The sequence below is a fragment of the Castor canadensis genome, chromosome 12 (assembly GCF_047511655.1).
Source record: "Castor canadensis chromosome 12, mCasCan1.hap1v2, whole genome shotgun sequence".
Lineage (NCBI taxonomy): Eukaryota > Metazoa > Chordata > Mammalia > Rodentia > Castoridae > Castor > Castor canadensis.
This window is the reverse complement of record NC_133397.1, coordinates 14,579,415-14,867,772: the sequence shown is the minus strand read 5'-3', so window position 1 is coordinate 14,867,772 and position 288,358 is coordinate 14,579,415. Positions and strand designations below refer to the sequence as shown.

The 288,358-nt window shown below is 37.9% G+C and overlaps 5 protein-coding genes and 1 non-coding gene across 10 annotated transcripts; 2 read left to right on the top strand and 4 right to left on the bottom strand.

The window, feature by feature from the left end:
- Positions 1–22,997: 22,997 nt before the first annotated feature.
- On the bottom strand, positions 22,998–23,579 carry Msgn1 (mesogenin 1). Its single transcript, XM_020172591.1, has one exon. The coding sequence runs from the start codon at positions 23,577–23,579 to the stop codon at positions 22,998–23,000; it is 582 nt and encodes a 193-aa protein (XP_020028180.1).
- A 21,986-nt stretch (positions 23,580–45,565) lies between these two features.
- Positions 45,566–72,615, bottom strand: Gen1 (GEN1 Holliday junction 5' flap endonuclease). Of its 2 annotated transcripts, none has more exons than XM_020172598.2 (14): positions 72,220–72,615; positions 67,890–68,065; positions 67,044–67,230; positions 64,003–64,179; positions 62,589–62,699; positions 61,075–61,148; positions 57,815–57,906; positions 56,410–56,548; positions 55,854–55,890; positions 55,692–55,772; positions 54,655–54,785; positions 51,549–51,610; positions 49,830–49,973; positions 45,566–49,176 (listed from the first exon to the last, which is right to left on the bottom strand). In XM_020172598.2, exons 2-14 carry the CDS (start codon positions 68,048–68,050, stop codon positions 47,852–47,854), a joined length of 2,721 nt encoding a protein of 906 aa, XP_020028187.1. In that variant the 5' UTR covers positions 68,051–68,065; positions 72,220–72,615; the 3' UTR covers positions 45,566–47,851. The 2 variants fall into 2 exon arrangements, with proteins under 2 accessions (XP_020028187.1, XP_073905314.1); XM_074049213.1 differs by having other exon boundaries at positions 67,890–68,062.
- A 213-nt stretch (positions 72,616–72,828) lies between these two features.
- Smc6 (structural maintenance of chromosomes 6) lies at positions 72,829–141,399 on the top strand. Of its 3 annotated transcripts, XM_020172599.2 has the most exons (27): positions 72,829–72,963; positions 77,963–78,105; positions 81,120–81,237; positions 81,567–81,672; positions 86,780–86,916; positions 87,525–87,586; positions 88,568–88,648; positions 89,420–89,521; positions 92,393–92,512; positions 92,612–92,710; positions 94,220–94,366; positions 94,523–94,611; positions 94,781–94,945; positions 95,306–95,484; positions 96,409–96,613; positions 102,007–102,121; positions 102,515–102,675; positions 105,648–105,783; positions 107,275–107,355; positions 108,040–108,210; positions 111,939–112,076; positions 113,000–113,145; positions 121,070–121,195; positions 122,654–122,759; positions 130,479–130,631; positions 132,991–133,088; positions 133,940–141,399. In XM_020172599.2, the coding sequence occupies exons 2-27, from the start codon at positions 77,968–77,970 to the stop codon at positions 134,052–134,054; spliced, it is 3,294 nt and encodes a 1,097-aa protein (XP_020028188.2). In that variant the 5' UTR covers positions 72,829–72,963; positions 77,963–77,967; the 3' UTR covers positions 134,055–141,399. The 3 variants fall into 3 exon arrangements, with proteins under 3 accessions (XP_020028188.2, XP_073905311.1, XP_073905312.1); XM_074049210.1 differs by lacking the exon at positions 130,479–130,631; XM_074049211.1 differs by lacking the exons at positions 130,479–130,631; positions 132,991–133,088; positions 133,940–141,399 and adding an exon at positions 123,955–130,459.
- Positions 140,143–250,423, bottom strand: Vsnl1 (visinin like 1). 2 transcript variants are annotated; one of them, XM_074049212.1, is made up of 4 exons: positions 250,139–250,423; positions 202,672–202,834; positions 146,550–146,765; positions 140,143–141,403 (listed from the first exon to the last, which is right to left on the bottom strand). In XM_074049212.1, exons 2-4 carry the CDS (start codon positions 202,831–202,833, stop codon positions 141,206–141,208), a joined length of 576 nt encoding a protein of 191 aa, XP_073905313.1. In that variant the 5' UTR covers position 202,834; positions 250,139–250,423; the 3' UTR covers positions 140,143–141,205. The 2 variants fall into 2 exon arrangements, with proteins under 2 accessions (XP_073905313.1, XP_020028182.1); XM_020172593.2 differs by having other exon boundaries at positions 202,672–202,838; positions 250,139–250,420.
- On the bottom strand, positions 161,825–161,897 carry Trnaa-ugc (transfer RNA alanine (anticodon UGC)). Its single transcript has one exon. It is a non-coding gene; the product is annotated as a tRNA-Ala (tRNA).
- Positions 250,424–270,338: 19,915 nt separating the features above from the next.
- Rad51ap2 (RAD51 associated protein 2) lies at positions 270,339–277,826 on the top strand. Its single transcript, XM_020172592.2, has 3 exons — positions 270,339–273,549; positions 273,881–273,964; positions 277,577–277,826. Exons 1-3 carry the CDS (start codon positions 270,339–270,341, stop codon positions 277,693–277,695), a joined length of 3,414 nt encoding a protein of 1,137 aa, XP_020028181.2. The 3' UTR covers positions 277,696–277,826.
- Positions 277,827–288,358: the final 10,532 nt, after the last annotated feature.

The window sequence follows — 288,358 nt, the reverse complement described above, 5'->3', positions numbered from 1 at the left end:
GAACAAATTGAGAAGATTATAGGAAAACAATTCCATTTGCAATAGCTTCAAAAAAAATCAAATACCTAGGAATAAACTTAACAAAGGATGTGAATGACTTCTACAAGGAGAACTACAAACCCCTGAAGAAAGAGATCAAGGAAGACTAAAGAAGATGGAAAGATCTTCCATGCTCATGGATTGGTAGAATCAACATAGTAAAAATGGCTATACTACCAAAAGCAATCTACATGTCCAATGCAATTCCCATCAAAATCCCAATGACATTCATCACAGAGATTGAAAATTCTGTCCTAAAGTTCATTTGGAAACACAAAAGACCATGAATAGCCAAGGCAATGCTGAGCAAAAAGAGCAATGCTGGAGGTATCACAATACCTGACTTCAAATTATACTATGGAGCCATAGCAATAAAGCAGCATGGTACTGGCACAAAAAACAGATATGAAGACCAACGGAACAGAATAGACCCGGAAACGAATCCACACAGCTTTGCCCACCTTATTTTTGGCAAAAGTGCCAAAAACATATGATGGAGAAAAGACAGCCTCTTCAACAAATGTTGCTGGGAAAAGTGGTTATCTGCCTGCAGAAAACTGAAACTAGATCCATGCCTATCACCCTGTGCTAGTATCAACTCAAAGTGGATTAAGGACCTTAATATCAGACACAAAACCTTGCAGTTAGTACAGGAAAGAGCAGGGAATACCCTGGAAACATTAGGTATAGGCAAGAACTTCATCAGCAGAACTCCATCAGCCCTGTGACTAAGAGAAAGGATGGACAAATGGGACTACATGAAATGAAAAAGCTTCTGCACAACAACAGAAATGGTCTCTAAACTGAAGAGACCACCCACAGAGTGGGAGAAAATATTTGCCAGCTACACATCAGACAAAGGACTGATAACCAGAATATATAGGGAACTTAAAAAACTAAATTCTCCCCAAAATTAATGAACCAATAAAGGAATAGGCAAGTGAACTAAACAGAACTTTCTCAAAAGAAGACATTCAAATGGCCAAAAAACACATGAAAAAAATGCTCACCATCTCTAGCAATAAAGGAAATGCAAATTAAAACCACACTAAGATTCCACCTCACCCCTGTTAGAATAGCCATCATTAGCAACACCACTAACAACAGGTGTTGGCAAGGATGTGGGGGAAAAGGAACCCTCTTACACTGTTGGTGGGAATGTAAACTAGTACAACCACTCTGGAAAAAAATTTGGAGGCTACTTAAAAAGCTAAACATTGATCTACCATATGATCCAGCAATACTACTCTTGGGGATATACCCAAAAGACTGTGACACAGGTTACTCCAGAGGCACCAGCACACCCATGTTTATTGTGGCACTATTCACAATAGCGAAGTTATAGAAACAGCCAAGATGCCCCACTACTGACAAATGGATCAAGAAAATGTGGTATCTATACACAATGGAATTTTATGCAGCCATGAAGAAAAATGAAATGTTATCATTCACAGGTAAATGGATGAAATTGGAGAACATCATTCTGAATGAGGTTAGCCTGGCCCAAAAGACCAAAAATAGCATGTTCTCCCTCATATACAGACATTAGATCAAGGGCAAACACAACAAGGGGATTGGACTTTGTTCACATGATAAAGCGAGAGCACACAAGGGAGGTATGAGGACAGGTAAGACACCTAAAAAACTAGATAGCATTTGTTGCCCTCAATGCAGTGAAACTAAAGCAGATACTTTAAAGCAACTGAGGCCAATAGGAGAAGGGGACCAGGAACTAGAGAAAAGGTTAGTTAAAGAAGAATTAACTTAGAAGGTAACACACATGCACAGGAAATTAATGTCAGTCAACTCCCTGTATAGCTATCCTTATCGCAACTAGCAAAAACACTTGGTCCTTCCTATTATTGCTTATATTTCAATAAAATTAGAGATAAGGGCAGAATAGTTTCTGCCAGGAAGCAAGGGGTAAGGGGGAGGACAGGGGGAAGGGGAAAGAAATGACCCAAACATTGTATGCACATATGAATGAAATAAAAATTAAAAATGATTCCACTTCACTCCTGTTAGAATGTCTATCATCAGAAACACCACCAACAACAAATGTTGGCAAAGACGTGGGGCGGGGGTCAGGGGGAATGTAAGCTAGTACAACCACTTTGGAAAACAATATGGAGACTTCTTGAAAAACTAAACATAGATCTGCCGTATGATCCATGGCACTTCTAGGGATCCAATACCACTTCTAGGGATATACCCAAAGGAATGTGACTCAAGTTATTACAAAGGCACCTGCACACCCATGTTTATTGCAGCACTAGTCACAATAGCCAAGCTATGGAAACAGCAACATGCCCTACTACCAACAAATGGATTAAGAAACTGTGGTATTTATACACAAAGGAATTTTACTCAGCCACAAAAAAGGATGAAATTTTTTCATTTACAAATAAATGGATGGAACTGGAGAACATCATCTTAAGCAAAGTTAGCCAGGCTCAGAAGGCCAAACATTGCATGTTCTCCCTCATATGTGGATTATAGACCCAAAACAAATGCAGTAATATTATTGGACATGGGTCACACACTAAGGGGAGACCATGCACGGGAGAGATAGGGAAAGGGACGGAAACCTAGAACTTGAATGTGGTTGATGTGCTCACTGTAGAGGAGCGAATATAGTACTCTTAAACTGTCAGAGGCCACTATGGGAAAGGGACTAGGAAGTAGTGAAGAGGTCTGGTAGAGATGAACCAATTTGGGTTGTGCATGGAAGCAATGCTAGGAATCTGTCTGTATAGTTATCTTTATCTCAAACTAGCAAAAACACTGTCTTTCTTATTATCTCTTATGTTTTCTCTTCAATAAAATCAAAGGACAAGAGGGTGGAACAGGTTCTGCCTGGAAGTGGGGTGGAAGTAGGGGGGTGTTGGGAGGAGTGGGGAGGTGGCCCAAACAATGTATACACATGTGAGTAAATGTAAAAACAATAAGATAAAAGAAAGAAAAAAGAAACATTAAGGCTATGACCTTTAGATTGAAATCTAGACTTTAGCTACAGATGTTAATGGGTACCCTCTAGTACTGAGCTTCAAATATTTCAGCTTTTTCCCCAAAAAAGTTTGGTACTGTAAAAATAAATGTAGCTAGACTGACCAAAAATGCTCAAGTGGAGAAACATTCTCCATATGGTTTCTTAAGTATTTACCAAATTTGTGCTACAAATATTAGATGATCTTTATTACAAGAGGTGAACAAGTCAATATGCTTACCACATATACAAAGTAGCAATTAATGTAAAACATTATAAAAATAAGAGTAGTAATTGTTCCTAATTTTTCTTTGCTAGGGGAAAAATTAAGTGGATCTGCAAAACATCCTACTGCAAAATTTCTGAATGTTTAATTCCTGGGTTGTCACAGGCTGCTACAAAAAGTAGAAACTATGAACTTGTTAGCAATCAGTACCAATGTTAGCATAAGCCTATGAATTATCTTTGTTTTATGTATTCCTTTTCCATGCCTAAAGTTGTAAAAACTGAGAAAATGACCTCACTACTTAGCTGTCTCTCAGTGACCACGGAAGATTTGTTCCAGGATCCCTTCCCATGGATACCAAAAATCCACCATACTCAAGTCCCTTATATAAATAACCAATATTTGCATGTTGTGCATACAAATGTTTATGCATCTTTCCATATACTTTAAATATCTCTAGGTTACTTATAATACCTAATGCAATGTAAGTGTCAGGTAAGTAGTTGCTGTACAGAATTGCTTCAGGAATAACAAAGAGGAGAAAAGCTCATCCGTGTTCAGTGCAGATACACTGTTTTTCCTAACATTTTTGAGCTGCTGTTGGCTGAATTCACAGATGTGGAATTATAGATGACAGGGCAAAGTGTATATTATTTCCATTTAGAAAAAGTATGTGATTTTTTATTAAAAGTAGTTATTCATTAATTTTGTTACTATTTGATTATAAAAATATATCTTCTATCTAAAAGAGTATTATGACTTTGGTATATATTTCACACATTTCCATAGCATTGATATTTACAAGAATCACAAAGTATTTCAGGCATGGTTTTTTAGACTGTAAATGAGAGTTACCAGGCTGATATAGGGCTTAGGTTATTTTACATATATATATTAGTATATATAACATATATTATTAGTACAATGCATGCCAAGTAGTGGGTGTTCAAAAATAAACTTTCTCCTTTTTCCATTAATATTCACAATTACTGGTGAAAATGAAATTAATATCATACCTTAACAAGTGAGAAAAGTAAAAATGTAAAAATAATTGACGAATCCACATAAGCACAGTGAGGGAGGCCTTGAACTCAGGTATTCTGCTCCTAGCCCAATTTGTTTGCTTATTTATATCCATACATGTAACTTTTGGGGATCTAGCAATAAACTAAAGAGATGACATTCCTGTTCTCATAATGCTTGTGTTTGAATAGGAAGAAAGTAAACGATATGTCATCCTTTGTTATAAAGCAAAGTAAAGCAGCTAAAGGGTTGAAAATTGATAGGGTGAGAATGATGAGCATTTTATGTAGGGCCATAGTGCACACCTCTGTGATGGGGTCGTGTGTGAGCAGGGACCTGAAGTCTATGAGACACACTGGTGTGTAAAAGATCATTCAGAGTATGATCAGCATGTGCTGGAGACAGCAAGGAGGCCAGTGGATCCGTCGGAAGGTGAAGTAGGAAGATGGGCTCAGTACTGTGGGTGGGGATCACTCTGCAGTACTCTATGCCTTGTTCTCCCCACATTCCTGTCCTACTCATCAGTGAATCAGTGTAGCTTTCCCTTTTTGCTCCTGCTACTCAAATTCTTCAACTGATTCTTCAGTCATGTCTACTGCTATTACTAGAATTTTGGTCCAACTATTATGGTAGATAGCTACAATTTCTAGCTGGAAGTATGTAAGCATTACTTTGAACTGCACAAGGAAGAGCTTGGTGTCCAGATCATTGCTTGCTAATTAGCAAGTCCTCTTTTAACCACACAATCATGCTTAGGAGATAAATGTACGGGGTTGGATATTTAGGTACTATCCATCAACCAGCTGTTGATTATTTGGAAAATGTGCCCAAAATTTGTTGCCTATTTTGCAATGAGTAGCTCAGCCTAGTTCTACCATCTACTCTTATTTCTGCACTGCATAAAGTCATTCCATAGTTTTCAGCTCAGGTTAACCCTAAGGATTCCACCTTAAATGTGGTGTCACTGGAACATTAGCTTTATCGCTTTTCTTTTATTTATTTATTTATTTATTTTTATTATTCATATGTGCATACAATGCTTGGGTCATTTCTCCCCCTGCCCCCACCTCCTCCCTTACCACCCACCCCGACCCCCTTCCCCCTCACCCCCTCGATACCCGGCAGAAACTATTTTGCCCTTATCTCTAATTTTGTTGAAGACAGAGTATAAGCAATAATAGGAAAGAACGAGGGTTTTTGCTGGTTGAGGTAAGGGCTTTATTGCTTTTCTTACTGCTACATCTCTAAAAATTAAAGTGTATGGATGTAAATGAGCAAATATGTTGTGCTAGGAGCAGAATACCTAGGTTTCAGGTCTTCCTCTCTGGGCTAAAGTGGACAAGTCTGCCAATTATTTTTGCATTTTGGTTTTTTCAATAGCATGAAGTTGTTATTGGAACCAATCTAAAGCAAATTAAAAGACCATGAAAGGAATTCAAAAGACTATTGGCCAAATTTATGTGGTGCAATCAGTTTAGAAATAATGCTCTCAATGAAAATCTATGGTAGTAATTTCCTGTTAATTAGTATAATATTTTGACTTTTGCTTTTCTTATGTTTTAGTACAAATATCCAGGGACAAATTCTTCAATTGAATACACCTGAGAAACAAATCATTCAGTGAATCCCTCTTTTTTTCTCTTCATACCATTCACTAGCAGTCTTTATCAATGCTTTGACAATAATGAAGTAAACTATGAAGTTCACTGTACTGCTCCAAACACATTACTAATCTGTCACACACGGAAGCTGCCGTCCAAGTTCCACAGGCAAAGGCATGGCCACATCATAGCCTGGAATGCTTGTTCAGAGTGAGAACAACAGAAAGCAATGTGGTCACTTCTGAAGTCCAATCCCATGGTTCCATGCAGCCTCTACCTGCTGTCTAACTTCTCTATCTACTCTTGCAATAAAGCTCCAATTTAGCATCTTCTGTGACAGCAAAAGGCTTTTTTTCTCTAAATCATGCAAATATTGAGGAGTCTTATGAAACTGACCTCCCTAAATGTCCCTTCCCACATGAAGAGATGTGAAGTGAAAATGCTGACCTCCATGAAGGAAGACAGTGAGCTATGGAAAGATATGAGTAGGCATTCCATCTGTTTGGACACTTACTCAAATATGTCAAAAGACAGGCTTGCGACCAAATGAATGGAGTTTAACTTTGAAAGTTGGGAATGGGGGTTAGCACAGCACAGTGGTAGAACACTTGCCTAGCATGCATGAGGCCCTGACTTTGATCCACAGGACTGCAAAACATTATATATGTCTAGTTATACACATACAAATATATATGTATATAAAGACAACTATATATTGTCTAGTTGGACAAGAAGGAAAACAGAATGAATTAGCAAATCATAAAATTAATAACAGCTATAGATGGCAATTTCTTCAACAAATGATCTAGTTTGAAAAGTCATTGACATTACTAATGACAAGACAGACAATGAAGTATCTTGTCACTTATAATCTTTATACTTCAAGTCTTTCATGATAGTCTTTTATTTACTACTTTAAATTTTGAGAGTGCCCCATAAGCACTTGTGTGGCAAATTGTCTAACATTTATATAAGACTTAGGCTAGGCACAGTAACTTATGTCTGCAATCCCAGATATTCAAGGGGTAGAGATCAGGATGATCATGGTTTAAGGCCAACGAAGGCAAAAAATAAGTGAGGCCCTATCTCTACTGACAAACTGGATATGGTGGTTCACAATTGTATCCCAGCTATGCTCAAAGCATAGGTAAGAGGATCCCAGTCCAGGCTGGCCCAAGCAAAAAACATGAGACTTCACCTAAAAAATTACTAAGGAAGGTTGGGATGTGAATCAAGTGGTAGAATGCCAGCCTAGCAAGTGTGAGGCCCTGAGTTCAAATTCCAGTACCACCAAAAAAAAAAGCAAAACCAAAACTAAACAAGCAAACTGCTATCATCTTTCCAAATTTAAGAATCACTTGACCTATAAATTGAGTTATTTAATCTCTTATGACTTCCTTTAGCTTTTTGACCTTGATCTGTTTATTCAATATTATCCAAGGAGGGGATCTCAGTGAGAAGGCTAAAACAGGAGCCTCTATTTAATGTGGAAAACTAAACAAATCTCACTGAGAGAGTTTATGGTCCTGCCTCACCAACCAATGCCTTTTAACTCCTGCAGCTGCACTTTCATAGCAATGTGCTGACACATGGTGCAAGGAACCCATACCAGACCTGCTATGTGCAGGAGTATGCACTTCTGAGACCGAGGGTGCAACACCAAGGGAAAAAAAGTTTTTAGAAGTACATTCCTGGCAAGCAGACTTGGTAAGCTGCTTTGGTAATATTTCACTATAATCAGATTTAGTGCCACAAAGAAAGGCAGTTGGTTGAGTGATGTAACACAGATATCTCTCCTCCCTGAGGAATTACAACTGATAAGTATAAAAGTAATTATCACAATTTCCATAGTCTACCTTCTTTTGATTTCAATGCTAGTTTGGAGGAAGGATCTGACTTTCAAAGAATGTAGAAATTTAGAAATCAGAAAAGATAAATACAAAACTCTTTTTAAAAGCAAATAAATGAATGAAGGTCCGTAAAATTGAAGCTATTTTTCTGAAGGTGGACTTTTTTTGGCACTCATATTTCTATTTGTGTTGTAGGTTTCTGAAGACATCTAAACATGTGGCTTCTGATGTATACACGCACATCTATGGGTCCCTTTTCCTTTCAAATTACATGATAAAACTCTTGTCAAGTCATAGGACGAGCCTTTACACAAGACTTCTTGCTTTTCTTCCTTGCCTCCACATGCCTTAAACCATGTAATAGTTTGTGTTGTTAAAATATGATTAATGTTCCAGGGATGGGGATGTGGCTCAAGTGGTAGAGTGTCTGCCTAGCAAGCATGAGGACCTGAGTTCAAACCCAAGTACCTCCAAAAAAAATTATTCCAATATTGCTATAAGTATGCAGACTGAGATAATCTTGTTCTTAAATCAAAGATTTTTCTGGGTACCGGATACGGAGGGAAGTAAGCTGAGTCTTGCTGATCCCCTCAATCTAGGAGTGGGAGGATGGGGTATCCATATAATCATAAGTAGAAAAGCATAAAACTGAAATCAGCAAACACTTAAACCACAGCATGTCCAAAATAAGAAATCACTGCATGACCCCATGCTGCTTCCAGTGATGGCTGGGGAATAAACACAGAGCAATTCCCAAGAGGAATCAGAATGAGCACACAGAGATGAGATGGAAATATGTCTTCATGTTGGGGGGTTATTACTGCCACAGGTATTCCCGTTGCTGCTGCTTCTACAACATTCATTAAGTTACTAAGCACCTGTTCCAGCCAGGATTATCCAGAGAAACCAAACCAATAATGGGTGGGGAAAGTGTATGGAAAGAGATTTATTTTGAGGAATTATCTCACATGACTATGTGGGCTGGCAAGCCCAAAATCTGTAGGTTGGGCTGATGGGCTGGCAGACTAAAGACCTAGAAATTAGCTGATGCTACGGTTCCAGTCTGGAGGCTATCTGCTGGGCACAGGCCCTCTTGCTCAGGGAGATGGCAGTCACTTGTTCTACTCAAGACTTGAACTACTTAGATGAGGCCCACCCATTTTATAGAAGGCAATTTGCTTTGTTCAAAGTTTTGCCAATTTAAATGTTAATCTCATCCAAAAAGACTCTCACAGAAACATCCATATATCTGGACATCATGGCACAGCCAAGTTGGTATATAAAATCACCATAATGGCACTTCTGTGGCAAGTACTGGGGATATAGTAGTGTACTAAACTTGCTTACTATAAATTTAAAAGCTAGTCTGTTTACATTCATTATTACTGACAGTCATTTTTAATTTTTTAAAATTTTTTATTGTGCTGAGGGTACATTGTGGCACTTACAAAAGTTCTTACAATATATCAAATATATCATACTTGAATTTATCCCCTCCATCATTCTCCTTTTTCCCTCTCCCCCCATTCCCATTGTTTCAACAGGTCTCATTTTTCCATTTACACACATGTGTATAGAGTATTTGCACTATATTCACCATCCTCCTCCTCCCTCCCACTGGTACCAACAGAACCCAGACAGGACCTGTTCTGCCCTCCTGTTCTCCAATTTTGGAAAAGAAAAAAATGATGGTTTTGTTTGCTTAAGATAGCATTATAACTCGAATTGATTCATGCCCTCTATTTTTTTTCCTTTCTACCTTAGTCCCCTTCTTATGGTGACTTCAACAGATTGTTTTGACAACCATATCTATCTCATTCTGTACTATTCGCTTTTAATTTTGCATGCTTTGTTCTCCCCCCTCTTTTTGCTTCTTTTGTATTAATTATACTTGTCATTCTATTATCCTGTATCAATGCACAAATAGTCTTGTGCATTCAGTATTCATACTTGATGTGTACATATTACTTTTAAAACTGAAAACATACAAAAACTTCAGAAGACTTTCACTCTCATCACTCCTTCCCACCCATTGCCACTTCCTGGCATTTCAACCCCTAGTAGTATTATTTTACATTTACCCAAAGCCTCCTAGATGGACTCACATGTTCACCCAATTCTTTGCTTACCATTCTTCCTTGCATCTCCTCTCTTTCTTATGGCACCATTTTCCTTCTCCTGAAGTACAAATATCCTGTAGAAATTTTTGCATTGAGAGACTGTTAATAGTACTCCAATGCTGATGGTAGTCTAACAGTATTATTAATTTAATATTCTGAAAATAATACACTTTTTAAAAAAAATACTCATTCTTTAATGATAGTTTGGAGGTTTTAAAACAATAAACACAATTATTTTCTCAGACTTTTCTCCTGAGATATTCTCCTGAGTCTGACAGCTTCTAGGCAATAGTTGAGATAGGTTATCATTTGTCTTTCCCATGCAGATAATCTCTTTTCTTTATGGTTATTAAGGTCTTCCTTTTTCTTCAATGTCTTATCATTTGACATTATAATATGGAAGAGATTGCTCAATTATTGAAATCTGAAAAGTCCACCCTGTTTTCTATTTCTGCTGTTGGTTTTGCTGATTCCTGCTCTGGTGTGTGTCTGTTACTTTGGAGTTATTTTCTCCTTCTGCAGGTCTTTGTAATGAGATTCTTGGGGGACCTGGGTTGAGGTCTGTTCCTCCAGCAGGTTTGTATGGCTTTTGCTAGGCGATCAAGTGACACATTGACCCACAGCCAATTTTAAAGTCCATTTCTGTGCAGGCCATGCAAGTAGTATTCATTTGAACTCTAAACCTATATATGACTTATGAATACAGACTTAAAGATACACTACTTCCACGGGGCTCCAAATACACTATTTAGAATCACAGTATAAAAATTAATGAACGTTGTAAATGTTGTCAGTTTACACTTTATAGACTCAACTAATAAATATACAGAACTAATTGCAATAAAAGAAAAAATTCTAAATCTAACCAATGTAAATATAATAGAAATAATCAGAAGGTGGAATATTTGAAGAAGAAAAAAGATAAATGCCCATTTCATCACCTTTCATATATGTCATTTAAAATCATAAGCAATCTTTAGAAGAAAAAAGTATGGTACTTGCCCAGGTGAGGAGGAAAGCTAGTTTTGTTTTGCGTTTTCAGCTTTTCTCTACTGTTTGAACTTTTTGTTTTATTTGCTTTCTTGCTGTATAGTCCATATTTTTAAGTAATTCATAATCTCTAGACTGGATTAAAGACAACAACTTCTTCCTGCCTTGGCCTGGGTCTCTTCCTTTGGAATGGGCCATTTACAGTGACCTGTCTCTGACATGTGAAGGTCCCTTACATAGTCCATGGGAGGAAAGAAATTCATGTACTGCTCACTGCACTGCGCTCAGCTGGCTAAATTCTTGGGGGTAAGAAATGATAATTTGCCAGAGCTCCTTAGCTTGAGGGGAAGGATCTGCATTTTCTCCGTCAGTTTTTGTGCATGGAGCGTAACTCCATCCTTTCATTTAATCTTCACGCCCAGCTTGTGAGGCAAGCTTTGCCCCGTTATGTAGAAAAGAACACTTATCTGCAGTTTATGAACCAGATGGAATGCTTGCTGAGAAACTCCAAAACTGCCCTTTTCACTAGGGCACGCAATTTTCTCACCGTCTTCATTCCTCTGATAGGAAATTAGAGCGATAAAGCTGCTCGCGTAGTTTCACACATGGGAGGGGAGGAAGGCGCTGCCTTCCGCTCCTGCCCTCCCCTCCCAGTCCTCAGCAGACCTAGAAGAGGCAGCGCCCAGGGCGCAATCTGGAGCATCCCGCCTCCCCGACTCTGGGCTTTCTTTTCTTTCTGCTGTCCTGAAGGACCCTGTGGATCCTTCCCGCAGCCCAGCGCGCAGCAGGTTCCTGGACCCAGGCGCTGGGCCGCCCTTGCAGCGCCTCCGCCTACAGTTGGAGCGGACCCCGGAAGGGGGCGCGCAGGCTGCGCACGAACCCAGCTGGCTCGACCTCTCCGCGCCATCCAAGCCCACGGGCCTTCCACCCGCGACCGTGAGCCTGGTGTCGTCAAACGGAATGAGCAGAGCTTCCCCAAGTGGGAAAACGCACAGGCCTCCGGGACACCTCGGGCTTCCAGCTGCCACGGGGTCTTTGAGCTCAAAATTGGAAACTCATTTATTCCTTCCCACCCCGAACAAAATCAAGGCTCTAGCGCTTGCCCGCACCTTTGGTTCCTTGCAGGCCGAGGGGCCATCCTCTGCCCTTGGGTTCCTCCAGCCTTGTTAAGGTGTCCAAAGCTGACCCTAAGGGACCTGTGATGCTCACCTGTCACGTGAGGTGTGGACGGGAGAGCACAGGCTGGAAAGAATGAAAGAGCCTCTTTTGCAAGCATTTAGACTCGAGGGAAGTAACTGGAGTGTTTTTATGGGGTTGGAGCAAATTGATGTTATATCCATATTTAAATCTCTGGGATCTTTGAACAAGTTTTCCTCCGAATGAGAAAAATCTAACAAAGGACTGGAGGTGTGGCATAAGTGGTAGAGGGCCTGCCAAGCAAGAGCAAGTCACTGAGTTCAAAACCTGGTACTGCTTTAACAAAAAAAAAAAGGGAAACCCAATTAAGACGGAGAGGAATTTGCACTGCCTTGTAAATGGTAAAATTAATGTGTCCCTCCCCACTTCCGGGATTTACCATTTTTAAACGCTAATCAAAGAACACAGTATCTGTGCTAAGAAGCCTCCTAAGGAATTCCTCTCATGGGGCGTCACTCTAAAGTGTCTGCTTTCAAGTTCTTTATCTAAATGAGGACAGGCAGCTGATAAGGAAGTTCTGCGCCAAGCGGCCCCTTAGCCATGGGCCCCAGCAAACTTGCTTCATCTCCTTGAGCCGGGTTTTTGTGAGATGGAAGTATTGACGCCCCAGCTCATAACCTCGCTGGAAGTGTGAGGTTACGCATGAAGTAGACATCCCAGAACGCAAGGACTCTGGGAAAGGATCAGAATTTGGAAACGGTGGCTTTTGCACTGGTTTTTACAGAAATTTCGAAAAATTTCTGAAAAATTTACCTCCTCACAACTTTTTCTGGCCTCTCACTCACCTACTCTCCAGTTCCTCCAGGAATGCTCTGCTTGCTTCTCCCTTCTTGCCTCTCCAGCCTCAGCTTTCTCCTTTTGTAACCCTAAACTCCTCCTTTCATGCTTCTAATCCCCAGAGAATGTCCCTCCATCAAGAAGTTCCTACCAGAAGCACTGTCAGAACCACAGTTGGTTCTCTAAAGAATTGTAGAATGGAATTCCTCCATCTCAAGCCTATAAACATTCAGAGGACAGGAATTCTGTATGGAGCCAAGCACAGGCTAAGAAGTATGCTATCAGTTCATTAATTTTTATTCAGTGAATAAATTCGTCATCTTCACATAGCCTCACAAATAGTCAGGCACAAAATAAAGGTGTTCACTAAGTCTGACCCCTTACATTGGCATTTTGGCCCTTTGTAATCAATACTTGAACTCCCTCTTCTGCTCTTTATCTCCTCCCTCATCCTCCCCACAATGTACCTCCAACTCATTCCCAAATGTACACTTTGTTCTTTGTTTTTCCCTTGAAATGTCCCTCTTCTCCATTAAGATCTCACTTCTCCCTCTGGTTTCAGGCTCAATTCCAACTCATTCACAAAGCCAGATGCTCCATCAAACAGAACTCCTTCCTCCATCTGTCTAAATCTGTTCCTGCTGCTATAGCAAAATACCCTAGGCTGGGTAATTTATAAACAGTATAAATTGATTACTGATAGTTACAAAGGCTGGGAAGTCCAAGATCAAGGAATCAGCAGGTTCAGTGTCAGGTGGGGGTCCTGTGTCTGGTTCCAAGATGGCACTGGCACTTTGAACATTCTCTGTAGATAGTAAACTGTTCTCACATGGTGGAAGAGACATGAAAGAGGAAGACAATTACTTCAGACCTCTTTTATAAGGTCACTGATCCTATCCATGAAAACCCATTCTCATGACCTAATTATCTCCTAAAGACCCCACCCCTCAGTATTGTCACATTGACAATTAAGTTTGAACACGTGAATTTGGGGGGCACAAACAAGAGCCATAGCACACCCTTTATTCACATTGCATTTTAGACTCCTTTCACCCTTTCTCTTTCCACAATGTGGAAGCAGCAAAAAGACCCTCACCAAACACTGAATGCAAGTGCCTTGATCTTGGACTTCCCAGCCTCTAGAGCTGAAAGAAATAAATTTCCATTATTTATGAATTACCCAGTCTCAGTTATTTTCTTAGGAGCAGAAGCAGCCTAGTGGTGCAAGTGTGGTACAGAACAGAAGAGGGACAAGCACTTCAGGAGAGAGGGCAGGGGTGAATGACAAACCTCATGCAGATAGAACTGAGGAAGAAGACTGGGGTACAACTCAGTGATAGAGTGCTTACTTAGCACGTACAAGGCCCTGGGTTTGAACCCTAGCACCACAAAAAAATACAGTTTTAATTTTTTGTTTTTTAAAGAACTGAAGTAGAATTGTTTGCAGACTTTGGAAAAAAGATGTGAGAAAAAATTGTGGGAGACAGAGAAAGCAGAGGTAAGAAGAAAAACAATTTTTTAAGAACTAATGCTAAAGACTGGGTCTCCCTTTCATGGGCAAGTGAAGAAGTATGGTATAAGAAGCAAAGCAAGAAAACTTAAGAGTATTAATAACTGAGCCATATGGGTCACAACTTCAGTGGCTTATTACACAGGTGCTGTGTGCTGTATTATATGCTTAGATAGAGACCCTGATCAAGAACCAACCGAGTTATTGAGTGACGGGGCTTCTCTCAGGTTGAGGGTCAACCGCCCATAGCTTGAAGGATGTACAAGCCCCCAGCCTCAAACTTTTAGTTATTCATCTGTATTCACGTCTCTGGTCCTCCACATCTGTGCTTCATGAAAACCAGCCCACTGTGATCTCCCCATGCCCTGGAGGTTTCCTAGACCTTCAAGCTTTTGAAATGTTTTCCTCATTGGAAGATGCCTTTGGCTCTGTCAAGTGCCCACAGGACAACCTCCACACTTTGTGTGAAGCCTTCCCTGCATCTGCAAGGAGCATTGGCTCCTGTAAACTCTTTTTCTGTCTGTCTCCCTCAAGCAGTTGTGAGCATCTCATCCTGTACCCCCTTTATCCAGCATAGTCACAGGCCCAGTGTCAGGGGTAAGTCTGGCATCTGACTTCCCTCCCTGCCGCTCTTTTCTGGTCCTGCCATCATTGTGGCCTGTTGCTCTCTTTCCTGGTGCTTCAATCCTTAGCCCGCTGCCTAGCTCATAGCTGCCCACAGAACATAAAAGACCTTTTCATATTTGCTTATATCTTTGGAACTTAAATTATATAAATGTTTGCTTTCCCTGTTAGAAAATAATTAGTTAGGCAGTAAAAATAGAAGTTGAGTTGTCTTGAGTGTACAAAGTCTTCAATTATGAAAAGGAATAAAACTCTGTTCAAAGTTCAAATTTCTACTACCCTTCCTTAGGTGAAGATGTTGATTGCTTTGCCTGGGTGCATACTAATTAGATTACAAAATTCCAAAAGGCTCAATGCAAACTCCTCCTTGAAGAAATGTACCATGAAGCACATGTTGAAGTTACCTTTGGGGACAGAGGTTAGGGCACAACTGGATTTCTTCAGGAGACACTCTAAGTTAGCCAGAAAGAACCACATTAGAAATTTAAACACTTGGGTTCTGTTGGGTCCCGGTTTGTGGTTTGTGAGGCCGGTGCATGGGGTGTGAACGAGTTCACCAAAAAATAGGAATTGAAGCAGAAGCAAAGTTTTATTCACTTTCCAAGGGAGGAAGGGGTCAGATGCCACGAGTATCAGCCCAGGATGAAGTTAGGACTGGGGCTTATGAGCATTTTAAGTGGAGGAGAATGATATTGCTGGCATGCTGACATGCTGATTTTTTTGGTTCAACTAACTATCCCAGGAAACAGCTGGGGTAGTCAGTTTCCCAGTGTTTTGCCAAGGTATTTGTTAACCTGCAATCTTTTCGATGATATCATGTGGTCAGAATATGTTGTCAACAAGATGAAAGTGGGGTCCCCCTTGAGTTTACAAAAGCAGTTTCTGTAAAACAGCTTTTCTTCCAAAGAAAATGGAGTCCTTTACAAAATAGAGTAGGTTAGGATATTTTGAATTAGGGCCTTACAGGTTGCGGTGCCAGGTCTGCCATTTTTGAATCATTATGGTATTTGGTCATCCTAAATCTCAATTTCCTCTTCTGTAAAAATGCATACAGCAATCCCTGTTCAGCCTCACCTGTAGTAAGATTTATATAAGAATTAAATAGGATTATGTGTATAAAATGCTTTGTAGTTGCTAAAACAACAAAAACACCCTGGTGTAGAGAAATAACTAGCGAGAATGAAAAAAATATTCATGCTCCACACTACGAGGCAATAAAGAGTATGACATTTTAAAGTATGCTCTCATTTATAGTAAGCCTAATAAATTGTTTGGACATCAAATACAAAGCTCTAATGAGAGCATAGTATTGTGGGAAAGATTGAATGCAGACATTTTTCTAGGTTAGTTTTGTTCAATGCTGTATTTTTGGATTTGACAATTATTCATTCGTTTATTCAGAAATAGTTACCGAATACTGTAACCATTTCTCACTTTTTTTCTTGGCATAGAACAATTTTGCCAAAGGTGGTGAGAAACACTAAATGACTTATAGGTGTTAAGAATATGATAGAGAGTGAGGTTCGCCTGGCCCAAAAGACCAAAAATCGTATGTTCTCCCTCATATGTGGACATTAGATCAAGGGCAAACACAACAATGGGATTGGACTTTGAGCACATGATAAAAGCGAGAGCACACAAGGGAGGTATGAGGATTGGTAAGACACCTAAAAAATTAGCTAGCATTTGTTGCCCTTAACGCAGAGAAACTAAAGCAGATACCTTAAAAGCAACTGAGGCCAACAGGAAAAGGGGACCAGGAACTAGAGAAAAGGTGAGATCAAAAAGAATTAACCTAGAAGGTAAACACACACGCACAGGAAATTAATGTGAGTCAACTCCCTGTATAGCTATCCTTATCTCAACCAGCAAAAACCCTTGTTCCTTCCTATTATTGCTTATACTCTCTCTTCAACAAAATTAGAAATAAGGGCAAAATAGTTTCTGCTGGGTATTGAGGGGATGGGGGGAGAGGGAGGGGGTGGAGTGGGTGGTAAGGGAGGGGGTGGGGGCAGGAGTGAGAAATGACCCACATATGCACATATGAATAATAAAACAATAAAAAAAATCCCCAGCAATGCCCCATCCCCCTCTAAAAAAAAAAAAAGAATATGATAGAACAAAAATCCAATGTGATCCATCCACATCTTTCACATATAAAAGTGATGTTCTAGATAAAATGTTATTTAATTCTGTTCCCTGAAACAAAGTGGCAAGTCCAAGTCTGATAGTGCAGTCTTGACATCCCAGAAAGCTAAAGACAGGACTGTTTTAGGACATCCCTCAGAACATTCCTGATTTGTAGCCTGATTTGTGATTGCCTCTGGTCATAACCTCTCTGGTCTCCTTGCTTTGATAGGACACATCAAGCAATCTTTTCCCTAAAATATTTATATTTGCTGTTCCTTTCATCTAGAGCACTCTTCTTCCTGCTCACCCACTCCAACACACAATCTGATTGACCTCCTTATTGATTTTTAAAATTTTTATTATTATATTATTGTTGTACTGGGGGTATACTGTGACATTTACAAAAGTACTTACAATATATCTTAGCTAAATTCACCCCTCCATCACTTTCCTTTTTCACCCCTCCTCCCATTCCTGGAACAGTTTCAACATATCTCATTCTTCCATTTTTATACATGAGTACATAATATTTCTACCATATTCACCTCCTATCTATACCCTGTCCATATATCCCCACACACACACTGGTAACTACCACCAGATAGGACCTGCTTTACCTTCCTGTCCTCCTTTTTTTAAAAAAGACATTTTTGTTTGTTTAAGATTTATATTTATATACAGGGAGTTTCATTATGACATTCCCATGTATATATGTATTATAACTTGAATTGGTTCACCCCCTCCATTTTTCTCCTTTCTATCTCAGGCCCCTTCTACAGGTTTACAAATTCTGTATTCATTCTCGTATAGAAAATACATCAACCATATTCACTTTCTTTATTTTCTTCTTTCATCTTCCCTCTCCCATAGTAACCTCCTTTCATTCTTGTCCTTTGTTTTTAGGTATCTGTTCATGTTCACTGAGATTTTTGTTTTGGTTTTATATCAGTACATGCATTGTACTTAAGTCAATGTAACTCCCCCCCACTGCACTTCCTTGTCCTTTTCCCCTATCCTGTGTTGTTTAACAGTTTTCACCATGTTTCCTTGTGTCTTGTTCCTACAAAGTTAGGAACTTCATTATTATTCATTATCTTTCTTTCCTTTTTTCTTCCTCCCTTTGTCTCCTCTACCAGTCCCACATTTGAATACATGTTCTGTACATATTTTTATGTATATATAAGATTGCTTGTATTTTTATTGGGCCTATATCCTCCATATGAGAGAAAACATGCAGCCTTTGGCTAATTTCACTTCAGATGATGTTCTCCAGTTCCATTCATCACTGCTTCATTTTGACACATAGACTTAGTATCATTAAAGACATGTGTCAAGCAGACCAAAATAGATTCCTTGACTTTGCACCAATTATGTGACCTTGGATGAAGTTACTTGGCCTCTTGATAGCTATCTCTTCCTGATAACCATTAAGATTAATGGAGAAAAACATACAAAAAGCCCTTGGCTCTGAGTTGGGCACCTCAGATGATAGAGCTACACTGGATTCCTGGGCTGAAAATAGCTACGACAGGATTTTCTAAACACACTTCTCCCCCACCGGTCCCAGGTCTCCAGCCCTGCCAGGTCTCCCCACTTAACTTAATGAAGAGAAGAGAAAGTCTGTAGAGTTCATGTGGAGAACATAACTAAGGAAGGGAAGGTTGACAGCTTCCAAACCCAAAAGACAAATAATTGTCCTTTACCCCAGCCTTCCCAGAAGCCTGTGTGCTTTCTTCTTCCTTGGAGTTCAGGGTCTTTCTGAGACCAAAATATCAAGATCAAGTCCTTCCAGGCAGCTGTAAGAGGTACAAGTCAGACACCTTCTCAGTTTCCCAGCAGGAGGACAAAAGAAGAGGAGCCAGCAGATCCCTGGTTCTTTCCAAGCCAACATGAGCTGAGCCCATAGAGGTTAAGGCCCAGGCTGGAGCAGGGATTCCCCTTTCCAGTGGCCTAGAGTCTAAATGGGAATCAAACAAAGTCTCAGCATAGGCAGATAACATTCTAAGCCCATGTAACAGGCCCTCAAAGGCACTGGCTGAGCTACATCCAGCCCTTGTTGTTTTTACAAAAAAATTTAATGCAAAAGTAACTCGTCAACTTGTCAATTTGCAGGAGGAACCCCCCCCACACACACACACACCCTGCTTTGGCCTCTCTCCTGATTAACTCATGTGATAGAGGCAACAAGCAGAACAAAGAAACCTCAACCCAGTGTGAATTGTGGACCACTTTATTGAGCATGAATGAACAGATGCCAGATTTCCTCTGTAGATTAAGCAAAAACTCTAAGTGCCAGCAAAGGAAGTGATGGGAATTTCTGAGGAAACATTCAAGGTTCAAAGGGAAATAATTTGGAGGAAAAGCTGAACAGCCCCTTCCGAAATGCTTCACTTGGTGAAAGAAATGAGGGCCCCAGAGGGAGGGAAGGAAAAAGGCAGTCCAAGGCCCCAGGAGTGAGCATTTGCTGAGGAGTCTCTCCCATGACCAAGCCTAGTGCACATCCTCAGAGCAAGCTGGAAAAGAAGGCAGCAAGATACAGGCAAAAAGCTTTAGCTCTGCAATGGAAGCTGCACCCAAGAGCTAATGAGCCAACCATGTGCCACTATCTAACCATGTGACTTTGCATTGCTTAAACACCCTAAACCTCAGTTTCCCTATCCTCAAAACAGGAAGGGTAATGCCCAGCCCTAGTGGAAATACTGACCACAGCACATCATGTGAATTGTGGTTCTACAATCTTTATCTAAGCACCAGAAATAACTTGTTCCTATTCTTGAGCATTGCCCAGGTCACATGATTTAACCAGAAGGATCATGGACCTGTTCCAGCTCTGCTCCCTATAAGGGAGGCAGCTTTACTGGGGACTGTTTGCTGCTGGACTCCAATGCTCCTGTACTGCTGCCTGTCTTGGATGGAGTTTGGTCAGCATGTAGAGTCTAGAGAAGACACAGACAAAGCTCTGGGCCAGAGGCTCCTCCCAGAAAGCTGTCACCTTTTCTTGGCTTTCCAGAGGCCTACCCTCCTGAGGGCCTCTCAGAAGGGCAAAGGACAGGCCCAGAGAACAGGTGAGTCTGGCTCTGTGGAATTTTTTAAAAGTGAAGACACTTTTAATTCAACTGTATTACTTGGTCTCTAGGGCAACCAAACTTTCCCAAGCTATTGAACTATTTTTATAATTGACCTTGAAAATAATCAAAGCAAATTCCCACTTGTTTAAAAATGACAAGGAAAATATCATTTGACCCAAAAGTTGATTTCTAGATCAGCTAGTTCCCCCCACACATTACTGTCCTTTCTGCTGTTCCTTCCGTAACACATTAGAACATAACACACACCTATGCATGTTCATGCATGCACACATACAAATACACATGAATGTACCCACACAAACACCTATACGTGTACAGGTCCATTGGAGAAAGTCTTAATATTCTACAATGTTTTCTGGTTTCTTCTCCAACACACACAAAAAGCCTCCAATATATGAGAAGCTTTTTTGTATAAGTAGGATATTTTAACAACTCTGTTCTACCACATATAATTCAATTTTAAAAACAGAAATAAAGTTAAATTTCTTTCACACACTATAGAGAAAAGTAAATTACAGGTATATTAATGACCCATAGTAAATAATAAAAATATTTGAAAAAATAAGATCATTTGAACAACTTTAAAACTAGGAAAACTTAAGCAAAGAGGAAAAACCACATGAGTCAGTCAACAAAAAAAGAGAGATGATTATATAAAAAGGGAAAGCTTCAAAGAGCAAAAGACACTACAATCAAAATCATGAATAGAAGACACCATAAAAAGGATATAAAAATGATAGATTGTAAAGAAGTATTACAACAATGTACAAAGAATTCTCCCAAATTAAACAAGAAGATAACCTAACAGAAAATCACAAAAAACATAAAGTGCACACTATAGAAGATAAACCAAAATTAATAACAATCACATAAAATGCAGACATCCATTTCAAATAACAGATAGGAAAATTAAAATTAACACAGTGTAACTGTTTCTGTCCGTTAAAAATTCTTAAGTTTGGTAATATCCAGTGGCAATGTAGGACAATTGATTCTGTCACATGATATTAGTGAGAATGTAAATAACCACAAACTTTGAAAGTAATCAAGTAGCATTTGTTAAGATTAAAAATGAGCATTCAGTCACATTCCCTTTCTGGGAATTTTTCAGGCTAATTAAAATACCAGTGAATAAAGCTACCTATCTATGATATTTGTTACAGCATTTTTTGGTAACAATAAAACTCTGAAAACAACTTAAATATCCTTCAGAAGGTGCTTCATTAAAGAAATTGTGCAAAACCTGTGCTAGGGCACATTGTTGGAAACTCTGTTTTCCACTATACTTTTCACATCTGTGACTGGAAAAGTCAGGCTTTAATTTCCTTAGCTATAAAATCAACGTGTGCTGGTACTTATATCACAGGTTTTTGTAACTCAAAATAATTGTTGCTATAGATTGATAAGTTAAAAAGAATTTGCAGAATTAAAGAGATTCTTTGCATATATACATATCTCGTATATACGAGATCATACTTATGTCTATATTTTTTGTATCAGCAAAGAAAAATGTGTATAAGTCATATATGGAGTTGTAAACACAACTGTCTTTGTAATTTACATCACCAAACAGAAGAAAAACCACAAGTAGAAAAAGATAATAGGAGACATAAACAGAAGATTCACTGACAAAACATACTAATAGTTATGAGAGGAGAAAAAGGCAACCTGATAAAACCCAATTTTTTTGAGAAGCTCCTTAGTTCAAAGTTCCATGCATTCAAATTAGCCCTGCAAAATAAGCACCTTGAGGATGGCGTGCATTTGTGTTTGGGGGCATGTGGAGTGGAGAAGGACATGTGGGGTGAAGAAGGCAGGTGGGTAGGAAGGCAGGATATTATGGATGAAGAAATACTTTTGGAGGGGTTACAGACTTGAGTTGTAATCCGTACCTTATCACTTATTATCTATGGAGCTCAAATGTTCTTCGTGTTTCTTTGTTTTGAGTTAATCTTTTCATTTGAAAAATGAGCGACTGGAGGGATAAATGAGGTCATATTCACAACAGACCTGAGACGGGACCTCCTCCCTTCTGAGCCCTGCTTCAGGCCTCCTCATGGTGTTGTAACTTCCTCCCCTCCTTCTTCCAGTACCCTCATTTCCCGATATACAGACAGTGTGAGTACACAGCCTACCCTCCCTTGCCTTACAGAGGAAATTTTGGTCTTTAGGATATGCACTCTGCCTTACCTTAGCCTAACCTGGCTGCTTGGGACTTTCTACTTACTGTGACACCAATTCCTTCTCCACTGAAGTGATTTTGGTCCCAGCAAAAGTAAAGGCAGAATGTCAGTCTGTCTCCATTTCTCTCTCTCTTTCTCTCTCTCTCTCGTTTTTTCTCTCTCCCTCTACACAAACACACAACACACACACACCCCAAAACAGGCCTCTGACTCCTTACTTGGCACAAATCTTTCCAAATAAGAATCCAGGTGTCCCACTGGCTTAGTTAGCAACTAAGAAATAATGCGTTCAACACCAAAAATGGCAGTAGAAGATTAATTTTCATATTTTACATTATCAAAAAATGCATTTAAAATGCATTGACTTGTTGGAATACCTTAAACAGACACAGAAGGGCAAAATAATCTGTCTCTTTGCAAAGAATGAATCTCTGGAGAGATGCTGGGAAAAACTGGAAACAAGTTTTTGCTTGACTGGCAGTAAAGTGTGGTGGTTCCAACAGGCGATGAGATTCCCTTAGAACTTCTCAGGTCAGAAGATTGTCACAAGTAACTCTGTGCTGTTGTCCTGTAAGATACTTGGAGGGGGTCCTTAAAGCTCCTCTACTTGTGCCAGTGGGCTAGAACTGGTCAGATCCCTGAGGAGCAAAGCTCACATACTCTGGGCTCTGGAGTCTCTGGCACTGTTGAGGAGGTCTGTGAGTTCCCCAATGTACTTGATGGTGTACTTGAGGGTCTGGATCTTAGTGAGTGGCTGGCCTCTCTGACTGTAGACAGGTGGCAGATAATTCCGGAGAGTGTGCAGAGCATCTGCCAAGGTCCTCATCCTCATCTTCTCCCTCTCGCTGGCCTTTCTTCTCCGCTGGACAGACATTTTGACTTTGGTGCCCTTCTGGGCCTTGGGGCCACCGGTGCTCTGCAGATAGGCAGGCTGGAAAGCTAACATATTGTAGTCCACCTCTACTAGGCCACCAGACCCATGGCTGCTACAGCCTTTGCTGCCCCCATTGCTGGTCCCGCCATGCCCACAGGACAGCCCAGCTTCAGCTGGACAGGGAGAAGAAGAATAAGACTCCAGTGATGGAACCGGGGAAAGGCTTTGAGTTGGGGAGGCCTGATTTAGCTCAAAAGGCCTTGCCCTGTTTTTCCAGTCCCAGGAGGACAGCAGGCCAGGGCTATTGGAGGAGTCCAGGCCATCCTCAAGGCTGAGGAAGGTCTCCTGTAGGTTGTCCATGTCCCCGAAACAGCTGTGGAAGGAACAACTTCTAGGCAAGTGAAAAAGAAAGTTCTGCCGCCTGGCCAGGGATGAGCTCTCTTTTATGATGGTGGGGGAGAAGTGATGAAGTGGGAAAGACGGCCGGGTGGAGAGAGTTCAAAGGAAAAACCAAGGAACAAGATGGAGAATGAACTCTTCAGGTGTTACTTTTTCCTCATCGATAATTAGCATCTTCCAGCTAAAATGTCTTTACACAGAAAGGCCTCCATGAGAAGAAAAAAGGAATTATCTGGTTGTAACTAAACCAATTAAGGCTGCATAACTAGACTTAGCATTGTCCTGTGGAACTCATTAATGAGGAGCCAGAGAAGACAAATCTAAGCATCTGCAGAAAGGAGGAGCTGGCTGGGGGCTGCTGATGAAGAGCAAAGCCCCCCTACCCATTCCTCATGGATATCTCAGAGAACATGGGGTATACTATTGGAGAAGTGTGGACTTGGGACACAGCAACCCCTCTGAGCTTTGATTCCCTCCTATATGATGACAGTTTCTTCTTTCCCTCCACTTTGGTGAATTTCTCCAGGTTTTGAAGAATCCAGATATGCCTCCAGCATGCCTATACCTCAATGACAGACAGTAATTCTAGTAAGCCCACAGCCTTAATGAACAGGAATATCCTTCCAGAAGCATAAAGCCCATGCTTTAACTAAGCAGATTTGGATTCCTTATAGCAAACAGATGCCAGAAAACTCCTTAAAGCTCGGGTGTTTGCAAGTATACTTGGCATTTAGCCTTCTGAAGGTCTTTGTAAAATCCAGCTGCCTAGTTGCACCCTGGTTTTTGAAATGTATAGAGGAAGTGTGAAATTAACAAGAGAGCCTGCTTCCCCCCCATCCCCCCCCCAGCACCAAATGCCACTGGATGTGTTAAGTTGGTTTGTCCTGCTAGTTTGCTCCGCTTCCTATATGCTCTGATAGACCTTGTATTTTGGAAAAGGAATCTCGGGTTCCCCATTTGTCCCATGAATGTAAGTTACTCTATGCACTAGTTCTACAAATTAGTATTACCATCAGAATCAAAGTGAGCTACAGTGAGTAAGACATTATCATGTCCTTTAACTTAATTATTTAGGTCCCTTTGAAATTATTGAAAAGATATGTCAAGTACCTAACTAGAATAGGTACGGTATTTTTTAATTAGCAAGGCTCATGGAAGAAAAATCTTAGCAGGTAATCTGTAGAAGAGTGCTCTTAGCTTTACCATTTACTGAAGGACACTGAGCCAAATCTTAAGGAATAATAATACTACTCAAATAAAATAAATGTAGTAATTTATTCTTCTTCCTTTTCACTCTCTTCTGTCTCTTCCTTCAGCTTTTGTTAAGAAACCTAGAATGTGCTGAAAATGTTCAAGGAATGTTACATAATTATAACTAACTTTTTATATTTTAAAAAATTTCAACATTTTACAGACACTCTTAAGAATTACCCAGCAGGAAGTGGTAGAGTCAGAAGGAAGTAGTGCCTCTAAGATCTTTCTATGAGACTTCAACACCCACCAATTGTTTAAAATCTGTTTTCTGACCCACAGAGTGGGAGAAAATACTTTCCAGATATACATCAGACAAAGGACTGATAGCCAGAATATATAGGGAACTTAAAAAACTAAATTCTCCCAAAACTAATGAACCAATAAAGAAATGGGCAAGTGAACTAAACAGAACTTTCTCAAAAGAAGAAATTCAAATGGCCAAAAAACACATGAAAAAAATGCTTACCATCTCTAGCAATAAAGGAACTGCAAATTAAAACCACACTAAGATTCCACCTCACCCCTGTTAGAATAGCCATCATTAGCAACACCACCACCAACAGGTGTTGGCGAGGATGTGGGGAAAAAGGAACCCTCTTACACTGTTGGTGGGAATGTAAACTAGTACAACCACTCTGGAAAAAAATTTGGAGGCTACTTAAAAAGCTAGACATTGATCTACCATATGATCCAGCAATACCACTCTTGGGGATATACCCAAAAGACTGTGACACAGGTTACTCCAGAGGCACCTCCACACCCATGTTTATTGCGACACTATTCACAATAGCTAAGTTATGGAAACAGCCAAGATGCCCCACCACTGACAAATGGATTAAGAAAATGTGGTATCTATACACAATGGAATTTTATGCAGCCATGAAGAAGAACGAAATGTTATCATTCACTGGTAAATGGATGGAATTGGAGAACACCATTCTGAGTGAGGTTTTCCTGGCCCAAAAGACCAAAAATCGTATGTTCTCCCTCATATGTGGACATTAGATCAAGGGCAAACACAACAATGGGATTGGACTTTGAGCACATGATAAAAGCGAGAGCACACAAGGGAGGGGTGAGGATAGGTAAGACACCTAAAAAACTAGCTAGCATTTGTTGCCCTTAACGCAGAGAAACTAAAGCAGATACATTAAACGCAACTGAGGCCAATAGGAAAAGGGGACCAGGAACTAGAGAAAAGGTGAGATCAAAAAGAATTAACCTAGAAGGTAACACACAGGCACAGGAAATCAATGTGAGTCAATGCCCTGTATAGCTATCCTTATCTCAACCAGGAAAAACCCTTGTTCCTTCCTATTATTGCTTATACTTTCTCTACAACAAAATTAGAAATAAGGGCAAAATAGTTTCTGCTGGGTATTGAGGGGGTGGGGGGGAGAGGGAGGGGGCGGAGTGGGTGGTAAGGGAGGGGGTGGGGGCAGGGGGGAGAAATGACCCAAGCATTGTATGCACATATGAATAATAAAAGAAAAAAGAAAAAAATAATAAATAAAATCTGTTTTCTGTATTTCAGTTGGCTGTGGTAGAGACAAATAACCTGAATGTGACTTCAAGAGAAGGACTCCCAATAGACACAAGGTGGCTGAGCTAACCACTGTCCTAGCTGGCTTACCCTATAATGGCATCTCTGCTCTCAGACTCCACAACACTTCCCCCTTCTGTAGCATCTTTCTCAAATCTCTAATTTCTAAAACTTCTATTTTTAGAAATTTCATGGGACAATACTGGCCAAATCCTAGGTGCATTGTAGACAATGTTTAAGTATAGTTTTGTTATTCTTGCCACTGTTCATGTTCAAACCACCAGAACACGACTCACTGCACTGACTCTGCTACTCCTGACCCCAGTCTCCCAGCATTGTTGGCCCTGAAAACATTCTTAGAATAAGGAAATTGCCAAGTTTCCAAGTCTTTCAGTGTATGTTCTCTCTGGTAAGAAATAAAGCAGAACCAGACTTTCATTTATCTGGCTTGTCTCCAAGATATGTTTTATGCTTGATCTGAGGAAAATAAAGGTGAAGGATATAATACTATTAGCACTAAAAAGCCTGTAGCTAAGCACACAATAGTTGGTTTTTCTGTCTCCATTAAGAGCAATGAAGCAGAAAACTGGACTGGTCTAGATTGTACCCAGCGAGAATGTGTTGTAGTGGAAAACTGAGCTAGCTTCACTCCTTTACAGCAAATGCCACATTCCTTCATTGCCTCCACATTTTAATTTGGAAAGGGGGATGATAATATTTGCTTTGTCTTCTTTATGAAGAGCATCTGTCAGATATGAGAATGGGCAAAATCTCTACTAGATATACAATGTCATGAGACATGTCACTCTGGTGTGAACATGCTTGACGAAAGGAGCACCATGTCAGCATTTGCATTCTGGAGGTGCTCAATGCTCCACCAAAAGCCTGTGGCAGAGATGAGAACAGAAGATCCTTAATCGTCAGCTTCCAGATCTGTTTCTCTGCTTCTCTCAAAATTGATGTGGATTAACTGCTAGAATTTCATATCAATCAGATTACATATTCCCCACATTGCTGAGTTATTGGGATAAATATTTTACTTTCTTTGTCCCTCACTCAACTAAAATCTGTGATCGTGACTATGATTGCAGCAGACTGTCTCAGTATTTCCAAGATTTACAAAAATATATTTTCACTAAGGAAATTATCTACTCCAAACCCACTGCTGACTCCATGCTATATGATACCAGATAAAACAGCATGGAAGATGGTTTCTTACCAAAGCCTGTTTCATGAGAAACACCATATATATGGCGTTTCATATGTATATATACATACATATATGTAGTACATATACTACATTGTCTCCTTCCAGGAAATGGTGTCAAAGTGATATAATCACTGAGAGTCATTCCAACATGCGAGGTCTGGTTCAAATCCCACCCCATCTAAGAAGCTTTCCCTGCCTGCCTCAGCCCTCAGAATTTCTCCCTTCTCCCCTTGATGAATGGGCCCTTGATTTGGTCCCATTCATTTGACCCTAAAATTTAGCCTGCAGATCTGGTTATCTATTCACACAGACGTGGGTTTCTATTTGGCATATGCTGTGTGCCAAGCACTGTGCTGAGTGCTGAAAACAGGAATTAATTAAAAGACTTTCATCTACAAGAAATCAATGGACGGAATGGATAATCAGTCACCTTTTTGGTCCTTGTACCATTCTAAGACCTAGCAAAATAATCATCTTTTCCTACAAAGACTTTCTAAAGTAATTAGGGAAATAAGTCATGTCCAAGTATGCTGGTGTCACCACCCGCCCTGCTTTGCTAATAAGAAATTGAGGCACAGAGGATTTAAGTAACTTTCCCAAGGTATCACACTTTCATTCTGGTAGCCCCAGACTAGAGTCCAGGCAGACCGACAAAAGTTTGGCTGTTAACCACCAGCCCTTCTGCCTCCTAAGACAGTTGGAGGCATCAGCATAACAGTCCCTGTAGAGCTGTTGAAGAGGGCACTCGAGCTTGAAATGAAACTCAGGAAGCACTGGAAGACTGATTCATTGGCCCTGGTCATTCACACAGCAAGTGCAGGTGGAGCATCTGAGATTAGCCAGTGCTCTGGGCAGTGTAAGGATTAAAAATATGGAAGGTAGTCCCCTGCTAAACCATAGTTTCATTTTCTGAGATCTTAGTCATCCACAGTCAACTGTGGCTCAAAAGCAGCAGATGGAAAATACTAGATATAAACACATTTTAAGTTTTAAATCCTGCTGTATTCCACCTAGGACATGAATCATCTCTCTTTCTTCAGTATATCCATGCTATATATGCTACCCTCCTGTTAGTCACTTAATAGCCATCCCAATGATCAGATTGCCTGCTGAGGTATCATGATGCTTGCATTGAAGTAATAGCTAGTACCAATGCTTCATCACATTGCTCTTATCATTCAGCTGGCTTCACCTCATCACATGGACATTGTATCATCTCACGTTATCACAAGAAGGGTGAATAGAGTGCAATGAAATATTTGGGGAAAAAGTGAGAGAAAACACATTCACAGTGTATAACAATACATTGTAGTATGTTGTTATAACTATTTTATTTTTAGATACTGTTGTTAATCTCTTACTGTATTTAATTTGTAAATTAAACTTGATCATAGGCATGTATAGGGGAAAAACATAGTATATACAGGGTTTGGTAGAATCGAAGGTTTCAGGCATTCGTTGGGATCTTGGAACATACCCTCCAAGGATAAATGGGGACCATTTTGGTAGATTTAGGTTTTCTGTCCATATTCCTAAATTAGATGGTTGTATCAGAAAGGCACACAAATAACTATTTTCTGCCCCAGAAGTGTACAGGCCTAGTTCTTATAATACAAAGGGAGTACTTTACATGTGTTTGTGTGTGTGTGTGTGTGTGTGTGTGTGTATGAGAGAGAGAGAGAGAGAGAGAGAAAGAGAGAGAGAGTCCTTTTTCCTTAGCAATACTCACAGTCATCCCAGTAATGAAAATAATAAAAATAATTATAAATTTCTCTAGTGCTAAGTGCTTTATATGGTTTACTTCATTTAAATTGTTTTTAAAATTTTTATTTTTGCTTCTATTATAAATTTTTTAAAAATCCTAAGACTTAGAGAAGTTGGAAAGTTACTCCAAGTGACTTAAGTAAAAGAGCATGATTTAGAGCCAGGCTGGCTGACTCCAGGGGTTTCATACTCCAGGAGATGTTATGTTCTGTGGGAAGGTTTTAGAAGGGCCCCTAAATTCATGTTGCAATGTTTGCAGTTTCACAATGCTGGGTCTGCAGTTCCAGAATAGATGGTATCTACCCCAAATTCTATTTTTTCCCCTGGTCTTAAGGCACACAATGATTATTATCAACAGGAGGTAAGAATGACATTTAGCCATTTTTCCTATAATTGAAATTTTTAGAAAGAACATTTTACTCTTTTATAAATCGAACACATTTATGGATTCATGTTGATAACAGTAATAACACTTCCCATTTTTTGAAGTTAAAAATAAGGGCCTGTAGACGTTCTCTCATGTAATCATTGACACAATCGGGTTAAGTAGGCAACATCTTCATCATACAAAGAAGGAAGCAGAGCTCAAATAGTAAAGGCTTTGCACAAGGTCACAGGTCATAGCTTCTTCTTTCAAAGCTGCAGCAATGACACACCCGGAGCCAGATGCAGTGATGCCACCAGTTCCTGCTCTCACTTCCTCTCTCTGAGACATTTAGCTCCCTGGCTTTGTGTGCCTTGATTTCAATTGCTGATCTGGCCCTTGGGGTTTCTCCCTACTCTGAGCTCTAGACACTCCACCAACCTTTGATATTTCAGTCACCCAGAACCCAATGATCAGAACACCCTGACCTTCCTGACAGCTAAGGGAGGGAGCTGGTGTTTGAATAGTCAGGAATAAGTTAAAAACTTGGACACTTTTACTCCATCACACAGTCTTGGCACCAACTGCCATTCAAAAAAAATAGATAATTTTTGTGGCCAGAAAGGGAGTGTGGGTTCGAGTGTGTGTGTGTGTGTGTGTGTAGAAAACAGCTAAGTGCAATGTGGTATCTTCTCTGTGTCTTTGATCTCATAAAGAGAAATAATAAAGATCTCTATTAAAGAGATCTGCTTGGATTCTGGCCTAGAGCCCACATTGCCAAACCTGCGAGAGATTCAGCAGAGCCAGTGTGAAGTCTCCAGGGCCTGACTTTCATGTCCCTAACATTATACTTTCCACAAACAAAGGAAATGAAATGTTTGGTTATTCCTGATTTTTTATTTGATAGGAGATGCAAGAGACACAAAAGAAATATGCTACGCTATCAAAATTCTTTGGCACAGAAAGAAAGCTGCTGTGCAATTCTCAAGCCACTCTTGATGATTCTCCCACCAGAAGTTAGGCTCACTCCATCTCTTCAGCAAGTAAAGTCATTAGGAGTTAAGGTGAGCAGCAACCTCCCTTCTGAACACCTGAGAGATTCCCTTTCTCTTTAAGCATGCTGATGATCCAAGCTCAAGAGCATATCAGTTAGCTTACTCTGAAGTCAAGTGCTATGAGAATTTTTCTTTGCCTAGTGAGTGTAGACAAAAGCCAAAGCAATGCAACTTTCTCTAAAAAGAGTCCAACACAAAGTAGGCATGTCCCTTCAGGATCCCTGGTAAATGAATAGGAGAAGTCTTTTTCTTTTGAAACTATCACTAAATATATTCATTCAAAAAAAAGCTAATCACCATATCTGCACAAAATGGGCAGTTAAGGGCAGGCACAAATGAAGGGTGGCAGAGGGGAAGGCAAGGTATAGGATAGAAAAACATCAGAGCAGAGGAAGGGGTGATAAAAAGAGTACATGGAAGCTAATTCTCCTCAGAAAGCATGAAAGCAGGATGTTTTGGTTATTCTTATTGCAAAGGACTAATGAGCTGCGTGTAATGTTTCAAAACATTCAGAATGTCAACATGCAGCCCCAAATAGCTGAGATTTTTCCACTAACTGGACATAGTCAGGAGCCTTGAGTGCTGCATCAGTGATTCCCCAGCAACCGGCTACCAAGATTTAAAAAAAAATCTCATGTGTTACATTTACACCTACTCCTCCTTTTAAGTCGGATTCTTTATTGCCACTGGTATTTAGGGTGGCATTTTAATACCCATGTCAAAAAGTTGAAAGCAATTTACAGGGAGGTTATTCTCCAAGGACTCCCCTCTGCTTTTTAGCAGCCTGAAGAACAAAAAAAAGTGCAGTTACTTCTTCATTCTTCTCTAAAAATGCCCAAACTTCTGTTATTAAAATGAATACTAAAAAAAAGGTTTTCAGAAAGATATCAGTATAATTATCATACTTATTTTCACAATGCTTGGCCTCTACTTTGCCCCTTTTTAATTCGGATTTCTATATTTCCAAGTGAACTGGCAAAGCAAATACAAGGCAGAGAAACAAATTTGGAAACATTTCTCCAAAACTTGATATGAGCTATTCAAATATGATAGTTAAAAGTTGACTGCTACAAGGAACTCATGGAGATAAGAAAAATGTTAGCATGCCATTAGGGAAATGAACGAGGACATGAAAAAGCAGCTCACAAAAAGAAGAAATACAAGTGGTTAGTAAACATAGAAGAAAATGTTAACCTCACTAGTAATCAAAGACATGTAAATGGAAACAACAAGGCTTGGCCATTTTTCACCTCCCAAAATGGCACAGTTGGCAAGAAGGTGAGGAAGTGGTCCTTTACACATGCTGCTGTGGGAGAGTCAACTGGTTCCATTTTTTAAATATTTTAAAGTCTCTGAAATTAAGTTGAGACTTAAAAAGTACTTTTTACCCAAAGACTTTATTCTGTAGAACCAACCAAATTTGCAGTCAAATACTTAGGAACAAGAATACTCACTATAGCAAAGCATTTGAATTAACTTAAATATATAATAACAAGAGGTGATTATATAAATTGTATCCTCTTCTTATAGTAGAATATTATATAGTTAATAAAGGAATATATTTAATATGGGAAATATAGTCTAATATTATAGACTTGTAAGCAGGATATATAAAATTAACTCTGACTCAATTCAAACTTTTTCTTTTTTTTTTTTTTTTTTGGTGGCATTGGGGTTTGAACTCAGGCCCTCATACTTGCTAGGCAGGTGCTCTACCACTCAAACTTTTCTTTCTTAAAGAAAAAGTATAATAGTTGTTTCTGATAAGAAGAATTAAGAGAAAGTTCTTTATTAATCAAACTTTCTTCTTGAGAGGTAGGATAATGTCATGGTTGGAACATAACTTTGGACCCCCACTCACTAAATTATGTGATTCTAAGCAGGGGACTTCATCTATCCATGCCTCAGTTTCCCTATTTGTAATATGGGGAAAATAACAGTTTCTATGTCACAGGGCCCCTGTGAAGATTGACACACATAAAGAAATTTCATGTTAGTTGGCCTCAGATATAAGACATTCAGCTCTTCGGAGCTGCTATTATTAATTATAGTTTGTCAGTATTTTCCAACTTCAAGAATGTTATTAATTTAAAATTTAGAATTTTAAAAGCAATGACTAGGCAAGTTTGGCCTGAATAAGTTCACATATTAATAAAAAGAATTCTCAGGAATCATATGTGTCCTCAAGTTGGATCAAAGCATTCAGATAGTATACTTATTTAAAAATGATAAAAGGATGAGTAGATGTGTGGCTCAAGTGGTAGAGTACCTGCTTAGCAAGCACAAGGCCTTGAGTTCAAACCCTAGGATGCCAAAATAAAAAATAAATGGTACTCGTTAACAGTTATTATAATAGTACTCAAAAAATAAAAATGAAAAAGAAAAGAAAGGAAGGAGGAAGGAAAGAAGAAAAGGGAGGATAGGCAAGAGAGAGAGAAGTAAGAGATGGGGAGAATTATTCCTGTGTCCTGTTGGACATGTAGGATATAATAAGGGTTGCTGAGACCTTGTTAGAGCTCCATATTTAGTTTGCACAGAGGAGATAGAAATTGAGAAGAGACTCAGAGGAGGATTACAAAGAAGATGAAGGAGGAAAGATTGTTCTCATAAAGAAAGAAAGGTTTGCTTCTTTTCCCTCCCAGTAGAGTAGCTACCAAGCAGCTGAATGACTGTTCCCAGCCCTGTATAGGTCAAGCTGTCATCCCAAGAAGGTATGACACTGCTCCTATAGGGAATCATATAGTTCACATCACAGCATCTTCCTGATAACAAGAATTCCCTGGGGAGCAGGGAAACACATTTTCTTAAAGAGGATTCAGTCCCAGGCTCCTCTCTGCAAGATCCTGATTTGTAAGTGTGGGCCTTGTAGTCTCTATTTTTACTAAGCAGGGAAGTTAGGAACCAATGACTTAGACAATGGAAGACCTTCTGGGGTACAAGAGCAGCTGCACCTGGCCAGTAGCAAAGTTAAAGATGTCAAGAACACATTCAGTGCAGTCTGCTTGTCTCCATTAATGAAATCACAAGACATGGAGCACAGGACTAGATGAGCCCTAGACTTTTGTAATTCCTCTACTTTCCATGCTATCAAAACCTCCCCTGATAATTTCTCTGCCTGTCACTTACGACTCTCCACAGTTTGAACCATGCTGATCTTTGAACTCTATGTATCCCATTTTATGCCTGTTTCCAGGATTGCTTTGCACTGTCCCTAGACTACCTTTCTTTTCTCAGCGTTGTCTGGGTTGTGCCCTTCACCCAACTCCCTTCCTCTCCTTTGACCTCTCAGAGTCGACCAGTCCTTCTGAGCCAAGACCTACTGTCTTGTCCAGGGTCCTCTTCTGCATCCCCAGTCCTCAGCGACCATTCATCTGTACAGCTCAGCTCAGAAGTTTACCCTAGTGTCCTATATTTTTTAGTAACTTTCTTTTCACTTGTTGTACGTAGCAGGACCTTCCTAATTACTAATACATAAGTATTGTCTTCTAGTTTGTCAGAGATTATCACATGTATTACATTTTTAGAACATCATGACAACCTCATGAGGTGGACGATGTTATTTCCCTTGGATAGTTAAGGAAATCAAAGTCAAAGAGATTTTTCATTCTTGCCTTTAGTAAAACTACCAATAAGTGGTGAGATTAAAAAACCGTACCGCTGAAAAATGGAATAGAGGATCCCCTCTTATGAAAATGTGAAACACAAGCATAACTAATGGCTTGCTCTGTTGTCCAGACCAGAGGGAGAGACAAGACATCACTTTAAAGAACAGCTGCTTCGTGGGCTGAGATTGTGTCATCCACACACTCAAATGGCAGACTCATTATTGCAGCTGTTGTTGCCTTTAGGAGCCAGACAGCTGTTGCCAGGAGATGGATTCAAACAGAACAAAGGAAATGGAATTCTGTGATAATGACCATGCCTGTATGTATGTGCACGATGTTCTCCCTTTTCATAGCTCAAAATGTTCTAAAGATCTAATCTAATTTTTCCTCATAAGAAGGCCAGACTTGCTGAGTACAAGTGAGACAGGCAGACAGAAGGTAAGTGTCTTAAACTAGCCTTTGAGGAGCTTTCTTGAGAATGAAAAGGAGGGTCTTTGGGAGCCTGCACATGCTTTTGAATTATTTGTTATAGAATTTCCAATAGACACTGCAGAAGAATGTTCTTCTCAGAGCTGGCGATCCCTGGCAGATCTGTAATAAGGAGCAGACTGTGGGATCAGAGATAACTTCCCCACTCTTTGCCCTCCTTTCCACATGATACAAGCCTATGTTATGGATTTCATCTCCATCTTCTCATGTAGCAAACAGTGCCTGTCACATCACTGCCTATTTTCTCCTTTGATATTCTTACTACCCATTTTACTTGTCACTACTACCTTAGATCTTTCTATTCCTTTCCCTTTGCTCCAATCTAGACTTTCTCTTCTCAATCTCCTTGAAGACATATGCCTAATGCAGACTTTCTTGCCTTGGGGTAGTCCCCTCAACTAGGTGCCAAAATGTGTACTAAAGGGAAGGGGGGATGGTCTGCTCTCTTTTCATTACCCTCTGTTATCCTTCTCTTTCCCTACACAAGTTGGATGTGCATTCAGCACCCACTCACTTGAGAGTATTTCTCTACTCTTTTAAACTTATGTTTCTGCTTTAAATTATCCTATTTACGTTGGATTTAACTTTCAAATACTTGATGAACATTTATGAACACTCTCCGAGCATTTGGATTAGTACTTTGTCTCATAGATGAATGAGCAACAACGCCTGGAGGTAGGGACCCAAGTTTCACAGCTGAAGAACCTGTGGCTTAAAGGGTAAATAAAAGTGACTTGCTTAGATCACATGCTAGTGACCACGGCCATAATTGTTTGCTGCAATGTTTTGCATAAACCACCAAAAGTCCCTTTAAGAAGTATGCAAGTTAAGAGTTTTAATATAATGGATGTTTTAAATAAATTGGTAAGCTGACAGTTGGAAAACAATGCTTCTCTCCAAAGGCTGGGCCCCACTATCTCCTGGGGCCTCATCCAGTTGGAGTGCTGGAACAGATTTGGTGGTGCTAGAATCCTCAGTGTCCAATCTGATGTTCATGACAATTACCTGGTATAGATTCCCTTGAGCTTGCCCCAAACATCAAGAGTCAGGATTCACTCCTGCCTCACAGAGTTCTTGGGTGATCGGCCTTCAGTTCATCTGATTCCAGTCTTGGAAACTGTTTGGAAACACGTTGCACACTGGTCATCTCTGAGCCTTGAGAGGCCAGTCAGCCACAGTGGGTTTTCCGTAGTCCACAGCTAGAGGTAGCCATGGCACTTTCTGTTTTTGTTGTATGTCCTTTGAAGAGAAGCACCAAATGAGAAACACTTGAAAAACTGAGCTCCTATCCCCTGTCTCAGTCTTCTGGTGAGTCTGCATATGTCCCCTGTGGGAGTTGAGAAGGAGGGCCTTGTTGGCTTGTATCTTCTCAGTTACCACCTAAATCATCATTAAGTGGCCATTTCTACATACACAGGGACAGCACTTGACCAGGACCAGTACTGTAATTCCACCAAGAAAGAAAAAGGAAATAAATCTCCACAGGCTAGAATGTGATCAAAAGCTCTTCATACTTTCTAAAGCCTTTAATAGCCACAGTAGATTAAAAGAAAGAGGACAGAATGAGGCTCACGTTATGTTTCTATATGAGGGGTGGGGGAGGGAAGGGTAGAGAGATTTGGTATTCTGACCATGCCTGGTGAATGAACATTAATCAGAACTCACCATTTTCTGTTCACCGAATCTCATCTCCCTGATCTAGCCAAGTAATAGGTGTGATTAAAGACCACCTCAATTGGAATCTGTTGGGGCCAATAATCCTCAGGGTTATTCATTGTCCACCTTTTCCAGGACACACCATCCCAAAGAATTTCCCTTTTTAATGCTGGTCAGTTTTATTTGTCCTACTTTCTCTCATTTCTGCCCTAAGTGCAGCCTTGGGGTTTACTATGAGCTATGCATAGTGCCACTCAGTGCCATTCTTCTGGGGCAGAAGAGCAACTACCTCCTTCATAGGGTACCATCAGGCCAACTTTGTTCTTCTTTCCATATTGGTTAATTCATTCCATGGGCAACATACATTTCCCAAGAACAATAACTATAAATGTATCGGAAACCCCCCTAGATAATGGAGCCACACAAGGAACAAGACAAAGTCCTATGCTGGGGAGCTCACTATCTAGAGCAGAGATCCTTAGTGTGAGAAAGGTCAGGAATGGGCTTCAGTTGTGTGACAAAAATTGTGTATATTTTTACTGGTAAGGTGATCTGTAACTATCATATGGTTTTAAAGATTTTGTGTAACCGCAAAGAGGCTTAAAGCCACTTAGCCATGGACTGATAACAATGACAAGCACTTTCTAATAAGAGAAAATGTCCTTATTGTAAACTAGTAAAATGATGCCAACTAGGGACCTTTATAAATAGTGTCATTAGCAGGCTGACTATTTGGTCTAGAATGGGTAAGGACAAAGGTGTTCCTCCAGGCACAACTCCAAAACCACTCTGTGAGGTTTTTTCTCATGATTGATGTGAAAAATATGTCTCTTTCTGAGCAGAATGAAGTTAGTATGGACAGATATGTCTTGTTAGAAATGGGCCGTGAGTTGTGCCTAAAGAGCAGTTGGGTTTGGGCCAGGGCTTGCTGGTTGATTCAAAGCCATTGGACCAATGATACCTCCTGAAGGTTGACAGGAAATCCCTGAGAGGAAAGCCCTCTTAGCAGCCCCCAGTCCATATTCAAATCTACTGTGGGTACAGAAGTGGGGAAGTTTTGCTTCTGCAGCAAAATCTATAGAGAGGAACTTACAAGGGCTTCCTCTATGGGGCCATGGAAAGAGTAGAAAGGATGCCTGAGGACTTCCAATCTGACCTGTCAGTCCAGCAAAATCCCGAGGATTTTACAAGGAAGTATAGTGGGGGAAAGGCAGGCCCATTCCCTGTCTGGATTGAAGATGGGAGGAGGAGAGTGCTGAACTGCAGCTGGAACTTTGAACCTGATCTCTCAACCTCAACAGGAACACTCAGCAACCAGCAACACCTCTCTTATGGCTCCCAGTCTGACACGTCTAAGGCCTTCTCTTTGGGAGTGGGAGGTGGATTGTCTAAGGAAGAAAGGAACTTTCAGAATCCTCTAACTTGTCACAGACAGTCTCAAAGTATCATAAGAGACTGTAGGTCAGTGAGTCACACCTGTGCTTCAGGGATGCCCTCTTAAAAATTAGAAGATTTTGGTTACAGGCTTGACCACCTAAAGTCCACAAAATGAATTCATTTCCTTGTGTGGCCCTTTGCTTTTTAGCATACGAACAAATTTTGTAGTCAACCTAGTCACCTCAGGCAACATAGTGGTTTTGCCAAAGGAGCTTGAGTTCAGATCCCACTGGCCACTCACCGGGGAACCTGGGAGTCACTTATTTCTCTTAGCCAGAGCTTCTCTGTAACAGAGACTAATAGTGAATTGTACCTCACTGGCTTGTAATAAACAGCGAGACAAGGCACTTAGCCTGCTAAGGTATTCATTGATGTGACTTGTTTCCTTTGTCTTTCATGTTAACATAGCAAATCTGAGCTAATAAATCGAACACCTTGGTTTTTTGGTGTTTTTTTTTTTCTTCTCAGTAGCTGTCAGGACTCCCCGCCAGCTGTAACAATCTAAGGGTCTGAGACTCTGAGCTTGTTTTCAATGGAGCATGTTTCTTTGGAGAGACTGTTCCACAGATCCTAGGGGGTACAGATGACAGTTCCAAACTGAAACCCACAGCTGTTAGGTGCAGGGGTGTGTGTGTGAAAGGCGAGTAGAAGGAGAGGAAACACTCAGAGCCCAAGAAGAGCAGCAAAGCAAAAGACAGCTGCAAGTTTGTCCTCAAGTAAATCAAATTGTGACATTTATTGGGCTATTTCCAGAATAACACCAGGAAGAAAACTGGAATGCAGGATTACCTTTTCCGAGAAGGATCTTAGCTAAGGAGCTGGCAATAACTAACACTGTCTACCAGGGTCAGTTCAGCTTTGTGAAATGGTCAAAGGTTTGATGACACACATGCCTGGGTTTTAGTTCTGTCTCTTCTATTTCTTATCAGTGGCTTGGGATAGATTATCTCTCTCTCTGAAAAAAAAAAAAAGGTAAATAATATAAACCTTGTGGGATGATTGTGGGTGTTAGGAAGTAAGAAAAAATAATTGATATAGAGTTGGAATTTGATAAATAGGAGTTCTATGGCTATTTGTACATCACACTAGGGCATCTATCCCAGAAGCCTCTGGACCTGGAGCTGTCATTTCTTAAATTTGTGTCTGGTACAAGGTGGAGAACTGAGGGAGAAAAAGAGATATCAAGGTTAGGATAACTGGGTAGAGAGGAGGAACAAGATCAAAAGGCCTATAAATATTTGTCAAACTTTAAAATGCAAATCCCCTGCCTGTAGCCCAGTTGGGATCAAATCTTTCATTATCACCTTTCTGAGAAGGGCTTGAGAAAAAAGAAAAGAAAAAAAGAGTAATTATAGTCTTTCCCTCCATAGAGCATTTTGGTTTGGTTTGTTGTGGTTTTGTGGCCTAGCCTGGGTATGTGGTAAATGTTTCATTCAACCCAGACCTGGAAACATGAAGTTAAGAAACTAACTACACAGTTTCTTTAGACCATGAGTTCCTCGAGCAAAGGAGATTGTCTAAACCTTATCATAGTCCCTATAACCTACATAATCCTTGAGATAGAGTACCTACTTGCTGGCTGGGTGCCTGGTTGGCTGACTGCACAAACAGATGTTAATTCTGAGCATACTAAGTCATTTTCACTATCTGGTGACCTAGTTCTCAGGTATTCTTCTTCTATGCTTCACTGGAGCCGTGATAGTGGCAGCCCTCAAGACCTACAGCTATGTCCCCTGAGAAACTACTGGGTGAGCTAGACAGCCACTGTCAATGACCAGGGCTCTGTGCAGCCCCACAAACCTGGGCATGTACAGTGCTGCAGGGAAGCTTTGGCCTAATGCTTCCCTCAAAGAGATGGCCTCCTCTTGTGAGTCCAACTGTTGATAACTAATTTCTGTAGGAAGTAGAACTTCAGGTAAACTCCACAGAGAACTTAGAGTAACAGGGCCAATAATTACCTGAAACTCATTGTGTGCCAGGTTTTGGTGTCACTAGGCTGGAATTCCCTAAAACATACCAATTTTTTAGACTTTTTCCAGGATATTTTCATCCAAGTCTTATCCAAGAAGCTGAGTATACCTCCTCTCTCTTTCTAAATGGTACTTGACACTCACGTCTCCCACAGAGTTCCTCACTTATAGGAAGTGACCACTCTGGTCTGCATTCTGATGCCCTCTGATACCAATCTCTCCAATCAACACTTAATTGTATTTGTTATTTCAAGAACAAATGACTCTGGCATCACAAATAAGTTAGAAAAGTCTTGAAGGGAGGGACCAAGTATTTGCTGGATTCGTGACTGAATCCATCTTAAAATTGTAGCAGACTGGTGTCCAAAGTGTGGGCTTTGGCTTCAGATTAATTTGAGTTCAAAGGTTGATTAATTCATTTAATAAGTATGTAGGAAATGTATGCTAAGGGTTAGGCATTGTTAAAAGCTCTAGGGATATAACAAAGACCAAGACAAAGTTTATTCTCTTGTGTTGTCATTGTAGTGATGGGACACTAGTGAACCAAAAAAATCTTATGACTTGTAAAAAAAAAATATAGCACAGCATCAGAGGCAAATGTGGAGTAGGGATTGGAGAGAGAAGTGGCTATTTAGCTTACATGCGACCTGAAAAATTTAGACTGAGTAGTGATAAAAAGTTTAAGGAAGAAATCTTGGGTGAGGAAGCAGCAAGTATAAGAACCACAATATAGAATGAGCTTGGTATGTTTTAAGGAAAACAAGCTGGTGCTTCAGAGCAAGGTGAGCAGGAGGGTGAGGTAGAAGATGCGGTGAGGGAGACAGGCAGCCATGAAGGACCTGTGAAGGCTCTGTGAAGGAAGCTGGAATTCATACTGAGTGTGGTGGGAAGCTGTGGAAACTTTCACATGGGGAGTGGGGGGAGGTTAGAATGTTGTTTGTTTTTAATAGGTTGTCTAGCTGGTGCATGTGCTAGAGAAGTGCACAAGTGCTTTGGAACAGGAAAATCAACTAGAAAGCTGTTATAGTAGTTCTGGCAAGAGAGGATAGCACTTGTCCTTTGGAGGTAGCCATACAACTGGGAGGTTAGTGTATTAGTCATGTGATCTCAGGCATGTTGCTTTACTCTTTGAGTTGCTTTCATTATTACAGAAAAATGCATTTAACATGGCTAACAAAGGGCCTGGCTCATTGCAGGCATTATATAAAGTTAGCTCCAGGAAGAAGTGAACACTGAAATGGTGATCCTTAGTGGAGCTTAAAGTACTTCAGCAAGAACTTGGAGATGACCTCAGGACTATCTGTCCCTGGTGGGTAGAATTTTGAGGGAGGGAGATGAGACTTCTTGAAGATCTGGAACCACACCTGTCCCTTTCATCCACCTCCTTCCTCACCCACCAATGCCCCCAGCCTCCTCAAATGTTGACTGTGATAGCTGTTTAATTCTGAACATTTAAACTTTGTATTTGTTCACAAGACATTTTCTGAAACTTCAGACTACTCTTATTCAACAGTCAGTTTTCTATAAATCAGTAGATGCCATTATATCTCAGGTGGGTGGTTTCTTTAAAAGTGTCATGCACTTTGACATGAGGGCTATGTAGAAGCCTTAATTCTTGCCAAAGAAGGCAGGAGTAGGGAGCGAGCAGCAGCCAAGCTTTGGAATTAAGAAGAGCTCCAGGTTCAAATTTTGGTTATGCTGTTTATTAGATGTTGACGTTGAGTAAGTTCTCTCATATATGGACATGTTTGCCTTTCAGAGATTTTATGTGCCATATATGTGGAACTTAAAGAAAGTAAATCATATGCCACTTGCTAAACACAATCCAAACTGCATGAACCTACTTGCACTCATTTATGCCCACTTTGTTTCTTTTCCCTTCATATGTAAACTAGACATATGACATAAAAATTGTCATAAAAATTATAGATTGTATTGGGACATGTTTTAAAGACATCATTTTTGTTTCATGAGTGAATATGGCAAATAAAAATCAATACTGGTCAATTTGTATATTGATATATCTTCTAAAATGTTTATCCTCAGCATGCAATTCACAGGGATGAGAAACAGTACATTTACAGGAAGAGAAGTAAGCAAAGCCTAATGAGGTTTCCCAGTAGCTAGTCTATATCAGAACTAGGATAATGACACAGACCACTACCTCCTATGTTTAAGAAAATGTCCTTTCGTCTGTCTCACAGGATGTAGACCTGGTTGTATCAAGTCCTTTGACACCTCTCCTGCGAATATTCCAGCTGTGAAGTTGTGGGGCCTTCACAGGGTCTGGGCTAGAGACGTCTGTGTTTGAATAACCCTGTAAAATAAACCTGCTGGTACCAGGCATTCAGAGTCACCATTTTCAGCTTAAATATGTAAAGGACTTGTAGTCTACTTTGTTTCATAAACCATTCATTCTCACATTCAAATTCAAAGCATTGGTAAGGACAGTTCTTTCAGACTTTGCTCCCAGTTGAGAGGCAGTTATCTGTTGAACAGTAGGTGAAGAGATTTAAGATAGGATGGAAACATTAGAGAAGCTTTTTATTAGGTCTTTGGTCAGAGAATACTAAAAGTTTTAGTCAAGGTTAACATTTTGGCAGGGGGTCTTGGCATAAGTAACACTAAGGAAGCTCAGACAATCCTTATTAAAGTTGTGCATTGGTGTTTGTAAGAATTTTTCCAAACATTAGCAAAATATTCAGTGATCCTGACCACAGAAGGACCAGCCTACTTTGATGAAGATTCTCCATCATTAAACTGACAATTTATTGGATTAACCTGGCCCGGAGCAAAAGTTATCCATTCTGAAAAGCATCAGAAAAGGTCCACATTTTTGGACTATTACTGGGCCATGTACTACATGCTGACTTTGCAGCATGTCCCTTTAAAGGCAAGGTGGCAAGTTCTTGAAAGAGGCTAATGCAAGCTGTTAGCTGAGCCTGATAAAAGCTTTTCCTGGCTAAGAAGGTGATAAACATTGCCACGTTAATCTGCAGATGAAAGGAGGCTGCCTTGGTGATATTATTTAAGCCGTTTTACCCTAAGTGTTACAGCACAACAGGAACTACAGTTAATTTAGCCCCTTTGCCTTCAGAAAGCAAGCATCTCACCAGGGTATCTTAAGACAGCTAAAGGTGATTAAGATGATGGAGGGAACATCCCACTGGATTTGGTCTTTCCTCATGGCGAACTGGAGAACTAAGACTTTGAATTTACCACCAATCAATCTGCATACACTCACCTAATGCTTTCTGTACCAGCCCCTCTGCAAGTATATGATTTCTCTGCCCTCAGGAAGCTTAATCTAGTGTGAGAAATAAAAAACATAAACCAATACAAAACAATCTTCAGGGAATATTTTAGAAGTCTATAAGGAATAACTGGGATCCACAGAAGCAATACAAAATTTGTTACAAAGATTGTATCTGCACCTAGTCTTTGATGAGTAAGAGCTGGTGAAGCAGAGAAGCAATGTAATCCCAGGCAGGGCTCTGAGGGATACAAAAATAGGATTTGCTCCCTTTGTTCAAAGGGATCTGTCTTATCTGAAGGGACAGATAGACATATTCTTAAAACAGTATTGTGCCTACTACAAAGTTAGCACTCCATAGTAGGATAGGGTGTGTGTGTGGGGGAAGTAGTTATTGTGTGCTAAGGACAATTCATTAGACCTAAACCTTTGGCTGCATTAAGTTTGCTTCTAGTTCAGGAAACAGATGATAACAATAATTAAAAATCCAACCAAACAACCCAACATTTATGTCAGGCACTGTTAGGTGTAAAGAAGACTATAGCAGGATCAGGAGATAATAATAGAGAGTTAGAAGGTCAGAGAAGACTGGAATGATGTCTGAACCAAGAACTGAAGAAGTGTGGAAACACAAATACAGGAAACCGCTTTCACTACGAAGCAGGAAATCTGAGTCTAGTTTCAGAGTTAGCCTTTTCTAGTTGGGTGTCCTAGAGAAGGTATTTAAAACTCACTGGGGCACCAGAAGCTATTACATTCATAAAAGTCTAAGAGCTTTGCACAAAGCAGGAGTTCAAGAACTATGTTAGGATTTATATTAGTTACCAAATTATATTCCAGCAGGCATATGCTTTTCCAGTATTACAACTTTAGCTCAAAAGTCACATTGGTTAGACTCCCTTTTACAATGTTGTGAGCTTCCTTTGGGGGAAAAATAAAATTCCTCTCTTCCTCCCTACCCCATCACACTGGCTCCTAGTAGAGGGTTATGACGTCCACATTTACCCAAAGGGCAGTGTTTGGCTATATTCCACTTGAAATCAAATATGAAAATTAGTTCTCCAAGTGATGGTAACTGACACAGCTATCATTTACTGATGCCTTAATGTGATGATGGTAATAGCTAGATATTAAAACAGCCTTATCACAGGATACCATTCACCACTGTATCTCCAGGCCCCAGCACAATGCCTGTCACATAATAGATATTACATCAATATTTGAATTAAAGAGTCTCAGAAAAGTTAGGAAACATCTCCAAGGTCACAGAGAAAATCTGTAGCAGAAAAGCACTTGAAGCCAGGCTTGTCTGACAAAAAACTTGACCTACGTTACCCAAAATAAAAAAGGAGAGGCTTCTTGAAATCTGGAAGAAAACAGCCAATGAATGATCTTACAGAATTTAGAGTAGGTAGGCCAGAACAGGACCCAATATGGAGGCAAGAGGAAGAAACCAATTCCAGCATGCAAGTTGCTAGAGGTGGTAAGACAGTCCATGAAGTGATGAAAAACGTAAAAAATAATGTATGGTAAAAGTCTACACACAATTAACATGACCAAATCAGCAAGAAATCAAAACAGAATGTTTTTAAAAAGTGTTAATCTGGATAATTCTTTAAGCAGTAATAGCTGGCATCAGAGTATATACATTTGTGCCTATGTGAACTTTATAGCAAAATGAATCCAGACAAGTCACTTCTTACACATTTTATTACTTTCACCTCACAAAATCTCAAGAACAGTTCTAGATATTGTTGCATTTATCTGGACTGAATGGTTCTAAACTGATAGCCCAGAGTAATGGGTGACAAATCAAGATGAACAGATACCTAGGAGAATCTTTTTTAATGGGACAATTTTTTTTCCCTGAATATTCAAAACACTGCCCTACAGCCCTTATAGAGTTGTTGAGATGATAAAAGCTTTGTAAAGAACCTAGCTGTGCACTTAGCTATACTCAGTACTTCAGTTGTCTCCTTTCTTTGGCAATGTGCATTTTTACTTCTTGGGTATTATGAAAGATAGTGTTATGAACATTCATGCACGTTTTTAGATGGGCATATGTTTTTCCTCTCCCAGAATATGTCTGGGAGTGGAACAGCTAGGCAACTATGTTTAAACATTTGAGGACTGTGTCTGAAGTGGCTGCCCCATTTGATCCTTCCACCACAGCAGGTTGAGGGTTCCAATTTCTTCACATCCTTAGTTTTAAAATTTTAGCTATCTTATTGGATGTGAAGTGGCATTCTTCTGGTGTCTTTTGATTTGAGAATTTCTTCATTTGCTTGTTGACCATTTATGTATCTTGTTTAAAGAAATGTCTATTTGGATAATTGCTCATTTAAAACTTTTCACACCTATGATATGTAAATATTTTCTCCCATTTCACAGGTTATCGCTTCACTTTTTTTTTGGTGGTACTGAGGTTTGAACTCAGAGCCTCATGCTTCCTATGAGGTGCTCTACTACTTGAGCCAACCCGTCTTTTCTGCTTTATTTCTCAGATAGGGACTTCTGACTTTTGCTGGGGCCAGCCTCAGACCACAATCTTTTTGTGCCCCATATGTAGCTGGGGTTAAAGAAGTGAACCACCATACCTGGCTTATTTGCTGAAATGGGTTTTTTTTTTTTCTTGCCTGATCTGATCTTGAGCCACAATCCTCCCAATCTCTACCTCTTATGTAGCTGGGAGTGTGTACCACTATGCCCAACACTCTTCACTTTAATGGTGTCCTTTGAAACAAAATATTTTTATATTATTGTTGTATGGGGGCACATTATGGTGTTTACAAAGGTGATTACAATATATCTTAGTTGAATTCACCCCCTCCACTATTCTCCTTTAATCCCCTCTTCCCCTTGAAACAGAAGTTTTGATGAAGTCCAATTTTATTTTTTTTGCCTATGCTTTTGGTGTCCTAAGAAACTCTTACATAATCCCAAGTCACATGATTCATGGCTATGTTTTCTTCTCAGAGTTTTACATCTTGGTCTTTGATCTATTTTTGAATATGGTGTAGGCAGAGATTAAGCTCCATTCTTTTCCATGTGAATAGCCAATAGCATTTATTGAAAGATGGTTGTTTTCTCATTGAATTGACTCAAAAAAATCACTCAATCATAAAAGTGAGGTTGTATTTCTGGACTGTCAATTCTATCCCATTGATCTCTAATGATCTCCACATCTACCTGTAAGCCAGCACATTATCTTCATTATCATGGCTTTGTAGTGAGTTTTGAAATCAGAATTGGTGAGTCTTCCAATTTTTTTCAAGATTGTCTGACTATTCTGTCTCTTAAATTTCCATCTGAATGTTAGAATCAGCAGGCCAGGTTCTGCAAAAAACAGTTGGAATTGATGGGATGGCCCTGGGACTGAAGATCAGTTTGAATAGTACTGCTGCCTTAAGTGTTCTTCCATGATCCATGATCATAGGATGTCTCTCTACTTATTCTAATTTTGTTCACAATTTCTTACACTTTTAAGAGTATACATTCTGCACTTCTTTTGCTACATTTATTCCAAAGTATCTTCTTTTTGATGATGTTGTAAATGGAATTTTCATTTGGTGACATTTCATTTTCATATGCTGTAGATGTATGGAGATATAATTGATTTTTGTATACTGATGTTATGCTCTACATTGTTGAACTCATTTATCAATTTTAGCAGATTTTTAATAGATTGCATAGGATTTTCAATATACTAGATCTTGTCATTTGCAAGGAGAGTAATTTATTTTTTCCCCCAAAATTGGATGCTTCTGTAGAACTTGTGAGTACTAAGTGAATTTATGCAAGACAATATGTGGAAGTACTTAAAGTCAATATTGTATAGATTCATTTTTTTTAAACAAAAGGGAAAGAAAAAAGTGCTACACAAAAAAAAGGAAACAGAAAAACCAAAGAATTAGAAGGCAAGGAAATGAGTTCCCACAGCACTATTATATTATTAATTAGTTGTGTGATTCTGAGCAAGTTTCTAAACTTCTGGTTAAACATTTGATTTTTCAAATCTTTTTTTCATTTCCTGTATCTGTGAACTTCTGAGAATATGTACAGAGTGACTTTTCTTAGTTTATTCAATCATTACAACAGTGATTTTTTACTTCATGTATTGGCCATACTCTCTCCTTTTCCATTTTACTTTTCACTGAGAATAGGTAACTAAAAATGGAAGAGCAAACTAATGGTATCTTCACACTGGGGGAAGATAACTGTCAGGAAAGGTACAAAAGAAGACACTGCAAGACAATTTGGAAGAGTTTTGATCCTCTTGGGAACAACACAAAATTCAGACAAATGCTTTAGAGGTCTGTGGCAGACAAAAGCAAAAATGAGCAAATAAAGCATTTACTCTGTCAGATAATGTACTAATATTTTAAAACTGTAAAGAAGAATCAATAATTACATTTCAAAAACAGTAAAATGTGTTTTAAAAACATACATTATCTGTAGTTGTCATCACAGGACATCATCTCTTAAAACCAAAGTTTTAACAGTTTTAATTACAATTTTCATTAAAACATGTTTCATGAAATATAAAACCACATTAAATTTTTCTAGACACCATCCCTCTTCTGCTAATGCTGACAGTAGTAGAGTAGTAAGTTATACTTAAGTATTTTAAATTTCAAGGGTTTTGGAACCTTAGTTTTAATCTTTGACACAAAGGAAGAGGACTATCCAAACAAGTTCCAGGGTTACAGTCCTTCTTATGATATTGTAGAAACCTCTGAGAACTGTTTGTTGGATCTGGAAAGCAGTTTTCTCCATTTCCAGCTGTCTTATGGGACTTCACAGAAAGCTCGGTCTCCTTAGTATGCACCTTAGGTCCACTGAATTTGCTGTGGTTACTGTCTCTGGATAGGACTGGGTTATACTTCTGAGAACAGTGCTCCATTTTCTGAGTTGGGTCCTTAGCTTTCCCATGCACTGGAGCACTTTCTTCATCAGAGGAACATCTGTCAAGGCAAACACTATTCATGACAATTTTCTTAGAGGATTGCTTATCAACTTTTCTACTATGATAGAAAATAGTACTTGGTGGTCCAACTTGAGCACTAGAGGTCTTTACTATTGAGTCATTGACAGAATAAGGTATGGAAGTATTCACTTTACAATTTCCTTGAAGCAGCTGGTCTTCTTTTAGAATTTCAGAGTTTCTGGATTCATTTTGCAAATGAATTCTCGGAAGGTCCTCTGAAAGATGTGATGGATAATCAGAACTACTATTAACATGGCACAATTCTTTTACCCTTAATAGGGACAAAGTTTTGAGGTCAACATCTGGTTGTACATTATTCTGAGGAAATAATTTTTTATTTATTCGTTCCTTTAAAGACAAATCGTGAAGATATAAATCAGTAATGCCAGAGAGCAGATGCTCTTCAGGACTAATCTTTTGAAGAGTCCCATCTAATACTTCATTGTTGTTCATGGTATACTGTTTTGGCTCACATGACAATTGTTCTAGGGTATTTTCAAAGCCAGGAGAAATGGTTGATAGCTCTGATTCAAGTTCTGATTGTAAATCATGAGAGAAAGTATTCCTTTGAATAGCTGGAGAATTACTAAAAGAAGTACCTTCCCAGTCAATGGTGCTCAAGTGTAGATTAGCAATCATAGATACATTATGGGATGAGGTATTTGGTTGAGTAGATTCTGAAACTATAGACTTATTAATACCCTTCACTGGCTCTTTTGTTGAAGGTCTAGGAGAAGGCATTAACTGTTTTTGTGTATTCAAATAGTAAGCACCTTCAGGTAAAAGCAAGCTATTCAGTGACGCAGTAATAGATTCCTGTGGTAATACAGGATGAGGAGCGACTTCCAAATTTAACTTGGAATTCTGCTTAGGAAAGATTTCACATGTGGGTTTTGAAGTCATGAGTGCCTGAAAACTCATTACGTCATCAGATTCTGGCAAATTATTTTCTATAGACTTAATTTTCATACCTGAAAAGAAAAGAAAAAAAAAAATATAAAATCAACATCTATTTTCTTTTCCTTAACTTGAATAAAAAAAAAAAAGGGTTCAGATAAGAAATTTTCCATATGAGCTATTTTTGCCTTTTTTTTCTTCCCCTGGGTGAATTCCTGGAAATGCAAAGTATTTGGCTCTGCAAACAATGTTACGATTGAGTTGTTTTCCTCAACGACTGCTAAGAAATAAGAAAATGCATTTATAACTCAAAATGTGTTATACACATATTTTGCTTATATAATTATATAATAATTGCTTATTATATAAATATTATATAATAATTGCTTATTATATAAATATTATATAATAATTGCTTATGTAAGCATTATTATTAACACTTGGTTAGTTAGTAGACACAGAGCTGAATGGTACAATCCTGGCCTTTCAGCTTTAAAAAATTATGTAGGGGAGGGGGATGGAAATGTAGCTCAACAGTATAGTGTTTACATAGTACTGCCAAAAAAAAAAAAAAAAAAAAGACAAAGAAGCAAAAATACCATACCTACTCTTACTCTTGATTTTACATACTTTCAATAAAATTTAGACAAGATAGATTCAAACAGAACAGGTGGTGCATCTATAACATTGGTGTGTGGTACATACAGGTATCCAATCCAATACTTACTTTTTTGTTTCTTCCCTTTAATTTCTAATTTTTGTTTTTGGTAAACAGCAACAACCTCAGGATAGGCCTCTTCAAATAATGATTCTTCTTCGATTGTAAGTACAGCCAATTCTCCAGGTTGTTTATCTTCCATAGCATAATATTCTAAAAGATTAAAAATACAGTAAAGCAGCCTTAATTACAGATTGTAAAAATCAATTTTTCTAGGTAACCAAGTCATCCATAAGCAGATAATTCATTGCAAATCTTGCTTTGTTGCATTTCTTTTCTAAAACTATCGATACTAATAGAGAATTTCTTTTGCCTGACAAGTACTGGAAAGAGATTCCATTTACATTAGAATTTTAAATTCTTTTGTTTTAGCGATGGCAGCAGCAGCTTTGAGTATAGAAAGCCTTCTTTGGATAAAGGTGGTGGTTTTAATTTCAAGTGTAATAAGTGCTGAAATTCTAGATAAGAAAGGGAATAGTTGTTTGCTAGGACTTTGACAACAGCTTTCTTTAGTGATAGCTTCTGAAAAGAATAGAATTGAAAGGGTCATCAAAAATATTATGATTTTCCAGATTGCAGTTTCAAATTTTATTAATCTCCTCCCACTTCTTTAAGATTTTGAGCGTGAACCCAGGACCTCATGAATGCTAGACAGTACTCTAATATTGAGCTATACCCCCAAACCTGTTTTATCAATCTCTTGAAGATATTCCCAGTCTTACTGAATTTATGAGCAGCTGATAAATATACAAGAGAATGCCATACGGAAATTTACAACACAATATATTTGACTAGATTTTGGTGTTTATTCTATATGTGGGCAAAACTGTATGAAAAGCCAAATTACAACAAAAATATTGAAATGTGTAAAGCAGAAAAACAGAAAACAGGTGATCTTAAAACAGGTGTCTTACACTAGCTTGGGATACATTTCCTTCCTTAAAAGATAGTTCCTATAGGATGAGTAAAAGTGAGTACCAGATCTTCAGTTTCAGACAGGGAGATGCACTGTCAAACTGGGTTAGGATCGCTTTCTTTCCTAAAGATGTATTAGTTGGTAGAACTGTTCCTAAATAATTTTCAAAATTCTTTAGCCTTCTATCCTCTTATAATAGCTTAGAATGGTTTATCTAATTCATTGATTTTATTCTTCAGTTTCCCACAGTTAAATTTTTATTGAAAAAATCTATACTTTCATTTATCTAAATCAGAATGATTTAGATAATCATTCTGATTCCAATGCCAAACATTGGAAAAGGATTATTTTCCTTTTTAAATTATCTGTACTTGCCTCTATTTTGGAAGTTAACTCAGAGTTCACAATATCTCTCTATGTGGCAAAAGGTACTTTGACAATTATAAATTCCCATGAATTCTAAGAAAGCGAGAGGAAGAATAACCCATCTACCACTGAACAACTTCAATTGCTTTAGAATCAGCTACACATGAAATCTGATGTTTAGATCATGTGAAGAAGCATTTTCTTAAGACATATAAATCAAAATTATTTTGGTATTATTTTCTCAAACATTACAAAACAAATGTCAAATACATTAAAATAAAATCACTTAAAGTTTATCATACTATTAGTCCAGGTCTATTTAAAATATTATTGATGGTAAGTTTTTCCTTTACATTTCACAAGTATTTTCTATATGTGCACAATGTTTACTATACATATATGGTCAAAAGTTGTAAATGAAACATTTGCTTACAGTGGATACATACCAGGCTTTTCCCATTCTATTTCAAAGCAATGAATTCCATTTCTGATTCGGGGCTTAACAATTCTAAAAAAAAAAATTCATTTATTGAGGTCTAATTGCATGAGTTATTTGGAAATTTTCAATGTACAGAATGAGTAATTCAACTTTCATTGATTTTTACTTTAAATAAAAATATTACAAGGAATTACTGCCTAGTTATGTCTTTGAGCAGTTTACTCAAAAGAATAATTTCATTGCTGGGTGTATAGATTTATAATTGTTAGAGTTTCTTAGTACATTGTTCCTTTCATTATTGTTCAGTGTTCTTCTTTTCCCTAATGATTTTGGTTTTAAAATTTACTTGTTATATTACTTTGGTAAACACTGGCCTATTAGATTTTCTTAAATCTGTTTCCAAACTTTGTGTAGCATTTTTCTGCACATTTCTTGTAAATACACTACTGAACTTTGTTTAGTTACCCAGTAGAACACTGTGTTTAACAGATGAGTTTAATCTACTTATATCGTCATTACTGAAATACCTGGATTCATTCATAAACCTTATGTTGTGTTTTCTGTTATCAGCTTTTTCTTTGCTACTTCCCCTTTCTTCCTTCTTGTATTCTTTTGGTTCCACAGTTTTAATTTCCTACTTTAATTGTGTGGTTTGGATGACAGAGATTATACTTCTAGCGGTTAAATATATTAATACATGATGATGATGATACAGTAGAATATGTGAAGTATATAATCAAACATCTTAGACTCATCACTTAAAATCTCTAAATATTTTAGAATGTTAGTTTATCTTTGTAATTTATTAATTACTAAACATAGATATTTATAATTATTTTTCTAGTCAATTTATTAAATTAGACATACCAATTTCTGTGACCACTGTTTCTCATAATCCATGTCTTCCCCCCGCTTTCACTTTTTTTTTCTTTAACTATATCCTATAATAGTACTTTTAATGAGGATCTATGAATGGCAAAATCTTAGTCTAATTATGTCTGAAAATGCCTTTCCTGTGAAAAACATTTAGTAATTTCTAGGTTTCCAGTTATTTTGTCAGTACTTTGAAGTATTACTCCATATTTTTTTCGGCATATGTTACTGTTATGAAAGATGTGTGCTATCAGATTGTCATTCCTTTGTATTTTCTCTTTTTTCTTCCCTATTCCCTTCCAAACTTTTTATTTTGGGCATTTTCAAACCTTTAGAAAAGTTGCAACAGTATAATGATTACTCACACACTTTCATCAGGATTCACGGGTCATTGACTTCTCTTCTCTCCATTTGAAAGTTAGCTGCAGACATGCCTCATGATGTCATCCCTGAATACGTACAATAACCTCCTCCAGTCATGACACAACCCTATGCTCAGGAAATGAGCACTGAGATAATGCTATTATCTAATGTGGAGTTCATACTAAAATTTTCCCACTGTACTTAAAAATATAATTTCTGGCTTAAAGAAAATCCAGAATGCTTAAATTTTGCTCAAATTATCATGTCTCTTTAATTCCCTTTAATCCAGAAGACCTTTCTGGCTTTTTGTTTTGTTTTGTTTTATGTTGTGACATTTTTATTTCCAGGGAGTCTAGAACGGCAGTTCAGCAGAACGTTCCTCACTTTGGATTGGATTCAAGTTCAGACTAAATTTCTGACAAAAATACTACATAGACAATGCTGTCTTTCCTACTTTACCATAACAGGAGGGACATGATTCTGCCCTACTGCCTATTATTAACCCTTGCTTGTTCAGTTACACTGAAGTCCACTTTTGACGGTACCATTTTTCTTTGTAATAATCTGTAGAGTGATACTTCAGACAATGACTATTCTCTTTTTCCTGCAATTTTTTTATTAAGGTTTTTGACATTCATTGATAATTCTTTCCTCAATGGTTTGGCACATTTTAAGATTTTTTTTTTCTTTTACATTTGATGTCTACAGTATGCTGGATTTATTTCATTTATTGTGCTTATACTTAGAGTATAATTTAAGAATTTCTGTCTTAAATTTTAGAAAATGCTCAGATAGCATCGCTTCAAAAATTATTTCTCCACCTTTCTTTTTAGCTTATAGAAATATACTGGACATTCTTAATTAAATTGGTCTCCAAGACAAAACTACTCTGAAATATTTTTTATCTGAGTCTTCAAGCTGCCTTCTGTGTGACTTAACAGTTTCAATTCCCTCACTGTCTTTGACCAACTTCAGTCTGGAGTCCCATCTACTGCTTTTTATTTAAACAACTAATTTTCTTAACTTTTAAGATTTCTAATAATTCACTTTTTATACTCATTTATTTAAAATTGTTTCTGCCCATTTTCCTCATTATCTCTTTTAAGGATATGTATCTTCATTTCACTGAGCTTTCTAGCATTTTGAAAACCTTCCCAACCCTCAAAAAACTTTTATCAGAATAGTGACTGCTTTACAAAACTAATCTGGAGTGAATTCATGAATTCAACACACTGTTGTGTTTTGAACTATTATATTTCTTCATAGAAGATGTGGCTTTTTTCTTCTGTTCTTCTTTTTTTATATTTTATCTCTGTCTTCACTTCTATTTTCTCTAGTCCTTGTTGAGTAGGCTTTAGTAACTGTTTTAATCACTTAGCCCAACCTCCAACCTGACAGGAACAGAGAATTCTAGCCTCATTGCTGGGTTTTAAGAAATAAGCCTGATTCCATCTTGCAATTTTGGTCCCTATCTTTCTTTTACTTCTTGATGTCTTACCTCTTAGATGCTGCTGTTGTTCCTAGTCTAGGGCTCTGTAAAACCAGTCTCAGTCCCATTCACTTTGAGCTTTTGTTCCTTTGCTGTTTCAGTAAACAGTTTTGTTAAACTTGGGTGTCTCTTTTTTATATTTATTTGTTTATATAATTTATGATTACTATGTGTTTGAAGTTGCAAAGTATTTCAAAGCACGAACTTACTATATCATCTTGACTGTGAGCCCTGCATAGGATTTTAATATTCTAGGTGGCCTTTCCTAAATCTTAAGAAAACAGAGAGCTATGTATCCCACTGTTGGAGACATTAACACATTTTAGATCATAAAATATTCAAATGGAAACACACGGTCTTCATCAAACAATTCTTTAAGTTACATTACCGAATTGGCTGCAGTTGACTAGAATTCTTTCTTCCAAGTTTCCTTTCTATCATGTCATAGCGGGTCAAGAGCATCAGCAATTTCTCAGATGCATAGTGATTGGGCCACTCCATTTTTTCAAGAGTGAATCTCTATAATTATAATAAAAAGAAAACAAGACTTAAAAAAATTCTTGGAGACAAATAGTACTCTCAGGTGATATTATTTTTTTCTTTTAGAATTAATGTTAAAGCAATATTAATTAAAATATTCCCAGAAAGAATAATGAGCTTCCTAAAGAAAAAGTATTAGATAATAATGAAGTTGTAAGGGTTCTTGACCAGAATGCTGGTATAGTATTTGCTGGATGCTGGTTAAGTTATTAACTTATTGTAGGCTCAGTTTCTCCATCTATAAAATGGTGTTAATGTAATTCGGTTTACAGACTGTGACGATTAAGTGAGAATATATGTAAGGTATTAAATGTAGTAGTTTTTATGTGTCTAATAAATGATGACTGCCATTACTGTGGTATTATTATGGTTGTTGGTAGAGGTAAACACCAAGTATTTGCTACTTGTTGAACCACTCTGTGCCCCTAACTATGTTAGGGTCAATATACATAATCTCATTTAACCCTCATGGTGGCTGCATGAGAATAATACATATCCTGGGTCATACAGTCAATGAAAGACTGTGCAAATTTACATGTAGGTTACTAATTTCAAATCTCAGTACTTTTGAAAACTGTATTGCCTTCCACAGTGAATATACTTGATCCTGATGCTCTCCAGTTGTGAGCTCCTCTCCTCACACACATATCTCTGGATACAACACATCTGTAGACGGTAACTTAAGACATCTTCTAAAAACCAGCATAACTGTGGTTTGCCTTATGTCTGCATAATGTGGCCACGGAGTGGCAAAGGAGCAATGATTAGAAATAAATGCTGAGTTTATGGATGGTCCACAGCCGTTTTAATTTTTAACTTCCTCTAGGACTAATCAAAGTGACTATGCCTTCCTATCTTTGTATTATACAGTTTATTTTCAGATACCTGAAATAATAATAAATCAGGTCTTTGGTACCTGATGACCTTCCCCAATTTATTCTTGTTCAAAAGGAATTCTTGAATGACCTAGAGAAAATAAGCAAGAAATCAGAATTTTGAAACATCTAAAATATTGTGAAATTAATACATAATTGAATTAATTATTACCTCATGGAATGGGAATCCCTCACAACTGCAAGCTTTCCTGAGAATAAGTTACATATATGTTACTACAAAATCAGGCAATTTTAGACAGATGCTAAAATAATCTTATGCTATTCGTGTATGTAAATGAGAAAATGAGACCTGTTGAGACTATTCTAGGAATGGGGGGGAAGGAGGATAAAGGAGAATGATGGAGGAGCTGAATTCAAGTATGATATATTTGATACATTGGAAGAATTTCTGTAAATGCCACAATGTACCCCTACTTAGCACAATAAAAACAAAAAAAATAAAATAATCTTATCCAATCTCCTCTCACTTAATGAAAAAAATCAATGTATTTTAACTAGTCATTAAGATTTCTTTGAATAATTATTAAATCACTACCTTCTGAAATGGTTGATTTTCTTTTCTTTTTTTTTTTTTAACAGAACTAAGAAGAGTATTTTTGAGATGCGGCTTACACAGGCATGTGGGGGGAAGTTAACATGGAAATAATTCAACCACAGGCGTGTATACCGGTCACGCCAGAAAAACCTGAGTGTTTAAGAAAGCTTACTTTTTGATATTGTTCTCCACACCCTGTAGCTGCCTCTCATGCCATTCACAAGGACAGTGGTACTCATAGTCATGTGGTTCACAGTACCTATCACGCTCACAAAATTTGCATCCATTACGTTCGTGATCCTTAGGCGAACCTTTATGGAGACACAAAGAAGTATAATTTTCACTGGTTTTTGGAATTATCTTCTAGATGCATTCTTTTGCTATTGTTTAAATTTTCAAAAATTAATCGTTCCTAGCACGGTGTCTAACTAGCATAAAGGTTTCAGTACGTTTAGGTTGAATTGCACAATGTATGCTCTTTGGATTGGGGTAAGTGGAGCTTCAGCTATTACTATCACATGACATTAAAATGATTGCTCTTCTATTTGAAAGCATTAATTTTGCACCTTGAAATTATAAATTCATAATAATCGATAATGCACAAACTTCCTGGCTTTTGTAGTAACTACATGCTGGAAAAGTAGAACACAATTGGTAGTAAAAAAAGGTATTTACTTAGTGGAACAATTCAAGAAATGGTTTCTTTAATGAATATATTAAAAGAATATGTCACTTAATGACCTCTCCAAGTGTGTAGCTCAGTTACACATAGAGCTATTTTTAAACTATTCTCAGAACATGAGCTGAGTGTGATGCAGCACAGGTGCAGGGTCATAGTTTTCTTTAAAAGGAAAGTGTGACAACTTTCAATGGTTCGGGAATATAGAAGAGTACAATACTTGATATGACCTAAAATTTTTAGTAATAGAAGACTATAAGTGGCATTTTATTTATAAGAACATTTATTTTCTTCCATGATTTCACTTAAAATTTAGCAGTGTTAATGAAAACATATTAAGAAACATAGATAAAGCTGAATTTCCTTTAAGAGATGAACTAACATGATCTCCTAATCTCTTTTGGGACTGAAAGCCTTTCTGACTACATGTTATCTTTTTTTCACCAAGACTAACGAAGATCCAATGTATATTCAATGAAAGTGAGCATACATTATAAATTAATTTTAAATCATTATCTTATGCCCAGTAGAAAACATATTATAAGACAACGAAGAATCATTTAAGTATATAAATGCAAATTACTGATCCCATAGTTTCAGTCTCATTTTCCCTTGACATTTTTCTTGAGATGAATTCATATATCAAAAATTTATCATAGTTTGAAATTGTAATTATCCTATATTTATCATTTCCATCACATTATTTCATTCAGGAAACATTTATTGAGCGCCTAGTATGTGTAACTCACTCCTGACTACAAGGTGTTCTCAATGTTGAGGGGAAGACTACATAAAAAACCTCAAAGTGCTATCAGGCATGAAAATGTACACTAAGAAGGAAATGAAAGTGTGGATTTCAGGCTCTAATAGTCTACAGATATTCCCTGTGTTTGCTTACCTGGATGGGAACACACAGAGCAATGAGTCAGTTTTTTAGGTATTACTGGTTGTGGAATAGAGTAACAAGGTCTTTCATTCCACTGATTAAACCTTTAATAGAAAATGTTTGAAAAGAGAAAAAAGAAGGTCATGAAAATACCATGTCATTCTACTCTATAACCTTTTATCTGCCAAGATTATTTTCCCTTTCGTGGTAGATAAATTTGATGGCCTACCCTAGGAAAGTTCTCAGCCACAAGTTTTAAATGTGCCCCCTAAAGGTGAAAGAACTGCAAAAGAAGTGTGTTTATCTATATAAATGTATATGTAATCATATTCATTCAGTCTTTTTTAAGAAGCTTGGTAGGCACTAACACATAGGGCAAATGATTTGAATATATGTCTTTGATCTCTTCTATGTGTGCCAAATATAAAACAAAACAGAATTGTGTACACAAACATTTTTCTGTATCAGAAATAAGAGTAAAGAGTAATGTACAAAGTCAATGAAAACATTAAGCTGCTGGGTAAAAACTCTTAAAATTCAGATTATTTGAAATAACAAATAGCAAAACAACATTGCTTATTTAATGAAAGATTTTAAGAAAAATGTATGCTACTGTAAGATTACTAGCAAATAAAGTTAATTTCATTTTTGGCTAAAGTTCTGGGTTAATACAAAACTGCCAAGGGTAGTTAGGTATTAATTATAAAGCACTGAATATTCTGAATTATGATCCTCTACACACAGAAGTCAAAGTTTTAATAAAAATCTAAATTATCTCTTCAGTTCACTGGGTAATATCTGGTACTCAGAATAATTATTTAGCTTTTGGAACTTCTGACTCATTTACTACCAAGACTAAGTATAAACTTCCTAAAAATTCATAGTTAATGCTTCTGGATAAGTAAGAAATGAGCTTTGAAAATTAAAAACTAGGGAAAATTAGTCTAGACTAACAAACATAATTATCCATTCTAATTTTTTTAAGTATTAAACCCTTATGAAATAGTGCCAAAAATACATATTTGCTGAAACTGTTTCAGTAAGAACATCTTGGAATTAGTCAGGTATTTGCCTGCTTTTCTTTCTTTTATTATTCTTGATAATTCTCAAATGATTCTTTTACTCACCCTGTAACAAAGTATACCTATTCTTTCCTGCTTTGGCACAATGACCACCGATATCAATAGTGGATTTTAGTTTTAGATCTGTCAAATAGCTTATAGCTGAAAGAGAAGCATTATAGGGAAGAGTACAGTTGATATGAGATATCATTTATGGTCACGCCTTCACTTAAGCCACTTAGTGTAATATATGGTACTTAGAGTAATCATTTTGCTTTTGGAACTTTTAACTCATTTACTACCAAGACTGAGTAGAATTGCTACTCATATTAATTCATATTAATTGCTTCTGGATAAATAAGAGGGCTTAAAAATTAAAAGCTAAGGAAAATTAGTCTAAACTAATAAAAATTAGGCAGTCACTCACCATGTCAAGCCTAGTGGGGCCAAGGCTGTTAAGTCTCTTAGTCTCCTTTCTTTCTGATTTATTCTCTACCTTATTGTTGTCAATATTAACTTTTATAAACCATTGCTTTCAGCAAGTAAAGATAATTCGCATGCTTTTAGGAGAGTAAACAGCATAGTTTGTAAACTTCAACATAATCTGTATTTTAGTTGGTTTGAATATGCAAACTTCAGAGCCCAAATTAATTCTAATTCTAATTAATGTATTATATTATAATACATTAATACATATTAATATATGTATTAATGTATTATAATATAATATATTATATAACACATATATATTATATATTATATATATATAACATAATATATAATTCTAATTAATGTATTATAAAATGTGTAGCTGCAGAACAAAGGCTGAAGTTAAAAAAAAAATTGGGGCACCATAAGGGTTGAAATTCAGGGCTCTGTACTTCCTAGGTAAGTGCTTCACCACTTGAGTTATCCCTGCAGCCCTTTTTTACTTATTTTTCCAGGTAGGGTTTCATAATTTTTTGGGGGGCCACCCTCAGCTGCAGTGACCCACCTATCTAAACCTCCTGCACAGATAGGGTCACAGCTCATACCACCACACCTGGTTTATTGGTTGAAATGGGATCTTACTATTTCAACCTGAAAAACAATCCTCCTGATCTCCACCTCCAGAGCAGCTAGAGTTTCAGCCGGGTGCCATCACATCTGGCTGTATATTTATTCAAATAAAAAATAATAAATTATTTTAAAAATAATAATTATTTATTAAATAGTAAATTATTTTAAAAATAATAATTTTTTATTTAAATAAAAAATACAATTTTTATTTTATTTAAAATAAATTTAAATAATTTTAAATTATTAGATGCTACAGGCATCTAATTTATAGAATGTAAATACAATATTAAGATATTAAATGTAAAATTATTTTATTTTTGGTGAACTCGGGACCTAGTACTTGTTAGGCAAACACTCCCAGCCACTTTTTGCTTTAGGTTTTTTTTTTTTTTAAACGGTACTGGGGTTTGAACTCAGGGCCAACACCTTAGCCACTCCACCAGCCCTCTGTTGTGATAGATTTTTTCGAGATAGGGTCTCATGAACTAGTTGCCCAGCCTGGCTTCAAACTGTGACCTCCTAATCTCTGCCTTCTGGGTAGCTAGGATTACAGGTGTGAGCCACTGGCACCTGGCTCTTGCTATAGTTATTTTCAAATAGAGTTTTACACATTTGCCTGGGCTGACCTGGACCATGATTCTCCTTCATAGCTGGGATGACAAGGACATGCCACAACATCCAGCTTGTTTGTTGAGAGAGGAGTATCACTAACTTTTTGCCTCAGCTGGACTTAACCATGATCCTCCTGATCTCTGCCTCCTCAGTACCTGGGATTACAGGTGTGAACAACCATGCCCAGCTTATGAAGATGTTTTAATGTCATGTTTACTTTTACTTGGTGATCAAACAGTATAAAATAAGCCTATGGCAAAATACCCTTGGTTATAAGTAAATGCATTTGACACCATATTAATTGTGTTTAGTGAGCTAATAGTGTATTTTTTAAAATATAGTGTGGCTCAGAACACATATTTTCTTTCTTCCTTTGGAAAACTTCAAAATTAATAAAAATAAAAATATTTTAAATGAAAACATGAAATACTTTAAAAATATAAAAACTTTTTAGGAAAGCATAATCCATTTGTAATATTCATTATTAAGTTTAACAAAAATAAAAGTCTAATACTGGAAGAAAAAGTCATTTTTAGTTACCTCTGAAGCAAACTTTGGCCTTTCAAAGTCTGTATAAGTTTTAATGCTTGCTCTTTTCCAACTCCAGGAACTCCCTTTCAAAGTGGAAAAACAAATTCAAATATTAATAATTAGGCAAAATATTATTCAGCTTTATTTACACTTTATTTGGCTAAAGTGCAGTACATTAATTCAATGGAACATTGTGCAGCTGAAACACAGAATGAGGTAACTGCTTAATGATAGAAAAAAATGTGCAAGATACATGTTATATGTAAAACTTCACAACAGTGTATGGTGTGATTGAACATGCAAGTTAAATAACAATTACACTGTTAGTTTATGTAAACAAAAAGTTACATACCAAACCTTTCTCTAGGGGAGAAAGGAATATTATTTTAGATGGTGTTCACTTACTTTGCTGTGATAATATTTTGTCTTAATTTTATATTATGATTATAATCAGGAAAATCAGGTTTATTTAATTATATGAACATTTAATATTTAAAGACCCTGACCTCAAAAGGAGACTTCTAAGTTAACTCTTGATAGTAAAATCCTAAGAAAATTAAAGTGCTAATTTCTAATGCACAAAGTTCATATACATAAACATGTCATAATTTCTGGCTTATTGGAGACTTACAATAAAATAATGGTCTATGGTACTTAAAGGTACCTGCTTTCTTTTTTTTACCAGCTTGAAAAAAATATCACTGATTTCTATATTTGGTTACTGAAGACTTAAGTTATAATCAGGGTTAATAATTTTACTATCCTACTATTTTTCTCCTTTCTCCTGGGCATAAGTGATAAAGAAAATTACATGCTATTCTTCTTTGCGCTTCTCTTGGAAATAGAGGTTAAGTATAAGGATACAGAGATGACTGGTGGAGACATAATGATAGGATTATATAGTAAGACCAAGCTGTCATTTTAATTTTTATATATAGTACTTAAGAAATTTATTCTTATGATTCTTATCACTCACCCTGTTATACCTATTTGGTGCAGAGTATTATATTGTTTATACTAAGACATTAACAAAATGTTCTAATGAACAAAACCCAATGCAATACTGAAAGGCATGGAAGTATGAATGGTTTATCTCGATCATCATGTTGCTTAGCAACAGTAATAATACTGAGCATATGCACAACTGGAAAGCTATAATGGATACTGAAAACTAAAAAACAGACAAAAGAATGATAGAAACTAACAACAGAATGATACAAGAAAAGAGCAACTCCTATGTTTCTTTGAAAGGGTAGTCAAACTTCAATATGAATCTCTTCACCTAGAGTAACGGTTTACTGAGGTTATTATTCTGTGGTTCTACTTATTATCCTGTTCTCATTTACAACATTTGGAATCACAAGTCAGCTTTTTAACACCATCTGAAATGCTGATCATTTTAGTTACCACATGGCTTATTATGCTTAAAATTGTATTTTAATTCAGATTCTTAATCATATAACAGCATGAAAGGTACCAGAAAGACACACTATGAAAAGAAAATAAATATGATTTCAGCTTGCCTTTGGAAGATAATCACAGCCAAGAAGTATTGCTAGTCCAACCAGAGCATCTCTATCCAAACCTAGTTTATTCTTGATGGATGACATAGTGTAACAGTCAACATGCGGGTCCTAAAGAAAGTAAATTTAGTTGAATCCTCAAAAGGTGTTTTACACATTAAATGATATTACAATGAAAAATTTGTCAAAATTATCTTTAAATGCTTATTCCTAAAAAATTATCTTGATCACCAGAATCTTCATAGAATCTGACATTTGGATAGATGAAAATAAAGTCATAGTTTCAAAAAATGGCTCTGAAAATAAACCATAGTGGGCAATTTTTCCCTTGATTGCTTCTAGGTACGGAAAAAGGTATATAGTACTGTATAATGCATATAACCGAAAATAAACATTCCTTGTAATTGTGGTACTTACATTTAACTGTTATTAGTAGGTTGGTGCATATTCTTCCAAAAAAACTCCCATTTTTCTCTGACAGCTATACACTAATATTTACTACTATTTTTATGTAAAAGTAGAACTATATAAAAATGCTATTTCATAACATTTTCCCCCAATAATATTCCTGGATATCTTTATGTCAATATACATAAATGACTGTGTAGTATTGAATCTTATGGACTTTGAGGTAGTATTTCTCAGTGAGGGCACTACCAGTATTTTGGGAGGGGTAAGAGGATTGTCTGACAGAAGGTTTAGACAACCTCCTCCCAAACCACCAAATATCTAGGTATAGATTCCCTCCCTTTCCCAGTCCACTGACAGTACTCCAGCTGTGAACCATAACTATAAAGCATTTAACCATTCCCCTATGAGCATTTAGGTTGCTTTGCTAAATTTTTGTAATTATTAACAATGCTACTGGGAACACCCTGCCTTGAGTATCCAGAGGTGTTTTTGAGCATAAAATAGTAAAACTGAAAATTCTGGTGAAGGCATTACAACTCACATACAATTTTGTAACATACCATTGAAAGTGATTTAGAACTAAACCATGTGAATAAGCCCAGTATTAAGTAGAGAAATCCACATTTTTAGGAGCGTGAACCTTGTCGCAATAACTAAAAATTTATTTTTAATTGATTATGTAAAAATCACTAAAAATGTGCCTATTAGAAGGGTACCATGTAATCACTTGTATTGATAAATGTATACAATGTGCATATAATATTTAATTCAGGTTACTGATATATCTCAAAATATTTATCATTTATTTATGGTGAAAACTGTCAAAAATCCCTTCTAGCTTCGTGAAGTGTACAGCAATGATTTTAGGAACAGGAAACACTTACTTACTAATTGCTATTTGCCAGGCATTATGGTAAGCATTTTACACATACTTCATTTAATTAACCCTTTAACACAAAAGGTAACTTGCAAACCAATACTGAGGCGAGAAAGAAAAACATACCTTGACGTTCATAGTGAAATTCCTGTAAACAGTGTGGGCCCCATAGAGGAAAGCATCCCCATCATTGGTGAGGCAGCCATCCACATGACCACCCGCATTGAGGTAAGCACACATGGCTTCAGCTTCCCCAGCAGCCTGAACCCAGGGGATGCCCAAGCATTCGAGCATATCAAGGCACTAAAACAAAAAGCAGGTGCAAGGAATTAAATTTCTCCGTTGTTTAATTTACTTCTATATTAGAAATATTAGCAGTAGCCATTTAGGTATTTTAAAAATCACAGGATTTCAGAAACACTTGGAAAACTGAAACTGAATACTTGATGGGACTAAGGAACAGTTGCCAAACTTTTAGGTGGGATAATAAAAATCATATTATGGTTATATTTATTTTCTAAGAGTCATCTTTTAGAGTGACAATGAGATAACTGAAAATTATGCAGTATTACAACTGGGATTTGCTTCAAAATAATGTGGGAGTAGAGCAGTGGTTAAGGACATAGATGAAACAAGATGTATCAAGAGATGATAATTAAGAATGGTAATAGATTACCTTTCCATTGTTTTGTCATAAAAGTTCATATTTTTAATGCCAATTACAAAGTAATCCATGTTTGATTGTCATTGTTTTGTTCAATGCTATTAGCTTCACATTCTGGAAAACCTTTTAAGGACTAGTTGATCTTTCTGGTCATGTATTACTCTTTCTGTATTGATGAATACTGAGTATGCTGGGAAAAAAGAGGCTATTCACCAGTACTTTCTACAAACTGGTAGAATAAACATCTCTCATCAGACTGATTAATTGCTTGCATGATTACATAAACAAACTTCTGCCAGATGTTGCCCAAGGTGGACAAGGTTCAAAAAGACAAAGTACTGCTGGGTGTGGAGGTATATGATTGCAATCACAAAACGTGGGAGGCAGAAGCAGTAGGATTACCAGACTGAGGACAGCCTGGGCTACATAGCAGGGCTTGTCTCGAAGTGCCCCCTCCTCCAAAAAAAGGACAAAGTTTTACTTCTCAGGATACTAGCCAGGTTTTTAAAGAGAGTTTTGCCACAGGCATTGCTTCTACCTTGACCTTAGATAAGAAGTGTCTTTTCATAATTAGCAAAGTTATTTCAGCTTCTGGCACCATTTGTTATTACAACTCCTTTCAAAGAACCTAAACAGAAGTTGTGATGAAGCTGGTTCTGATTTTTTCCTCCTGTATGTCTCTATCATACAGGATGGTGGTAGTGCTGCGGGAAGACTAATTTGTGCTTTTCCTACTTAAAGACAGGCAGTAGATTAAAAGGACATGGGGGTGTATGGGAGTGCAGACATCCGAAATGGTAATAGATGAGCAACACTGAACTGACACAAAACTGTCAAAAAGCACTGTAATGACTGCAATACAGAAATACGAATGGAACAATTCTCTGAAGGCAAGATAGATGGAGATACTGGGCACTTGATGTCCCAAGTAAGAGGTCCATGGGTACTTTTCGGGAACTAATTTCACAAGAAATAATTAGAGTACAATATAGATCCTTATTTCATCTACTGACAGTTATTAAGGTGGAATATTAAGTAACTGAAAACTACTTTAAGAAAAGAAAACAGGAGACACTTCAGAGAAGAGAAAAACGACTACTAATTTATGCAGTGCCTTTTAAAATAAATGAATGTTTAACCAAAATAAAGAAAACCAGGGAAGTGAATTCAAACATAATATTAGGTTTATATTGTTAATATTGGAAAAGCTTGCACAAAACAAAAAATTAAAACCTCAAGAGATAAGCAGGTAAAGGACATGAAGGTTGTTACCTAAAGAGGGTAAAAATGTTTAACTCACTGCTACAATTATACACTAAATGATATAGCATTGCTTTTGTGTAGCATGATGATAAATCTAACATCTGGAGTTGTCGTGAATGCACAGAAATTGTATCTGTACTGCTAGAAAGTAATCAGCTACAGCCAAAAAAAAAAAAAAAATCCAAACTTTAGTCTATTAATTCTACTTCGGGTAATTTAATCTAAAATCCAAAATCATAAGAAAAAGCTGTATGCACAAAAAATGTCAACCATTATTTCAAGTATAATGGAGAAAAACTAAAGTACAAATGATGTGCACAATCTTGAGATTGATTCACAGCTTCATACATGTCACACAACCACTACAAGTTATGGTCTGAGTACAATATGGCTCATGGGAACTATGCAGATGATATGCTAAGTGAAAAGCCCACAATAAAAATTGTTTGTGCCCTATTAAAACACTTTAAAAATATACATTTGAGGCTGGGCACCAGTGGCTCATGTCTGTAATCCTAGCTACTTGGGAGGCCAAGATACAGAGGATCCTGATTTGAGGCCAGTCAGGGCAAAATAGTTCCTAAGACTCCATCTCCAAAATAACCAGGGCAAAATGGACTGGAGGTGTGGCTCAAATAGTAGAGCACTTGCTTTGCAAGTGTGAAGCCCTGAGTTCAAACCTTAGTCCCACCAAAATAAATAAGTAAATTAAAAAAACATATAAAATCTTATTTTGGATGATTTCTTCCTTACAAAAATATAAAGTACAATATTACAAGTAATAAATAATAGATTTTTAACAATTACTTTTTAAAATTACATGCCCTAAGGGAAGCCAAATATGTATTCTATATAAGAGCTATCATAAATTTTGAATGTGTGAAGTAGGAATTAATGAGCTCTCATATATCCTTGGAATTCTTTATGTACTACAGATTTTACAAAAGGTAAGATGATAGAGTCCCTACTATGTACTAGTTATTTTAGACATATTTTCTAGAATTTTTATTGCATTGCTGTTAAGTATTACCAATAAGAACTGAAGTCCACATAAAAGTCCTGCCCAGTATTGGCAGAATTTCTAAATGCCAGTGCCAGGAATCGAACTCAGGTCAGTTTTACTTTAAAACATACACTCTTTTCCTAGTACAGTTAATGAGTGTTGAAGTTTACAAGCTTTATTAAAGTAAAAGAACTCTTCAATCCAAATAAAAATGATTAATTGAATCTGAATGCTTGCCTCTCTTAAGACTGAGCTAAATTGTGATCTCCCTGTTTTCTGCGACCATGTTTTCCCCGAAGGTCCATAACGCATCTGATTCCTCTTGCTCATGACATCAGCTTTCAGCTTTGGTGGTTCCCCTTCCATAACAAACACTAATTTCACACCCATTTGCGTTAAACACGAAATACGAAAAAATAAGTTCCTGAAATATATAAATTAGTGATATATTAATACATTGATATATATAGAGAGAGAGCAAAAGTCCAGATAGCATAACATCTAGCTAGTATCAAAATGTTATGCACAAAAATGTTTTATAGACTACACTAAGACTTTATCTAAGTGGAGTGGGAAACCTCTGAGTATTTTAAGCAAGGGAGACTTTGCTATGTGGAAACTGGCTTGGAATAGGAGGCCAAGAACAGAGGAAAGGAAATGAGTGAAGATGTCCTTTCAGCAGTTCAGATGAGAAATGAGGTTGGCACAGAATGAGTTGCTATCTCTAGAAACTGAGAAAAGTTTGTGAGTACCAAGTGTAATTTAGGAGAAGAACTGGAAAGAGTTATTGATGGACTGGGTGTGGGGGAGAGGTAAAAGAGGGAGATAATGTCTCTCAAAGTTTTGACTTTTAGTGATGGGAGCATTCTAGTGGTTATTAGGAGATAGATAGGAGGGCCTGGAGTTCAAACATAAGAGGTAACAGTCTCTAAGCCATCAATAAAAATGACAGTCCTAGATATGTTAAATATACTTAAAATAAAATACGAAACAGGCAAAAAAAGAATTAAATTTGAAACAAAACCAAGGCACCAAGACTGTTAATATAAGCATGCATTTATATTACAAAAATTTTTCCTATACCTGAGGTGGGGCTTCATGACAATTCCAATCATTTTTTTGACTGACTGTGCCTCACACACCCAGAGACTCAGGTCAACTGCAATGGTTTTCCCAGCAAGATCCTGCAAGTGTATGTGCTGCTTAACAGGCTCCAAAATTTGCCACAAGTCATTGACTCCCATTCTGGCGATTATCTGCTATAATTTGAAACATGCTTTATAGAAAATTGTCAGAAAAAACAAGAACAGAACAGTATTTCAAACAATATATTATGAGTTAATACAGGATAATTCATAGAAAGTTCTCTTCATTTCTTTCATTAGTCAGCTTTTTGAAATAAATCAAGAACACCCAAAACATTAAAAATGGTGGTAACTAGGTTTGTTCCAGCTGATGACAACCGCTAATTAACAATGCAGAGGTTGGTAGAAAATGCTGGGATTCTCTTAAGTCATTTCTATCTACCGTCGTAACTCTGTTACTAATACCTACTTTGGTATTTCTTAGAGGCCGACTTTTCCTTATTAACCAGTTATACCTTTTGTTTTCCTTTTTCCTTCATAATTATTTGTCAAAGACATTATGTAGCATTTGCAATGAAGATTATATAAATCTGACTACACAAATACAATCCAGATTATTACTCTCTGAATGACTTAATTCACTCCAGAAACACTAGGAGGCAAGAAATACATTAAAATATGTAGAAACCTTCTGAATAAAATCTATTGTATTATCTTCAGTATTCTTTTCTTTAACAGAGGCCATAAATTTAGAAATAAATTTTCTCATATTGGGCAAGGAAAATAAATCCTGGAAGTTGGTATCTGTAATTTTCCCTGTGTTTTTCTGAATCTTAATTTTACAATGTTGCCAGGGCCACCATGAGTATCATTTTTGTGCACTCATTTTTATGAGGTGCACAAATATACAAGATCATGTCAGTTTACAAAGAAAAGCATACAGATTTAAACACAAAGAAGCATTCAGTAGTTACTGTGGTCAAGTGATAACACTGTCTATTTCAAATCAAGTTCTGGCTGAGTGTAACATTGTAGCATAGATACAGAGTTAATGATGTAGCAAATTTTAGAATGAGTGAGGACACATGTTTTCTAGAACATTATTATGAAGGGAAATGAAACTTTTAAGGTATTAACCAACACATAAAACTCAGAAACAAAAATCTTAGTTTTGCTTTCATTCTTAGTTTTTAGTTGCGATTCTCACTGGATAGTGGCACACATTCCTACTAAAGGAAATGATGTAATTCTCTCTGGAGGAACATTAGCATAGCTAATCTTATTTCATTTAGCTATGACCTTAACTCTCACAAATTTAAATACAAGTGTCTTCTGGTTTTAGCCATACCTTTTCTAGAAATCTATTTTAAGATACATTCTTGTGTACAGACTTATACACACTATATACTCATGTAGCATTGATACCGAGAAGAAACAAGTGTCTATCAACAGAGTACTATATGTACTGATGAAAAAGTCTCCAAGATTTAAAATGAAAACAGGTACAATCTAGGTTTTATATTAATGATGACTACAGTTCAAGGTTGGCAAGAAGAATCATTTGTCAGGGTGTATCCCTTTGTAGATGAGCGTGGTGGAGAAAGCCTTTTATAATCCTAGCTACTTGGGAGGAAGATGGGAAGAATCATACAGTTCAAGGGTAGCCAGGGCAAAAATGTTCACGAGACCACATCTCAACCAATGGGTAGACACTGTGGTTCAAGCCTGTCATCCCAGTTACACGAGTGAGCATAAATAGGATGTTCACAGTTCAGGCTGACCCAGACATAAAGACAGACCCTATTTTTAAAATAACCAAGGCAAAAAAGGGCTGGAGGCATGGTTCATGTGGTAGAGTGCCTTCCTAGCAAGCACAAGGTTCTGGATTCAACACCTAGAAACCTTCAAAAAAACAAAAAGTACATTCCTTTGCATTTTAGTTTTTGTATTACCAAATATATGTATTACTTTTCAAATTAAAAATGTTTAAAAACTGTGGCCCTCTAAGGTAAGGAGTAGGAAAGAAAACTAGAAATCTTTACATGGTTTGCCTCTTGCCTACAAAGGTGCAGAGTTCAACAACTTTTAAGGTATTGAACTACACTGAAAGAACAGGTCTTTCGTGTATGAGGTTATAATCAACGTGAGGCCACTTGAAAACCGCTCAACATTAAGTAAAATTTTAAAATACTACAAATATTAAATCCACTGAAATCTATAAATTTTGTCTTGCTTTTTTACTTTTTTAAAAGGGTGAAATTTGAAATTTTTGTGGTGGGGACTTGGTGAGTCCCTACTCAAATTGTATATCAGGTAATAACTACTGATGTCAATTTGTATATATATGTTAGATATAAAATGTATGTCCCCACATATTCACAATTCTGAAAAAATAGCTGTTGACGCAAGAATACTTACCTGAATACTTATATTGTCAGAACAACACACAGCAAGTAACTTTCAATTTAGTTTCAATTAGTTTAGTGAAAAGAAAAGAGTACTAAACTTGGAATGCAGAAAGTCTATGATTCGGTTCTTGATTTGGCAGTGATTTTAGCTGTTTGACCTTGGGAATACTTTTAACCTTTCTTCAAAATGAGATGTATTAAATCAGAAGAATTAGAAGATCCTAAAATCCTTTGAATAGTATGACCAATTTTGGTAAGTTGTAATAAAAAAAAATTATTCTTGTTCCAAAATTACTGCTGGTAGCTCAAGCACATAAATTTCAACTTAAAGAGCTTAAGAATTCACTTCAAGTTAAAACAAAAACAAATCCTTTGATGTAACCAGATGGTGTCCATAAATCAATTCATGCTCCTAAAACTTCCTTAAAACCTAATAAGCTTTTATTGGTTAATTATAAAACTGAATGAGGTGAGAAAAACACAGTACCTTGCTAATTTCACTAATGAATCAAATTTAAAGAACATAAAAAGAAGTCAGTGGCCTGATTTATGCAAAAAAAGCATGCATTTTATTTAAGGCAATTTTGAGCAAAATTTAGAAAACTTATTTTGACAAAAGGCAGAAAACACTTAAATTTCCCAATTCCCATTTAGATGGGAATATATATTTCAATTATATTTCATAGAATTGTTGGCAAATGGTGTAAACTTCATATCAGTGCAAGATTGATTAATTGTATGGGATTTACTACATAATGTCACTTAGTAGTGCTGTTTTTTATAAAATATTTTTGTTTTACTTTCACATGAATTTAGCATTAACTTTGAGGTTTAACTTAATAATAGGAATGAATGTTCCTAGAAGCTGTAGGAATAGCAAGCAAGTGCTGCATTTAAAGACTTTGGTAGGGTGAGACTGCAAAAAAAAAAAAAAAAAAAAAGGGCAGTGTGACTGTGTGAACAGCACAGACAGAGATAAGGAGAGCAAGTCACAGGGGTATACAGACAGAGGTGCTGCACCTAGTCTTGGTCACTGAAAGAAGTGACTTCTAAGCAGGGACCTCCCAACTGTTTCAGGCCAATAAGTCTATTTTGACTGTCATATTTTTCATTAACCCATGACAAATATACATATATATATATATATATATATATATATATATATATATATGCATATGCTCATTTTACATATTTGATTGCTTTCAGAAGTAAAAGGTGGATTTGAAGGAAGGAATTCCATTGCTGGAGGTCAGAAATTGGACCTCAATTTGGGGGTTGGATGACGATAAATGCCATTTGTTCCCATTCTAAAAAGTAAGATTTGGGGGCATAGAAAGTATGTTACTTGGGTGGGTAGTCAGCACATTTATGCAAAGGGTTGTGTGAAGACAGAAGGGGTACGTTAGCCTCGGGTTGAGAAGTGAGCGGAAACCTAAGCCAAGGAACTTCCGTAGTTCGTACTCAAGGAGTTGACACTCCAGGTTGACGCGGGAGGGAAGAAAAGACTAAATACACAACCTTAATGCCCTAAGTAATTGCTATGTGAGAAATGGTTTCAAACTGCAGCCTTAACATGGAAAGAGAACACCAAGCATGAGTATGGGCATCAAGGAAGGCTGGCTGGGATGGCCTTGAACAAGGCGTGGGACTCAACCCCTGGGGGTGAATGAAAGGACACTCGGGTCCGTTGAACCTTCAGGTGTCCACAGGGCAGGCACGAGACCAGGTTGGCAGGCAGGGGCCGGGTAGGACTGGCGGCGTGGCTCAGATTTTCTACTGTCCAGAAAAAGGAAACCACTGAAGGCGTTCTTAGAGGAAGGGAGGCTGCCGGCGGACACGACGCGGCCCTAACCCAGACTTGCAGAAGAACAGATGGAAGGACCAGGGAGGTCCGGGTCTCTACCGTCTCGCGGGACTTACCCGGACAGCCCTTTCTCCTTGGCTTTGGAAGAAGCCCCTTCGTCATTTACCAGTTTGGGCTGAAGTTTAGCTACAGCTGTCTCCAAGTTTCTGAGTTTTCGCAAACGAAAGGTCATTCTGCTCCAAAGCACAAAGCGCCTGGGACCACTTTCGAATCCCGCGCCCTTGCCTCAGGCCCCGCCTCTTCCGGGAAACGGCTGCAAATGAGCCCGCCCCCCATAGCCTTACACCGGGGCCACTCTCTCGGCTCACTTTCCCGGTTCCGTATCGATTGGCAGACGCATGCGTCGACCTGTTGCCATGGGCGCCCAGCGGTCTTCGCTTTCACTTAGGCAAATGGCCTGCCTGCCGCTGAGCCGCGCGTGCCTCATACTTTCCCTTCCTACCGCCCCCTCCTCCCCTCCCTTCCCTTCCCTTCCCCCCCCCCGCCCCGCCCCGCCCCGCCCCGCCCCGCTCTGGGCACTTCCGGTCCCTCCTCTAGTCCTGGAGTGGCGCGAAATCCTCTAAGCGCGCACGCGCGGGCGGAGTCCGAGGGCGAGGGGGGGCGGGGCGCAGGCGCGGACCGTCCCGTGGTGGGCGCCGGGGCGGCGGGTCTCGCACGTTCTCCAGCCGTGGTCGCGCAGGTCCCCGCTGGCCAACGGCCGCCAGCTGAGGCCGAGACGCCCTCAGGGCGCTCTTCGTATCCGGTCGTACAGCGTCAGCCCCGTCGGCTGGGTTCCTCTGGGGCACTGCGACTTGTTGGAGGTATGGTGAGGGCGCGCTGCCGCGCTTTCCCTCGTCCCGGGGTCTCCTCTCCCCGGGCGGGCGCCCCCAGCACCCCCATGCGAGGGCGAGGGTCTGGGTGCCCAGCGTCGACCCCGCGGTCGCGGAGCCGGCGGCACCTTCGTGCCCTCGGCGGGGCACCGGGTCTCCGCCGCGGGAAACTTGGCGGTCGGCGCCGGGCCCGCCCTCGCGCGTCCCCGGGCGTCCCGGGCGTTGGGTCAGGAGTGAGGCCCGCATCGGAACTGGGCTCTGGTCCCGAATCCCGTGGCACCTCGCAGGCAGCCGCTTGAGTATGTTTGGGGGACCCATGCGAAACCACTGACATCCGAATTTGCCGTTAATTCCCAGCTTCTTGGGAACGCCGACTGGATGATCCCGACAGATTAAATTGTGATGTTCAGAGGTTTTTTTTTTTTTTTTTCCTTTTGATGGCGTTTCCTGTCCCTTTTTTCTTACGGAGATGGAGAAGAGATAGGACCCGAGGGTAGGGAAAAGGCTGTCTAGGCTTGAGGGAGAACTGTGATAATTCCTAGAAAGAGCAAGAATTTGACGTGTGAGCCTGGAGACAGAAGTTGCGTGAGCTGTTGTTACTCTGCGTAATGATGAGTAGAGGACGGAAAAAGACAAGCTGTTCTGTAATGCACAGTCAAAGGAAGAAAAGTCCAAATCCCCTGGCTTTTAAAGGGCTGCCATGTGGTCTTCTAAAATGTACACCAGCATGCAGTGGCCTGCAGACAGTCCCGGGGCTGTGGGTGATGAGGGGACACATTAGAACTTCTGCCTTGATTCGCTTAAAACTACGTTGTTCTTCAGACAGAAGCAAATGTCTGACCTGTTGCAGATTAGTACCACCTCTTTCTGTGTCACTTCCTAAGTCACAGGACTTTTAAATATGTGGAGAGGGTTATATAGGTAAGTGTGATATCTGTCTGTAATTACTGTAAAGCATTTAGTTGCAAGCCTGGCAAAAAGCAAATACAAATGGCATATGAAAGTTAATGCAGTGAAAACCAAGTTTTATGCCCCAAAGGTTTATCTTTCTAACTGCCAAGTCTGTAGAATTTTGTGTAAAACCTGCCTAAATCCTAATTGTTAGGAAAATTAATCAAACTTGTACTTGGATGGCTGGGGGTGTAGCTCTTTGCTTGCTTAGCGAGTGAGAGGCCCTGGTTTCAGTCTCCAGAACCCTCCAAAAAAAAGTACTTACCTTCAGGAAGTAATACATTACTCAAAAAATTACTATAGTAGGATGCATTATATTTAAGATACATGTAAATGCCTCAGTTCTGTTTACATAAACCAGTAAGTACAGCTGAGAGTCAAGTGTAGTTGTAGTCACTTGTCCTGCATTATCAATGTTGACATTTTACTTCTTTGCTCACTCAACATGCTTTCTTTGGTCACCATATTCAAACTATCAGTAGTTTTCCCTCTACTCTCAAATCCACTTCTATTGCAAAGTTTGTGTTACTACCTCACAGGTGTTATCTCAATATCCTGGGAATGCTTCAAACCCAGTTGTTTTCAAACAAACAAATGTATTATTTATCCTAACTCCTTGCAAAGCCTGCTCTATTTTTAATGGCAGAATTAAGTGCGAAGATGAAATACAAAATGAAATTTTTACAAAGCAAGCCCTAAGTTTTGATTGGCTTTAATAGAAACATTTAGAGGAACACATAATAGAATTCTTTTTATAATTTTAATGAGAGAAAATAAAGAACAGATGAGTAGCCATTTCTACTGCCTATGAATAACTAAACTCAGGTGTTTATGTAAATTAGGAACCTGGGCAGTAAAGAAGTTTAAGTTTGGGTTTGACAATCCAGGATTTGAATCTGGGCTCCCCTAAGTTGTAGCTGTCTACTAGTAGCCACTAAACTGTAAACTTAGGGCATTACTAATGATGTCAAAGATCAAAGAAAGTAGTTCATCTCAAAAGCTCAGCACATAGTTACTCAAAAAATGTTATTTGTATTCACCTGAAATTTTGCCAAGTCTTTTAAATCTTTTGACTTTATCTTAATTCTTCATCCCTGATACTTTCACAGTTTTTGTTCAGCCTTTTTATGGTTTAGAACTAATCTTATCTAGTGTTATTGTTACTCTCTGCTTTGTCCACTATATTGAGACCACAGGGATGTTTTTAATACATATTGGAGTGTTCAAATCTTATTTGCGATGCTGTGCTTTGTACAGTACTTCCCAGTTTTACTTTTCTTTTTTTCCTTTATCTAGTGAATATCATTTGATTTCATAATATATCCCACTGTGTTTAATTAAATCAGTATGTTAAAAATGAGATTGTTTAAAGTAGAATGAATGTCTTTTGTGGTGGAAAGAGTGGAATTGGGGATTAGGTAAACATTGTCTACGGCAGATTTCTGAATCTACAGCGTCTGAGTGGCAGTAATTTGCTTTTATTTAAAAAAACTTTCATTCTAGTTCTGTTATAGCATTAGATAATTCTGATTCTGTTGTGTCTGTCACTACTCTTAGTCCTCACTTTGGTATTAATGAGAAGTATTATTACTTAATAAAATAAAAATGAGTGAAAATCTTGCAATCCTGTTAAAATATGTAGCTACATGTTTTAATGAACCCTTAGTTACTGATTTTGTTTTTTGAACTTATTTTTTTTCTTGCTGATCATCACTGTCCCTGCTGTGATGGAGTTTGCTTCCTGTAAGGGAGAATGTACCTTAGTTTATTTTTTTATTATAAATAAGTAAATATTAAAAACTGTATTAAGTTATTAATATATTGAAAAATCCCATGGGAACTTTTTTGTTTATTCCAGAATATTTAAAATACTGTTTTTGCATCTAGTTATGTCTCTATCCTGTTGGCAACAGTTTTACTATTTTATAGTAAAACTTACTCTCACCAGATTCATGTTTTTGAAAATCCATCATTAAATTGCAAAGTGTTGCCTATTTTTTTTTATTATTATTATTTTGGTTTTTTGAGACAGGGTCTTGCTATGCATCCCAGACTGGCCTCCATCTCACAATTCTACTGTCTCAACAGGACCCTTCCCCCTTCCCTCAATGCTGGGATTATAGGTCTGGGCTGCCATGCCCAGTGTGATTCCTACTTTTTAAGTGGCTCCTTTAGTGTGTGGTAGATGTAAGTTGCCTTAGCAACCAAGTAGCTCTCAGGCTATATCCAGCAAATAAAAAATATCATCATCATGTAATGTTCGTATTATCTTTTGTGCTGTATAGAATCTCACATTTATTGTAAGAAGCTCAGTACAGTTAGCCTACTGCATCTCCCTTCCCTTAATTTTCCTTGAAAAACTGCTTTCTAATGATAAAATACTGAAATCAGTTCGCTGATGTCTGAATGCGTCCTGTCAGATCACGTATTAATTGAAACAGTGCCTAAAAGGGCATTTAATGTTGGGCAACCCGAAAAGTAATTGTTTCCCTTTGCTCTTTTGTGTAAATAGATTACTGCAAAGTAATTGATAGGGAATAAAGGATGGATGAGACAAAAAGGTTGTTGGGAGAATAATGGCCTGGTACTACTTAGGAAATTTAAATTAACAAGCTGAAGTTAATATACTTTGATTTTTGCTATTAAATAATTTGAAAAACATTTGATCTTGAAGTTTTGGCTTCTATGAGAGATTTCAAATAAACCATGCAATCATTTGCAGAAAATATGCTAATATTATATAGTTGTGACCATAATGCCATTATTGTCTGGAAGGCATTTGTTTAGGTTAAATGTCCTTTGGGTGTTAATACATCTTTTAAGTAGTAGTTCTTCATTATCTTCAGTGTAGAATAAAATCCAAGGTCTTTAGTATGATTTACCAGTTTTCAAATTTTATAAAAGTGGGCTTGAGAATCAGCTCAAGTCTTAAAAAGATATTGATTCACTTTACTCTAGGATAGAGCCTGAGATTTTGAATATCTAACTAGGCTTGGGATATGTTGGTGCTGTTTGCTGGTGCTTGGATTACCCTGCGAATATCAAGTCTATAAGTCCTTCTGTGTTCTTTTTCTTCCCCACTGCTCTAACTTTGTTACTTGCTAGATACGCCTTATAATTTGTGGCATTATAATCAAGGACTTGATTATGGTATCCCCTGCAGTAGTGGTTTGCAGAGTGTGGTAAAGGGATCCATGAAACTCTTTCCATATGAGTGTAGGGTAGAGTTTTCTGAGGTTACAGGATGTGTGATGATTGTCATTGCTCTGACTGGTGGAGTGTCTACTTGTGTGTTGTTTTAAAAGTTTCTCAGTCTTAATTTTTAGTATGAGTAAATATTTATATATAAAAGGAAAAGCTCTTTGAGATCTTTGTACTTTTTACGTGCTAGGTTTATGTTTCATAGTATATTGGCAAAAAATCAATAATCTGGACTATGTAGGAAACAGGGAAACAACTAAGGTGAGGCAACACTGCTTCAAAATATGCTTCTTTGGGTAAATAATTTAAAAATCAAAAATTTTATCTGATTTGCCATTACTTTACAACTTGTAAGAATTCAGTGATTGCTCTGGAATAATTTTATCAGGCACTATGTGATCTCTATTAATAGATCTAGGCAGTAGAAGCCACCATTTCACAATTATCTTTTGTGAGTTTAGGTAGGTTACTTTCAACAAAAGCTTGGCCATGAATAACTCAGAAGTAAAATCAGTTAACATAGAAGAATTACATGATGTTTTTAAAGGCACCACAAATTTATTGTCTGACCCTCTGGAAATGAAAAGTTCAACTCAGCTCTTGAGGGACTTAAAGTGTCAGTAAGGGGAAAATCTGTTTTCTCACTCTTTCTAGTATTTTTGAATCATGCCGCTTTCCTACATGCAGTATGGAAGACTAATTCACAAAATAAACATTGGTGGATATAATCTTTAAAATTTAATAACCTTTGTTTGATTTATTTTGTTAAGATAAATGTTAAATAATCGTGTAGATCCTATATTTGATTTACTTCATCATTACTATAATATTTCTTCAGACCTGATGGCCAAAAGAAAGGAAGACAATTTCTTCTCTCCTGAAAATGCCAAAAGACCAAGACAAGAATTATTAGAGGATTTTGATAAAGATGGTGATGAAGATGAATGTGCAGTTTCTTTCACTAATGGTACCTGTACTTTGGTAAGTGCAAAATTACAAATTATGTTCAATTAGTTTGTTTCTCATGTCGGTTTTATATATCATATTCCATGATAATACATAATCAGCAAAAAGCAGTAAGATTTTTTAAAAAGCTGAGGTAATATAATTTCTTCTACTCGATTTTGAAGTTTGTTAATAATTAGAAAAATTAGGGCTGGAGGAGTGACTCAAGTGGTAGAGTGCCTGCCTAGCAAGCTTGCGGTCCTGAGTTCAAACCCCAGTACCACAAAAAAAAATATATATATATATATATTAATAGAGAAATAATTAAACAACTGGGCTTTTAGAAAGATAAATAAAATTGACAAACCTCTAGTAAGACCAACAAAGGAAAAAAAGGGAAAAGACAATATCAGAAATGATACAAGGGCCATGATCACAGATTGCAGGTATCAAAAGAATAAGGAAATGCAAGTTAATACCTCTACATTCATATATCTAAAAATTTAGGTGTAGTGGTTTTAGTGGAGAGTTATAACACACATTTAAAGAAGAATTAACATGAATTTTACATGAGTTTTTTTCCCCAGAAAACAAACTGTAACACTATTCAGTTCATTATCTTAATACCAAAACTAGACAGACTAGCCATAAAAGCAAACATATTCATTTGCCTTGTTAATATGGACGTGGGAAACTTTAACAACATGTTAGAAAATAGAATACAGCAATTTGTGGAAAGAGTTATATACCATGATCAAATGGGTTTTTTCTAGGCATGGAAGCTTGGTTCAGTGTCTGAAAATCAGTATAATTCACATGTTACATGTTACAGAGAACAAAGATTATCATATCTTTCAATGTGGCAAAAATATCTTACGTGGTTCAATACCTCTTCATGATTAAAACTCTCAGAAAAATACTACTAGAGGGAACTTCCTTAACATGGTAAGGAACATTTAGACAAAAATTGTAAGTAGCATACTTAGTGGTGAAACAGTGAATGCTTTTCCTGTAAGAAAGGACTAAGACAAGAGTGTCTGCTCTCATCACACTTATTCAGCATCATGTTGGGAGACTTAGAGCAGGAATAGGCAACAAGATATAGAAGTTGTAAAGGAAAAAAAAAAAACCTGGCCCTTTATGCAGATGACCTTTGTCTATGTAGAAAATCTCAAAGAATTTACAAAAAAACCACTAAGAACTAATAAGCAAAGTTACAATATATGTGTTAAACACTTTTTTAAAATTGTATTTTTATGTACTTGCACTGATCACATGGATAGTGAAATTCAAAATGCAATACCATTTATAATCACCCTCCCACACACAAAAGTGGACAGTTTGAGGGAAATGCAAACTAAACAGTGATGAGATACCATTATGGACTTGTTAGAATGGTAAAAATCCAGACTGACAACAATACTAACTGCTGACAAGAATGGGTAACAGCTGGAGAACTCATAATGAATGATACAGCCATTTTGGAAGACAGTTTGGCAGTTTCTTACAAAATTAAATAATATACAATCCAGCAAATACACACCTTAGTGTTACACAAAGGAGGTGAAAAATAATATCCTCACAAAAACCTGTACATGGATTATTATAGCAGCTTTATTCATGATTTCTGAAACTTGGAAGCAACCAAGATGTCCTTCAATTGGCCAGTTGATAAATTAGCTATAGAACATATGGATGATGGAATGTTTTTCAACACTACAAAGAAAAGAGCAATCAAAACTATGAAAATACATATTACTAAGTGAAAGAAGCCAATATGAAAAGGCTTTATACCATATAATTTCAACTTTCCAGTCTGGAAAAGGCAGAACTATGGAGGCAATACAAAAGGTGAATGATTTCTGGCGGTTAAGAGCAAGGGGGGGATGAATAGGGGGAGCACAGGAACTTCTTTTTTTTTTTTTGTAGGATAGTGAAAATTCTCAGTACTATACTGTCATGGTAGACATATGTCATAACTTTCTCCAAACCCATAGAATGTTTAATATCAAGAATGAACCTTTCAAGAATAGACTTGGGGTGCCATTATTTTGGCTGTGATACTGTACTTTAGTTTTACATGATGTTATCATTGGCAGAAACTGGCTGAAGGGTACACAGGGTCTCTTCTTAACTGCATGTGAATGTGCAGTTATCTCAAAGTAAAAGTGCTTTTAAAAGTTTGTGAATCATGATTTCCAATAATTTACTCATACAGAGAGGTAAATGTTTTCTGTTTTGTAAAGAGATGTGTATCCAAAGGAACAGAGATGGAACTTCTGAAGAGACCATTAAAATAGCTGGAGCCATTAAAGTGCTCTTCAAAAATTGTTGGAAGGTCTGATAAAATATGGCTGATTTATTCTGATACTTAAATAACTACAAAGTGCAAGAGACTACTGTGTGTCAAACTCTTTAACTGTTTATAGACTTTCTCTAATGCTGACATATATTTATAGTATAGGAGTTTCTTTCTGTCTTACAGATTTGGAAATCATATACTCTATTCATTGCCAAAAGTCACATAGCTCTCATAAATGACAAAAAATGTCACAAAAATAATAGAATTTAGCTTTTAAGAATGTGTCCTTAGTTCCTTGGATTGTAAGAGTACCACAGATTTTCATAATATTGACAAAACTAACTTTTTTGGCCAGACAATTTTCGTTACAGGAGGAAGTGTCTGTCCTGTGCAGGAAAATAGTTAGCAATATTCCTAGTTTTATCTCTCTCAATAGATGCCCATGGCACACACCTGCCCTCCATTTGTGACAACCAAAAATATATCTAGACATTGCTGAATGTCTAGAGGAGGGGAACCCTATCCCACTCCCAGTGCAGAATCAGTGGTGTAGCCAAACTATCTTACTAGATCTTTTAATTTCCCCATTTAATTTCATCCTAATCATTGAAGATTGCATTATTTACTTCCTGTAACCTTTCGCATTGGTTGTTCTACTGGTCTTTCTCTTGCCAATAAATGCTGGGATGTTTATAATGAGAGAATTGGACAGATTGATTGTTTTTTTCCCACTTTTTTTTTTTAATAGACTGCAGCAGAAGTTGGAATAATTGAGAGTATTCAGCTAAGAAACTTCATGTGCCATTCAATGCTTGGACCTTTCAAATTTGGTTCTAATGTCAATTTTGTTGTTGGCAACAATGGAAGTAAGTGCTTTGGCCCCTCCTCTTTTGACTGTACTTTGAGATAAGAATGCATATGTTTTTTGAAATAGGTAAATGTTTCAGGTTGGAAAGGATCAACCATTTTTTTCTACTTCCTCATCGGTGATAAAAATTTGATTCCTGAAATGTACTAACAGCAGTTATTTCATTACAGTATATGATGTATAAACTTTTTTTTAAAGTTTGCTGCTTTAGCACTGGAAGAAAATTGTAATTGAGTTTATAACCTTTTATTTCAGGGTAAGAGTAACTCAGAAATCATTTTGCATCAGCCCTTTATCTTGTGAATTTCTCATCACTTGTTTCTTTAGGTGGGAAGAGTGCAGTACTCACAGCTCTCATAGTTGGTCTTGGTGGAAAAGCAATTGCTACTAATAGAGGATCCTCTTTAAAAGGTTTTGTGAAAGATGGACAGAGGTAGGTGCTTTCTACACGTGCTTTCATTTCTTTAGTAAGAAGCAGGTGCTTTAGATTCCCAGTTTCATAGAAATGAAGTGCTTTCCCAGAATGGGAACAGAGATTTCATAGTTTTTCATCTCTTTCTCTTGCTGCTTCTTGCCAACATGACCCACTGCTGTCTGTTGTCCTCTAGCAGATGACTTGCATAACTTATTGCCACGTACCTGTTCTCCTATACTCATGCTTTGTTATCTTTTTGGAAAAATGGCAATGATAAATCTATGTACTTATATACATAAATCTATGTATGTGTTAAGCCTAATTTCCAGGATCTTGACTCAAACCCAGCATCAGAAAGGCCACATTGATATGGTAGAGGTGAGAGCAAAACTAAGGTGTCCCTACACGAAACTTCTTTCTGTAGCTAAGAATTCCAGAAAAACAGCCTGTTATCTGACTCTGATTCTATATCCTTTACTTAGTGAGTTTGATTTTGGGACCACAATCACAAGTTTGTTCGTCTGTACCCTTGCTGAATGAGCACGTTACTGTCTTGGCTTTACATTTCTATTTCTTTTTGTCATAGGTTGCCAACCTTCATATAGCTATGTTAATTGTCCAGTTTGCATCATTGTGGACTTGTTGCCTTTTTGCCTATCACCTCTCTCCCAGTTTGATCTCTCTCTCCTCCACCTTATTGTCTCTTTTCCCTCCTCTCACTTTCCCTCCCCTTCTCCCTTTCTCACCCCCTCTGCCTTTCTCACCTTCCTTCCATTCCCCCTAGCTTCTTATCTGTTGCTTAGAAGCCTTTAGGATCTTAACCTTAAGCTGGGATTCCAAATTGATATGAGAAAATCGTAGAAAATCTTTTTCTGTGCTCTTTTCCCTTGGAAGAGAACTATTTGATTACAATTTTCCAGCATAGTTTCTGTTTCTACTTATCCCATTTGGATCCCAGTCCAGCAGAGCCTTCTGGCTCCCTCCTTCCCCAAATAAATTATGTCTGAAATAAATAATTAGTTTTTTCAACACTTTTAAATCAATGGTCCCTACTCTGTTTCAATTCATTATACTTAACTTTTCGTTTCTTACTTACTCAAGCAATCACTTAGTTTACTTGGCCAAATAGCGCACTGATCTTTCAAACACAATTTCAGGAAGAAAATTTTTAAAATGTATCATGAACTGTTTTGTCTCAGTTAAATAATTCTCACCCCTCCCCCCATTTAGGAAGTAATTGGATCGAAACAGAAACTTCTTTCTGAGGCTTATTCTGAATATTGTTTAAAAGAAAAAATATTAACTTACACAAATCACTGATTTTTCAAGGATATGGCTGCCCATATAAAGGAATATTAATATATTTTAAAGCAGAATTGGTAACAGCAAAACTTCTAATCTCAGCTAGGTCTCCTTTTTACTGACCTTGTCTAAAGGATCTAAAAGCAGAGCTTTTCAAACCCCACTACTATTCCTCTTACTACCCTCCCTCTTTGCAGCATTTGGTATCTATAAAATTTCCCTTATGTCGTAGTCTCTGATTCTGTTTGTCACTTTTTTGCAGAATGGGCTCGTTGAGGTTTTCAGTTTTATCCTTACTGTGTTCCACATCTAAAAATCTGCATAGCTGTCCAACATTGCCTGCAGCCTCTCAGTCTGACACAAGCTTGGTGATGTCGTACTCCCGCCTTATCAAGTGTTGTGCTCCCCATTGAGACCCTTGGGCTGAGAGTTCCTTTTTGTGGGGCATTTTACCTCCTCTTGGATATGGCTGTCTAACATTGTTAGGAAATGCCAGAGAACTGTGCCTTGAATCTGACACTTTGCCTGGAGCTCAGTGGCATGAAGGCAGTGAATGAGTGAGTAAGTGAATTTTCCTAGTGTATCTCCTCAGATGAAAGTGTTCCTTAGTGTCACAAGGGGTTGTGCACCTTGTTTTTTAATTCTCTTTCAACATGTTCAGTTCTCTCTTCCATTCTTAGTGTTCTTAATACTAGCCTTGGTGGTCTTTTATTAGTATTTACGTAGTCCAATTTTTGAAATTAGCTGTGGTAAGAAGATTATGGAAGGATGAAAGCTCACTGTCCTGTTTTGTGTTCCTGATTTATTAATCAGGGATATAGATTGTATTGTAAGGAGCTGGCTACTCAGAGAAGGAGCAGATATATTATGTTTTTACATGACTTTTTCCTTGTTCCCTGTTTGTCATCAGCATTTGCTACTCCCAGCTACCTCTGTGTAGAGAAGTTTCTCCAGAGTTGAGAAGAAAGCCAGATCTTCTCTGTGGCACTTCTTGTTTATTTTGTCATTCTGAAAGAACTCTAACTGATAATCTCTCTTTTCACTTAAGTGTGTGTACAGTTATGAGGGTTACTTCATAAATGTTACTTTTTCATAGAATTTTCTGTATATTTAATTAAACTTATGCAGCAACATGATATCAGGGCCACCAGGGTTCTCACTATACTAAAGATAGCTCTCAAATGCAAAGACTAACTAGGAATAAAGATAGTAAAATAGATGTTTCCTAATCAAGTGGTGTTAATGCAGAGAGCAAATATATATAGCCATTTTATTTTTAAACTGTTTTCATGAGTTACATTAATTTAGTTCTAAGTAATCATACTAGTTAATGAAGTTAAATAGTGGTTTGCTGCTTATCACAAGCTAGCTCTCCTTCCCCTATCATATTTTACTTAGTAGTTCTTAACCTTGCATTAGAATCAACTTGGGAAATGTTTAAAAATCCTAGTAGTTAAAATTTTTCAGAAATTAATCTTTTCATTAGATTATTTTATTAAAGAGAATCAGTTTACTTATGGTAGCTACAGAAAGGGATAGTTATGTAAATACAGGGATCTATATCCAAGAAGCTACAGGGAAGAAGCACAGCTGGATCTCATGAGAGACCAAACCTGAGGAACCAACTGTCTGCTGTCTCTGGGTCTTTTCTTTTTTTGTGTCCAACCATCTCTGTGTGTCTTCGTCTCTGGGCCTCTGTGTCATCCTCCATTCCTTGTGTCTGTTTCGCAACTCTTCCCCGATACCACTTCTTAACCACCTTCCTTAGTTGGCTGTACTTTGGTGTGTGTGCTTTTCCCTCCTCTTTTTATGACAGGTGTATAGTTATCTGACTGTTTCTCTTTTTCACTGTCTCTGGAGTTTGTGTGTTCTGTGCCTTCATGCATTTATGTTTTACTATGTGTTTATGTAAAGGAAGTGATCATGTGTTCTCTGTTTTGCTGTTAGTATCTCTGGTTCTTTCCTGCATTCTGTCTGGGTTGGTTTCCCAAGAAGTTATCTGTTCTGTGCTCTGCTTTTCTCTGCAGACATTTTCTCATCAGAGTATAATTCTCCAAATTAGTCTCTCTGCTTCCAGAGACCTCATAACTTTTTAGCTCTAAGAGATCAGTATCTTTTCACTTGGTCATCTCTAAATTCGAATTTAAAGGAAAAAACTTACTTTGAAATAATTTTAGATTTACAGAAGCGTTGCAAAGACAGTACAGAGTTTCCTATATATCCTTCACCCAGCTTTCGTTAATGTTGATAATCTTACATAACTAAGCTACATTTAGCCATCTTTCACAATTAACATTACTACAGTGTTAGACTCTAGGCTTTTTTTTTTTTTGGATTTTTGCCAGCATTTCTTAATTTGAATTTTAAAAGAAGAGAATCTGATTGCTGAGTGCTGAGTTCTATATCTAGCCCAGCTCCTGGAGGAGGGACCGTGGACTGATAGGATTCCTAAGCTCTTTATTTCTGCAAGGCACTATCAAAGAAGAGGGCAAGAGAGCAAGAGCAGAGCAAGTACTTCACAGGTTACTGTCAAAGCTGTGGTTTATAGTGAAGTTCAGCTCGAATATGTTTTTCCTACATTTCCTGTTAGCGGGAAGTTTTGGAGAATGTTTACAAATTTATTGAAGCAAGTTTTCCTTCAATTGCCAATTAGAACAGTCTTGTGCAAGAGGACGCGAGCACTTTGGCAGATGTCCATGTGAATCAGAAAATATTGTCTGTTGTTATGTGTTAGGAAATTATAAGTATTTATTAATGTTTTTCATCAACATTTTATTTTTCTGCCAAGTCTTATTGTAATAGAAATTGGAGTAGGCAAATAAAGATTGATTTTTTTATGTGTATATTAAAATATGTATAGCTATAAATACCTTAGAATATAAGTACCTTCAGAAGTTTAAAAAAATACAACAGGGTCTATCTGGCAGATTTGTACCCTTAACATTCATGTGTGTTTAACTGCATCTTACTATTTTAAAATAATTCTTTTGTAATGCTTAAAAAGCTTTAAGAAATTTTTAGCTTTGGTTCATATGTTTTTAACTTTTTAAAAACTGATACATAAAAATAACTGTACATACTAGTGGGTTATCATGTAGTGCTTTGGCATGGATTACATTGTTTAATGCTTAAATGAGGTTAAACACATCTTTCTCAACATTTATCATTTCTTTATGGAGAAAACTGTCAAAATACTTAATTCTAGCCTTTTGAAATGTATTGTAAATCATTGTCATCTGTCATCACCCTACTCTAAGGAAAAAGCACACCAAAACTTCTTGTTCCTATTTAACCTTTAGTACTTGTTGATCAGCCTTTCTCCATTTCCCTCTATTCTCCTCGGTTTATATTTCTTGATATCACATACTTTGGTTTTTTTAATTGCCAAGTAATTGAAAAACTTAAATTGTCTCCTTTAAATTAAAATCGTAGAAAAGTTACTTTACTCTGAATCTTAATTTATCATTCTTGAAGGCCTACTGTTAGCACAGTGCTTTATTATGTAGTATAGTCATTAGACAGTGTAATGTTGTATACAGTCCTCATAGGAAAATGTGTTGCTTATCTCATGATATGAAACAACCCAAACTTAATGTTTTTGTGCAAGTGTGATATTGCTATTATGCATAGATAAGTCTATTACTTCTTATGACTCTTCTGTTTTTTTGTCAGGCACAGTATCTTTAACAGTATTCCTAGCAAAGTGGTCATCACACTGTTAAATAGCTAGATTATTTGAAAGTTTTGAAAATTGTTGTAATCTAGTGTTACAGTTGCACTGTGCCTTGACAGACATGAAGGTAGCTTAATCTCATTGCTTTAGCTCAGCAGATATCTCAATAACATTACGGAACAGAGGAGATGATGCCTATAGAGCAAACGTGTATGGTGACTCCATAGTTGTACAGCAACATATCAGCATGGATGGAAGTCGATCTTACAAACTCAAAAGTGAAACAGGTTTGCATTGATTTTCCCTTCATTGCATACAAGCTATTACTAAATACTTTAAAACAGTGAAATGATTGTGCTAATATTCATTGAAAGGATACTTTTTCTCAGTTTTTTGAAACCTTTCGTGATTGGTTGCACATATCTACACAAATGCTGTAAAAAGTGCATATATGTGGTTGTTACCATGGGCATTCTGGTTACAGTCTGTAGTTAGCAGAACTGAGATCAGTTTAAAACAGGCTGTGACATTTTGTTTTCAACTATAGACCTGCTTTCCCCATATGGTTTCTATAGATTAAGATAGCAAAAGGTAGAAAACAACATAAAGGAGGAGGTAAGTGTTTAGAGTTACTGAAAAGAGATAAGTAAGGGCCAAAGCAAAATGTTCCGCTACAAATAAGCACTGTTACTGCATGTAGCACTTTTTCTTTCTCAAGTCCTTGGGCTATAACTAGGATACCACCCTAATTCATTCAGACCATGCAAATTTAGTGATACCTTTCTTGTTGACACATGAAAAGTACTTAGCATTTATATTTTATAGATAATTGTACATTTGTTCCTGTATTATTGCCTTAGAAGCAGTCTGTTCATTTTATGTTTCTTTTAACTAGGCACTGTGGTTTCTACCAGGAAGGAAGAGCTGATTGCAATTCTTGATCACTTTAATATCCAGGTAATTGCTAAATTTGATTTTCAGATTAATTAGTGCTACTGGTTATTTTTTTGGTGTGGGTTCACAAGTGGCATATAATCAGTTAAAGTGACCATCTACGAGTAAATTGACTGACCATGAGAAGAATGTGTGCTAAAACTCTTTAACTATTTTTAGTGAGGTTCCTAAAATTTATCAATTCAACTTTTTTTTTTTTTTTGGTGGTACTGGGGTTTGAACTCAGGCCTTTCCCTTGGTAGGCAAGTGCTGTACCACTTGAGCCACACCTTACTCCTTTTTGCTGTACTTTATTTTTCATATAGGGTCTTGTGTTTTTGACTAGGACTGTGATACTCCTACCTCTGCCTCCAATTAACTGGCATTACAGGCATGCACCACTATGTCCAGCTTGTTTTCTAAGATTGGGTCTCAGTTTTTTGCCTGCGATGGCCTCAAACCCCACTGTACTCTTATCTCTGCCTCCCAGGTGGCCGGGATTATAGGCCTCAACTACCATGCCTCACCTCAATATGAATTTTTAATGTATAATGTATAACCTTTGATTTAATAGAGCTCTATTGGAAGGTTTTTCACTTTCATATAGATTATTACTCTTATGTTACTAGACTTATAGGACATCAGCGTGGGAAAAGACCCAACATGGGTGTCAGCTGTCTTGCACTCTAGGTAGCCTTGGGCAAGTTATGAAGCTTTTCCAACTGTACATGAAAAGTGCTTCTAAAAGAGCACTTCCAAGGGCTGCTAAGCTTACATCTCCCTGCAATGGCAGAACATTAACAATATCTTGTTATAATGAAATACTGAAACATTTCCCTAAGAATTTCTAATATTTTTCTTTGTACTTTTATCCTATTTCTGTAGCCTTTGACTAGTGCTTAACCTTCTTGATGGTGCCCTAGGTCACGTGTAATGTATATTTCAGTCTATCTTTAAGGCATTAAAGGGAAATAGTCAAAACTGACCCTTTTGTATTTGTTTCAGGTCGATAATCCGGTTTCTGTTTTAACACAAGAGATGAGCAAACAGTTCTTGCAGTCTAAAAATGAGGGAGACAAATACAAAGTAAGGGTTGCTGAAGTCAATGCAAAGCCACCTCCACAAAATACATCCAGACAAATAACAGACTTTATTCCTGCTCATGTAGTAGACACTGAGATTTCTTTTTTTTTTTTCTTAAACCATCTATTTAATACTGTAGTACTAACTTAAATATGATGTGAGTATGATTTTCTTGGTAAGTCTTTGTTTTTACTTTCTTGGCTTTTAATTCTGAATGAACAGATTGTTTTTCAAAAGTAATGTTTATGGAAATAGAAAATAATTGGCCACACTACATAAAAATTTGTAAGTTTTAAAATAATACTTAAAACTAACAAACTATTTGACAACTATCAAAACTTATGTTATAGCCTTTTGAATAAGTTTTGATATTTTCTAGGCAGGCACTGTACTGACTGAACCATGTTCCCAGCACTAGTTTTAGTATTTAAGATGCACTGCTGTCAAAGATAAGAATGTTATCTGTCACTTTTGCTTAAAGGGTGGAAGAATTTATAAAAAGGAACTTTCAAAATCGTATTACTATCACTCCAAAAAGTTTCTTTTGTGGGGTATTAGATCTCTTGCAAATGAACATGTAGGTACGAATATAGCAGGTTGACTAAATTTGAGTTTGAAATAAAATGTGTTATTTTTGCTTGTGTACCTGTTTGTTTTTAATGTTTTTTTACATAATTGGTCTAAAAGTTTTCAGGGACCAAATTTCTCTTTATTTTTTATGGTTCCATGAAAGCTTATGAACTCCTAATTGTATTTTTCTTTTTGATGATAAAGTTCTTCATGAAAGCAACCCAACTTGAACAGATGAAGGAAGATTATTCATACATTATGGAAACAAAAGAAAGAACAAAGGAGCAGATAAATCAAGGAGAAGAGGTTTGTAAATAGTGTAAATCTTTTTGAGATTAGCCACATTCCTGTAGTAGGAATTGCTATCATAGATAATACTGTCATATCATTGTATTTATTTGAGTGTACTTAAGGTAATGGTATCATAAAATTACATTCCTCTGAGCTGGGCATGGTGGCAAATGCCTGTAATCCCAGCACAGATACAGGAGTATAGCTGTTTGAGATCAGCCCTAGCAAAAGTCAGGGAGACCCTATCTCAACAAGCTGGGGCGTTATGACACTCATCTGTGTTCCAAGCTACTTGGGAGGTGGAGATAAAAGGCAAGAGGCTGGATGCAGCCTGTGTAAAGTTAGTGAAAGATCCTATCTGAAAAACAAAGTTAAAAAGGATTGGGGGTGTGGCTCAAGTAGTAGAGTGCTTGAAGGTCCTTGAGTCCATATACATGTACACACACACACACACACACACACACACACACACACACTGCTCTGTATAGACTTATAACTATATAAAACTAATGTTTTATTTAATAACACTCTGAAGCATATGAAATTTAGTCTTTAATTCAGGACATTTATTAGCCTTTTTTGTTTTGAAATAATGAGTTATTGTCTTAACTTCCTCTACTATTAACTAGATGACAAGGCTATATCTTACTTTTCCCTTGATAATATGAGTAATCGGTTCCACACTATGGTATCACTAATTTTCAGTATAAATAGTTTGAAAACATAGAGCATTTATTTTACTGGGTTAATAAGCACAAGCCTCAAACCAATATTAAACATAATGTGCCCCTTCTAATTACATGTAATAGATGACTCATTACATTTGTAAAATGTTAACTTTCTTTAAGCACCTGATAACTTAGTAGCTGCTGTCACATCAGTATTTACCAACTTGGTAGCCATGCAAATTGCTTGAATTTTAAATCACTCCTACCAACCATGGTTTCTGCATCTGCTACATTTTCTTATGATAGTCTATTTTTCAAGTTCCTGAAGACCCAGCTTTCTTTCAGATAATCAAGACTTCAGAATAATAAAGCTTACATTGTGCTCTTCATCCAGTACATTAAATCTTGCCAGTTTTACGTGATTCTGTATCTTACTGTTTTGTTTAGTTTTAAAGACCAGTTGAGTCTTTAGCAACTTTTTAGCCTGTTCTTTTTGGATTTAATGGTAATAGTGATTGTAAAACTCATTAGGTCACCTTGGCCTTTTTAATTCAAGTTTTTGTATATTTTTAAAGTTAGGCCTATCATCGTGTAGCTCATTAGGTGAAAACTCAGGGATTGGTGTGTTCATTCCCCATACTGTCCCTTCACACTTGCACTGTGTGGTGGTGTGTATGGAACAATGCGAAGCCATAAAGTTAACAGAGTATGTTTTCTCGAGATATATGTTGTCATTACAGACAAGAAGCGCTTGCACATTTGCTTAGGTAGGCACTCTTCCACTGAGCCACACCCTCAGCCCTGCACATTTACTCTATAACATAGTATATGTTATATTTATTATTTAAAATAAAAATCAGAGCTTTGAAGAAATTTCCTTCTTTAGTCCAGTTGAGGTTAAATAGCCACTTTTTCCATGCTGTACTTTGTCCTCAACGAGATATTTTGGTTATGAAGTTTAAGAAACACTTCCCCATGTGCAGAAGAGTTCCTGATGCATAATTGCACTTAATAAGAAGCGGGGGCCGGGGGGAGGTGGCTCAGTTTAAAGTTTGTTACCTCCAAAAAGAAAAAATTTTTCTAATTGATTGAATGCTCATTCTCACAAATAAATTGTTAGGTATAAATAACTAAATCTTTTAATAAATAGTATGTGGAGGAGAGAAAGTAAAAGTCACCATATTAACAAATATTAAAATCACACCATGTACTTATTTGCGTTATGCTTTGCTAGACTGTGACAAGATTTCAGTGGTGGGGAAAACAGGAGTCAGATTTGTGGGGCTGGAAAATGTGAGGAAATGGAGGAGATAGGAATAATTTTCATGAAACTTGGTTGGAAAGGAAAGAATTTTCAGAGGAGGTAGTGTGGAGGGATGGATGGGTAATAGTGGTTTTGTTCATGAGTCAGAAAGATAAGTGAGCAAAGACTAAATCATGGTAATGAAGAAGGGTAGGGTCCAACATGAAGTTGGGGATGGAGACTGGACTAATATATAAAATGAGGCCACCTGTGCTTTGCAGCAGTAAGTAGAGAACTACTTTAGACTGGTAGATTGTTAGAAGTTGGAGAAGTTTCTGACTGATAATTTCTATGTCCTCTGAAGTCAGTGAAGGAAAATGATGAGGGAGTAGAGAGACAGTCCATTCAGATTTGAAATAATCCTGGAGAGAGGGAAAGGATATTACATTGGGAAACTAGAGTAATGTGTACAGTGTTTAGGCCCTGGTTGAGTATAGAAAGTAGAAATGAAGGGGAGAGCCTTTCTTTCCAGGTGTACAGAGTAAAACCTAGAAGCTACTTCATAAGCTGTTCTAATGACATGATGCTTGTGTTTGTTTGGTGTTTTTCTTTGTTACTGAAAGAGAACTTAGACATGAAAAATTGGGTAATAAATTCCTTCTGATGTTTCCATTATCTTTGGAATGTGTATTACTACTTTGGAATACTACTGCTTTGTCTGGAAGAAGAGGCTTGTGTGTCTTTCAGGTTCTGACTAAAGAGGGAAAATGGGAAAGTGAGTTTTGGGGCTTGTATGACCTTGAATATTAATTCCTTTGTTTTTAGTCAAGTGTATTTGACCATTTTTATAGTGAGGAAATTAACAAAATTACTGTACTTCAAAATGTTTTAGGCATTGTTTTCAAAAGAAATACATTTGCAAAGTATGTTTTTAACCAGTGTTAATAAGAAATATATCCTTTTTTTCCTTTAAAGCGACTTATTGAACTAAAACGCCAGTGTTTGGAGAAAGAGGAACGTTTTCAAAGTATTGCTGGTTTAAGTACAATGAAGACTAATTTAGAGTATTTGAAGCATGAGATGGCTTGGGCAGTGGTAATTTTTTCTTAGTTACTTGGTCACATATATTTGTAACATTCAGAATATATTTGATCACTGTTAATCTTAATGATTTGCTATATAATTTCATTTTAGGTCAATGAAATTGAGAAACAACTGAATGCTATCAGAGATAATATCAAAATCGGAGAAGATCGTGCTGCTAGACTTGACAGGAAAATGGAAGAACAACAGGTAGTTACTGTTTATTTTTATGTAGATGTTGTAGGTTAGTCATGAAATTGCTGGTGTTAGACTATTTATGACCTACAAGAATGGCAATTTCAGCTATATATTTACCTGCATTTGAATTTACTACTCTGTTGAACCAGAGCTTTGCTTTTTCCATGGGCTTTTGTTTAGTTATCTTTCAGTACTATGTTTTGTTGTAATGAGCTTATCTGAGCCTGAAATTGCTGACTTCTTAGGCACATGGACAATGGAACTTTTTACTGATTAGAGATACTAGAATATGAAGCTTTTTACTCTTGGGTTTATTAAGGAGTTGAAACACAAAAGACCTGAGAAATACAGGGGTACTAAGATAATTGTCAATTTGAATAGCACTAAAGCCAAGTATCAAGAAGCTTGAGAATTCAGAACTGAAAACAAGGCCTGAAGGACATTTAAGGGGTCGAGTTTTGGGACCCAGAACCCAGATTTCCTGTCAGAGAATTTTATGTAGTGGACCACCTATTGTTAGGTTTGTTAAGGTAAATTTTAACCTGAGGTTTAAAAGTTCTGTAGAAAGTCCTCTACCTAAAATTCAAGAAAGTCACCAAAGTCCTCCATATGGAAGTAAAGGAGGAAGTGCCTGGACTACAGACTACCTGGCTCTTTAGAGAGGAAATTTGCTGGCTCCTGATCAAATAGTTTTCATTTTTGTCCTTTCTAATGCATCCCTATTGTTGGTGCCCCATTTTGGTCCCTTAAGATTTCTGCATTGTTTTATTACTATCGTACTCAAACTTATTCCTTTAATTTTGCCTCCAACCTGCCTACCATAGTGATTCTTGAGTGATCTAGCATGCAAATGTGGTCATATCTTGTCTCCCTCTATAATGTGGAGGATTAAGTTGTAAGCTGTTTATTATGGAATGCAAGATTCTTCCACCCATTATCTCATTTCCTACCCTGTGCTCTTAATTTAATCTCCAGCAATACTTTTAATTCTTTAAATACCAATAACCTTTGTACGTACTACTCCATCTGCTTCTAACACCTTTCCGCAAGTTGTCTCTTGGTACACTTTGATTACTCTTTCAAGTGTCAGCTCACATGCTGATTCATCTTTGAAAGCACTCATCACTTTTTCTTGCAGATTTATAGTTTCCTTCTCTATGCTCCCACAATTATAAATAGATGTGCTCCACCCACAATTATAAATAGATATGCCCCACCTAGACATTACTGTCTTCAGACTATATCATCCGTTTGTATGTGTTTCTCTGCTAAATTCATCTCCTTTTAATTGTCATATTTAATGACAACTGTTATATCTTTGTAACTTCAGAGGATAACACATTTGTTATTTAATTAAATATGGATCAAAATTAAATTGTATCTTAGTATTTTTATATAAGTAGTTTGCTTATCTAGCAGAGTAAAGTTAAATTTGTTAATTGGACAGGAATTATAATTATTTAAAAGATTTTATTTCCTTATTGAAGAAAAATATACTCCAACAATGCTGTTTTCTTAAAGGTCAGACTTAATGATGCAGAAAACAAATACAAAGACATTCAAGATAAGCTAGAAAAGATTAGTCAAGAGACAAATGCACGAGCACCAGAATGTTTGGCATTGAAAGTAGATCTCACTGCAAAGAAAAAGACCTATAATGAAGCTGAGGTGAGAAGTTTTTTCCTGAATTATTAAAAACTCCATAGTAAAAACTTAGATATTTAAAAATGAATTTCTGCACATAATTCAGCTGCTGATTTAGAAATTTGGCAGAAGTGGACTTGAACAGTATATATTTTTACAGTATGTGTAATTTTTTGTTAGGTTTTATATAACCGCTCCCTAAATGAGTACAAAGCATTAAAGAAAGATGATGAGCAGCTTTGTAAAAGAATTGAAGAACTAAAGAAAAGGTATGATTCTCGGCAGTTTTCATGATGGCCTCATTTTGTAATAAAGTAATCTAGGTACAGTGGATTGTCTTCAGTGTTAATGAAATTTTTGCTACATTGGCTTATGCTTTTTTAGTGTTGGATTTTTGTTACTCAACATTCTTTTTTACTTTGTGTTATTTACTACTAGTACTGATCAATCTTTGGAACCTGAGCGGTTGGAAAGACAAAAAAAAATATGTTGGTTGAAAGAGAGAGTAAAGTCCTTACAGGATCAGGAAAATTCAGTCAATGAAGAAATTGAACAGTTTCAGCAAGCCATAGAAAAGTACAAAGAAGAATATGCCAGAATTAAGTAAGTTCAAAATCCTTAAAGTAATTTTTTTTTCAACTTTGTTAAACATCATATAGTATTGCTATTTATATGAAGAGAAAACATGTTTTTGTTTGTTTCTTATGCAAATAAATGATCTTTTAAAACCACTTTTCTTGCTCATTTAGAAGATTTCTGAGATTCCAGTTCATTACTGTTCTATCACTTTTTTCATGCAAGCTTTGAGGACTGCTAACTATTTTTGTCTGGTGACAGTTATTTTCAAATAAAGAATTCTGGTTAGCTGGGCCATTTATTAGCATGTAGGTATTATGGGCAATGGCTGAATTTTTTGTATAAGTATCACATTCCTGTTTTGTTTTTCTACTTTTACTTTTTTAGGAGAGAAGAATTAGATGTGAAGCATGTACTGAACTATAATCAGAGACAACTTAAAGAATTGAAAGATAGTAGAACTGATCGAATAAAAAGATTTGGGCCTCATGTTCCAGCTCTTCTGGAAGCAATAGATGATGCCTACAGACGGGGATATTTTACCCATAAGCCTGTAGGCCCTTTAGGTATTTGTCATTTAGAAAGGTTATAACAACCATATGTTCTTATTTTTAAGAAGGTGTCAGTTGAATCCACTTCTGTAGTTGTATGTGAACATTTTTTTAAATAATGACAAAATCGCACTTAAAATTTTAAAGCCTAGAGAAAAATCAAAGAAAGAAAACTTAGGAAAAGTGGTTATACAGTTGAATAATTTAGCTGTTTTTTCCTGAATGAGTAAGTGAATGAATTGATTTGAATATGTTGCTTACTTCCATTGATGTGAAGATGTAGTGAATAAACCCTTGAGTTTTGTGTAGCCTTTAAAATGACTTATTTTTTTAGTTTCTGTTTAGGTTGAATGTCATGATTTCTAGTTCTTCCAATTGATTAAGTCTATGGTTATTTATTTTCATTCATGTATGGGATTTAGAGATCTTTTCAGTTAGTCGGGTTTTCAGGGCGTTACCTCTGTGATGCTATCATTGTAAATACTATTTACTAGTAAGCTAGTGTATTTAACTGTGGCAGTAGTGTCACTTCATTTAAATGATATGAACCTATATATATCAGTTTCCATTTCATTGGATGAGGCTTTTTTCCACCCATTCTTAAATCTAAAATCCCAGTATTACTCAGTTTTAGAGAAAATAAAGAATCTATAAATCTTTTGATTTCAAAACACCATTGAAAAGCTGAAATAGTGCATACATGGAAAAGTCATTGGTGTTTTTTAGAATGGGGTGATATTTTTCACAGGATTTGGCATTTTCTTCTCTGTGTGTCCAATAAGTAGTCAGGGATTTTCCTTCAGTTAAAATAAGATCTGTAGTGTCATTTAAGCTGCTTTAATATGGAAATATTAAATCATTTATGAACTATTAAAAGAATTACTAATATTCCAAAAGTAAGTATTTATGAATGCTTCTATAATTTTCTATCATTTTTAGGAGCTTGCATTCATCTCCGAGACCCCGAACTTGCTTTGGCTATTGAATCTTGCTTAAAAGGACTTCTACAAGCCTATTGTTGCCATAATCATGCTGATGAAAGAGTACTTCAGGCACTGATGAAAAGGTTTTATCCACCAGGGACCTCTAGGCCACAGATAATAGTTTCTGAATTTCGGAGTGAGATGTATGATGTAAGACACAGGTAATCAAATTAAATACTGTTTCTGGTTTTGGTTAGTCACATGCAAGACTGGAAAGAGTTAAATGCTTTTGATTTTGACCATATCTTTAGTACTGATTTGTAAAATTTCACCAAGCCAGTGTCTTTTCAGTGTAAGCCTCAGTTGTAGGCATTGGAGAAACATGAACACATAGGAGATTCTTACTTAATAACCTTTAGTTTTCCCATGAGGTCTATTTTGTAAAGGAAACATGTAGTATGGCATAGAAAGTATGCTGATGAGGGAATGATGCAGACCAACCAAAGTAAGAAAGAGGTCTTAAAGGAGGATCTGGAACTCATTATTAAACTCTCAAGGTGTTTCACAGAATCCATGAACACTGCTATTTTCTTTAATGACCCTAACAGCCCTTCTCAGGAAACAATACACAAACTCTTCTTTAGTAACTGTTTGCCCATCAGTTTACTTTAAAAATAGATGTATGTGAGCCAGGTGCAGTGGCGGGAGCCTTGTAGTCTCAAATACTCAGAAGGCTAAGACAGGAAGTTCTCCTGAGCCCAGGGGTTAAAGCCCAGCCTGAATAATATAATGAGACGCCATCTCAAAGACATAAAAACCAAAACTTCTATTTTTACTTTTTTAAAAAATTAAGTCAAATGCTGTGTCCTTCATATTTGAGAATTTATGTACAACTAATTGCCTTTTCTTTGTGGTCATTGACAAGATTGCATTATAAGATGCAAATATAGTTCAGATGAGGGAGTCATTAAATCACATGTCAGGTGAGTTGGGGGAATTCAAAGAAGAGATAATAAATAATGAGTCTTTTAAGTGATGTTTATTGAGACAAAAGGTTGTTTTCCTGGCAAATAGAATTGTATATAAAAGATAGACATAACATTGTAAGTTATTGCACAGATAATAACATTTTCAGTTTTGATAGAAAGGAATAGATTAAAAGATATTTAGGATGAAATCAATAAAACTGCTGGGCAACATGCATTTAATCTTAGGTGCTTGGGAGGCTGAGGTCAGGAGGATCATTATTTCAGGATATCCTGGGTAAAAAGTTAGTGAGATTCCCTCATCTCAACCAATAGCTAGGCATAGTGGCTGTAGGTTTTTTCACTAATAATGTTTGGTTATTTATAAATGTCATTGGAGAATGTCCTGTTAGATTAATATTGTAACACATTTTTAGAGGAGGTGGATATGAGAGATGGAGAAGAAATGGGGAACAATTGAAGTTGTTGAAAGAGGAGCCCACAGAAAGTGAGGCTTGGAAGGAAATGTTTAGATTAGTTTTCATTAAGTCAGAGAGCAGGTTTAACAGGCATTCCTACCTGAAGGTAGGAACCTACAGGTCCAAGTGATGGCAAAGTCCGAGTTTAGCTTTGAAAATAGGCTGCTGAAGCACAGAGTTGTTGCAGTAGTAGTAGAAGGCAAATTCTAGTCCTTCTGACAGGGTAGTAATAAGAGTCTTGAATGTGTTTAATATTCTTTCAACTTTTAACTATCTTAAACATTGAAGGTGTAGTTTTTGAGTATGTGAAAATTTGGTTCAAATGATAAATTATAAAATGGGACATAGTATTTTAATGCAAAAGAATAATAAAATACTATTAATAATGTCAGAATGCATCAGATACTTAGGACCCATTTCATTCAGTTAAGCCTCCTTAAATTGCCATGGCAAAGTACCTACCTAGGCATGTGCCTAGCTTCCAGGAGGATAGTCAGGAAATGTAATTTCCTTTTTTTTTTCTTAATAAAAATGTCCGTGTTACTTCTCTTCAGAAGAAGTAGAAGGTGTTGAACTGCTCTTCCTGCTGTTACACTTTCCCTCATAACTGTGTCTGTATTTTTGGTCTTGCCCCATTTCAACAGAACACATGTTCTTTCTGTCTTAAGACTGTTCTGCTGTGCTCTGACTTCTTGTCTGATGCATGAGCCACTTTTTAAAAATCTGTCTTAAACTTAAACTTTTCTATTAACTCCTTCCTCTTCACTATAAATGCACTAGATCAAACTCTTCTTAGGGTACCTTGCAATCTTTGACAAACTGTTGCTGAAAATACTCATATTTTTCAGTTATTTCTTTATTGCCAATTCCAAGTGAAATAGGTATATTTTTATATGAGTTTGCTTTGTCCTAGGCATTAGATATTATTAAATATACCTACCTCCCTTAAAACTTTGTACCCCTTTTGTTATTATGATACCGTCTGCTTTTCATTCTACCTTTTAGATGCTTCTTAGCCTAATTTATGGGCTTTTTCTCATCTCCTCACCTTCTATTATAATGCTCCCCACACCTGTTTTTGTTTTTTTTGGGTTTTTTTTGTCACTTCTTTCTTTACATATTTTTTGTATTTGCAGCATTAAAAATGTGCCAGATTTTAAGCATGTTTTTCCTGTATTTTAAATTTGTGATGTATTTCCTTTAGGTATCATGTATACTGTGTGTGCGTGTTTTAAGTGATTCATTTTGTCCTATAACTCCTCTTACCAGTGAGGCTCATTTTGCTTCCCTGAATTTTATGTGTAACTTCCTTTGCCCACTGTGTCTTCTTTAGGCTTCCTACTTAATACTGTTTTTTTGAACCTGTTTCATGTTAACCTTTCCTTGTCTCCTTGTCTTCCATCACTGACCGCTCATTGCTAATATTTCTATTTTAGTTCCTTTAGATTAATTTTATAATGTCTTTCAATCTACAATTAATAGTAGTGTGATTAATTATAAGTCAATATGAATTAAATCCCAGGAAAGTATAGAAAAGGAAAGGGTGGTTATGACTTGGCACTTTAGAGCAAACTATTAGCAGCTCCACCTTAATTGATGATATGTGTCTGCTTAGAAATGCTTACTCCTTCCTAGCATAGAAACTTGTGCTGAACAACTGGCCAAGTCTGTGTTTCACTAGAATCTCATACCCCCTCTTTCCCTCTTGGACTCCTTTTCTCATTCCCCTATTTCCTCATTCCTTATTTTGTTTTACTGACACTGCTTGATATTTCTAAAGCACTGCCCACCATTCTTTGCTGTCCTGTTTTTACTTCCACTTGAACAGTATCCTAAGGAAACTACTTAGCTGTTAACTATCTCATTTCTGTTTTCCCCAAAGGAGAAACTCTTCAAAAGACTTGTCTGTGTCTCCAGTTTTTCTCTTCCCCCTCTTTTTAAGCCTATTCCAGTCTGGCTTTTCACTACCTTCCAAATCAACCTCTTGTCCAGGCATCAATGTTTTTTGTGTCACTTAATTCAGTACTTAGTACTCATTGTTCACTAAGTTGATTTACTGATAGTATTCAACTCCATTGATCATTTCATTCTTCCTGAAACATGTTTTCACTCAGCTCCTAAACCATTCTCTTCTGATTTTCCTAATTTCTCAGGTGTTCTTTTTCAGTGTCTGTCTTCTTCCTCCTCACCTCTGACTATTATTGATGCTCCTGACCTCTTCTCAGTGTGTAGGTGCTCCCTGGGTAAACTCACTGAGTTTCATTACTTCAGATGCATGTCATACACTGGTGATTACCAAACTATGTCTTTCTTGACTCTTTCCTCTGAACTCTAGAATTTAATATACTGTATATATATATATATATATATATATATATATATTCCACTTAGATGTCTAGACATGTTAGATTCCAGATTTAACATGTCTGTAAGCCAAAGTCCTGATTTCTACCTTAAAACCTGCACCTTCTATCATCCCCTCCACATTCGTTTTTCAGTTGCCAAACATCTCAGTCATGCTTGACTTCTCTTCCCCCTCACATCCTATATTTTAAAAACATCCAAAGCTGGGCACCAATGGCCCAACCCTGTAATCTGAGCTACTTGGAGACTGAGATCAGGAAGATTGCAGTTCGAGGCCAGCCCATAAATATATGAAATACAACCAATATCTGAACCTGGCTTCCATTCTCATTCAAGCCATCTTCATGTTTCATTTGAGTGTTGTTATGGATAGGCTGACCTTCTGCATCTGGATCCCTGATACCACAGTTTGAGGACAGCAGCCCGCACAGAGTCAGGTAAAATTGGGTCCTGTCATTCCAGAGCACCCTCAACTTTCCCATCTTCTTCTTTATCGTGGGCTTGTCTGTGACCTCTAGAGCTTGCATGATCTATCTTCTTAACATTTATTTCACTGATCAGTCCACTACAGCACACTGGCCACCTGGATTCTCTGCTGCCCCCCCTGGGTCCTTGTAATCTCTCTTCCACTTGAATCTCCCATTTCCTAGGGGATCTGCCTAGTGTCACATTAGTGAGGCTTTTGCTGACCTTTTTTACTTTAGTCTCTTTTCCCCTTCATTAAAATATAAGCTCTGTAAGGAAAAGCATGTAGTCCATTTTCTTTACTGCTCTCTCCATCCTCTGGGACAGCACCTGACACATAGTAGGTGCTTAGTAAATTCCTGTTGAGTTAATGCATGAATAGATATAAGACCTATGCAATGGCAGCTTTCTTGTTTTGGAATTCTAGGAGTAAGAAAACACAAAATGCCACACTGTTTCCCCCTTGACCATTCACTGCTTTTCTACTTACTATTCTTAGTTTGTATTCTTTAGAGCTGGGGTAGCAACTTTGATGTCTACATTTTAAACTGAAAGATGGAACAGCTCTTTAAGGAGCCCAAATTTCAATTTCAGTTAGTAAGAATTTTGCTTTTTCTCTCTTCCCCCCGACCCCAGTTTAGGCAGGGTGTTGCTGTGTAGCGCAGAGTGACCTCAAACTCACAATCCTCCTGCTTCAGCCTCCTGAGTTCTGGGATTACAGGCATATACCACCATGCCCAGCTAAGAATATCTTTTCTGTTTCTTCCTCTCATTGATAGTAACCTTTAGTTCAATTTTTTTTTTTCCTCTCATATCAGTGAGAAAATTATTTAGCTATTTAAAATGTGTTTTAAACAATCGACTTTTATGTTTATGTATAGTTACAGTATATGATTTTAGGAAATTATAACTTTAATTATAATAAGCAAACAGGTGTAAGAATGTGAGTTCTAAATCTGTTGTCTTTTAAAATTCTGTCTTCACTAAATTAGCTTTATTATTAAGGAATTCATTAAACTTTCTGAATCATCTTCATCAGAAAAAAAATAAAGGAATAATATCTGCCTCATGGTTATTACGAGGATTAAATGAGCTGGTATTTGTCATATGCTTAGAATATTAACTACCACAGAACATTAGATAAACATTGGTTAAGTCAATAAACCTATTACAGATGTGTTTCCAAATATTACCAGATATTTTATATTGTCTAATTTATAATTTACTCACCCATTCATATATACGCACACACGCTTTTGTGTGTATGCTTTGCGTTCATATGTTTATAGTTATGTGTGACTTTATGCTTAAAGTGTGGTATGTGGTCCTCTTGTCTCCTAGAGCTGCTCACCATCCAGAGTACCCCACAGTTCTGACAGCTTTAGAAATCGATAATGCAGTTGTTGCAAATAGCCTGATCGACATGAGGAGCATAGAGACGGTGCTGCTGATCAAAGTATGACCCACAGGCTTGCTGTATTTTACATCAGTTTTCAATGTTCAGAACTGAAGATGGCTTAACAAATTCCTATTGCTGTTCCTATTGTAGAATTATTAATGAGTTTCACCATTACACTCTTACCTCATAGGAAAATCTGTAGGATAATACAGATCTGGTTGGTTTGTGTTTTCTGTCCCAGGGAACTTTATAAGTTTGACCTATTCTTTGTGAAATAATTTCGCGGGTGGATATCATTATTATTTTTTGGGTGGGGGGTGTTTGACTTGACTGTTTAAATATGAACACTTGAATTGTCTTAAAATAATGACAGGTAACATTTTGAAATTGTGTCCATTGGAAGTACTTTGGCATTGTTTTAAAAATGCATTTCCCCTTCTGTTCTTTTAGAATAATTCTGTAGCTCGTGCAGTAATGCAGTCCCAAAAGCCACCTAAAAATTGTAGAGAAGCTTTTACTGCTGATGGTGATCAAGTTTTTGCAGGACGTTATTATTCATCTGAAAATACAAGACCTAAGTTCCTAAGCAGAGATGTGGATTCTGAAATAAGGTTGGAGTCAAGTTTAGCTTTACTATTTTATTCCCACTACTTCCTTTGGGGTTTAGTTTCTTTGCTATAACTCTTGGTGTTTTTGTTTTCTTTTTTTTAACTGATGAACTATAATTTATCTCAATGTTTGGTCTTACAAAGTTGCTCAGCTGGTTGTGGGGTTCTGATATTTTCCATCATTACCTTTAATGACAATATTCAGGACTGAGTACGAAAAATGAGCTCCCTTCACTGTCTTGTCTGCACATTGTTACCTGTCCACAAGGAGAAAAAGACCTTCACTCAGAATGTGAATGAGCTGCATTCATTTCGGTGCCTGCTGTTGAATTTCGCTGCTTTTCTCAGGATCTAGTGCTCTGGTCTACAATCTGGCTTAAACTCCTCATAATGTCTCTGACTGGTACTCTTCAGTTGTACTGTTCAAGAAAGAAAATCAGTTGACACAATTAAAACATATGCCTAGGAAAATAGAGATGCTAAAGGAGGCAAACTAAGAAGTTAACATAGTAATGCGTGTAGTGAGTCTTAAGAGCCTGCAAAAAGCATTTTTGGTGCGGTAGAATCATGCTTTCTCAACTGAATTAATTCATTTGGTGAATTGGTGGGTTGGACTTGAATTAATGATTTAGAAATGCTAAATAGAACTTAAGTAAAAGAAATTATCTATGCCAGGTCTGGTGGTTCATACTGTAATCCTAGCTACTCAGGAGGTGGAGATTGTGAGGATCCGGTTATAGACCAGCCTGGACAAAAAGTTCACACACCTGTTATCTCAGCTATACAGGAAGCATAAGTAGGAGGATTGTGGTTCAGGCCTGCCCAGGCATAAATGAGCTGCCGTATTTGGAAAATAACAAAGTGAAAAGGATTGGGAGCTTGTCTCAAGTGGTAAAGTTCCTACCTGGTAAATGCAAGATGCAGAGTTAAAACCCCACTACTGCACAAATAAATAAATAGATAAATAAATAAAGTTGAGCAAAAGTATAAGTATTCTAAATGACTTGTGTATACAGAGGAAATGAGAATTTTGTTGAAAGATAATTCTTATTTTCAAATAATATTGGTCATTTTCATGTGATTATAAAGCAGCATAAAATAGCTATAGTGGATAATGGGAAGTTTAGGGACACTTAGCAATACATAAAATTGAACGACCAGCATATTTGAAGTTGTGGTCCTTGCTTTTGTTTATTATCCCAATGAAGTTACCAGTTATGAAAGTACACAAAATGTGTAAGCAGACTCTCCAAATAATTAATAATGCAGCTTATAAAAAATTACCTGTACAGTTTTGAATCGCCAAAACAGTATAACATTTTATATACTGCTTTGAAGTATACTTTTTATATTTTATTCTTTCATTCATTTCTTCAAGTAACAACATTTAATGATTCCCTAAAACTCCAGACACTTAATATAAGAGGGAGAGATAGACTACACATGACATAAAGTCCAATAAATGTTAGCCAAGTGATAAATTAATGAAAATAATGGAGAAAGTATAGTTGTTTGTGCTCGGGTGGCTGTGCCGTGGAGACAGAGCACAGTGTGGGATGAGAGTGAGGAGCGTGCTGTTGGAGAGCTCGTTCGTCATACATAAACAAACACATACTTAGTAGTTCAGGCTTCATATATCTCATTAGATAGCAAGTGTTCTTTCTCTGTGTAAAAGTTAATTGAGAACTTAGGAGGAACACATTCATAATGGGTAAAAATTATGTTCAAGTGGTAGAGCAATCCCCAGTACCACGCCCCCCCCCCAAAAAAAATTAGTCTTACATAACAAAAAATGAATTTGCAAAATATAGTTGGTATAGGTTCTAAATTTCCAGGTTTGTTTACTTAGTAAATTGTATTTTGGCAAAGTTACTGTTTGTTAATAAAGGTATAGACATCTATGATAAAGTAAATAGTTATTAAATATTTGCCAAATATTTAATGAGGAACCATATTAGGTTTTAACATCTGGCCTCATTTCTGTCTGAAATGGCAGAACTATACCTTTCTCCATTTTTTTTATTTATCACTCAACTAACATTTATTGAGCTTTTTTAAAATGGAAAATTCTAGCAAGGTAGCAGTTATTGTATGTACCACTATTTATTTTATGTACTATTATGTGTCACCAAAAAGGAAATGAAATGCTGCTAATTTTGAAACATGGACTGGAAAATGGTATCCTATTTCAGAGATACTACAGTGTGGAAAAATACATATCTGAGTGAAATATGGTGGACACCTTAGACCAGGGCAAAGTTGTTTGTTACTAACTACAAAGGCGGTTCTTTTCCATCAAAGCATGTATCTTTGCAGGACAGGAGCTTGGACCCAGTAAGCAAGGAAAAGATGGCTTCTGAAGGCACTGACAGTGTTGCAAGGAGAGCCTTTCTGGTTGTGGGGTCTGCCATCTGTCTTCTCCATCTCTTCCTTGTCCTTCTCTTCCCCTTCATGCCCCACACATTCTTAGCATTTTTCACCAAGGAATGTTGAGCTTTTAAGTCTTGTTTTCATCACTGTCTGCTCGTGTGCATTTCTTCCCATCTTCTCATGTAGTTGGCCCAGCTGATGAAAACTTTAGAAAATATGTTCTGTTTCTTCTCTCAGATGCACTCTTGTGATCCGGTAGTTCTGTGGACGTGTAATATTAATGTTTCAGTTTACTCTGATACTGTTCTTTTGAAAGGATTTTGTCTTAATTCTGTTCCTACTTCTATCTGCCGCTATGCAGAATGCCTGGCACATGGAAGTCACACCATAAATACTTGTTAATGAAATCAGTAAAACTCTAACTTAGAAGGTGTTTTGGGACATTTCTGTAATTTCATGCTATCAGTAATTTGGTAGGACTGTAGAACTGCTTTAATGGAATAGGATTTTCTAAAGTTATTATAAGCAGCTTTTCTTTGTAAAGGTATAAAGTATTGTAACATTGAGAATACACTTATTTATTCATTTTTGTCCTCTCCATCAAGTGATCTGGAGAATGAAGTTGAAAATAAGAAGGCTCAGATACTAAATCTTCAGCAGCATTTGTCTGCCCTTGACAAGGATATTAAGCACAACGAAGACCTTCTTAAAAGGTGTCAACTACATTATAAAGAATTAAAGGTAAAAAAATAATAAGCATCTTGTTTTTCTCAACTTACCACTTCAAGGTTGATTTAAAAAATTTTTTTTTGATGGGCACAGTGACTCATTTCTATAATCCCAGCTACTCAGAAAGCAGAGATGAGGATGACCTTGTTCAAGGCCAGCCTGGGAAAAAGTGAGACCCCATCTCAATCATTAAGCTGGGCCTGGTGGTATGTCTGTTATCCCAGCTACAAGGACTCATAAATAGAAGAATCTTGGTCCAGGCTGGCCTTGGACATTAACCATGAAAAAAAAAAATCTCAAAAATAACCTAAGCAAAAAGTTCTGTAAGTGGCTCAGGCAGTAGAGCTGGCCTACCACACTGCAGCCCTGAGGTCACTCGTGTACATTCACTGTGCAAAGGTGTTGCAGTGTGTTACTTCCATAAATGTGTGTTGATCACACTCACTCCCTCTATTACTCCCATGCCCCCCTTTCTTAAAAATAGTTCTGAGTTTCATTATGCTACTTGCATACCTATAATGTAGTTTGATCCTACTCACCCCCGTCATCCTCTCCTTTCCCCTTCCCTCTTTTACTGCTCTCTCTCAAATACTCCCTTTTACATTATCGTCATATTATTGTCATTGTTACTATTATGTCTAGATTCCATGTATGAGCTGAAACATTCATGTTTGTCTTTCTAAGTTTGATTTATCTTGATCCCCAGTTACATCCATTTTGGGGTGGATATATTCAATGGGATATTATGCAACCATAAAGAAGAATGAAATTAATGTTTTCAGGAGCACTTTTAAATCTTGTCATTCACTTCTAGCAGTGCATAAACATTGTGGCCTCATGTCCCTTTACACTTTTAAGAGCAGCTTTCGTCTATTGCTTATAACTGTCAATATTTACATCTTTAAAATTTAAAACAGAATTTTTCCTTCTTAGCCTTTTGGCTTAGATCAGTGTAAATTCTTAGCTTAGAAAAGCTAAGAATATTAATTTTTTTAAATGATAATATGAAAATTAGGGATTTAATGAGATTAGGGTTTTTCTTTGTTTTATTTTGTTTGAGGTACAGGTCACTGTGGACGCTGGCTGGCCTGGAACTAAACATCCTCCTGAATTATTGGGATTGGAATTTTTATATTTTTGTAATTCCTAATGTGTGGTTTAATAAAATTGGTCAGAGTTATACCAGCTTTTGCATTTAGTCCATTGTGGTACTGCATTAGGTATAGTTGTAAATCACCTGTACAGTTGTGGGAAAATGCTAGTAAAATGGTGAATTCTGTCTTAGTGATTTTATGAAAATCATTTCTTCCTGAAAGAGTCTTAGGAACCCCCAGGTGTTACTTAGATCTTACTTTGAGAACTGTTGGGTTAATAATGTTCTTTTGTAAACTGAAATCCTGTATCATGAAATGTAGAAAAGCTTCGTGGATTAATACTTTCTTTCTAAGGTTTTTGTTTTTTATTTATTTTTATGTTATTAAATTCTAAATACTTTACTTTCAGATGAAAATTAGAAAAAATATTTCTGAAATTCGGGAACTTGAGAATATAGAAGAACACCAGTCTGTAGATATTGCAACTTTGGTAAAAAGCTTTTCTTCGACTTAAGTGTAATTTAAAGGGTAAAACTGTTCCTTTGATTGATGGCCCTCAAGTCTCGCTCTTTTACAAACATCCTTTTCATTGCAGCTGTTCTCTATGATTGCTGTAGCTATGGTAGAAACTCCCTGGGCTATAGCCCTCACATTTCTGATGTTTCCTGTATGCCACATGCATACAAAATTGATTTTGTCTTCTCCATATGAATGAATTTTGCCACAACTTACATGCTTATGCTGTCAAAGCTTTACTCTAGTGAGAAGGCTCAGGTTTGCTACTAGTCAACACTTTCTATTTTTCTTCTTTAATTCTGTTTATTGATAAACCACATTTCTTAAAGGCAATGAATTGTGTATTAAATTACTTTTTAACTTAACATCTAAAACATTTGACAAAGTATGTACTTATATGCACTAAGTATTTTGATAAATGTGAGTAGATAGAATAAAAGTTACTTCTGATTGTAACCTCGAGCAGAATATATTTTAACTTGTCAGCTAAATATCATCCTTTCTTTTGAACTTTTCAAGGCTATGAAAATTCTAATGTCTTTTGTGTTTGTTAGATCTGTTTTGCATATAGCCTGTACTTTCTCCTCTAAGAATTGTTTTTATTTTTTTCTATTTGATAAGTATTTTACTTAGTTATATGTTCTTTGAATATTATCAGGAAGATGAAGCTGAAGAAAATAAAATCAAAATGAAAATGGTTGAGAAAAATATGGAGCACCAAAAAGAAAACATGGAGCATCTTAAAAGTCTGAAAATAGAAGCAGAAAACAAGTATGATGCAATGAAATTAAAAATTAATCAGCTGTCAGAGCTGGCAGATCCGCTTAAGGTATAGATCATTGTTACTCTCCTTTCTGTGCCTTTTGATGTTTGAGTTTTATATCCAAAGTACTTTTTGGATGTTGCCTGAAAGGAATTATTGGTTAAATATATATAGCCATATAAAGTGGAATATAAAGAATGGTACATACCAAATTTTCATCATTAAGTCAATTAGTAAAGACTTCTGTTCTTGCCTTGTAGAAAAAAAAAGCCACTGGCTGTCCTGTTTTTCCCCAAAAGATTACAGCTTTTGTTGCCTCTTTGTTCTGGAATTCCCCGACCCCATGCCTACACCAGTAGGGACATTTTGCACATCTATTCTGTTTCTGCCTGCTATTCTTTTATCCCGGCTTTCCTTGAGTAACTCAAGAGTATTTGCTATAAAAGTCATCTTGAGGTCAAGTGCTCTGTACCTCCTGTTCATCAGCGTGCACCTCATTTACATTCCAGGGTGAATTCAGTTGACTTACTAGCATGTGCTTTTTGAGGATAGATTTAGGAAAGTAAAATTATTTCACAAATTGGGTAAATTTCCTATCTTGTTTGATAGCTTAGTTATTTTACCATTTTAATGAAGAGTTGAATTATTTTCATAACTTCAAATTTATTTATAAGACAGTTCACTGATAAGTAAAGGGATTATAAAAATTAAATATTAAGCTAGAAAGGAAAAATATTAAAGACATATTTATGCAAAAGGGTTTCATATTTTCATACATGTATGTAAATGTACTTTGATCAAATGCATCCCCCCCCGCCCCCCCCCCCCGTTACTCTTTCTTATTCTCATCTCCCCCTCTTTTTAAAACAAAAGGGTTTCTTTATTGTATTTCCATACATGTGTATGGAGTACTTGGGTCATATTCACTCCTCCTCCCCCTCTCCTTTCACCCTCCACTCTTCTGCTGGTTTTTACCCCAAATAGTTCTCCTACTATACATTCTTGTCATATTTTTTTAAGGTCTAGATTTTATGTATGAGAGAGAACATGTGATATTTGTCTTTCTTGGTCTATGACTTATTTCACTTAACATGATTTCTAGTTCTTTCATAATTAGTATTTTAAAATAATGAAATAAACATTAAAAAATTCAGGAATAGGCAAAGTAGAATTTAAAACTTGAGAATTATAATACTGAAATTATAATAAAAGATAATATATAAAATATCTTTCATGGGTAAAGAATTGAACAATGTTACTTAAATCAAAATAACAAAATGTGCTAAAACAATATAGAAAAAGAAAGAATAGCATGTAAACTATCCTAGGAAACTTAAATCATAAGAAATGATGAAGAGTAAGCTATATTTTGTTTTGTTTTTTTTGTTTGTTTGTTTTGTTTTTGTTTTTGGTGGTGCTAAGGATCAAACCCAGGATTTCATGCTTGCTAGGCAAGCACTGTACCACTAAGCTACACCACTATTCTCTTCTTTTAAGGATCTCTAGGCTAAAGCAGCTCCTGAATTTGTGAGTCCATAAAAAATTTCAAATGCAGAGACTGTGGGCAGAAGGCAATAAGAATTCTTGACTTAGTCTTGGCTGAAAATCACTGAAAGGTCAGGGGTAGGTCTTTTAGTGAGCCTACATGTAGTCAGCCAGTAACCAGGAGGCTTTTCCTTCTTGGTGTCATGTCACACTAGCTGTCAGTAACAATAGGATCAAGAGAATTTAGCTGACAGTAATTCCTAGGAATCTGCCATTGTGATGATACATTAGCAGCTTCCAGATGTAATCTGTTTTCCATTGGGACTTTCATCCTGCTTGTGCTGGAGGTGGCAAGGTTGTGGCGTGTTCTGCTTAAATACATAGTCGTTGAAATCTTGCATAAGAAATGTTTTTCAGTTTGAATAGTTTATATTGAATTATACTTGCAAGCTTAATGCTTTTGTTATAAATTAAATTTATTGGACAGAGAATAAGACTCACATCAAGCCTAAAAGATGGATGGTCCTTCTAAGTAATAAGAGGTCCTTTCATTTTCTGATGTGGACAAAGTGTATATGGATCAAAGGTCACTATGCTTTTGAAAATTCCAGTATTTCAAAGTTTTTCAAAACCTCATAAGTTTACATGAAGCAAGTGACAATTCATACTGTAGCTACTTACCTAATGTTGCTGAGTTTTTTAAATTACTTATTTAGCTTTCTACAGAGAATAAAATTTTTAATGATTTTTTTAGTAATAAATGTAGCAGTTCTTTCTACTGTTTTGTAAGTTCCATAGTTTCCTTTTTAAGGTTTCTCAGAGAAAAATTATCACAGGTATGTTTAGGTATGTATGTACATGTACATGGTGTTAATTTATTGCTTTGGTTTCATAATATGCTGAATTGTTCCCTAAAGGAAAGTTGGTCTATTTATTTTGAAATTTTCTACTAAAAAATGATTATAAACTTGGTGATTACCCATTCTGTTCCATAAATTATTTACCACTTTTATTCTCTTCCCTCATCATGAGTCATACCATTTTTTATTCTGTTTGAAGAAAAGAAATAGTTTATCTATGTTTTCCTGTAATAATTCTTTTGTTTTTGCCAGAACTCTCTTATGAAAGTTATATATTATCAAACTTCTACCATATGTATTACTTATTTTTTGTCAGTATGGGTAACTTGCATTTAATTGTCATGAGATCCTGTAAATCCTGTTACATAAGGTTAGTATTTTCAGTTTTTAGTCATTTCATAAGTTATTTTTCTTTCTGGATTTCTCTACGTACTTTGTGGTGTGTGTTTCTCTTTCTTGAAGCTAAACTTGATAATCATAGTATATATGACCATGCTAGAATCAAAAAAATAAATGAATAAACTGACTAAAACTTAATTTGGTGATTCTTGTGCCGGGAGCCTTTTTAATTTTTTTAAGCAGATTTATTGAGATAATTGATATACAGTAAATACACATAGATAAGTGTGCAATTTGATATGCTTTGTCAAGTACAAATCTTTGAAATTATCCCAAAATCAGAAAAAAGAGCATAATTCTTCATACCCTTAAGTTTTTCTTGTCCCTTTTTAATCTTTCCCTTCTTACTCCCTGCCCCATGTCATTGAGCAACCACCATTTTGTTTTTTAATACTGTAGTTTGTACAGTTTTTAGAATTGTATAAATTTAAATTCTCCATTATCCAGTTGCACTCTCTTCTGTTCTTTACATGTGGTCAACCACAGTCCAAAAATGTGAACATTTTTTACAGTATATTGTTAATAATGTACTTACTCTGCCTAATGTATTAACTAAATTATCATAGGTATGTTTAGGTATGTATGTACAGGTAGAAAATAGTACATGTAAGATTTGGTACTGTCTGTGGATTCTTACAATGCATCTCATGTGGATAAGCGGCGATTGTTGGGTTTAACACTTGCACTGTTTAAATTTCTTAAGGCTAATGTGGGTTCCCTGGAAACTCCCTTATTTACCAAAATAGTGGAAAGCACCATATAAATGGAGACTTCATATAAGAATTTTAACTTTTGCTCAATCACATATGAAGCTAAACTATATAACACTTGCCTATCCAGGCAGTATAATCCTACCTACCATTGAGTTAATTTTTTTCTTTTTTTGGTGTGGTACAAGGGTTTGAACTCAGGAATTTGTACTTTGTTGGTAGGCATTGTATACTTGAGCATGCCCCCAAGCCCTTGAGTTGTTAATTTTATATCTGGAATGAAAGGGTTTTTTTTTAAGCAATCCTTTCTTCATAGATTATTTTGGCTTTATTCAAACAGGATGAATTAAACCTTGCTGATTCTGAAGTGGATAACCAAAAACGAGGGAAGCGGCATTATGAAGAAAAACAGAAGGAACACTTGAATACCTTAAATAAAAAGAAACGAGAACTAGACATGAAAGAAAAGGAGCTAGAGGTTATCCACCACTTTTGTTCTTTCAAGTTATTTTGTTTACAACCTTAGTCATAATTATTAAACCATACTTTCTCTAATGTCGTGTTTCTAGAAACAGGTGAATCAACAAAAGAAGAGACTTAGGGTCGCTCAAAGTGTGAAGACCTAACTAGGCCAGACTAGAGACTGTTTCTCAGTGATTGACAAAATGGCACTCTCCAGTGGTTTGCATGACACTTTATGTGTCTAGCTTGGCAAATAGATAGCCACTTTGTGTCAGAAAAAGGCACCCTTCCTCCGAGTAGCTGGGCTGGGCTGGGCTGGATCTGAGCTCCTGCCAACCACGCTTGTTAATAACTAAGCAGTAACTCTGTTCTTAAAGAGTAAATCAAAGGCAGTCTTGTAACTGGAAGAGATAGATGCCAAATTGCTTTTATATATCTTGAGGAAAGTGAGTTAAACTCCGAAATCTATTTCCTCACTTTTTTATGACTTAAAAACAGTACAGAAGAAGGTTGTGAATATAAAATAAGTACTATATGTGAAAATTCTTTTTTTTTTTTTTCATCATTTCCAAACATGAGGGTTTGTTTGTATTTTTATTGCCAGTTTTGTTCAGGAACCATCCCAAAGTATCACAGAAAGCTGTGTCTAACCTCAGTGTCCTGGTCCCAACTTTTTGTGACCACTGTTTTCAGTTTGTTTCACTAGGAAGTTGTGGTAATATTGCAGTTTATTGAAGTTGTGCATAATAATATAATTTCTCTCTTTAAGATATGTAATGACTTTGTGTCCTTTGTATAAAGCTTAAATACTAAATATAAGTAAAATACATGTCTTAAACCTAAGTTCAGAATTTTTCTTTGCATATTTTGGCACAAGTTGTCTAATGAATTGTAATATGAAAGAAGAGCTTTAAAGATATTAAACATCTGTTTTCTTAGGAGAAAATGTCACAAGCACGACAGATCTGTCCAGAGCGGATAGAAGTAAAGAAATCTGCATCAATTCTAGATAAAGAAATTAATCGATTAAGACAAAAGATACAGGCAGAACATGCTAGTCATGGAGATCGAGAGGAAATAATGAGGTAAGTGGTTGGTACCTTTTCTACTTTATTATCCATGTGTATTATCAAGTCCTAAAAACCTTTAATTAGGATGAAGTTTACTATAGTAGAGCAGAATTAGTCTTTTAAATGTATATTAATAATAATCTTTTTCTCTTCTCAGTAATTAAGTTGTGGAATGACATTTTAACAGAAGTGCCTTTTTATATCTGTAAGATTCATGTATTCACTTCACAAATAATCAAGAAGTGCAAATCAAAGCTGGATGCTGGTAGCTCACACCCAATAATCCTAGCTACTTAGGAGGCTGAGATTGGGAGGATCTTGGTTCAAGACCAGCCCAGGCAAATAGTTTGTGAGACCCCCGCACCCCTATCTCCAAAATAACCAGAGCAAAACAGACTAGGGGTGTGGCTCAAGTGGTAAAATACTTGCTTTGGAGTCCTGAGCATTGGTTTCAAACTCCAGTCCAACAAAAAGAAAGAAATGCAACTCAAAAACAATTAAAAGTCATTTTTCAAATGCATCAAATAAGATTTAAGCAAAAAAAAAAAAAAAACCCCACAATACTGAATTAGTGAGGTTTTAGTGAAATGGATTTTTTTATATTACTGGCAAATAATTAAATCGCTAATAGAATTAGAGCACAGGTTATAAAGAAAGAGTATGTCCATTTAAGTTGCAGTTCTACCTACTTATGTGACTTTGGCAATTATCTAATCTCCTTGAGCCTTAGTTTCATCATTTACAGAATGAGTATAATACCTTATGGGGCCGATAGGAAGATTAAGTGAGATAATTCACAGTAAGCAGAATATACAGGAATCATAGTGTATTAATTATTGTTAATAAAGTCTTTCCGAAATGCAGTTGAGTAGTATGTGTCAAATATTTGTTGAAATTTCACTTGCCCAAGTAATTTTGTTGCTGTAACTTAATCCAAAATGAGAAAAAGTTTGTACTAAAGGTTTATTGCAGCATTATTTGTAACACTGAAAAATTAGAAATAGTGTATAGGTATTGGAGAACGGTTAACTTGTAGTAGAAAATTATGGCTGTTAAACAGTGAACTTTCATGTTAAAAAAAGACCTTGAAAACGGGCATGATCTGTTTTATTTACAAAAACAATGGAACACAACAGGAAGAAATAATAGTAAGTGAAGGTTTCTTTTAAAAAATTTAAATTTTTAAAAATGTATTCATATTTTTGATTGACAAATCATAATTTGTGGGTTATAATGAGATTTTGCTATGTGTAGAATATGGCATGATTAAAGGAAGCTTAACAGTGTAAAAGGGTAGACCATGAAAAGTTTTACCTCATCTCTGTTTTCATCATCTTCGTCACTTTTCTTTGTTTTTATGACATTTAGTAAGTATGCTTTCCATGTTTTATATATGCAAATGCAAGGTAATATGAATATATATTATGTTTCATCCTTGCAGATACACAAAATAGTACACTGCATAAGCTGTTTTATGGATCTGTTTTACAGATATGACTAGATTCACCTTTGTAGGATTTACACTTACATGTTTTTCATTTAATTTTTAAATTTTTTGTTATATGTTGTACTGGGGGTACACTGTGACATTTACCAAAGTTCTTACAATATTTATTATAGTTGAATTCACCCCCTCCACCATTCTCCTTTATCCTTCCCACTTCCCCCATTCCTCAGATAGTTTCAGCAGGTCTCATTTTTCCATATATATACACATGTGTACACAGTATTTCCACATATTAACCCTCCTACCCCATTTTCTTATATCCTCCCCCCTCCCACTGGTGCCAGCCCCCAGACAGGACCTATTTTTCCTTCCTATTCTCTGTTTTTGAAAAAAGACATTTTTGTTGTATAAGATAGCTATGCAGGGAGTTTCACTGTGACATTTCCACGTATGTATGTATGTATATATGTATTATAACGGGAATTGGTTCATCTCTGGTTTTTTTTCCTTTCTACCTTCTTATGGTGATTCCAACAGGTCTTAAAAATTCTATATTCATTCTTGTGTAGAAAGTACATCAACTGTATTCATCTTTTTAACTTTCTTCTTTTACCCTCCCTCTTTTATATATGACCTCCCTTTAGCGTGTCCTGTTTTTCATGATATTGCTTATATTTGTATTGGGCCTGTATTCCACATAAGAGAGAAAACATTTGGCCTTTGACTTTCTGACCCTGACTAACTTCACTTAAGATGATGATCTCCAGTTCCATTCATTTACCTGCAGACAACAAAATTTCATTGTTCTCTATGGCTGAGTAAAATTCCATTGTATACAAGGAGTTACACTTATTTTGCACTCTCCTCAGTAATGTACTAAAGTACCCATTTTCCCACAGACAAAACGATGTGTGATCATTTTTAGATTCTTTTTGCCGATGGATAGTTTTCAAAAGGAAAGAATACCTTTCAGTGCAAGTTAAATTTGCATTTCTTTTATTACTGAATAAGGTTGAATACCTTGGTTTTCTGTTTTATGGTTCATTTATTTGTACATTTTTATCTGTGAACTTTTCTCGTACTTTTCCATTTTTCTGTTACTTTTTCTTACATTTCTAAATTCCTCATATTGAAAGACATTAGCTTTTTTTGGTAAGATGTGAGAACTATTTTCAGTTTGTCATTTTTAATAGTTTGAGTGTATTTGCTGTGCAGAAATTTTATATAGTCAATGTTTTGTTTGTATATCTAAGCTTTTAAAACACAAAAGTGTTCTCTACTCCTAAATTATAAAAGAATCTACCCATTTTTCTTCCAATCTTATTATACTTTTGATTTTTTTTAGATATTCTTTAATATATTTTCATATACATTATATTATTCATGCACCTGTAGTATACCAATTTTTTAAATTTTTTGCTTTGTGATATTAATAGACTTACATGGAGTTATTCTAAAAGTACTTTCAATTATTGTGGCTTTATAATGTTAATTTAATAAATTAGTAATATTAGCAAAAAGTACATTTTTACTATACAAAAGCTATTTTAATTCTATGCTCTTCTAATCACACAGATACTACTTTTAGTTTTCAGTTATAAAATATAAATAACATAAATACTATATAAATAATAATTATAATAATAAGAATTGAGAAACAGTTTGACCCCAAACAAAATTTCAGTCTTAGCAAATTTTCCCACTCAGAATTAATAATGTATTGAGAACAAAATTGCCAATATTCAGCTGATATAAACATAACTTACATTGTTGTAAGTATTGAAAATTGTAAAGGTACATGTATTAGTAAAAGCCTGTATTTAGTGTGTGTATATGGACACATTCAAACTCATATTTTAAAAAATGTTTCCTATACCATTTGAGAGTATATTGCCTGTATCATGACTGTTTACCTCATAGTATATTGGCATACATTTTAAGAACAAGAATATTCTCTTATATAACCACAATATAGTTATATGAAATGCAAGAAATTTAACATTGATAAAATTCCAGTGTCACTTCTCAGTGACTTTCCTACTATTTATGATACAGTCTTGGATCACATATTTCATTTGCTTGCCATGTTATTTTACAGAATGCTTTTTGGGGTTTACGTGATATTTGCTCATAAGTAGATTCACATTATGCATTCTTGACCAGGATCTTACAATACATCATTGTATGTCCTCTGATTGTCACATCCAGAGTTATATATATCTCTCACCTTTGCTGGTGATGTTAATTTTGACCATCCAGTAAAAGTATTGTTTGGTTTTCTACATTGAATGTTTCACTGTTCTTTCCCTTGCAACTTATAAAGCATTCTGTAGAGAGACACTTCACTGCACTGTTGATATCCTGCTTTTCATCACATTTCCAGCCCTAGATTCACCATGTGCTGATGATTTCTTGCCTGAACCAGTGTTTACTATGCTGGTTGCAAAAATGGTGATTTTTCCTATTTCATTGCCTCCTTCGTGTTTATCAGTCATTTGTAAGGAAGAGTCATCATCCTCCCCTATATAGCTATTTGTTGATGCACCTGCCTATTATCCATATATACTTTATGGATTCCCACTTTATGAATCGACTACATTCATTTCCAGTATTTATTGATGTTTGAATTGTTACACTTTGGTCAAGTAGAGGTTCTTTATCCTGTGTGTTTTTAACATTCTCCATTTATTATTTTTTATTGTTTTTTTAAAGCTTTTTTTTTGCTTTTTGAGAAGACACTACAAACACATTTTTTTACCTCCCCTGACCCAACCTTGAAATCATTGATTTCTCCAAGAGCCCTGGTTCCTTTTAGTGGGCAGTGGTACTGACAAAATTGGGCTGCTCCCTGTTCTGTCTTCCTTTACAGCAGGAACCTGACTTGAGTAGTGTTGACTTTTATCTGGTCCCACCATACACTTATATAAAACCAAATCTAAAAAGCAGTCAAGATGTGTTGGCAATAATTTTTCCCTAATAATCAGTAAATTCACTGTATTCCAAAATTATTTGGATTAGTTTTTTTTCACTTCTCTAGTAGTTATTAACTTAAAATTAAAATGCTTTCATTGGTTCTTACTTGCATTCAATTTTAGATTCTACCCATCCATGTTATTTAATTTCATTTGGAGGGAATATATAGAAATTAGCACCACTTTCCCAAAACTCGAAAAAGTATCCTCTCTCTTACTCCTTTTCCCCATTTCCCTCCCAACTTCCCCTTATAAATGCCATTTTTCTATTTTTGTTAACCATGTGAAAATAAACAGGTCCATATGTGTTTCCTTTTTACCTTGGTTTCTCTGTTTTCAAAAAAAATATAGCTAACTGCCTTGCTTGTATCACTTAATATGTACTGAAAATCATTAATATCAGTTTGTTGATCTTGTTCTTTCCACAGCTTCATTGTGCTGTGTGCTTATACACACACATGTTCTTCTGTGCCATAGTTAATTCAGTAATTCCAAATTGTGCATTTAAGTCATTTCTAGGATTTTGCAGTTACAGATAATGCTGTAATGAATTACTCTGTGTGTGTATACATGCATATTTTTGGACGTTTGTATTTGCCTTCATAGGAAATTTCCACAATATTGGAGCGTAAATGCAAAGTTGTTAAGATACTTCTAAATCCTCTCTATACAGGGTTATTTATTTTTGCATTTACTCCAACATTCTTTGAGATATAGTTATAGTATAGTTATGTTTTTTAATATTGTGCCTGTGTAATGGCTGAGATGATATATTAATGTAGTTTTGACCGTATTCCATCATTGTAAGTAAAATTTTTTTCATGTATTTAGAGCTACTTTTATAGTTTGCATTATCTATTTATAAACATTTATATTCCTTTTTAAACCATTTACCTATAGTATTTTGATCTTTTTTCCTTAAATTTTAATTTTAAAAAGTGTGAGAGATACTAGTCATGTTGCAAATTTTCTCCTTAATTCATTGCTCTTTTGAATTTTAAATATTGATATGGGTTTTTTTTTTAACCTATGATTACCAACCTGAGGCCAACAAATGCCCTCAATTAGAATATATAGGTTAAACAAAGCTTTTATTTTTTTATTTTATATTTTTAATTCATTTATTCACATATACATACATTGTTTGAGTCATTTCTTCCCCCTGTCCCCCTCTACCCCCTTCCTCCCCCCTCCACTTCCAGGCAGAACCTGTTCTGCCCTTATCTCTAATTTTGTTGAAGAAAAGACATAAGCATAATAAGGAAGACAAAGTGTTTTTGCTAGTTGAGTTAAGGGTAGCTATACAGAAATATTCCTAGCATTACTTTTATGTACACATGTGTTACAACCCAGGTTGATTCATCTCTAACTGATCTTTACACTGGTTATTGATCCCCTTCTCATGTTGACTTCTGTCAGTTTAAGGTTCCTGTATTAGTTCCTCTGGAGTGGGGACATCAAATGCTTTCACATTTTGGGTCTTCTGCCTATTCCTATATGTCCCGTATGTGCTCTCCCCTTGTCATGTGATCCAAGTTCAACCACATTGCTGCATTTGCCCTAGATCTAAAGTCCACATATGAGGGAGAACATACGATTTTTGGTCTTCTGAGCCTGGCTAACCTCCCTCAGAATGGTGTTCTCCAGTTCCATCCATTTACCTGCAAATGATAAAATTTCATTCTTTTTAATGGCTGAGTAAAATTCCATTGTGTACAAGTACCACATGTTCTTGATCCATTCATCAGTAGTGGGGCATCTTGGTTATTTCTGTAACTTTGCTATTGTGAATAGCACTGCAATAAACATGGGTGTGCAGGTGCCTCAGGAGTAACCTGTGTTGCATTCCTTTGGGTATATCCCCAGGAGTGGGATTGCTGGATCATATGGCAGGTCTATGTTTAGATTTTTAAGAAGCCTCCAAATTTTTTTCCAGAGTGGTTGCACCAGCTTGCATTCCCACCAGCAGTGTACCAGGGTTCCTTTTTCCCCATATCCTAACCAATACATGTTGTTGGTGGCTATTCTAACAGAGGTGAGGTGGAATCTTATATCTCTCATCTGCTTGGAGTTTATTCTGGTGTGTGGTATGAGGAATGGTTCTTATTTTTTTCAAAGGGCCATGAGGTCAGGGACTTTGCCTTGAGCCACTCCACCAGCTCTTTTTTGTGAAGGGTTTTTTGAAATAGGAGCTTGGTGAACTTTTCACACTGTCTGGCTTCAAACTGTGGTCTCTTGATCTCTGCCTTCTGAGTAGCTATGATTAACAGCCGTGAGCCACTGGCACCCAGCTCCTGTGTTCCTTTAACAATGAGTGCTTGTCTAGCGTGGGCAGGGCCTGGATTTAATGCCCAGCACCACATAAAAAAAAATATGGCTTATAGAAATATGTTCTGGTTTTTCCTTGTTATACATACACATTTATCATTTTATTGAATCATTTTATGTTTTTTTTTCTTCTCTCATTTCTGTTCTGGATTTCCATTAATGTGTTTTCAGTGTTTCTGTTACCCTGTGCATCTTCCCATTTTGTCTATTTTGTCTTCATATTGGCTCACGCTCTCTCTTGCTCGCTTTCTCTCTCTCTCTCCCTTCCTCCTTCCCTCCTTCTTGCCCTTCCTTACTCTCCCTCTCCCTTTCCCTCTTTTCTTTTTGTCTAATCCTACACCTTGGTTTCAGTTTCCTTCCTCCTACTGTCTGGTTATCATTTTTATTATCTATTCATTGAGTTATTTTATTTCTGCTTTAAGGTATTCCTTCTTGGTAGCACTTGTTTCATGTTTTTGTTTGAACTAATACTGTTCAATTATAGTTTGCATCTACTTTGTGGCAACATTGTTCTAATATGTTCTTTGTAGAAGAGTTTTGCTATGCCCTTTCATCTTTATCCCATAAATACCTTTTTGTGGATGCTGTGCTCAAACCTTTTCCTGGATTGTTATTTGAAGAAGGATTGGAGGGGTCGCTTTAGAAGCCTGGGCCAGGGTTGCCTTTCATATTTCATCAGAATCTCTCTTCTACACTGTAGTATGAGGCTGTTGGCTTCTATAATGACAATTTTGAATAGCCATGCCTTCTCTGTCTCTTTGACTTTATCTTGTTTGGGATAGAGGGGTTCTACTGCTTATCTTGTGTTCCTCTGTCCCTTCATTGGCATCTGTCACTAAGGGAAACTTTTCTCCTGCTGTTGCCCCTTTCACTTTTAAAAGGTGTGTGTTTTCTAGTATTCTCTTAAAACCTGCCACCTCTGGGCCCCCCATAGGCACTTGCCCATGTACTTTCTTTTCCTTGTCTCTCACACGGAGTTGGTTTCTTCCCATTCAGTGCAGCATTATCTCATTTTGCAACATTCTCTCATTCTGGGAACGTATTTTGACTGGAAATTTATTGAATCAACTGCCACTAGGCCCCTACACCCCTTCCTGACTTCCCTTTCCTCCCCTGTTAAATATATTTGGAATTTTACTTTTTTGTGTGCATGAATGACATTTATTTACTTAATATTTTGTTCATAAAATAGGCAGTACCAGGAAGCAAGAGAATCATATCTTGATCTTGATAACAAAGTAAGGACTTTAAGAAGGTTTATTAAATTACTAGAAGAAATAATGACCCATAGGTACAAGACATATCAACAATTTAGAAGGTAAACATTTAAAAATACTATGACATATTGTATGTTTTTGTTGTTGCATATATTTTGTCAGGTTTGGGGCAGAAGATAAAACCAGTTCCTGTTACTCCATGCGTGTTTTCCAGATACAGTAGCATTCACTTTTGTATCATTACCTAACAATTGGTATTTAAATTGTTTTTTGTACAGGTATGGTTTATCATCTTGACTTGAGGCTTTACCACTTGCTGACGTGTTTTATATTATTTGCCCAGTCTTAGGAAGCGAATAAGAATGATTAACTTTTAAAAATCATCCATCTCTCTACTCCAGAGAACCTTCCCAGTTAAAGACAGTAGTCTCTGTTATACATCTCCTGAATGGAAGCAGTATAGACAGAAAGAAAAGTTAGCAGGGAATTCTCAAAACCAGAAAGCAGAGGTCACTATGACAGCAAAAGGAGACCTAGGCTGTTAGTACTTCCTAATGTGGGAAGTTAATGCAGTTTGTGGGGGAAAATAGGAAGGAAAAGACTAAAATCATAGTTACTCTGAAGAAATAAGCCTTAGACTTATTATTAAGTAAAGATGTTAAGAAAAATATATTTTCTGAATACCATTCCACCTAAAAGAAACCAAGGTCTCCTGTAGAAATAGCTGATTTAAACCTGGGCAGGGAGGGTACAGGTGAACGAGCCTCTTGCTATTCCAAAAAGGAGAAAAGTGTTGCTCATAAAACAAAGAAAGAAAAGAAAAATGTGGAGTGATGATTAAAGGACATAGGAGTGAGCTTGAAGGGCTTTCATTGGCAAAACCTGGGATAATTTGAGGATCACAATAAATAAGAATAACACTGATGGTATGGATAAGATAAAAATGGACCCAGTAGTAAAATAAGAATCTCTACCAGTATCCTGATAGGGAAAGGCACTTAAGTCAATAAAAAATTGAGGAAGAAGAAAAAGTTCTTCCTTAGTACTGTGTCATCTAATTTATAGAGAAGGAGTGATTTGTTGGCATTGTGTCAAGCCATGTACAAGGCATTATAGTGATGAAGAGATTGCCCTTATCCTTTTTGCTACTCTGAAGTTGAGAGAAGACAGCAAATGAATAGGCAGTTTATCCATTTATCTAAGGCCTCTAGTGTTTAATCATTTTAAAGACAAGATTTATGGCTTATGTATTAGGGTAATAATACCTTATATAAATTAGTTGAATGATGAATACATTCATAAGTACTGACTGGTGTAATGGGGTACATTAAATGGATGGTTGACACCTTTGTTCATTTTATAGATGTTTATTAGAAAAGTAAATGAACTAGTTAAAATCTGGGGCAGGGGAACACAAGTGAATGTACAAACAGACAAAAATTTACCTTAAGCCTACCTATTAAACACAAAACCAGTGTCAACATTTTGTTGTGTTTATACTGTATTAAAATGTAGTTCTACATCTGTCTTTTTAATGTGCCTAATTTCTTTATTTCAAGGTGTTTGACGTTACGATGCAAATTATATTTTGACAACTTACTATCTCAGAGGGCCTATTGTGGAAAAATGAATTTTGACCACAAGAGTGAAACTCTTAGCATATCAGTAAGTATCTTGATTGTGTACATCTTGGTCATTAGGAAAAGTAGCTGTTTCTTTTTTTTGATGAAACATTGATAAGCTTTAACCAGCTACCTTTAGAAAATGAAAAAACTTAATTCTAAGTTAAGGGTAGATTTTGTTGAACATTAAATTGATCTTACTGAATAAAGCTGCTAGCTTTATTTTATTTTATTTTATTTTTCTTCCCCAGACAACCACATTATTTTCTTAAGAAGCAATTAGGAATTTTATTTTCAGTGGCAACTATCTGCCTTGTCCTTCACTCCAGTGATTCCTTTTAGAAATTCATGCCATATTATGTGGGTACTTTGGAAAGCCCATGGTCTCTAGTTCATTGTCCCACATAACTGTCTTCATGCTGCTCAGTTCCAAAGTTGCCCTTAGCTCTGGCCTCTTTTGAAGAAGCAAAGCTGCCACATTCAATTTTGTAGGTTCTTTGGCTGTGGATGCAGTCTTATGCTTTAAAAGGAATGTAGGTATGGCATTAAAAATTGTAGTCAGGTCAAGAACAACTACCCACTTTAAAATAATCTGTGAAAATTTTTTCAAATAATTGCTACTCTTGGTACCCTAAATTTTATCCTTCCACTTAATACTTAGAGTAAATGTTAGATGCTTGAAACACCTTTGTTATTTGGAACCTGTGCACTTTAAACAAATTAGGAAATAAATTTTTACCCTCTCTTTGTTTGAATTATCACCAGTAAGTCATTGCTAACTTCTCTTCCCCTGCCATTTACTTTTTAACACCTCATGATTAAAGATGAAGATTGGAAAGTACTGGGAGGAATTGTGCTTGCGGGTTGAGAGGCAGTATGTCCTGATAGCCCGTGGTTTTTACTGCAAACTACAAAAAAAAAGCCATGGAAATTATAAAAATTCTACTTTTAAAGATATTGGAAAGCTGGGGAAGCAACAGTAACTACCTGAATTGAGATTCGAAGAAGTGGGAGAGCTTGTCCAGAGTAAGCTGACAATTGCTGTATATTTTCTTTGCTGGAGGATTCTGAAATTTTTGTGATTATAGCGGGCTGGTGAGACAAGTAGATAACTTAGGAAGTACTAGGCACATGAGTAATAATTCATTTGGTTAATTCCTGAGTACTGGGTTTATGTATGGTTGGCTCACTAAGTCTTACTAAAATTGCAACTCACCTCCAGCCCTGCTTTCTTCCAGATTGACTGTCAGCCTTATCGTATCTCTGACCTAATAGTGGAAGGAAAAGTTGCCTCCACCCCACCCCCTTGGTAGAATATTGTATCACCTGGAGCCTCTTGTTCATCTATATAAAATATCAAGCATAAGGTAGAAAAGACTGAGTGCCTAATCCTACACTTAAAAATCGGGCATGCTCACCTTTTCTATTCAGCATCGTGCTAGTGGTTCTAGCCAAAATCAAGAAAAAGAACTAAAGGTATACATTGGAAAAGGTCATGTTTTGTTTATTGACAATTAACATGGTCATCTGTATGGAATGCGCAAAGAGAGCTCATAAGTGCAACAAGGAAGGTTACAGGCATAATCAGTATGCAAAAATGAATTCTCTTTCTTGGTTTTGGGTGATAATGGGGTTTTGAACTTAGGACCTTGTGCTTGCTAGGCAGGCACTTTTTACTTTAGCTTATTTTTCATACAGAGTCTTGCTTTTGCCTGGAGCCAGCCTTAGACAGTGATCTTGCTACTGATACCTCCATGCATAGTTGGGATTACAGGTGTGCACCACTATGTCCAGCTTGTTTGTCAAGATGGGCTCTTGCTAATAACTTTTTTTGCCCAGGCTGGCTTTCAACCATGATACTTAATGATCTTTGACTCCTGAAAAGCTGGGATTACAGGCCTGAGCTGTTGTGCCCTGCCATGAATTATATTTCTACATACTGGCAACAAATGATCAAAAATTAAAAGATTAAAAATACCATTTATAAGAGCATTAAAATATAGAGTACTTAGAAATCTGACAAAATTTGCACAAGACCCATGTACTAAAAAATCTAAAAAGAAGTACTGAAAAAAAAAGTTGGACACTGTGTAAAGACATTCAGATAGCTTAGTGGAAACTGGAAGCAGATTACAAAGGAGCATAAGGAAGCATTTGGAAATAATGAATGTGTTCTTTATCTTAAATTGTGTTTTCATAGATTACACATTTCCTAAAACCTTAGTCAAATTGTAAATTTGTTTGTAGCTGGGCACAGTAGCTCACATCTGTAATCCTAGCTACTGGGATGGCTAAGATCTTGAAGATTATGTGGGTTTGAGGCCAGCCCACACAAAAAGCTTGAGGTATTCCCATCTCAACCAATAAAAAGTTGAGCATGGTGACACGTGCCTATCATTCCAGCTATATGTAAGCAGGATCACGGTCCAGAATGGCCCAGGCATAAAGTGAGAATCTCAAAAATAACCAAAGCAAAAAAAGGGATGGGGGCATGGCTCAAATGGTACAGCAAGCACCTGCCTAGCAAACACAGGACCCTGAGTTCAACTCCCAGTACCACAGATAACTAAATAAATAAATTGCTGGTTGTTTTATTTATTCTTCTAAATTGTTAAAATCACCAGAAAATTGAAGAAGCATGGAAATGTGACTGATAATTTAAAGAAAAAGGAGAAAACAGAACCAGAACCACAGATAGTTACAAAAAAAAAAGCAGACTGACATTTTAACCATAAACAAAATAGACAAAAAAAGATACAGAATTTCAATATAGTATTGGAATCTAGAAGAAGAATCAATAGATATTGTAAAACAGAAAAATACAGAAAATGAAAATTAGCAGAACTCAAAGCAGTTCAAAAAGAAATACCTAAAATGAGCAGCATAAAAACAAGAGAAAACATTGAACAGAGCTTAAGAGAGATGAGGGATACAATCAGGTTCAACACTGTTGGGGAAAGAAAAAAGAATGAGCAAAGGACATTTGAAGAGATAATGGTTGGGAATTTTCATAACATTCAGAATTACCAACAAATGCCACATGAGATAAATGCGAAGAACACCACATCAAAATACAATGTAGTCAATTAACTGGAAACTAAGTGATAATATTAAAAGGAGTGACAATAAAAATGGAAGGGACACAATTTTGTTTTTCTTTTTTTGGGTGGGCTAGGGGGCACAGCTAGTTTTGGTTTTGCTTTTGAGATGGGACTCAAATTTGAACTCAGGTGACTCTCCCTGAGCCCCCAGAGTAGGTAGCTGTCTATTGGCATGCTGTGCTGCGTCCAGTTTAAGGCATACTTTTCAACAGAAATTGTGGACGTTGAACCTCTTCTGACAGACCGAAGTGCTAAAGGATTTTTTGTTTTTTAAAAAGACTCCTCCTGTCTAGATTTCTATAATTAAAAACTATCTTTCAAAAAAAGAAAATAAAACATCTTAGTTTTCAGACAAACAAAAGCTGAAAAAAATTCTCCCTCAGTACATTTGGTCCACAAAAAGTACTAAAGAATGCCATTAGGTGCAAAAAAAGCAATCCTAGATGCAAACATGGAACTTCCAGAAGAATAGAGACCAAATGTTGAATATGAGTGAAAATAAAGTAGCTTTGGTTGTCTGAAATAACAATAGTAGTGTCTTAAGGGATTTGTAAGATTTAAAAGCAAAATACAGGACAGTAGCATAACAAGGAGATAGACGTATGTGGAATTAAACTATTGTAAGGTTCTTTTGAGATTCATGAAGTAATACTAATTTAAGATAAACTTGTACATCAGAGATATGTATTGCATTTTCTAGAGCACTAGAAGCTTTTGTAAAGCATGTGTGATAGAAACCAAATAAAAGGAATGAAAAAGAAAAAAGCTCAGTTAAGTTAAGGGGAAAAAGGAAGGAGAAACGGAACAGAACATAAATGGTGAGGTAAATGGCCTAAAAATAAATGTAAAATAAGAGAGGAAAAAGAAAAGGATAACGGCATGCAAACATCAGCCTAAACAAGCTGGTAAAATTATATTAATAACAAAACAAGGTTTACATGCGGAGTGTCACTAGAGACAAAAGGAGCATTTGGTAGTGATGAGCATTATTTCAAAACATCTTTTTTCAAAATATTTTTATTTATATAGTTTCAAAATACATAAAGTTGAGAAAGCTAAAAGGCAAAGTAGAAGAGTTATCAAATTTAGATTGAGTCAGGTGCCGGTGGCTCCCTCACGCCTGTGATACTAGTTACTTGGGAGGCTGAGATTAAGAGGACTGTGGTTCAAGGCTAGCCTGGGAGAATAGTTTGCCGGACCCCATTTCTAAAATAACCAGAGCAAAATGAAGGTGTGGCTCAAGTGATAGAGCGCCTGCTTTGCAAGTGCAAAGCCCTGAGTTCAAACCCCAGTCCCATCAGGAAAAAAAAATATATATATATTATATGTATATATTTAAAATTATACAGTTAACCAAATTGACCTAATTGGCATAGCTATAGAAGTCTGTACCAAGATACCATAAATTATAGATTGTTTTAAAGTACATGTGGAACATTTAGCAAAATGGACAATTTTCTTGGCCATAATCTAAATCTCAGTAAATTTCAAAAGGTTGAAGTCATACATAATATATACAAAGTTGAATGAAATTAAGAATAGCAAAAAGGTAACTTAAAATTTCCTAAATATTATAAAATTATTCAACACGTTTCTAAGTGATCCATGAGTCAAAAGAAATCACGTGGGAATTAGAAGATAATTTAGAACTAAGCAACAATAAAAATATGACATATCAAAACTTGTAGGAAACAACATAGGATTTTTCAGATAGGATTTATAGCTTTGCATACATTTATCAGTGTAAAAGGAAGGCCAGACATTAATGATCTAAGTTTTATCTCAGGACCTAGAAAGAGAAAAGCCAATTATAAAAGCAAGTAGAAAAAAGTACACAATGAAGACAGGGAGAGGTCCAGGGAGAGAAAGCAGATGCACAAAACAACGGAGAGCCCGAGGCAGGCCATGCGCACCTGGCTTCCCGTTGAGCACAAGCCCCTGGGAAAGGGCTGCTCATCTGATGAGAGATGTTGAGGGTTGTTTTGGTAAAATTTATAGCAGACCTTGACTCTTTCTGACAAAGTACAAAAAGTGATTACAGTTGATCTACATATAAAATGTTAAACGTTAAAACTTCTAGAAAAGAATGTCTTCCCTTTTTTCCACATCCTTATAGCCAGGCTTTGTTATTTTTTGCGTTCTGACACCTATTCAAGCTGGGGTGAGATGAAATCTCCTTGTAGTTTTGATTTGCATTTTGCTGATGGCTAATATGGAGCATTTTTCATACATTTGTTGGTCATTTATATTTCTTCACTTACTGGAGAAATGTCCATTTTTAAATTGAATCACTTATTTTTTGTTGAGTTTGAATTCTTTCCATATTCTGGATATTAAAAGATTGTAAGGTGAGTCGTTTGCAATATTTTCTCTTCTGTAGGTTGTCTCTTCACTTTGTTGACTCCTTTGCTGCACAGAAGCTTCTTAAGTTTGATTTAACCCCATTTGTTTATTTTTGCTTTTGTTGCCTATGTTTTTTGGGCCTTATAAAAAAAAAATCATTGCCTATACTGATGTCTTAAATGTTTTTTCATGTACACTGTTGGTAGGAATGTAAATTATTATAGCCATTATGGAGAACAGTGTGGAGATTCCTCAAAAAATTCAAAGTAGAACTACCATATGACCCAGAAATCCCACTTCTGGGTATATACTCAAAGGAAATGAAATTGGCATATCAAAGAAATATCTACATTCCCCTGTATTGAAGTACTGTTCTCAATAGCCAAGACATAGAATCAACTTAGAGTACTCAATCCATGGATGGGTGGATAAAGAAAATGTGTGTGTGTGTGATGAAATATAAAAAAGACTGAAATCCTCTCATTTGTGGTAAAGTGGATGAGACATTATGTTAGGTGAAATAAGACAAACACAGAAAGACAAACACCACATGTTCTCATGTGGAAGCTCAAAAAAGTTGATCTGAATATAGAGTAATGGTTACTACTGGGAAGGGAGGGAGGAGAAGGGCTAGAAGGAGGTTGGATAACGAGTATCAGAACACATATTGAAGGCCTAAGTCCTGGTTTTTTCATAGCGTAGTGTGAGCACTCTAGTTTACAACAGCCTATTAAATATTTTTTGAAGAACTAGAAGAGAGGAACTCAGAGGCTTCAAATGTAAGAGAAGTGATAAGGACATGGAAATTTTAATTACCCTGACTAGAAATATCACACTGTTCTCCATAAATATGTACATAGTTACTATATGTTACTTCACAATCACGTATCTTTGTATTCTTTTATTAAGGTTTTTAAAAAACAATTAATTACCAAGATTGGTAATTTAGACTTTATTAAAATAAAGAACTTCTGTCACAAAATTAACATTGAAAGAGTGATAAGGGACACTATAGACTGGGAAAAGATACTTTCTGTTCATAGGTACAACAGAGGACTCATGTAGCATTTAAAAAAATAATAAATACTAAGAAAAAGACATACATTTAAAAGTGGTCAGAAGGCTTAAGTAGAAACCTCATAAATTAAGCACATGGAACAGGTCTCGGGATTGTTAGTCATCATGTATCTCAGTAGGTTGCTATCATACCCGTTAGAATGACTGGAACGCACAAGGCTGAGGATGTGGAATTAGAGCTCATAGAAGTAATTTGAAAACCTGTCTCTCTGTGAAAGCAGTTCCACTCTTAAGGCATAAAACCAAGAAAATTGAGTTCTTTTGTCCTCAAAAAGATTATTTTTGTGCTGGAAGAATGGTTGAAGACGTAGAGTGCCTGCCTAGTAAGCATGAAGCCCTGAGTTCAAACCTCAGTACTTCCTCTCCTCTCCCCTTTCTTTCCTGGTTTCCTGTGAGCATTCTGTCTCAAAAAGATACTCAGTGTATATTTAAACTCAGAATTTTTTAAAGACTCATAGGACGTTAGAAAATAAATGAATTCTCATTTGAGAGTGATATGTGTCTGCTATTGATGTAAAAAACACTGCTGGTTTTTTCATCTTGTTACACACATGTACCTGGAATTCTGTCTCAATGAAATAGAATCTCTGCTAATGTTACTTTATATTACTTTCTTAGGAAGTTGTACAAAAGAGATTTTTAATTTCATTAGTTTTTTAACTGTTTCCATGGACCCTTAGTTAATAAAGAGGATTTAAAAAGTACTTTTGAAGAATGTATTTCAGTGCATTCCTGCTGTTACTCTTTGGCCACTATGAATCTTTGAGTTGGTATGTCCTTTTGACATTCAGTATTTACTGTTAAAGCTGTGTAACCACTAGGTGTCGCTGTAATTCAAGTAACAAAAAATTACTTCAGCATTTTCAAATGTTTGGACAGTAACAGTTTCAGGGCCAATTTTAAATTCTTTATTCTGATAAATAATTCATAGTTAATCTTGCCACTTTATTAAACCTTTGGAATTTTGGATTGTTAGATCCAGTTATAGTGAGGAAGAGTTTCTAATTTGATTTTCTTGAAATAAAACACCACTGTGTGGCTCAGTTTTGTAGTAAATACTCTTTCACACTACTAAATGATGAATCTGTTTTTAACCCCTCCCTGCTTTTTGTTTGTTTGATTTTTTACTATGTACCCATTTCTTATGCTACTATGAAGCCGTTCTCTTTGCCTGTTCTGTAGAATTTAATCTGACTTCTGCTGTGGTTTTTGTTCCTTGTTTCACATCACTTCTCTTCAAGGTTCAGCCCGGCGAGGGAAACAAAGCTTCCTTCAATGACATGCGAGCCTTGTCTGGCGGTGAGCGTTCTTTCTCCACGGTGTGCTTCATCCTTTCCCTGTGGTCCATTGCTGAATCACCTTTCAGATGCCTAGATGAATTTGATGTCTACATGGTATTGTTAAATTTTAAATTCTCTGATTTTCTTTGAAATACATATTTTGAAAGGAAGCAAAGTCTTACTTTAGTTTACCTATAACAGAAAAGATCTGCTGTTTGACACTTCAGTCTGTGATATTAGTGATAGCAAGATCCCAGAGTTTGAGTTTTCTCCCTTGCTGCCAAAACCCTGTTTTTACATTTCATCTCTTCTGTCTCAGCATGCATGTCCTGTCTGTCTGATAGTCTCTCTGTTCTTCAGCCTCTCCCCTAGCTTAGTTCCACCAACCCAGAAATGAAATGTGTTCAGGCTCTTTCATCTTGTCTTTTTTCTGGGCGGGGGGGGGTGGGGGGAATAAGGAGTTGCAGTACTGGGTTTTGAACTCATGGCTTTGTGCTCATTAGGTAGGTGCTCTTAATGCTTGAGCCACTCCATCAGCCCCAAGCTCTTGCACCTTAACACAGAATTGTAACCAGTTTGCCACCCTTGCTTTTTTCCAAGGTTTTTTTCCATGTTGACTATCCTGTCCTTCATAGCCCTGCTTTTCAAAGGAGCAAGATATATAAAATAAGAATGCAAGAACATTTGATTTATTTGATTTGAGATTAAAAAGCCTAGGATTTTGGACCTAGCTCTGCCACTGATTATCGAAATGATTTTAGGCAGAGTATTTATCCTTCTTGGGTCTTGGGTCTGTTTCCTACCTCATAGGGTTATAGTGAGGCTCAAGTGAAGTCCTGTATGTAATGTACTTATTGCAATGCAGGCACATAGTAAGTTTTCATAAGCAAGCAATCGATCATCCTATTTATTGCTTCACTTAGGACTCTTCTGTCCCTAAGTGCAGTATAGTCTGGGTCTAGGCAATACTTGAATGTTACAACATTCTTTTAGCAAAGAACATAAATGAGCTAAGTCTTACTTGATTTGTTGAAGTACTAAGCACCAGAGACCTATCCTCCGCCCCTTAGAATGTGTTGTCTTACCGGCTTTCATACTCCTGCTACTAGTTTTCCTGTGTTCTTTCTTTCCTCAGTCTGCTAGGCTGCCTCCCCTAATTCTGAAGCCTGTAAGTGTTTGTGGTTTTCTTTGTTTGCTTGTTACACTCTTGTTGATTTTCTTGCACACTATACCCTGCCTACTCCCTACATATACTCAGTCCTCAAAGCTGCTGCCTGATCCCAGGTCCTTCATCTGATGTCTCTCTTGCAGTCTGTTAAATAGCCAGCATTTCAAACTCAATGTGTTTGAAACTGAATGTGTCTTCCTCTCAAAGCCTATTTTTCCCTCTAAATTCCTTACCTTGATTATTGACAAAACTGTCATTACCTGCCTAGTCATTTAGCTTCAAAACCTGAGATTTACATTCTTTTTATTTGCACACTAAATCTGACCTTTGCCTGTTTCTCTTTTGAAGTCTCCCTCGTCTCTAGTCTCTTCTCTTTTCTCACTGTGTCTCTGCTATCTCTTCTCACTCTCCATACCTGTTATCTGTTGTGATAGCCTCTTGTCCAGATTCCCAAACTTTTGGGATATTGCTCCTTCAGTCTGTCCTCCACCTTTCTGGCAGGTTTATATTTCTAAAATAGACCTGATTTTGGTCACTTACCTATTAAAGCCCCTCACAGCGATTATTATATATTATATTTATATATAAATATTTAATTTTGTACATTAACTTTGAGACCATTTATGATGTAGTTAGTCTTTACCATCTTTTTCAGCTGTGCTAAGCTGTTTGTAATTTTCTAAACATGACACCTCTGTCTAGTGTGCCCTCTTTCATTATGTAACAAACTGCTTACCTTTCAGTACTTGGCTTATACTTCTACTGCCTGTATAAAGCCTTCTATGAACACTACTTTTTTTTTTGGTGGGACTGGGGTTTGAACTCAGGACTTACAGTTGCAAAGCAGGTGCTGTACCACTTGAGCCACACCTCTGGTCTAAGAGTACCATACTTTTAAAAACACTCTCCTTTAATCATTGAGGGATAATTTGAAAAAAAATTGATAAATTTGAAATGAGACATTTTTGCTGCAGTTACTCTGAGTAATTAATCATTATTGAACTAATTAGATTAATTCTATAACTTGTATCATTTGTGTTATTTTTAATTATTATTTTTAATTGCTGTATGTATTTGAGGGGGGTCATACATATGAATATCTTAACTATAGAAATAATATGGAAGATAAATTTATTTAGTTATTATCTGTAATAGTTTCATACATTATCTTTCCATAGACTGATTCCTTGACATCATAGATAAAATAATTCATGCAAATCCAGGGTTTTTGTAACAGTTAGCAGAATGTTGCTTTTGCACAAATACAGTTGTACAATGCAGTGCTAATTTATGCCTTGTTTTCAGGATATGGTCAATAGGAGAATTGCAATGGACATGATACTTAAGATGGCAGATTCCCAGCGTTTTAGACAATTTATCTTGCTTACCCCTCAAAGTATGAGGTAACTTATTAAGTCTTTCTGTAAACATCTATATGTGTGCATATAGATCAAGCATATAAAAGGGGATAGAAATCCTCCATAATCTTAATTTTAGATACTTAAGATTTGTTTCTGTCATCTTCCTTCCATGACTGAGGCAAGTTCACTGGAATATAATTATTGTATTTGTATTTTGAATCTTCCTTTGTGGTTTTCATGACCAACTAATACAAAGTAATTTTAGTAGTTCTATGTAGGACAAAGAAACAATTTGTGATTTCCATAGTCTTGTCTCTTCTTGGTGACATACAGATGCCAATCTTTGTAAATAAAGAGCTCTACTTTGTAGTCCATCAGCTTTTATTTGGTACCTACAGTATATCAGGCAATTGAGAATTGATATTCTGTCTCTAAAGTGGTCCTGTGATCAGATGGGTATTTAAATTTGTGATTAGGAATATTTAGGTAACTCCTTCCTGGCTAGACAAGAACAAGAGTTTAAAATAATTCATTTATAAATCTCTTTTTTTTTTTCTCTCCAGACTGAAAAAAATGTGTGGTATTTAGCAGGAAGTTCTTTTTTTTTTTTTTTTTTTTTAACGAAAACAACTCATTTCTTTACAGCAAATTACATTTCTCCCTAGAATTGTTAATATTAAATGTATCCTACTCTTAGCAGATAACAGCCATTAGATTTGCATTTAGAATTTTTTTTTTTTTTTGAACAGTGCTAGGGATCAAACCCAGGGCCTTGTGAGTGTGTATGTGCTAGGCAAGCACTATACCATTGAACTACATCCCAGCCCTTAGAATTTCTTTTAAAGGATGAAAACTTTCCTGGAAATTTGAGTAATTAATTTTGCTTCTTCTAGCTCACTTCCTTCAAGTAAATTGATTAGAATTCTTCGGATGTCTGATCCTGAAAGAGGACAAACCACATTGCCTTTCCAACCTGTGACTCAAGAGGAAGATGATGACCGAAGTTGATAATTTAATATGCCATGTCCTCCTGTTGAAAGATTTGTGAGGGGGAGAAAAATTCTGGACTATCTGGTGAAATAAAATGAGACTGGAGATACTGTAAAATAAAAGAAACTCCTCTTTCTAACCACCATAAAGTGTGTAAATAAGCCTAGAAAACCAGCTACAACCAGCAATTTAAAGTTACTATTACTTTCCTTTATGAAAACCATTTTCATAGTACTGCTTTTAAATCTTTTTAAGTTTGATTGCTTGTTTGTGGTGGTGTTTTTTTTTTTACCATCTATTTTTATAGTTTTTTTTTTTTTCAGAAGGAAAATTTTGTACGTATGCACATGTACATATCTGTTTAGTTTGGGTTCATTTCTATAGTATTTTGTAAGAATTAAAATAAAACTTTGAGCACCCGATTATATTTAGTTTTGCTTTTCTGATATATTAAGTTCTGTAGTTCAATTATCAAATGTAGATGAAGGGAAGGATTTCTTACTGCAGAGGATGGGAGGCAAGGGTGGGCAAGAGTCCACTAGTTTACAGTGGACCTCTGTCTGCTTTTTGTTAATTATGAGGGACTTACATAGGACTGTGAATCTATTGGACAATATCTCTGCCTGTGGGTAATTTTTAGCCCTAAGGGTGCAGCTAGAAATTTAGGCTGAAATGTTTAATTGTACTTCATCAAATTTAAGATGCTATTTATAAGGCAATTTTATGAAGCGCTGCCGATTCCAACAGTGCTTTTTCCTCACTGGAACTGTCCTCTACCCAAGGAAGAGCCTGTAGTCAGTATTTAAGCCAGATGATGATGCAGTTTTTCATCTTGACCTACAGCATGTGAGCTTGTTTTAAAGCAATTCATTTGCTTTCTCATGGCTCCTTTCTTGTCTTGGTTTGGGCTCAGCTGAGAGGATACAGACCAGAAGAGCTGTTTAGACCAGGCTGGGAGAAGGGCTGGGAAAACTGGAAGGAGGGTGGCTCCTCATGGAGCATGAGAGTAGCTATTGACTGCATCAGCCAAAGGCCACGTTTAATGGTAACCTAGCATCAGTTACAAGACTCATCCTGATTTTAGAGCTGTGAAATGTGGGCTTCTTAGAATATCAATTTATTGTCAGAATTGGTATTTATGCACTTTTTAAATGAAAACAAATAGGACTACTACCTATATTCTCTCTTTGATACTAGGATCAGTATTAAATTTTCTTTTAAATGGATAACAACAAGTATTCTTTATGTTATCCACAATAAATGTTGGAATACATATTTATAAAATTGAAAAGGAAGTATTTTAAGAAGAGCAATATTTTAGGAACGTGACACTTCTACAGACATTGAGAAAAACTGAATTTTGGTTTTGATAGGGGAGGGAGTTTAATTTTCATCAAGTGAAATCATTTGCCACAAGCAATTCAAAAACGTGCTTTCTAATCTGAGAACCTATAGGAAGTGGGAACTGCTGAATGTTTTGAACATTCCCCAATAACCATAAAAATCTGATTTTTACATTATAATCCATTTGTCTCAAAACTATTTTAATGTACATGTATGTTTTCAAATAACAAATGAAGTAGAATTTACCAAATGCATTACCTTTTATTTGGTAAGGAATTTCAGTGTCTTTATATAGTATTAGTTTTAAATGTTATGCTTCTTAATACAGAATGGTAAAATAATCCTCAGGTTTCCAAGCATCCTGATGAACTGAAGATTATTCATTGCTTTAAGACAGCTGCTGGTGGCTCATGCCTATAATTCTAGCTACTTGGGAGGCTAAGATCAGGAGGATTAAGGTTCAAGACCAGCCTGGGTAAATAGTTCACAAGACCCTGTCTCCAAAATAACCATAGCAAAATGGACATGAGGTGTAGCTCAAGTAGAAAACCTGCTTTGCAAGCACAAAGTCCTGACTTCAAATCCCAGTCCCACCAAAAAAAAAAAAAAAATGCATTGCTTTGGCTTCAAAGTTTGAGTTTCAGTTACCATATGTGAAAATATTTTCATCTAATATTCTAAGTTCTAATGTCAAACTAAAATAATAAAAAGGAATTACTCTTTTAAAATATGTGTACCTTAAAAATAAAGCTTAGCATTTATATGTAATAAGGTCAGGTTTTTGTGAGTTGGGGAAGGTGGTAGTGACTAACTTGAGCCTCTTCATGAACAGTGATTTATGTACATTGCACAGGTGACTTCAACCCTAGAAAAAAGTCTCCGAAACCAAGAAAGGCTTCCTTAGATCTTAAGTCCTCCCTTCTCAATTTGTACATTACTGATGTGTTTTAGTAATAATCTAAGATGTAAATAATACAGTCACCGAAATTAATAATCAACACTGAAAATTGAGGCTTATTTCTCTATTGCTTTTGATTTATGGCAGAGAGCATGCCTTTATAATGTCCAGACTATGGAGACTAAAGTGCTCAAATTCTGTGTAACAAACTATGAGATGAGGCTCATAAATTGGATCAGAAAACATTTCTGTAATGAAAACAGTGACCCAAATGTCTGATTAAAATTTCTCCTGAGTACAAAATGGATGTAGAAATAAAGATTTAAAAGTTAACATAATTTGAATAATTTGGCATCTGCTAAGCTTTACTTTTTCAGTATTGGTAGTAAAACTGCACTGGTCTGTTTACACTTAAACCAGAAGTATCCCTCTGTAGCCTGGTGATCTGAAGTGCTGTGTTGTTCCACTGAATGTGTTTACAATGTCTTAAGGTAGTAATATTCTGGTTAGATTCATGGCTTTGTTTTACAAACCTACATAGCTCCTGTTGAAGATCTGAAATTTCCCTCACAGTCCCATGTGGTATAGTTGCCAGCCTGTGGTGCTATTAGGAGGTAGTGGAATGTGTAGGAGGTGGGGCTTTCTGGAAGGAAGTTAGGTCATTGAGGCTTGCCAATGTCTTCTCATTTGCTTCTAGGCTGTCATGGCCATGAGGTGAACAGGCCTCTTCCACCACACCTTCCTACCATGAGGTGCTACCTCACCACAGGCCTAAAACAACAGGACCAAACAGATCATGGTCTGGAACCTATAAAACAAAGCCAGAATAAACCTTACTCTTTTCAAGCTGATTTATATCAGTTATTTGTTGCTGACTAGCACAGATGTCTTCTACCTTGACTAATTCAATTTTTCAGGAGAATTGATTTGAAATTTACAATCCTAAAAGTTCAAATGGTTATTGATGTTTCCTGACTTAAGCTTAATGCCCTGGAGTTCAGATTGTATCAAAATATGTAACAGAAGCAGGTTGTATTCTTTAAGGATTGGCAAAGTAATAATGTGAGTATAAATTACTTGTTTCTTTGAGTCAGCAAATGAAATTTTCTTATAACACATTGTTAACTTGTGTGTTTGATCCATAGGAACAAAAGTAGCCTGGATGTACTGACTAATCATAGCAAATTTAAGAGGACTCTCGCCCCCTAGTTTAAAAATGTAGAAATTTATTTAAAAATGGTTAAGTTCCTGCCATGTGCTAGGGACTATTTTAAGCACCCCATAAAGAGACAGAGTCAAATTCCCTTCTAGATTCTTCTTTTTGTTGTTGTTGTGACTTTGGGGTTTGAACTCAAGGTCTCAATCTTGTTGGGCAAGCACTCTTACCACTTTGAGGCACTCTGCCAGGCTCTTTTTTTTAAAATTTTTATCTCTTTTTATTAGGATATCTTCATTTTACGGGGGGGATTCATACTGACAATTCCAATTAGACTTATGTACATTATTTACATTTGTCCCCATTGTCTCTTCCCCTCAACCCCCTCCCCACCCCACTTCAAGCAATTGCAAGTGATTTCTTAGTTCCGTTTCATATAGGTATATGAAGTCTGTCTACCCCATACTGTCATCTTAATCTTCATTCACCCTCCCTACTCCCGCTAGTACCCTCCCTACACATGTGTACCTATTTTACAGTCCTGTTTTTCGTTATTAATATTTAAGTTGATCGTCAAAGGGGTATCTCAGGCCAGCCTCCTTATGTGATGGATTTTTTCCAGATAAGGTCTTGTAAACTCTTTGCCCTAGGCTGGCTTCAAACCACAATCCTCCTAATCTCTGCCTCCTGTGTAGTTAGGATTATAGGCATGAGCCACCAGTGCCTGGCTAAAGTGATACTTCTGATTTCTGAGGCTAAGTCAGAAAAGACGGTGAAACTTCCAGTTTTGCAGGATTCTTGTGCTGGGACCCTGAACCATTATGCAAGTAGTATGCCACTCTAAGGCTGCCATGCTGTGAGGAAACAAACTAGCCCATATGGAGAAGCATTGAGATCCCTAATCAGCCCCCAGCTGGTCCAGGCCCATTTCTGCTCTAAGCCACCAACTGACTAGTGACTCCAAGCCTGCATCATTCAGCTGAACTCAAGCTCTGACCCATGGAAACCATAAGAAAATAATTGTTTCTATTTTAAGGCATTTGATTTGGGGTGGATTGTTACGGAGCAAGGTAACTGAACCAGTCCCTAATGGTTGTAGTTTATGACATTTCCTGTCCTCTTGCTTGACCTTGGAGTTCTTTTGTGAGAATGTATTTTTCACTATACTGTGCAATAGATTTTATTGCTTTTCTCCCACTCAGCATTAAAAAGTTATGTTGGGTGTACTTATCAGCCTGTTGCTTCCAGCTGATAGGCAGTGGCATCACCATATTTTACTTACTCCCCTTGTGATGAACCACTAGATTGCCTCCAACAGCCACACCACAAACAGCCATCACATATGTCTTGGGGACATCCCTGTATAGCTCTATGTGAGCGTTTCTTGAAGCAGTGTACCAAGGAACAGGAATGCTAGGTCAGAGATGTCTGTAGACTTAATTACTGTTGTCTTCTCTTCAGGATCACTGTGCCAGTAAGTCTACTTACTTACCATTGGCCCACATTCTACATTTCAGTGATAAAAGGACAAGTGAATCTGCTGGAGGGTTTTGTTTTGTAAGTGCTCCAGATAACCACTGTTTCTCTTCTTTCTCTCCCTCCTCTTTCTCCATCCCTTACCTCCCTCCCTCCCTCCTCTCCATCCTTCCTCCCTTTCTTCCAACCTCCCTCCTTCCCTTTAGCCTTCCCTCCCTCCTACCTTTCACCCTTTCCTCCCTCCCTTCCCAAATTTCCTACTTCAAATGTCACCTCACCACCCTACTATTAAAAGCTACCACCATATCTTATTCTCCTTCCCTCTTACCTTGCTGAGCTTTTCTTCATGCTTCTTTCAATTTACCATTTGTGTGTACATATAGTTAATGGCTATCTCCATACCCACGTAAGAATAGTGTTGGCCAAATGCATTGTAGGTGATCAGTGATTGCTCATAACTTGATTTAGCAGGTGACATCAGAGGATCCTCCCCAGTTCATCCACTGTCCTCACTAAGTTGGGGGCCTTTGACCTTCTGAATCTCTTCCTGCCTACATTTTGGGCTTACTGTGCATTGGGGTGAAGGTTACCAGGACATTCTATTAGCATATGGAATTGTTCCCTCTGAGGGCAGAATTTGGGTTCTATCAATGCTTCAGGTACACTGCTGTCCTAAGTGTAGTGAAGTTTACTTGTTTACAGTTAACTGTTGTTATTTAATGATGCTAAGAGAGTTGGTTTTTTTAAACTATTAAAGTGCATGAGTGAATAGAATGCTGCACAATCTGATACAATAGCTGCTGGCTTTACATACCAAATTAATTTAAAACAATTAAAATGTAACAGTTCCTCAGCCAACACTCTAGCCATATTTCAAGTGCACAATAGCCACATGCAGCTAGTGCACAGCGCACATGTGGATGTTTGTGTCATCAGAGTAGACGTGATTGGACAGGACTATGTAAAGAGAAAACCTCCAGAAATACTCTGAAAATTCCAACCTGCTTTAGAAATTTTGATGGAATCTCATCTGCCTGCCTTCCTTCGTCAAGGTCAAAAGAGTCAGAGTTTTGTCCCATTATTAAAATAAAAGCCAGCATGCCTTTTTTTTGGACAGCAGAAGTCTTCTTTCCTACTAGCTTATCTTGGAGGACACTTGTCGCCCACTAAAGATTCCCTCCACAGAAATGTGTAGAACATAATATGTTGTTATCATCAAAGTCACACTGAAATGTGTGTGTTAAAGTTTATTGTCAGATAATGAACATTTTTTTCAGAATGAACAAGTATTCTGTTTTCTTTAAATGTTACATGCCATATTGATTGTCTTTCTTTGGTGAAGTGGCCTGGATGAAAAGTTTCATTTGTTCTTTTTGTCATTAATTCTTCAAAGGTGCGTGTTTGATAGTGGTAAGTTGTTGCTAGCTGTCCCTTGATTATTATGAACATCTGTTTTAAATTTTAAAATTATAAAATAAGGATTAAGGGGAATAAATAAAATGTTATAAATTTATTTGGGACATCTATTGCCACCTTTTTTTGAAACCTTTGAAAACTCAAACAGAAATCAATACATTTCCATCATTTTTTACTTTCAATAAATAATATCTTTGTGTATATGTATATATAGATAGACAGATACACTTAATGAGTCATTTAGTAGGATTTTTAAGTTTTACACTGCATTCATTCAAAACAGCGCTTTCCAGATTTTGATAGGATGCAAATGAGGTAAGAATTAAGGCAAACCCAAAAGGCATGCAAATGTAGTACATTTATATTCACTGATATTACAAGCTCTTGTGTGTGGACCAAACACAGGGGCCAAGCCCCCTGCCCCACTGTGTGTCTGTCTAGTACTATTTTACAGGAGAATGGTGACGCAGCTCATAATTAAGTTACATTACCGAGGGTGGTCTCAGTGCTACTAACATCATGTAATCAAGGATTCACGAGCATCAGCAAAACATGTACAAGAAATCATGTAACTCTTCGCAGCACATTTCTGCCCAGGCTTTGGAGGAGGTTTTCTTTTTTAATGAAATATTACACATATCACATTGTGGCAGGTTGTTTTGTTTTATAATATATGCTTTTAAAATTCATTAGCAAATGACATTCTCATGCACACAAGTGTTAAACACAAGAAGCAAGTCCATTTATAGGTAGTCCAAGCAATATTTGTGTGTATGTGTGTGTGTGTGTGTATGTGTGTGTGTGTGTGTGTGTATGTGAATAGCTGCAGACTGAATGGAACATCAAGACTTCTGTGCAGTCCATAGCATTGACATCAGCTCATTTCTGAATGTCGCACTGCAGAAGTAATACAATGGAAGGGTCGCTCTTTGCAGCTTCTTTGAATTCATCAAGTGTAATCTGGTCATCTTTGTTCTTATCCATCTTGCTGAAAATCTTGTCTACTCGCTGCTCAGGCGTGAGGCCATCCTCATTCATTTTCATCATGATCACAGTGCCCACCATTTTGTAGATAGCCTTTGGGAAAAGAACATCATAGATCTACTACCAGAAATCCAGGAGAGCTGAAACCTTTTCTTGCCTCCCCTTTACCTAACTGGATCCTATTCATCCTCCAAGGCTTAGCTTCTCCTTCCCCAGAGGAGGTTCTGTTTCTGTGTTTCAAGTTCCCATGGCAACCCCCATCACCTTCCCCAACACAAAACATCTCACACATTATTGTACAAACTCCTTTGTCTTCCCTATAGCATGTACATTCTATGAAGCAGGGCATTATGTGTTTTTCTCATTCCTGTATCTTCAGGGCTTGGCACTATGTCACATAGTAGGTCTTCAATAAATAATGAACGAATGGAAAAAATCCATTTAATTTGCTAGTGACTTGAAAAGGCAATAGGAGGAAGGTCCAAGTAAGTTGTTGGTGAAGAAGCAAAAGGCAGACCAAAAATCTCACTCAGATGATAAGGAATTTAAATTTATTTCAAAAGACTCAAGTGATTTTCAATGAGAATAATCAAACTTGTGCATCTTGAGGCCAATTAAGTACAGTACTTTGGACACTTACTGTGTTTTTGGCTAGAGGAAGCAGCTAGAAAAGGCCACTCTGGTGAGATGAAGAGTCGTGGATTAGGAAGGAACAGGTTCAAGGAAGAAAATGACAGTGGTGTGTTCAGTTTCAAATATTCTGAGTTGGAGGTGCAGATGACAGTCAACAAATAGTAAGTAGAGAGATTTAGGAAAAAACAAATTGTGGTCCTAATTGATAAGGAACTAAGGAATAAGGAATTAAGATTGCCAAGCCAGGTGTACCATGAAAATTCAGCTCTGAAAGAAATTAGTTTAGGGAGTTTGTTATGTGGATTAGCCCTAGGATAAGTCAGAAAAACAGTGAGATGATTACAATCCTTCAGGTCAAGTGACTGTCCATAATTAATTCTTGATAAATCCATAGAGTCAAAGTAGGGTGGTAATTGCTTGAATCAGATTGGAAACAGGCACATGAGTATGAGTGATCTTACTGGAAAATAAACATGCTTAGAAATTGCATCATGGTGATGGTTGCACTCTTCTTTAAGTTTAAAACATTATTAAATACTTAAAATGGGTAAATTTATGATTTATAGGTTATAACTCAATAACATTCTTTTTAAAACTGTCAATTGGGGAGTATAAATCAATATAAAGTGCATTATTTTAACAAGTTAAAATGTCCACTGAGATGTTTTTGTGTGTTCATTTTTGTAGCTTGATTGTGTTGATCTATGGTGGAAACATTAAGGAATTTGTCTTTAAGAGAGGTGAACTACTGAAGTTTCGTTTGTGGACAATTGGTTGATAGGGTCCAGAGTAGATCAGTAACGTGAGTGCTCTCGAGGGAAAAGCAGAGACTGATTTATGCTTGGGATTTAAAAAGAGACACATGAGCCATCTATATGTGAACTGCCATACTTACTCTGTCCTTTAAAAGGTGAAGTCAAAAGGCCTTACATGAAGCAAGGGGCTCAAAGAATGTCAGCAAGACAAGTGCACTATTAATAAATCAGAGTAATAAGAAATGTAAGCACAAGAAATCCATCCTTGACCTCAGTGGGCAAGTCTGAAATGGCAGGATCAGAGTCTTATTAACCATTGTCAAGATACAGGCCTCCGATTTAGACCGTGAGTGTGATGAGCAAGAAAGGACATTCCTGATGCAGACTCATACACTCAACCTCAATACAAATGGATGGAGGGTGTGCCAGACTGAGATCTAAATCCTAATATACCTCAGATGAATCTACAGGATGCCTCTAGGACATACACTGCATTGGGTACTCCCAGAATGTATCAAAATGTTTAGCATGAAATTTTCTGCAGACAGGATATGTTATTGCACGTGTTTTCCTAAGAAGAAATAATTCTTAAGCATTTCTCATTCATTGGACCTTGTGGACCCATTTGTCCTGTACTCAGCTCTTTAAGTCAGACACACTGTCCCTTCACTCTTCTTTCCTCCATTGATCCCCTTCATTATGAGCACTTGCTTCACTCTGTTGTCATAGCCCCCTTCTCCAGACCCTCACTCTTGGGTCAGTGGGCTCCTTGAGATCAGACACTTTGATCATTCATATCTGGCTCTCTGATTCCTTACAGGGAAGCTGGCCCTTAGAAAGTGGTCAACTACAGGCTATAGGAGACTACACTGGGGTGAGAACTCTGGTGTGAAGTAGACCAAGAGGGCATCTTGAATGAGGTGACATAACCTATACTTTGAGGGGTGAGAGGATTTGGATGGACACAGAACCATGAAGGTCATTCCAAGTAGCAAGAGTATTAGGAACGAAAAGACCCAATTAAGTTTGCAAGGGTAAGGAGCCAGGGATGGCCAGTCAGGCTGGAGTCAAGGAGTAATGCAAACACAGATCTCAGTGAGATCGGCTGCAGAGATCATGTCAGTGCACAGGGCCTACAGTATTGCTCTGAAAGAGTTTTGGGTGGAATGGATGAGAAGCTGCCAAAGGACAGGTATGCCATAATGTGAACATTGCTTTAAGAGCATTGGTCTGATGACCATGAACACGAGAGACACCTGGAGACAGAAATATATGCAATGGTACAGGTGATAAGAGCCCAAACCTGAAAGAATAATGGAGCCCAGGGCTCAGTCCTCTGGAAATCTCTTTTCTGCTTTCCCTTTCACTGAGTGCTCTGACATGTCTTCACTCATGTAAATGCCTAAATAAGTCCCACCACATTGGTTCCCACCAGCCAGAAGAGAAAGACCTCAATGAGTACATGAGATCATCAGTAGAGACCCTAGAATGGTCACAGTGGTTAATAGGGAAACTAATTCTCAAGCAAGCCTAGTCTGGCCTGTCCTAACAAAGTTTGAAGACAAACCTTGATGAGATCACACTAATACATATGTTAACAAATCTCAGCATTTCTAAAAATATAGACAACACAGAGATTTTTCAGGTGGCATTCACAATATTCAAGAACAAATAAAAAGGATTAGCCATACCAAGAAGCAGAAAAAGTAACCTATAACTAGGTGAGAAATCAGTCTGTAAAGCCTCCAATGAGAATACCCAAATTTAAGAGATGGAAGAAGAGCTAGAAGAGAAGGAGAGAGATGTGGAAGAACTAGGAGGACCCTGAGATGGAGAAACATAAGCCCACTGTCATCCAGGAGTGGCCTGGTACGAGTCACTGCCCTGTGGCACTGCAGTGGGCTGGTCTAGTCCACATAGCCAGGTCTTCATGTTCTTCAGTCAAATATGACCAATTTCAGGAACATCTGTGACCATGATATGGAACAAGGCAAAAACAAAATCATTCTGAAATCGTCTGAACACAGAGGAAACATTGTTCAAGCCACAAAATAGCATGCACTGCTGTTCCCTGCTAAATATGAATGACAGTCTCTTCTTTACTAATCATAACTTCAGTCTTGCACTATAGTATACCCTCTTCAGAGGAGATTGTTGAGGTACCCAATCCTAAAAGCAGCCCCACTCTCTGACTGTACGCAGTCCATAGTGAATCCCTGCTTCTCTGGATCTGCCCAAATCAACCCACCAAAGCTCCCATCCTAAGTCCCAACACCCTCTTACTGAATTCTCACCCCCTCCCATTCTCCCTCTGCAAGGAGTGATAAACTCAACTTTTACAACTGCAGATATATTCTTGGTGGTCTTTGGTTGAAGAACATTGACAAGGATTCAAGAAAAGAATTTGAAGGAGTATAAGATTGGCAAGAAGTCAAAGAGGAGAATAAATTTGGAAACATCTAGTTGTAGAAGGTCATAGTGACCTTGGAGAGAGCTCAGTATAATGTGGAAGATGAAGAAAAGATAAAAGAGTGAGGAAGATGAGAAAATGAAGTCATATGTTTTAGAATTATTATGGTGTAGACGTTCTCATAACCTGTTTGGAAAGATAAATTTGAATGAAATGAATATAGAGAACTAAGAGGGTAGTTTTCTAGGCATGTTGGAAGAGGAGTGGGTACTGAGGATAGACTGGGAAGGAACCAAAAGAGGAAAATAAGCACCTTCAGATGCTGAGAGGATGTGTGAGTAAAAGTTGCAGGCTGGCAGAATAAGACAGTGGTGGTGAGGGACCATCTGGAGGAAGGACTTCATGCTCTGAACAGAAGAAGGGAGTGAGGGGAACTTGGTGGACACCGGGTCAGGGGTGAGGGGGAGGTTGGTAAAGGGGGGTTTTGGCTGCTTTCTTTGCCATCAACCCCAGTTTTCACATGGGGATCCACCCTAGCTCCAGGATGGAATACCTGACTCTTGTCTAAGGCAAGTATTACATTTCCCTACTGAGGCCATATTGGCTGGCACTGGAGTGGGCCAACATGTTAAGGCATTCCATCTAAAAAGTCACAGAGACATCATCAACCGTGAGTGTCTGCCAGTTCCATGCCTGTTTTTAGGCTCTGGGGATGTAACAGTGAACAAGCAGTGTCCTGATCCTCACAGGGCCTAAGTTCTATGACATATACTATCATAAGGTAATCTGGAACAGTGACATATGACGTGACAAGCCTTCTTGGTCAGGGATTAGATTGTTGTTGGGATGGAGTGGACACATTTGGAAAGGCCTGCCTGGAAGGTGTGATGTAAGGGGGACCGGAGGGCATCCTAGGTAGAGATTAAAAAGGAAAGGGGAGCCAGCATTATAGGAAATCCAAGAAGGGTGACATACAGAAAAAGCAACAGGCATAGAGTGGTGAGAAGGCTCAGGCCTGAGCAGTGGGGAGAGGAATTCTAAGTTCTTGCAAACACAACTGAAAAAAATCCTTGTGTGTTATAGAATGAGGGGAAACTGGAAGCCCCCCCACTGAACCACTAGCTCATCTAATGACCAGGAAAAGCTGGTATGAGGAAGGGGACAACATGTCCTGCAGGGTGGAGGGCCTGAGAATCTGACCCTGATGGCACCTTTTGCACCTAGTTAGTCTCATGTTTATCAAAGGCCTTGTAGTGACTGAGTTACTGGTTAAAATGCTGACTCAATTGACCAGAAAGGCCTAGCGCTTGGCTCTGTGACTTCCCCTTGAGCTGTGCTTTGATGGACAACAGGAGGCAAATGTTAGGCATGTGCCCAGCATGGCTACTTTTGGGGCCTTCTGCTGCCTGTTTGCCCTGGGGTCCCCCGCCTCAAGTCCCACCTCAATGATCTCCAGCATCTCCACCCGGGTGATCTTGCCGTCCCCATCCAGGTCATACATGTTGAAGGCCCAGTTCAGCTTCTGCTCAAAGCTGCCCCTGGAGGTGATGGACAGGGCGCAGATGAACTCTCGGAAGTCAATGGTGCCATCCCCGTTCTTGTCGAAGGTTCGGAAGGCGTGCTGGGCAAACTTAGAGGCATCTCCATAAGGAAAGAACTGCAAAGGAGAACATGCAAGTCAGGTCAGGTCAGGTGGAGGGAGGGGATTGATGCACGGCACCGAGGGTCCAGCCTCGGTGGAAGGAAGGACACTGGCCAGCGTGCCCTACTAGAGCATGCAGCCCAGCTCCTGTGGGCTGCCAGAGGCTGCACCCACCTCCCCTGTCTGCAAGTGCTTTGGCTCCAGGCTTAAGGGCAAGTCCAGAAGGGGAGGCCTTCTCTCCAGGCGTCCTCACCCAGAAGCATTGACAGTTGTCTGTGGGTGAGGCTGATGACATGTGGTTTCAGGCAGATGGAATCAGTGAATAAGCAAGAGCTGATGCTTTTATTTGTGGAGCCTCTGGTCACTCTCCCTCAGGGACAGGACTAAGGCAGGCATTTGATCCCAAAGACATCATCTAGTTATGAAAATCCAACTTCATCCCCCAGCGGGCTGGAGAGGGATTGCTGGGACCTGATCCTGCTCCCTGCCCTGCCCACACTCCTCTCCGCCCTGAGCGAGATGCCCGGGTTTCTGACTTCTTTTTACAGGGACTTTTCTTTTGCAGACAGACATTTGAAACTCATTAAAAATAGAACAGGACTGGGCTTATTTTCAAGAGACAAAAAGAGGGTTTCTTCCCAGAACCAGCAGTGACCAAGGGTGCGTGGGCACAGAGAATGGCAGCAGAAGGAGGATATGGAGACCCACGGGGACAGAAGGCCTCAGAGAGTCAGTCCAGTCTGCAGTGGCCTCAGTGCCCCTTGGACAGGAGCTTAAATCTGTCACAAACAGCACGTAGTCCTGGTCACTAACAAACCTCAAAGCCACAAAAAAGCAAACAAACAAAATTGCATGCTGTTTGGACCTGAGAAGATACTCCTTTGGTTCTGGATACATGAACCCGGCAGGCCCAAGTCTACTGTGGAAGGCTGAGGTTGCTCCTTCCTGTTCTTTCCTCAGATTTGCAGCTGAAGGGACCCCTCGTCCACTTCCGTTCAGATGACTCTTTGTGCCTGGACTTCCTCCCTTTGGGGCCATTGGTGCATCTTTCTTCCTATGCTCTACGAGCTGCTCAGCCTTGCTACCCACTCCCACGCCCAGAAGCGCACGGTAGAAGTGTCCCCTAGGAATGAATTTGCCTTCTCGTGCAAGGCTCCAGCAGAAAGGAGCCCAGTGCTCCTGGGGCAGGAGAGGCCAGCTTCGGCTGGACTCTCACAGCTGCCCAGACATGAAGGCCTCCTCCAGATCCTGTCACTGCTGGACAGCAAATTGCCCAAGATTTAGCAATGTAAAGCAAATTTCATTGCCTCAGAAAATGAACATTGGTGAACCTCTTCTTTTTCATCAAACAACCTGTCTTTACACGGCTGTGAACCAAAACTTCTTCCTGTTTCCTCATTCCCTGAACACAGTCCATGTCCGCTGTCCTCCATTTTTCATTACTCATCAAAATTCACTGAGGCCTTTTTCATGCCAGCCCTGGCTTTGGCTTTGGAAATGCAGAGACAACCCCTTAAAGTCCCTGTCCTCTGGGACTGCACAGTTCTGGGTACCCACAGTTCAGGGGAGAACTCAGTTTGAAATTTGCAATGGTTTGTTATCTGATAAAAGCTAGAGCAGGGATAGGGTGGGGTCGGACATGGGGGGATGGGCAAAACATTCCTAAGGCTCGGAAAATGAATGGGGGTGAGAGGGTGGGGCACAAGAAGGGGCTCTGGAGGAAAATATTTTCTTCCCTTCGACCCATTTAGCACCATTTCCACCCCATCCCCCAGCCTTATCTGGGTCTTGAACCTGAGGACAGGATGTCAAGTGCAGAGTTTATAACTTAGCAATTTTGAACTTGAAACACTCTAATGAAGCAAGTTTGCTCTTCTTGTGCCTTCTGCAAGGGTGGTTTTTGTCCCTTTCTAGGTGATTACTATCTGCTGATGTGCTTTTCTGCCTCATGTTCAAGGATCTGGGTAGAGCTGGCACCTGAATCTGGTCTTGGTACAGAGCCAAGATCCCTTAGTCCCTTAAGGGCAGTTTTTCCACCAGCCTTTCCATATGCGGTGAAGAGAGACCATTGGGCATTTTTCTTCATTCCTGTAGGTTTCTGGCAGAGCACTGCTTCCCTTTCCTACCTCTCCTGGCATACTTTTAAGTTAAGGGCTATTTGACAGCTTTATCTAAAAATAGCCAAACACCTTAGGTCAGTATATTAAAAATTAATTCAGGCCTGAAACTCCTTGAGAGAAAAATTGATCACAAATTTTGAACTATAAAAGTTACATGTGCCTTGGAGAAGGTCTATTTACTGACTGTTACAGCCCACACATTTACTTCGGAAGAACTAAGAATGCACTCAACAGCCCTCAGATATCTGGAGGGGTCGTTTCCTTTGAAAACTCATGCCTTTGTGTTCTGAGTGTTTTGAGATTTTTTAATAGAAGAAATTCTCCTTCTTTTAATGAAATAGTACGGTTCTTGGTGGATCATCATGGAAAGATGAAGCAATACTCCATCCAATCTCTCCAGAAGAGATCAGGGTCTTGAACTCATTTCTCTAGGAGGACAATAGTGCTGAGAAGTAAAAACATTTTTCACACATTGTTGCTCAAAAGCAATTTGTTTTTTAAAATTCAATGTATTTTGCTTCACCTCATATTAAATATTGACTCGGAAGTAATTTTTGTATAGCTACAAATATTTCAGCATAATAGATAAAAAAGAATGTTGAAGTTGAAAAATTATATATATCTTTACAAATATATGCATGTTATCTCATTTAATCCTTGTATTAAACCCTGACAATACAAATTCCATTTTGTAGATGAGAATCAGAAGCTGGAAAGATCAAGACATTTGTCCAAGATTCCAAGGTTGTCTAATTGGGGCCTGTGGCTCATGCCTGTAATCAGAGCTGTGTGGGAGGCTGAGATCAGGAGGATCATGGTTCAAGGTCAGTCCTAGGCCAAGAGTTCTCAAGTCCCCAATAGCTGGGTGCTGTGATGTGCACCTGTCATCCCAAACTAAGATGGAAAGCAGAAAATAGGAGAATCGTGGTCCAGGCTGATCTGAGCAAAAAGTGAGACCTCATGGCATGAGTGCTAAGCCCTGAGTTCAAACACTGGTACTACCAAAAAAAAAAAAGTTCTTGTTCTCTGAGGCAAAGGCAGGATTGACTGTAGACCTGTGTGGCCATTTCTGCCACATCTGAAGAGTTCTCTTAATCAAGTGTTATCTGAGGAAATAAGCTTAAATCCATATTCGTTGAAGCATTATATAATTTGTTTCCATCATCTCTAAAGCTTGAAATTCTCTGCTGCATTTATCACCATCTTCTGGCAGCTTCTATGTACTGCAGGAAAGTTACTGAAATGCTTACTGACGGGTATTTTTAAAAACTCATTCATTCTTGAACATTTATTGAGCAACTATTATGAGTCACCACTGCATTAGGTGTAGGTAATAAAAGTAGAAAAAAAGACAGCATTAATTATAGTAGTGAAAATAGATATTAATCCTAAACCCCCGCATAAATACATATGAAAATCCCCTATTCCTGTGGCAGAAGCGATTCCCACAGACGTGGGTCTGTCACTTAACTTCTTTCTTGGCAGTCGTCTGTGCAGTGATGAGTATTAAAAGGTTTGTTTGCTCTAAGAGGTGGTGAGTACCAGCTATGCTGAGCTGAGCTTAGGTCCTGTAGTTAGTCCCTCTTCTTCCTGGTCACCCTGTGTGCATATAGAAAGGCTGGCTAATGTCTTAACAAGAAATGACTTGAGAACACTGGGCTTCCATCTTCTCCACCCCCTGCCCAGCCCTCCTTGGCACCTTCTTTTGACCTGAATATCTCATCCTTCCTGCAGCTGTACTAAATTCAGGAAAACATGACAGTAAGTCCCACAAGAATTTCTCCCTCTCCCAAGATCACTGGTGCTGTCTTCATGATGGGAGATGCAGTTTCCTTGGAAGTCACCCAGCTCACCTGAGGGGGTCTGCACAAGTCAGTCCTTGGCAATGATCTGGCCCAGCCCACAGTGACAGCTAATGTGCTGTGCCAGGAGGGAGTGGAAGCAAACCCACAGTAGAGGATGATATCTCTCCAGGGCTCTGCCCACTGCCCAACTCCCCACTGAGTTTGGGCAGCCCTCAGACCTCAGAATGGGTTTCTACACGTTAGCCAGCTTGAAATAGAGCACACAATACACAGACCAGAAAAGAATCCCTGGGCTGTGCTGCTCCTGAATTGTGGAGATGCCTGTGTCCTGTCCCTCAGTCAATTCTGTTCTCTCGTTCTTTAAGGTCTAGATGCCTGTGAGCACAGACACAGTGGCTTCCCCGACAGTGAGATATGCTTTATTGCACTCCTGAGATACAGTGCTCTAGTTCTGAATCCATCTCCCTTCCCCTGCTGAGAGCAGCAAATTTTCCAGTCCCAGTGAATGCCCTAGACTCAGTCCACCCTTTCCAGGCCTTAACTAGTAGTTATCACCACTGTTAACAGACTGACTGTTAGAGAGCCAGGCCCTAAGCAGGTCCTTTGCATGTTCTATCTCAGCTAGGTCTTCTTATTCTAGGTTAAGTAATGCACCAATCCACACCCCTAAGGCATGAGGTGGGATAAAACCCAGCACTGTCTCTGTGAAAGCCCTGACTGTTTCTCTTCACTGATCTCCTTGTCCATGCTGCATCTCCATGGCTCTCTGAAGGAGTCCAGGACTCTCCCACTCTATCAGCCTGCTCTTTGCTTGCGGCCTGTTGTGCTTGTTCACCTCTTGTGGAAGCCTTCAAAAATGAGGAGACATTCAGATATGTTGACTCTAATGCCTGCCTTGGGAGCAGAGGCCTCACACTGCAGGTGACTGGCCTCCAGAGACCCATCAGCAGGGCAAGTGGGTGGTTGAGTGGTGGGGTCTCAGTGCACATGTGCTGGGCTGCAGGCTGATGCAGTGCTCTTGTTGTTAGCTTGGTACTTGGTTTGAACTTCTACCTCTTCAGGCCATGATGCCTAGCACTGACCCTACTGCCTGACAACCTCATTGGCTCCACTGACATAACATGTTCATTGTCTTCTAATTCCCTCTACATCTACTCTCAGGTTCTCTGCTCCATCCTTCTTATAACTCCAGGGGGAACAAGTTTACTCCCAGGCTGCTGAGACCCTCTTGTCTGGTTTCTACCTCTACATCCAGCTTCTAGGTTATTCCTAGGGCTTCTTTCACTCTCTGTGTTCTCTGGCAACAGTCACTCTGTGAGACCTTTGCTACACCAGTGCCTTTGTCTGAAAACCTCCTTTTCAAAAGGTCCTCAGCTCCCTTAATCCCTGTCCATTCTTCAGAGCTTGGCTCAGTCTTCATTTTCTCAGGAAAAGTTTCTCTGAGCCTTTGTCAGTCCCTCTCATTACACACACAATCCCAGGTCCCCCCATGGATACATCACCATTCCAAGGAAGTGCTCACAGGATTGCTGACTATGCTAAATGGGGGCAAGGCATGACCTGCTTTTGTCAACACAGTAATCCCAGGGCCAGCCATATTTTAGGTGCTCAATAAATGTCTATTGAATGAATGAATAACTCAGCACAGCAGGGTTTTTTCAGGCCAGTGGAGTCAGTGGCAAATCCTTCCAATGGCCAATAAAATGGGTTGAAATGCATTCTGAAGTCTCCTTAAGTGAGCTATGCTAAAAGAAGGCTCATCTTTTTCCCTTAAGACTCGTTCTCAATACTACTTTAGCTGATGGTTCATGAGGAGGCGAATCATCCCCCGAGCAGCACAGGCACTCGGTCACGTGGATGGGAAGAGGAGAGAGACAGTTCCCCTTAACTAGAAATGATGAGTCCAAAAACAGTTTTCTGTCAAAGTGTTCATTCAACAGATACTCACAGAAAGCCTGTTGGAACCAGGCTCTATGCTGAGCTCTGCATGGGTAGGAGGGAGGGTGAGAAGAAGCTACAAAAAAAAAGAAGCAGAAGCAGAAGACCTATTCCCTGCCTTCGAGCTGATGCAACAAACCAAATGTAGATGTAGCTCCGACTATAGCTCAGACATGGGGTGGGGGGCCTAAGGGCAGAGGTTAAGGACGTGCTCATCTTATACCACCCCGATGGGCCACCCAGATCCTGGAACAGTTCTCAGAACTGCCCCTTCACTTGTCTGTCCTTTGAGTACCAATATGCATTTTCTATAACCACTGCTATCCAGCGCTGCAGTCTTTATTACAAGGCAACACTATTAGTTCATGGATAATGACCTCTTCCTCTGAGAAGAAAATCAGTCTTGAACTAAATTTCTACAGAAAGGCCTTTTGCCTCTTGGGGAAGGATAAACAGTTTTCATTTTTGACCTAGACTGAGTCTCTCTGCCTTCATCTACAACTCCAAGAAGGCCATAAACTCCAGAGAGGTTCGTTTTCTTTTTTTCTTTAAATAGAAGACAAGACAGAGGCAGTAGAAAATCACACTTCTCACAAATTTCCAGTTATCTCACACTTCAGAATTCTCACCATGGAAAAAGCTAAAATCATCTCAATGTTAGGTTTTATGCTTTATGCTTTATTATATCTTCACTCCTCTCAGATTAAGGGCTGGTACACTTTAGGTGCTTGGCAAGTCCGTATTGTGCTAGGATGGATAAGGAGCAACTTGTTGCAGAGGTAAAGATGCTGGATTGAGTGACAGGGTGTCTGAGTGTGACTAGGTCAAGCCATCTTACTGCTCAGGACTTCCATTTCCCTAGATGCAAAATGAAAGATAAATCAGACAGGCTTTAAATTTTCCTTTAGTCATAATGTTTTATTTAGTCTTTCTAATTCTGAAAATGAAATCTGAAAAAAGAAAAAGAGGGAAAAAGAAGAGCAAAGCAAATAATGAAACCATCAAATGAATGGTACTTTCACGCTTTGGGGTTTGTCATTGACCAAAGTATTAGTGCCCCCTGTGTTTAATGCCCTAATCACAATCACAGGATCAACCTTGAAAGTGACTATCTATCTATCTACCTCCTATCTCTATTCCTACACCTATGTCTAAGTCTATGTATATATCATATCTATATTATACCTGTACCTAAACTTAAGTCTCTGTTTCTATCATCTCCATCTCCATGTCCATCTCCATGTCCATGTCCATCTCCATCTCCATCTCCATGTCCATCTCTATCTCTATCTATCTATCTATCTATCTCTATCTATCTATCTATTTCTATTTCTGTCTCCACTGGAAGTGTCACAGACCCTTAAGGATACTCATTGGTTACAGGAACTTTAAAATCAAATTAACTCTCTTTAATTCTGTCCAAAGTATAATATTCAGGAAAAATTGGGTCCATGGCATCTTGATTTGGGTCAGGGGATGCCACCAGTATTCCTCTTCATGAGAATTACTCGGTCCCATTTGTTATTAAAATAGATCAATAGTAAATCACTCTGGAAATTGTCATGAGTTTACATTTAGAGCCAATCTGCCAGATTAGAAAGAGGATTGTTCCATTGCTTTAAAAGTGAACTGATTTTTGAAACTAGGCAAGAGGTAAGGATGTTTGAAGGTGCTGGTGGAAGCGTGGTTGCCATGGAGAAAACTGGGATAAGACTACTCACCTAATGCTACCTTCCATTGCTCAACTCAAGTGGGTAGAAGAGCAAATTGCAAAATAGATTCTGAAATTACTTATTTGTTTTATCTCTCTGAACCCTCCAGAATAAAGTGGTCTATTCAAGATTGATTCTCATTTCGCCCTTTACCAAACTCATTTCACAGCATCATGGCTACCTCTCAGTTAGAATGCTAACTGGAATGCCCTGGGCCAGAATGCTGGAAGACAGAGCTGTTACCACAGAGCTGTTGACACAAGAGTGGCCAGAGGTAGGTAAATTGTAGCTGCAAATGTTGAACATGTTTGTGAGAAATGACCATATCCAGGCCTATTGTCTAAGAAGATGAAGTCTAATATCCTCCCCCCAAGTCATACTGTTCTCTATTACTGCCCTATCCAAATTCTATAGGCTCTCATAGACCCATCTCTGCCACCAGAGGTATAGGTCAAGGTCTTAGTACAAACCAAGAAACACAAAAACACCATCACGTAGGGAAGTGAGTGTAGGATGCCATGGTAGAGGGTCTGAACTTTGGGGGGTCTGATGGGTCTGGGATTGAATATTAGTTCTGCAGTTTACTAGATGTAGGACCTTAGTCAGAGGATTTTTAATATTTTTCAAAGCTTTAGCTTCTTCCTATGAATGATAGGGTGGGATGGGGGAGAACTGGCTGCTGGGCGGGGCTCTCTGGGGCTGAATGCAGAGAATATTAGAATGGAGTCAGAATGCCTGGAAATGGTACCAGTTCTTCCACTAGAGAACTAGGTAATAGAGACAGGGACTTCCCTTCTCTGAGTGGACCAAATAATAATGCTGTGAGGAAGAAGATGGTGGGCATGACGACTCCTGTTACAGTGCTTAACTCATAGTAGGTACTCAGTGAATGAAAGATGCTATTATTATCATTATTATTGCTATTATTATTTTGTGTCTGAACAAGACTCTATTCTGTATATGTGCTAAGAACCTGAAAAATGAAGAACATTTAAAAATGCATACAGAGGAGATGATACTTCATTCTTTTATGGAGAAAGTATAGCGAGTAGTGAGTCAGTAATCATTATGTCATGTGTGCCAACTATGTACCTGGATCTGGCTCAGTGCTGAGAAGAATGCAGAAAAGCAGAAACTGGGGTCTAGAGTCTTCATGTGGTGAGGGAGAGAGATGAAGAGGTTCATGCAGTTAGTTAGCAACAAGGCCAGTCAAGGTCACGCACAGCCAGCCAGTACTGGGGCATTGGGTTTCCTCTGGAGGATGCAGAGAATGAATGTCTCTGCCTCCTGATACACCTGTCCCTTCCTTTCAGTACTTTCAAGGTCATACATACCCAGATCAGCCAGAGTCCCAGTCTGCTAGAAACCCATAATCTGGTTGAGGCAAGGAATTCTGCAACATGAGAAATTCTGGGGGTTGAAGATCTCCCTCTCCCCTGTAGAGCATCAAGGGAAACATAGCTCTTCACCCCACACAAGTGTCTTAGCAGAACAGAAAGGCCAACCCCTCTCAGCAGGTCCCTGTAGAAACTCCCAGCTTTCTAGTTGCAGATCTTACTAGACCCAGAGGAGTAAGAGTTGTCTTGCTCTCAGCATCCTAGAATCTAGAGCCTGTGTGAGAGATGAGGGCTATTTGCGTGGGGCCAAGAGATGCAATCGTCAGAATTCGTGAACAGAAAAGGCAGGAACATAAGGCCATCCAAGAGTGGCCACGCCAAGGTCTTGGTGGCCTTACCATCAGCTACCTCACTGAAATCGTCTAAGAGAGAACTGAGTGACCTTTAAGACCCACCCTGGGAGTGAGCTTTCCTATGCAGCTTGCTCTTCCCAAACTCAGTTCCATGGTTTTCCCTCTTCTTGAAGTAGCTCTGGAAAACTGTCATCTGATTCTTGACCTAGTGGTCAAGAAGGACCAATTTAGAGATTAAATCTCAGGACAGGGAGCAGTTTCTGGAGGGTTTTCCTGGAGTATCACAGGTAGGCTCTTCCCATGGCTGAACTCCAACACCAGATCCTGGGATTTCTAACGTCCTGTAGGGTATGGTGACGAGGAACAGGCCAAGCAGACAAGAGGCAGAGTCCTGGTTCCCACTGGGCCTCTTATTGGCTGTGGGGCATTAAGCAAGGACCTTAGCAATCTGGGTCTGTTTCCTCTCCTGCAGAAGAGGGACTTGGCTCTCTGTGAGTCCCAGAGCTTCTACCAGCTCCCGTGATTCTAAAACTGCACATTTTTCAACATTTTATTTGACTAGGCTTTAATTTAACTGAGCTTTCTAACACTGTATGTCAGGTACTATAGAAGCATATTTCTAACTATCATGAAATTCTCTGTCAACCCTGTGAGGTATGTACCACAGCTGTCCCCATTACATGGATGAGTAAACAGAGATACTAGGATATTATAGAATTTGCCCATGGTCTCATACCCCCTTCATGGATGAATTTGAACTTAGGCAATTTGGCCCTGAGCTAGACATGCCATACCTCTGCATCTAATTAATAGAGGAACACACTCATCAACAATCAAGATTTCACTTCTTCTGCGGTGGACTCTCTATTCATTCTAGTGAGACAAAGGCAGCCAGGAGGCTGAGCCAGGAGCTCAGCAGGTCTTGCAAAGCTCAGACAGGCCAAATGCTCCTAGGTTGCCAAAAGGCTGTCGCCAGGGCCAAGGGCTTTTAACTTAACAGCTCAGCACCACCCCAGGGCAGTGTGTGTGTGTGTGTGTGTGTGTGTGTGTGTGTGTGTTGGTGGGGGGAGGTTACATCCGGCCACATCTGGAAAAGTGCTACATAGATCTCAGGACACAGCAGAGGTCATTCTGCTTGTGGTTAGAGGATAGATCACAAACCTACTGCTATACCAGACAAGGCCACAGTGGGTACAGTGTGAACCCGACACTAGGGCTTGCTCTCTCCTTCATGAGCCAGAACTGGGCTTCTCAAACCTTTGTGTGCAGGCAAATCTCCTGAAGCCTCATGAAAATACAGGTTTGGGAGAGGCCCGGGTTCTGTTTGTCTAACATTTCTGCACAATCTTGGGGCATTGGGATTTGAAGCTGGGAGCCAGGCAGCTTAAAGAGTCAGGGAGACTACCCAGAGGGGAAGCAGGTAAGTGGTACCTGGCTGGGAGACAGTGTGGAGGTGTTAGAACCAAAGCCCAGCCCAGCCCATAGCTAACCCAGGTGGCTCAGGTGGGTCTGCCTGGTGGGGGCAGGGTGGGAGGCTGAAGATGGGGACTGGACTGGGGCTGAGGAGCCTCCTCTCCACCCCTTCTTGTTTATGCATTAGATGCAGTGTAGCCCTGACTCCTCACAGGGAAACTCTCCTCTCACAGTTCCATATTTATCTCTGAGTCTGCAGGAAAAGCAGAGAGCAGCCTCCACAGGTTCCCAGGGCTCCCCTCCAGTGGCTCATGAATAAAGATTCCTCTCCTTGGAGAGCTCTCCAGGTCTTCCCCAGGGAAGGAGAGGACAGAGAAAGGCAGAGCGAGAGGTGCTGAGGAGCAACCCCTGGGTCAGGGAAGGGATGGAGCCAGGTGGTGGGGTGGGGCTGTGGATGACACCTAGAGCAAAGAATCATTTCTCCACTGGATGCCTCGGTTTCTCTGCCTGTAAACCAAGAGATAGAACAAAATGGTTTAAGGATTCTCCTTCCAGATACGGCTGGCTTTCTGTGATCAAGAAAGACAAATGTTTTATGACTGCTAAAGCACTCTCCAAATTCGAGGCCTATAAAAACTTTTGACAGCAGTTCTGTCCAAAAGAAAGACATGTTGAGCTGCAAATTTGAGCCACATATGTAATTTGAAGTTTTCCTCATAGCCATATTAAAAAGTAAATTAATTTTAATAATGTGTTTGATTCAACCCACTGTATTCACATGTATCACAATTATATCATTTCAACATGGAATCGATATTAAATTTATTAATGAGATATTTTATATTTTTGGACTGTCTTTGAAATCCAGGTGTGTGCCATACAGGACAGCTCAACTCCTAGCTACATTCCTACATTCTGAGTGCTCAAAGCCACATTTGGCTCACAGCTACCACACTGAACCCTGCATCTCTCCATAGTGCTAACAATGACACAGAATTTCTTCTAGAAAAATAAGATACCATAAAAGAACTTCAGGAACACATGTACGTCACAGCGTAAGCATTAGCTGGTCAGAGGAGCTTGTGCTAATCTGGAAAGCTAAGGGCCTCTGAAAACAGGCTATGCCCCGCTGCCGGTCCCTGACAGCAGTGTCTCTTTCTACCCGAAAGCCCATGAGTCTCCCAGTCTCCCAGGCCAGTGAGAGGCCAAGAAGTCCGGGTCGTCAGTTTATTTGTAGGGCTGGGTGGAATCTATGAGTCCACTTCAGATCTGACTGCCTAATGCCTTTGTATCTTGGTAACATTTTCTCCATTTCCCCAAAACCCCAGCTAATATTTCCTGAGCTCACATACACCAGGGAGTACAATAGTGGCTTTGTACACTATGCCTGAAATGTCACCCAAGGCAGGAGCACAATCCAGTAAGTTCTGACCCTTCAAAATAATTCAGTATTTCCCCCATCCTCTGAGAAGTGACAGGGGAGGCAAGTTGTTTTAGAGGAATGAATGAGGGCTACAGAGTCACAGTGACCACTGCAAACCCTGGCTTCACTTCTGAAACATGCATGACCATAAGCAAGGTGTTTTGTTTCTGAGCCTCAGTTTCCATGCATGTGAAGACATCAACCCCCTGGATGGCTGGGAGAGTTGATGAGATAGCTTATGTAAAGAATTTGGAGATTCCAAGCACATAGAGGATGCTCAAAAAGAACTTAGATCTTCTTCCAGAGCTGGGTACAGCAGATGTCTATTGTGGAGACACCCACATTAGAATTTGTACTGTCTCTGACAACCAGAGAGGTATACTTGGCCTCATGCTGATTGACACTCATGTGCTAGACATTGTTTAAATCATTTTAACTATTTTATTTCTCACAACAGATTTATAAATTAGGGCTCATAGATTAGGACACTGCAGCACAGAGAGTTGAAATAACTTTCTCAAGGTCACACAGTGAAAACCAGAATGCAACATAGGATCACCATAATGATGACCTGAACCCAGATCTTGCCAAGGGAACCCTATCTTTAGATATTTACAAATGTTTACATTGTGCCTGCTGCTGGCAATCAGCCATCTATGTGCTTCCCCACTGCCCATGACTTTCCATAGATCTCCTGGAGCATCATTCCCAGCAGGCCTCCAAGATTGGGGGCCTGATGGCCACCACAGCCCTGACTATGCTGTCTCTGTTTCTCTGTTGGCTATGCACATCTGCCCTGCAACCCAAGGCCATCCTGAGATCCTGCCCCTCCCAAGGGCCCTTTCACTGCAGCAGCCAGAGGGGTCTTAATTCCCTGCTCTGCCCAACAGCCTGTTGCTAAGCAGCTGGTGCACACTGAGCTGTGTGGAAGGAAACCCTCCTTGTGACAAAAACAAACCCTCACGTGCTGAACTGAGAGAGAGAGAGGAAGAGATGGAAGAAGAGAGAGAGAGAATGCTGGAGACTGAGCTGAGCTTCCTGCAGCAGGACCAGTGGGCTAGGAGGGGCAGCCCTGCAGGTTGGAGGGATTGGAGGGGAGTGTGAAGCAGCCCTTAATAAAGTACGGAGGGCATGGGATGGAGCTGTAGGTCCTGGTGGGGAGGAGACCATTTTCTCTTAGCAGAGGGTTTTCATGCTTCCAGCAAAGCAAAACAAATAGATGCAAAACAACTGCTTTCTACCTCTCTCCACTCCTACTTGAGAATCTGGCTCCTGCTTTCAGACCAGAATGAGGTTGTGGGGGTGACCGTAAGTCTTTGCGTCAGCTTCGTTGTTCCAGCTGATGCATTGCAGGACATATTCCACCACTTGGGCCATGTCACGTGCTGCCATTTGGTTTGTTGCTTCTTTCCTGGACATAGTGTTGAGAAGGTTAAATAATAGACTTGAGTGGAGAGAGACAGAAGTCCCCTGCTGCCCTCTCTGGGGCAACTGTAATGCAAAGTTTGCCTCTGTTCTGGCTAGGAACCCTTATCTAATTTGTGGGGCCTTATGCAAAATGAAAACATGGAGCCCCTTTTGTCAAAAGAAAAAAAAAATTATAAAGAATTTCAAGTTGACAATAGCATAGCCAAGTGTGGAGCCTTTCTGAGCATGGGGTTCTGAGCAGTTGCCTTCACCCTTGGTTTCTCACCTGGGCCTTTGAAGCCAGCCAGTCCCAAACCTTGCCTGCATGGTGCCCTTAGAATGAGCTAGGTCGTGTGCAAGTCTAACCCTTTATCTTATCTCCTGCAAGTGCTTGGGTGCTCCCTGCCCCCTTGCCTTCCCACATCCCAGGGCAACAGTCACTCTGCTAATCCAGTCAACACCAGGCCTTCTGAATTTGGGCCCAGCAAACCTCTCCAGTCTCATTTCTCCACCCCACTGTGGCACTCAAGCCCTTACCAATCCACAGGAAGCCCTTCCAAGATGCTCTCCATGCATATCTATGATGCTCTCTCTGCTAGGAATCCTCCTTCTTCTCACTCTTTGATGACAAACCAAGTCCTTTGTCACAAAGTTCGAGGGGGCACATCTCTTGAGCTGTCTTCCTGAACCACTCTTCCCTTTCAACTGCAGACCCCCAGCTTGGATGCCACAAGCTTCACTAATGGCTTCTTTCCCTCTGAGTGACAGCAACATCTTGTGTCCACAATGCACCTGCCCTAGCTCTGCTACGACGTCCTTCAGAGAAGGCTTAGGTCTATCTTATTTATGCATCCCCAGTGCCTGGAACACAGTGGGCACTCATTAACACTCCCTGACTCGTTTAATAGGTGAAGGTGGCCCTCCTCCAGATTCATCACATCTAGTTCTTTTCTTAGTTTTAATACTAAATTAACAAAGAGGTATTTTTAATGCCAGTTTTTGCATTTCATAAGTCTTTCATAATTCTTCTCCAGAGGGTGATCTATTTAATGCATAATTGAGAGATTCTTTGTTCATGTTTTTAAAAATGCACTTTTATTTTCATTCAATGAAAATAGCATTTTTCTTGACTATAAAGAAAAACACATTTATGAAGACAAACTTTGAAACATAGCAATTGAAGAATAATTATCTGAAATCCTACCACTCAGTGAGAGCCACTTTTACCAGTGAAGATTGTTCTAGGAGTTCATTCATTGATTCCATGAGTATTTATTGAACACTGAGGAAGTTTCATGCATTAGGGATACAGCTGTGAATTACCCATAAAAAGGCTTACATTCACTGTAGTCATTGTTTATGTGTGTGCCTGTGTGTGGCTCCACACATTCCTACACACACACACACACACACGTATATTTATAACTTTTAACCAAATTTATCCAGTTTGTGATATGTCATGAAAAGCTCTCCATTTAACTGTCCTTAAATATATGACCCTCATTTTAGTGGTTAATATTTCATTACATGCATGTTTAATAATTTATTTAACCAAAAATGTTTTTTTTGCAGTGCTGGGGATCGAACCCAGGGCTTCATGCATGCAAGGCAAGTATTCTACCACTGAACCACATCTGCAGCCCTATTGAAGCCTATTGTAACCCTCAAATAATGTTTTAAATCATCTTCACTATTATCGATACCTCAGTAAAAGTTTTCTACTTGTAAAATTGATCTGGCTACTTTCTAAACATGCATTGTTGGTGATGAGGTATGCAAATTTTACTTTTGAGTCATGTTGCTAATTTGTTCTGCATCTTAGACAACACTGGGCATGAGTACTCTCTCTCTCTCCTCTTCTGATAGCAGAAAAATGATACACTATGAGTCAAGCATTTTGCACTTGGCAAAACGACTTCTAGTGAGGTTGAATATTTTTTCTATTTCCTTTGAGGAAGTCATAAGCAAGCTTGCTTATTATTGTTTTTTCTGTACAAGTTTAGATTTTTTATGTAGTCATGCAAGAAGATTTTACTGAATGACTTCTGGTTTTGGTGTCACACTTTGAAAGGCATTCCCCACACTAAGATTCAAAATAATCCCCTATATTTTCTCTGACAATTTCATTCTCATTTACCTTTGGATAGTCATTTATTTTATGAAAATAATGGCCAGACAACTGTTACATGCTTTAATAGAATCCATTTTTTCCTCACTGACTTAGCATGCCACTTTATTCCAATATTTGGGCCTATGTTTAAACTAGTTTTTCTCTTTCTTTATTAAACTATCCCTCTGTCAACTCTGTAGTATCTTAACTACTGCAAATTTATAATACATTTTAATATATGGAAGTTATCCTCTTCTCTCTTATTTTTCTTTTGATTATTATTGAAAAAATATTTTTCCAAAAGAACTTCAAAATAATCAGGACAATTGGCAAAGCAAAAACCCAATGAGCTTTTGGCTGAGATGGCTGGGGCTGTTGACTGAGGGAAAGCTGCCATCTTCTTATCAAAGAGCTAGGTACATCCTCTCTCTGATTTATGTCTGCCCAGCTGATCAGTGTGGACGCTGCCAGGTAAGCCAAATCTGCTGTACTCAGAAAGGGCATGCAGAGGAGAGAGTCAGGAAAGTCCTGCCCAGGAATGAACATCTCTTTTTCTGGAGAAATTGCTCAGTAGGGGTGGCCGGGAAAACCTAGCCTGAGCGAGGCGAACAGTTGCTGATGCGGATGTACCTTCTAAGGGTAAGTGCTTCGTGGAAGCTCCTCACTGCATTTTCTACCCGCCCTGACAGGTGGCTAGTGTTGACCAGTGTAACAGGGATGGAGCAGAAGGTTCAGTGACCTATTAAGGTCCTGTAGTTAATGCTTTGGGATTTGATTCCAAATCTGTCTACCTTCAAGCCTTTCAACTAAACCATTCCAAGCATTAAGAGACATAATTAGAGCCCTGAAAACTCACTCTGGGGGTTGGTGGAGATGGAGGCTGGAGCTGCCTCATGGAGTCCAGAACTCTAGAATGATGTCTAGAAATGTGGCCAGATGGAGTGGAAGTCTAAGGAAGATACCCAGAGACAGGTAATGGGGGCTTGCACGGGTCTTCAAAGCCCTGCCTAGCTCTGAGCCTTGTACTGAAGGCAGACATTCTCTTTGTCCAGCTGGAGTGAGGAGTTATAAAGACAGAAAAGAAAAGCAACTATGTCAACCCAAGGGCAAAAACAGGTAGGGGTATGGGAGAGAATAAGGACTCAAGGTTTGCTCTTCAGCACTAGAAAGGAGACAGTGGAGAGAACTGGTTCCTGAGCCAGGTTCTACAGAGATCCTGGCTCAGGCTGACGACCTGGCAGGAGGCTGAGCTCGGAGTTCAGGTCAGGATTCTGCCTGCTGGAACCCAGGGTCTTTCTGGGTTAATCTCTCTAAACTCAAGGACAGCAGATGTTAGGAGTCAGAACCCCCCACCTCAGATGTGGACAGCCTTTGCACAGTGCTGTGGAATTCTGAACTTCTCCAGCACCTCTTTAAAAGGAGGGAGGAAGTACATATGGCCACACGCTGAAATTCATATCCGATTACTCAGATTACCATAGCTTTCCTCACAAATCTCTTTTTCCCTGGAACAAAACTACACACCCACAACTCTTACCTCATTTAATAGTTATCCAGGGCCCTGAAGGAAACTTTTCTAAAGTAGATTTCAGTGTCACCCTTTTCTGTAACATCTTTCCTCCCTCCTTACCTAGAGGAAGCGGTGTAGACTCCTTAGTGTAGCAATGAAGGGCCTTCAAAGTCAAATGCTGGTCTATTGCATGCTCCTCCTATGCCATACCTCAGCCATCCTCAATTATTTGTTTTTATTCTAATTCTCCATGCTCCCAGGCCTCCCACACAAGGTTAATTCAGCAATTGTTGAATAATCAATATGTGCTAAATGCAGATGAATGCAGAGAGACAGAAGATGCAGCCATTGCCTTAAATAACTCATCCTCTATTACACCTTTGCTCACTCAGGCTGGAATCTATCCAGGACTGGTGCTCTCTTAGCCTTTTATTTGTATTCCTATTATGGTGATTATTCTGTCGTGTCTAATTTCATGGCTATGTGTCTGTGTCAGTCTTGCTACACTGGGATAAACTATGTGTCCCTCAAAGCACAAAGCAGGGTACAATATACCTGCTTGATTGAAAAAGAATAAATAAAAAAATAAACTCAAGACTTGTCTTTACGTAAAAACGCTATGACGATTTTAGGCACTTCTCTGGTCTACCACAACCCACTGAGGCAGCCACTTAGCAGGGATGTGGGGAAAGCTAGTGATATTCTGGGGCCTGGGTTTGCATTCTGGCCCTGAAAACTGTTGGGATGCAGTGTTGAAATGTAGCGGGAGTGGGGTGGGCTGGGATAATCCAGGAACAGTGAAGTTTGGGCAAAGTGGTCTTTTATTCCTGCAAAAACCCTTCTCAGGGCTGACCCCATCCAGAATCTCTGTGGCAGTATGGTGGACCCAGAAGGCCCTTGCACTGGTCAGTTGAAATTGGAAGTGGGGCTGACATCTGAATCTGTGATTCTTCATCATGAGAATGAGCGCAGGAATCTCCCCTGTGTCTCTTATCAAGATTCCTAGGGAGGTTTCTAGCCAGTGACAGGAAGATTTTTTTTCCTCTGTCCTAGAATTGTGACCAATGCCCCAAACAGAATAAAAGGTGTTAAGCACCTTCATTCTAGCTATAGAGAATGCCAGCAGTTGGGGTCAGCTATACGCCAGTGGGGTCTATGGAAAGATGCTAGCTCTTCATTCAACCATTGGCTTTCAGGTCAGTAAAGAGAGCCTGTTCTTTGCTTTCATACAGGCAAGCAATCAAGGCAACCTTGCCTCGTCAGTGAGGCATAGAGAAGATTCTTGTAAATGGCAGCTTTCGGATATCAGCCCTCCTTCCAAATTGGTTTAACTCTGTGTCGCTAGCAATTGCTGGTCCACCATGCCTGCCACAGAGACTCTGGATGGGACTATTCAGAGAAGTCTTTTTTAGCAGCAATAAAGAACTATTTTGTCCAAGATCCACTGACTGGATTACTGTCTCCCAAGTCATCTTAGAGAGCTTGTTCTCCATTCCTTGGATGGAGGTTGCTTAAGTAGTTGCTTGGTGGCCTCTTTGCTTCTACATGAGGAAAGAGACTTTTGTAGACAAAGAGTGGTAGAGGATGCTGAAGTGGGAGCTCCTGTTCCAGTTACTCTTTCAGGTTCCCAGATCCTTAAAGGACTGAACATGGATTCTGTGTGTGCTCCCTGGCCTGAGAGTTGGCCTGAGAAGTAGCTGAGGGGAGCTTATGATTCTTCACATGAATGAGGCCTGAGCTCCGAATGGACAGTCAAGGCTTATAAGCATTACTCTTGGTAGAACCTATAGGAGACACAGCCAGCCCACATGAGTACAGAGCTAATGAGCAAAAGACCAACCAGGGAGATGCTGCTGCAACCTGGACTCATTCAGTGAGGAACTTCCTGAGCTGCCCTTTTCTCTATCTGTTCCCTGTCCCAGTACAAGAAGTAGCAGAGGAGCTAGTTAGTAGTAGAGGAAGGAAGTGTGGGAACAGAGCTGACAGTTGATGTGTCCTCCCCCACTCCATCTCCTACCTGCAGCCACAGACAAGTCAGCCTGAGTTGAATTGGAGACGGAATATTTTAATGAATAGGACTGAGTCTTAAACACCTGATAACGAGAGCGACTGCAAGTGTAGGGAAACTTGCCAAGCTGTTGTCAAGGTAACTATGACACAGGACAGAATAGTTCATCACAGCATGGTTGCTGTGTGGAGTTAGAAGGAAAAAAAGAATCATTTCACATTCTGTGTCAAGAAGTAGAGACTCTTCAGAAACTTGGTTACCAGTGTGAAGTTCCAGTTACAGCAGTTATTGTTTGGTAACTAAGGTACTTCAGTGGACCACTTTCATAGGTATTTCACACAGGTGACTCTTTAATAATTATGGGTTTGAGTATTATTCACTGTATTAGTTTTCTTTTGCTGCTATAACCCCAAGGTTGTTGGCTTCAATCAACACAAATTTGTTATTTTACAATTCTATAGATCAGAAGTGTGACACAGATCTCCTGGCTGCAATTGTGGTGTGGCAGGTTTGCTCTCATTTCTGTAGAACTCTATGAAGAATCCATTTCCTTGCCTTCCCTTGCTTCTAGAGGTGACTTGACATTCTTTGACTCAAGACCCCTCCCTCCATTTTCAAATCCAGTGGTGGTGGGGGAAGTCCTCACTTGAGACACCCTACCTTGTCTTCTGCTTCCTCCCCTATTGCAAGGACCCTTGTGATTCCCTTGGCCCCACCTGGATAATCCAGGGTTCTCTACCTATGATAAGATCAGCTGATTAGTAACTCTTATTCTGTCTGCTACCCTAAATCCCCTTTGCCTTGTAAGTCAACGTATTCACAAATTCTAGGAGTGAGGATGTGAATATTCTTGGGTGGAGAGTGCATTATTATGCTAATTCCATTTGGTATTTTCCACATATTACACATGAGGCAAAAGGCACAGAGAGGTAAAGTGACTAATCCAAGTTACCCAGAGAGTATGCTGCAGACCTGGAGATTATCATATGTCACAAACAGGCTCTGTTCCCTAAAAGTACCTGAACTGACATTTATTAGCCAAAAGCCATGCTGACTTTTTACCTAGAAACAAGCATGGGAGACTTGTGCCCTTTGTTTCCCTGGAGTTGCCTTGTGGAAGTCAGTGCTTCCCATTACCTGTTTAGTCCTTGCAGTAACTTACAGCAGAGTCTAGGTTTCTTGTTTTGTTTTTTTGTTGGTGTTTTGTTTTGTCTTAGCTGATTCTTGGTCAAAAATTTGGCCTGTGGCATTTTTGGACCTATATTATCATTAATTTTATAAAGTCATACTATGGATCCAACAGATATTTCCTGTTGCTATATTACTTTTGGAAATCACCCTACTCAGAGAATCATTTATTCACTTTTATTTCCTTATTATGTAATTTCAATAACCAGCTCTTTGTGTTGGTCTTATTTGATCCCTGGTAGAAGGAGAGAACCTGAATTTTTTACTCCATACCAAAAGTCAACCAAACACCTCCCCACTCATTAGGCTCTGATAGCATTTGATCATTTATTACATCTTATATATATATATATTCATGCATATCATACTGTTTTTAATTACTGGAATTATGAACACATTTTCAAACATTCAGAACAAATATCCCACTTATTTAAAATTCAGATGGTCTCAAGTTTATTCTTCCAAGTGAACTTAGAATAATTTAAAACTGACATTTAATTACATGTAAAACTGAAGAATACTCAAAATCTTTATAATATTTGATTTTCATATCTAGGAATACCATATTTCTTTCCAATTATTTAAGTCCTCTTCATATCCCTCAAATTTTCCTTATATAAGTACTACTTTTATTCCTAAAGGTCGTTTCTAACTTTTATTGCTATTGTAACTGTTCACCTTTTTCTAACAGGTTTTTTGATTATATATTTATAGCATATAGGAAAGGTAATGACCTTTGTATTTTAAATGACTATATCTAGTCTTTTAAGATGAAGCTATTATTTTTAAATCTATTTTTTTTCTGTTGACTCACCTAGATTTTGAGAGGTATATGCTCTGTCAGTGATGATAAATGTACCTCCAAATTTCTGGTACTAGTGTTACTTTCCTATCTTACCAAATCAGGAGAATGTCCATAACAAAATTAAATGACAGTAGTCAAAGACCAACAGTGTTCTTCCTCAGCCTTGATTTTTAATAGATAGTTATGGTTAAGGACAATGCTAGTGAAGGTTTAAGACACCAAACTCTCCTAAAATTAAAGACTTTGCTTTGGTCATTGAAATGTTTTCTTGCTTAAGATGATGCTATTATTTATGTAGCTATTCAAATAATTGTTTCTCTTAATATATTGATATACTTATGTCTTTCTAGTACTAAACTGCCTTTGAACTCCTGTCAAAATAAGTTGCTTGATTATGCTGAATGATTGTTTTAGCATGCAGGAAATAAGGACTCCCTAAAGACTTCTATGTAGAGGTAAGATTCATGAGATGAAGTGGGAGAAGGTTGCCTGCTTTGGGATGTCTCTGGGCTGGACAACTGTGATGCGTGAGAGAAATGGGGAGGGAAGCAAAGGGACCCACAAAAATTGAGGAGAATGAATGAGGCCTTGAAGAAAACTTCACTATTCAGAATCTGTCTTTCATTATGGTGTTTCAGGGTTTTCCCAGCTGCCCAAAAGAATTGAATCAGAAAATGAGTAACCGCCCAGAAACTGGCAGTTTTTCCAGGAGTGCCTGGTGAGATTTCTGGTAAACGAGAGGGATGCTGGATGTTGTAAGACAACCATCTTCATGAGGTTCACTCTTGCACATAAAAATGACCAGACTCCTCCTGACTCATCATTACACAATGCGAGTCTATTAACTTGTTCTACTCATCAGCATTTGGTTACATAAAGATTCTCTTAAGGTCTTATGATGTTTGGTTGTGAGAAGATTAAAACTGCCCTCCTTTTAAACAATGTAACATTCAAGTTAACCTTCCCCAGAGTGTTGAAATTGAGAGGCTTCATTCTGCTCTTTTTTTTTTTTAATCAGGAGTTACACTTACTTTTTTTTTATACAAACAAAGATTTTTGGATCTTTGCTATTTTATTTATTTATTTACTATTTGCTCTCTTTGATTTCTGAGTCTTGGAATCTTTTTGTATGTCATTAGATAAAAGACAATAGTGACTGAGAAATTCTTTCTTTGAAAGAAAGCATCAACAGCTAGTAGCTCACCTGCCCTCCCACTTGCTCAGGCAGGATAGATGACTGTATTCTTCTGTGGCCTTTGGTTTTAATTATAGGCTGGATCTGTGGGTGATGGATCTTAGGTTTGAGCCAATGAGAGTCCTCCCTCTGAGACACCTTCCATGCCAGGGCAGTGGGGCAATTCAGAGAGCCCAGTGGAGGGTGAAGGGACGGCTGCCCCAACTCCCACCTATATCTCTCCAGTCAGCTGGGGACTTTCTCTCTCTAGTTATTGCTCTGTTGCCAATCCATTGTTCATGCTGCTGCCAGGTAGATGACTTAAGAGGAAAATTCCATGAACCGTCTTACTTAAAACTCTTTGTTGTTTTTGTTTGGTTTTGGTTGTTTTTCTGGAGAGTGAAACATTTATGAGAGAGGCCCTGCTCACCTCCCCAGAGCTGTTTCCATGATTTCAGAAGTAGCATCCCTGCCTCAAGGACACTTCATGCACTAGCAAAATGAAGTTTTGTGTTTACTAACATACCTTCCAGGGGATGACCTGTCTCTAGTTTCCCTGCTTTCCACCTTCTTCAAAAGCCTCCTTCTCTAATGCTTCCTGCTCCCCACAGGAATTTCCCACACATCCTCCAGGACTCAGGATTTATACGAACCTTGAACTCAAGAGCTCGTAATATCTCTGCCCTCTTAATACCCTGAGTATGACTCCAATGCACTCTAACCACCAGCTATCATCATGTACATCCCTGCATTCTTTGAGAATTGGAGCTGTGTCAATTGTTTTTAAAGACTGGAACTAATTCATCTTTGGCTTCCTGGTGTCTAATACAGACCCCGATCATAGCAAGTGTCCAGGAAACCTCTACTCAGTGGACAAATGTGTTCCTCTCCTTTTGTAGGTAGGGAAACCCACACACATCAGTTAGTACATATAAATTCTGGTAGAGCGCTTATACATATTAGGTACTCAATGTGTATGCAACATTGTTGCTACTCTTACAATAATGGATTATTGAGGGCTCACATTCATAGAACCTGGATTTAGTAGGCAGAATTATGCTCTCCCCACAAAGATGTACACGTCTGAATCCCTGAAATCTGTGACTATGTTACTTCACATGGCAAAAAGGACATTGCAGATGTGATTAAGTGTAGGACCTGGAAGTGGGAAATTATTTCTGGATTGTCCAGATGGACCCAACATAATTTTAAGGGTTCTTAACAGAGCCAGAAACGGAGCAAAAACAAGAGATCTGAAGACGGTGTGCTGCTGAATTTAAAGATAGAGGATGGGCCACAGACCTGGGAATAAGAATAGTCTGTAGAAAATGGAAAAGACAAAGGAAGGATTTCTCTCTGGAACCTGAGTTTAGCCCGGTGAAACCTGTTTTAGAGGCTTACCTCCAGAATTATGGTGATTTTTGTTGTCTTAAGCTACACAGTGTACAATAATTTGTCTTTTAATTTTTTAAGTAATTTTTTATTAGGATATATTGCAGATAATTTACATTGCCCCATTATCTTTCCCCTGCAACACCCTCCCCATTCCACTTAAAGCTCTGTTTCACGTGGGTATATAAAGTCCATCTTCCATATAATGTCACCTTAATCTCCTTCCTTCACCCTCCCCCTCCCACCAGTACCACCGCCTGTACCTATTTTACAGTCCTTGTTTTCATTATTAATATTTAAATTGATGTTCAAAGGGTGTCTTAATGTATGCCCATTGTAGGTATGGTTTACTATGATCCTTTCAATCCTTCCATTACTCTCCCTTACCCTGTTTTTAAACAGCTTTCAATACACATCCTTATCTCATCTACCTACACATATTATGTTATGTATATTACTAATGCTCTATCATTTTCTTTTCTTTTCCCTCTTTCCCTGAGTTCCGTAGAGCAGTTCTACTGTTGCAAACATGTTCTACATCTGAGTTTGTATATGAATATGCTTGCTTTTGTGTATATGTTTATCTCTGGATCTATCTTCCATGTATGAGAGAAAACATGCATCTTTTGTGTTTCTGATCCTGGCTTACTTCACTTAACATGATGTCTTCCAATTGCATCCATTTACCTTCAAACCCCATGTCATTATTCCTTGTGTCTGAGTAATACTCCATTATATATATATATATATATATATATATATATATATATACAATTTCATATATATGTATATATACAATTGTATATATACAATATGTATATATACAATTTCATGATCCATTCATCAGTTGTAGGGCACCTGGGTTATTTCCAAAGCTTGGCTATTGTGAACATTGGTGTACAGGTGTTTCTACTGTATCCTATCTTATGTTCCTTTGGGTAGATGCCCAGGAGCGGTATCACTGGATCATATGGTAGTTTAATCTCTAGTTTTTTGAGGAATCTCCACACTGCTTTCCATAGTGATTGTACTAATTTGCATTCCCACCAGCAGTGTATAAGGGTTCCTATTTTGCCACATCCTCACTAGCATTTGTTGTTGTTATTACCCTTGATTATGGACATTCTAACTGGGGTGAGATGAAATTTAAGTGTTGTTTTGGTTTGCATCTCTTTTATAGCCATGAAAGTTGAACACTTTTTCATGTATTTACTGGCCATTTGTATCTCTTCCTTTGAGAATCCCTGTTTAATTCATGTGCCAATTTCTTCACTGGGGTGCTGATTCTTTGGGGGCTGAGCTTTTTGAGTTCCCTGTAGATTCTGGATATTAGTCCCTGATCGGATGAATAGCTGGTAAAGATTTTTCTCCCATTCTGTGGACTGTCTCTTGAGTCTGGTGACTGTTTCCTTTGCTGTGCTCTTTAGTTTGATGCAGCCCCATTTGTTCATTGTTTCTCTTAGATGCTGAGCCTTTTGAGCTCTGTTTAGGAAGTCTTTCCCTATTCCTAGCTTTTCCATTGTATTTCTTACTGCTTCCTGGAATTATTTCAAAGTTTCAGACCTTTATATTAAGGTCTTTAATCCACTTTGAGTTGATTTTGGTACAGGGTGAAAGACAGGGATCTAGTTTCAGTCTTCTATATGTGGATATCAAGTTTTCCCAGCAGCATTTGTGGAAGAGGCTGTCTTTTCTCTATTGTGTGTTTTTGGCTCCTTTGTTGAAGATCAATTCACTATTAGAATAGATTTTCTACTCTGATCCATTCATCTTCCTGCCTGTTTTTTGTGCCAATACCATGCTGTTTTTATTGATATGGCTCTGTAGTATAGTTTGAAGTCTGGTATTATTATGCCTCCAGCATAGGACTTTTTGCTCAGAATTGATTTATTTTTTTGAGGTCTTTTGTATTTCTATATGCATTTTATGATTACCTTTTCTAATTCTGTGCAGAATGTCATTGGAATTTTGATTGGGATTGCATTGAATGTATAGATTGCTTTTGGTAGTATGGCCATTTTCACAGAGTTGAATCTACCAATCCATGAGCATGGAAGGTCTTTCCATCTTTTGATGTCTTCTTCGATTTCTCTCTTCAGTGGTTTATCGTTTTTACTAAAAATGTCTTTGGTTTCTTTCATTAAGTTTATTCCAAGGTACTTTATTGTTTTGAGGCTATTTTAAATGGGATTGCTTCCCTATTCTTTTCATTGTTGTTATGTAGAAAATCTACTGAATTCTGTATGCTAATTTTGTATCCTGCTATTCTGACTAATGAGTTTATGATTTCTAATAGTTTTTAGGGTCTCTTAAATACAGAATTATGTCACCTGCAAATAGGGATAGTTTGGCTTCTTCCTTCCTTGTTTGGATCCCTTTTATTTCTTGTTCTTGTCTTATTGCTCTGGCTAGGAATTCCAAAACTATATTGAATAAGGAGTGGAGAAAGCAGACAGCCCTGTGTTGTTCCTGACTTTAATGGGAATGGTTTCAGTTGTTCTCCATATATTATGATTTTGGCTCTAGGTTTGTCGTATGTAGCCTTTATTATGTTGAGGGACATTCCTTCTATTCCTAGTTTCTTCAGAACTTTCATCATGAAAGGGTGTTGGATGCAAAAGGTTTTTCTGCATCTATTGAGAGGATCATGTGGTTTTTGTCCTTGTTTCTGTTTAGATTTTTCTGTTTATGGATTTACATATGTTGAACAATCCTTACATCCCTGGAATGAAGCCAACTTTGTCATGGTGTATGATCTTTTTGATGTGTTGTTGAATTCTGTTTGCCAGTATTTTGTTGAGAATCTTTACATCTATATTCATTAAAGATAGTGATTTATAATTCTCTTTTCTAATTATGTCTTTATTGGATTTTGGAATGAGTATAATGCTGGTTTCATAGAATGAGTTTGGTAGTGTTTCTTCCCTTTCTATTTCCTGGAAGAATTTGAGGAGTATTGGTGTCAGTTTTTTAAAGGTTTGGTAAAGTTTGGCCCTGAATCCGTCAGGTCCTGGGCTCTTCTTTGTAGGGAGACTCTATGCTACTGCTTGAATTTCATTGCATGTAATAGGACTATTTGGGTGTTTAATATCTTCTTGGTTCAATTTTTGTTGGTTATATGCACCTAGAAATTTATCCATTTTATCTAGATTTTCCAGTTTACTTGAAAATAAGTTTTCAAAGTACTCTCTAATGATTCTCTTAAATTTTATTAGTATTTGTGGTAATGTCCTCTTTTTCATCTCTGATTTTATTAATTTGGGTCTTTTCCTTCCTTCATTTTGTCATGTTTGCTAGGGTTTGTTGATCTTGTTAATCTTTTTAAAGAACCAACTTTTTGTTTCATTGATTCTTTGTGTAGTTTGTTTGGTTTTGATCTCATTGATCTCAGCCTGATCTTTATTATTTCTCTCCATCTTCTGGTTTTGGGTTTGGTTTGTTCTTGTTTTTTAGGAGCTTAAGGTACATCGTTAGGTTGTTTATTTGAGAGGTCTCTGTTTTTTTTTTTTTAATGTATGCACTTATAGCTATAAACTTTCCCCTTAGCATAGCCTTTGCTGTGTCCTACAGATGCTGGTATGTTGTATTTTCATTTTCATTGAATTCTAGGAACTTTTTGATTTCTTCCCTTATTACTTCAGTTACCCATTGGTTTTTTCAGCAGTGTGTTGTTCAGTCTCCATGTGTTTGAATATTTTCTGGGGTTTCTATTGTTGTTGAGGTCTAGTTTTATTCCATTGTGATCTGAACAATGCAGGGGATTATTTCAATTTTCTTGAATTTGTTGAGATTTGCTTTGTATCCTAAAATATGATCTATTTTGGAGAAAGTTCCATGGCCTGCAGAAAAGAATGTTATTGCCTAGTTGTTGAGTGAAATACTGTGTAGATATCAACCATGACTATTTGGTCTAATGTATGGAGTAGCTCTGAAGTTTCTTTGTTGATCTTTTGTCTGGATGACCTATCTATTGGTGACAGAGGGGTATTCAGGTCTCCCACTATCATTGTGTTAGTGTCTATCTGTGCTCTTAGGACCATTAGAGGTTTTTTTTTTTTTTTTTTTTTTTTTAATCTAGATGGGTTCCCCTGTGTTTGGTGCATATATGTTAAGGATTGATATTTCCTCTTGATGAATTATTCCTTTCATTAATATGAAGTGACCTTCATTGTCTCTTCTGATTGATTTGGTCTGAAGCCTACTTTGTCAGATATGAGTATGGCTACTCCTGTTTGTTTGTTGGGTCCATTTACTCGGAAAACTTTTTTCCACCCTTTGACTCTAAGCCAGTGTTTATCTTTTTCAGTGAGATGAGTCTCTTGTAAGCAACAAGTGGTTGTGTTTGTTTTTTAAACCAATTTTCTATTCTATGTCTCTTGATTGGAGCATTGAGGCCATTTACATTCAGTGTTAGTATTGAGAAGTGCCTGTTGTTTCCAGTCATTTTTAGTCCCCTGTCATTTAATTTTACCTATTCCTTGTTTACTGGTTTGGTTGCTTAAAAGGGTTTATTCTTTGTTAAGTCTTCCTGTCTCACTCTAGTTTCTTCTTCTATATGTAGTGCTAAGTTGGTGGTCATAATTCCTTTAGTTCTTCCTTGTTGTGGAAGATTTTAATTTCTCCTTCAATTAGGAAGGATAGTTTTGGTATGTAGACTAGTCTAGGTTGACAGTTGCTTTCTTTCAGGGCCTGAATTATGTCTTTCCATGACCTTCTTGCATTTAGAGTTTGAGTTGAGAAATCTGCTTTTATTCTAATGGGTTTGCCTTTGTATGTGATTTGCCTTTTTTCATTTGTAGCTTTCAGAATTCTTTCTTTGTTCTGTGTGCTGAGTGCTTTGATTACGATGTGTCTGGGAGTGTTTCTTTTTTGGTCACGATGGTTTGGTGTACTGTAAGTTTCCTGCACCTGGATGACTCTCTCTTTCATGAGGTTATGGAATTTTTCTGTGATTATTCTATTAAATAGGTTGTCAATGCCTTTAGTTTGTATCTCCTCTCCTTCTTATACACCAATGATTCATATGTTTGGTCTTTTCATGGTGTCCCAGATATCTTGCATGTTCCATTCATATTTTCTTATCATTCTTTCATGATATTTTACTGTTTGGTCTAATTCCTCTACTATGTCTTCTGTTCCTAATACTCTATTTTCCACTTTCTTCACTCTATTCACCAAGCTTTCAGTTGAGAATTTTATTTGGGATATTGAGTTGTTTATTTTGGATTATTTTTCATGGTTTCCATATCTTTATTGATTTCCTCTTCCATATCCTGGATAGTCTTTTTAATTTCATTCATCTGTTTGTTTGTATTCTCTTTTGAGCATATTTAATTGTGACCTCTTTTGAGGTCAAATACTAGCTTTCATGTTTCTTCTTTGAGGCCATTAATCATTTTTACTATTGAGTTTTGGAATTCATTATTAGATAGCTCTTCCTCTATACAGGTGTTTAGATCCTTAGTGGTGGCTTTTGAGGGAGAGCATTTGTCTTGCTGTTTCATTCTGCATTGAGATTTATGCATCTGGAGTTGTTTTTGGTTATGGTTTTAATCTTCTGTGCTCCTGTAGTTGGAGGTTTAAATTTTTTTCTCCTGGAGCTTCACCAGTTTTCCTCAGAGAGGGGTATGCTGGTAATGTTACTCCTTGCAGGGTTCTTTTTGTGGTGCAGATTACCTCTTTTCTCCCCTCACTGAGGGGACTGGATTTCCCACTCTTTGGTGGAGACACAGGGTCTCTTCTACAGCCACAGTAGGGAGTGATGTGTCTCTGTGCACTGTGGGAGGCAGGACTCCTAGCACCTGCAAAGTAGCAGATTGCCACTCAGTGGAGGAGCTGGGATTCAAGCTCTTAAATAGCACAGATGGGACTCTCTTACAGGGAGGTAGAGGCTGTCCAGCTGTCAGGCACAGTGGGGAGTACTGTCCTCTGTGCACCTTGGGAGGCAGATCTTCTAGTGCCAGTCACTGAGTAGTAAGTTACAGCTTTCCTCCCCCCCAGTGGAGAATCTAGCATTTTGGGTCTTTAATGGAGAAATGGGGGCTCTTCTGTGTTGGACACAGTGGGCAGTGCTGGACCCTTTTGTGACTCAGGGAAGCAGGTCTCCTGGCACCCACAGAATGACCGATTACCATTCAATGGATGAACTGGGTTCCCCCTCACACTTTCCTCTTCCACCTCTCCATATTTCTTCTGTAGGCTTGGGCTGCTTTCTGGAGCTGGGAAGGCACTGCTATGCCTGAAATGTGTTGCTGGAGACCATGTTTACTTTTGTCTGGGCAAAGAAAAAGGGGTGTGTGTGTGTGTGTGTGTGTGTGTGTATACAAAAGCATCTCAAAACCTAAAAGTGCCACATGACAGGGGCAATAATCCAGCCCTGCTCAACTCCAGAATGCCTGACCTGACAAGCTGAGGATAAATGGTGGTTGCCATAGCAACAGCATCCCTTGCTCCTGCTTGCTGACTTCTTAGTGCAGCTTAGTATACCTCACTTCTGTGTAGTCACCACCCAGCCCTATCAGCACAGCACCTTGACAAGGTCCCACAGACCACAAAACTGGAGCACTGTTACTATTTTACTTCCTTCTAAAATAATTACATGGATTCTAGAAACCAAGGAATGGGGTTGAGAACAGGGTGGGGGATCTCAAGGTACAATGAACAGAGTCATGGACTCAGAATCTTTTGTTAAATTCCCTTCCCTGCCCTTTTGTAGGATGGATGATTTTGGCCAAATGCTCTGATGGGTCTTCTCAGCACTGTGAGACTAAGTCCATGGGAGATCATTGAGTTAGACTAAGGGAGGGTGGAGCTAAAGAATGGTCAGGTGAAGCCCAGACTACAACGACCACCAAACTCACCAGTTACCACTGAGGAAGCCTCCTTTCTTATCTTTTCCAGAAGTTGTCCATTTTAAAGTGTATGCTCACCCTGGAGGAGCCTCCTCCAACAGTGAATAGGGATCATTGCTGTTGCACTCCCCTCTATTCACCCCTCTACTGTTCCTCAGGTACCAGGCCACAGTGGGCAGACGGGACTCTGGGGCCTGCTGAATATCACAAAGCAGAAGGAAATCCTTAAACCCTCCTATGAACCACCTGACTTCTAAGAATGCTCTCCTCCAAGAACTGTCAAGCAGACACAAGTCACTGAAGTGTGTGGTCAACACTGAGCTCGTGCTGGCCATGCTGGTCTATGTGGAAAGCAAATTTACTTCCATCCATATCGCCTGTCACAGCTCTGCCAGTCTACAAGGCTGTGCTGGGAGAGTTTCCTTGCTTAATGAGGGCTGGAGGCTAACAGTGTTAAAGGGGCAAAGCTACACTATGCTAACTAACAAAGTCATCGACTGAAGTTGATCTGCTTAAGTGAGAACTTGACAGGAGCCATGCAGCCAGCTGTGGGGCCATCCAAAGTCAGGAGGCATCTCTGAGTTTCCTAGGCTTCACTTTGTGTGATGTTCACAGTATGTTAGTGTCTGTTCCACTCACCAGAGCCACCCAAGGGAGGACGTCAAAGTCCAAGGGAGCAGCCTGAGTTCAGGACTGGAGATGCCACGCTGAAGACCTTTGGTGACTGTTGAACCACTACAGTGAGGATAGTTCTTGGAGTCCTTAGTCTGAGTCACCTATATACCTTCTCAATTTTTCCATTCGGAAGTAATTTGTGTTTTTGTTCAAACCATCAAGGTTGCTAGCCCTAGGAGATAGGCCATGACTATACTTAAAACTAATCATGATAATCTTATATCTTTGCCTTTATTTAATTTTAAATTTTATTTTGTCCACATGATATAGTTTAAGCCAGAGAGAAAGAAGAGTAAGTCTGCTGAAGGTAGGTGGGTTGGAGGCACTTCATGGCAATCTTTTGATTTCCTGATAAGAAAGCACTGATGCAACTGATCATCCCTCCTCTTTCTCTGACACACTTGAATGGTGATACAATGCCTGGAACTGCAGCAAGTTTCTTGTATCCATGAGGGAGAGGCCAAGAGAATCACAGAGATGACCATCTCCAAACTTTTGTTTATGTGAGAAAAATAAACTTCTATCTGTTTTAGCCATTGTTTGTTGAATTTTCCATCAGTCATAACAAAGTAACTGAGGCAGACACAGTGCAAGGAAATGGAATTGATACTTTTTTCCAGTAGGCAAAGGGAGCCATAGAGAGTGTTTGTTAGTGGTAAGGCTTGCTTTCGAAGGAAAAGTGATACATGCATATTGTGAAAATTTCAAGAGGTAAAGAAGAATATAAAGTAAGGTATGAGGGGTCCTTCATGTTTGCCAATCCCATTTCTTGGAAGTAAACCCTCTGAAGAGAGAGGAGACAGTAAGAGATGAATTCATATTTTGCAACAATAAGATTGCGCTACATATCTCACCGTATAGTGTTTTTTTTTTTTTTTTTTTTGCTTGATGATATGTCATGAATTCAGGAGGTTTTAAGGGGAGGTTAAATATCATGTCATGGGAGATCTCCTTACAGAAGATACAGAAGATGAAGGCTTATTAAAAAAAAATCTATAAGCAGGGAATTAGCTAAATGAAACAAAACCTCCCCATGCACTGAAAAGAAAATGGAAGTATTGGTCCCTTCCCAAGTGCAGGCACTCTGTTAGGCATTTTTATTCAATTCCAACTCCTCTCTGAGATTATTCTCATTTTATAAATGAGGAAACAGAGTTTCACTCAAAATTAGAATCTGCTTCTATTTGACCAAAAACCTAGTTTTGCTAACAAGCAGGTTTCCATTTCTCACTGGGTGGTGCAGCATAACTGCACTATTCTTATGATACTAAATGCAAACAATTGACTTCCCATAGATGAAGCATAATGAGTGCCCAGAGTCTCTTCCTGGTGGACCTGCTAAGAAGAAAAATGTTCTAGAACCAATCCTAACAGAAAAATTTCCCCTTTGGGGATGACCAGAGCTTAGTGAGTGAGGCACTGAGTTGGAGGAAAAGGCACCGGTGGTTGGTAGGACAAGAAAGAAAATGGAAGTGCCCTGTGGAGACCCTCAGGCTGGCTTCCTTGCCAACTCTTAGGCAAAGGCGGAGGAGTCTCAAAGCTTTCATGAAAATGATAACTAGCAAAACTCACACCCACTGGTAATTAGTCTGTCAGAGGCACTCCCTGGTGCAAGGGCCAGGAAGATCTGCCAGCAGGATCTTTTGTGAATATGTAATTTGCCCAACATTGTTAAGCCAATGTTTTTCCCAACCAGGAAGTCTGACTACAGGAGAGCATGATTTCAATGCCCCTCCTAAGAGCTGCCAGGACTATGTTGTCACAAATGTAATGGTAGTGACAGAGAGGTCACTGTCTTCTCATTCTCAGTTATACCTCAGAGGGTTTTGTCCCCACACCGAGCCTTCTTCTGTCATGCTCTCTCCAGCAGAGTTTCTGCTAGAATTCTACCCCTGTTCAGAGCCCAGCCGAAATACAACTTCTACAGGAAGTCTTTCTGACCAGTCACTTCCCAGACCCGTTTCCAGCTCTCACCTTGATTCCTTTATCTTTTGGGGCTTCTCTTTTGAAGAGACCAGAGCAATTTTGCCTACTAGAGTTAACTATTTCTCTTTCTCTCTTCCTTTGGACTCAAAGGCTCTTTTGGGATGAAATCTTGATTGCCCTACACAGAGCCACTTAAGTGGCAGAAGCACTTATGTTTTTATTGGATAAATGAATGAATAGCTGGCAAGGGAAAAATTTGTCCTTTGCTTATGGGCAACAGGGTGAAAGTGAGAAGATGAGTGAATGAGTTCTATTCCAGCCAGTCTGTCCAGCTCAGTTATGAATGGGCATATGGCCCTACCTTCTGCTTGGGGAGGAAACCTAGAGGAAACACTGGTTTGATTATTCAAAGATGAGTCTATAAAGACTATTTAGCTCCAACATCTCTCATGATGAGGAAATGGGCCCAGAGAAGAGAAGTATCTGGTCTGAAATCCCATGGAGGCCAGTGGTGGGGTTTGTACTGGAATCCTGATGTCCAGACCAGAGTCCACTCGGTGGCTCAGGCAGCTGGCCTTTAGCACCCTGTGACCATCATCTGAATTTGGCCATAATGACCTCAGGAATGTATCCATATGTATAATTCATCAAATATTTTCCAGGAGGTTGTGGGTGTGGCTTAAGTGGTAGGGTGCCTGCTTAGCAAGAGCAAGGCCCTGAGTTCAAACTCCAGTTCTGCCAAAAAAATATTTTCCAAGAGTTTCCTTACTTTTCGGCTGATTTCTTTGCTATCTATAGTTCCTATTTTCTACTTCAGCTAATATTTACCATGTATCCATTATGTAATCTCCTGCTGAAGATTAAAGAAGTCACTGTGCTAATGATATCTTTACCCAGCTATGTCCTTTCTTGTTCCACTGAAATTGGCCTTCCTGGTTATTGGTGGACTGTGATGGATTGTGGGGAAGGATGAGGTAGTGAGAAGTATGTGCTCTAGAAAAAGAGAAGAGAGCGAAAGAAGGTGAAGTCGTTCGTTTGAGATGAGGGCAAAGAAGTAGGCTGGCCTAGGGAGTGTGGCAATGGCCTCAAGTGTCCGTGTTCCTAGAATTGAGTGATGGGCCCTAAGTCTGGCCTGAAGAAGGGCTTTTGGAACTCCTTGTTGAATGAATGAAAGAGCTATGGAATGGGCAAATCCACCTTCCAGGGAATGAAACCATTGCTGTTGGGGGCTGCCTGTCACCTTCCAGCAATGTATTAAAGCCTACTGGCAAATTGAGGAGGTTTTTAGAGCTATCTTGAAGTTTTTTGAAAGTCTAAATTTTGGCTTTACTTCCTTTATACCAAATCAGAAGGTGTAGGGCAAGAATCAAAAGCATACAACTCTGAGGTCAAGAATCCCTCCCTAAGACACCCTCGCCTCTTCTGAAGGTGACTTGAAATGACTACAGGTTCATCTTTTTGTCATGCCTGGGGTGATTCATTCAGTAAGGTCTGATGGGGCTGGATGTCTTCATGGATTTTCCTAACCACACAAACCATTGCCTAGTTCCCCACATCTACCTCAGCCCTTCCTCTGAGGAGGGACCAGTGGGTGCTTCCAGAAGGGAAGAGGTCTTCACACTGTGATCACTCTAGAAGGGGAGCTCCTGGCTCAGCAGCTCTGCCATCTCATCCCCCAGACATTTTCTGGGATTGCATGGGTTTTAAGTAGCCTCTGGGACCACCTGTTTGATGCTTATCCCCCCTCAATAAAAGGACCACATAACAAAGAGATTCTTTTCCTAAAGGTGGCTAAAATCAAGAAAGGCAAAATCTTTCAAATACATCCAACCCTCTCTCCACTCCTGACACTGTGCGTGCCTGCAGGTGCACACTGAGTGAAGAATATGGGTTGTTAAATCTTCACCCCTCATGACTGACAAGGTCTGCCTTACATAGCCCACTTGTACCATGTGAATTTCAGAATAGAAAGTACCCGTCACAAGTTCTGAAACCTCACTATTTTTTTTTCTTTTTGCAGCACTCAGGTTTGAAATTAGGGCCTACACCATAAACCACTTCAGCAGTCTCCCCCTTTTGTTTTTGTGATGGGATTTTTTGAGATAGGGTCTCATGAACTATTTGCCTGGGCTGGCTTCAAACCACAATCTCTGCCTCCTGAGTAGCTAGGATTACAGGTGTGTGCCTGACTGAAACCTCACAATTATTACCTTGGCTTTCCTGATAAACCGTAAGTCCCTTAGGATGGTATACACACTAAACCTAGTTAGTCATTGGTATGTTAGTATAAATAAATTGAGGAGAAAGATTTGGGGGAGCAGGCTTGTGTGAAGGCAAGGCAAGAGTAGAGTGGGGAGGCATTGAATGGAGAATTATGGAACAGAGAATGAGACATGGAAAAGTGGAAGAGGGCTGCAGTGGGTGACAGATTTGGCTTCTTTCACACCCTGAGCCATGACAAAGGTCTTCTTCAGAAGACCATGGAGTCAACTCCACTCCCAGGGGCTTGGAACAAACTTTCAAACTTGTTTCTAACCAGGAAGAAGTCTATCTTTTGGCTGAGTCTAGACCCCATTTTCTGGACAAACTCTGTCCCCAAAGCAGTCATCTATGAGTGAACTCACCTGCATTTAGGGATCTGGCAGGATCACCTTTCATTTTATTTCTGTATATGCTTGATCTCTTGGAATAATGATTGACATGCTCACCAGAGCTGTGTGTGAGACATTGCTATCCATATCATTTAGATGAAAAAATGATCAAAGAGTTTATGTTACACAGTAAGAGCGCTGGGAAATTCAAAGTCAGACTTTATACAGAGCTCAGAATTCATCATTAGCGTGACCTGACACATGTAACTTTCTCTCTTTGTGCCTCAGTTGTGGTCTGTGTAAAATAGAGATCATTCAACAGTACCTAGTACAGAAGGCTGTTGTCTGAATTAAGCAATTATCACAGAGAACAGGCATAGATAGACTCATGCCCTGGCACATAGCAAGTGCTTCCTAAGTGGTGAGATTGTTGTTCATACTCAATTCTGCATCCACAGCATCCTATCTTCTCTGTTTCTTTTATAACATCTACTTGATGCCTAATAGAAGCTCAATAGATATTAATTCTCTTCCCTTTCTCTTTTCTTTGTCTTTCTGAAAACCAGAAAGAGAACAGGACCAGAAAATGTCACAGTGGCTTGGCTTGTTTTATTGAGCAAAGCTTTGTGTCTGTCTTGGGAAGAAGAGCCAACTCTGGCACTACAGGATCAAAGCAAGTGGAGTTCAGGGCCTCTAAGTGTGGCCCTTGCCTGGCTGGAGTTCAGAGGAAGGTTCCTTGGAAACACAATGGAGATGCAAAGCCTAGCTTCCGTCATCTGCATGCTTCCAGTGCCACATCACTGACACGTCGTTTCTTCTCTGCAAGGCTATTCTGATAAAGGACTGACTAATGGACAGGAAGGGGAGCATCTCGCCAACGTGCTTGTTTCCATTAGATTATGGATGTATTTTTAGAGTGCCTGAGAAATATCTAGGATCTCGCCTTGCAAGATGATTTTATGGACATGGGATTAGAAAGAAATAAACTTTAGCAATAAAAACAAAAGATTACAAATGCTTCCTGCTGCCCAGAGCCCCTTCTTTTCATCACTACTAGCTTCATTGTATTAAGATGAGAAGCCTTCTTAGAACCTTTCTGAGTATTATCTATTTCTCACAGCATTGTGGGCAATATCTACCTCACTGTACTCTCATTGCCAGTTGATTTGCTGATCTGTTTCATTGATTGAGCTCTTTGAGGGCAGGGGCTACAGCTGTTGGCTCTTTTTAGTATCCCCAGCTCTTAATTTGGGCCTTTATAGAGTAGGTTCTTGATAATGCTTAATGAATAGATAGACAAATGGATGAACACACAAATGGATAGATGGATGAAATAAAAAGACCAGTCATTCTGTATCAGCAGATCTTACTATGAGTATAACTACAGGTCCAGGTCTGTGTCTCAGCATTCTTAATCATTGTCTCTCATCCCCTGCTGCATTTGCCTGATGACACCCCAAGCCTAGCTCTTATGTAATTTTCAAGTCTGCAGGTAAATAAATGTTCCAATGCCAAACTGATACAGGAGAGAAACAAGAGCCCTGATCACTGTCCACCAGTCAAACAGCACACTCGGCAGGCTCCCAAGTGAGAATTAAGGTCAGGGAGTAGATGCAGGGAGACAGCAAAAGTGGCAGCAGGTCTTCCCCTATCAAGTTATTGATCATAGTTTCTCATGCTTTTAAAATTAATATCACTGCCTGAAGCTATAAAGTGAACAAATCCATAGGACTTTTTTGGTCATTATATAATTCTATTTGGATTAAGTTTCCATTGGTCCTCAGTAAAGCTTCAGAGAGGTTTTCATATTCAGCAGAGATGGCAGAGCGGGGAAAATGAGAGGCTTACACAGGGGGAGTTCATTCCTGCCTGGTAGGGCCTCCCATCTCATCCATAGGAGAGCTTCCTCCCTTACCCCTCTGTCTTCTCTTCATCCCAGGATGTGACAGTGGTGAGCTGAGTGGGGAACAACACCGTGGAGGGCAGTAGACAGAGGCCCTGATGACTTGGAGAGCACAGCTGCCAAATCAGCTTAGATTTTGCAGGGAGAAGATGATATTCAGTCCACAAGTCTCTTCCACACTCAGATGGACTTTGATTCTAAGGTACCACATAAATGAACTGAATGTATATATATATATATATATATATATATATATATATATATTCTACACACATATGCACACAAGTATATACATATATATGTGGTGTGGGGGCACACACACGTATAACATAAAATACACAAAGAGTCAGCAGGTTCTTTCTATCTCCTCCATGAATTCAGTTGATCATTGGCCCCTCTTAGCATCATCCACTCATATGAATGGTAAACATTATTATCATACATTCCTAACATTAAATAACAGGAAATCTACATCTTCTAAATCTCAAAAATAAATGAGAGCTGGATTCTTGAGCAAGGAAAATGTCATCCTTGCCTGGAATATATTATAATTCACTATCAACCAGAACCCTCAGGTTCTGAGAGCCTTCTTCTGGTTATGAAGATTTTTATATTGAGATGGCCAACCTAGGTGTCTGATGATATCCACTTCCAAAGGCCACCACCATGTCCTCATCTTGAAAGCTGAACAGATGACAGCCCCAACTCTTTTTGCCCTCAAGACATCCCTTGACTTTTCCCAGTTGGTCTTGTCTTATGTAATCTTCCCCAAAGCCAGCTAGAGCCTCATCTGGTGAGTTACCCTGGCAACCCAGCTGTGTCATCTTGAAAGATGTCTCCAGGCACTAGCTTCTGAGTCTGCAAGAGACTTGACTAGGGCTGAGTGGTGAAGTCAAAATATATTAGCTGTAACACAATGTCATCATTGATCGTGCTTCTGGTAGACATGTCGCATTGTTTAAAGGAACATGGATAAAAATAAGTCCTACCCTGACTATGCAGTGAGATTTACTTAGAAAGCAGACACAGCTATCTATTTTGAGAGACTATCTATGTCTTTTATAGTCTCCCTTGCATTGCTTCTAAAAGAAAATCCTTTCAGTTTTTATCTTATTCTCTGAAAAATCTCATTACAAACTCAAACATAAGCAGTTCAATTTTTATCAGGTAGTTTTTTCATGTTAGGGATCTCAAGTTTTACATGTTTTCCTCTCATTTTTTTCTTGGGAAAATAGTATTTCAGGAAGTTCATTGACTGCTCTTTTGCTAGTGATTGTCTCATGCAGTCATAAGAAAATTAGCTAGTCACTTGACTATGAGAATGGAGACATTGTGTTATTCTTTTATGTTATGTTACTTTCCGCTTATTTCAACATTCTATATGGAAAAGGTCATTGTGGATCTTTGTAGTTTATTACTCTGGATAAGCCACTCCAAAATGTTCTATTCCTTTCACTTATTCTTTGAATTGAATTTCAGTTGAACTACAGGATAAAGTCCTTTATTTGTTTATGAATTCATTCTCTCAACAAACTAACTGCTACTATTGGATGCTGGAGATGCAAAGATAAGACACTTGCCTTTGTGGGTAGTTGGACAAGGAAACAGCCACAATCACAAGTGACCTGTGTTACGGGCATGAGCCTGTCTAGCAGAGATCTAGTGATAGGCCCATATGGCTTTGAGAATCTTGGCATTGAAAGGAAGTTAAGTCATATGGTTCCACTTTACAAAGGAAGAAACGAAGGTCACATCTCCCTCTGCCACTCACCTTGTACTTCTCATCCCCTCATCCCCTTTTCTCACTCACACTAAACCTTTTTTAGCCCCTTGAATGTAGGGTTCACTCCCTTCTCTGCCTTTATGGATATTTTATTCATTTCTACATCTCCAAAACAAAGTAGGAAATAGAGATCAAAAATGAGGAGCTAGGTGTGGTGTGGTGGTTTACACCTGCAATTAGGAAGTGGAGGTAGAGCATCACAACCTGAGACCAGCCCCACTGAGCAGCTGGGCTCAGTGGCTTATGCCTGTAATCCTAGCTGCTCAAGGAGGTGGAAATACGGATGTTCACAGTTTGAGTCTATCCAGGGCAAAAAGTTAGAAAGACTCTAGCTCAACAAAAAGGTTGGTGCATGGGGGCATGCACTTGTTATCCAGCTATGTGGGAAACTTAAGTAGGCACAGTCCAGCCCAACTCAGGGCAAAAAAAAAAAAAAAAAAAAAGAGACCCTACCTGAAAACAACTACAGCAAAGAAAGCTGGAGGCATGGCTTAGGTGGTTGAATTCCTGCCTGGCGAGCACTAGGTCCTCAGTTTAAATCTCAGCACTGCCAAAAATTTAAAAAGTAAATGTTTCATGTGGTTTCACAGATGTTCTTTGTAGGAGATAGGGAATTTCTGAGACTCTATACCCCTAAGAGGTTTGTAACTGGCTCAAATTCCACAGCTTGTCAGCAGCATAGACCTGACCAGGCCTTGGGCCTCTGGGATTTTAGCTCCTTCTCCTGTGTGTGTGAAATTGGGTGCTTTCTCTTCAAAGAATAGATAGCCCCCCTAAGGGTGGCCTTGACTATAAAGGAGTTAATTATCCCACACTACATGCAGTCCAGGCATTGTTTAGGGCTGATTCTGCAGCTCAGGGGCACCAACAAAGGCCCTAGTGCTTCTGTCTCTCCACTCTGCCATGCTCAGCTTGGAAGCCACAGCTTCCCTCATCACTGAAAAATCATCTGCGGCAATTCTAAGCCACAGAGGTGTGCAGACCCCACTCTCCACGGGAGTGGAAACCTTCCTCCCTCCTGCTCCAGCAGACCCTTCTTCAAATACTTTCTTAACAGGATTGGATAACTTGCCCTCATCCCAGAGGCAAGGTAGACCAGGAAAGTACGTCTCTGAATGTTTATCCTCTACAAGCCTTGTACAGAAAAAGGAAAAATGGGGTGGCCACTCAGTAGGTAACCAATATATCTGGCGTCTTGTTTAATCAAACTACCTTCTGTGGCTCTTCAGTGCTGGGCATTAAGATTTGGATACGGGGTCTTGTAATTTGGGTTCATTAAGTCTGCTTGAGAAGGAAGCTGACATTTCTCAGGTGGATGGACTTCTTCAACCTCACAGATATAGTCAACTCACTCTGGCTTTCTGCTGACCCAACTCCAACCCTGTCTATAAGGAGCCCTCATAATCATTTGGGGAAGTAGGCACAGCAACTCATTCCATTTATCTGGTGAGAAAACTCGAATTCAGAGAGTGAAGGACTTGCTTACAGCCAGGTAGCTGGAGGGTGGCAGAACCAGAGTGTGGACTCTGTTCTTAATCCAGGCCCCATCCCTCCTTCCTTCTCCATTCCGGAAGTCATGTGGAAACATATGGGACATTTGCATGAATGTTTTAAATCTGGAGACTATGAGAAAGCAAAACACTCTACCAGTGAGCTCAGTACCAAAGATCTAGCCTGAGATTTCCACCAAAGATCTAGCCACCCAGTAAAAGCCAGCGGAGCCAATTCAAACTGCCTGGGTTTGAATGCTGTATGAGTTTGGAAAGTTACTTCACTGCTTTGTGCGTTGGTTTCCTCATTTGCAAAATGGGGTAAATAATAAAACCTACCTCATATGTCCTGATGAAGATTATATGCATTAATTTATGAGAGTGCTTAGAACTGTGTTGGATACATGTAGAACATTCAGTTAAGGTTGGGTAGTGGCATCTATCTGTAACAGATAGTCATTTGATTATCCTTTGATTTATTCTAGAAAGGATCTAAAGTGCCTAGCTATTTTACAATTTAAAGCTAACCAGCCCCTTCTCATAGACTCCCAGGGTGTGACAGTCTCTTGGAGTGGACAATAAACTTATTGATTATACAGGGGAAACAGGTGCCATTCTTGCCCCCCCACTCCAATATCCAGTATAGAATGTTTTGTCTTCAACAGGGTTAACCCTCAGAAGGGCTCCTACCTGCCCATGAACCTTACCTGGGTGCTTTGCTGGGGTATTGGGTTCTTCCTGAGCCTTTCTTCCTAGTCAGTGTGACATGTTCCAGCTGAGGAGCTCAGAAAAGGCAGATTTCCTCCCTCCTGGCTTATGGCCCCAGGCTCTGGACAGATTCCCTAGAATGTGTATCAGGGCAGTCTTTTCTCTTCTTCTTTCCCTCCTTTCTATACAAGAACAGAGGTGGCTAGGCCAGCCTCAACGGGATGCTGGGGAGGCTGTGACACATGCCTTGAAAGCTGTGACAGCTTCCAAGTTATGCTAAGTGTGAGACAGTCCCCTGTAGAAGGTGGAAACTTGAGGTTGCACGGAGAGGGACAAAACCAGAAAAATCTGACTGCATAAGCATACTGTGAGGTCAGGTTCCTTATTTCCATGTTCTGCGTGTCATAAGGAGAGTGACTGTTGCCATTTATTGAGTACTTGAATGGCAGGTGCTTTTAAGGTGGATGTGAAGGACCATTTGACAGCTGTAGGATCTGAAAATAAGAGAAATCAAGAACCTGCCTAAAGGATCCCAGCTCCTCAGGAGGAGAGCTGGGATTCATCCCATGAGTCTCAGTCCAGGACTGCTCTTTCCTGTTACTTAACATGGATTCTGAGCTGCTGTCTATGTCTCTGGTTTAGAAATCCAAATTTGAGATGATAATATAGGTAACCAGCTTTGTGCCACTTATTAATAAAAAAATATATGTAGGAAACCCAAACAAATCAACTATAACACAGGGCAGCATCCATCTTGCACTTGTCTCTGAAGATGTCATGAACCTTGCTAAGATAGCCAATTTGTCTTTGCTTTCAACCTAAAATGTGATGTATTCACCTCTTTATTTCAGGAAGAAGGGCTTCCATCCACAAGAAAGACCATGTGGATATCTGACTATATGGAGACAGCTTGGCTGCCTTCATGGGAACACCCATGTTACTGTTTTTGCCATGAAACTTGAAAAATTCAGTTCTTTCTCAGCAAGTCCACACCAGCATCTCTCTGTGAAAAACAGTAGAAACAGGACCAGGTCAGACTTGCTCCCTAAACAAGGGGTGGCTCAGGGCAGACAGTTCTGGCTGGGAAGGAATGGGGAAGACGACATAGCCATGTGGGCTGGGGTCAGCCCCAGTACAAGGGAGGCTGGGCAGCAAACCTCCTGCCGGGAAGTTGCAGCCTGCCCTGGGCAAACTCCTACATTTCTTCCAAGGTCAGTCCCCTGCTCCTCCTGCTTGCTTTATGCTCTGCACAGGAGTGTTTCTCCCTCACGGTCTACATCCTTGATGGACCTCAGTCCCAGCTCCAGGCAGTCCCTTTACCCAGGAAGCCTGGCTGGACTCTACTTCACCTGCTTTTTCTTTCCTTTTTCTGAGCTCCCAAAGCCCCAGCTCACACATGACCTTACTTGGATTGTTGTTATACTTGTTCCCTTTGAAGGCTTTATCTCCCCAGATGGCCTGGGGTGTCCACTGATATCCTGCTTGCTGATGCTCCCTTGTCAAATCTAGCTTTGAACACATAAGACGTAGACAACAAATATTTTTTAAATAACTCAGTCAAATTCATCTTAAGTCATTTGTTGGGGAACTGTATGAGTTCCCATAGCTTTCTCTTCAAATCACTGGGAACATGGAAGAGGGAAAATGAAACGTGACTTCTCATTCCTGGCACCGTCCATTCTGTTGCTCTAAGAACTTCAGGCCACCAGAGTTTCCATGGTCTTCTAGCACATCCTGGCAAAGTTTGCCTATTATCCATTTTGAAAAGCACCTGGATGCCTACTGCACAGGATTCAGGACTTCGGACTTTTCTGGCATTCAATGTCCTCTATGATCTGGCCACACTCATGTCTCCAACTCCTTTACCCTAATATCTCTTTGGTTATCTGACATTTCAAACAACACAACTGCTTTCTGTTTCTTACACCAACCAACCCTACCTCTTCCTGTCTGCTCAAATCTCAATGTCTGTGGGCCTCTAAATCTATATGCTAAAATACTGACCCCCAAGGTGACAGTTTTAGGTGGTGATTAGGCCATGAGTGGGGAGCCCTCATGAATGGGATTTATATCTTCATTTAAAAAAAAAAAGGCCCTAGAGAGCTGACTGTCTCCTCCTACTACATGAGGACACACAGAAAGAGCCATTTATGAATCAGGAAAACAGGCTCTTTCTAGACACTGAATTTGTCAGCCTGAAGAATACAAATGTGCACGGAAGCAACACTAAGAATCTCTCTGAATAGCTATCTCTATCTCAAACTAGTGAAATGCTATCTTTCTTGTTACCTCTTACATTTTCTCTTCAACAAAATCAGAAAACAGGAGAGCGGAACAGGTTCTGCCCGAAAGCAGTGTGTGTGGGGGGTGATGAGGAGTGGGGAGGTGGCCAAAACAATGTATACACATGTGAGTAAATGGACAAACTATAAAAAAAATTGTGAGAAACAAATTTCTGCTGTTTATGTGCTACTCTATTTATGGTGATTTGTTATAGCTGCTCCAATGGAATAAGACACCACACTTGTGGCCTTTCTTAGGTTGTAACTTCCTGCTAGGAATGTCACTTTTGCAGCCACAAATCCTACTTAAATTTCAAAGTATCTTAAAATCTTCAGAGAAGATATTTATAAGGAAATTTCCTAGACTAAAATATCTGTACCTGTCTTGGGCATATATCATTTTCTACGTGTCTTTTAACTATTTAAGCAGATTGTTACACTTTCTTCTATGTTGGGAACCCTAAATGAATGTGGGAGTCTGACTCAAAGTCCATGTCTCCCCCTCTCCCTAAGAGCTCTTGGCTATGGAATTGTCCAGGACATCACTGATAGTTGTTGAAAGTGGATGACCATGGATGCCTTCTCTGCATTACTATCTTCATGGGAGTCCCCTAAGATATAGCACATGAGGTTCTTGGACAGATTTGGGCTTGCTTTACCACTGAATTTCCCTTTCTGTCCCCAGTGACGGTGACTGAACTAAATCTTTGTTCAGAGATCAGGGCAGGATCCATCACAGCAACGTCAGGGCAGTCAGAGGACAAGCTCAAAAGCTCCATAACAATCCTCAGAGGGAAATGGTCAAAGGTTCCAAAACCATTCAAAGGGAAGACAAGGGAGAGAATCATCAATATGATAGAAAAATTTCTTCAAGCAGATGCTCAATGAGCCACAGGGAAAGAGAAGGAACTGATACCCATATGGGTGAGTCAGTCAGCTACATTCACAGACTCAAGATGGGTCACTGATATGAAGTCCATATCACCAATTCAAAGGATCAAGAAAAATCCAATAATGTGAAATAATTTTACAAGTCAAATCCTGTAATAGCAATGGGCTATTTCTTCCTCTTTGGTTCTGTTTCCAATTAGAAAAAATAGACTATCCTTGCACAATTGACTGTGAAGATAACTAGCTCAAGAGGAGGTCCTTTTTGCTTTAAATCCCATCATCAGGTGGGAGTTGAGGCACATCTTTTATATATTAACTAGAACAGTTAAGAAGTGGATCTACCTTAGGTATATCCTCATTTGTCAAATGTTCTCACTTGTAAAATGCAGAGAGGGTGGACTGGGGGAGATGTAAAGGGCTCTTTTCACCCTATCTAGAGGAAAGAAAATATGTGGTATCATTTAAAAGCATTCCTTTAGGATGTCATGGTGGTAGTGAACACTGATATCCCTCTCACTGACACCTGCCCTATCACGGTAAGCCAAATTCCAAGGTGTGGAAGCCATCCAAAGTGATTTCACACCCTGGAGATAGGGGAAGGTTATCACTTGGACTCCTCTGGAGTGAGTGCTATCTCTAATGTAAACCATGCTGGTAGCTAGCTATTCTCTGAGACAATCTTACAGTAATGAAATGCTGGAGCCTCATTTGGGACTCTGTTCTTAGACACTACCTTTACTGTTGTTACTTTCTTGAGATTTCAGACCCCGGCTCTTGTTTTCCACATTAATTCAGGTTGAAATGCAGTCTCAATCATGTTGGCAAACATTCCAAATGGAAATGAATTCCCTGGTTCTCACTAAAAATTGCAACATTCTCACCAGCACAATCTGGATGACATTATGTGTCTTATGTAACATCTATTTCCCTAAGGGATTGAAATGTATCTACATATAGCTCTGCCCAACAAATTCTTAATAAGCCCAACAAAATTTTAATAAGCTCGACTTCTAATTACCTCTTATTAACAAGAAGAATCTGAATCCCTGAAAATTCAACATCTAAAAATCTTTTTTTTGAGCCAAGACTTTTATTTTCAAAATTGATTTGGATCAGATGTTGGGAGAAGAGATAATAGTCATCTTTGCTACAGTTTCTTTTGATAAAATGTCCCATAGGGTGCAAGTTATGGAGGCCATAAACTGAGAAACCAGGCTCTTTGGCACCTGGCCGTCCCTCCCATGCTCAGGCACCTAACATCAAGGTCCCCCATTAGCTGCACTTCATCAAGATGATGCCCTGTTGGCAAAGCCCTTTCATTTCTGCCACCTTCTTATCATGATAATGGTCTATTAAAAAAGTAGGGCTCAGAGCATTCCCCTCATTTGACAGATGAGAAAACTGAGGGTCATAGAGAGTTTTTTGATTTATTTAGCAAAACCATAACATGAAGGACTTTCCCAGGTTCATATGGCTAGTGCATAGTAGAGCCAGGGGTACATCCAGTCTTCTGATTAACCACATGACATCCACCTGTATTCAGGAAAAATAGCATGCTAGGCTTTGGAGAACAGAGAAGGGCTCTACTTAGAAATAAGCTGAGAAGAGCTTATAGAATTGTATTGCAAAACTAGAATATCCTTGCTAAAAGTAGGAGTGTGGGTGCTAACCAAAGTCATGGGAGCACCAGGACTTTGGAGGAGTCTTTTCTGCTTTTGGAAATTGGAGAGATCACAGAATGATACCCCAGGGAGACTCTTTTGAACTGGTCCTGGAAGGAGGCAGGATGGAGCAACAAGGGAACATCTGATGTATTCTGCCTTGCAACAAAGCAGACAAGAGAACTCTGAGATACCTGCTCCAGAATGTGGCCCACAGGAGACAGGGAACACAGAAAGGTGGCAAGAAGTCTAGATTTTTGGTGGCTAGGCGCTTGTCACTGGTTGCCACTCTATAACTTCAGCCAAGTCTCCTGACTTTCTAACACCTATGGCTGAAACCCTAGGTCTGTGTCCTAGGCCATGGAAGAATCCAGAGAGCTGATGGTCAGATTGGAGTGGGTTAGAATGATATAAAAAAAGGAATAAACAAGGATAGGAGAAGAGAGAGAGAGAGAGGAAAGGAGAAACAAGGGAGCGACCTCGGGCAGGAACTGTTATTCACAGCTTTGTCTTCTACAGGTTGTTACTTCTAGATGGTCTAAGCAGGACCACCCAGGGGCTTTTATGAGTTTGGTTGGGTTTTGTATTTTGTTTCAGCCTAATGTGCTTTGTACAGTGGGTCTCCTGCCAACACCATGCATAAAGACTGTGAAACAACACTGGGTTTTTTTTTATTGGTTTTAGTTTCTGGTCAATGAGATTTTTTTTTTTTTTGAGTTTCCAAGCAGAAAGATAGCTTTTCATGTTCCAAATCCACCCTTCCTTTGAGGACCAGCCTTATTATCACTTTCCTAACCAGCCATCTTTGAGCCCTCTGGCTCTTCCTTGTCCTTTTGTCCTGATCCTAAGAGATATGGTATGATGACTGTTCAAATATACTTTCACCCTTCACTTGAGAATAAGTTTCTTCTTTCATTTTTTGGCTGTTCTGGAGTTTGAACTTACAGCCTTATACTTGCTAGGCAAACGCTCTACCTCTTGAGCCACACCTCTAGCCTGAGAATAGGTTTCTTGATGGCACTAGACCATGGCTGTGTGGTCAGGGAACCATGATGTTCCCATCCACAGACCCAGTGCTCTACAGCCTTGGCACTCAGGAATGCTCAGAAGAATGGATGGAAAGGAGGGCTTGGATTATATTTGATCCCCTTGGAGCCTCTCCATTTGCATTAACATGGATCTCTAATAGGCCCTGAATGCATCAGGAACATTACCTGCAAACTGAAAGCACATTTAACAAAGTGCTGATTAGAAGCCTTTATTCTCATTCTTATGGCAGTGAAGTTTATTTGACAGTTTAATTTAGCAGTTTTTTTTTCTTTTTTTATGTGTCAATTAAGAGTCAATAACTACTGTCATAGAGCCTAGAATGTTAGGTTTGATAATGGTTAAAAGCATCCTCTGTGATTCTTAACCTTTTTTGAGTCTATAGAAATGTGTGTGAATCTGACGAAAGCTATGCCAAGTGAGCTGTTATAACAGCTTACATATAATTTCAGTGTATACAGAACTCTCAAAGCTTATCCAAGGATATTCCAAGGTAACTATCTAGACAAGTATCAATCATGGATTTTTCCCCATTGGAACTATCTGGGAGGTCAGCAGCCCTGAGGAAGGGCCCAGTCACTTGCTAATTGAGAGTTCAGTCCAAGTGATGTTGATGAATGCTGAGTTTTAGAGCTATTGATAAAGACTGACTGGTTCATTTGCATAGATGCTCAAGTTTAGAACAAGAAAAACAAAAGCACTTGTCCAAAGTCACACAGAAAGCAGACCTCAATGCACACATTTTGGTTCATATTCTACCAAACAAATGTTACATGTCTACTGACAATCCTGTACTTATTGTATGTCTGAACACAACTTTCAGGGAGAGTATCTTTTACTTTTGGTAGTAGATTTTTAAGCCTAAGAGTAAAATTTGAAAGTAGAATTCTTTTTTTTATATGAAGTTTTAATTAAAGATAACTAATCATGTTAAAAGATAAACCATATCTATTCAAAACAATTCATGCATGTTATACCCAATAGTCAAAACTTACACTTATTTAAAGACAAAAGATACAATTACTAAGTATTCTCTAATGATTTCCCAGCAATAGCCTTTAACAACAATAAAAAGAGGCTGGGATATACAGGGAACTGGAAAAACTAAACTCTCCTAAAATCAATGACCCAATAAAGAAATGGGCAACTGAACTAAAACCAACTTTCTCAAAAGAAGAAATTCAAATGGCCAAAAAGCAGGTGAAAAAATGCTCACCATCTCTAGCCATAAAGGAAATGCAAATCAAAACCACACTAAGATTCCACCTCACCCCTGTTAGAATAGCCATTATCAAAAACACCTCCGACAACATGTGTTGGCGAGGATGTGGGGGAAAACAGAGCCTTGTACACTGCTGGTGGGAATGCAAGCTGGTGCAACCACTCTGGAAAAAAATTTGGAGGCTTCTTAAAAATCTAAACATAGATCTGCCATATGATCCAGCAATCCCACTCCTGGGGATATACCCAAAGGAATGTGACACAGGTTACTCCAAAGGCACCTGCACACCCATGTTTATTGCAGCACTATTCACAATAGCCAAGTTATGGAAACAGCCAAGATGTCCCACTACTAACGAATGGATTAAGAAAATGTGGTATTTATACACAATGGAATTTTATGCAGCCATGAAGAAGAATGAAATCTTATCATTTGCAAGTAAATGGATGGAACTGGAGAACATCATTCTGAGCGATGTTAGCCAGACTCAGAAAACCAAAAATTGTGTGTTCTCCCTCATGTGTGGTCTTTAGATCAAGGGCAAACACAGCAATGGTGTAGGACTTGGGTTACATGACAGGGGGAGAACATATACGGGAAGTACGGTGTTAGATAGAAAACCCAAAAACATGAAAGCATTTGATGACCCCACTGCAGAGGAATTAATACAGAAACCTTAAAGCAACAGAGGTCAACATGAGAAGGGGATCAGGAACCAGTGTAAAGATCAGTTAGAGATGAATCAACCTGGGTTGTAACACATTTGTACATAAAAGCAATGCTAGGAATCTCTCTTTATAGCTGTCCTTATCTCAACTAGCAAAAATGCTATGTCTTTCTTATTATTGCTTATTTCTACTCTTCAACAGAACTGGAGAAAAGTGCAGAACAGATTCTGCCTGGAAGGGAGGGGGGAGAGGGTTGCGGGGGCAGGAGGGAGAACTGACCCAAACAATGTATGCACATGTGAATAAATGAATAAGAAAAAAATGAGGCTAGGGTGTGGTGCAAGTGGTAGATTACTTGCCTAGCAAGCACAAGGCCCCAAGTTCACACCCCAGTACCACCAAGAACAAAAAAAAGTCATGTAAGTTCTATTTACCATACCAACATTCAAATGTCTAGAAATAAGCACACATATATTAAAAAGACTAAAAAGCTTCTGTAAGAAATTTAAAATTAAGAGAAAATGTATATTTTATACATTAATAGGAATTAATGTTGATTAAATAACATTAATGGGAAGATAAATTTAAAAGTTTGTGGCACTTGAAAAGTAATTTTTAAATTTAATACATATCAGAAAATAAAGAAAATTTCAAACTAAAGTAAATATAAAAGGCTTATTGTTCATATAACTTGAGAAAAACATAATCTTGAGATGTAATAATTCTAAAACTGTCAAGAATTATTCCTGTTACACATAGATTTCATAAATGTTGGCAAAGCATAGCTTTGAAAGTAGAATTCTAAAACCATGCAGAGAATCATAGGGTATTTTTGTAATAGTTTATTAACTAAAATGTTTCTTGTTCTATTAAATATCTTTACCAATATTTAGGTACTTTTAATAAATATATTAAATATCTTTACAATTTAATAAAGATCTTAAATATTTAATAAAGATATTAATATCTTTATTAAGAATTTAATTATTAATTAAATATCTTTATCCAATATTCAGGTACTCCTGATTCTGTATCACTTATTTTTATTTTCATACACGTTATTAAGTAGTTGTACTAATAGAATTTTCATGAGTAGAATTATTTTCCAATGCTTTAGGCCTAGAGATTTTCTTATTGAACTCCACCAATATATTTTCTTGCAAAATAAAGATGTTTTTGTGAAGTGAAAATAAGGTGACTTGCAAGCTCCTCCAGGATCTGAGCTTTCTGAAGGTACTACATGCTGGCACAGTGTTTATTTCACAGAACAAACAAAAGAAATGGATCATGAATAAGTGAATGAATCAATGAATGACTGCTCCTAGAAAGAGATGCTGGAACTGCATTTTCTAATGCCAAATTACAAGAGCTTTTCAGGAAATGACTACTCGCAGGGACATGGGCTGCTTTGGCAGGAGCTCTGCTGTTATATGTGAATACATTTTAGAAAAATTCAGACTGTTTAGTTGGTGATGATCAAATTAGGCTCTAGAGCTCTCCCACTTGTCTCTGGTGCACCTACCACCGCTTCATGAGCACTTAAGACTGTGTTGAGGGGAAAACTTGGTACAATGAAATATGGGCTAGAGCTCATCAGAACAGCCCTTGGCTATCTAGTCACCTCTGAGAATGCACTCCCTTCTTCACTTATAAAATGATAAACAGTTGTGATTGTGCAAGGGAGTCTCCTTTCTGGAGGAATGGTGCTTTGGCTGAGACAGCCAGTGTTTGGTGGGGATGGAAGAAAAAGGGCTTTAGTGCCACACTTCATGTTGTCTGACAGCTAGGAGCTGGGGATAGGCTTTGTGCTTGGGAGGACACAGAATTCAGTGTTAAAAATCTGTGAGAGGAATTGGGGTGGTGCAGCCTCCTTCTATGTCCTGCCATACTGCTGCTCCATCTCATTGGTTATGGGCACAATTTCCTATTGAACTTTCATAAAACCTCACATCCTCTTCTGTATTCCATTGTATACTGCCACCTGACTTGGTGTGTGAAGTAAAACTTATTTCCATTTTGGTTCTCTGAGAGTAAACGAGTAGATGATCAATCATGAAGCCCACACAGTTTATAATTGTTTGGAAATAATTTTCATTTCCTTTCTTTCCTTTGGGACTTTACCAAGTGAAGTGATAAGACAGGCTTTATTATTTCCCACTATAGGTAAAGAAACTGAGATCTAGAGAGGCAGAGATTTGGCAAACATACTATAGTTAGGATTGACTCACATCTGTCAGATTCCTAATCCCATGATTAAAGAAAAAACTAATTCTATGAAAATAGTCTTGAAAATCAAACTGCAAACACTCATCAACATCTCTTTTGGGTTCTTTGTAGGACTTCACTAGGTTTTTTACTTAGTTTCTTTGGTTTTATCACAGTGGCTAGAAAACTAGGAACAGCATCAGATCTCTAAGGAAGAAGACCTGGGGCAGGGACAATTCCTTCTTCACATGGCTGCCTGTTCTTCTCTAGAGTTGGCGGCTTATCTGGAAATGCAATTAAAATAGAAAACTCACCATCTTGATTTGTGATTTCAACTTGGCAATCAAAATGATTGTTAGAAATAGGAAATTCTCATGGGCAGAAAATAAGGTACTTGGTTCTTACTGACAAAATGCCAAAGCTCTCCCCAACCTATCCGCACAGTATTACAGTGGGGACAACAAAGCATCTGCTTCAACCTGTGTGACCTGAGAACTACAAGCCCTTGAGTGTAGACACGATTCTGGCAGAGGCATCCTTTCATCAGTTACAGAAGGCTCTGAATTTGCACGTGTCAACAGCAAAGGAATGTGGACTGTTCTAGTTTTCTATGACTTCCATAACAAAGTAGCACAGACTAGATGGTTAAAGCAATAGAAATTCATTGGCTGGTAATCCAAACAATGTGTTGACAAAGCTGGTTTCTTCTGTGGTCTTTCTTTGTGGCTTATAGAAGTCTGTGGCTGACTTTTCCCTGTCCTGTGTCTTCCTGTATGCAAATTCTTGTTATAAGGATACTAGTCATACTAAATTAAGGCCCACTCTTACTTGTCTCATTTTAACTTAATCACTTCTTTAAAGACCCTATCCCTGAATACAGTCACATTCTGACATAACTGGAGATAGGACTTCAGCATATGAACTCAAAGGGGGTACAATTCAGCTGGTAACAGGTATCAAGGTTGAAAAAGTTTAAAATTATCGTCTCAGGATTATTTTGTCTTTTAAGGCTAAGGAGAAAAGTGCTTCTCCTATCACTGGGTTAATTATTTTCTTGTTAATATTCCACTTTGATATTAACCTTTCTCCTTTCTACTCTTGCTCTAATACCAAGTATGCACATCATTCCTCCTGGAAATGTGGTTAATTGTGTCATCCTGATTAGTCTGTGAGATCCTGGAGGGCAGGCAGGACTGTCCGTTAGTTGTTTTGGGCAGTCCTCATCACAAGGCCTCCTGAGGAGATATACAGCCAGCAGCAAATGCTTTCTTACTGATGCTTGCTCTGTGATAAGGCTCTGTGCTCACCATTGGGGCTTAAGTGACTGAAAGGAGGTGACTGATCTGTATTTGATTCCTGCATCAAACTGGGAAGGACTGGGCCCTGCTCTATTTTACAATGCTTACTCTGGTTGTTGTATGGTGGTGGGCTGAAGCAGTGCTGATCTGCAACTACCCTGTGAATTCTGTTGAGAGGCTGGGCTGTGAGCTGCATCTCTGTCTCTAATGTTCATCCTGCCTTCATTCTTTGCAATGCTGAAAAAGTTGTCTCATTTTTCTAAATTTCTGCTTTAATGTTGTTAATTGCAAACCTAGTAAAGAAGTTTCTGTAGGTTAGTGACTCAAAGGTTTCGGAAGCTGGGGGTTTATTGCTCTTGGTCTTACAGATGGACATCTCCAGTTGTCCTGCTCCTGCCAAAATCTGTATCAGGACTGGTTCTAGAGCAACTAAAGCCATTGTGCCAGAAGGAAAAAGGCTTGGGTTAGCAGTAGGCTGCACAGACAAGAGGGCAGAGGCTGCAGTTGGCTTTCTTGCTCTGTGGATTCCAGAATAGATCAACTCCACACCCAGCAGAGAAAGAACTACTGCAAAGCACCCATTCTCTAGGATAATGACTATGTCTTGCTGAACACTTGAATTTTTCTGAAGCATGAAAGGAGTTGTTTCTCCTGAGTCTTTCTCCTGGGCCTCTTACGTAACCCTCAGCTTTCTCCTGCCTCTCCCTTTTTGCCTCTCAGAAATGCTTTTTTTTTTTTTTTCTGTGCACATGGCATACTTCTTCTATGCTTCTCCCTTGATTTCTTTCCTTGGACAAGTCTGGAAAGACAGATTTTGCCTGCTTTGTGCCTAGTTGCCACCAGAGCAGAGACTGAGTTTGAATCTCACTGTTAAGAGGCTGCCAAGAATAGCCATTGAGTTTAGAAATACTTCTATTCCTTTCCAGAAAAAAAAATGCACTGTGGGAGAAGTGGGGAGGTGGCAGGTGATTTTGGTCCATATGCATAAGTTGTGCCACAGAACACAAAGGCAGGCTCAGTGTTTACTGGACCCCCAACTATAGGCTGGGGCTTTTGCTGTGCTAAAAACTTCCAGCATGTGAACAAAATAGTTCATTTCCTGCATTTCAACTACTTCTTCAAAGGCAAAATCCCTTCTAATTTCAAGCAAATAGAAATGTGGACAAGAGCTCTCTTAATCACAGAGTGATACCTACTTGGTACCACTTTCAGTGGTATGTAGGTGACTTTGATACACCTCATTTGTCTGTGCTTTCTTTGGGGCTGAGAGTAGAAACAGTTCTGGAGCATGGGCTAACTTCAGATGCGAAAATGGTAGAAGATGTGACTTTGCAAACTATGGGGAATGGTATAACAATCCAGAAAATGCATCTGTTCCACTTCTCTGTAAAAGTAATTTTTATTAATTAAATAATTGATGCTTTTCTCAGCATTTCTATATAAATGATCTCTACAATCTAATAAGACTCAGATCATCTTTGGAAGATTGCAGTGATCTTATAACATGCACACATGTTGCTATAGGTACACCTTTCTGCACACATTTAAGGATATAATTTTTTATATGCCCATGGGTGCACAGCATTGGATAGTCATAACCCTAGGAGCCCAACACCTATCGGTAGTCCATGTGCTGACTGGTCATTTATTTATTTAAAAATCAGTGAAGTTTTCATGTACTAAGTGTCTGCAAACTCACCACCCTAAACGACAACTATATCTTTAACACAATCTATATCTAACCATACAGCTCTATCCCATCCCCTCCTGTGTGTCTTACCTACTAGAGGTAAATGTCAGTCTGAATCCTGTATTCAATTTTTTTGCCTTCCTTTTTCTATCATTTCATTGCATCTATTTATAGTCCTATAAAGTATATTTTTATTTCTGTGTAACTTAGAATCTTTGAAGCTCATTTTGTACTTAGTGTTTTAGTGTTGGTACTTTAACCATTTTGACTGCTATATAACATTTTATTGTGTGAATATCCTACAGTTTCTTTTCCACTTCTCCTTTGATGGGCATTTGGTTTGCTTCCCAGTTTTGCCAGTTTGAACATGGTAGCTATGAGCATGCCCCTTCTACATGCCCTTGCTTGCTTATGTGCAAGAGTGTAATTGCTGAATCACGAGCTATAGCAAATGTTCAACTTCAGAGATGACAACTTAAAAAGTTCTCTGCAAATATGTGTGAGGGCACATGTGTATGCATTAGCTACAATTAAATGATAACAGCAATATTTTATGTTTGGTATTTAATCAGAAAAGTTAAAAATGTACTTCTTCCCCAAGCATAATATTTTATGGGTGATATAAAATGGAATGTCTTAGATCATGCCAGAACTAGAACCAATGTAGTTCATAAATTCAGACAAGGCAAAAGAATCCAGTGGAAATACACTCTGATGGGGCAGTTATATCTAATGTCCAACAAAAGATAGCTTCAAATTGTATTTGTTTAGAAAATGTTAAGAGCTCATGTTGTAGACATTGATGCTTCAATATGTACTATACCCCTTCTTCTAAATGGGCCATTGTGGGACTCTGGATCCTTACCTGCAGACAGGACGACTTTTCCAGGTGAAAAAGCATCCCAAGTTCTCAGTATCTCTCTGTCTCTGTCTCTGTTTCTCTCTCTCCTCTCTCTCCCTCTCCTTCTCTCTCCCTCCATATATATGAATTATTTTTGTGTGTGTACATATCTTTAGTAAGCCAAACAGTGTTGTTATCAGAAGCTTGTCATAATCATCAGCAAACACTATTGTCTAAGATTTTTATGACTCTTTCAGCAGATGTTGTCATCCTCTGAATTACATTCAGTGTTTGGATTTAATAATTACTCTTCTTATTCAGAAAAAATTATATATATATATATATGTAAACATGTATTTTTATTTTGGATGGAAAACCACCAGAATTGAAACCAACTGGTAGATACTTAGAGTTATCATTCCATGTGAAGCTATATTTTGTGAAGACAGAATTTTCTGTCCAAAAGAACATAAGAGTGATCAAAAGCACATTACCTTCACGTACAGCTGCTGGAACTCCTCAAGGTTCAGCCTCCCGCTTGGACAGTCCTTAAGGAACCCCTTGTACCACTGCTTGAGTTCATGCTCATTGAACTCTGTGCTCTTCACCAGGTCCTCCATGACTTCGGGGGCCAGTTTGCTATTCTGTTTCCCCATTCTACCTAAGGAAAAGCAAATCAATGCAATTAGCGCTGTGGCTATGATCATTTCAAACTCAATTAGGAGCCAAACTGGAATTTTGAACAGTCCCTTGGTTAGAACTCTCTCCACTATGTCTGATCACACTCTTCCAGACTCTAAATCTTTCTTCTTGATGTTCTAGAACAAAGAGAGCAAAAAATAAAACCTCTCAGACAGTTCAAAGTGCTTTGATGCTCACCCTCCTCATCATGTCATCTGTTACTTGCCATTGACTTCCAAATGGAAACCAGGTAGCCTTCACTCTTCATGCTATTCTTATCAAGTGTATGGAAGCTGTTTTTCTTCTCCTTTTCATTACAATTCATTCCCACTAGGTGCTCTGTTGTATATTTCTATATTTAGCCTTAGGGATAGTGAGTGGAATTATTGACAAAAATGATAATAACTAAATGATGAAAAAGAGGCTTGGGAAAACTGAGGAATAAGCACAGGGTGTCTCAGTTGGTCTAGTTCTAAAGCTGTGGCTTTTTTCAAATGAAAACAGTTCATTTTCATGAGTCATATTATTTTTCTGCTTCTCTTTTCATCTTTAGATGCTACCTACAACATTGTTTTCAGAGTTGACAGACTCTTGGTGGGCTTTTTCTAGGGGTTGGTTGTTGTATTTTCATTGATGTAATTCTAGGCTGCTATTATTATTGATAGAAAGTAAAAACAATAGTGCATAAATGATGTTGCCTATACTAGTTATTATTAGTTTCTGTGGCTAATATCATTGTAGAATGTAGGAGGACAGTGTAGTTTGGAGTCATTCCTGGTGGTTACTCTTGAGTTGGCCATTTACTATATGTGTTATTTAGAGCAATATTAATTAATCATTATCTTCAATAAAGAAGACATAATAAAACTCAGCTTTACCGAGATGGCTAATTAAGAGATAAATAGATAAAAAAAGAGTAAAAATAATACTTTGAAGCTGAAATAGTTACTGTATTTGTGCCAGAAAATTAAGATAATTTTAAAAATTTCCTTAATTTTATTGTTTTATAATAACATAAAACATAACAATAGATTGACTTAAAAAGTCGAGATGATCTTGAAGATCTGAGGAACCACCAAAATTAGAAAAGTACAAGAAGATCATTAAAATCTAGTTAGAGGAGAGTGAGTTAGGTTTTGAAGAGTTTACCCAAGTACACACAGGTCTTCAATGTACTTGAAATGAATTTCCTTCCCAGTTCTAGGCAGGCCTACACTTGCAACAGCCGTAAGGGAAAGTCTCATCACATACTTTACTGTTGTTATTTTTTTTAAACTTCTAAAACAGATTCCACACCCATTGTCAGTAACCTGTCCTAACATGGAACAATTCCTCCAGTGTAATGAAACCAGACCATGCTTGCTGCTCTCACGTAGGCACCAGCAGCACGAGTCATGGATGATACCATTCGAATGGCCAGTCATTTTCCAAACTGCTCTGTCTGACAAAAGAAAACAGGGAACACCAACTATGCCTTTTATCATGGAGCTTCCTTACTTATTTTTGCTCTTTAATTTCAAGTTTCAAGTCTTTTATTAGCAAGCGTTCCTTAATTAGAACTTACTGTGGGATTCCACAGTTGGATGTGGAAATCAAGTGGGTACTCAGGTGTCAGGTTTAATTAATGTGGGTAAAGAACTATAATTCATACCTATCTTGACAATCAAAAGATGGACTGCCAAACCTTTTAGTATATAACTTTGTTCTTTTTAGTAGAGAAACACAAATCTTCATGATTGAACTAGAATCCCACCTAATCAAAACAGCTATTGAATATGGAATGTTGCCTGTGGAGAGGACTTACATGGAGCACATCACGCACCTTAATTCTTAGTCTCTATGACAAACCAAGCAACAAGGAGTACTGCAGAGTCCAGAAGTTCAGACAGTTTGGAAACTGATACAAAATCATACAACCAAGACATGTAGAGCTGAAATTTGAACCCACACCTGCAAGACTCCAATATATCATCATAGACAGATAAGAGGATGAAAGGAATTTCAGGGGCAGGAACAGGTGGAGCAAAAGCAGAGAGGTCAGAGAGTTCTAAATCAGTTCCAAGAAGGGACGAAAGAGAGATCATTTTGCCCCACTGGTTGCCTTATTTGGAAAAGACTTACATTTACCAAAACCACAAGGTCAGAAGTGACTTTGTATTGATGATGGGAAAATGAATTAAAGGTTTTAAAAAACCGCCTCCTCCAAGAGCCTTTAGAAGTTCAACAATCCATCAATTCAAGAAGGCTTAGATTATTCATGGATCATTTGTGATACTGTAAACCATTCCCTGACTGGCAGAGGACAGTCTCCCACCCACACAAGAAGCATTGTGAGGACCATGAATCACAGTTCTGGAGGCTCAAATGCATAACTTCATGTCTTTTGGTTATGGGCTATGGTTAGGTCCATTGGTCAGGTGTGCCTGGCAGTGGGTGGATTATGCAAAAAGTCAAGTTCTAGCCTGGTTCACAGTGGCATTGCCATTGTCCTCCTCAAGTCTCATCAAGCCTTGCCTAGACTAATGATCGGCCTCCTCCGTGAGTGACCCAACTCCAACCTACCTTCCACACAGCTGCCTGAGTGAATTTCTGAAATACAAACTTGCTATCTGATCTGCTCCCTAAAATCTTCAAGACCTCCTTTGTCTCCAGGATGCATGACCATCTCCTTAACAAGACACAGTCTTGCTTACTCATATCCTTATTTTCTGCCAGTCTATCCTTTTCTCCTCCTCTGTTTTAATATTTAAAGTGTGCATATTGCACACTTCCATGGCTCTGTGTATGCTGTTATTATTTCCTAGAATGATGTCCTCCTTTGTCTAACCAGCAGACTTCTTCCCCTTCCTCAAGTAGCCTCAGCTCACACCCCACCTCCTCTATGAAACTTTCATGATAGACTTAGCCTTTCTCTAGGTTGCTCCCTTTCCTCGTAAACAGCTTCCATGATCATGATTCATTTCTCTACTGGATTGTTAGTTTTTTGGGGAGAGAGGACTGTCTTTTATTTTTCTTTGCATCCTTGGTAATTTGTGAGGGGCTCAACAAATATTTTTTGAGGGAATGAACAAATGAAGTGAACTGAGGTGTTTGGAAAATAAGTTTTATCATCTATATACGAGGAAAGTCAATACAATTATAGTATAGTACATAGATGGGAGGAGTGTTTCACTTAACTGTATGAAAAATAGCCTGCCCTCCTGAAGATAGATCACTTGTCTGTTCTCATTGCTTAATTTTGAACACTTTAAAAACTGGGCCCATGTCTTTTATTGCAGTATCCTCAGGAACTGGCATAAAGATGGTACTTAGCTATATTTGATAAATGAATGAAAATAGGGATAGAGAGATGCTCTCAGCCTTTTTTTGCTCCTGCTGTTCTGGGCTATGGTGATATGGGCCAAGCAGTATTTCTTATTATGGGACCAGAATGACATAAGTGGGAGTAGATCTTACCTCTCTACCTATAGAAGTTCCATGAGAGGATGCATGCCAGCTCAGTCTATAACTTACTCTGAAATCTTAGGCAAGATTCCTTTCTTCTTTTTTACTCAGTTTCCCCATTTAATAATGAGCAAGGTGGGCCAAATGTTTTTTAAGGTCCTTCCAATGCTACCATTCATTGATTTGTTGCACAAGTTTTATAATTATGAAAATATGAGTCACCAAATTCAGGTAGGCATATCTCAGCACATGTTGGACCTGTGAATTCTTACCTGAGAACCAGTCAGCACTAGAGTGTTTTGTTACTCAAGAAGGGAGGAGACAGAAACCAGAACGTATTACTTTTAAGCTGGTATTCCAGAAAATAATGCAAAATCCAGCCCTACGCCAAACCAAAAGAATTTTTCACTGTTTGAGTTGCATTAGAGAGAAGCTCAGTGCTAGGCACAAAAAGGAAGGGTCAAACAGCTGTGGTGAAAAAAAGAACTTGGTGAAGACAGAGTTCTTGGGGAGAAGACCCCAGCACCACTTAATTACAAATGATACCCAGAATAGATGGAGTTTTTGTACACTGCTTTAGTGTGTGAGAGGCTTTTGTACAGCAACAGTTACCCATATAACAATGCCATCAGAAACCAATAATCATTACTCACTTTTTATTGAAGAGCACTTTGAAGATCAGAGAGATTAAGTGATTTGCTTTAGCTCAACCAGCTAGTAAAGGCTTAGTAAGGACTGAAGGAAGTTCTGTCGTACTTCTTTGCTTTCTAATATAGGCTGTCATCTTCTGCTGCCTGGATGCTTCCTGACTGGAGGTTTGCTCACCTCCCATCCATGTTCTACCCTGTCTGGATGGCAGGTTTCAGAGCAGAAGAGGAAGAGCAGGCAAGAGTGCCTTTGGGAGAGGTTCAGGAGAATTTCCTGGAGAAAGAAAAGGCATCCAGGGAAAAGGGTCCCCAGGTTGCTGAGATGTACCCACGTGCATCTTTTCTTCAAAGACTCTTCTGGTGTTGAAAATGATTCCAATAAAATGCAGTTTTGTGTGTATGTGTGTTTGCTGCCCTAAGCTTGTCTCTAACCTACTCTATTTAATACACCCAGCTTCCCAGGACATAGCAGGGCCTATTGAGTGAGATGAGACACACAGAATTGCATAACCAGCTTCTCCCAGGTAGTCTGGCAATCAGCCTGGGTGAGTTTTAGTGAGATTTAGCAAAAGTTTGGTTGGCTGAGATGGAGCAGTTCAGTCACGTGTGCAGGTACACGGCAGCATAAGCACATCAGTGACTGTCAGTCAACTTGCCACACACTGATGAAAAGCATGAAGGAAAATCACAGTAGATTGTCTAAGCAGAGAACACCCAAACATCACAAAGACCATTCAAGTTCTCTCTAGTTCATCACTCTCCCCATCTGACATCTTTGATATGGTTTCTTGTACTGGGTAACAGCATTAAAGAACTCAAAAACTGCTCACCCAGGGAAGACCAATACTAAAGAGACTGATTTTCAGGGTCTTCTGGTTCAAGCCCTGTGGTTTTAGATTGGAGTGTTCTTGGCTCAGGATGATGACAGATTCTCCCAGATCAATGGGACAGCTGATGGCAGGGCTGTGATGAAAAGCCCAGGGCCCCTACCCCTGCAGCACATTGTCCATATGCCAAACCCTCAAAGCCTATAAGCTGCTGGTAGTTTATCTCTGTTTAAGGATGTCAAAACAACCCCCATCACCAGCCTCCTCAGATCCTATAAACAAGTGACATTGGGTTGTTAGTGCCCAAGATCACTATAACCACCATGCCTCAAGTTGTCTAGCACATTGTATAGGGCTTTCTTTTCTAATAAAGGCAAATATCTGACACTGTGGCTCTTTCTGCTCCTCTTTTTTCCTCCTCCTGAAGCCAAGTACTTACAGGGACCCAGAAGATTTTTCCCAAAGGACAGTGAGAGTGTTGATCACAGGCTGGCATTTCATGCTATGTCTGGAAACCAGAGCGATTTCAGGGAAGAGAAGCCCCTTTGCACAGGGTTCTCTGATGACATTGCCTCAAGCCTGAACCTCATGGGATTACAGCTGATATTCTGGCTCACACTCATGAAATAAGCAGTGGAGCACAGATGCCATCCTTGGGGACTCAAGATAAAAGGTAAAAGTACATATTTGATCTATAATAAATGAAGAAAAATACTTTGATGGCAGTGGCAGTAGCATTGTGAGGGCAAGTGACAAGAGATCTGTTTAAGAATGTGTAATGAATACATGAAGGCTAAAGTAGACAGGGGCTCCAGGGATCAATCAGCTGATGCAGCTGCATTGTTTTCTACAGGAGGACTGGGGAGGTAGGGCTCTAATGCCAGGGAACATGGTGAGTTAGCAATGGAGTCCAGCAGTGTCCTCAGCAAGAAGCTTGTAGGCTGCTGCTGTGCCCAGGCCGTTGATGCTTGGGCATTGAGGTAAGCTGAAGGTCCTTGGCCCTGCAGAATTGGAGGAGCCAGTGAGTGAGACCAGCCTATGAAGTGTATCCTATTTCCTTAGGCCTGCCCCAGCTGCTCCCAGCCAAGTTCCCTCCTGACCTGTCCCTCTGTAGAACAGGGACTGAGAGCCCAAAGTGACCCTGAGGTTTTAGCTGGATGGCACATCCCAGAATTCAGGTTGGGTAATACCAGTGGACATTAGACATTAGATTTTGGAACTCACTAGGTGGTCCTGAGCTAAATCTACCTCATAATTTGGGGTCTAGCTGCCAAAATTGGCAGATCATCCCCTTGAGTATCAGACTAACCCACCATCTTCTTCCTGCTTTTGAAGACACACCACACATTTCCCCAGCACCAGAGAAGTGTGAGCTCAGACCAGTGCCATACTTGGTAGACCAGAGTTGCATTCATTGGCTCATGGCTCTCTTCCATGTCTTTCAAAGTCTTCGGCTTTGGCAAAGTTCCTACTCAGTTTTTCTTGCACCCCATTTTGTTGGTTCCCTTTTCTTTCTATCAGGGCTCAATGTTTTTTATTATCTTTTGGACCATATTTATTGGGGGGAGGGAGTATGTGCTGGAGTCATACCTGTGATCAAATGATGCTTCTGCTAAGTATAAGGTGTATAACTTTTGCTAAGCTACTTAGCACAGTGGAGTCTTGGTTTCTTTGTAAAGTGGAAATGATGCTATTTGGTCACAGGGCTGTTAGGAAGATAATTGAGACAGGTTGAGTTCTTCCCAATAGAACCTTCCACAAAGCAGGATTTCAGCAATAGTAGCTGTCCTTATCATAGGAGTAGCAACTGGGCTGCTCCAGAAGACAGAGAGGTGGATGCTTCAAGATTTCGGACCAGATTCACAACTAGGAGTCACCCTAACCTCCATACCTGCCGGTACATGTAAACAGAATTACACAAATTGTGAGGCGGGGAATTCTTTATAGCCCCAGTTGACTGTTTCCTTCCAGGAAAACTGCTTCTTACACTACTTGAGAGAGGAAACTCTCTTGAGGATCCCATAGCCTTGGCTAAGCATCTATTATTGAGTGAAGGGATTTTCCATCCAGTTCGTTGCTCAGCCACTGAACAGAAGTGTGAGGTGATTAATAGCTGGTGACCTTTCATCCGGAAGGGTTTCAAGCAGCCACACAGTTTTCTTTACTTTATTTTTATTTCTCTGTGCATTCTGACTGTTCTACGTATTTCTGAGAACTGGTTTCTATGAAAGGAAATGGGCTGTCTTTGGCAGTGTCAGAACCTTGCTTGCTTCTGTGAGGTAACAGAGGAAATGCTTTCATTAATAATCACAGCCTTCTGTCCAACAGATTGTGTTCTAGGTTGTGCTGCCAAGTCCCAGTGGGGTGGGACCATGGCCCTTATTTTAGAGCAGTAGGGAGCTGCTGAGAGAGAAGCAGACCAGGAGTGTTCCCCATTACCTGTGCATCTCCCTAATGGGGCAGGGTCTTGATCATTGGGGGTGTCACCCTTTCAGAGTGTGGCCTTGGATATTGGAGGGGAGAATGACATGTCCATATGTCTACAATAGAGGCTGAGTCACAACCCCACACATCTGTTCTCAGCCAGTATTCTTCCACCTTTGAGAGATGTTTGCACTCACCATGCTCCTAAATTGCTACCTGAACAGTAATTCCAAAAATATACTTTAAATCATGTAGGTTTGTCTTAAATATAGACAACTTTGAAATTCTCATAAAGGTGGCTTTATTCAAGTAAAAATTCTACTTGAAGGAAATGTGATGCTAAAAATTCATTCATTTATCCAACAAACTTTTACTCATTATTGTCATGTAGTTCCCAAATTGATCTCCAGAGCAGATATTTCCTGAACACTAGATAGTATATCCAGCTGCCTGCTAGATATTTTCACCATTGTATGCTACAACCACACCAAAGTCAACATATTATCCATACTTGATATTAGCTAAAAGGCATAGTAGAATCAATACATTTTCTGTTTTTGGTGATACTGGGGTTTGAACTTGGGGACTCATGCTTTCTAAGCAGCTGCTCTACCACTTAAGCTAAGCTTCTAGCCTCTCAACATATTATCCAAACATTCCTTTTCCCCTCAACCCTCCTTAATTCCTTCACTCTTCTCTCTTAAATGGCCCTATCATCATCCCTTCATCCCATATATAGCCTGTTATCATATAGTTCTCCATTTCCTTCATGTTCTTATATCTAATCAATTGTCAAGATAAATAGTTGGAACATTCTACTTGCTACCTCTCAACTCCATTGACTTCTCTTCATTGCCATATGGTTTCAGGCCTGTGGACAGCGGATTATGAAAAGCCTATGAGAACTGGATGTAAGCAAGGTGAGATGCAGTTTAATTGCTTTTACCTGTAGGTTGAGACAGGCACAGTCCGGGTCACAGAACAGGAAAAGCAGAACAGCTGTGCCACCTAAACTTGCATTCAGAGAAGTAGGAACACAGGTTTCTCCTGTTACAATGTCATGCCCCTCCCTGAGAGCTGCTGCTCCACCCTGAAGGAAAGCTTGAGGCTTTTTGCCTTTGACTTTGGGTTTGGAGGGCTTTTTGGGGCTTTGGCTTGGACTTTGGCTTGATTCTTTCGCTTTGGGCTTTTTGGTGTAGGAAGCTTTTGCAAGGGAAAAGAATTACTGAAGGGAAAAGAATTGCTAAAGGGAAATTGCTGAAGGGAAAAGTATGGCTAAAGAGGGGTTTACAGGACGTCCGCACTGAGAACTTTAACAGAGGCCTAATAAAAGAAAGCCAAAGAAAGAACTTTAACATAGGCTTTAGAAGCTAAAGAAAAGCCAAAGAGAACACAGGAACATACAAGATAGAGGACCGAGACTTTGCAAGTCTGAGCACCAAGGCTTTAACAAAGCTGAAGAAAAGCTGCAAACCTGAGGGCAAAAGACTTTAAGAGCAATTAAGCTAAAGATAAGCTAAGAGCAAACATGGGACAGTGCAAGTCTCAGGAAAGAGGTTTTAAGCAAGGTTTTAAAGAAGACTTTAGAAGCAAGGTTTTAAAGAACTGCAAGGAGTAAAACCTTAAAGAATAAAGATAGACAAAAGAAGCAATGAGAGTTGGGCATCTCCAACTGAGCACCCAACACACCTGATCCCACTTTCTGTCTGTCTATCTATCCTTTGACTTTTCTGAATCTCTATTTGCCCCCAGTTAAACCCAGTTAGGTTTGGTAATAACCAGGGAGTGAGAGAGAAAGCTTGCTCCAACAAGGAAGGGAGCAAAAAACAGCATCTCCTCCACAGGCCAGTATTATCTCTCACTTTACTAGTGACAATAGCCTTTTTACTTGCTTCCCCATGGACAGTCTTGGCCCCACCCCATTTACCTTCTACACCATAGTTTGCATACTCTTTTTAGAACACAAAATTCAGTCCTGTCACTGCCCTGCTTAAACCCAGTGATCTCTCACCACCCTTACTCTGGCTCACTCTGGACTCCAACCCTTGCAGGGCTTTCTAGATCTGTTTACCTGTGCCCAACTTCTCCTTCCCTTCCTGTTCCCAGCACTTCTTTACTCTCCTTTATTCCCTTGGCCTCACTTCTTCCCTTGATCTAACTTCCTCCCCTTGACTGTGTTTGTTTCTTTTTGTTGGTTCTCTTGCTCTGAGATCAGTTGCCATTAGCTTTTACCTTGTTCTTTTAGTGAACACCAACCCATATTTCAAGACAGACAGAGGCATAGCATCATCAATGACTTCATTGTTTGGTTCTCCTTTACATACCATGGCTGTAGTTTGTATAACTGTTGTCCCTGTCCCCTGACACAGCAATTTGTGTCATACATGCCTCCCATCTCACTAGACTGGGGGTGGTGGTGGAAGCTATTCTTCAAGGGCAGAGTGATTATGTTACTCACCTAGCACTGGGTTCAGAGCCTACCATTGATCTGGTACCCAGGGAATGTTAAACACATTAACTACAGTGTGATCCCTGCTATCAACAGCTACAATGTATCAGTGAGTGATAAGAGAGAATCTAGGAAACAAGGATCAAAGGTGACTGTGATGAGTGCCATTAATGAAAGCAAGCAAGGTAGAGAGAGAGACAGAATGCATTCAGTGTATTTCTTGTTAGGGAGTCAGTGACAAAACTTCTATAGAGGCTAAAAGATTGAGTGAAGAATATTTTATGTAATGGTACCTCAAAAATAGCTCAAGGAAATAATGGCACAAGTCTGCAGAAACTACAAGAGGGTTTATACCAGCATTGGTTAAAACAATCCAAGCAAGGCATAAGGGTAGACATCTGTAACCTCAGCTACTAAGGAGGCAGAGGCAGGAAGATTGCAAGCTCAAGACCAGCTTGGGTTACATAGTGAAACCCTGTCTCAAAAAGAAACAAACAAAAATGACTCAAAAGGGTGTTAAAAAAAAAAACCCTAAAATCTATCCAAGGGAACTGGTTAAATAAATTTTAGTCGAGCCACTCAGAGGAAATTATGATGCCATTAAAAGTGATGCCACAGCTCCACATTGACTGACATGAAGTAGAATTGACTCAAAGTAATTTATTTAAATTAAACACATGTTAAATATAACATGCAAGCAAGCTCTACATATTTTCAAGGATAAACATTTACCTGAAGGCATATATTAAATACCATAGACTGGAGGAAGGGAATGAAAATGAGTATAGAAGATAAAGGAGAAATTAAATATGTAAAAGAAAACATGAGAAGGGCTTCATGTAGGCAGTGATGCCTCAAGCTGAATGATGTAATTAACATTAAGTGTACTTGATGCCCAAAAAAGAAAGACAAAAGGAGAGATGATACTGCAATATGCTGTTAAGTGAGAAAGCAGGTCCCCAAACAGAGTAAATAGTATCACCTTGCTTTTGCTTTATACAGCCCTTGTCAAGCTTGCATTCATGGGAAGTTTGGGCAGTTTATAACTTCCATCAAAATCTTAACAGGGGTTGTGACTGCTGGCAATATAATGCTAATACTTCACTCTTTCCATATTTCTATGAACTTTTCATAGTGAGCACATGTAACATTTATACTCAGAAAAATGTGCACAAATAAGTTCAGTCTTAATAAATAAGAAAACCAAATGTCTTTCATTTACAAAATAGTCTCAGGAATCTTGGAAAGAGAACTGTCATGCTGCTTTGCATTAGAGCCACTTCCTTTTCAAACAACAAATTCACAGCACTATTTCGGGATTCACTTGTAGGCTACAGGCCTTCAGTTCTGTGACCTGCATTATTTAGCTCTGGATGAATTAGTGACAATGAAGGAGCAGCTCAGGAGAACCCGGGCTGACTTTTCAGCACCCTGCAGAAGCTGCGGTGAGGAGACACCATGTTAGAGTCAGGGTCCCTGGGTCAGAATCTACCATGTCAGTAACCTCTGTGAGACCCCATTTTGCCATTTGTGAGACTGATGATACAATGCCAATGTCAGTGTTTTATCACCAGGTTTAAATATGTAAGAAAAGAAGAGCTTTTTAAACGCTAACACACTATCCAATCTCATTATCACAATTGAAATTCAAATTCAAATGTAGAAAATACTATGATCCATAGATCATAATTTCTGGGTGCCTAAGGCTGGATCTAGGTTTCTTTAATGAAGACTAGAAAGGAAACTACCTGAAAGACACAGGAAAGATCCAAGAAGACTTTGGAAAGAGCAGTGTCTCTAGGTTGACCTAACCTGCCCTTATTCCAGGAAATAAGGACATGATGCTTTACGTGGAAGTAGAACCCACCATTTTGGGAACTCAGCATGGCACTGTTGGCCACAGAACCAGCTGATACTCTCAGGACAAGTTTTTTCAGGGTCCTAGCAAAGGACTGTGTGGGTTTTCGATGCTTTTGATAGCTTCACCACACACCTTTCCCTATAGCACCAGAGCTAGGTTTCAGTCCCAACTCTGCCTGTGAGTTCCTGCATGACCTTTGCAAAAGTCTGTGTCCTCACTGAACTTCAGTTTTCTCATACATGCAAGTTCTGTGAAAGGTTCTGCCTGAGTTAATCAGCTATTATGTTATTGTGAGAAACAAACCACAGAGGTGGTTTGTAAATTGTATGGTTGTCTCTAGCGCTTAATCTGGAACACATTTCATGACAAGTCAGGAGAGAAAACAAGATCCAGATCTATAGAAATATGTGGGCTTTTTTTTCAACAGAGAGGAAGAGAGGGAGTACATTTCAAATTCATCACATGAAGGAGTAAAAACACCTGTGGATAAGCAACCAACAGAAGGTTCACAAAAATGAAGCCAAAGAAAGGGAACCATGCTGAAGGAGAAGCACATCCAAGCACCCCTTCTAGGCACTTTTAGGAGATGGATGGAAAATGCTTATTTCCAAAAGGTTGCCAGAGTGGTGCTGATCCTCTCCAGTGAGGTTCCTGTCTTTGATGTGTGTCCATCTCTGAATTCGGTTCACCCTGTCCTTCTGAGCCTTTGTGCAGTATCCAGCATGGCTGGAACAAAGCATTTTATTATGGAACATGAAAAATGTCTTGGCTGAAAGGGACAATGCCAAGGCTAGGAGGGCTAAAATTAGACCTTCCAGTTTTGTTTAACTTGGCAGTCCTGTGCACACAGGCTGATAATGTGCCATCCTGCGCCCACCTCCCTCCCAGCCATGGGCCTTCTGAGAGCACAGGTAACAGGTGCTGAAGGAGAGGAACTGCTGCTTCCTCTGGCACCCTGTGGAAATGACAAATGCTCCAAGGCTTGTGTTACTGCCACTTGAAACAGTATGTTGAGTAATACTTAGTTCCCACGCAGCTCATTTACAGATTAAGATAAAACTGTATTGCTTCTCCCCATTAATCTAGCATCCTTCTGTGTTGAAACCAAAAGGAAACCTGAAAACAATTATCCAGAGTATCTGAACCCTACATTCTCTATCACCTAAGGATATACAGCTTTGCCTCCATAACCACTGCAGAACCCAGGGGCCCAGTTATCATGTGTTGATCATGCTGTGGGGAAGCATCATGGCCTGCAGGAAGGAGTCCAGGCCTTGGTGGTAAACTAATGAAGGGAGATACTCACTCCAGTACTTCTACAAGCTAGTGTCTTTGTGAAAATCACTAAACCTTCTTATCTTATTCACTCAACATTAAATTCTGTATATTAATAACTATTTTAAAAATAGTAAATGAAATAATGAATCTATAGGCCTGATATTTTAGCAGTTTATGTTATCAAGTGCTTACTATGTGTTTATGGATTGACTCACTTCATCTTTACAGAAATTTTATGAAGTAGATACCACTATGTATTTATTTTAAAGGTTTAGAGAGTTTATGAAATTTTCCCAAGATCACACAGTAAGAAAATGGTGGAGCTGGAACTTGAATCCTGCAGGCCTGGATTAGAACAGCCATTGTAAGTTGTTCAAGGAGATGAGAAACAAGCAAGTACTGTTTAGGACAGAAACACTGTCCCTAGATGAGGTGACTTCAGGGTACCTTGAGGCTGGTCCCACACCTCACCATTGTCTGCTTCTAGCTCCTAAGGGACAGAAAGGGACTTGGATGCTAAATACAAGAGCAGCAATTCTAAGAACTAGGAGTGTTTAGCCTGCAGAAGCACAAACTCAAGAGAGGAAATTTGAGCTCTCCTCAAATAAATGCAGGATTTACTGGCACAAAAATAGACGTATAGATCAGCATAACAGAATGGAGAGTCTAGAAATAGATCTAGCTATATATAAAATCACTTAATATATGATCAAGGAAGCTTTTCAGAACAACAGGAAAAGAAATATAATTTTGAAAGTGACATCAACATTCCTCCATAGCGATTTGATGAAAAAGCAAAGAACAGCGTTGTATGCCATCTTTTAAAAAACATAAACATTTGGAATAAAAAAGACAAGTTACGGCATTACATTTTAATATGAAAATTAAGTCAAAGAAAACTATTAGAAACTAAAAATATGATAAACAAAATGTTAATAACTATATGTATGTATGTTCTGTATATAAATCAAATGCCTACTATTAAGGAATCCATTGGGCAGAATAAGTGAATGATAAAACATGGACAACTCATGTCAGAGTAAACACAAACCAACTCAGAGAGACATGTTTAACCTTGTTAAGGTCAGACAAACTTTCTAAACAAATTCAAAGACAGAAACTACAGAAGAGAAAACCGACATGTATATAAGTGCATAAAAATTAAAACTTTTAGAGAGTCTAAAAAAACAGCAAATAACATGGGGAAATAGATGCAATGCACATGCATTTTATGTACAGAAATGCTTAAGGGTAGAAGAGGGAAGAGGATTTTGATAGCAAACTGGGCAAAAGACATGAACAGAACATGAAGAAAGGATGAAGTATCAATATCCAAGTTCACACCTACAAATAATAAAATGCAACTAAATTGTATGTTCGCACAATTCACTAGAAAATGCTAGATATCAAGAAGCATCAACTATCATCACTTTTGATCCCAGGAGACAGTAACTTAAGAAAACAACTCAAGAGGAAATAGTTAGATAAAGGGTTATATTTATTACAGCTTCATTTAATAATAGTACAAGCTGTAGGACTGAGCATTCTACTTTAGGGAAATGGATTGTAAATTATGACACATTATCTCAACAGACTAAAAAATGAGTACAATGTTGGAACATGGAAAATTGTTTATGATATGCTAAGTGAAAATGCATCGATACAAGATTAAAGTGCTCTATAATTACAACTATTTACACAAAAATTAAAGTCAATTATTTTCCTTTCTTCCTCCTTATGGATGAGCAAAAAGTGTAGAGGATATGCAGAAACCATGCTATATATCAGAGTATGGAAATGAAAATAAAGTGTTTATTTCTGGTGCAAAGCAATGATCCAAAGAGAAAGAGGCAGCATGCAAAAAATTAATTGTAAATTATAGAAGGAAAAGTTAAACACATTCCTATAAGGTTCTGCGGTAATAAATGAGTGTTAAATGGTGGCAAACCTATATATTATCATATTAACTTATATTAAAATAAGAAAATTTAAAAGTTTATTTGTAAAATCCAATTAATCTTGTTACAAATTTGAGAAGGCTGAGGTGCAGAAAGAGTAAATAAAGTCAGAAGCATAGAGCTGCACTTAGAACAGTAACTAGGTATTTAAACTCCAAGTTTCATGTTCTTTCTATTGTTTTCTAGGATGTCTTCAATGATTTGACCTTCAAATTACTCTGAGGCAGGTAGTCCCTTACATTCAATGTAATGATGGATGCTCCCTTGTTCTTTGTTTTCTCATGAATTTGGGAATCTGAGCTCCTATGCTCCCTTCCCAGCATGGGAGACATCAGCAGCCAGCCTGCATTTTTTTCCTTACTCTCCCTCCTTTGTTTGACCAAAAAGAAGCTGATTAGCTTTTGGCCCTCCCTCTCTAAAAGTGGCAAAATCTTTTTCCTTTCTAAAAGTCTCTTTGCTTTCCCACATCAAACTCAAAGATCATCTGTCACAGTATGAGAAATGGATGCCTAGAAGGAAAGCAAACAACTGAAAATGCTGAGGCATTCCCCTGGGGCTGGGAATTGGTTAAAAACTCCCTGGGAAGATGTCTTCTTGCTCTGCCTGGTATATACCTTTACTAAACTACAGTCAAACACCATATAACTATATTTTGGACAACTGGCAACAAATACAACGATGGCCCCATATGATTATAAAGGAGATAAAAAATTATTTTTGCTATTGACATTGCAGCCATTGTAATGTCACATTAGAGCAAGGCATTATTCACATTTGTGGTGATAGTGCAGACAGACTTATTGTGCTACCATTTGGGAAAAGTATAGCATATACAATTATGCTCAGTACTTAATACTTGATAATGACAATAAACCACTGTGTTACTGGTTCATGTATTTACTATGCTATACTTATTCAGAGTGTATGCCTACTTATAAAAGTTTACTGTAAAACAGTGCCATATTGTGTCAGCAGCAGCCTCAGACATCTTGTGTTTACCCTGTGTCTTGATTGGACCAAGAGGTTAATCTGAGTAGTTGACTGGTTTCATGTAGGTTTGTGCAAGCACATTCTAGGATGTTTGTCCAATGATGAAAAAAACCTATGAATGCATTTCTCAGACTGTATCCTCATCATTATGTAAGGCATGACTATGTTCATAAAATTCTATAGACTATATTTGATTGCTCTTTTGAAAGGATAGACTTTAATATGCCAAAGCACTTTCAGCTGAAAAATAAGTTAAAATATGAATAAGAAAGATGAAGATGAGAATTAAATTTGTAAGCCATGTGTGGTGGTGCATGCTTTTAACCCCAGCTTCTTGGGAAGCAAATACAGGAGGATTACAGTTTGGGTTAGCCTGCGCAAAAAAGTTAGCAAGATCCTGTCTCAGAGGATAAGTCCAGAATGGTGGTACACACTTGTGATATCAGCTACTCAGGAGGCATAGGTTAGAAGGGTGGTGTCACAACAAGGGGATTGGACTTTGAGCACATGATAAAAGCAAGAGCACACAAGGGAGGTATGAGGATAGGTAAGACACCTAAAAAACTAGCTAGCATTTGTTGCCCTCAACGCAGAGAAACTAAAGCAGATACCTTAAAAGCAACTGAGGTCAATAGGAGAAGGGGACCAGGAACTAGAGAAAAGGTTAGATCAAAAAGAATTAACCTAGAAGGTAACACACATGCACAGGAAATCAATGTGAGTCAACTTCCTGTATAGCTATCCTTATCTCAACTGGCAAAAACCCTTGTTCCTTCCTATTATTGCTTATACTCTCTCTACAACAAAATTAGCGATAAGGGCAAAATAGTTTCTGCTGGGTATCCAGGGGGTGGGGGGGAGAGGGAGGGGGCGGAGTGGGTGGTAAGGGAGGGAGTGGGGGCAGGGGGGAGAAATGACCCAAGCAACACATTTTAGAATGTGAGATGGAAGATGCCTCTGAAGGACTGAACTGGATAAAACAATGGGCGGGTCAGGAAGGAGCTCTAGGCATGGGTGGAGGGCTCAACAGGTGCTGTTTTGGCCTATATACCATCATTTACAGGCGCAGAGGGAAGATTCGCTGTTAACGTGAATCTACTGACTTGAGAAGAGAGAGAGAGAGGAAAGGACTGACAATTTATGAGAATGGGATGAGTGGCAAGACAACCTTAAAGTATAAGTTAAGAGGAACTACCAGATACATGAAGTATATGAAGAAAATATTAATTCAAATCCTAGTAAATACCTTCCTTCGTACTGAAGTTAGTTTTCTTGTGGAAAAGACGTTTGCCTTTTGAGAACCATACTGAACTGTTTACCAATAAAAAGCAGAATGTAGAATTCCTGAACTGGGAGGAAGCCAAAAGATCTGATTTCTGGCTTCCAGTTAGATGAGAAATAGACATAGAGAATATGCATTTTCTTTAAGAGTGCTGAAAACATCTGTGGCAAATCTAGTTCAAGAGCCTTGTCTCCTTGACAAGGCTCTATTTCAATGAAATAGAGCTTTCACCCTGAGTCCATCAAGCAAATAAGTAGGCATTGAAGAAATGGGCTTACTCATCTCACAGAGAAACATAAGACAATGCAGGATACAGTGGGCAAGACCTTGTGTCTATTTTAATAATTCAGGGAAGAGCAATGAGTCTGCAAGTCGTCAGAAATTTAGGAGTCAGCATAGGCTACTCCATTCTTTCTTCCCTAGTCCTAATCAGTTAAAAATTCTATCATTCGTAACTATGAATTCATCTTTTGCTCTCAGGTCCTTTTGACTCTACATCACTTCAGACACCCCTTTTAGTCTTAGAACTACCATTTGATTAGTCTTCCTGAATGTAGTCTCTACCCCTCAAATGCAGTCTTGACATTGCTGCCACTATGACCTTACTAGAATAAATATCTGACCACTTCAGGCATTAAAGGGCTCCAAAGTCCTTTGTGAGACTCACAGGGCCACCATGATTCTGCCCATGCATTTTTCTCCAGTTGCATCTAAACTGCCAGGCACACCGATCCATTTCCAAAATATTATCAGGTCTCCATTAGCATTGTAGTCACTGTTGAATAATCAAATGAATGAACAAATGAAATTTAATAAAGATGTTTCTTAATTGTATTGGTATCATCACTAACTAATCTTCTTTAGCTGTAAGCTTCATGAAGATAGATATCATGTCTGCTTTATTTATGTTCAGTATTCAGTAGCTGAATAAAGAAAAGAGGAGCAGATGAATGAATGAATCATTGCAACAGTGATTTGTATGTCTGTTATGGAAGGGCAGAGCAGTCAATCAGCCGCATATGTGGGAATAAGGAAAACTTCATATGAGAACAACCTTTGTGATGGGTGAATAGAGATCGACAGGCAGAAAGTGTAGATATGACAAAGTGTCAACTTTAAGTTCCCCTAACTATCTTGTCTGCTCAAGAGCTCAAAAGGGGTATGGAGCCATCAGTAGGTTCTTAAGTGCTACCAGCTTCAAGGAAGAACCGAAATAAACAGTCTTAAATTAGATTAGAGGCTACAGTGTTGTTTAGAAAATTATTATTCATGGTCTTAGATTGAGCGGATAGTACATAGTTTCTAGAGGAAAGGATGGTTCAGATTACAAAACAAAGAGGCTATCAGACCCAATCCAGTGCTAAAACATAGGCTCTTGGATTCTGGATAATTTTAGATTATAAATCTGTTTCTTTCTCTGCTATTTCAGAGGGCTTCTGGAGATTTTTCTTTTAATCAACAAAGTTTGAACAATGAAAAAAAACCACCAGTTCATTTCGAGTAAATTAGTCTTTCTATTGTGAATGATCAGTTAAACTTTCTAAGGCTGTTTTTTCATCAATAAAATTGTGATAATACTACTTGACTCAGAGGGCTTTTGTAAAATCAGAGGTAATGTAAGAAAAAAAAACCCCAAAAAACCTAGCACAGTGATTGATGTAGTAAATGCTCAATAAATTATACCCACTTTTATGCTTTATTTCCCCAGACTGTATTGATCTGTGTGCTTCATTACAAAAACATTTTAAATAAATACAAATCCATAGATATTTACCCCCATTAAAAAAAGCTGATGCCAAATATAGTAAACCCTTGGCATTAATAGATTTAGCATTTGAAATATCAACTGTTCTAGCAAAGACCTAAAGTCCCTTAAGTCAAGTGACTTATATGTGTCCTGGAATGTGTATTTGAAGCATGCTTGGTGTAGGATTCATGTGCAGGAATAAGTCATCACTATAATGAGTGGTTCCCCAAAGCATTTGCATCTCAGAGCCATTTTGTTGATCTCTGTTTTTTGTTATGTATGTAAAATGTCTCATAAGTGATGAAAAAGCAAAGCAAAACCAAGAAAAGCTTTGTTCCTTTGTGGAGAATGTCTTCTTAAAAAAACACACTTTCTCCTTTTGGTAAGTGAAGAGCAAAGAGAGTGAGGAGGCCAATAACGATTGTAGGAAGGAAATTGTCTCTCAGACACTCACTTTAGAGATTTGACAAGATTTTGAGACATCTCCCTTACGTTATGACATGTATCTGAGACTGACCACAAAAGATCTCTCATCAAACATTCTAAAAGAAAGAGTTAAAAACAAGAAAGTAGAATCTCAAATTGGAATGTCTGATTATAGCTTAAATTTGTACTACTCACCCAATAGATGGAAGAACCCTAAGGCAAGAAGTATCACCAAACCATCAAATTCTAAGATGGTCTGAAAGGAATGCTTTCACAACCCCTTTCTGTAATGATTGGTTAAAGGCAGTAAGAATATTAGAGACTTGAATACAGGTAATTATGGGGGAAAATAATAAAAAACTTAAAAATATAAAGTTGATAACATCTTAAACATAAGGAAAGAGTTTAACTAATAATTCTGACAGATGAAGAGAGAAATAGCAAATTGAAAGATAGTGTTAATGAATTTACCTACAATGAGGGCCGGTGAGATGAGGTAAGAGATGTAGAACATGGACGAGAAGTTAAGAGGCAATGAGGGTAGGATGAGCGCCTCTAATGCATATCTACTAAAAGCTCCAAAAGGAAGGAAGAAAGCCTGGGAGACAAATTTAACACTCAGAATAAAAAATTTCACAAATTCGAGAGTAGGAGAAATACACAAGACAAGCTTACGCTTAGACAGGTAGAGGTGAAATGGAAGAACAAGCTGAAGAAATTTATCTTAAAATATATCAGAAAATATTTTGGTTATCATAAAGGGAGAGAAATTCATCTGCCACAAGTGATGCCAGAAGACAGCAGAATGACTTCAAAATACTAAGAGAAAAAAAAAAGTCTCATCAATTTAGAATTATATACCAGATAAAAGTTTAAAGTGGATGCAGTGGCTCACAATTATAATCCTGATTGGGAGGAGGAGGTCATGAAGATTCAGGCTCAAGACCAGACTGAGCAAAACCCTGTACAGACTCGGTCTCAACCAGTAAATGTTGGATGTTGTGGCACATGGCAGTCACTCCCAGTTATGCAGGAAGTATAAGCAGGAGGATCATGGTGAGAACCTAATAAAAAAATACCAAAGGCAAAAAAGGACTGGTGGCATGGCTCAGGTGGGAGAGTGCTTGCCTAGCAAGCCCAAGACCCTGAGCTCAAACCCCAGTACCACAAAAAAATGAACAAGATAAAGACATTTTCAGCCACATAAAAATTAGAGAAAATGCTAAGCATGGACTCCACCTGAAAGAACTATTAAATGATATACTCTAGGAGGAAGGAAACTGAAACTAGAATAAAGAGGATGTAAGAAGCAAAGAGTAGCAAAGAAACTGATAAAACAAGTTTGTACAAAAATCTGTTTGGGATTAAAAGACAAGGTGGAATAAAGGCAGTAGGAATCAATGATAGGAATGAATAATATGGGTGATGGAGGGCACAGTTTGGAGTGAACACATCCAACATCCTTCACTTGTTAGGACACAACTAAAATATTCATTAACCTTAAAATTTGCTAAGTGTACATATTTAAAATATGTCAAAACAAGAATAGAAATAAAATTTATAGTTTCAAGGTAAGTAGATGAAAGGAAAGGAAATAAACATCAAGAGAAAACAGAAAAGGAAGAAAAAGTAAACAATATATACAAAATGAGAAGATTGATATAATTCTAAATAGATCATCACAATAAAATTCAACTATATGCATTTATAAGGAGCCATGTAAAGAAAAGAATAGGCTAATGTATCTTTTGAAAAGTGAGGCAAAATATCTAAAAATTGTCAAATAGAACCCAGTAATGCATTTAAACTGTCACTGTCAAGTAGGTGCTATTCTTAGAATGTAAAGATGGTATTTATTAGAAAATCTGTTGCTAGTATTGACCTTATTAGTAAAAAAAAGAAGAAAAAATTTTGTGGTTAGGAAAACATTCAATGAAATCAGCACATACATTAATGATTATTTGAAAAAAGAAAACCTCTCAGTAAATTAAACTAAAAGGAATATCCTTAGCCTGATAAAACATTCTTACCAAATTCCCCCCAAAACAAAATTATAACAAACTGACATTGAAATGTGAGACCCTATTTATATCAGGAAATAGTTAGGAATAAATCTTATAAAGCTGTGTTAAAAATTTCTGGAGAAAACAGTAGAATCTTACTGAAAACAAAAAGCAAAAAATCTGAATAAACAGGAAGTGAACTCATCTTAATTCACCCACTCTTTAGTCATTAATGTAGACAATTCATTTCTAATAAAAACACCAGGTATATTTTTCATGAAGGTTACAATAATATTTATAATTATTATAAAGCTCAAATGGAAAAGTAAAGGTCAAGAATATTTAAGACCAGTTTGAAGAACAAGGAAAGGGTTCTGCCTCACCAACTATGTAAGCTTATTATAAAGGCAAACTATTTAAGACAGTGTGGTTTTGGTGCAAGAATAGAAAAATAAAACAATGCAACAGAACAAATAATTAATAATTTTGAGACTATCCATGACAGTGAATGCCTAAAAACGAAAATACATTCAAAAATTGTGTTAGAATAATGATTATTCACAGGACAAAAATAAAATTAGATTACAACCACATACTAATCAGAAAAATATATTTCACCTAAACTAACAAAAATATACACAAATCATAGTAATCTGACTATTTCAAAATTAAAACCTTAAATAAATGACAGGGAAAGAGAAAATACCTGCAATGTATATAACAAAAGGTTTGTCTCCAGGATATATTTATCTCCAGAAGAATGTCACTTAAGGGATGGGGAAAGGACAAATAATCCTATTGGAAAGTAAGTAAGGCCTGCCTATGAACAGGGCATTTATAGAGAAGAAAACAAAATGGGCAATAAAAAGGAAGAAATGGGAAACTGTGAAAGAGTGTTTTATATAATCAAATTGGTAATTTTAAAATGTGTACACCAAGTGTTCGCAATGATATAGAGAAATATGAATTCTGTCTAATATGTTGCTGGTGGAAACATAAAGCTGGCAAATCTTTTTTTGGAGAACAATTTGTCAATATGGTCACCAACTTCCAATGGTTTTGCTTGTCAATTTTTCATCTCTGTTATGGTGTGAAAGTGGTACCCATTCAGTACAAACCATACTTTGAATTTCAGTTTCTTCCTGGACTAGTGACATTGCTTGTACTCTCTTGAGATGCTGAGCAGTGATTGAAAGCTGCAGTATCTGCTCAGCCATGTGACTGGTCAATCTTGTGACCACAGAGAAAAACAACCAATACCCTGCAGTGCCCTGCATTCTGAGCATTTTGGGGGGACACAGAGAGATATTAAGTATATTACATGAGGTATTCAGCACTTTATTATAAAACAGGCTTCATGCAAGATGTTTTTTTCTGACTGCAGGCTAAGGCAAGTGTTCTAGATATGTTCTAGATAGGTTAGACTAAGCTCTGACATTCAGTATGTTAGGTGTGTTAAATGCATGTTTGACTTAAGATATTTTCATTGGATGATGGGTTTACTGGCATGTAACCCATTGTAAGTCAGGGAGCATCTGTACCTAATGCTGCAGTTCCACTCCAACATACACATCCCACATATATATAAAAGGGGTATATGAAAGAGATTTGCACTGCATTGTTGAACTAGAAGAGAAACAAAAGATAACCCAAATGTCCATCTAACAGGGAATAAAATAAGTGAGGTTTCTTCACTTGATGCAGTAAGTACAGCAGTTAAAATGAATGACTAATATATGAATATAAAGACTGATCTTTGCCAAGCATAATGATGCAGGTCTGTAATCCTAAGCACATTTGAGTTAGAAATAAGAATATTGCAGTCCTAGGCCTGCCCTGGGGGGGAAAAAGCATCCTAACTGATAAATAAGATGAAGCAGAAAGGGCTGGGGACATGGCTTACATGTAGAATGCCTGCTTAGCAAGTGGGAGGCCCTGAGTTCATACTTTATTCCACCACCACCACCCCCCCAAAAAAAGAAGAAGAAAACCAAACTGATCTAAAATATTTTTTGAGAGAAACATGTTGGAGAATGATGCAAACAGAATGTTTTAATCCACTTAAATATCAAATCCAGCCCAAATGATTGTAGAATACTAAAGAAAAACTAACTGTGCCATAACATAAATTCAAGGATTTTACTAACTTAAAGTGTGTCCATTTTAAGTTTAGGAAAAGATACTTTTTACTCTATTGGTAATTCTCAAGTGATTTCATTCTCATGATATCTACATTTGGTATAGGAAATTAAATTCATGTTACTCTCCTTAGTCTTCTGACTGTTGTTGGTACCCCAATTGCATCTGCAGTTAGTGCTTTCCAACTAGCTTCTGTGCATTGCAACACATGCCTGACTCCACTGGACCCTTGGAACAAGTTGAAGGTGGCTATACCATGTGGACATTCAGCAATTATTATTCTCTTTTTATTTGTGAATTGGGACACTAGAGGCAGCACTTTAACAAAATATTTGTGAGGTAATGAGAAATTTTGGTGTTTTGAAGTCCTGAGGTCTCCTGCTACTGGCCTAAGCACATAAGGGGTGTATGGTCATTCACAGTTGCTGTCACTGTCTTTACAAAATCTCCAGTATGAGCATTGGAACAATTTCTAGAGGCCACTTTTGAACAGCCTCATGAAATGATGTAATGAAGATCCACTGAATGTTTCACTGGCCAACTCTCTTTCTTCATCTTGTAGCCCTGAAAGTGTGTTTCAGGTTGGAAGGACTCAGGGAAGGCGCCAAGGAAGTTGCTGTCCACACAGGAGAAATTCTGTTTTGCAATCAGACATGTGGGCTAGAGAAAATCAGAAAGTGGCTTGTTTTCCTTGAAAATTCTCTTTTCTAATTTACTTTCTTTGGTTTATTTAATTTTATAATACCCAATACATTTTCTAAACCTAGATGAGATTCTTTCTGGAGCAAAGACTAGATAAGGTAGAAGGCAGATAAAAGTGATTGTGAAAACACAATCAATGTAATTTTGTTTTTAGTGGTGCTGGGGATTAAACCTGCAGGACCCTGCACATGCTAGGCAGCACTCCACCACCGATCTACTTCCCCACTCCTTAGTTTTTGAGACGGTCTCACCATATAGCTCAGGCTCACCTAGAGTTTATGAGCCTCCTGCCTCAACCTCCATGCTCCAAGCTCTTTCTGCTTATTATTTTTTCAGATAGGAGCTAATGCTTTTCACTGGGGCCAGCCTCCAACTGCAATACTTCTACCTTTACCTTCCATGTAGCTGAGATTATAGAGATAAACCACCACCCTGATTTGTTCATGAAGACAGGGTCCTGCTAACTTTTGCCCAGGCTGGCCTTGAACCGTAATCTTTCTTTCTCTGTCTCCCAAGTAGCTGGGATTATTACACTGTTAAAGAAAAACTAGGCACACAGAGACCATATAATACTATGTTAAATAATCATAATAACTAAATTTGAATATTAGGATGACAATTTTTTTCTTCCAGAAATGTAATATTTTTCAGATTTTTTTTGCAGTGTCAAATATTACCTTCATAATGAAACTGTGTTGTTGGTTTACAAATTTGGATTGTAGATAGGCAAGTCTCAAATGCTTAGAGATTGCTTGTTAATACCTTGAGAGCTGTCTTGACTGAACTAATCTTGAGGTTGATTAATGGTCAATGTTGATTGACCAATTAAATCTGTCAATGTTCTCAACTCCCCTCATTATGCGTTCAATACTGACTGACACTGGCACACCTGAACCCTCTTCATGAGTTTGCAAACAGCTCTGGAGACAAACAGGCTAGGATATGCTGAATGACCATGCACAGCACTGCCTCCCCACCAGGAGGCACTGCCCACTTCTATGAAAAGGATCACCTGCGGGCTTTGCTTTAAAGACAATACATCATGCAATACACGGATGTGGTGTCTGAGTTATTCTGGGAAGGAAGTGATTTCCCTTCCCCCTTTATCTCACCTTCCTGGTTCTTCCTTGCCCAACATATTGAACGTATCAGTTATTAATATGTCCCACAAATTTCATGGAAATGGATCTATCAATATTTCATGTTCAAGGAAGTAGTGGTAAGTGGTTTTGTGCAGAGATGGCCTCACATCCAATCAAGGTTGGGACACCGACCCAAGTGGCCCAGCACTGGCTCTAGCTATGAAATTGGTGAGGCTGGAGAGTGGGAAGGAGTCTTCAAAAAGAGGTAAAATTAGTCAGATTTGCGCCTTCAGGGCTTTGGAATGAAAAGCAGATGGTGCTGGGTCATTCATCAATAGTGGGTGCAAAGCCCAACTGCAGAGAGAGAAATCGAAATATGTATTGATAGGGGAGCATCTTGGAGCTGGGTGCCAGTGGCTCAGGCCTGTAATCCTAGCTACCTGGGAGGCAGAGATTAGGAAGATAGCTGTTCCAATCCAGCCTGGGAAATAGTTCGTGAGACCTATCTCTAAAAAACCCATCACAAAAATAGGACTAGTGGAGTGGCTCAAGATGTAGGCCCTGAGTTCAAACCCCAGTTGAAATCCCCAGAGTTCTGCAGGTCTAGTTCTGATGGTTATCCTTTAAAATAAGCAAGCTGCAAAACAGAGTTCAGTGGCAGAAAACACCGCTTTAATGCAGTGCAGTCACAGGCGGAAGATTCTATGTACTATCCGTCCGACCAAAGGTAGAGGGGGGCAGAAAGAAAACCTGCTTGTATAGTCTTCTTGCCCGGTCTAAATGCCCTCATCAGGAAGCAAATGTATATTGCTTCTACTTCTAAGAATGTGAAATCTTAGTATTTTTTTGGTGGCACTGGTGTTTGAACTCAAGGCTTTAGGCTTGTTATGCAGGTGCTCTAGCACTTGAGCCATGCCCCCAGCCCTTTTTGCTTTACTTATTTTTTCTAATAAGGTCTCACGTTTTTGTCCAGGCTGGCCTGACCTTGATCTCCTATTTATGCCTCCTGCACAACTGGGATGAAAGGTGTGTACTACCATGCTCGGCTTCTATGGGGTCTGGCTAACTTTTTGCTGAGGCTGGCCTGGAACTGTGATCCTCTATCTTTGCCTCTGGAGTAGGTGGTGTTACAGGTATGAGCCATTGTGTCTGGTCTGAGAATGTGGAAATATTAACATTAGCTTTATTTCTTATTTCAAACAAAAGTGTTTAAAATCATCTAAAATATAAAATTTGATCTGTGGATTATGGGATGAAGTCTGGAGGTGGAGTAACTTGCCAAGTTTTTTGCCAAGGATCTGTGAATACTCATATACAGAAAGTCTTGGAGTAGAATAGTGTAGCTTTCACATATCACTGTCATTTTTCAAATATATGTCAATGCTATTGCATTATTCAAATGCGAATCAATTTGAAATGTTGCTGAATTATAGCAGATATTTGTCATTATGTATTCTTTCAAGCACTAACTTTGAGAGCTTGAAAAAGTTGTTGGCATTACAAAGAAGTCTTAAAAGTATAATCAGTGCTGGAAAGATTGGGAACACCTGCCATGAACTGTCGGCCTAAGGAAATTCAGTAGGTCTGAGGTGAACCTCAGCAGAACTGAACAGTAATTCAGCAGTCTGGGAGAATCGCAGACCCTGCTGGCTGGGAGAGAGAGTTCAGCATGGCACATTTTTTGTTTTGATGAGAACCTGTTAGAACAATGTAAAAGGAGTGTCTTTTTCTGGATTAACTTCTGGGCTGTATTGTTAGGAGTCACAGAAGGATAGGTTCTTGGCAAGGATTCTCTATCTGAAGAATTGTATCACCATCTATCTGACTACTGGTGAACACAGTCTCCCTCCTCCTCTCTCTGGTCTCCTTACCAACAGAGTGGATTTTGCTACCAGCTTCCTCCTAGCTAACTCAGTTTTGTACACATCTCTGCACCACTTTAGACCAAGCCATCATCACCTGTCACCTAGACAATAAACCTGCTCCAAACTGGTCTGTTTCTACCTAGCTTCTCTCTAATTCATCCTCCAGAAGAGTCTCTTGAAAATGCCAAGTCTGATGAAATCACTTCCTTTATAAAATGTTCAATAGCTTCTTACTACCCCTAGGATACAGTAAAGAAGTCCATCACACTGCTTGTAAGGCTTATCGGGGTCTGGAGCTTGGCTGTTTGTTACTTAACTCTTCAGCCTCGTCAAGTGCTGCTCTCCCAAGACCCTTGTTAAGAAGATAATTTCTTATCAGGTTTACTGTCCAATGCAGGTCTTTGCACATGCTATGCCCTCTGCAGGGAGCAGCCTCTCTTCACTTGTTAGAATCTGAGCACAATGTTACCAGCATCTTTTGGCATGATGGGTGTTTATAATTTTTATGTGATCAAATATGCTTGTCATTATATACTTTCTGATTGTTTATTTCCCACTTTATCTAGGTTATACATATGTCTCTTAGATTTTCTTCTAAGGTGTAAAAAACTGAAATGGTTAATTTACCTAGTATTCATTTTATATAGTATGAGATGGGGTCCAGACTTGGCTTCTTACTGATTATCCAATCAGATGGGACAATGCTGTTTATGAAACAAACTGTACTCTTCTCTGTAAACAGAAATGCTGCCTTTGTTGGTAATTATGAAATCTCATAAAACTTGAGATATCTTTATTGATTCTATATTACATTTGCCTATTTGTCTATTTTTATGCCAATTTCATACTGATTGCCTGTTAGTATGCTTTGAACATCTTGCAATGGCAAACTTATCCTCAGTGTTCTTTCTAGTATCTTTAAAGTCTGAAATTCCAAGTAACTTTAAGACCATGTAAATCAACTTAAAATGACAACAAGGAATCATTGTGGCATTCAACACACACACACATTATATTTACACAGATGTATGTACACATATATGTGGTGTTTTCATTTAAAACTTTTCTTATCATGTTTTCTGTTGTTCAATAAGATTTTACAGTTTTCATGCACAGACACTTTGTTTTTCTTGTAACTTTTAATCCAAATAGTGTATCATCTTAGTTGCTACTATGCATGGATATTTTCCCCCAATTTTCATTTCTGAATATTTTGTTTGCTTTCTTGCTGTGCTGGGGATCAAACTTAGGGCCTTGCACATGCTAGGCAACTGCTTGGCCACTGAACTATAACCTCATCCCTCAGAATACTTTTTGATAAGCTAAAACAAAAAAGAAATTTGTTTTTGTAATTTATCTTGCATCTAGCCTTCTTATCAAATTTCTGTTTTTTAAATGAATCTTTGAATTTTTTTGTGTATATAATCAGTAAAAAAACTGATATTTGCTCTGCTTATTTTGTTTTCTTAGCAAATTGTCTTGCACAAATGAATTGTCCTTTCTGTGACAATGCCAGGTATAAAAGACAAGTCTGTATCTCTTCTTGAGAAAACTGTCTCATTGCTAGATTTTTTTTTTTGGCCATATATCACTTTAAAATTCTGGTAAGAAAATGAATGAGATTTAGCCATGATGTCCAGTAATTGGTAAGACTGAAGGACATTAGAGGAATTCTACTTCACCTCTGTATTTTACATATGATGAGATTAAGCAAGAGATAGAATTTGAACAAGATGAAAAGATAGACACAAAACTCAGGCAAGAGTACTAACATTTACTGCTCCTGGATGATGTGTTTCTTTTTTCTTTTTTATAAAAGATACAGTTGATTCAAATCTTAGACATGAATTTAAAACATAAATATTTTGTGCTAATTTTTGATGCATTTTGAAGGAGAACTTGACAATCTAAACTAAAATACTTACAACTTTAAAATTTTGTCACTACTAGGATGGCTGTTTACAGGTCACTTCTAGAATCCAGTTTTTTCTTTTTGTTACTCAGTAATAAACACACTAAATTTTAGCAGGCATTTTGCTAAATGCGACTAAGTTCTGATCAATGATATTTTATGTCAATTTTCAGGTATAAATTGGGGTGAATAAACTTAACAGGAAAGGGGGCACCCTTTGCCTCCCTTTCCTCCATCCTCCTGACTAGAAAGCTAATATGATGGCCATAGGCCTGTTAGGCCATGGAACTTAGCCACCTGCTAAGGATGAAGGATGGCTCAGCAGAGGGCAGAAGGGGTCTGGATCTCTGAGAACTTTGTGAAGCAGCCCTGTCAGCCACGGACTGCTTTTCTCTCAATTTCTCTATATAAATGAGAAGTAAATTTCTCTTTTATTTGAATAATCGTTATTTACACTTTTATATCATTTTAAGCTAGGTACAACTGTGATTTGCCAAATAAATTACAAAGTGTATCAACAAAAGTAGAAATATAATATTTTAAAGATAATGTGCAAGTTTTTGCTCCAAGAAAAAAACAATCAGTGTCTCAAGTGCTTCAAATTTAAAACAATGGATATAATAATGACAATGTCAGTGATGATAATAAAAGCCATATATTAGCTGTGACAGGAAGACAGTGAGAGCAGTTAAGACATGGGTTTGAAATCAAACCACCTGCAGTACTTCTTATTTGCTTTGTGACTGTGGACTATATCACTTACTATTTCTGAGTCTCAATTTCTCAGCACAAAGTTGTGAGCATTAGATAAAAGCATGTAATGAGGTCCGTATAAATTAGCCTTATGTACTATAATTGAGCTTATCATTAAAACCACTATTACCACCACCACTAAAAGCAAGGCATCAAATGACATCCATGTGCCAATATTTATATAAATTACCACAATAACAGTGCCACATAGGTACCATTATCTGAATTTCATAAATAGAAATGATTCATAAAAACCTACATATTTGTTAGAGCTTGATTGGAACCTAGGCCTGATTACAGAATCCACATTTCTTTTCATGAAATCATGCTTATCTGTGTGTGTGACTAGAGTATGAACTCAGGGCTATGTGCTTCCAACGCAGGTGCTCTACCACTTGAGCCACACCTCCAGCCCATTTTGCTCTGGTTATTTCTGAGATGCAGTCTTTCAAACTATTTGCACGGGTTGTCCTTGAACTGTGATCCTCCCAATCTCAGCCTCCCAAGTAGCTAGGATTACAAGAGTGGTCCACTGGTGCTCAGCAGCCATGCTCATCTTATTTGACCAAGACTCCTTGACCAAGACTCCTTAGAACATTACATCAGAATATATGTATTTGAAAGTATTTTTCTGCCATTGATGAATGCTTCATTTCCTGCTCCCTCTGTCAATAACAGCATCCCTGCTCCCTCCCTTTGCCCACTGTGTAGCTAATTCCTGGTCTTGACATCTGTGAAAATCAAGAGTCCCACCCCAACCCTCACACTAGGGATGCTTCAGTTCTGTGTGTCCAGAAGTGTTCTGGCAGCACCACCCTGTGCATCTTTCCTAGCACCGTGCTTCCCTCAGAACTGAGGAAACACATGAATTGTGCATGTGGGCATACTTAATGGACCACACATCCACACCACATGAAAGCAACCTGGGATTTGGGAAGAGCACCTGACACATAGGTGCTTTAGGGTTTCTTTATCTGGAAACCACCCCCAGGGAATTTTGCATCAGAGGGTGAGGGTCCCCGGGAGACTTACCAACATCAAAGCTCTATTGTAGGGTCTTGTGAGTGAGGAAAGAAAAAGGAAGATGCTAAATCCTGGGAGGACAACCTGTAATTCTCTTCTCAAAGAGAAATGCTGCAATAATCCTTTTCGTAAGTCCTGGTGACCGTAAACAAGTCTGAGTGGCAATCCCATGAGGCTGAGTTGGAAACCCAGACCTCAGTGGATTTCCCTGGAATCACTTACTTCAAACACCCATTTTCTTACAGCATCTCATATTTTTTCCATGGCTTTTAGTCTTATTTGTTATTTGCTGCTGTTTTGTGATTGTTTAATAAATGTTTCTCCAACTAGGCTCTGATTTTTACAAAGGCTAGTACCAGGCAAATAATATATACTCAATAATTTTTTGATAAAAGAGTGAATGAACTGATGAAGCAGAGAGTTAATTCCCCATACAATAGCTACACAGTGAACATAAAAATAAAACCAAGGTGAAGTGAGTAGAAAGAGCACCGGTCTGAGTTGGATCTTAACACACAATTCATGACTTTAGGCAAACTCCTTGATTTCTTTATCTAGTGTAGGGACACTCTCTATTCCATTGCATTGAGGTGAGAATGAGTGTGGTGGTAACTCGCATGTAACACACATGGCAGAGTTGTTGGCAAAGAGGCAATATGTTAATGAGTGTTTACAGACATGGCATACTTCAAAAAGTCATCTCTTCTTCTTTCTCCTTCTTTGTCAAATTAACTTCAGGAGTTTTGGCACACCAGAGCCCCTGTAGGTGAAAGACCTCAATGACTGAACTCAGGCAGATATAAGCTTCTCTTGCCTCTGCAATACATTCCCATGTGGCCAGATATTCCAACCTTCTTATTCCATCTTTTAGACAAGGATCTGGGACCATTTGGCATTTGGTGATTCATTCAATATATATTTATTGAGCATGTGTAGTGTGCTAGGCACTGGACTGTGCTTCAAGGAAACACCAGTGAAATAGACAAGAAATGTTTGATCTCAGAGTTTTGTCTAAATGTAATAAGGCCTGGAAGGAATGAGAGATCTTGCTATTTTTGTACCATGGTAAACAATCTTAGTATCCTGTGTTACCATTCTCTCTATCCTCAATTATTTGCTAAGTATACCACTGGCATAATCCCATCTAATCTTTACAAAGATTATGCCAGATAATTTTAACAGTTTCCATTTTACAGGGAAGGAAGCAGAAGACATGCTGCTAGTGAAGGGTAATGCTGAAGTCTGAATTCAGGTCTGTGTGACACTAGAGCCATAATTTTCCTTCTACTTCAAAGTCTGGCAGTCAATCACTTTTAATGGTTTAATTCATTTATGAAGTGATGAGCTAGAAATATTTTATAATTTGTTTTCTTTTATTAGATTGTGCCCCATATATGGTTGTTCAATTTAATAAACATGTTGCTTATAATAATTGATGTATAAATAAGAGCTCATAATTGTTGCATTTTCCCTGGCATGTGGACAATACCTGCATTTAGTATAAACATTTTTGAAAACTTCTCTTAAAATGGAAACAAGAGTCTGGGGATGCAACATAATGGTAGAGTGCTTGCCTGGCCTGTGCAAGGTGCTCATTTGATCCTATGCACTACAAAAAAAAAAAAAAAAAACAGAAACAAGCAAAATGGAAGAAGAGTTAGGGTCCAGCAGGTTTTCTTTGCAGTGCCAAATTTATTGATCTGGAACCACATGAAAATATAGATGTATTTGTATTGTCTATTTTATTTGATGCCATGTTTTAAAAGGGAAAAAAACAGGACAGGTATTCTGTTTGGTCAAAATACCATCATTTTAATATTCATTAATACAAAGATCACTTCATTTAGCTCTTCAAGCCATGAGCAGTTTTCTGCCTGCCCCTCCTCATCTTCTTCTTTGTTTTTGAGACAGCATGTGACCCAAGATGGCATCAAACTGTGATCCTCCTCTAGAATGTTAGAATTACAGGTGTGCACCATGAGTTTCTTGAAGGCAGAGATTTGTCTTAAGGATCTTTGCATCTCTGAGGCACTTCCTAGTATATAATAGAAGCACAAGATGCTTTCTGTATGAGAAAAAAAAAATCTTACCTAAGAACCTTCTGAGGCTGTCAGAGTGGAGCTTGGGTCTAGCATGAGACATAGCAAACTCTGCACACATGAAATTCACTGTTTATTACTTCCTGTAAGATTTCTACTTAGTTTCTTTTTAACAAAACTTACTTTAAGGAAAAAATCAGAAGCTTATATTTAAATTAAAACATAAACATGTGAAATATGCTTTAAATCACCTAAAAAATGTTCCTTGAGGTGCACAGACCTCTGAGAGATCCAAAGATTAAAGGAACTCTGGACTACTGTCAGGAAATTCACAGACTGGTTGTGAAAACTGCCTACTAAGAATGATGGAGATGAAGCTGGAGATGGTGGTGCTAATAGTGCTAATAGTGACAGTAGAGGAAAAGCATGCTATGAAACCTATCCAAACCAGGGTGCTGGATTCTCAACCTAGCCTTGGTTTTCTTTCCAATTTCCTGCCCCAACATAAAATGACAGATGTAATGGAATTGCAGGCTATGGTAGTTTTGGGCCAAGAGAGTCTTTCCGGGGCATCTGAATGAAATGAGGCCATCTGCTCATAAAGCGGTCTGAGAATCACTACCTAGTTTAAATGCATTTCCCAAACTACTAAATGTTCTGACTCTCCAAGCTGACTGTTCTCTAGAGTCCAAGCCTCTGTCTGCTAAGCAGCAAGTCTAGGTTCAAGGAAATTACTCACTCTGCTGGAACTGGGCAGAAATCCATGCAGAAGGACACTGTTCAGGCTGTGGCTAGAGCTAGTATATAAAGAAGTTCCTTCCAGTGGTATTAAAACAGTCAAAATGTCTAACAGTCAGAGAATGGTGAAGTAAACCTTGACCATACATATGATGTACTATAATTCAGGTATTTAAAACTAATGCTTATAAAGAGTTTTAATTGAGAGTCATTTTCTGCTATAAGGTTAAGATAAAAGTAGGACATAGAATTTAAAGAAATGAGTAGTTTCAGTTTGAAACAAAATATAATTGGTTTGTGATTTTTATTTTTTTGTTTTGTTTTCCATATTTTCTACAATGAGCAAGTATTATTCTTTTTACTGAGAAAGGGTATTACCAAGTTATTAAAAAGGTTAATTTGCAACTCTCATTGAGCCTCCCTCAAAAGTCACGGTAGGACAGTGACTTGAAGGAGCAAGTGCTTGCTCAACCTGACATCTCAGAAACTCTCCCTAGTTCTATTGCATAGAGTAATAAAAGTCTTCTGAAAGAAAAAAGTAATCTCTGACTCTTTCACTTAATTAAAAAATAATTCTGCACTTTTCTCTGGCCCTAGAGAGTCACAGAGTTGGGATAGTCTCAGGGTTATGGTGAGGCAAACTCGATTGCTGTGATAGTGGGGTCCAAGCCATCTTTAGATCCCAGTTCAGAGACATGCCTTCCTTCCTAGCTATCTACCACCGAAGCCAGTCCTTACACTTCAGACAAGCCAGCTGTATGGATTTTTACCCTTTTATGATACCATTACCCAATGAGTCTCCATTCAGAGACATATAACCTTATAGACCTATCACAAAAATCTGAGCACTCCTTACTGGCAACCCTCAGATAGCAGTTTAGGAAATGTTCCCACATAATGTAGAAGAAATTTCTCTCTTCTAGGCATAAACAATACATAAAAATTATGTGATGGTCATTTGCTGTTAGTCCTTATAAATACAACATGCAACATTCAAGCTTGTTTTAAAGAAAATATCAATGAATTTCACAAATGGTTTCAGGTAAGTCTAATACAAGAGATGGCCTGTCAACTACATTCAGTTCCATACTTCTTGACTATAAATTTATTTAATTTCTCACTTTAAATAAAACCTTTTTGAGAACAGTAAGTACCACTTCTTTTTATTAAAAACTAACAATGATAATAATAATTATAAAGTATTAATTAAAGACTCGGATTCCGCTAAGCACATCACATATATTATTGTCTTCACAACAACTTTGTGAGATGGATTATAATTTACATTTGACAAATGAGAAGTCCAGGACTCAGATTAAAAATTATTTGCACATGCTCATTAGTGGTAGTCAGAATTCAAATTTGGTTCTAACATATAGTCCAGTTTTCTTTCTATTTTCCTATGCTGCTGATGTCTGATCTTTAGATTATTAAGATATTCTTATTCAGAACTTCTGTTTTATACCCTAAGAAATTGAAACTTTGAGGAACAAAGTGACTCGTCTACATTCATATGAACAAAATGCAGACTGAGACCTGAATCAGATTGCCTGTTTGCTTTTAAATTGTTATCTCTGAAACAAAATAGCAACTTCTGCTAATATGATATCATAGTTTAATTTCTTGTATTTTTAGTTAATGTGAGTTTAAAAATGTTTGATAATATTGTTATTTTTCTGAATTTGAGATAATTCTCAAGTCACAGGAAATGATGCAGAACTATAAACATATCAGTGGGGGAGGATTGGAGCCATTAGTCATTAGCCACATTGGCACAATTGTGGTCAAATTTTCATCCAGAAACAAAATGGGAATGCTCTCAAGGGATCAGCAGCCAAAGCACTCCAAGAAGTATCCTCAAGCTTCTTGGACTATTACTCCATTTTTTCCTTTTTCTTTTCTTTTTAGGAAAGGAAATTATAATTCATTGAAGGCCTTAAACATGCCAGACTATTCTCAGAACTTTCAAACATATTGTGTTAATCCTTGCAATTAATCTCAGGGTAAAAGCTTCATTTTCCAAAATTTAGACAATTTGTTCAGGGTGTTTGGGCCTCTTTCATCCTCACCACACTCTATCTAGTGAGAAGTAGTCCTGTGTGATAAAACAGGCTGCTGTGTTCACCACCTGGGACAGGGAGTCTTTATCTGGATCCTGATTCAAATAAGCCAGAAAAATACCTATGTGATTCAAACACTGACTGGATATTAACTAACTTTTTGCTGTGTTTAATAGTATTGTGGATATGTTTTAAAGGGTCATTAGAGATGTATATTTAAATATTTATACATGAAATGATATAATGCTTTAATTTGTTTGAATTAACCAATTGGAGAGGGAAAGGATGGAGATAGAAGTTAAACAAAATGACCTTAACAACAGTTCAAGCTGGCTGATGAGTACCCATAGGTTCATTATATTATTCCCTCAAAATGTGTATACTTTGTACAACAAAATTTTTGAAGTATGTAGCTATATAGGTTGATTGTAGATTGGTAAAAAGAAAGGATCTTGGGATTTAATATGACTTTTATCACTGAGTAGCTATGTTGCCTTGGGTAAATTCCTTTCATCTCTGAGACCCATTTTCTTAGTCATGGTACAAAGTTTGCCTTGCAATACTTACCTTACAGAGTGGCAATATGAAGTTAAGGAAGTAATATGTATAAATATCCAACGCAGTTGCCTCGACCTGCTACATTCTTCACAAAATTGCTGGCTATTATTATTATTACAAGGTACAAATGACCTCTGCTTTCATTTGTTTGCGCTCAAGACTTGGCCCAGGGAGAACTTGCAATATTCATGTGAATTCAATCTTGGTTAACAGCCAAAGATGAATGATATGAACTCTTCGTGCACATGGTCTTTTACAAATCATTTTCCCAGTCATTTCCTAAGCCATTTCTAAAGTCATTTTCCCAGTTTGTCCTGTGCTCTTGGTGATCTGCCCTAGGTAACTTTCCTCTGTCCCCTCCCAGTTCACCCACATTCTTTCACATTCTTTGTAATACCTGTGCTAGCAATTCTGGCCAAGGTCTCTAGTTTTAAGAATGAATTATATGTAATTTTGTATTGTTCCTTAAAAACACAGTTTATTATTGCTTCTTGGTCTTTTGGCTAAGATCAAGCATAAGAATAACTTTATTGACTGAGTTGGTTATATGGCTTTATTTTCTAATTAGTGTCTCAAATAAGCTCTATTATGTCTTATTTTCCCATCCTGACTCTGATATTTTAGGCTAATCTATTTTTTTTTTCAGATCACTGTTAGGTATCAGAGCAGTGCTTGTTTCTAGGTATTAAACAGTTCAGCCTAATTTAAGTATAAATTTGTACTGTTTATCTAATTCTGTTTCTCTTTTTTCAGCTCAATTTTGAAGGAAGGTTCTGATCTAGTAGTAGAGACAATAATCTGTCTTTCTTGCTTCCTTCTTCCATTATTTCTCTTGCTGCTTCATGACAGGAGGCAAGGAAAGGGGTTACATAGGAATTAGGCAAGCATGACTTGAGGTATGCCATTGTATCCTGGGGATCAGTACTCTGAATCAGATGCCTAAGCTGTTTGTCACTATTGGCAGATATCTGAGGACTGACATACAATTGCCTGATGGGGCAATGTACATTAAACCTACTAATTGCTCTTTCTAGCCTGCTGCCTTCCAGTAGCACACTTCACTAATGTACCAAGACACTTATCAGGCATGGGTTTCCTCTCTCAAGGATTTTCCAGGTCTATGGTAGAGCTTGGGTGTATACATGGTTATATTCACTCAGATGTGGGGAGGGGACCGAGATACTTTTGGCTAGGATGACTAAGAAAGATTGCTAGAGAAGGTTTAGATGTTGATAATCAGAGCTGTAGGGAGATCATGAGAAATGACTTTCATAGTTCTTGCAGAGCGCTTGTCCCAGGCTCAAAGCTTGTACAAGAGATTCCTTGGGGACCCAGGAATCCTTGGTTCTTTTGTTTCTATGACAGTTTCGCTGTCTTGAATCTATATACCCATGCTGATTCCAGGAGTGGAAGGTACAGTTACCTTCATAAGCCTCTCTTAATCCCAGTGGGATGAAAATCATATTTCCAAAGCTCTGCTTGAACAAATGCATGGGCATGACCATGGTTCTCTTTATTCCCACAAAGATCGCCCTGGAGATAGAGACTTTTTCACTCCACTAGGAGACAATTGTAGGTTCAAGTTTTACAATCACATGAGAAATCCTCAAGTAAATACTGCCTTAAGCCTTCAATAATTTAGGGTTTTCTCTCCCGATTACTTTACCTCAAAACCAGCTTTTCACTTTAACTGAGAAGACCTAGTTTCAGTTATCAGGAAGTCAGTGTGCCATAGGGATGGGGGCTTATTTTAGCAGATATAATTTCCATGTAATAATTTGTACAAGATCAATCTTAATTCTTTAGTTACCTAAAACTTAAAAAATTTAATGAGTGATAATTATAATAAATTCTTTACTTGCTCTCACATGGTACTATCCAGTCTACAGAGTATGATCACAGATAGAGTATAGGTAGTAGCTTTCTTATTTTCACACAAGGAACCCAAAGCTCAGAGGATTTAAGTAACTTTTCCAAGGCTGCACACCATGATGCCCAGGGCACAGAAGTGATGCTGAAACTCATACCCAATGGGTGCTGCCATGATGTAGTGAATCCTTTGTCTTTTAAAGCATTTCCCTCAACTGAATTCTTCAGAACTTCAATGAAATATGGTAATACATATTTTTTAACATAAGTTCCTTATCAAACAGTTTTGGAAATATAAAATTGAGCAAAGTCAAAAGGATATAGTGGTCTTTACCATAGGATCACTCAGACTTACTATGATCATGGAAATGTGTGCTAGGAATATCTGAGATTGGAATGTAGTGAACAACTCTGACATAAGTTTCTACAAAACTCATTGAGGGGAAACAACTATCAGAGTTTAGGAAATATATCGTTAAAGAAATAAAGTCTTAAATGTTCTTAAAATCTAATTCAAGCTACCCCTCTTCTATCCATGAACTTTAGGATAAGAAACTTTTTAATAGGCCTCTTTTTAATGAAGTCTTTGTTATAAAACAATTGCTCTTAAATATTTTGTTTAACAATGTAGAAAACAATCTATACCAGTTTATGTACCATGTATGTGTGTGTCTACTCGTGTGTGTGTGTGTGTGTGTGTGTGTGTGTGTGTGTGTATCTCCCTCACCCCTGTTTGAGCATCATTCTCTGCTCTTGGCCTGGGTGCCCTAGAGCACACTTCTACAAAACCTCAATTCTCAGAAAACAAAGGTTTTTGTAGGCTAATCCTGACTCAAACATCTTCTACAACATGTCTTGTTATGCACCACTGTGGCCTCTCTTTCTGACATTTATTTCTTGTTATTTGACAGACATTTACTTGGTAAGTAAGAGATATGAAAGTGATAATGCCAGACCTGGAACAAAAGGTGAAATCAGACCCAGGTGTGATGGTACGCACCTGTAATCTCAACTACTGAAGAAGTGGAGGCAGGAGGATTGTGAGTTCGAGGCCAGCATGAGCAAATTTAGGGACACTTTATCTCAAAAGCAAAAGACAAACAAAAGCCTGGGGCTTGACTCACATGACAGAACACTTGCCTAGTAGGCACAAGGCCTGTGTTCAATAAGTCATGAGATATGTTGTTTCCTGGAACGTTTTACAGGCGTGAAAGGCACTTTAGAGGAAAAGGTGAAGTAAAGATAGGATAAAGATCAGATGACAATTAAGGGTTGACAAATGTCCTCAGATATTATTTATAAAATGCACCATAGGATTACTGGAGTGGGCGAGGATTGTTCACCAACTGAACATTAGTCACTGAAATCTTTGGGAAACTTTAGTAGGAGGAAGGTCTTAAACTGAAAGGTCTTTTCCAAACAGATGAAGGAAGGTGGCTTTTAGGTAAGGTGTTAATTTGGCTAGCACATCTTTTCTAGAACTACTTCATGCTATCTGAGCGATATGTGTATTAGCTATTATTTAACTATAATCCCATTGTAGCAAATATAATTGGAAAAGTGCAAAAGAACACTTCAACTACTGGAGCGAGAGAAATGGTAAAATGCAGACTGAGAGGGAGGGAAGGAGGAAGAAGAGAGACAAGATGGCCAGGAGATCTGCAAGGGAAGAAATTATTTACTGGGTACTAAGCTCTTTTTGATGCTTTATATACATTGCTTTGCTAGGTATTCAAACACACTCACCTGGTAAGGTGTGTTTCTCACAGCTGAGAAAATAAGCTCAAAAGATTGGAATCAAAAGTCCTGTCCAATTCTGTGACTCATCTAGAACTTCTTCTATTACATAGGGGAGCTTTAGAATTTAAGTGCAATGTTTGTAGGCTTCAAAGGAAGAAAAGGATATTCTTTTTAATTTATAATTAGAAAGTGTACTTGAAATTTCCTAGCAAATAGATCGAAAAAATAGAAGGAGGCTGGAGAAGAAGTGAAAGGGCTCTTAGAAGAGTTAAAGACAGTGAGGCTATTTTTGGATTTGATTGTGTGTGTCGTGGGGAGAGGACTAAAAATAAGGCTTTAGTTTTGTAGGAAGGAGTTGATAGAAGGTACATTTTCTTTATAGTAAAAGCCCTGGGAGAAAAGAATGAACAAGTAGATCACATAAAACTCCTCCCACAGATACACATTGAAACATTAGTCATGAAATGAGTTGGAATAACAGAGGAGGTGTTGGGAGAGTATCAGATAGAAATTCCTTTTTTAGATGGTATCAAAGGATCGAAGTATTACTATATAGCAGTTAACTTTTTAAAAAAGCAGGGCTCTTGAATTGTTTTTATCTGTGGGCTTGTAGGTTAAGGACAAGAGCCTGAATTTAGCTGTATTGAACAATAATCCATAGACAAAGTTAAAATACGATAAAGAAATAAACTTTAAAATGTCCTTTCAGTTTCATAGTAGGTTGTTCCCAACTATTTGCAGGGATTATATCATAAGTAATAATGATTAAAGCCAAGGGGATGTGCTTAAGAAGGAATGAGACAAAGAGGAACTTTGAGATCTCAGGGCAGGTATTAATTTCTTTCACAAATTGTCTCTTCTGTGCATCCATACCACCTTTTTATTTCACTTAACTTACTGACTTGCATTTATCTTCTTTCCTCATTAGGTATAAATTCTTTAAGAGCTGTGACAGTATTTTATTCAATGTTGTTATGCAATGATTACACCTGCTTGGCACTTTTATTCAATACATAGTTGTATTATCAGGTAGATTAAGCACTGCTAACTGTCTACTGGCTTTTGAAGCTTGATTCTTTGTGTGTGTGTGTGTGTGTGTGTGTGTGTGATACTGGGGATTTGAACTCAGGGCTTCACACTTGCTAGGAAAGCGCTCTACCACTTGAGCCACTCTGCCAGACCTATAGTTTCATTCTTTATTCAGAAGTTGCATTACAAATGGATTACTAAAGCTCAGTGCAGTGATCAAAGTAGCTGAGAGTGATTCCAGATGGCACCTAAGTAAGAATATCTATCATTTACTTCCTGCTTTGAATAATGAGGCATTATATTCTACATATATACCCTATATTTTCTTCAAGAATATTGTGAGTTACTATAGAAAATGAGTCTGAGAGTTTAAATAACTTATTCAAGGTCACAGAACTAATAAACTGTACCTGGGGAGTTTTACCGAAGTATACCTATCTTGATCTTCTTTGAACCAACTGAAATTTTGGGGAGGAGCTTTCCCATTCACGAAGTTAAAATGATGGAAAATTAGATGGTTTTCATCTCACTCCAAGGAGAGAATATTTTTATAATCATTTAAAGACAAGCTAAAAATTCTATATGCAGAAATTAAATTGATTTCACTTTTCTTATTTTTCAGACAACTTCCCATATAAACAAGAAAGGAAACACCAAATATGTTATGTAAAAATTACAGAAACATTTGAAATTCTGGAATAAACAATTTCATTTCTAATTTCTATGAACTCATAAAATTCAAAGTCAAGAATTCCTCCAAACAGAAGTTAATTGAAAGATGGCCTTACACAGCATTACTTGATACTTTAAAAAATAAAATATTAGTAAGCATTTCAAATCTATTGGTAATGCTCAGTGGGGCTTCAGTGGGACATTTTAGTCACTAAGGACTGGACTTCAAGAAATCAGAAATAAACACACTAATCACAAATTTATATACAACCAATGCAAAATATAAAACACTAGAGAATCCTGTAGTCCACAGTCTACCACTTTTAAGAAACTATTAACTACAAAATACATTCTAAAACATAAACTGGAAGAAATATTAGGCCTGGTTATTTGCATTAGAAAAAGTTCACCTAGTACAAGGCACATTTTAACATGTTAATGATTTGCAAAAACATCTATTTATACCAGCTCTTCAAAAGTTCAGAGTCTTTCAGAGCTAAGAGAAAATAAACAAGCACCAAAGAAAGGAAAGAAAAATATAAAGTGACAGATTTCTATTTTCAGAAAAGTACTTCTAAGAGCAAGAAGTAAAAAGTATTACTCATTCTATAGATATAGAATAAATTGAAATAAATTTACTGATTGGCTAACACTTTGCCTTTTATAAGCAATACTTTATAAGAATGAAATATTTTTAATTAAAAGAGTCTTACTTTCTATAAAAAAGATCATCAATTATTGTATTAGCTATATTGAGATTGGAAGTCCCTTGATGAATAAGAATCCTCTAAGTCTTAATTATAATTTAGAGCAAAGGAAAATAGACCATTCACCCAGAAATAACTCAACAAGTTATTGGAAATCCATGCATTATTTTTAACTAAATAAACAAGTGGTGGTTACATAGAAGGTCACCTGTGTTAGGAGGACAATGAAGTAAGACAGTAGAGAGATCCAGAGGTAGCCTAAGAACCATGAATATCCCCCGAGTTGTATGTGTTAAGCTAGCTGGTAAGGGTATAGAACATCTCTTCAATGTATTCAGAGGCACCTTATTATTAAAGTGTCAAACCTCTTTGAGCATTCTTCAGTAATCTGCTGTTCCATTTTTGTTTCATTCATTAAGTAGTTTCTGAAGCATCCCCTAAATTCCTTTCTTTAGTAAAGTTCTCAATGAAAAAACTGGGAGCAACCCAAACTATTTTGATTCGCTTAAAGGAGCATAAGTCATCTTTAGAAAGAAACTGTAAATGAGAATATGTTCACAGTGTGAACATATTACAAAATTTCATAGCTCAAGAGATGACCGTGATCTAAATAAATGGAACACATAATTGCCATAGTTTAGATTTGTATTTCCTCTTTAACTTATCACCATAAAAATCTCATAAACAGGTAAAAATAATTTATCTTTCTACTCATTAAGAAATAAAAGGGATGATATTCACATGAGTGGATTAAAAGGTATTTTATTCCTAAAATGATTGATATAATGATTTTACATATTTACTAAAAGTAAATTAAAGGCTAATCTTTAGCATTATGTTTTATTGCCAAAGATATTTAAAGTGATGTTAAATGTACACATGGTTTTAGAAGAAAACCATATGTACATTTAATTTCTTGATATAATTGAAAACTGCATCCAGATATTTAACTGACAAATATTATTTTCTATTATAAAAGACATTGTATAGGTATTGTGGAAACATGAAAAAGTCACTGAAATCTTTGCCTTTACAGACTGTGATTTCATACTGTAGATATGTCTTCAAGATAATGATTTTTCTTAAATACTATACATTTCATATAATGGAAGCATGGATGAGTTAACTTATGTGGATACCATCTAGTCAACTAATTACATAATTTAACCACCAGGGATACAAACACTAGTCATTTGTTAATTTATCTCTGTATCACTTGATACGTTAGGAAAACTAATATTTATGTCTATACATATAACTGACATAGACATTATCAATTTCATTTGTCCATTCATTAAATGTGATCCCTTCTACATAAACAGCCTTCTTATATTCTGAGATGATCACTGATTTACGATGCATAGGTCACGAAGACAAAAATTTCTTTAGAATGGCATTAAAATATATTGACCTTATCAATAGAAAATCACATGCTCAATGTTGATGTTGCATGCCATTCTGTGAAACTCCCCAGGGAGAAACTCCAAAATGTCTGGAATCTACACTGATGTGCAATCCAACTGAAAATTGCTGATAGCATGTCCAAGACAACATTCCTGACTATATTATTCTATACAGAAACTCCTATAAGGAAGGCTATAATATTCATGGTCATGTTATCCAATCACAGAATGATTCACATGTAACAAATTAAAGGAGGACATTTAATAACAGCAAGTCTCTGGGTCTCTGCCTGGTGTTCAGAAGAGCCTGGAATGGGATGGCAAGACCAGATAGCATCAAATTAATCAAGAACACATTTAAGGAACAGAATCTATCCATGGCAGAACTCATCCTAATTTTGGGAAAGGTTTACCAAGAAAGGAGTTTTATTACAATGTCAATTGGAGAATATGCTGAGAAACTCACCACCTGGCATTCTCAGTTTCAACAAACTCCAAGACTGTTTATCTCCTCTGTTAGATGAGAAAACTCCAACTTGGCCTTCCATTGTTTGGCCTGCCTTCCACCTACCACACCTTCATCCCTAATGCCTCAGCATTTTCAGGACAAAAATTGCTAGAATTTTCCTAAAAGAGAACTTCCTGGTGGCCATCACTTATTTCTGAGTGTCTGGGAAATTATATTTTTGGAGAAGGAACAAGAGGGTCCAGATTATCTTTTAAAGGCTGAAACTTTATTATGTAAGCACTTAGGAAATTTGTAAGGAGAAAATGAGGGAGAAGTAGAGAAAGTAAGGGAGAGAAAGGAGAAAAGAAAGGAGGAAAGGAGGCAAATAGGCAGGCCGTATTGCCTGCTTTGTAGCTCCAGTCCAGCAAAGAGAGCTGTGCAAGAGGAAAGAAGCAAAATTACCTGAAGAAAAGCTGTACTTGTACTGTAAAAGCTCTAAAGGGGTTAAAAAGCCTCACTACCCTCCTCAACAGCACCACTTCAGGTTCAACCAGGCAAATATATGTCTTCCTGCAGTCCTGTGGCCCCTTCCCCTTCTCTGCAGGTGGCTTCATCTGGAGGATTTCCATGTGTGCTGGAAGCAGGCATCTCTGATTTGGGTTCTGCCTTCTAGGAGTCAGGGGAGTTGGCAGAGCCCACTGTGTTTACACTGCAGCTTCCTCACTCCACTAGGTCCTCATCTCTGCAGCTGCAGCAGACTTGAAGAAGGCCAGCCAGGGTTAGGGATGCCACCTGCAGTGAGTCTGAAGACTGACTTCCCCAAGCATTCTGGGCATAGAGTCCTGAGGGACAGAGATGGGCCCCTGGGATTGTTCTCATACAGGGGGTTGCCCATGCTCACTGGTTTGCCAGTGCTCCTCAAACTCCAAGGAACCTAAATAAATTGATTGAGATGCAGAGGAGACTAGAAAGTATATACAAAAAAACCCTAATTATGTGGGTATATTAGAGGTGAGGGTCAAAAGGAAAGCAATAGAGAGACCAAAGGGAAGGAGACAAAGAAGAAAAAGAGTGTAAAAAGAGCCCCCTGGAGACTGTGCTGAGGAGCAAACATTTATTTGAAGACTGCAGCAATGCCACAGAGGATGCTGAAAACTGCAGAGAGAAGGGAGTATCTCCTCTCAACATTACTTTTTAATGGTTTATTCCATTGACTAGAATGTAATTGACTTTTCTGTGGCTTCATGGTTCTGGGCCTCAGTTTTCTCATCTGAAAAGCAAAGGGTTTGAACTAGATTATCTTACAAGGTCTCTGCCTGATGTGACCCTCTGCAACTCAATCTGAGCCAAGGAATCTGAGACCAAACATCTATGAGCCTTCATACCCATTTACCCCCGTTTCCTTCACTGCCCATTTGCAGAGCAACACCTGCATCATTCATTGAACTAATGCCAACTCAGTGATGACAAGGAGTATGGCTCAATTGTAACAAATGATTGGTCTTTCTGCTCTGTAGTAAGGGAGGAAGGGAGAAGACAGTATGATGTATACTTTGGATTTCCAGGGAGAGGTTATTCTCAAATTTTCAATTTCAAATTTCATCCATTTAAATAAATTATAAATTCCTTTGAGGGGGTGGAAATAGACAGAGGAAAGGGCCAAAGAGGCCTATAATGATTCCCCATTTAGGGAAATTTTTTATTTCATTTCATCCCAGAGATTGGACCTGCTTTTCTGTGGAAATCCAGCACACACTGGCTGGGCTCTTCTCTTGCCTGCGTGACTGCCTCATGCCATTTTGCCAACCTCCTTCAGTACAGCGTTTTCTGGGGTTATTGAATAGCCAAGAATTGATGCGAGCACACTCATGAGTAACTAACTATACAATGATGCCGACCGCCCACCCCCCACCACACACAAATGTAGGCAGTTTAAATGACAACGGAGGTAAAATGTGTTCTTACATGTTTCCTTTTGAATTTGTCTCAACCTGAAATTCCTTTAAATTAAAAAAATTAATATGTAGAACTAAAACTCCCTTGCTTCTCTTTCTTTCAAGTGGGAAGTCACACAGAGACAGTGTCTTATACTTTGTGTTTTCCACACCCTCCAGCATTTTCATTTCATTTTAGTCTCCAAAATATGGACAGAGGGGCAACTCTAGAAAAATGGATTCTCACTCTGGCATCTTACAGGGCACTGATCCGTGCACACTGGCGCTCTCTCTGTTTCCTCGCCTGTAGCCCGTAAGGTGCATCCCGACCTCCTAGCCCTCTTCCCATGCACATTCTTACACACAGCATTCTAATTTCCACAAAGAGTTTGACCTTGCAAAGATCCTTCTTCCACTTTCTGGGCAAGGAACAACATATTTTAACTCAAAACACGAAACGACCTTTTCTCCTTTAAAGAAACACTACCAAAATGTAACCCTTCTGAGTTGCATTTCTCAACCCTGCATTCCAGAAGGCGAGTGCGGAATGCAAAGATAGGTAACTAGTTTGTGTCTGATGGTCCCCATTCAGCGACTCTGAGTCTCAGACTCTGTCCAAAAATCGACGGTGCGGTAGAAAGGTTTTTCTTTTTTTGCCTATTCACCATTGTGACGAAAAATCAAAAACGAAAAATTAGCACGTTGAAGGACTGAGAGAGCTATGTGCTTATTTTGCACCTGTCTCCTTGGATTTGAAGCACTGACATCCTGCTTAGCAATCAGCCCTGATGTCCATACCATTCTGGTCCACTCAGTTTTACTTAGCAAACATCTTTGCTGCTCTTCCACAGTGGGAAAAAAATGGTGTAACAACCCCACGGATGATAGGTTGATACTTGACTGCAACCACTCAATAGTTTTATCAGCAACCGGAAAACTTCACGATCTGTCAATTAGCTACTTAAATTTGTCCTAAGAACCCACCTATGTATAGATTTAAACTAAAAAAGCAACCTTCTTTCACCTATCTTAAATCTAGCTTAAGACAGTTCCCCAAACACGCCGCATACAAACACACTCCCCCACCCCCATTTTTCCAAAAGGTCCCCCATGGACTAATAGAAAAAGGCAGCATTAACCCAGGCAATTGTCATCATGCATTTAGACGTATCTACGCAAAGCAAAGTATGTGACAATAGCCAAAGCATCTCGCTGACAATCGGCTGCGCTATACATGCAGAAATGCAAGGAAGATTGTATTTTCCACTTACAGTTATAGCGCTGCGCACGGTCACTTAACGAAAATGATAAAACTCAACAGTTCTTTTAAATATATATATATATATTTAATTCGGATAAACGGTTAAGCCGTCTCTGTGTGTGGTTCTCTCTCTCTTTTTCTTGGAGCTCTGGGCTGCTTAAATCCCTCTTGAATCGCGCCTCGCGAGCCCAGCCGCCGCCGCAACACGCTCGGGTGAATCTCTGCTGCAGATTGGGAATCCCATAGAAAAACCTAGGGTCCCTGGAGCTGGATGCGCAGGCGCGTGAGCCTCCGCCTCGCAGGCACCCCCTCCCTTTTCTCTCCTCCCTCTTCCCCTGGCTCCGCAGCCCAGTTTGGAGAGCTGGGGAACTGTGACCAAAAGCCGCCTGGCAGTGGCGCATGCTCAGTTAGGGGGTGGTGGTGGAGTTCAGTTTTCCGCGGGTGGATTGTGAGACTCCAGATTTTAGCAGACATTCAAAGTAGATTGGAAAAGGAGGCCCTGCTTCCCTTCAGCCCGCACCTGGACAGGCACGAGGGAGAGAAGGTAGTGTTCACCAGGCCTTGCAGTTACCTAACCTAGTGACTGAAGGCAGAGGCCGTAGATGGGACACTAGGATCCTGCTTGTCCAACAGCGCTCAACCCTAGCCGGCCCCGCATCCACCGGCTGCCAGACTTTAAGGTGAAAGGGAAACTGCAGAAACCTCTGAAGAAAGCCTACCTGGCAAGCTGTGAGCACGTCTACGTGGCTCACCGAGACAATAGTTGTGTTTTTTATTTTGCCACGGGTCATGCTAGCAAGTACTAGCAGCCGGTTCCTTCAGCCCCTTCAGCTCCTAGTCTAGAGCGGTGTAGGAGAGAGGTGGGCCCCAGACTTTGTGCTTGCTCTCTGTACCTTGGGCAAGCCATGCTAACGGTCCATGGAGCTTAATAGGCTCCTTCTGTATACACAAAGTAAATGTTAATTGAATATGCTTTGCTTTGGGCAGGGGAAGAAATAGTGGGAAGGGAATGAAACCTGCAAATCCGGGCTTGAGGGCTGGTCCTGGGCCATCCATAAAGCCCCCTTTGTGTCCTTGAAAGACTAGTTTGCCAGCCCAGTCCCGCTCTCCATTGGCCTGCCAAAGCCTGGAAAACTTGGCAGGAGTAGTGCCCAGTAAATGCTGATCACTTCGCTTCCCTACCTGGAAAGCAAGAATTCCCTCATGTTCCCAATGTAGTCACTTCACCCAAATGTGTATGTTTGTACCTTGACTCCTCCCATGGAATCACCACTACTAGACATGCACCATTGTTTGGAGATAAACGCAATTAACAAAAATCCCTCCTGGAATTTGCATTTAGGGGGGGCATTGTTTTCAAGGAAGAGAAGTTCTGGGAGCCCGATGAAGATGGACGTTCCCCTTTAAGCAGAGAGTCTTCACACACATTATTACAGTTCAGAAAGACTGAAGCTGACCTTCTGGTGTTGCGGACACCTAGAGCGCCTCCGGTGGCAAACGGGCTGGGCTCTAAATCAATAAATCCCCACTCTCCAGGAGGCAGCTGGACCTATCTTCAAGTGGGGGAGTCCAACTTGGAAGACACTTGAGGCTCCTGACGCGGGGACCGAGGGAAACGCTGACGAGTCTCTGACAAACGAATGTTCACGCTAGGTGAGGGTCTCAGGTGTACACACTAAGTGGCATTCAATGTTAACCTTGCTGGCCCAGAGCTCTGGAACGCTCTTCCCGGGGCCAGACACCTCGGGACAGCGCGCTCTCGGGACTCCCGGGACACCACCAGTGACCGTCCCCTCCCGCGGGGCTCTTCCGCCCTGTGCGGGTGACCGTGGAAACCCGGAGCGCGGAGCCGCGCGGACCCGGGCGCGCTGCGGCAACCAAGCACGTTCCGTTCTGAGTGTGGCGGACGCGGGCCCCGCGCTCTCGGCCGCAGTGCGCACTGCGCAGCGACGCTGCCCCGCGAGTCCCCGGGTTCTTTCAGTTTCCAGGGATTGGGGGGGGGGGGCGGAAGGGGGTAAAAGTCACTTTTGGATAAGTAGTTTTGGTGACCCTGAGAGACGACCTCAAAGGTCGTAATTTCCCATCTTTTGTCGATTTTTCCCCCCACTAAAGCATTTTCCACAAGGCTGATTTCTTTCTAGAGAACAGGATCCGCACTGCAATCCTCATCAACTGAAGGGGTCAACCGTGACTATGCCATTTCTCCATTTCAAGGACCTGTGTCTATTTATTGAGCCCTGGTGGGCTCAGTTTTAGATAACTTACTTTCAACTTGTGTTTAGGAAATAATGTACACGGATACTTTAAACCGCACTCCTACGTAGATTTGATTTTGATGCGTATGCTTTTGTAAAGCACTTTTCTCTAAGTGGTCAGACAGACATATAGATATATATCTATATATCTCTATCTATCTATATCTATCTATCTATCTATCTATCTATTTTAAAATTTTTATTTGTTCTGCAGCATTGTTTGGCATCCTCAATGCAATATCTTCATTTTAACCTCCAGTTATTATGTAGGCTTATCTTTTAATGGTCTTAATATGCTGTGCTACTTAAAATGCTCTTTAAATTTTATATGCAGCACGAAGTAACAGTAGAAAAACCAATTGCAAGAGACATCAAATGTCAGCATTCAAGCTAGAGAAAGAAGTTTCCATTTTTAGGATGGTAGAATGAACTTGGAGAGAGCAATGTGGTAGAGACACTGAAAAGTGAAGGAGTCTTCTGTTGCTTTCCTTAGCCAGGCATCTGTAGATGTCACCTGTAATCACAGGAGATGCACTGCCCAGCAATTCCCTATGCACAGGGGCACAGGAAGTGGAACAGCACCATGTGGAGTGAAGAATCCTGGCCATTCTAGCAGGTGTCCTGTTACCTAAGACCACATTCCTAACATCCAAAACTCAGTGTCAGTTGAACATTTGGGGAACGGGGTCATAGGGAGGAGGTTGTTTTTGTTTCTGGAGTGTTAGGTGGTCCTCAATTGACCAGAAACAGCTGAGGAGCCATTTTCCTTTCCTTGGTTGTAAATTATGTTCTTTGAAAAAATGTTTGCACTGAATAGCAATAAATTATAATTGTGTATATTTATGAAGTACTAAGTGATGTCATAAAAATGTATAGAAACAAGATGTGGAACGATTGACTCAAGCTCATTAATGTATCCATCACTTCACACACTTGTAATTTATTCCTAAAATGTAACTGAAATATTGTATCTTTTCACTAACAGCAAATTATATTCTTTACAGAAGTTTCTAGCCTTACTTTCACCTCATTTATTCCCAGGTACAAACAAACAATCCCAAAGATAACTTTTAGGTGTACACAAATCCATTCTCATTTAACTGTGGCACAGACAAGATGAACACAAAGAATGAGAGAAAAATGTGATATGCCAGTTATAAAACTGATCTAAGCTTGTGGGCCTGTGACCTCATGGTAATATTATTTATTTGAAATATTTGTAAAAAGTATGTAAGTCAATAAGGGTGGAACTTAAGGCAGGAGAGGATTTAGGAAACTGGAAGAAAAATGAAGTGTTTAAAAGTCATTATTAGAAAATGAAATGGGACAGAAATTTAGTAAATAGATTTATACTCATTTAAATGTATAAAGAATAGTTATGGCAGTTTTGTATGGATAAAGTACCTTATGCATTATGTAAGATACTTCGGTTTACCTTGATTTTTGTATTCTATTTTAAAATACATGGCCAAACAAAATAACTTCACTAAAGTTACTAGGAAGTTATATCCTAGAATAAAACCCTACTGTATTTTTGTTCTGACATGAAAAGGTTTCATTTTATGTGTTATATTTCTAAAAGAAATGGAGATAACACAAGACCATGAAACAGTGATTCCTCTACAATTGAGAGTTGCATGACTCTGTAGAGGAGGTCGAGTTCTAATTGTAATGGACCTAGTTGAACAGTCCTTCCTGTTAGTCCATCTGATTTAGCTCTGCAATCTATGACTGGCTCTACATTCAGTTTGAAATTTACTTTCTAGGTGTGAAAATCAGTTTCTTTTAAAATTGGAACAATCCACAACAAAAGTTTCTTAAAACTCCATGGAATAAATTATTGTTAAAACTGAGTTTCCTACAAGTTTCTTAGAACCTCAGAAATGGACAAAGCAAAGCAGGAGTGGAGACACATGACTGTTATCCCAGCATGTAAGAGGCTGAGGCAAGAGGATTGCAGGTCTAGCCCAGTCTAGTCTACATAGGAAGTCAAAAGCAAAACAAAAACCCCAAAGCTGTATTCTGTTATCTCTTCTAAATTTGATGCTGACCTGTAGATTCACAGCAGTGCTCTTAAGCTGGAAATTATTAGCTCCCTTGTAACAGCAATGCAAAAGAAATGATAATAAGAGAATTTGGCTATGTATGACCCCTATTTCTTTCCTTCCATGACTTTTTAGATAGTCCTAGACTGTACTTTTTTTTTCTTCTTTTTCTTTGAGTGTGTGTGTGTGTGTGTGTGTGTGTGTGTGTGGTATTAGGGTTGAACTCTGGGCCTCAGCCTTCCTAGGCAGGTGCTCTGCTAAGTTAAGCCATGCCTCTAGCCCTTTTTCATTTAGTTATATTTAAGAGAGGGTTTTCCATTATGCCTGGGCTGGCCTGAACTGCAATCCTATTCATACTTCTTATGTAGTTGACATATATACATCATATATGACAGATGTATATCATTATACATAGCTTTTTTTTTGGTTGAAATGGGGTCTTGCAAACTTTTTTGCATGGGCTGGCCTTAAACCTTTCCTCCTGATGAAGTAGCCAGGGTTACAGGCTTGGACCACAGAACCCGGGACTGTAGTTTTTTTTTTTTTAATTGCTTAAATAACACTGCAAATAATATCTGGGACCCCTGAACTTCATGCATCATTTGTTCCAAAAGGGTTTTCAAAGATCCTTCTTGCCTAAAGCAGATCTTATCAACTTGTTTTTCCCTTCAATCCCTGTTTTTCTACAATATAGAACTTTTAATGAAATTCTTAACCTTAATTGAGAATCTTAGTATAAAATTTAAGGAAAAATTGAAGTAGTGATTTTTACACCCCCTCAGAGGTAGCCAGCACAAGCAAAAACCACATTCTTTTATCAAAAAATTTTCATGATTGAGTTTCTCTTTTTTTTTTTTTTTACTGCCTGGAGCAGGAAACATGGACTCCCTCACTTCTTAGTATTGCTACCATCCTTCCTCGTTTAAACTCACTTTGCTATCCTAAGGAGGAAGTGTTCAAGAAGAGAAAGAGTGACCATTGAGGATCTTTTGATTTTGTTTTTTTAGTGTGGATTTAGTAACCATAGCACAGTCACTAGGAGAATCAATCAACCTGAATTTTTTAAAAAAGAAAAAGAATATTTGGGTAACTAAAAGTGGTGTTTAGTAGTTGCTATAGTTTAGATATTGAATGTCCCCCCAAAGCCCATGTATTCTTAGGCTTGATGCCCTGGGTGGTACTATTGGGAGGGAGGTGCTAGTGCTGTGAACCTTCAGGGGGAAAGGCCTTGTGGGAGTTCCCTAGGTCATTGAATGCATGCCCCCTAATGGGATTGTGGGATCAGGGCTCATTCCTCCTTGCTTCCTGGTCATGAAGTTAGCAGTTTGTTTTGCCACATATTTCCCCTATTGCCATCTGTCACTCCCATCATGCTTTGCTGCCCAAAGCAACGGGTCTGCCAAATCTTGGACTGGAACCTCTAAAACTATGAGCCAAATTAATATTATGATTGTACCTATATGTTATCATTTTGGTTCCATATAATATGCATGGTAATGCTTGGAATACTGTGATCATCTTACTCTTTTAAATAGCCTTTCCTTTTCTACTGAGAAAATTTTATTTTTAAATTCTTTTACTTTTTTTTTTTTGGCAGCACAGTACTGGGATTTGAACTCTGGGCTTTGTGCTTGCAAGGCAGGTGCTCTGCTGCTTGAGTCACACTTCCAGTCCTTTTTGCTGTGGTTGCTTTGGTGGTAAGTTTTCACTTTTTGCCCAGGCCAGTATGGACCCTGATTCTCCTATTTTCTGCTTCTCGATGTAACTGGGATGACAGGTGCATGCCACCATGTCCAGCATTTTTCTGTCGAGATGGAGTCTCAGAAACTTTTTGACCTAGGCTGGCCTGGAACTGTGATCCTACTGATCTTGGCCTCCCATGTAGTTTGAGATGACAGGCATGGGTGCCCAGCTATCAGTTGAGATGCGGTTTCATGATCTATGTGCCAGGGCTGACCTCAAACCATAATCCTCCAGATCTCAGTCTCCCAAGCAGGTGAATTTATACGCATGAGCCACGTGTGCCTGGCTTCTACTGACAAAATTTTAAAACATGAGTTATGTCTTCTGAATTTTCTACCACATAGAAGACACTGCTAGTTGCCTTTATTAACCATAGAACATGCATTTTTTGGGGAAATATATGCCTATTTACAAGTCTACCTTTCCCAGCATTGATGCATTTCATCTACCACCTAAGGCTTGCACATTTTTTGTTCTTATCATATTCCTCTTTTAAATTTTATTTTGCCAGTCCTAAGGAGGGAATATTCATAAAGAGAGAGAATTACCATTGATGTTCTAACATCCAGACATTCTCTTATTCTCCACTTTCTTATTTTCTATTGCCCACAGAACATCTTCAAGGGAATTTCTTACAGATGTCTCAGACTCAATCACTACAGATAATTATCTCCCTCACCCTGCTATCTATATGGATCTGTGCTTCCTTCTTTACTCCCTTGAATTTGGTGGTGAGCACTCTCACCTAGTCCTCTAAATCAGAACGTTGGATGTCATCTTCAGCACCTACATTTCTCTCATTCTCCAGCAAATTGTTACCTAAGTCGTATGAATTCCATCTTGTAAATGTCTCATGAATCCACCCCTCTCTGCTACTGTATTATTCACCTTCTCAGTCTTGGACTTGTTCTTTTCATTTTCATAGCTATTTCAAATATTCAAATAAAACCACATTATCCCCTTGAATGAAACCCATTAAGTGATTTCTCCTTTTAAGAAAAAAATAAAGGAAAATGAAAAAAAAAAACCTCACAAGACCATTTTCTGACTCTTTAAAATACATCAGTCCCATCTCTTGCCATGTCTTTTTGGTGCTGTATACTCTACCACACTGTAGATTACTGTACCTATAGATTACTAAATATGTAATAATGCTTAGTCCTCTCTACTTTTGCAAATGCTCTTTCTTCTTGGAAACTCTTCTTTACCTTGTCTTGCCTTTAAGAGTCCTATTAATCCTTTTAGTTCAATTGAAACACTTCCTCTTAACATAAGAATCTTTGTTTTTATGGCACATAGAAGACAGTTTACAAGTTGTGACTATCAACCAGAATAATATGTCTGAAAATACTTTATAAACTATGATGTTATATTTAAATATAAGGTATTATCTATCTATAAAATGGTAATCCATCCATTCATTAAGTAAAACCTTATATGGTTCATTTTCATTTCAAATGCTAAAAGATTATGATACATTGTAATAAGAATAAAATCATTAGCTGGCCACCAAGTAACTCATGCCTGTAATCTTAGTTACTTGGGAGATGAGTCAGGAGGATCACTGTTTAAAGCCAAACTAGGCAAATAGTTCAGGAGACCCGATGTCCAAAATAACCAGAGCAAAATGGACTGGTTCAAGTGGTAGAGTGCCTGCTTTGTAAGTGTGAAGACCTGAGTTTAAAACCCCAGTACTACCAAAAATAAATAAATAAATATCTTGTTTTGATTTATTTAAAATTCCTATTCTGATATATAAAAACTTTATAACTTTTGCATGAGTCCACTTTGGTTAAACTGATATTGCATAAGCTGCATTTTTACCATGTGAAGAATTTACATTCAAAATATTTAAAAGCAGTAGTTGACTAGTTGATTTCCAATGACTTTTACTATTTCTGTTTTCTTGACATTGGGCATAAATTACAGTATAAAACTATAGGAAACACCTTGTGTTTTATAGCTTTTAAGTGATTTCATTGTCCCATATTATCTGATTCCCAAACAGACACCATTACCTTCACTTACAATTCCTTAGAAAAAGGCCAAATCGAATGCTTTCTAAAGGTTATGTGCCCATAATGGGGTAGAACCAGGTACTTTAATAATTCATAGTCTAACACCATGGAAAACTATACTAAAATTGCAACTCATATACTCATATGCTTATTAAAGAATTTAAAATCTATACAGGTTGTCTCAAAACTCAGAGGTATAAAGAATTTTACTCAAGTTGCTTAAGATATAAAAAAAGAGGAAAATTTTTTATTGGTAAGTTCTTATAGTATTTCTGTGGTGGTCCATTAATATTTGATGATATGTACACATTTACTGTAATTTAATTTATTATATTTTGGATTTTAATGAAACAAAACTAAAACCAGTAAAAGATCACCATTTAAAGTGAGAACAACTTTTCTTTTATATGTTCCATGTAAAAAGAAATATATTATTTGAAGATAAAATTTCACTGCTGACTTTTGTTTTACTGGTGGTAAAAAAATTAGAAAACTGGAAGGTAAGTTTTCACTGTCAACATCTGATTATGGACTTATACCAAAAAGAAGCAGTGGGAATGGATAGTATGGATTTGATGTTGTTGGGATAGGCTTAGTAGAATTTGATATATAATTACAGATATGGGAGAAGACAATTTCAAAAACAATCATAAGATTTGGAACTGGGTCACTGAAACCCTGATATTGGTTTTAGCAGAAAAAGAAATTCCAAGTTTGGAGAAAAAGAAAGCAAGAAAATGAGCTTAATTTTGAATGTTTTTATACTTGAAAGACTATGGCAATCCAGGTGGAGCACTCAACAGACATCATGCAGATGAGGAACTTTGGTGAGAGGCCTGCAATAATAATAAAGAATTGGTAGTTAACCATATACAGGTGATGGATGAGGCCATGAGAATGGGTATGCTTGACAAGAGAAGAGTGTGGAGAGAAGAAGGGAAGCTCTTTAGGAATCATCTAAGTTTGGAAGAAGGAATTTAAATTTAAAAGAGTTGGTTTTGTGACTTGTTAATCTTTCTATATATTTGTTTGTCAACTTCTAGAAAGTAATAATGGTTTGACTCATTTTAGTATTGCCAAGTAGATTTAGGATATTGTCTTTTATAAAGTGTGAGATTAAAATAATAGTGTGTATCTATAATGAAACACAATTAACAGTTAATTAATAGTTAACAAGAAAAACAATACACGTTTCAAAGATATGCAGATTGGCTTGTTTGTGTAATGTTTAATTACATTGAAGATTATTATTTACCAATATGCACACATGTGTATCTGTACTTGCTCTCAATTTTTTTTTAAATATTTGGGGCCTGTAGTAGATATTTTTGGAAGAGTATTGCCTGGTCCATATACCAACCCCTCTCTTGTCTCTTATCCAGTGCAAAGAAATAAGTGTCTGTCTACTATTTGTTTCTTGATCAGACACCAGCGTTTACCCACAACAGTTGGGTTCTTTTATCTTCTGGAAATTTTCATTTAGCATGGAGAAAATTGTGTCAGTTTCTCCAAGAACCTGAAAATCTAATGTGTAAACATTTTCCCATCATGTTTATCTCCTTTGTGTTTTATGATGAGTTTATGCTTTGTTTTCCTTAAAGTTGATTTGGTTTCCTGTCCTCTTTTTAAAATTTTTTTGCTGGGACTGGGGTTTGAGCTCAGGGTTTCATGCTTGCAAAGAAGGCAAATCATACCTTCCCTTGAGTAACACCTCCAGTCCATTTTGCTCCAGTTATTAGAGATGGGATCTTGCAAATTACTTGCTAGGACTGACCCCAAACTGTGATCCTCCCAACTAGGCCTCCCAAACAGCTAGGATTATAGGCTTGAGCCACCAGCACCTGACTGTTTTTCTGTTCTCTTAATTCTGTTCTTGCTGTCCAGGACAGATTTTAAACCATACATTTTGCATGACTTCTTTCTCAGCTTTAGCATTTCTGCCTTCATTTTAGTTAGTTATCTTTATACTTTGGTTCCTTATGGGCCATTTCTCCTTTCATTTTTTTTCTGAAGATGAAAAATTAGTGTCTTCTATAATTTCCTTCTTATGGTTTTAGATATATTTTGCTCATGAATCTATACAGCAAAGCTCCCTTCTGTCTGCCTTTTCAATAAATGACATATTGTTTTGTTATTTGTCCCTACTTGGAGAGAGCACTAGTTGGCCCAGAATTTTCCAACAGATTTGAGCTTGTATTTTCTTTAGTTCTTTTCACTATTCACTTGGGTACTGGTAACTTCTCTCAGACCTAGCTTTAAAGAGCAAGTTGATATGTTTAGCTATTATTTCAGTTTGTAAGTATATATCTAATCTCATTTGTTGAACCAATATTGAACCCATTTTTTCTATTTCAGGCTGTCTGGCCAGACTATAGAGGTACAGTTTGTATACAAATGAAGAGTTGTCCAGGCAAAGAATACAGTTTGTGCAGCATTTTTTTCTTACAAGGAGATGATACAGGGCATGACTCTGGTCTAGATGATCAACAATGGGCTTGAGTCAAATTTGAGGTGTGGTTTTAAAAGACAGGACATAATATGTGTTTCAAGAAAATATTTCTTAATCCATCATATAATTCATGACAAAATCCCCCAAATCTATCAATCAAGTTACCTTAGATTTAGTTTACAATGTTGGTAACATTTTTGTCTTTGGTATATTTTCATGACTATTTTGAAGGACAATATATCAAATACTGCTGTTCTGTTTTTGTGATAATCTATAAGAAGCAGTTTTTAATGTGTTTTCCAAAAACTAAGTAATGATAGCAAATTTCTCTTAATTTGGCATAAAAATGAACCCCCAAATCAAAGCATTACTGTCACCCTTATCCAGGAAACATTTATTGAACACTTTAATGCTATTCTAGATAGTAAGTTAATAGTACTAATTTGCATGTAAGATGACATTGAGGCAGTTGCTTCCAATTGAAAACTGAATTAAATTCATGATTTTGGTTTGGAGTTCATTTAAAATAATTTCCTTAGGGACCTTTCATATTGTTTATCATGAAAATCAAATTAGGTACACTGATCACAGCACCATTGCTAGAAGTAATATAAATTCTGTTTAAGATTTTCTAGGCTAGTTGATAAATGTTTGAATGGAATTGAGTATTAACAATGTAATGCTAAACAATAGTTTAAAATTAATCTTATATAATGCCATACCGATCATCTGTCTTTTAAAAAATGGACTTTAGTTTTTTAGAGTGGTTTTAGGTTTAGAACACATATGTGTTCTTAGAAACATTTATTGACTGTAGACTATGCTGAACTCTGGTTGTATAGACTATGGCAGTATTAGAAACTCAAAGTGTTGATTGTGGATTGTTTGAAAAAATGAGACTAAATAACAGATTAATTGTACTTCTTTTTTTGCCACTAGTACTGGGGTTTGAACTCAGGGCCTCAAGCTTGCTAGGCAAGTGATCTATCACTTGAGCCACTCCCCAGGCTGGTATTTGTTCTTTATTATGTTGTAGGTCCTTGATATCCATGAGTCAGATGCTTCCAACTCCTCAGTGTATGAATATCACTCTAGGATAAAATTGCTTTGTGATAAAATGGTCATATTACTGCCTATTTAAAATAAATTAAGTAGCAACAGAAAAGCTACACAGAGCTGCAAACACTGGCTGAGCTGTTGACTAGGCTTCCTAATTTATTCAGTTACAAGCACAAGCTTCACAGTTGCATAAAATTCATATAAAATGACATATTACTGTCCATTGTGGTAACCTTTAAGGTCATTCACAAATAGATACAGACCAAGGGTTAAATCTATTAAGGGCCATATTCTACTAAGGTCTTGCTATCTTGAATCATAATTAAAATTTTTCCATTAACTTTTTATTAGGATATATTCGTTGTACAGGGGGGATTCATTGTGAAAATTCCAAATAGGCTTATGTTGTACATTGGTTAGATCATCTCTACTGTGATCACTCTCCCCCTTAACTCCTCCCTGTCCCACTTAAAATTATTGTGAGAGGTTTCTTTGGTCTATTCTGAAGTCCATCAACCACATTCTCTCAACTTAATCTTTGTTCACTCTTTAATCCCCCACAAGTTCCCCCCACCTCTACCTTTTTTACAGTCCTGTCTTTCATTATTAATATCTAAGTTGATGTTCAAAGGGGTTTATATATGATCATAAACATCATTAAAATTTTTATACATCCATGTACCACTTGAAAAATAAGTAATTGAAACTTGAGAGCGTGACTATTTTGAAGGCAATTTGCATGTGGTAGATTAAGGCCAGTTTTTAAAAAGTTAAAGTTTACTCTTTGGTATTTATGGATTCACGCATGCTTAAAAACAGACCTTTCTAAAGATGTCTAAATGGATTACATCTCTTTCTCCTGTTACTGAAGGTAATAAATCTAGCATTCTAATAGAATGGGCCATTAATGGTATTATTTCTGCTGGTATTTGTTTTGTCCTAAAAGTCATTTGAACAATTTGCCACTTTGGTATGCAGGAAAGAATACAGTAGCCCTACTCTGTTTATATCTTAGGGACTGTCAGTACTCGTCTGAGAGGTCAGCTGCTAAAATAACTTGTAGGGTCACTTTAATTAAGCAAGTTTTATCCAGGAATATTAAGGTAGTTAAGACACAGTGATGACACCGTGGTATGCCATCAGGTAAGTATGCTTTTTATTTTATTTTCTCTTCTGGATATTTCTTTCTGATTCCTCTCATAGCAAGGATCATGCTGTTACTTGGTGATGTATTTATGCAAATTTTACAAATGAGTGGAAAGATGACTAGATTAATCTTCTCATTTCTATGACAAAATCTTTTTCCCTCAGAGAGAGAATTGTACCCTTTGATGGATATAGCCTTGATCTTCTGTGGGGTGAACTGGGAGTACAGCGAGTAAAAAGTTGTGACAATAAGTGAATTCTGATCAGATCCTGTGCTGAAGTTAGGACAGAAAAGAACCTTTTAAATGAGGTAAGATCCTCTCAAGATAATAGTGCCAATCCCTAATCTGCAGTATTTAGAGTCCCATTCAAATTTGTATCTCAAATGATGAATTTCATAACGGATTAGATTTTCGTACAAAATCTGGATTACAGTGTATCGATTATTTCCTGTGACTATAATATTTTTGCTTATTCTTCAAAGTCTTGTTTACATCTTCTAAAGATTTCCCTGATTATCTATTCCACAATGACATTTCCTTCTTTTCCATTTCCAGCAGTCTCAAGATAAACAGAATAATTAATGAAATACTGCAATAATTCATGGTTCTCCTTTTTGATTTTAGTATTCAATAGTATTATGAGCTACTTAGGGCAGAAGCTGATGTATATTTGGATACAAAGCACAGCTTTGTATCCAAAAAAATGCCAAGTTCCTGAATTGTGATAGAGCTCAACAATTATTTGATTGATTAATCTTTCTACTTCTTTAATTTTTATTTCAGTGAGTTATTTTTCTGTCAGTTTAATATCTAGAAGAATTAAAATTCCCCTGGAAATTCTGATAATCTCAAATAATGCTCTTATAACTTAATGATTCAATTTCATAATTGGTAGAGTGTGATATAGAATTCTCTAATTATAAAACCAAAACTTGTGGAAAACAGTTGTTCTTATACTGATTTTAAAGAGAAAAAAATTAAAGTAATTTTATTTATTGATTTTTGATTTTTACTGTTAAATTATAATTATATATTACATGGATTATATATATGCATATATATCTTTATGAAGCACAATGTGATGTTATGATATACATACATAAGAAAAACTTGATATCTCCCAACAGCTGATTATATTTCTTTCTGCATGATACAGTTTGTTCCAGATATGGTAGAATATATTATGAAAGTATTTAAGCAGATGTGATGCAGTGTTTGGGTTAATTTCTATGAAATTAGATCAATGGAATACAGGAAATTGGACTTGACAGAGGAAATTTTTAGGTTTATTTGACTGGGCAACAGTTTTTACAGTTGGCAATAGACACTAGAACCATCATTTGGCAACCAGTGTAAACCTTTGGAAACCAAGAAATAGGTTTACATTCTTTTTTATATACTTGTCTTTGTTTTCTGCTGACCAATGAAGTTTGTTTATTTTCTCTGGTTGTTCATTTGATGGCCTCCTCAGAACTCACCATAGCTTTCCAAGGCCTTCTAAAAGTTTAAAGACGTTTTGCTGTTATTCTTCCTTGAAAATGTCACACATTTTTATGTTTTAAGTATGATTGTCTACATGCAAGTTACATGCTTATTGATTAAAAATTTTTGCCACCCATCCACTCTCCATAGTTTGAGACAAAATTTAAATCCCATAGTATTTATTTTAATAGTACCTATTTTATATATTACCCACTTGGCATATAGTCAAGTCAATAATTTAAATAATTATTGTCTATTGTATGGAAAGTCTTATGCTAAATACTTGGTAAACAAGTTAACTATTTCAAGTCTCAGAGAGCTAATAATTTACTAGAAGAGATAGTGTATATATAAGTAACCATTAAGTCTTGTAAGTATTATAATAGATGTCTGAAATGCTATGAAAATATAGATGAATAATTGATCAGTATGCCAAACAACTATTACAAACTGTTTGGCTTACTACAGCCCTGTCGTGAGAATTAGTTTACGTAGAAATGTAGCTGAAATACTGTAAGATAAAGTTTGATACAGTATTATGCTGGAAGCTGTTTTACAACTGGCTTTCTAGAAAGAAAGAAAGAAAGATCTGATTTGTAGCATTTGCTGATTTCAGTGATGTAAACATCATGGCCCACTCTAAACTACCCACGGCAAGTCACTCAACTGCACAGTTGGGAAGAGATGCTGACAGCTCATCTGAATCTGTAGAAGCTAGCTCAGCAAACTTTGAGTTTGATAATAAGTATCATAATTGAAAAAAAACCTAATGAACTTATGTGCTCACACTCATATGCCCAGAACTTTTCTCAATGCTTTTCATAGTGTATTTCATTTAACTCACACAACTACCTATGAGGTATTTTGGGGACATCTGTGTCACAGAAAAGATAAATAATTTTCTTACATTATCCATAGAGGAAAAAGTTGAGTATAAATTCAAACTTAGTTTGATTTCCAGACCCTACTCACCCAACTACTATTCTGTTTTGCTTGCAGAATAAAAAAAAGTCAGCAAGTTTTTGAGTTAAAATATTTTGTATTTAACATGAATATGTTATTCCTTAAAAGTGTAAATAAGTTATATAAACTTGCAATGTCTAAGATTTATTGTGCAATCAACCAAAACAAAGTGAATAATCTCAGCAAAAAAAAAACATGCGAAAGAAAGAAATCTAAGTATAAATTTGTATGATTAAAAAGATAGACATTCTGCCATCTCAAAATCTTGAAAAGATTCTTTTGAAAGGTTAATTGAAAAGAATTTACAATTGTGTTTTAAAGGTGCTATTAACAACTGCATGAATTCTAGGATGATATGGACTTTTGCTTTTATTTCAGGGACAGGGAGGGTTTTAATTGATGTTAAAACTTATTAGAATATCAGATGGATGTTGTAAATAGCTGAATATTCCCACCTGGTTTTTCAATACTTTGGGCTCAGAAAAAAAAGGTTATTTCTAATTAGCTAAGCAATCAGAAAATGCAACAGTACATTAATGATGTAAGATTTTAGAGGTTAAAAAAAAGAATGGGCAGCAGACAAAATAAATGGTAAGTGTCTAAAATACAAGACTTGTAAGTTTTGGAATCACCTCAGAAGATTAAGAAAAACATTCCATTATACTTTCAGCAAATGATCCACCATATGCTCAAGACTGAAACTATGGGAGGGCCTTATATATTTCAGGAATGACAAGAAATTTAGTACTGCAAATTATGTTATGAAAATAGGTAGGGATCTGAACTATAGAGGAACTTTATATATGGCAAATTAGAGTTTATATTTTATTCTGTAAGTATCAAAGTCAAAAGAAGTTCTTAGGCTGGGCATAGTGGCTCACCCTGTAATTCCAGCTAGCTACTTGGGAGGCAGAAATCAGGAGGATCATGGTTCAAGACTAGCCAGTGTAAAAAGTTAGCAGGACTCTATCTCCACTGAGTGCCAGATGGCTCATGCCTATAACCCTAGGTACTTGGGAGACTGAAATCTGGAGGATTGCCAGCCTGGTCAAAAAGTTAGTGAGATTGCACCTCAACCAATAGCAGGGTATGGTGGCACATGCCTGTCATCCAGCTATGTGGGAGGCTGAGATCAGGAGGGTCATGGTTCCAGGACAACCCACATGAAAAAATTCATGAACTCCCATCTCAGAGAAAAAAGCTGGGTGATGTTCTTCATGCCTATCATACCAGCTACCTGGGAATCTCAAGTAGGAGGATTGTGGTCCAGGCTGATCCAGGCAAAAATTTGAAACTCCAGCTCAAAAAAAACCACAACAAAAAGGATTAGGGAGGTGGCTCAAGTGGTTAAGGGACTGACTATCAAGAATGAGGTCCTTAGTTAGAACCCTAGTACTGCCAAAAAATGTTCTTAAATAAGGGTAACAAAATGAGTAATATGTTGAGAAGAAAAGTCTTATAACAATGTTGAGCAGGTGAGGAGAGGTTAGTAAAATGATTATCAGATTACCACAGTATTCTCAGAAACAGGATGATGTGGTCTAGAAATAAATCTGGAATACAATGGGTAAAGATGTGGAATTAATTTCGGGGTCATACTCGGTATAGACTCAATAGTATTTGATGAATGTCTACATAAGGATTGGATATTGGGGAACAACAGTGAAAAAGAAGAAAAGAATAGAACTTCTGGTTTAGGAGACTAGGTAGATGATATGGTTTTAATAAAAATGAGGCTAATGAGGTAGTTTATATTTTAAAGCATTTGCACATATATCATTTCATTTAAGATAATATTTATAAGTTACCATTAATGCTTCCTAAAAGGTTAACTGCATATGAAGATATACAAAGTATTAGTTTTCTTAAATATTTTCTTACCTAGTGTTTTTCATTGATGTGATAAAAAGTGCTACTTATGTTATTTAGAGCCATATTTATTTTTAAATAGTTTTAGTAAGTGATATTTTCCTATTTAACTCCTGTATTTGATTTAAATATTTTTGTTGTTGGTTCTTATTAAGTATTTTAACTTTCAGTCTGAAACAAACCTTCAGTTCTCTTAGAGTATTTGTTCACCACACACATAATTTATTAAAAGAAGTAAAGAGAAAAACTTCTGTGTCACATTTCTGGTCTACCATGACACTTATGTGATGTTAAAACTATTAACATTTAAAAATAACTGTTGGCTGTTATGATGGCACTGTCTTCATGTTAATCCTACTTTAACATGATTAGTAAGAGCAAGTCTCTGCCTTAATATATAAAACCAAAGAAAATAAAACAAAAAAAAACCTTAAAATAATTCCAAGACATCAGAAATCCATTTGGATTATAGGGTATATTAATAGTATTGTCATTTTATTTTTTCTAATTAACTGGTGTATATGGTGGGAGGCACTGAGGATATGTAAAAATGAGTAAATCTTTGTCTTAGAGTTTAGTGGAGTGGACATGTAAAAATAACTCAATACAACATCTGTAATGTTCTTCAGTTAGAAATAAAGTAGAATAGGACCTCAGATAAGGATGCAAGGAATTCTCCCTGGGGACTGGATATCACAGGGAAGAGGTAGAAATGCTTCCATAGTGCAGGAAACTTTGGTATAGAACCCTTTAATCTAGAATAGGAATTTGCCAGGTGGAGAAAGAGAAGGATGTAAAGAACATGCATGGAATAGCAAGAAAAAAAACTATTTTGGTTAGGCAGCATGGGGGCAGACTGAAAAAAAAAGATGAAGCAGAAAAAGGTAAGGTAGGGCTTTATCATAAGGATGTGGTATACCATGCTAAGGATAGTGGATATCAGGCATCCCAAGGTATCAAATGAACCCTTAACTCAGTTTATCTCACTAACTCAATAATTCTGTCAGGTCAATTCACTGTTATTCTTATTCATTGTTATAAGGGATGAAAATGCTTTCAAAAAAAGGGCAGGTAAAGTGATATAGAAATCTGTGACATTTGAAATGTCCCTTGAATTGTGGGTAAGATTTGAACAAGTCTTACATAAATTTTGTTTAGGATGAGTTGAAGATACAACTTTTTGCATTTCTCACTTATAACTGGTCCATTTTCAAGGAGGTGTTTTAAAAATTCAGGGAAATACCACATAAACAGTAGTTTTAATAGGCATTATTTGAGAACCCGCCCTGCACAAATAATATTGTTAATAAAAAAGAAAAAAAAACTTAAAAAGATTGGAGGTGGTAAGTCAGGGATATACTAAGTAGTGGGTTTTGTTATTATTTTTAAATACATGCTTAGTTTTTTAAAAATAGGCATTATTTGAAATGGCAGTGACCATTAATATTAAACACAGACTCTTTTTTTGGTTTTCATGGCTATATATTTCTTCATGATAGAGGAAAAAAAACTCTAAATGCTTCTATATATCTAACAGTGCCTTGAACATAATTTTCAAACAATTGTTGGATTAAGTTAGACACTTCTGGACTTCATTTGAATTTTAGTCCTTAAGCAATGAGTTGTTGTGATGGGGGAACTTAGAAACTAATATGTTCTTGGGCACACTAGCAAGATGAAGCAATAATCAAACACCAAGTTACAGATCAACCTAAAAATTGCAAAGCTATGGCATTTACTTTAAAGATAAACAATTTGCTCCTAGTAATACACCTTAGTCAGTCTGTATGGCTGATAACAACTGTAGAACAGATCACTCTGGAATAGAATGTGGATTTGTGGAAAATCTGACATAGAAAGGCAACAGAACCTAAGATACATAGAACTGGTGCTTGGAGACTTGCTGATGTGCAGTCTGAACATTCTTAGTGTTGATGAAGTGCTTATGCTGAAAAGGCTTTTTACAAACTCAAGTAAGCATTTTTCTGGAGGGATTTATACATTAAAGTCATATCAAATGTCTAGAATTGGAATCACAATATATCTTGAAGTATTTATAAGACAAGGGGTTGGTGAACATTTTATTACCTAAATAGTAGGTCTAGCCATATATTGCCATAGGGATAATCCCATGGGTTCTGAAATCAGAATTCCTATTGCACATTATTATATTTAACATATTAAAATATTAGGAAATAAAACATACTTTGAAGTAGCCACCAAGAGTTTTTGGTTACTGAGCAGTAATTACATATTTCTTAATAAACATAAATAATAATAAACATTTTGAGATTATTTTCTTCTTTCTGATTATGGAATTTACAAAAAAAATCAGCATTGATTAGCCACCAAAAAGAAAGGATTCTCAAAGCAGAGGGGAAAAAAAAAAAGAAATCACGTTTTGAAAATTCATTATTACGTCCGAGTCGGAACTGGATTATTTATGCTTACACGGAATGAAGAAGTTCAAACATATAATACTGATCCCTAAGTAATTTTATTCAGAGTATCTGTGGAGAAAACCCCACAATTACACAAACAATAACTTTCCCCTCAGATATTCAGATTATTAAGTACCAGGGCTGCCTTTTCCCAGCACCGCTTTGCTTTTCTTTTACAGTGAGGTGCAATCCGATTTGAAGGATCGCGGGGCTGATTTTGGAAGTTTCTGGACTGGCGCTGTCCGAGCGCCTCCAGTTTACCGCACGAGTCACCCGAGGGAGTAACTGAGGGGAAGCTGCTTCTGAGGGAAACATAGAATTTTAGAATGTTACCAGGAAAGCTGTTTCCACTCACACACGGCAAGGCGGAGATTCTAACTTCCCGGTTCGTTCTGCCAGCGGGAAGCCGTGACGCGTTTGCACGGCTCACTCGCGGTCTAGGAACGAGGCGCCAAAGAGCGACAATTTAACGGCCCGGGTCGCTCGGGGCTGAGCGGAGAGGACCAATCCGGCAGGCGGGGGCGGGGCTTCTGGGATGGGCGGGCTTCGGACGTAGGAGGGGCGTGTGAGGGGCGGGCGTGGGGCGGGGCATCTGTGGTAAGAGAGCCGAGATTGATCTTGGGGGGCGTGTCAGGGGCGGGCCAGGGGCGGGCCAGGGGGCGGGGCGGAGCGGCCTCGCGCCTCCTAAAAGGCTGGATCCTGGCAGGGACTTCGGACAGAGCACTTCGGTCGACGGTCATGTCCCTCACGTTCCCCTCGCTGCAGCCCGCAGATCCCGGGGGGCCGCCTTCCTCAGCACCGCCTTCGGAGGACCTTGACTCCCAGCCGCCCGCTAGCAAACGGCCTCGTGTGGAGGAACCGGGCGGGGTCTCCGAGGCGGGGTGGCGTCTGCCTTTGGTGCCTCGTTTGTCTGAGGTAGAAAAAGCCTGGGACTGGACGCCCAGACCCTTCAAGGAGTTCCTGATCTCGACGGACGCCAGTTTTGCGAACTCCACAGCCCCGGGTGTGGGGAAATCAGTCAGTGGGAAACGGATATGGGGGCTGGGCGGCCAGACCAGCCAGCTTCAGAAGAAAAGCCGGCAGAGTGTCCCCTCACAAAGCTCCGGCCCGGGCTCGAGGCCTGCAGCCGGGGCTGGGGTCCCGCTCCTGCGGGCCGGAGGGGTTTTCGGGGAGCACCGCAGTGACGGGGCGGGAGCAGCAACCAGGCAGCCCGGGCCCTCCATGGCCCGCCTGCACCGGGCCCCACGCGAGCGCGGGAAACCACGTCCAGTCCGCGGACGGGACGCTCGTTACCCAAGGCAGGCAGGAAATCCATTCTTAGATGTGACCTTCTACAAGGAAACCGAGTCAGTATTTCATGAAGTTAAGAACAGACGTAGAGTTGACAGCGCCGTGCCACCAAATAGACGAGAAGATAGTGTTTCATCATCTAGCCTAAAAATAACAAAATCTCAAAATCAGCCCAGCTTGGCAATTGCCAAACCCAGCTATTTTAGAGATAGCATCACAATAAGGATCCTTGAGTTTCCAAAGGATTTAAATAGCAACGTGTCCTTTGTCTATTTAAAGGAAATAGCAAAGAAAAAGAATGACAAATTTGAGGCATATGTTAGGGATCTCACAAACATTTATTGGTCCCAAAATAGACCTGATGTTAAGAAGCAAAAGTTACAGGGTGATAGAAAAATAGGAGCTGCGGAAAATATTTTTCCTGACTATGATGAAAATAACCACCTGTCACTCAGCAACCAGAACACTTTTGAGAGGAATAAAGGTTTGATCAGTTTAAGATACTATCATTACAATAGTATGGGGTGTGATATAAAAGACTCTAAAAAGAATTTCACTACTCCATTGGAAAATACAGGCCTGGACAGTGGCATGCCTATCGGGTGGGAAAAATCTCAAAGCTGGGACTGTAAGATTAGACATTTTTTGAAAAAGAATAGGCAAAATTGTTGGACTATCAAAAGTTACAAGACTAACTATAAAAATATGACAAAGATCAGAGAAAGATTGAGTTTGCCACAATTACTAGAAACAGCCCTTTTAAGCAAGGAAGATGACCATAATACAAAGCTCAGGAATATGCATGAACAACAATCAAAGCCTCTGATGCTAGAAACCCTGAGTCGCCAAAACAATTTAATGGAAATTGTTTGGCTAAATAGTAAAGGAGAAAATTATAGTACGATACAGTTGACTTACTATACTACACAAAAAGACTTCCACTTAAGCAACATTTTTCAAAGTTTCATTACAGAAATTTTTTATTTCCATACAAGTTTTTCAGGAAATCAAAAAGATAACAGTATTTTAATCTGGCATAAAGTTTTCAAGTGTGTAAAGCAAACTGATGTGCAAAATCTAATAACCAGGAATATGAATGCCAGTGTAAAGATCCACATTTCAAGCAAATATGTACAAACTAGTGCCTCAGAATATTTAAATACCATTCTGAAAAGCAATATACCTTCTTTGCTAAATAACTTTGATTCTTTAATAAGAATTGAAAATGTTTCTCAATTAGAAGAAGGATGCATTTTCAAATGGGCAGTGCATTTGAATTATCAAAAAAATATAGTAGTGAAGAAACATACTGTATATCTAAAAAGGATCTTAACCTTTTCAAGACTACTAGAAGATAATAGGCCACCTATGTTAAAGAAAAGAAAGCTATTTGAAACTGAGCAAGTTCTTGAAGGGTCTAAGAAACGAAACATTGATTCCTTTAGTAAGAATACACATTTTCCAATTTTTGAAACATATAAAAAGTTTCCTCCTTTAAAGGATTTTGATAACATCAAAGAAATTAGTTTGATAAAGGAATCTGGTTATGAAAATACAAATTTCCCTGGACAAGTCATAAATGTGGAAAATTGGGCTCACTATAGTTTCAATACTGTTAAAACACATGTGAGATCTGGACATCAATTTACAAAAAATAATCATAAATATGTTAATGAAAAATTCTATGATATAAATATGCACAACCAAGATTCAGATACTGAAAGAAAACACAATATAATCAGCTATCCTAATATTCAGTGCATATTTGAAGATTTTTTTAATATTAAGCAACAGGCCATACCCGCAAGCCGAAACTCAATGTATAGGGAACAGATCAATGCCATGGTTATATCTCAGATCCTAAGTTTTGAGCTCTTGCTCAAAAAGATAGAAGGGAAGAAAAAGTTTATTTTGAAGGAAGAAGTGAAAGCCACAGCACAAAGTTTAACAAATACTTCCCAAGTTCATAAAGACATTAAAATAAAAAAGGAAGAGAAAGATAGTTTTTTTACAGTGAATGACATGTGTTCTGTGCAGTCAATTTCATTAATGAGTAAGAAAGTAAATGTGGAAGAAACTAAATCTGTTAGTCAAAATAACAGAGCCGACAGAAATGAATATGAAAGTATTTTACAAGAAAGTGAGTTAGCTAATTCAAAGCCTTTTCATCCAAAGAATGACTCTACATTATACGTTAATCATCAATTTGAAACTGATTCAAGTAAAGGAAACAATGAATGTTTTCAGGACTTAACTGCTAAATGTTTATCAACAGAAGCTCTGACAATAGCAAAAGATTTGGAGATGAAGAGTAAATTTGATTTAGTACTTGAAGAACTCCATATGTTTCATAAAATTAGTAAGGAAAATGAAATTCCAAGCACTGTGGAAACAAACAATGGACAAGAAAATTACTTTGGGGAAAGTAATGATATTGAAGAGGCAAAAATGGAGATAGAAAAAGATTCAAAAATGGTCACAGCCAACAGAATATGCACATCTTCTTTGCCCTGTGATAAGATAGCAGGTCCTAAAATGCATAAAACACACCAAAGTTTATTTAAATGGAAAACAGTACCTGATACTGGAGAAGTTTCCAATAAATATTGCTGTCTCAGAAAATCAGAGAAAGAATTACTCTATTCCCCTTCTGAGGAAGGTATGTAATTCATTTTAAAATGCTCTTTTTAATGATAGAAATTTACTGGTTTTTTCTATGTAAGAAAAGCATATAATTTTGGCAAAAAGAAGATAAAGTAGAAGAGAAATGATTATTAATGTACACTATTTTTCCATGATGATTTACTCAAATGTTAGATAATATACTGAAGTTGTAGAAAATGTTTTCAAAGAGCTCTGAAGAATTCTACTTCATTTCTCTAAATATTAGGAGCCAACTGAAGGAAGTATTTGTGAAAAAATAATTTATAGTGTTAACATTTTTATATAAAAGTTACATTTTGCTATAACACATTGATATTTATTTTCAGATTGTAAAAACCCTTTACCTAAAAGGCCTGCTCTTTTTCCTGATGAATGTAAGGAAGAAAAATTTAATTATTTATTGAAGGGAGGTAAGAGCTAGTTATTTTCTGGAATGTCTTTTAAGATGGCTATCACATTCTTATAATTTTAGCATGCCAAAATTATTCATATGCTAGTAGAAAATAAATACAAAATTTTATACTTTTGAAAAAATTAATAATTTTCTGATACAAGTTCCAATAATTAGACATTGGTTAAAAATTAAAATGCTATTTAGAATATCACTGGTAAATACTCTGAAAAGCTATATTCAAATATTTGTTTTGATGTCTGGCAACAGCTGTGGGATAAGATAGGTGTCATATATGTCTAACACACACATTTCATATATGTAATATTAACTGTTAAAAAGAAACAATTTATCTGAGTTGGATTTGCACTATTGAGATATTACTCCCAATTATGCTTTACACTTTATACTTTTTATTGGTATTAGACCTCTTTCTATGGATAAATTTAACTAATTTATTATTATTTATTATTTGTTAACATGTTTTTGCCTATGATCATTATACTTTTGATTGCTGTGTGGCTTTTTTTTTTGTGATACTGGGGTTTGAACTCAAGGCCTACACTTTGAGTTACTTCACCAGCCCTTTTTTTGTAATTTTTTTTTTTTTCCAAGATAGGGTCTGGCAGACTATTTGCCCTAGGCTGGCTTTGAACAGTGATCCTCCTGATCTCTGTCTCCTGAGTAGCTAGGATTATAGGCATGAACCAGGGGCACCTGGTAGGATTACTGTTTTTAAAAAGAATAATTAAACAACTTCTCTTATCTTTTGTCTTAAAGCTCTATACTATTATAATATGTCTAATAGCCATTCTAACTTGGGTACCAATGGATGTGGGTAGGGATAAGGTTAATAATAGAAAACTAAGATAATAAGAACTTTCTGACATTATATAACAAAATTAGATTAAAACAGCATTGTAAGTAAAATACACTTAAGAAAGCATCTTCAGTGGTGCATCATCTGTCAAAACATTTTTCTGGACTTCTCATCACCAGTAGAATGCTGTTTCCAAGTGCATTGTTCCTTCGGAACTTACCTTTTCCTGATAGAGAATAGAGGATGATTAGGGAGCACATAGCCATGTTGTCATGTGTGTTATATGTTATATGCCTGCTAGCCAGTTCACCAGGTATTTTGTGTGTCATGTAGATCAATGCTTCCCTAACTTTAATGTACATGTGAATCACCTGAGAATCTTGTTAAGGATTTTTGTTTCAGCTGTGGAACACATTTTAAGATTCTGTGTTTTTAACAAGCTCCCAGTAGATGCAAATGATTCCAGTCTGTGAACCATATTTTGAGTTTCAAGCATTTAGAAAACAATTGAGATAGCATTATTTGTAAAAGGCCACTAATAAATTTCATGGCATATTTTTTAATACCGACTTCCATAAAATGAACAATTTCTGGTAGCATGTGTGAATGTTTTGTCAAATTTAACATTGGCTCAATTACACTGATTTTAATGTCATGTACTATAATCTTAAGGTCATGCTAGTTCACTAATGTTTGACTTTGACTTTGCAAATGTGCTGTACAGTTTATTGTGGAGAGTGGATTATGGAAAGCCTATGAGAACTGGACACAAGCAAGGCAAGATGCAGTTAATTGCTTTTACCTGTAGCAGGAGCTAGGTACAGCCCCGGCCATGAAACAGAAAAAAGTAGAACAGCTGCATCTCCTAAGTTTGCATTCAGAGAAGCAGGAACACAGGTTTCTCCTGTTACAATGTCACACCCCTCCCCAAGAACATCTGCTCCACCCTGTTTGCCACTGTTTATAAAAGAAACCAGGTTTTTTGGGCTTTGGCTTTGGGCTTTTGCTTTGGGCTTTTTGGTGTGGGAAGCTTTTGGAAGGGAAAAGAATTGCTAAAGGGAAATTGCTGAAGGGAAAGGAATGGCTAAAGAGGGGTTGATAGAAAGTCTGCATGGAGAATTTTAACATAGGCTTTAGAAAGCTAAGCTAAAGAAAGAATGTTATACATAGGCCTTAGAAAAGCTAAGCTAAAGAAAAGCCAAAGAAAGGACTTTACAGTGCAAGTCTAAGGACCGAGACTTTAAGACTTATGCATATGGAATTTTTAGGTGGGCTGCTGTTGTTTGCAAGTCTGAGCACCTCAGCTTTAGAAAAGCTAAAGGGAGATCGGTCAGTGCAAGCCTGGGGGCAAAAGACTTTAAGAGTGATATGCTAGGGAATAGCTAAGAGAAAACATGGGACAGTGCAAGTCTATGGAAAGAAACAAGGTTTAAAGAAGACTTTAGAAGCAAGGTTTTAAAGAATTGCAAAGGAGTAAGGCTTTAAAGAATAAAGATAGAGAAAAGAAGCAATGAGTGTTGGACATCTCCACCCAAGCACTCAACACACCTGACCCCAGTTTCTGTCTGTCTGTCTGTCCTGTGACTTTTCTGAATCTCCATTCGCCCCTAGTTAGCTCTAGTTAGGTTCAGTAATAACCAGGAGTGAGAGAAAACTTGCTCTAACAAGGCAGGGAGCTAGAAAACAGTGCCCCCTCCAGTTTGTTTTTAAAAAAAGAACCCTCTGAAATTTGGGAACATTATTGTATTTATTATCAAAGGTAATACAACACATCTACCTGTGTAGTTAACTGAGTTAGTTGTAGGTGTGTCTCTGTGAACAGCTTTGAACCTCTTTGAAATGATCTAGTGTGGTGCTAAATAAAAACTTCAAAACCAGAGCCCTTCATTGCTATATTAACAGATGCAACACGTTTGAGCTCTATTATTGACAATAATCTCTGTTAAAAACCAAATGTAACCATTAACAATATGGCAGAGTTGGTTAGCTTCTAACTTATAAGTGACATGCTTAAAGCACTACTTGCCTTCACAACCTATTTAGTTCTGTTTTTGTTGTTGTTAAGTCAAACTGCCTGATTGTAATGCTGATTTTATTTAGCTGTTAGCTTATATTGAGTAAGTTTCTTTCTTTCTTTTTTTGGAGGTTCTGGAATTTTGAACTCAAGGCTTCTGCTCATTAGGCAGGTGCTTTGCTACTTGAGCCACTCTGCCAGCCTGCCAACCTTTTTTTTTTTTGCATTGTTTTTCTTTTTCTTTTTTCCTTCCTTCCTTTCTTCCTTCCTTCCTTCTTTCCTTCCTTCCTTCACTCTTTTCCTCTTTTCTCCCTCCCTCCCTCCATTGCTTCCCTCTCTCCATCCCTTCCTCCTTTCCTCACTCCCTCCTTTCCTTCTTTTCTTTTTCCTTTTTTTGAGATAGGATCTTATGCCTGGGCCAGGCTGGAGTGTGATCTTCGTACTTGTGCATGTCTACTTAATGCATCACATTCAGCCATTTGTTGAGATAGGGTCTTGAGAAATTTTCCCCTGGGCTGGCCTGGAACCACAACCCTGATCTCTGCCCTTCAAGTAGCTAAGATTACAGGTGTGAGCAACAATGCATGGCCAAAGTTACTTCACTTTTCTGTGCTTAGGTTTCCATATTTTAAAACTATAAGATTAAGTGAAATCATGGATTTAAAGTTCTTGGCATACAAATTTAAAATGTACTGCAGATGTTAGTATTATGATTAGAAGCAAATGAAGATTTTTAAGCATATTGGTAATTTTTACTCCTTTATGGAATTTTAACTGTTTTTTGTTGTTGTTTTTAGGTGGTCAGTTTTCACATGGCATTTCAAGAGTACAACCTCTTAAGACATGCAACCGACCAATCAGGATTGGCTTGTCAAGAAAAGCTAGACTGAAACATCTTCATCCCTACTTGAAATAAATGAGTCCTGAGGAAGTAAAAGATTTTGGACTTTTGTATTTCAAAACATTTCACAATATCTAGAAATGTTTTATTTCTCTCTTTGGATAAATGTTTTCTTTCAGTTTGGAAATTTTGTACTTCATTATAAAGTGTGGGGAAATTATTTTGTATGTGAATTACCTAATTACCTTTAAAATTTAGAAAATATTATACTGGTGTTTTCATGTCATATGATCAATATACACATTAAAGTCTTTTCATGTTCTTATAAAACATGCCAACTGCTTATTTTTTATGATATCTGCATATGATCCTTTCGTAGAGAAGATTGATAACCTTTATAGGCTTTTTAAAAGGATTTGTGGCTCATAAAAGATAACAAAATACTGTTCTAATTAACCCTGCCTATTTTCTTCTCCCCCTCTTTCTCCCAAACTTATCACCTTCTCACATTGTAAGATGTGTCTTGCCTAGAAAACAAACTCCTTGAAGGCAGGATTGTTTTTTTTCTCCATTATTATTAATCAAGTGCTTAGACTAGTACCTGCCCTCCTGGTGAACAGTCGTAAGACACTGAGTATGAATGAATACTCTTCTGCTTTTGTTCTACATGGCTGTCTCTTTAGCATTCTTTCCCCCTCCCTTTTTTTTTAAACTGACTGTATGTTGAGAGGTTAAACTGTATGTACTTACATGTGCAACCTAATATTTGGGAGTACTCTATGTGCATTGTAGGATTGTTAAATGTCACTAAATGATTATATGCACTATCTCACAGCTACCATTTTTCTGGTAAGAATACTTGACATCCATTCCTAGCATTCTTTTTTTTATTGTTGTGCTGGGTGAGGGTACATTGTGGCATTTATAATAGCTTTATGACCTTGGGCAAGTTCTCATTTCTGAAAAGGGGATAATAATACCTCACAATGTTATTGTCAGGATTAAATGAGCTAGCACTTATTATGTACTGGAAACAGCTCTGATACATAGTTAGTGCTCAGTAATGAACACCTATTTATAGATACATAGTAACTACTCAATAATTGGGAAGTTGCCTGGTTCCAGTGGCTCATTCTTGTAATCCTAGCTACTCCTGAGGATTATGTTTCCAAGCCAGCCCAGGCAAATAGTTCACCAGACTCTAAATTGAAAAAACCCAATATAAAAACAGGCTGGTAGAGTGACTCAAATAGTAGAGTGCCTGCCTAGCAAGCGTGAGGCTCTGCGTTCAAACCCCAGTGCTGAAAAAAAAAAAATATCCCTGCATCTTGCATTTAATTATTTTTAGAAATATGCTATTCCTTTGAGTTTATGAAAATGTTTATTTAATATTTTTTTCTACAAAAGTCCTTTTCTTTATTATTATAAGCCCCACATTGGATTTTTTCCTTTAACTTTATGCAAGGTAAATGATGTCACAAACAAGGTTTGTCTGCAGATATCTTGGTCCTTTCCCCTGTTCCCTGTTGCTGTTTGTGAATATTGAATTCTGTGATTCTATTTCTCCAGGGAAGGTTTATGTGCTTTCATTCTAACTCCTAGTCCCTAGATGGCTTCTCGGATACACAGCAGCTTGGTGTATAACCTCTGCTGGTTCTTTCTGAGAATGAGGTGACTTAATATGTGGTAAATTCAAATTCTGAGCACACCCCATATGTTTTTTTCTTTTTTGATGAGACTGGTATTTGAATTCAGGGCTTTGTGCTTTCAGAGCAGGCACTGTACTGCTTGAGCCAGGCTCCAGTCCATTTTACTTTGGCTAGTTTGGAGATGGGAACTCTTGAACTCTTTGTCCTGGGTGGCCTGGAACCTGGATCCTTCCAATCTGAGCCTCCCAAGTAGCTAGGATTACAGACATGAGCCATGGTTCCCACTGTTTTCTATACCACTGCTCATCACTACTTTGGTCTGTAGGCTTTTCTTATAGTCATCACACATCCCCAAAGGTCAAATGTATTGCTGGTAGTGTCACTGGTCTAGCTTCCCTTCCTCTACTACTTCATACCAAACACACACATACACACATACACACACAATGAGAGAGGCTACCTCCGCATTGCTGCCTAGTTCTGTGAGTTCTTTTCTTTGGAATTATAAAGGTGGAGGGTAGAAAAGTGGAAACACTTTAGTTCTTATGGTTTTGAGTCTTCATGGCCAGATTTGGAGAAGCCCCAGGGAAGCTGTGGTAGAAGACTTTAAATTGAAATTCACCTCCCTCCCCGACACACACTCTACCTTATTCTTTTTTGCCTTTGTTCTTAAAATGTCAAAGTTTGGTGTTTTCAGATCAGAAGAGAAATATTTAAAGGTTAAAAAAATCACCTCAAAAATACTTGCTTTTATTCAAACTTTGAATAAATCTGTTACTTTTGTTTAAAGTAATGAGTTTCTGAAGCATAATTGTGGCACTAGAGGGGAAGTAGAGGCTTATAGGAAGTCAACATGGAAAAGTTACGTTGATAGTGTTAGGAAAAACGCCGCTCTCAAAGAAAGCTCACGAGAAAACTTATGTCTATAGAGCAAGGTTTAATGGCAGGCCCAAACTGCCAGGCTGGCCAGGGAAAAGATGGCGCAGCCCAGAGCCTGGGCGAGCAGTGGCTTTTATAGAAAGGGGACGGTAAGGAGGTTAGGGCATGCGCAGTAGTCTCTGGTAGGGGTGGGGCTGTCTTAGAGTGCAGGAATTTGTTTAAGGGAGGGGCTGCCATTTTGGCTGATTCACAAAATGGCGACATTATTGTTCTATCAGATAGTACCTTACGTATGTGAACTTTGGCACTAATAAGATCCATTAACCTTATTTAGTTAGATAAAATGGAAATAAAATATGCAGTGAAGTAGATCTTTAGTTCCATCTAAATTGCTGCATAAAAGAGTAATTATGGAGTTTATCATCAGTCAGAAATTTTTCTTATTATGTAGACATATATTTAGAGAAATATAGTTTATGGCAGAGTTTATATTACTAAAAATTTTTTTGGACTAAGGGGAATATTCAGTATCCTTCTGATATGTTTGTGTCAGAAGATACTACATTATATTCTTCCCAATTATTGGAAAAAAGTCATTATTTGATGCTATCCTTAAGTTGGTTTAATTTTGCTTTAAGACACAGGCATGTGCTATAACAAAACAAGAAATAGATTCTAATAAACTATTCCACCTATTTAACCTATGGGCAAAAGAATAAACTCGTGATCTAAAGCTCTCTGTAATTATATTTGTGAAACTTGTAAAAATTTTGTAATTTGGAGCACATTTAATTTTTAAAAAGAAGTCTTGTAGGACATGGTGGTGTATGCCTGTAAACTCAGTCACCCAGAAGATGGAGACAGGAGGATCCTGGCTCATGTTCAATCTGGGCAATGTGACTAAGAGAAGGTATGTCTTAAATATATCATGGTGAATAAACCTTTCTTTTTGTGGCATACAGCTCAGCTCACTTCTGGAATTTAAAGTTCTCTTCCTGTTCTTTGTTCTTCTATGTTACTATACTTCTCCTTGAATCAAATAAATGAAAACCCTTGGACATAGTTATGTGCATACTAAGTATAGTATATGAGATTTTAAAGTAATTTTGAAAACTAAATTACAAATGCACATTTCAAAATTCAATGTTCTATTTAAAGTCTTTAGAAATTAAATCAGTAGAATAAGTTTAAATTTTCTACTCACTGCTTTCCTTTGTGTCAGTCAAAATCAGGTGGAAGGTTTTCAAATTTTTCTCTATTTTTGCCTTTATATTTTATATTTCCCCTTTAAATAATCTTCAAAAAAATTTAGCGATTCTTTCCTGAAAAGGTGATACTTCATCAGAGCCAGATTTGGTCCATCCATCATGGCTTGCAGCTTCAAGATGGCATGAACAGACATCCTTCCAGCTCTCCTGACCTCAGCCTGCCCATGGTGGGTGGGAGGGACCCATGGTGGTGGGGGAGGGTTTCTTAAAATAATCTCCCAGCCCCTGCCTTCCCCTTCTCAGTTTGGTTCAGATCTTGAGCAGCCCCATGCAACTGTATTTTTTTTTTGTGTGTGTGTGAAAAAACTCCCTTCTAAAGAAGTTTTTATTCTGCCTAATCATTTCATTGGTGGCTGAAAGATTTTAGAGAAACTTACTTTTTCAAGAAAAATATGAATTCACTGGGTGTGGAGGTGCACACTTATAAACACTAACACTTAAGAGGCTGTATAAACTTAACACAAGTTACAGGCCAGCCTGGGCTATATTAAGAAAAACAACAACAAACAAAAGGAATGAAAAATAAGAGTCCCCCCAAAAAAGATAGAAAAGCTGATACTTAAACATGATACTACAAAGGATTTAAAAAAAGGAAATAGTGAATATGTGAATATAAGGACTCTCTTTTTCTACACTTTGTTCTCCAATTTCCCTGTTGGAGAAGTAGTTATTAGCAGTTTCTTGCCCTTACATACTTCTATGAGATGTAATATTTTTGCTGTTAGTAAGCACATAGTATATTTTAGTTGTTGCTTATTTTGTTCCCTGTACTTTAAAAAATATGAATGTTTGCCATTGTATCTTATACTTACTTTTTCCTTAAATACTTATGTTCCTACAAACAGATTTGGTTATTACAGTATACTTAATAAATTTAATAGTTTCTGCATTTCAACATGTTAAATATTTAAAAAGAAAAATCTTTTTCACTGTTAGAGAAACTGAAACTTGAAAGGTCAAGTAGGTTTAGTGGACCTTACATTTTGAATACAATTTTATTAACTTTTAAAGTAATGTAAAAAATTTTGATTTTTAACTTTTTCAAATATTCTTAATATAACTTTAACAAAATGTTCATATTCTGATAAATGTAATTTTATCAACATGCTTAATTATATAGTCCCTATCATCTCCCTTTTCTTAAAACTCTGTGTGATTGATTCTGTTCCTTGGCTTTCTCTCATTTATTTCACTGGTCTAAATTCAATAGCTCTAATTCCTATGCACTTGTTTGCTAAACTTCCACCAGTTTGTCCGCACACCCCTCCTCCTGTCTTCCCAGAGTCTTTCTTTCTTGTTCCCTATGTTGCTTTCCCTTACCAGAAAGAACAGAAAGTGACTGAGGATTTTGGCTTTTTGTCAGTTTACATTTTCTTTTCTTTCTTGGCATTGCTAGCTTCTTTCTATTCTTTAAATCCTTCTTTTGTGCTAATATTCTACTTTTTGTTTTTCTGATCATATTATTTCTTTTACTTTCTGATCTTTAGGTAAAAGCAAGCTATAAAGTTTAGTCCTTGAACTTTTGCTCTTTATTTTTGTATTTTATACCTCAGAAATCTCATCAGTTTTCATGGGATCATCTACTGAAACAACTCTGATTTTGAAGCCAAATTTTATCTTTCAGTAGCAGAACAATAATTTTTTTAAAGTCTGCTTTTCATGAACTGCATGCCGTTAGAAACTCTTTGTATTTTAAGTCATTTAAACTTTAAATAGCCACATTGTCAGATACTATTTCTATCTCTATTTTAATTGTGAGTTGTACAACTTTTCTATGGTCATATGAAGTAGCAGAATCAGGATCCAAACCCAGGCAGTCTGCCCTAGGACCAAAGCCCCTAACTACTATGTTACTCTATTCTAATTTCCACATTACTGTAGGTTAATAACTTCAACTGCATAGAACCAAATTTCATTAATCATCTGTCACTCTTGCACCTGGCATGTATTTTACACTGTTAAATCGGTTGCTTCTTCTTCCTAAAGAACCCTCTAACCTGTGCATCCTTTTTCATTCTTTAGAGCCTTTAGAATGATGTGGCCTCACCTACTAAAACCTTTCATTTTAGCCATACCACAACTCCCCTACAACTAAACAAAGTGTCTTAATGTTCCACTTTCTCCTAACTAATGTTTTCCCTTTTGCCCATAGTCTTTCCTCTCCTTAATCTTCACAATCCTTAAACAACCACCTCTGTAATGCTTTTATGCTTGCTGTAACTGAATAACAACCATGTTTCCTTTATGTTTTATTATACTTCTGTTACCTCTTTGCTTATTTGGGCTTGTGCCTGGGGATTGCATTAGAAACTTCTTTGCAGTCTCTAAAGCACTGAGCTGGATCAGTGAGTTTTATGAAAAACTACTTATTGATTACAGATTTCTTATCATTGGTTTTATATTTTTATTGCTAAATTTAGAAGTTTATAAATTATTTGTATAAGAAAATGTAGCTAAATTAATGTTTTCTTTTTTCTGCAAATTTTTGTCTTTCATTTTTTTTGTGTTCACTCTATGTCTATCTACTTCTTATGCCAGCTTCAAAGCAAAGATCCACTTTGTCCCCACATGTCTTATAAAATTACTAAATGTAATGTTACTAAAAATTACTCAGTTGAGCTACATTCTTTTAAAAAATTCCTTGGTAGTATTTATTTTCAAAAGAGTTTATGAAATATTTGTATATTTTCATCAACAGTCAAAAAAGAATGTCTTACAAAGTTACTCCTCTCCTTGTCTTTTAAAATTTGTTCCACAAAGTAGTATCTCAAAAATGTACTGCCATTCTACATACTGCATTTGGAGTGATTACCCTCCTCATTATTGTCACTGTCGTCATCAGTCATTAAATGCTTTCATGAGTAGGAAAACTTGCTAGTGATGTGTAGAGTTAATATAAACATTCAGAATTTGGAGACTGCTTATTTATAAGAATCAAAGGCAGAGCCAAGGGATGCTTTCATTGCCCACTGGGTAGATCAGTCTCCCAGCTGATATTTAATTTTGTAATCACTTTAGTAGCAAGTTGTTCTAGCATTTTATTATGTTTTAGGGCTGGGGGCATGGCTCAAGTGGTACAGTGCCTGCCTATGATGAGGAAGGCACTTGTCAAAACCCAGTATTGCAAAATATATTAATATACTTTCACAAAATTTCTCTTTCCATTTCAAATTTCCTTTTTTTAAGGAGGAGAACATGACAAACCACAAACATTAAGTATTAGAAAATTTTAATTTGTTTGTGACATTGTAGCATAGAAGTTAACCTAATGTAATTTTGAGGTGCATACTGATTTATTTATCCAAATACTAATTTGATTCATATATATGTTTCAGTTTTAGTACTAAAAATGGTTTTAAACTGGAAAGAAATTTGTTGAACTATAGGTATTTTAATCAGAATATCATAAAGTGGAGGTGTATCTAGGAATATTTTTGACAGTGGTACATGAAAAATAAAGATGTTTGGAGGTAGTTACAAAGAAATAAAATGTAATGACATCAATAATCCATTAACATGCAATGTTGTAAGTTATATAGAGCTGAAATGTGTTTACTGAAAAGACAAACTCTATGAGTAGATCAAAATTTTTGCTAAGAAATGAGAGACCATAGTTTGTATAAAGCATTAACATTTTTATAATAGTTGTTTCAAAAGTTAATAGAATTAGCTTATTAGAACACATTTGGGTTTATAGGGCATTTGGATAGGAAGTTCAGAACATTCCTCTACATGCCTCCCCTTTTCTAATGACACTCTGCATTGGTGTGGCAGTTGATCTAGAATAGATGAATGATCTTGATGTATCATTATTCATTAAAGCTCTTAGTTTATATTATGGTTTACTGTGTGTTACGCTGTGTATACAGCTTTATTTGTTTTGACAAAAGCATAATTTCATGAATCCATCATTCTAGTGCTATACAAAATAGTTTCAATAGTTTAAAAATTCTCTCCCTCCCATTCATTTCTCCCCATTCCCATCCCACTCCCCACAACCCCTGGCATCTGCCGATTCTTTTTAGTTGTCTATAGTTTTGCATTTTTAGAACATGATACAGTTTGAAGGGTACAGAATAGATGAAGCCTTTGCAGACTGCCTTCTTTTGCTTAGCAATAGGCACTTACATTTCCTTAAGTAATGGTTCCTCAGTGAGTAGAAGACTTATGTCTCAAATATTTTAGACATCAATCTTCTATCATTATAGTTTCACTTAGAGAAAAATTATAGTTCATTTTAAATAGTACTAAGTTCCCTTATCAACTTCTGAAAGTTTTTCTCATGGTTTTTCCTTATTAGAGATTCTAAGCACCAAGGAAAATAGGCTGTCCCTGCGAACATTTCAAAAGCACTGTATGCCTTGATAAAATGGCTCCAAAGGAGGTTTTATCTTCTAATTTGTTAGTAGAAACTGCATTTAGGAACCAAAATGGTCAATGTTATGATGGAGCAGTAACACAGTCTATGGTATACTTAAAAAATTATAGTAAATAGAAATCAAATCATTATAAAAGAATTTTTTAATGTGTTAATCTTGTGCTGTCTTATATAATGAATGGTCTATGTTGTGATACTTGGGCATCAGAATACTGTTAGTTGTAATTCTGTGACTATAAGTATTTTATAATAATCATCAAACATTTACTTAAACCCAACAAATGTCTAGCAGTTTACCAGATACTTCTGATATAGGAGATGGTCCCTGTTTTTTAAAAAAACATGCAACTTTAATTGACATAGAATCTAGCAACAAACCCCACTAAATACCTAAAAGAGCAGTTAGGAGACTGGAGCTGACTCTCTACATGACCTTGCTTATGTCATGTAGCCTTATTTGGCTTTCAGATGTTTCCTCATATGGCTTATTGTAATCACTAAAATAACTTCTGATATTCTATTCTGCAAATAAAATGCCTTATGGGATACTAATTGGAAATAAAAGGTGAAGCATAAAGACAGACAACCATTAAGTGTAAATAACAAAAAATATATAATACTTTTAGGTTTCTTAGCAACTCTTATTTGCTATTAAAGGATGATAAAAATTAAAAAAAAGAACAAAGATTAGGGTGGTTGTTGTCATCTACCTTTCATGTATTTCATATAGGAAGTATCTGATCTCTGCCTTAACTCATTCATTTTATGCCTTCAACAAACATTTATAGAGGGAAAATCATGAGTCTGGAACTTTACAAATGACTTTATTTCTCTAAATACTTTCACTTATAAAACTCAGATCATAGCACTTATCATTCTTCTATACAAGAATTTTTTAAAAGGAATCTATCTTTAGAATGGTGGTTCAGGCCTGTTGAACTAATATGGAAATTACTCTTAAATTGTTCCTATTCCATTTGAATCATATTAGATGAACCACAAAATGGTTGCTTGAATTTTCTGAAGTGTGCCGAGAAGAAAATTCTACTGATGTCACCCATTTTCCCCACTTGGAGAAAATAAAGTTTCAGTGACCCTAGTGCTTGTGATTGCTAGGGAGGGAGAGTGAAGTGCAGTAGGGATGGCTTGATGGACTTTTGTGGGACTAATGTTAGATATAACATGTGTTTACTAGTAATTAATATTGCTCACATTTTGGAAAACAGCTTTTCTTCTCTTTTACATGTTGTAAATAAAAAGAAGATGAACATTAGGGATCCCAACTGCCAAACCTGGGTGTAGAAATATTCACCCTCAGCTTAGGCACCTCCATTACATGTTTTGAATATTTGCTTTTTAGAATACCTACTTTATTAAGGCAGAATTCAAGCACTGTGCATGTTTGGGCCAATTTATTTTAACAAGGTTAATGTACTGTGCCAATTTTCATGGAGAACCTTTTACTACAAGCTAATTATTAAAAATGGTTTTTAGTCTTCTGTTTGTGGTAAAATATACAAAAATTTACTACTTTAGTAATTTTTAGGTGTATCACCAGAGGCATTCATTATATTCACATTATTATGTATTGTTTAGTTTTGTAAAAAATGCATTTTGCTCAGTTTTCTATTTCTGCTCCAGAGAGTGAGAGCATAAGTCCCTGACAGAGAGGGGAGAAAACTGTCACTTTGCAACCCTTTCTAGTTTTTGAGTAAAACTGATTTTATGGCACAATTCTTAGCTATGGCTAACACATTCTTATGTGTCTTTGAAAACTGCTTGAGAATTTGTTAGAACTGGAATGTGAAGTTCCTTTGCCTAACAGCTTTTTCTTACAGAGACTGCACACTAGGGAAGAATGTTTTAAATTGGGATAGAATAATAAAAATCATTGAGATTGTACTTGAAGTATAACAAAATTTATAACATACTTAATCTTCAAGCATAAAATATTACATATTGGTAAATGTGAAAGAAGGCATGAAATATTGCTAGACTAAAATAGGTAAAACACATTATTAAGCTTAATAAACATTCTATTAGAATTTGATATATGCAAGGCACTTTGCTAAATATGGTGGGAGTTAAGAAGATAGACAAGATGTGGAGTTTCAATCTAATTGCAGAGAAAAACACATTTACAGGTAATATAGAAGAGTCAAAAGAGTGATAGAGAGGTGCAAAAGTTGAGAAACTGATCCTGACTGGGAAGGGGATTTGTATTAAATATGATAGTTAAATCTTAAGAGATTTAAAAAAATTATAGATTAAGGTAGGATGCCACAGGATTCTATTTAAAATAGCATAATGCAATAGCAATAAAACAGCATGGTATTGGCACAAAACAGACATGAAGACCAGTGGAACAGAATAGAGGACCCGGGTATGAAGCCACACAACTATACCCACTTCATTTTTGACAGAGTTGCCAAAAATATACGATGGAGAAAAGACCGCTTCTTCAACAAGTGCTGCTGGGAAAAGTGGTTATCCATCTGCAAGAAACTAAAACTAGATCCATGTTTATTACCCTGTACTAGTATCAACTCAAAATGGATCAAGGA

Bases quoted from the DNA above. Each gene is read 5' to 3' on its own strand.
- Msgn1 (XM_020172591.1), bottom strand. From the start codon at position 23,579: ATGGACAACCTACAGGAGACCTTCCTCAGCCTTGAGGATGGCCTGGAC.
- Gen1 (XM_020172598.2), bottom strand. From the start codon at position 68,050: ATGGGAGTCAATGACTTGTGGCAAATTTTGGAGCCTGTTAAGCAGCAC. The intron at 67,231-67,889 runs GTATAGGAAAAA...TATATATTTCAG, and splicing joins GTCATGAAGCCCCACCTCAG to GAACTTATTTTTTCGTATTT. The intron at 55,891-56,409 runs GTAAGCTTTCTT...ACTTATTCTCAG, and splicing joins GTGGAGAACAATATCAAAAA to GAAAGCTTGCAGTTGTGAGG.
- Smc6 (XM_020172599.2), top strand. From the start codon at position 77,968: ATGGCCAAAAGAAAGGAAGACAATTTCTTCTCTCCTGAAAATGCCAAA. The intron at 92,711-94,219 runs GTAGTTACTGTT...GTTTTCTTAAAG, and splicing joins GGAAAATGGAAGAACAACAG to GTCAGACTTAATGATGCAGA. The intron at 133,089-133,939 runs GTAACTTATTAA...TGCTTCTTCTAG, and splicing joins CTTACCCCTCAAAGTATGAG to CTCACTTCCTTCAAGTAAAT.
- Vsnl1 (XM_074049212.1), bottom strand. From the start codon at position 202,833: ATGGGGAAACAGAATAGCAAACTGGCCCCCGAAGTCATGGAGGACCTG. The intron at 146,766-202,671 runs GTAATGTGCTTT...TCTCCTTTGCAG, and splicing joins TCCAGCAGCTGTACGTGAAG to TTCTTTCCTTATGGAGATGC. The intron at 141,404-146,549 runs GTGGGACTTGAG...CTTTTCCCAAAG, and splicing joins AGATGCTGGAGATCATTGAG to GCTATCTACAAAATGGTGGG.
- Rad51ap2 (XM_020172592.2), top strand. From the start codon at position 270,339: ATGTCCCTCACGTTCCCCTCGCTGCAGCCCGCAGATCCCGGGGGGCCG. The intron at 273,550-273,880 runs GTATGTAATTCA...ATTTATTTTCAG, and splicing joins CTATTCCCCTTCTGAGGAAG to ATTGTAAAAACCCTTTACCT. The intron at 273,965-277,576 runs GTAAGAGCTAGT...TGTTGTTTTTAG, and splicing joins TAATTATTTATTGAAGGGAG to GTGGTCAGTTTTCACATGGC.